This window comes from Triturus cristatus, chromosome 4_1 (genome assembly GCF_964204655.1).
Source record: "Triturus cristatus chromosome 4_1, aTriCri1.1, whole genome shotgun sequence".
Lineage (NCBI taxonomy): Eukaryota > Metazoa > Chordata > Amphibia > Caudata > Salamandridae > Triturus > Triturus cristatus.
The window spans coordinates 942,559,401-942,847,758 of NC_140585.1; positions in this window are offsets into that span (position 1 = coordinate 942,559,401).

The following is a 288,358-nucleotide window of genomic DNA, read 5'->3' on the forward strand; positions in this document are numbered from 1 at the left end:
CTGACATCCGTAAATTTGGTGACTTCGTAAAAGAGGTTGAGGACACTATTGCATCCCTTAATGTGGATGTGACTGCTCTGAAGCCCCAGGTCGGGGAGCAGCGCACCACCACCACATCCCTGGAGGCCAGACTGGAAGATCATGAGGGTCATTCCTGGCTCAACAACATCCGTATAATTGAGGGGCCGGAGAGTGTAGTGGGGCCAGAGGTAGATTTATATGTGGTTGACCAGTCACCGACCTGGAGGCATGGCAAATCAGTATTACTCTGTCCTTGCACCTTTCTCAGGGCAGCCTTTGGGTGCTGTGACACTCCATGAACCTATTGGTTATAATCAGGGAAGGGGGAGCTTGAAGAAGCTGTAATCCATTCGGCTTCCTGTCAATAATTCATAATCAATGGGGAATGGATCACTTGTACCTGCAACCAGGGTCCAATGTGTTCTATCCGTCAGTACTCAATCTAGGTACTTGGAGAACCCTCATTCAAGTAGGCAGGTCGTATGGCAGTTTATCTTGATTCTCCGACCTTTCTTTAAATTCATGACAGCATCATCATTGGGTCTCTTTTTTATGCTTCCTCCACCTGGAGGGAACCACTGGTTTTCACAGTAATGTTCAGAGATCAATGGTGGGTGAAAAGTGCTTAAGTGAGGTGTGATGTTAAAAGAGTCTTTCTCATACTACCTAAGAAGTAACATTTTTATTCTTTCTGGTGTACGGGAAAACTATTAAAAAGATGAAGTTCGTGCAGAGATGGACTGGTTATGAGTCCGCTGCACTGTTAATGTCCAGATCTAAGGTCGACATGTTTCAGCCCTTAAGATGCCCCTGATTGGTCAATGGGCTTTCTTCAGGACCTAAATGATGTGTGAATTGGGTATTGTCCAATTCTGAAAGATATAAGAGTAAATACTCTGAGATAAAGGTCGATAGTGCACACACAGACCCTTTCGCAACCTTGCGCTTTCACTCTCCTGCTGCACCTATTCATCCACACCTGTTGACACCTTAGTGGGGGTGTTCACCACTGCCCCACCCATCTTACCTGGCAATTAGGCCAGTCCCCTCACTAAAGCCTGTTGCATACCCAGCTGACCACCCCTCCTCTGCAATTGCATGCTGCTGGACACACCTTTTTGCTGGCCGCACCTGTAACATATAACCTGTAACACAGTAGACACGTAAAGGTTATCTGACCCCCCCATCAACCCCACTTGATTTTTGCTGCCACCACCTCTACTTCCCTCCAAAGATACATCACTGCCACTATCTCCCCTTCTTCCAAACCATCTTCCTCATAATCCTACATAAGTATGTTCCATATCCTCAGCCTCCACAGCCCAACTGGGGCCGATTGCTGTGGCCACTGCAGCCTCACCCTATTTGCAGTTACGTATCTCTGAACCACCCTGGCTCTTGCAGCCGCTGCAGTCTATTCTGGGCATTCTGCTAAAGCAGGCCATCGTGACCCATACTTTTGGTTGCTGGAGGCTGCTTTTAGCCTTCCCATTCAAAGCACCAATGAGGCCTCACTAGACGTACTTTTGTCAGTGAATGCCATGTCCACAATGCTGTCTGACTGGATTCTCCATGACCTGCTTTCGATTCTCCTTGGGGTGTCTGAGTTGCACAGTACTCACCCGAGTCTGCTACCTCCTCAGTGACTGAAACCGGAAAAGAAAATGATAGGCCTGGAGGGCTGGCCCCCAATTCACTGGCCCAAGACTTGACACCCAACCCCACCTACTGCCCTCTGTGCCTTTGTCTACCTGTGAAACAACTTCTGTCTGGTGCACCACACCCTGAGTGATAGCTTCACCGATCGTGCTGACTGCTTCTCCAGCTCATATTCCTCTCCTGGTATAGCCTCCTCTTGTTGCTGGAGTTTCACCCTTCCCTCATCCTTTTAGTGAGTAAATTCTCATTGGCCTTCTCAATTCTTCCTCTTGCTCACTCTCACTCCTCACTTCCCTGTGCATACCAACACCATCTCCTGCTGTCCCCACCACATCATTGTCACTTCATTCTAGCAAGGCTGCAAGCATAGCTAATGCTGCACCCCTGCTGGTGGAAGGGGCCAGAACATGGCCTAGTACCATTTCCCACCCCCCACTCATTTCGTTCCCCTTCCTTAGAGTGTGACCAACTGCAGCTCCCTGCTTTCCTCCTCTCCCCATCTTGTGAAATTTTGCCACTCAGCTAGGAGGCCCTGTGGGGCCCTAAATCGCTGGTCCCTCTTCCCTGGGGAAGCCTCCCATCACCCCTTTGGCGCCCGGCCTACTCCTGGCTCCTCAGCTGATTGCATACTCGCTCTGCGGCCATTGCTCAACTGGCGAACCACCAATACCCTACCACTACCTCTAAGACTCTGCCCCCCATCTGCAGCCTTTCCCAAGAAGGAAGCATACACCACTCAGTGTATGTTCGCACCTCCTCCAGGACTCACACCTGGCCACGCCTCTGCCTCACTTGGTGCCCCTCATGCCTCATCAGCACCATCACGGCCAGAGTCCACATCAACGCCTGCCGCCATTAAGTCCAAGTGCCCAGCATCCTTTAGCAAACATAGCGCCTACAAAACCTTATGTTCCTCCATGTCAACCAAATTAATTTCCCAAAATGTTTCCCTCTACCAAGACCCCTATCAGCCACCATGTCACATACCAATAAAATGTGGGCACACAGCCTAATTAGACTGGGGTTATAGCCTCAATGCTTCACCCTCTACCAAAAGTAGCCCAAAAACCTATAGACAGTCGCTCGGACTGTACCAACTCCCTGGTTGTCTGCTTACTAAACTACAGTCTGCTGCACTACTTAGAAATGTATTGAACAAGCACAAACTACCATACATTCACAACATAAAACCACACAAAAACACACACAATAAATACATTCCCCCCCAAAAAAAACACACACACACAATGCCCGCCTCCCTCCAAGGGAAAACCAGCAGGTCCATTGACCTATCGCTTAGATGATGTCTGATTGTACGATCAGACATTATTTGAACAAGTACTGTAGGTAATGTGTATGGAGAGATGTCACGCTTGGTGCTCAGGCAGGTTATTCACTACTGAGTTTAAGAAAATGGTTCTAATTATGAATTACCCACTTTTCCAATATCTGATAATAGGAACACCACTTTGTCTAGATGCTTTGCAAGCGCTCTCATCTACCAACATCATATGAATATAAAAATAAGTTTCAAACTATTACTAAACACTACAAAAACACTTGAAACTTGTGATTGGCACACTAAAAGTTGCCTCAATCCATTTTCAAATTTCTTTTCAAAGACCTGAAATCCTCATTCTGTCACTAGGAGTGAGAAATGAAATACACATAGATCTTTGGTTAAACATTGTTGCATTTGTCAATTTTTTTTAGAGTTTATGTTCCGAAGAATAACTTATAACTGTGAGCTTTCAGGTACTCCTTGAAATAGAAATGGAAATGTTAGGTAAAAATACAACAAGCCACTTTTCACGAATCTTCTACGAGGCCATGGGTTACACTGCCCAAAGCATTTGTAAATATGATATGTTCTGATGGTGAAAAACATCAACTCCTGCTTTCAGAAAAGAAAATGGACTCCGCAACTCCTGGTGGTGCTGAGGCTGGAAGAACAGTTTTCAGCATAGCTGAGCTGGTTGTTGTCCAGCTGACTGTAGAAAGAAAAAGTAAGAAGAGGGCTGTACTGAGCAAGAGGTCTGTGTCCGTGTGGCACATCGCAGGGACCAGTATTGTGGCTTGATCTCCTCCCATCAGCCACTTAAGAAGGCATAACCATTCTCAAGACCAGACACCTCTACAGAGCAGATGTACATTGCAAAACAATAGGTTATTCAGCTTTCTTTGCACATGTAGCACTTCGTGCTCACTGTTTGGTTTGGTGTATACAACAGAGGGTGACCAAAATGACCCTCTCAAGTCTTGGGCACATGCACAGAATAAACAAAAGAAATTTGACTTGTGAGGGATAAATACCGCAATTATATGTCAACAATATCTCAATGATTATTGGACTTTTAATTCATCTTTAACCCCACATATTCTCTTTTGTAAATTATATCAAACACTTCTAGAATATAGAATCAAATATTTAATCAATTCAAATTTTAGGGTATAAATTCAATGGTTATACAACTCTGCAATACAAACCACACTACCCTCAAATAAACTCAACATACATGGACAGCCCACATATGTTCTTTTTTCATTAGGTTTGTCTTCAGATAGTCCACGTTTAGAATCAATAAACCAATTGCTTAATGTATTTATATTTCACACTATGGAGCCTATTATGATGGCGGGCGGCGGACCTGCCGGCGGTGGCGATCCGCATGCCATCCCAACTACATTTACCCCCCGCCACAGTACCATGACGGGAAGTACCGCGGCGGATAGAAAGTCCGTCCGCCACTTTTCGGCCGGTCGGCAACCATCATGATTGCCGGTTGGGCGGAAAAAGCCCACAATATGGTGGCGGTGTCTTGCAGGCACCGCCATCCATTTTATGATGGTTGCGGTGGGTATGCCTTTCCATAGCGGAGACTCCGCCATGGAAAGGCATGCGGGAAATGACTATGGGAGCCCATTGTGGGCCCCTGGAGGGGTGGGGGTTTGAGGGTTGCACTTGGGGGGCACCTATGGTACACCCCTTCATTGCCATACACAAGGTGGCAGGCACCGCGCGGTGCCTGTCACATTGTGCATGGCAATGCACAACATGCCTCTTTGGCATTGCAGTAGGTGCTGCTTATAGCACCTCCCAACGCAATGTCAAAGATGCGGAATGCGACCTCCAGGGGGGAGGTTGCATCCTGATTGGTGGTGCGGGACTGCCGCACCCCTGGTGGCCGGTCTCTGCACCGCTAGGGTGGCGGGCAGGCATCCTAATAGGGCCCATAATGTGATTAGGCTAGTGATCTTTGTGTTGTGAATCTTTTCCTTTCAGAGTGGACTTTTTTTCAACAAAGTCAACGTGTTTCGGCAAGTGACATCTGGCTTCCTCAGGACTATATAAATAGTGGGAATCCTTTAGCTAAAGGAATAAAATAACACAATATCAGTATAGGTGTGATTGTAAAATCAATATATACATATTTGCCCAAATGACAAACTCTTTGTGTGTACATATATACAGTGAAGTGCAGCACATAAATGTATACATCAACAGTGTGATGTGGCTCTCAGTTTATCTTAAAGAACAGTCCACCATCAATATCGTGAACCTGGGCCTCATTTATGGCATTTTGGCACGAGCAGCGCAGCAAGGCACCTTGCTGCCTGCCCTACGCCAGAGTGAAAGGGCACGAATGCACCGTATTTAAGCAATACAGTGCACTCCTGTCCTCTCTGCCTGCGCTGGTGCCGTCTTGGCAGCCTAGCGCCAATGTAGGCAGCCCTGCACCATTGTGCAAGGGTGTATCCATTGCAGGCAGGATTGTTTTTCTGCAGGAAGGGGCACTTTCCTGCACAAAAACAACTCTACAAGGTATTGTCTTCTTTCTATGTGTGCTGCAGATTGAAGCACCCACGGAAAGAGGAAATATTTAGGAGAAAATAACATACTAATCCTTGTTACACCTCACCTTGGAAGGCATACTGATTTCACACTTTCCTAGGTTTCTATCACTTTGTAAATATGGGACAGCAGCAAATTCCATGGGTGTTGCATGGGAAAATCAACCACAACGCTCATGGAATGCTTCCGGGTACAGAGTCAGGCGACTCGGCGATTTACACTTCATCACCTTACTCATTATTTATGAGGCTCCCAAAAGCCACACAGGGTGGCTTTGTGTGGCTTCATAAATCTTTACGTGTTGCAAAAATGATGCAGGGCCCTCATAAATAAGCCCCTCGATATCAGAGTAATCACTGTGTGTATAGGGACTATATAAAGTTTATCAGGGAGCTTTGTGGTCAACTTCTAGCTCTGGCTAGTAGTATCTAGCATAAACATCTCTAGAGTCTACTGATATCTATCCCACATTGACAAGCATCTGTAAAGCCTATAAACGGCACATACGATGATGTCCAAACTGAATTTCATGCAGCTACATAATTCTGCCGTGTGCATATAATAAAAGAGTGCTCATGAAGCACAGTTTTAATCCTGCATTGCGTGTGTATGCTTGAGAAACTTGCATGCATCATACCTTTATGCACCATACCTTTAGCGTTCTCCAATGCACAAACTGTTGTCATTTTTATATATAAAGGTAACTTCATCCAAAGTCGCTCTAGAAGTCAAGCAAACCCTGTATGTAATTATATTTTGGGCTGTGTCTGGAACTGCACATGTTAATGTTATTATGAATCTCCAAAATAACTTCTACAGGGTGTGTAAAATACTCTCACATAAAATCAATTGTATTTGGTGCTTCATACTAGACTGAATCTTACTTGCCGAAGAAGTAGTTCATAGTCTTTGAATGGGTGGCTGTTGTCTCACCTGTGCAGGTAGTGTCTTCACACTGCGCCATGATGGTGATCAGCAGTTTATGAGGAGGCTCCCCAGAAATTACGTATGTTGTTAACTGACAGAGCACAGGAAAAACTAGGCTTCTTAAGTGTTATAATCACTGCTTGCTAAGAAGATCAGGCGCCATGTTGGAGCTGAAATTCACCACATAAATAAATAAATATCTTATGTGTGGATACCCTTCTTAGTTTGAACTAATGGAAAGACTACGACGCTTGAGTATTAGTTTGGAGCATGTGCCGGCATGTCCTTGTCAGCAGGGCATGTACCTCAGGTGAGTCAGGCACGTTATGGCCTTAAAGGGTGAGAGAGAGAGCTTAGAGCAGGCAGGTCAAAGAAGAGAGGGGAGCAAGGTATATCACTTGTTGGGCAAATGATGTGGTCAGATTCTGTGGTGGAAGGAGGCTGCTGAGCAGCTTGGAGTATCAACTCTTCTCCTGCTTGTATGGTATATTCTGGGACAACATCTTCCAGGGTACCAAACATGTGTCATATTGTGATGAGCAAGGCTTTCAGGTAGTCTTCAAAGAGCCCCTTTGACCATCAAATTAGTACCACAGCATGAGAATGGATGGCACCTGTAATATTTTCCTGTGCCGCTCAGAACTAGTTTTGAAAGTCAAAGAATAATGGGTACTGTCTGCAGAAACATAAAGTAATATTTTATTACAATATGCTATGTGAACCCCATGCCATGAATGATCTTTGGCGTGCACAGCATGGGGTTGGCTGCAGAGCCTGACTTTTGGCCATACTCTACCCCCAACCCCCACACATTGCTGGCTATATCATGAAATAATCTAAAAGATGTCATTTTAAGCAAGCAGACCTACTGGCTTTGTCAGAGGCTCAAACAAAGAAAATAGAAGTAACAAGGACTATAGGCTGTATCAAATGGTCAGCCCATTAACATATATAAAGCAGGCCTAACGGCTTTGTTAGAAATTCACCAATAACCATAATGAAATATGTATTATTTTGAGTCAAATTTTGCAATGCTTAATAATACCAATTGCACCACAATTAACGTGTTTACATTTTTCTACAATTTGCAGGACACAAAGCGCGACCACTAGAGATCTTTGCCTTCCAGATGAAGCACATACTGCTCCAGCTCATAGTGCTTTAAACATAATGGGGCATATTTATAATAACTGACGCATCCCTGCATATCAGCAGGGATGCGCCAGTTATTTTGCGCCCCAGCTCCGCCACCATGGATGCGCTGCATTTATAATGCGGCGCACCATGGGGCAAAAACAGCACAGATGCGTCACGCATCTGTGCCGTAAAGGCGGCGCATTGCTGGAGTTGCGTCGCAAGCACGACGCAGCTCCAGCAATGCTCTGGGGGGCCCTATCTGCACAATGCTGCGTCAATCCTTACGCCTGCTTCAAGCAGGCGCAGGGTTTTGACGCAGCATGGGCTCAAAAGTGACTGAGTGAAATCTTGTAGATTTCACTCAGCCACTTTTAGGAGGCGTTCCTGCGCCGGAACGCCCCCACCTGCCCTGGAACGCCTACATGTGGCACAGGGCTTTACAACGTGACGCATCTCCCAGATGCGTCACGTTGTAAATACCCCGCACCATGGCCACAAAAGTGACGCAACGGCGGCGTAAATGAGGCGCAAGTCAAATATAAATCTGCCCCATAGTAAGCTATCCTAGGGCCATGGATTTAATGACCCGGGAGACTGACTGAGTTTTAATTTAATGTTGGTGGGAGGTTGCTCCACTTCCTTCAGCCCATTACAATGTTAATAAAATATCTAGTGGTGAACCTGCCCCTCCTAGGGACACCACCAGCAACAAAATAATAATCTAAAAATGTCTTAGGGCATTATGGGCTAACAACAATATCTGAACTGGATTCAATGAGGAAGACAAATACATAAGCATTTCATCACTGACTAAAACCAAGATCAACAACTCATCCCCATATTTAACCTCTCCAACCACACCTTGTCCAGTGATGAAACCAAACACTTAAGTAGGGGTCTCAGCTGTACCCACCGAACAGAGTAACTTTTTTGAACTACAAACCCAATTACTCCAACTCTTCCGTCCTGTCAGACTACGACATTTCTTTATGGACAAACCTGACTCCGGACACATTGCTGGACCCCGTTTCCACCCGCCATCGACCTTCAATCCTCCATCAATGGTCATGCCACCAGAAATACTCATGTTCGAAAGAGTTGTCCTACGCGAAGTAATGGACCTCCAGACACAATTTGAATATGTCCCCTACAACATCCCCCTGGAGGAAAAACAAGCACTCATGGCTCTTAAAGAGAGGACCGACCTCATCATAAAACCCACAGACAAAGGGGGCGGAATCGTGGTCATGGACATTAACAAATATGACCTTGAGATAAAGAGACAACTATCTAATACCCTCCACTACCGCAAACTCTCCAAAGACCCACAACCTGATTTGAAAATCAAGATCAAACAAGTCACTAACCTGGCTAAATGAAACAATATCATCTCACAGAAAGAATTTTCATTTTTGAATAATCAACACCCTTGGACACCAGTAATTTATGTGCTGCCCAAGGTGCACAAAGATAACAGGAATCCACCGGGACGACCTATAGTTTCTGGCTGTGGCTCGATCCTCGAACCTCTGGGCAAATATATTGACGCCACCATTAAAAAATGTGTTCCCCTTACCGAAACTTTCATACGTTACAGTATGGACCTGATAAAAACCATTGAGGACAGACCATATGACACCACCAGTGAACTCATGGTGGGACTCGATAAGGAGTCCCTTTACACCAACATCCCCCATGAGGAGGGCCTCTTGGTCATCGAAGAACTACTCAAACAAAGACCCAGACACACCAAGATCCCAGCTGATTTCATCATGGACCTCTTACGTATCACCCTGGAGAATAACTACTTCCTTTATGAAGACATATTTTATTTACAGATCAAGGGTGTCTCTATGGGCGCATGCTTTGCCCCAAATTTTGCAATTCTTTTTGTACATAATTTCAAGATGACACACATACTTACCCTCAACAACCCATTCCGCCCACAGATAAATTTGTGGCGACGTTACATAGATGACTTTCTTCTACTGTGGAATGGCACATCTAACTCACTGGATTCGTTTGTCATCTGGCTAAATCAATCTCAACCCCATCTTAAGTTCACATCGGATTGCAGATCTAATGATCTACCATTCATGGACATCACGATCCATGCAGAAGATGGCATACTGGGTACCACACTTTATCGCAAGCCCACTGAATGCAATACTTTATTTCATTATTCCAGCTACCACCCACGGGGCCTCAGGGATGGTCTACAATACGGCCAATTCTTACAAATTCATAGGAATTGCAAGTGGCGATGAGACTACTTCAGAGAATCAGATATCCTCCACTGCAAACTTTTTTCCAGAGGTTACCCTTCACGCTTGGTATCGCGTGCTTGCAAAAGAGCCTGGTATTGTCACCGGGATCTACTCCTCACACCTCAAACCAAAAAAACAAACACCAGAATACCCTTTGTGACTAAATTTAGTCCCTCTAGCAATCAAGTCAAAAAGATCATTACACGAAACTGGAGCATATTGAGAACACAAAAGGAACTTCAAGAACCTCCCCTTTTTTCATATCAACGAGGAAATAACCTGGCTAATCACCTTGTCCATGCCATTACCTTGGCCCGTCAAACCGGCACAACAGAACACAATCACCACCGCCTGGGGCTTACCACCACTGCTTGGACACTACAGATGCCAGTCCTGTGTGGTTTGTGAACTCACTACCAACACTAAAGAATTTAAGGTAAACAGCAAAACCTACACACTGAAAACATTTACCAATTGCCATTCACAAAACGTGATCTACTCAATCAGATGCCCTTGTGATCTCGTCTACATCGGCCAGACTACTCAAATGGTCAAGCATAGAATTATACAACACAAAAGCAGGATCCATTGCAAAGTCTTGACTGCCCCCTTGATGACACACTTCACTGAAAATAATCATAGCAAACGGGACATAACTTGGCAGGTGATTGATCAACCATTGCTTCTCATCAGGGGTGGCAATCTTCAAACCCTACTCAACAGAGGTGAATGTAAATGGATCACACTCTGCAACTCAGTGGACCATGGTTTGAATACCCTTGACGAATGGAACAGTACAATATAATATCTATATCCGACATGGACACTGAACCTTTCAATCTATTCCTCTGCCCAGTGCACATAGACATGCCCTGCTGCCTTACCTCTTTAGTGACACCTTCAGCCATTTGACTCATTATCACATGCAATGTTACCCTTCTTCCCCAACTTGACTTGGCTCCATCATGTGTGATTTACCTGTTTTTGCCATTTAGGATTGACTTCTCACAACTTCACCAGGAGTTTGCCTCATTTTCCCTTATCACTCAATTCTGTTTCATTGCTCATTTTTGTATTGTTTCCAAAATAACATGATTGTGTATGTAATACTTCCAACTGCGCAAATTTAGTCCCATTTTAGGAGAAATTTGAAATGTCTTTTTCCTCCTTACACAACACTACACACCAGACACTCTTTCATCATCCCTCTTTGTTTCTAAGTAGACACTCTCCCTTAATTCTTCTAATTCAATTTCTTGCGGTTCTCTTTTCAAAAATTTATTTCTCTTTTCATTGTTTCTTTTAATTAACTTCTTTCTCCCTCCCCTGTTTTTACAACACACACACACCAATCTCAATATCAATAAAGCAATAATTATACAAGTTAAGGGAAACAATATCTTACCTATAATGGTACCACCTATTTTTGCAATAAAACTCTTAACAGCTATCACCTTATTAGCTATTTTAGTCCAGATACTTTCAGCTTCAAGTGGTACCAATTCTTCATGCAAATCAGTAATATTTTTGATATAGACCTTCAGGTCTTTGCTTTCATCTGAAATGTAAGTGCAACAATGTTGAACTTTCAGCATTCCACAAACTCCACCCTCCTTAGCCAATAATATATCAAGAGCAAGTCTATTTTGCATAGACATAGCTTGTACGGCAATTAATTCCGTATTCACCAAAAGAAACCCTCCAGCGGTATTTGTCGATAAGCGATCCACCACTGTCGACAGTTTCCGAATCCCATTAGCATTTAAAGAAATTCCCACTGCTGGAATTAAAGCTCCAAAAATGTCACCCAAAATTTCAGACCAAGTTTCCCTCTTGAAGCGCATTAGTAAATTAATATGTTCTACATCTTCCATTCTATCTATATGAAAAATCTTTGGAAAAACCAGGCCCACATAACACGTGCCATACCAATGGTCAGGTAACTTGTAATAAGCCTTGTTCCCACAAACATAATACACTCCTGGAAAAATTGTATCCTCTCCACCTCTGAAACCCCATCCTGTTGCAATGAAGTATGTATCATGACATTCACTAGTCCCAACAAAATATGTATCATATTGGGATTTCCCTCTTGTAATGCACAGCTTACCCTTCTGTGGTGCATCTAAAGCTAAAGTTGGACTAGCTCCATTTCTCAATTCTTTTCCCATCTCAATGTCCCAAATTGTCTCACTCACTTTATGTTTCCCTGCCTTTTCATGCATGCTCAATCTCCTCTCCTCCACCATATTCAGGAAAGCTTTCTCCTCTTCTTCCAAACTACAAGTTAAATTATTCTTTAAAATGTAATCTAATGTTAATTCTTCTTTTTCAATAAAAATCTCACCAAAAATGTTAGCTTCTTTAGCTGGATTCAGCTCTTTGTTCATTGGCAAGTGCCCAAAAATATTATCTTTGTTAGACATCTTATAATCTATTTTTCTTAACAAATAAAAAACACTACTTAATACACTACAAGAAATTCCATACGTAGCTGGTAAATGGTGATAAGTAACACCCTCTGAAACGGATGCAGGTAATTGCATACAAACGTAGCAATCCCTTACTTCCATTGTTTTCACATATTCGTATAACAATTTTGAAAAAACATTACTAGAAAAATCATTAATTGACCTATCTTTATGCATGTAAGTATTACTAATTCTAGTTGGAACTACTTTTTGCGAATTCTTCTCTACATTTGTCTCATTCTCAGTATGTATTCCAAATGTACCTATTGAAACTCTAAATGTAACTAATAAAGCTAAAATACCCCATAGTAGCATTAATAATCCAGTACAGCGGCAGCACTTTCTACACCATCTTTTTAAGAAGGCACATCTACTTTGATTATTCTCTATGTTAGCCATTTTACTACTTTGACCTTGTCTTTTGACTTAGCCTCTACTACTCTACTACTGTAATTTCTCAAACTTTGGATTACTTCAGACAGCTGAGTTTCAGACTTTCTCCTTTTCACTTTTTCCAAGTGACTTCTTCAATTCACTCAATTTGGATATTCATCACTTTTCACTCCTTCTTCTTCAGCAACATCAAACTGTATTAGATCATCAACAACATCCTGTGCATCTGACTCTTCTCCAATGTCAGTCAGGATAACTTTTAAGATTCCAACAGATTCTTCCTTTTCCTCAACCACTTTTCTCAAGATCCCTTCCGGATTATCTCGAGTCACTGTTTCTTCTCTTCCTTCTTCAGACAGTGCCACATAAGACCATTCCGGTGATCTGTACTTTTGGTTGGGTCTTCTAATTCTCTTTATTTCCTCAGGTTCTCTTGACTCCTTTTGTTCCTTCCTTTTTACTTCATTTTGACTCGATACTTCATTCACTTGTTCAGCTTTCGATGTATTTCCTCTTATCAGTCTGTATCTCAGCCTCTTTACTCTGTTGTTAGGCCAAAAATCTCCTCTTATGACCTTTTTCGGTCTTATCTCCGTATTATTTCTTTCTCCAATCCAAGTTCTCTTTTTCAGAACTCGACCCTTTGATTTTTCACTTTCACTTTCATCCGATTCTGTTTCAAATGCCTCTTGTTCTTCAGCAGTTTTCTTTCGCTCTTGTTCTTCAGCAGTTTTCTTTCGCTCCACAGTCCTTTTCACCACTCTTTGAGACTTCCCTACTTCTTTCCCTCCTCGGGTCTCCGACACGCAATCTTCTTGCTGTCTACTTGTCCCTTCACCTAACTTATTAGAAGAGTTCCCTACACCTCCTCGGGGGTCTTCCGCAATCTGTCCCTCTCTATCTTCTTCTGACCCTACTTCTTCAGAAATAATCTCAAGTGGTTCTTCAATCTCCTCCTCTTCTGATTCAGGAGTAATTTCTGTGGAACTGCTCTTTTCTTTCCTTTTTCCTCCACTGCGTTTTGAAACTTCAGGCTCTCTCTCAGAATCAGATCTCCTTTCTGAGATTCTCAATGGTTCTCTTGAACTTGTACGAAAAGCTTCTTTTCCTGAACCTTGATCCTTTCTTACTGGTTCTGAGTCTTCATCATCACTGGAATCTGACTCTTCAAAATACTCTCTAACAGTCCCATCCTTTGGGTTTGGAACTCTCAGAGTATGACTCGCATGCACCCCGTTTTTCACACCAGCACACTTCACTGCAGTCGTCGTAGTTAGAATGACTTGTCTTGGTCTTCCCCACCTTGGAACCAAGCAATTTCTTCTTCTGTGCACCTTAATCCTCACCCAGTCCCCTGGACTCAGATCATGAGCTTGCTTCTTCTCAAGTGTAGTAGCTTCTTCTCCAATCTGGTGAAACACAGAATGAACTGCGTCAGCCAGGCCTTTACAGTAATCCAAAATCATGTCATCAGTTATTGTCATCAACTTATTGACAGGTACATATGCATGTCGCATTGCACGTCCCATGATTATCTCGTGCGGACTTAAACCAGTAGTTCTATCTGGAGTAGATCTAATAGTCATTAGCACTAGAGGCAAAACATCAGGCCATTTCATGCCAGTGGCTAAGCACATCTTACCAATCCTGTTCTTGATTGTGCCGTTTATCTGCTCAACAACACCAGAGCCTCTGGTCTGTATGCACAATGTAGCTTCTGCTGTATGCTTAATGCTTCACAAATCAAACTCATGAGTTCATTATAGAAGTGTCCACCTCTACCAGACTCAATCGTTACTGGAAATCCGTACCTAGGAATCAACTCTCTTAACAGTAACTTTGCCACTGTTACTCCATCATTTCTCCTAGTCGGATAGGCCTCAACCCATCTTGAAAACAAACAGACTACAACTAGTACATATCTCAGTCTGTTCACTTGGGGCATTTCAATGAAATCAATCTGCATTCTTGTAAAAGGACCTCCTTCTCTGCCTATTGTTCCCAGACTCACCACTGTCTTCTTCCCAGTGTTAAATTGCTGGCAAATCAAACATCTTTGACAGATACTCTCTGCAATTGTCCTGAACTTTGCATTGTACCAGGTTTGTTTGAAGGACCTAATCATCGCATCCCTCCCCAAATGTCCCTGGCCATGATACATCCTTGCCATTGCTGACAGCATGGAGTTGGGCATTACTGGTCTGCCATCTCTATAGACCCAAACATGGTCTGTCTCTCTTGGGGCACAACCTGCCTTAATCCAATCTCTCTTTTCTTCCTCCTCTGCCTCATCCTGCAACTGTTTCACTTCATCCCATGTCTCTAAGACATTAGTAAACATCACAGAACAAAAAGACATTTCACTCTCTCGTTCCCGATTAATAGATTGGTTATTTCTTGCACAGTATTGTGCAATGTCGTTAGCGTATCTGTTTCCAACTGTCACAAAATCGTCTCCTACTCCATGGGCAGCACATTTCACAACTGCTAGTTCTTTAGGCAGCTGTATCGCCTCAAGCAATTTCCCAATCACTTCAGCATTCTTTATTGGAGTCCCACTCGACGTCAAGAAACCTCTTTGTAGCCAAAGTTGGCCAAAGTCATGCACAACTCCAAATCCATACTGACTATCAGTCATCACAGTCGTTCTCAAATCTTTCCCAATTTCACAAGCTTTTGTCAATGCAATTATTTCAGCAACTTGCGCAGATTTCACTCCTTTCAATGATGATGCTTCCATTACTTCTGAAACCTTACACACTGCATATGCTGCACACAGCACACCCTCATCATTCCTCAGACATGATCCATCCACAAACAACACATGATCACTCTCATGCAAGGGAAGATCCCTTATGTCTGGTCTCGGTTTTGTACAGTAATCAAGCACATCCAAACAATTGTGATCATCTTCTGTTTTCACACCCACATTTTCAATATCCGGCAACAATGTCGCTGGATTCACATTCACACATCTCTCAAGAGTCACATTTGATGCTCCCAGAATGACTTTTTCATATTTAGTCAACCGACTATGTGACATGTACTGAGTTCTGCTTCTTGTCAAAAGAATTGCCACATTATGAGGTACGAATACCCTTACAGGATATCCCATTATGATTCCCTCACTCTGTTCTAGGCTTCTGCATGTTGCAGCCACAGATTTCAGACAACCTGGTAAACCCACAGCTACAGGGTCAAGTGTCGATGAGAAGTACGCAATAGGCCTTCTCAGTAATCCATGCTTCTGAATTAACACTGAAAGTGCACATCCATTTCTCTCACTGCAGTACAATTCAAACTCCTTTTCATAATCAGGCATACCCAAAGCAGGGGCTTCACACATTCTGCTTTTCAGCTCTTCGAATACTGCCATTTGTTCTCCATCTAGTTCCAATGGGTCTGTCATCTCACTTTTAGTCAGCTTAATCAGTGGCTTTGCTATCAGCGAAAAATTAATTATCCACTGACGACAATAACCCACCATTCCCAGGAACATTCTCACTTCCCTCTGGGTCTTTGGGGCTTCATTTCCCTGATAATTTTGATCCTGTCATCAGTCACTTTTCTCAGACCTTTCTCATTATTGTGTCCAAGATAATGCACCTCTTTCTTGCAGAACTGCAATTTGGCTGGAGATACTGTTAACCCTCCATCTGCCAGATGATTCAGAAAAGCTATAGTATCTACTTCACAAGCTTCACGTGTCTTTGATGCCACAAGTAGGTCATCGATATATTGCACTAGTACTGAGTTTTCAGGCATGATCAAACTCTCCAATGACTTTTTCAATAACTGATTGAATATTGAAGGACTCTCTGTATACCCCTGTGGGATACGACACCATGCTAAAATACGCTGGCCAAATCTAAATGCAAAAATCGGCTGGCTGTCATGATGCAATGGAATTGAAAAGAAAGCATGACACAAATCAATCACTGTATACCACTCAGCATCATGTGGAATGTGATACAAAATCACTGATGGATTTGGCACAATAGGACAACATGCCACCACAATTTGATTAACTTTTCTCAAATCCTGTACGATCCTGAATTTCCCATTAGGCTTCTTTAGCCCCATTATCGGTGAATTACACGGACTACTCAGTAGTTCTCTCAGAACTCCCTGCTGAATCATTTTCTCAATTATAGGAGTTATTCCCTCAATTATTTCTGGTGTCATTTTGTACTGAGGAATATTAGGATAAGTAATTCCCTCTTTCACTGAAATTTTCACAGGATCTACATTATTCATCAATCCCACATCCTCTCCAGTAAAATCCCAAACTGTCATTTTCACTGTGTCTCTCAGCTCTTGAGGCAAATCCTCTGGATCAAACACAGCATATGCACCAATTAACTCACTTTCTCTATTTTCTAGAGTCACTCGGTACAAAACATCCTCATCTGGTGTTTCAAAAGCTATTCCATCTGGTGTACAAAAAATTGTACAGTTCATTTTACACAATAGATCCCTACCTAACAGGTTCACTGGACTTGTGTCACAGACGATAAATCTGTGCATGTCTGAGAATTTCCCTATTTGTACTCTTACTGGTTCAGTAAGACGTGTTCTGATTTGTGTATTTGCTACACCAACTACTTGGATTGCTTCATCCGAGAGAGGAAGATTTCTAATATCTGTTGACCTGACAGTTGATCTTGTCGCACCTGTGTCTACTAAAAAAGTAACACCTTCTTCATTTATTTTCCCATCCACAAATGGTCCTGTCTGGTCTATTTCTAGAGTTGCACCAAGTATGCATTCTTCCTCCTCTCTCCGGCACCGTCAATAATCACCCTCAGACTCACTCCCTTCATTCTTTAACAAGTACTGTTGTACCTGGTTAGAACGCCTTGGTTTGTTTACCTGCTCATCATTGTAGAATCCCGAATCCGGATTATACTTTTGTGCTCCTCTATTCTGCGGCAAGGGCGGTTTTGGCTCTTGACTCTGCTGTCTCACAACTTTCTGCTGTTGCTGCTGTTGATTTTTCCCCTCGTTCTGCACCTGTTGATTCAAGGAGTTTCCCTCATTATTCACTAATGGTGGATTAGTACATTCCGATCTCCAATGTCCCAGTTGGCCACAGTTGTGACATGGGAACTTCTTTTTTGCTTCCTCAAGATTCCCCTTTCCTTTCCCTGCATACCTAGGTCTATTCCCTGCATTATTTCCTGGATTATTCGCCTGTTCCACCAACTGTGCTTCCTGTCTTTCCGCAACTTTCACCTGTGCCCACATTGCTTTCTCTTTCAGCTTTCTTTGTTTTGCTTCAATCTCATCACTGAAGTATTTTGCATGTCTCAGAATCTCATCTATTTTCTTACTCTGCCAATCCACAGTATGCTCACGAATTCTTTCACTAATCTCAGGTCTCAGGCCATATACAAATCTGTATACAAAATGACTCAAATCCTTGTCACCCAGGTGTTCATCTCCACTGAATTGTTTAAATGCCAGTATCAGCCTCTCGTAAAAAGCATGAACTGATTCTTTTGCTTCCTGATGTGTTCGATCTATTTTAACCCAGTCTGTTTCTTTTGGAGGTACTTTATTTTTCAGGTATACAATCACCTGCTCATACTTTCTCATTACTTCTGGATCTGGTGCTCCTGTTCTCTGATCCCTTGGATATTCCTCAGTAGGCCAACTCACAACTATTTTACACTCAGCCCACAAGTCTGCTGGAACAATTATATCAAACAGACTATTCAGGTCAATCCACAGCACTTTTGACAATTTCACAAACCTGTCTACCTGCCTGTACCACTCGACGGGCTTTTCTCTCAATCGAGGGAAATCATTCGTAAATGACAAAATATCCTGTCTGGTCCATGGAACATGTACATATCCTCCTCCAGGTATTTCTCTCATAGGATAAGTATCCACTGGTTTTTCCTTTTCTCTCACAGGAAATGCTGAATAAGTCCTATCCCCTGATTCTTCTCTCTTTTTGTACCATCTATCCTTCCACTTTTCAACATCACCCCATTTTCGCAATAAAGCGATCATCTCTTTAATCTGTCCTGTTCTACCAGTGCCATTCAAATTTTCTATATCCTTGTCTGTGAAATCCATCCTGTAAGACTTCTGCAAAACTTTCACTTTATCAATGTCAACTCCATAGTCATTTGCTATTGCTCTTAATCTGTCATGTGTATTTCTCGCTCTCCAGGTAATATTTTTACACATGAATAATAATTCACCATCCTGATCATTTTTTAGAATTTCTGTTGGAACTGTCCCTGCAACAAGCTCTTCTAATTCTACACGTAACCTAGCAACATCAATTGCTTGTGAATCTTTATCCCTCTTTTGAAGAACTTTCATCCATTCATTCAAATCCTCAGCTGTTATTTCAGTAGATTTTCTCACTGGAACCACTTTCTTCTGCGGTTCTAAAATTGGCATCCCTGAACAACTAGCTTCACCAGCATCCAGTCCTGAATTAGACTCCTCTAATTCTTCATTACAGGTGTTATGTCTGAATTTTCCTGCCCTTTTTCCTGAATCTCCTGAAGGACCAGCCAAACTTGTCAATCTATTCCCAACATATGGAATAACCAAACCATTCTCACCCTTCCTCTGCTTATCAAAAACAGGCATAACCGGACCTATGGTTACTGGTACCGTAACAGCATCTAGATTTTTTGTCAGTTCCTTGATCTTTTCAGTCAACTCCGATGTAGTTCTGGCTAATTCTCTCGTATTTTCGCCACTGCTTCTATTCTCTCTCTCCCTGAAAGGATTACCATTTCTTAACTCAGGTGTCACATTTTCTGTCTCAATGATACGATGCGTATCTCTTATCGGAGAAACAATTGGTGTACTTTCTTCTGGTTCCGGTCTATATGGAGGTGGTCTTTTGTAAATCATGTCATTTAAAACCTCATCCTCATATTCATTAACTTCATATCTTCTCACTTCTGCCTCAGGAACCCTTTCTGCTCCCTCTTCAACTGTTCTCACAGGATATAATCCCTCTGACATACTAGCATCTCGCCATCTCGTCATTCGATCATGATGAGTTTCACGACCATGTCTCCTCCCAAACATATACCTATAGTTACCTCCAGACCTCTGTTTCTCTCGCTCATGTACTTCCTCTTCCCATTCCACTAAAGCCTCGAATTGTGTCGGCCTTGGTCTTGGGTCAAGACATAACATCTTTTCCCGTAAATTTTTCAACACGGCCAGATTAAATGAACCATGTTCTGGAAATGCTAAAACTCCATCTTCTTTGGTATACCTAACCCAATTCTCCAACCATATACAGGTATGATACCCATATCTCGCAGCCATGAAGGATGCAGGCGTTTTCGATGGAGGTAACAATTCACCCTCTCTTGTTTTAACATCTTTATCCTTGTCGAACCAATTTTTAATCTTTCTGAACAAAGATTTTTTCTTTTTCTCCTCTTGGTAATACATTTAACGCTTACCAAAACTTTCTAATCCCTTCCGTAATACAACTACACAATATGATTTTTCAACCAATAACAGCGCGACTCACACTAACGCACCAATCCTGGAACGTTACGTCACTAAATAGCTCCACCAATCCTTGCGCGGCTCACACCAACGCACCAATCTCAGCGCGAGCACTATTCTGATCTAATATCCAATGAGAGCGCGGTCTGTTTGACGTCAGCAGTCGCTGCAGTTTCTCGCTCCTGTCTCCTGTCAGTCGTCTACCCCTCCTTTACAAAATTTCTCAGTAGACTTCGTGTCGAATTTCTACAAAATCTATTAGTTACAACATATAAACATCTCCATTGTCCGCTTCGCTAACCAAAGAATAATAAAGAAATCTATTTCACAAGAAACCTCTCGTTGACACAGTAGCACATCCCTCTACTCTGCCCTTCTAACATACATTCATTAACTGTTTCCTCTAGGACTTGTCCAAAGAGTCTTACAATCAACTAAATGCAAAAACATTCACGCACATTCATACAAGAAAATATAGTACATACACACAGAATCCTGCTTTTCCCGAGAACAGCGAACAATCTGCTCCACTACAGAATTATAACACACACCAAAGTTTCTCAAACAAGCTCAGAGAATACCTATTACTTCTCCCACGATAAGCTTTAACGGCGAACCTTATGGATCCCTGGGACTTAAAACCAGAGTTTCATAGATAACCTTCACTACCATACGCACTCCTTATATACCAGAAATATCTCTAATAGTAACATATAACAATGTCACTGATTCCGAACCCAGACAATGTGAATTTTCCTGCATACATACAGGACCAACAATCCCGTCTTTCCCGAGAGCAGCATATACTTCCCTCTGCCCTACTACGGAACTGCTACTAGCTCCCAAATTCCAGAAGCACTACATATAACTCAACATGACGACTCCAACATATAGTATTAGTACATATACCAACATCAATCAATAATCAATAATCAATAAGCTAATGTACAAGCAATCTAATCAGATCAAGACAATCATCAATAACCATCATCACTCTGCTACCAGGAACTTGATGCAGATTGGGGTGTATATAATCTCCCTACTTCCACGGATAGAGTAATTTCACAGTTACACGCACATACACTCACCATACACTAGGGCCCATTTCACTAACATACACTCAAATACTCTACTAACATTGAACCTGTGGAAAGAAAACTCCCAAACTTAAACCCCACACCTACACTGAGGTCAATAAGACTTAGCTATTGCAATTGTCATGATCTAAACAATCTATACATCAATAATCAAATAGAGTACTCAATAATTGACAAGAAATAATCACCAACACCGTATTAAAGTTATGATTCTTTATCTAAAGTTAGTCAAAAGAAATTAATCAGAATAAATCATTTTCTCATAATTACCTATTCTAGCTAAATGTCAGAATGGGTCATCAGGACAAGTCTCTCAGTAGAAATCTCCCAAGTCACCGTCCTTACAGCATCGATCCTCACCAACGCAGGTTTGGGAAGAAAGTAAAACCGCAATGGAATGGAACCCTCTCTGGTCTAATATATTTATAATAATTCAAACAAAGGAAAGAAACATTTAATTTCCTCTTCATCCACCGAACCGCTGAGCAGAGCGAGAAGGAAAGGATGTAGCATCGCTACATTTTGAAAAATCTCCGCTCAGAAAAAGTCACAAAAATAAAAAGACAGAACAGGAACTAAGTCTACAAATGTTTCTTCTCAACTTCCACATATTTCCTCTGGTGAGCTCACAGCTTAGAGTCTTTCTTTAAAGCTCCTTTGTTTTCCAAGGCTGCCAAGGCTGCTGTCCAGTGCATCTGGAAACATGCCCAGATCTGCTGCTGTCCTCACGGAAAGTTTTAACCAGGCAAGGACTGTGGACAGATGACTCGCGTCCATATTCAGCAAAGCCTTTTCCATCACAAATTCTCACTCGAAACCAGGCTTCAAAAGTCAGCCATCTTTTAGTAGGCCACAATAGGCCACAATAGACCATCTTAATTAAAAGAGACAAAACGACGTTACCACAGCATAATGATTAAACAGTGTTAACCCCACTAATACCCTTATGTGTATGCAATTATCTAGCTTTAGCAACACAGAAAAGCATTAATTCAAAAGCGTTTCGTGCTTAAAAATAAACAGCACTCAGCAACGTTTATTTAATAAAACATGCACATTGTCAATAGCAACATATAAGCATTTCCCTCGTGTCGGTTTTCTCTTGTTAATACATACGTATTGATTAATAAAAAAAAAACATTTACACAAAACAAATAATTAATAATTAAAAATTAGTAATTTTATTTTTACCACGTTTAGACAACTGAAGCTTCAAAACCCAATGAATTTTTCAACAGAAAACTCTGCTCCAGCACTATGTCCTCCTTTGTCAAATGGTTCTCCAAGTCACATTTTCTCTATTGTTGTGTTCCTTTAATTTTCCTTGAATCATTTGGTTTCTATGGCGCTCCTAGCTGTACGTAGGCATCCTTTTTCCACCCCCTCCCACTTGGCTACCTCACTCCACCCAGTCTTGGTCACGTGACACCCTGTCATCACCTACGTGGAAGTTCAACTTAACCGCACCAAGCCGTCTCATCCGTTGTAAAACGGCCAACACCGCACACGTCCGTGGCGGTTCCTGAGTCACTCTGCGCTTTGCCAGATCTCTGATTGATACGAGCTGGCCCTTGAACCACAAATACGGTAAGCTTGCACTACCCCTTCCATGCTAGGCTTCCCCAGCGTGACCTTCTGGCAACCAGTTTCGTGGCTGCCCCATACTTTTGCATAATCACCCTTCACCTTTGCTCCAGGTATCACCAGGTGGACCGTTACAGTGGATCGGGGACCCGACCCTGCCTCGTGGTTTCTCCTGGATTGTTTCCATACCCAAACGAGTGACCCTGTCCATGGTAAGCCTGCTTCTCCCTTGCTCAATTGTGTTACATCGGCCTCATGCAAATTAATTACCGCCGTGTCTTCCACTTATCACTGGTTGACCCCCCACTCCGTTTTTCATCTAGGTTCCTTAATTTGACCATTGCAGACGATCGGGGCTCTGACACTGCAAACACAACTATCAAGGAATTACTGATAGCACATTACCACGGAATCGAGCAGACCTCTCGCTGCACTACTACCAGGTCCCCTTCAGCCCTGCTAAGTCCTGGCCGTTACGCAGGTGAGTCTGCCCGATCAACTCTTCATGTGTGCTCCACCCATGCTGGCATAGACTGCTCATGCCTCGCCTCTCCCCCTAGGTACTAATCCTTCCTCACGTAGATGGTTTCTCCACTACGAGAGACCGTGCCGCGTCCCCACCCGTCGGCACTAGTTGATTTTTCTTCCAATTGCTTGCCTGTACCCTTACTCCGCTGGTAGGCCTCACCCCTCTTTACTCAACAGTACCTCGGTGCCCCCACACCCCTTGTCCCTCCTCTGATTCTCTTTTTCCTCCTCCCTACATCACTTCTTAACTTTGGCAATCCGGTCCTGATGATGGTCCTGAATGAATAGGACCAAATGCTGTCGACCTCTCCCTCAGCGTAACTTACGGCGCATTTCTCTCTGGTCCTTTCAAAATTAAAAACTTTGCTCAGTCATTGTATATAACTATTCGTGCTGAACCATTGATCACTGTATATAGCTTTTTGCCACCTTGTCACTCTGCACCGCCCGCTGTGTTTTGCACTATTCACTTGCGCCGTCACTTTCTTGTCATGAGCAAAACGTGCATTTTGCCTCCTTGATTGACACCACAATTTATGCTCACAGTGCTGTTGAAACTGCCATGAGCACATTTATACAAACAATTAGGAGTCTCCCTTTCTTTCTTTTGCAATGTTGTGCACATGCCTATGTATTTGTCTTCCTCGTTGAATCCAGTTGAGATATTGTTGTTAGCTTTTACTTACTCACATGGATCTCAATCTGGCATACGGGTTATACTCCTGTTGTTATTTACTACTTTAGGGCATTATGGGTCACTCTTTGCTGGAGCAGCGAATAATAAATGAGCAGCTAATATTGCTAATTTATTTTTAGGAATGCTTTCTTTTAAATAATATTGTGGGAGTCCAGATGCCCACCTGAGACACATTTGGAATTGTCTTTGGGGGACACAAAGCCCCAGAGCCCCCACAGCCCCTGCCAGCTTCCCAGCCAGTGCCCAAAGCTCCATTTTGGTTGTGGGCTGTGGGAGAGCTCCAGGTCCCCTGCAAACTTAGCCAGCCACTTTAATTTTTGGTGGTTCCTCATGCCCAACACCAACAGGGCCACCCACAGTCCTTGCTTTGTTGGCGCCTGCAGGTGTAGCTTCAAGGCCCCCATGGCCCCAGAAGGCTCCTGGGCTAGCACCATACAGGTCTACACTCTCTCAGGCAGAAAATAGCAGTGACCCAGGAAATGGGGTCCCGGGCACTGCTAAGATCTGGCTCTGGGGATGGGTTCCCTGGGAATGATCATCGGCTCGGGGAGGTGGCCCACAGACTGCCTCTCTCCCCTTCTTAGATTTGTTTGCCCCAGGGAATGGAGTCCCTGGGTTCTGTTTAAGGATCAGGGAGGGGGAGCTGCGTGCCACCTTCCCCTTAAACATAATTTAGCAGCCCCGGGATATGGGGTTCCTTTGGCCTGTGGAAGGCTCAGGGATGGGGGTCGTTCACCCCTCCCCTTATTTATAATGTCTCAGCCCCAGGGATGGGATAGCTGGGGCCTCTAAGAGGCACATGGAGAGGGGCTGCGCACCACACTCCTTATTTTATTTTTTGCAGCATAGGGGATGTGGTACCAGGGCCTCACAAATGCTCATGCCTCCCTCCCCTTAAAATGTTAATCAGCTGCCCCCTGGGCCCTGGCCCACTCTGAGGGGGTTATAATAATAGGTGGGAGACTGCCATTTTTCAAAATCTGAACTGCAGATCAGCAGGGACCCAAACAGCAGGCCTAGATAGGGGACTCAAATGGGTGCCATCAAATCTTTATTGATCCGTTGACAGACAATCGGATCTCAACTTGGAGTCTGTTGGCTCCGCAGAGCCTCCGCAGTGTGAAATATCTATATTTTTTAAACCTTAATTTCCCAAACACTACTTAATGGAATTACACTATATGGCAAAAAGCACACTTTCTGGACCAAGATCTTACTTTCTGCCAAAATGTGTGTAATTCTGTTTTGTTGTTTGGGCTATAGATGTGCCTAATTATTCTAGGTAAAATGGGTTGAAAAAACGTATTTTGGAAACCCCCTTTTTCTCAACCCCGCTTGATGGATCAACCCAAAATTTTCCAGGAAGGGGTTGCAGTGGAGGAGACTTTTTTGGCAAAGGTTTGCGAAAACTCATCAAATGGCACCAAATTTATTAGTAAACCAAAAACCCCAAAATGTTTTTCTAATGGAAACGTGGTCCCTAACAATAACTCCTCAATGGTGATGCCATTGGTAAATTCATATATACCAATGGCATGTGTGTGTGTATATGTATATATGTGTATATGGCCCAACTAGCCCACCAGGTACCTCCAGTAAGTGCCACAGAGTTGCGTTGCTGAGAGGTGTTAAAAAGGGCATGGCCTTGGACCACCTCTCTGCAATGCAGCTCTGTGGCACTTACTGGAGGTACCTGGTGGGATAGTTGGCCCCCAGGGACCCTCAGGATTCAAGGGGACTTAATCCCCTTACTTAAAACATGCCACGGGCGCGTTTGCACACTTTTCACACCAGGCCCTGCCCCCTCCCTGCACCACTGTGCAAATGTGCCCCCTGGCGCATTTTAAGTTGGGGGATTAATTCCACTTCAATCCTCAGGGTCCCTGGGGCCATCTAGCCCGCCAGGTACCTCCAGTAAACGCCACAGTGCTACATTGCAGAGAGGTGTTCCGAGGCAACTCCCCTTTTTACACCACTCTGCAAACGCAGCTTCTGGTACACTGCTTGTGAGGCGATGAGGTCCTCTAGAGTCCTGAGGACCTCAGTACACAAGTAGATTTCATCGTCTGAGCAGCAGTGCGCTAGAAGCCGTGTTTGCAGAGGGGCATGGCCTGGGAACACCTCTCTGCAACGCAGCTCTGTGGTGCTTACTTACTTATAAGTTTCCTGAAACCTATGTTTTTTTCAGTGAATTTCTAAGGTTTTTTCAATGCTAATTTCTAACTATAACATGCCTGAAACCTATGTTTTTTTCAGTGAATTTCAATGGTTTTTTAAATGCTAATTTCTAATTATAACGTCCCTGAAACCTATGTTTTTTTCAGTGAATTTCAATGGTTTTTAAACAAAAAGTTCTAATTATAAAGTGCCTCAATCCTATGGTTTTGTAGAGCTTTGCGGAATTTCTATGGTTTTGTAAGAGTGAGATGTCCAACTAACTATAACGTCCCTGAAACCTATGGTTTTTTGCAGTGAATTTCTAAGGTTTTGTTTGTTTTTTAAAATTTCTTTTTATTGAAAATAACAAGAGATCATGGCGGCACAGTAGAAAAATACCATACATTAATCTTCCACAATACACATATGGCAAACTTCAATATCACAGTGTAGTACATCATCATAATTTGGACTCAAGAGGATAGGTCCAAATTGTCTGTTTGTACTATGTACCTCACAAATATCTCCTCTATAGGCATTCCAGGTGCTCCAAATTGAGGTCAATTATTTGGGACATCCTCCTGCAGTGTATACAGTCTTTTCCCTGAACATGCACCAGTCGATATTTTGTTTCCATTTCGACAATGTTGGTGGTGTGGCAGACCCCCAGTTTTGCGCAATGTCCCTCTTTGCCTCTGTAAGACACAGTGTCACCCAGGTTTTTTCAGCAGTGGTAAGGTTAGTGGGCTGCCATATGTTGAGGAGGCAACGCTTAGCCACGGGATGTAAATTCCTTTTTAGGACCGTTCTAAAGGTCCGGTGTATTGCTTGCCAAAACTGTTGGACTTGATCGCAGTCCCAAAGAATGTGCACATATGTGCCTCTCAGTCTGCACCCTCTACGACACTCACTCCCACTGGCTCTCCCCATATGTACTAATTGTGGTCCTGTGATATAGATTTGGTGGAGGATCTTGAGTTGGACCAATCGTAACCATGCGGAGATACCCACCTCCCGGGGGGATGCCACCACCTCCCGCCACTCCTCGTCATCTATTTCAAGGCCGTCCGTCACCCAGTGTTCCCTGAGTTTCTCTAAGGGGTCTGAGGTGTTATGCAACAGTTTCTTATAAGTAAGGGAGACTGCTTTCTCAGGCAAGTATCCATCCAGGAGCCTATCCTCTAGTGGGGAGGAGTCAGGGAGCGAGGCGCCCCTCGGTATAACCGCATAAAGAGCGTGGTGGATCTGCAAGTATCAGAAGAATTCCGTGTTGCTATTTCATACTGTAGTTGCAAATCCAAAAACAGCACTACATCTCCCTTGGACCAGAGATCACCTATACGCGATATGCCAATGAGGTCCCATTTATCAAAGCCTTTAGAAGTCCTTAGCCAACCTAGTTGTTCCGAATCCCATAGGGGGGTGGCAAGAGTTAGCTTATCCTTCCAACCTAAAATTTTCTGGACGTCGTGCCAGATCCTTACCGCATGATTTGTTTGGCTGGTGAGCGGTATCTTGGCCTTGGGTGAGTACAGCGCTACATTGAAGTTTCCGCCCGGAAGGAGCCACCTATCCATGGCGTATCCTAGATCTTGTGGGTCACGATAAGTGGCTTGTTTGATAGCTGCAAGGCGGGCAGCCCAATAATATTTCCGGATATCTGGAAGGCTTATGCCACCATCATACCAGTTGGGGACTAACTTTTTATGTGCTATTCGTGGTCTCCCATTCCAGATCAGCTCAAGCTGCAAGCTCTCTATTTCCTTAAAATAGCTGGCTGGTACCGGGTAAGGAGAATTTTGTAGTGCGTACAAAAAACGGGGCAAAGACATCATATTAAATAAGGCTGCCCATCCAAGGAGGGAGAGGGGCAACGTGCCCCAGGTGGCAATGTTCCGCCGCAGTCTCTGTAGAGGTGGGTGCAGGTTTCTGGTATAGTGCAGTTTAGGGTCAGGAGTAACAAAGATACCCAGATAACGAAACCCGCCTTCTGCGGTCTGTATGGGGCAATCGTCAAATAAACGTGGAGGGGCTCCCTGGAACACATACATTACGGATTTATCCCAGTTAATTGAGAAACCGGAGTGTCACCCAAATACTGCGAAGATGTCTAGGACACTCCTTAGCGACCTACGGGGGGAGGCTAAAAAGAGTAGTATGCATATAGCGAGAAGCGATCCTCCTAATCCATTGACCATTTCAGTCCCCGGATAATGGGGTCCTGACGGACCCATGCTGCCAGAGGCTCGAGGGACAGAGCAAATAATAGTGGTGATAGAGGACACCCTTGAGCTCAAAGGCTCCAGAGCATTTGTTGTTCACTATCACTCGTTCCTGTGGTGCCTCATACAGCAACCTAATCCAGGACATAAATGTAGGCCCAAAGCCCAGTTTTTTAAGCACCGCCATGAGATAGGGCCATTCTACAGTGTCGAAGGCCATCGATGCATCTAGGAATAGGATGATGTTGTCTTCTTGGATCGTTGCAGCCCTGCCTAAAACCCCATACACACGCCGTAGATTAAGGGCCGTACTCCGCTGTGGCATGAAGCCCGATTGATCGGCATGTACCAAGCTGTTTATGACCTTAACTAATCTGGCTGCCAATAACTTGGTGAGGATTTTGGGTTCCGCGTTGAGAAGAGAGATGTGTCTGTAGGCGGAGCACAGGCCTCTGGGTTTGTCTTCTTTATGGATAACTACCAGAGAGGCTAGACACTGATCCGGCGGGAGTGCACCCTCTTCTCTACATTCTTCATAAATTGCCTTCAAGTGTGGGGAGAGTAGGTCCGGGTATAACTTATATAATTCGATGGGGAGTCCATTGGGACCCATGGCCTTCCCTGATTTCAATCAATCAATCAATCAAGCATTTATATAGCGCACTACTCACCCAGAGGGTCTCAAGGCGCTGGGGGAGGGGGGGTCCGCTACTGCTCGAACAGCCAGGTCTTGAGTTGCCTCCTGAAGGCGAGGTGGTCCTGGGTCAGGCGGAGGTGGGTCGGGAGGGAGTTCCATGTCTTGGAGGCGAGGTAGGAGAAGGACCGTCCCCCTGTGGTGGCTCTTCGGATGCGGGGGACGGTGGCGAGGGCGTGGCCGGTCGATCGAAGCTGGCGTTTGGGAGCGTAGAAGTTGAGGCGGCTGTTGAGGTATCCTGGGCCTTGGTTGTGTAGGGCTTTGTGCGCGTGGGTGAGGAGTCGGAAGGTGATTCTCTTGTTGACCGGGAGCCAGTGCAGGTCTCTCAGGTGTCCGGAGATGTGGCTGCGACGGGGGGTGTCCAGGATGAGTCGTGCTGAGGCGTTCTGGATCCGCTGGAGTCTCTTCTGGAGCTTGGCGGTGGTTCCGGCGTAGAGGGAGTTGCCGTAGTCCAGACGGCTGGTGACGAGGGCCTGGGTGACCGTCTTCCTGGTCTCGGTGGGGATCCACCGGAAGATCTTACGTAGCATGCGCAGGGTGTTGAAGCACGACGAGGAGACGGCATTGACTTGTCTGGTCATGGAGAGGGAGGAGTCCAAGATGAAGCCCAGGTTGCGTGCGTGGTCTGTTGGTATGGGTGCGCTGCCTAGGGCGGGGGGCCACCAGGAGTCGTCCCAGGCGGAGGGTGAGGATCCCAAGATGAGGACGTCCGTCTTGTCCGAGTTCAGTTTCAGGCGGCTGTTCTTCATCCATTCGGCTACCTCTTTCATCCCTTTGTGAAGGTTGGCTCTGGTGGTGGCGGGGCGTTGGTGAGGGAGAGAATCAGCTGGGTGTCGTCGGCGTAGGAGATGATGTTGAGGTTGTGCTGGCGTGCGATGTCTGCGAGGGGGCTCATGTAGACATTGAAGAGGGTTGGACTGAGCGAGGAGCCTTGGGGAACGCCGCAGATGACTTTGGTGGCTTCAGATCTGAACGGGGGGAGGCGGACTCTCTGTGTCCTTCCGGCGAGGAAGGAGGTGATCCACTCCATCGCCTTTTCCTGGATTCCGACGTTACTGAGTCGCTGCACTAGTGTACTGTGGCAGACAGTGTCGAAGGCCGCGGAGAGGTCTAGGAGGATGAGGGCTGCTGTTTCTCTGTTGTCAAGCAGTGCTCGGATGTCATTGGTGGCTGCGATCAGGGCGGTCTCGGTGCTGTGTTTGGCCCGGAAGCCAGACTGCGAGAGGTCGAGGGAACCGTTCGTCTCGAGGAGGGCGGCCAGCTGCTTGTTGACGGTCTTCTCGATGACTTTTGCAGGAAACGGGAGCAGCGAGATGGGGCGGTAGTTCTTGAGGTCGGTGGGGTCGGCAGATGGCTTCTTTAGTAGAGCGGTGAGTTCGGCGTGCTTCCAGCTCTCCGGGAAGGTGGCGGTGTCGAAAGAGGTGTTGATGATGTCCCGCAGGTGGGGTGCGATGACAGCGTCGGCCTTGTTGAAGACGTGGTGAGGGCAGGGGTCGGTAGGAGATCCGGAGTGGATGGAGTTCATCGTGCGGACGGTGTCTTCGGTGCTGATCGTGGTCCAGGCACGGAGGGTGGTGGTGGGGGGCGGTGGTTCGGTCGTGGCGTGCGTCGGTTGGGTGCTGAAGCTGTTGTGTATGTCCGCGATCTTGTTGTGGAAGTAGGAGGCGAGGGAGTTGCAGAGGTCTTGCGAAGGGGTGATGTCGTTGTTTCCGGCGTTGGGGTTGGAGAGCTCTTTAACGATGTTGAAGAGTTCCTTGCTGTTGTGTGCGTTGGTGTCCAGTCGTTCCTTGAATGCGGTTTTCTTGGTGGCGTGGATGAGTTGGTGGTGTTTACGGGTGGCGAGCTTGAGGGCAGTCATGTTGTCCGGTTTTGGGTCTCTGCACCATGTTCTCTCGAGGGCTCGGCAGTTCTTCTTGGAGCTCTTGAGTTCGTCGGTGAACCATGGGGCTTTCTTGCTACCGGGTCTGCTAGGCGGGGTCTTCCGAGGGGCGAGGTCGTCTGCGCAGTTGCTGATCCACTTCGCGAGGTTGGTGGCCGCCTGGCTTGGGTTCGTTGCGCTGGTGGGAGGGTTCATGTTCAGGGAGGTCGCGAGCTGGTCGGCTGTGATCTTGTTCCAGCTTCTGCATGCAACCTGTTGCTGGTGGTGGTGGATCGTGGTCCTTCTGAAGCTGAAGTGGACGCAGCTGTGGTCCGTCCAGTGGAGTCCTGTGGCGTGGCTGAAGGCGATGTCCTTGCTGGATGAGAAGACGGGGTCGAGTGTGTGTCCGGCGTAGTGGGTGGGGGTGGTGACCAGCTGCTTGAGTCCCAGGTTTGCGAGGTTGTCCAGCAGGGTGGTGGTGTTGCGGTCGTTGTTGTTCTCCAGGTGGAAGTTGAGGTCCCCGAGGAGGATGTAGTCAGCGGAGAGGAGGGCGTGCGGGCTGATGAAGTCGGCGATGTCTTCGCTGAATTGTGTGTGTGGTCCCGGGGGTCTGTAGATGAGGGTGCCTCTGAGTGTGGTCTTGGGGTTGATGTGGACCTGGAAGTGCAGGTGCTCGGCGGGTGCGAGGGTGTCGTCGGTGTTGGTCGTGATGCGGATGGTGTTCCTGTGGATGATGGCGATGCCTCCTCCGGTCTGGTTGATGCAGTCCCTTCGGATGATCTTGAAGCCGTCTGGGATGGCTATGGCGATGTCGGGCGCTGAAGAGGCGTTCATCCAGGTTTCCGTGAGGAAGGCGACGCCTGGTGAGGTTATGTCGAGCAGGTCCCAGAGCTCGATGGCGTGTCTGTGGATGGAGCGGGTGTTGAGCAGGATGCATTTCAGGTGGCTGCTGCTGCTGCACGTCTTGGTCGGTGCTGGAGTAGTGCTGGTCCGGATGCAGGTGAACTTGCAGGCGTTGCAGCAGAAGGGTCCGTGGGTGCGTCTCGGGGTGGCTCGGTAGCATCCTGGGATTCGGCCAGCGTTGAGAGCATTGAGGGTGGTGGCGTCGTACGTCCGGCGGGTGGGCTGGGGTCTGCGGGGGCCAGGGGTCCTGGCGCTGGGCGCGGTCCAGGCGCGGACGGGTGCAGACGGGCTTACCTTTGGCGCACCTTCGGCGCTCATTCGGTGCTCCCTCTGCACGCGTCGGCTGCGCGGTCGCTCAGGGGGCGTCATAAGAGAGGAGCCGGGAGGGCGGGTCAGCTTGGGGAAGGCTCAGCGGTCACTCCCTGTCCCTGCACACGGACCCCTTAAGAGAGGAGCCGGGAGGGCGGGTCAGCTTGGTGGCGGGAGCGGGGCGGCCAATGGGCAGGGGGGGCGGAGTCGGCGGTGGACTGTGGCGGGAAGGGGCTCTGAGGGCGGCTCTGCGGCGGCTGGGTCGTCCGGTGGACGGCAGGGGACCCAAGGGCAGCAGCGAGGCAGCGGAGCAAGGCTATGCAGGCAGCGGGCAGGAACGGGGCTTACAGGCAGCAGGCAGGAGCAAGGCAGACAGGCAGCAGGTAGGAGCAGAGGAGTGGGGGCGACCTCGCCTTGGGGAAGGTTCAGCGGTCACTCCTAATGGCCTGTGCTATCTCTTCAGTTGTTATAGTGCTATCTAGATAAAATTTGTCATCAGGGGAAAGTGTAGGCAGCTGACATCGCACAGGAGGACTCTGGAGTCCTCCTCCTCTAGGTGCGATACGGATTTGTATATTGTACTGAAGTGTTCTGCAAATGCTTCTGTTATGGCCACGGGGTCACTAATCATGTTACCGCCCTCAACCGTCAATTCGGGTACCAGTCTATTATCTCTCTCTTTCTTGTCAAGCCAGGCGATCAATTTTCCGGCCTTGTCCCCCCATTCGTAGATTCTTCCATATCTGGAGATGGATCCTCCGCAGAGAGCCTCTCGAGGTCTAAAATGTAAGAATGATCAGAGATGCCCCAGGCTACATGCTTGGCCTCTCTGATGTAGGATGTTTGCGGAGTGGTTGTAAATATATAGTCGATGAGAGAGAAGCTCTTGTGTGCTCCTGAAAAACATGTGTATTGTGTACTAGTGGGGTGGAATGCCCTCCACGTGTCCGTAAGGCCCAGTGAATCAAGAAAATTGGGTAGCCAGCGGTACGACCCTTAAAAAAAGCACTTCATTAGTTCATAACATTTCCCTTTGTAACAGTTGGAAAACGCCACCCATTTTAGTCAATCTCTGTAATGCATTTGATGAGACACACCTCTTCTCCCTAGAGAGCTTTTTTCTAAACTTTTTGCAATGTACACATATCTTACACTACACACAACATGCAACCATCATCTTCATCAATATTCATGGTCTGTAAAGTAGCGTTCCACCTGTGATAGCCATACACCTACAAGTTACATAACCGAAGTTTTCCCCACTACCAGCCGTAAAATAGTTACATACACTGCCCACAGCACAATGTAATATCATACGGCCCAGGGGCACTATCATGCATAGATAATGAACACACAGACACAGATAGATAGTGGAAGTGGGTATGAGCACATGCGCTCGACACCTTTTTATTACCAGGGTCACAAATCCAGTAACATCTGAGGTGGATGCGCGTGGAGTCAGTGTAAACCATTCCTCAAGGAATAGTTGCTGCTATCATCTACTACAACAGTAATCATTGGATCACACACATACATTCAATAATACAAGAATCAATAGTTTCTACTGCAGTAAGGTAGGGACAGTAGATGTGAAGTAATACAGAAAAATATTCTATCGTAAAAGAAACACAACTTATGGTATACTGAGACACAATTAATACATCAGAAATAATACACAAAATGATTTTATGATAAAGGGCCCATCAGTTTTATTGCACTCAGAAAGCCACATCAAAATCATTCAGCATGTCAACAACCAGCAATGATGTGTACTATAGACGGGCAGGCAGTACTTGGAGTAATATCTGTTGCCATCAACAGAACATCTTCAGCAATAGCAACTCAATCTAAATTGTGAACACTGCTGTCTATAGTGTAGGCCAGAGAGAGTGGTCAGCAAGGGCCCACAGCTACGTAAGGTGGAATTCAGCTACACAGTTTGTCGTACGCTAAGCAACAAAAGCGTGTCTGGAGCCTGTAATAATACGTATTCATGGTGTAGACAGAGTGCACTGGAGCAATGTCTTTTCCTACAGAACTGTGTCATCTACAAGACCAACTCGATCCGAATTGTGAACACTGCTATCTGCAGTGTTAATTGTAAACAGTACTCACACAGACATTCATGAATACTTTCTCTCACTTCCTCTTAACAAAAGACAACAATATCAATTGCAGAAAAATCTGCAATAAATAAAACAATTCAAATACCATTTCTGCTGTCTACAGTGTAGACTATTCAGTGTTCCTTTGCACTTGTAAATTAAATTTGATGATTGTGCTAAACCTATAAGTCATTTCAAAAAATGTCTTCAAAGAAGTATACTAAAAACATAATATGCATATTCCAATAGACGTTGTAGTTAATTGACTACTGGATTCTATAATTAAACAATCAGCACTCGATCTGAACTGTGAACACTTCTGTCTGCATTTTAGGCCAGACTCACTATTCATTAACACCTGACAGCCATGTACCGTTCAATTCGAAAGCATGGACTTGCTTGCAGCAGATCAGAAGGGGTACACAGAAATAATATCAAACTTCAACTTCTGACATCCTCAATCGTACAATCAAGACCCCATTTCACTGTTCGGACCTGCTGTACCACAGTGTACTCCATCGACTAGTGTCAACCAAGCACAATAATAATGTGCAACAGTTAGCTTCGGAAACACCGAGTCTGATGCACCTCAACGGAGGGAGTTCTATGAAAACCAAGCAACAAGTAATATCAGACATCTCCCACTGTGGAATCAAGACACCGTTCCACTGTTGGGACCTACAGTTGCTTGCAACTGGTCGAAGGGAGTACCTTCATCTCCACTCTCAGATGAAGTTCTAACATCCTCCATTGTTAGATCAAGATACCCTTCCACTGTTGGGACCTAGAGTTTGATGCACCTCATCGGAGGGGGTACCACAAATCTTCACAAACTGTACCTTCTGACATCCTCAATCATAGAATCAAGACCCCGTTCCACTGTTCGGACCTGCTGTACCACAGTGTACTCCACTGACTGGTGTCAAGGAAGCACAATAATCATGTGCAACAGTTAACTACGGAAGCACAGTGTCTGATGCACCTCAAAGGAGGAAGTTCTATGAAAACCAAGCAACAAGTAATATTGGACATCTTTCATTCTGGGATCAAGACACCGTTCCACTATTAGGACCTAGAGCTGATTGCACCTGGTTGAAGGTGTTGCACAGAAATAAACACAGACTTTAACTTCTGACATCCTCAATAATAGAATCAAGACCCGTTTCAGCATTTGGACCTGCTGTACCGCGGTGATCTCCAGTGACTACACTCAACCAACCCCAATAATCGTGGACAGCAGTTAGCTACGGAAGCACAGAGTCTGATGCACCTCAACAGAGTGAGCTCTGCAAAAAACAAGCAGCTGGTAATATTGGACATCATCCATGGTGGAATCAAGAAACAGTTCCACTGTTGGGACCTAGAGTTAGTTGCACCTGCTCGAAGGGAGTACCTTCATCTCCACTCTCAGATACATTTGTAACATCGTCCATTGGGGGATCAAGACGCGATTCCGCTGTTGGGACCTAGAGTTGATTGCACCTGGTCAGAGGGGCTACACAGAATTTATCACAGACTTTAACTTTTGACATCCTCAATCATAGAATCAAGACCCTGTTTCACTGTTCGGACCTGCTGTACCGCATTACAATTTCAACTTCATCCATAGCAATGGCTGCTTCATTTTCCAGTATTGCTCCTCCAAGAAGATCGTGACTACACTATCTTGAGAACTTTCATTACTAATTTCAGCTCTAATAGTTTTTTTCTGTTCAACTTCATCATTCAACATGTTTAAATATATAGAAAAAGTTGTACATGCAACGCTACTTTTACATGTATTACAAGAATCTTCGTAACAGCCAAGGTCTCCAAATAATTCACTTTCACTACACCATGAATTAAACAGTTGCAGAAGTGCTAAATAGTAAAATTCTCCCTTATCTAAACTTTCACAACTAACTTTCTTGTGGTTTATGAGATTACTCTTTGCATGTTTTACTAAACAACCATGACATCCAACTACTGCATATTTTCCTCCTTTTACATTCTCTTTAACATTTCAAGCTGTAATGTTGAAGTACTTCATACAGACATAGCTGTTCCAGATGTTGACTCCTTTTCAGTTAGTACGTGTCCAACATATTAGTTTTAAGATTGTCTGTACTGTCTGCTTCATTTACTGCTAATTCTTCAATTTCTTCAAATCATTTCAAGACTCCTTGTGACTTTGAATTTAAACTTGAAGAGCACAATCAGTCTGAACATCCATACAATCCATTTTCTCGGTGGGAAAGCATTTTCAAAGTAAAGCTGTACAATTCTTTACTAAGGCTTTTCTCTTGTGTATTTTCTTCTCACAGTTCTTTCATCTCTATTTTTTCAGATTTTGTTATGTACGATGTAACGTAACATGCAACAGCAATTGAGTTATCTGCAACATACTGAATGTCCATGTTCGCATTCCATATTTTTAAAATGACTGGATTGTAATCATTGATATACTTTGACACTTCTCTTCTTTTTAACTTGTAGTTATTCTTTTGAGATTTCCGAGTTATTGTGTGCCTTACAGAAGAAAAAAAAATGTACTCTTCCTTAACAAATGACTGGACAGGAGAAACCAAACCGACATCTGGTGTAAAATGTTCCTCTAAAGTTGTAGTTTCTTGTGCAATACTTTCAACAACTGTGACTTTGGAAACGTAAAACTTGCTATCTCAAGCTTCTATCTCCTTCTTCTCTTGGTATCTCACATGTCACATACTATTCAATGAAAGACAATACTGTTTCATCAGAATCATTTCCAAATTTAGGTTCATCCTTGATCCATAGTCGCATATGTATATGAGGTGCATCTCTTGCTTGATACTCCTTTCTCCAAAAGAAATCGGTATCCTCTCCAAGAGCTGTATTCTTTTTATTGCAGATAAAAGACATTATAGGTTCAAACCTATCATTACAATATCTGCACATATATACAGGATCCAATGAACACAGTTCACCACGACTCTTTATTTCAACATTTTTTATATTGGATTTCGCTTCTCTTAGAAAGTCAAGCAAATCTTCCCATGCATACTCTGCACAGCTAAGTGAGACAAACCATGTTCTTGTACCTACGTTTCATAACATACACTTGAGTTCTTCATGACGACAATACAGCACTCATTTGTTCCACGTTGACATGCCATCAAATTGATTAAGTGTCCTTCTAAATTTTCATCTCATTCTTGAAGTTTCTCGACAAATTCTTTCTCAGAAAGAACTTATTGATGAACTTTAGTTTTAAGTATGTGGTTCACTGCATACAACAAAGAAGACAGATCACTTTCAAACAAAAAGGTGAAATATGTATAAAATGCACTGTTGAAATCTAGGATCTTCAGAATATAATCTGAAATTTCAAGTGGTCAAATAGAGAAAGTGGACAAGTCAAGGACTGAAGATATTTATGAACATTACACAATGTGTCCTTTGCATTCAAAAGAAGTAATGGGAAAGAGCATTGAGTTATTTGAAGTGAAAAAAGCACAGGGAACTCCAATAAGTGTATGGGAGAAAACCTTGGAAGGTCATTATTTTCCACAGCTGTTTCCTACAGGAGAAGGTGGATGGAATAATGATCCACCTGTACCGATTACAGCTTCAGAATATCGATCAACAAGATTCATCTTCTAAACTTATTACCTGTTCACCCACATTTACAGTTTTGTCATAAATATTGTTCTCTATAAGATATAAGGTAGCCTTTTCAACTTTATTAACACCCACAAAATCTTTCCTTATTTTCCGACTTTTTGTTACTACAACATTTACTAGAATGACTACTGCCTGATTTTCCTCTTTCACTCCAGAAATAGTTTTAATATTTTTCTTAAAATCCAAAGTTAAGTACACCACTCTTCATTCAAACCCCTTTACAAGTCTGTTGGTGACAGTTTACAAGTTTTAGGCTCCATCCGAATTAAAGTTTGAAAAGAATTAACACATTGAATTAGAACAGACTCATATGTATTAAATTCTGCTAGTTCCTCCGGAATAGCTACTAATTCTAAGTTATTATGTACTGCTCTAAAAGGCATTTTGTTCTCTTTTAATTTGTCATAACAATATGTACATATATGTATTGACCTTCCACCAACAAGTAAATTGTACATTCTACCCACTTACCATTGTTCTCCTTTTCACTTTTCAAATACAAATCAACATTCTTACTTTGACTTTTATAATCAGTACGTCGACAACAAACACAAACATAGTCTCGTATTTCACACCGCACTACATTAAACTTTCCAATTTCTTCTTCAAACTGAACAGTGCTAATCACTTTCCCATCTCCTCCAACATCTGTAATTGTCAAACTTTCACGTTTTATGAACTGCTCCTCTGAACCAAAATATTGCATTTCAATATTGTCACACTTTTTTTGAACAACTAATAAAGAAGCATATAAAAGACTTGTACTCAGTTCACTTAAAAATAATGCAGAACTTTTTACATAGTACACTTTCCTCACAAACTTCCGCATTTCTGAATAACATACTGCTAACATCCTCAACTGATAAAAAACACTTTTACAAACTTTTCTTCAAAGACAAGCCAGAGAATGCCCATACTTCTCAGTATATTTTCTTACGTGACATAGATCTAGTCCTTGTAACAACTTAACGTTCTGTTTAATACTTTCTCTTCAAAATCACAATGAATAACTTCTGTTTTGAATTGAAAGCACTATCCATTATACTTTCAATAAGCTGTTTCTCTTTCAATTCAAAAACATTCCTTTTATATTTGAAGCATTCTTTCATTGAATTCATGAACCTCCATTTGTCTCCGAGTAACAAATACTATTTCTTTATCATCTTTCCTTTTCTGGTATTTGAAATTGAACTCTGCTTCACCTTACTTGAAAAATTCCTATTTTTCCTCTTGTGTGATCCTTTTTTCATCTTGTACTTATAGTAGAACAACGTTTTTCTGTACTACTCCCATTTTTTCCAAATACAAACTTTTGCCTTTTGCACAAATATACATTTTTCTTCTCTTTTCCATTTGTTTTTTGCTTCTTCTTGGCATTTCCAAATTTTAATCCAAACAAAATAATTTTCTGAAAAAAAATAGATTCAATTAATTTTAACATTTGTTCACTATGTTAAAATTATAACATACAATTACAAAACTTCCACTAACGGCTTCCACACCCAGTGCTGCAACGTGATTGAACACGATAGAGCAGCACTAACATGACAAGTAGTGCCATAGAACATACAGCAATTATTTATTGAATTATTTACAAACACCTTTACAATTTATATGTAACTGCACTACCTCGTACTTTTCACCTCTTCGCCGTACCCCACCACCCCACACCACTCTCTCTGCAACCCTCCACAGACAACTTTATAGATAGTATTTTTAAAAAAATTGAATCTATGTACTTAAGATGATATTATCAACCAAAAAGCACACACAAAAATTACCATTATTAGCCTACAATTTTATCTACAACTTTCCAAACATAACACTGCCCCCCGGTTTTAAGTGCGGTGGGAAGGGTTTCTGTGGGTGTCTGAGCGACAGCACTTTATTTTAGGTGGCCTCGAAACAGGTCTTTATGGGAGTCAACTTTCGGGCCTCGCAAACCTCATCCCTTTTTTTTTCTTTAATGCGCTGCAGTGAGACTGTGAGAGCATGCACATTACTCACTACTTAGATGTGCAGACATCATGCCAGGTGACTCGCATTGTAGGAGAAGAGAAATCCTTTAAAAAGACACTTTTTCTCTCAGAATTTCCCTTCTCTTTTTGCAACGCAGGAGCAACATCATCGTGGTGTAATTAGCAAACACACCACCAGGCGCGCATCGCCCATTGCCCCGGACTCTCTCAAACAGCTTCCCGAGCGCACACACACAGCCGCACCGGAGTACTTCACAGGTTTTCAAAAGATCATTTTTTGGTAAAGAAGACTCTGTTCTTTTTCACCCCTTTTTACAGCTCCAACATCCCCACTCTGCCTATTGCTGAAAAAATTAGGCTCCCTCGAAATTTCGCTCTGGTTGCGCCTCTTGAAACGACCACAAGCAGTGCCTTATTTGTTCTGCAATCACACGGGCAGTACTTATGGTGTTATAAATTGATACACTCATAGAACTCTTGCAGTTATACAATAACCCAGGCTTCATTTGTCTAATAGTCAGTTAGATTATGTTTGGTAGGTGCGCTCTAATATTAAGTAATGTTGTCCTTAAAATCTCCTATAAACAGATGATTTTCACAATAAACTATAGACAAGTGTCGTCAGAAAAAGAAGACCTATACACTCAGTTATTTATTTTAAAAAATAAGTAACCTTTATTAAAACAGAAATAAATAGAAATGTAACTTTCAACGAACAATATAATTAAAAAAACGTGGGTTGGACTCCAGTGGAAGCAGTGTAGGAAACCTGCAAGGCAAAAATTAAACATAAGTATGTGTGCTATGTGGAAGAGGTAAAGAAAGGTTGTCCGAATGAAAGGATCATAGTGAGAATGGAAGGGAGGGGGAGTGGGTGGAATGGAGAAGGGGAGGGAGAGTCAAAAGAAGAGAAGGAGGAGGAGACAAAGCGTCGGCCTATTGCACACAGCCATTAGTGTTTACCCTCCGTCACCCGTTTGTCTAGGACGCTGGGGTCTGCGAGAGAGAGTGTGGTTCAGCAAGTCCTTCAAATTAAATAGATGAGGACAGAGATTATTGGCCATATTATGGAGGAAGGGCGATAACATTATTGCCACTTTAGCGGCAGGAAACTGTCGCTAAAGTGGCGATAAGGGGTTGATAATATGCCCTTGTGAATTCCCTTAGAAGCCCAGGTTCTGGTGTGAACCTGGGCTTCTATGTGAATTTATAAGGGCATATTATCAACCCCTTATCGTCGCTTTAGCGGCAGTTTCCTGTAAATAAAGTGGTTATAATGTTATCGCCGTTGTTTGATAATATAGTCCTACATTATTAGCTACAGGAAAATTGCTTGCATGCACCTGTGCACCCAGGGTGCTGCACCCCAACCCCTTCCCCCGCACTGTGCTCAATTGTAGGTCTTGCACAACGAGACTTCACTGCTCACCTGCCACCACTGGTGTGTCCCATGACGTGTTGGTGCAAGCTCCTGTTTGTTCGATAGACCAGGTCTCCGGTCGGGGACGGTGTCTTGATACCACAATGGAAGGCGTCAGAATGCCAGGGCATCATTGCGGGGTCAGCTCCCGCTCCACCCTTCTTGTGGCAATCAATGGAATGTCTGAAAAGGGAGAAATAATTTAATGGTGGAAACATCTGGAGGTAAATTAAGGTTTATTTCAAGCTTGATAGAAAATAGGAGTTGAGGTCATCCTTCGTTTTTGAAGTACGATCTACCAACTGTTAGTGGTAATCGTGGTTCAAAGAGGAGTTGGAGTGCACGAGAATACACAAGATTAAATAATAATATGTTATGCCAACGTTCACATACAATGGAACAGAGCGCATGCTAGAAGCATAGTCTGCGTGTGTAATGCAGTGGCGGGAGCCTGTGTGCATGTACACTTAGTAAGGAGCTCACTACAGTGTCCTAAAAGCCAACGCCACGTGTCTGTAGGGCAGTGATGCCAACTGGCTCAGGCATACAGTACGGTCCAGCAGGTCCTTAAAATTAGACCGATGTGACTGAATAAGGTCAGAGATCACATCATTACGCACGGCAACATCACTTTTTCGCACATGCGCACTCAGGATGATGCACCACACCCCTCCCGAAGAACCGCCCTCAACAGGTGTCTGTAGGGCAGCGCTGCCCGTATGTTCAGGCCTACCTTGTGGTATAGCAGGTCTTTAAAAAGAGGCAGAGATGTGACTGAATGAGGTCAAAGATCACATCATAACACATGGCAATATCGCTTATTCGCACGTGCGCAGTCTGGCTGATGCATCCCATCCTCCCGCAGCACCGCGCTGAAGAGGTGTCTGTAGGGCAGCGCTGCCCGCTGGCCTAGGCCTACAGTACAGTTCAGCAGGTCTTTAAAATGAGACAGAGATGTGACTGAATGAGGTCAAAGATCACATCATAACACATGGCAATATTGTTTGATTGGACCTGCGCAGCTAGGCTGAAGCACCCTACCCCTCTCGTCGCAGCGCACTCAATTGGAGGCCCTGTGCACCCAGGCCGCTCTGCTTACCTGCGGTCATTGTTGTGTGAGCAAACACTACGGGCAGCAGTGCTCACAATTCAGATGGAGTGTTGATTGCAGGAGAGTGTACACCTCATGGATTCCTCTCGTAGATGACGGGCAGTAGGGCTCACAATTTAGAGCCCGTGTTGATTGCCAGGATGGAGTACACCTCAAGGATCCGTTTAATTTTTTATTGCGCATTGTGATATGCGAGGTGGATGCGGCAAATCATTTGAGGTAGTGTGGAAGAAAAGGGACGTGTGGCGTCGTGGTTATCCTATTTATATGTATGCAAAGTGGGCTGGGCTTGTGTATGCAAGGCCAGCGTAGGGGTGTGAATAATTATTCTGGGGACTTGGGCGTTGTTCAGTTCCTGCCTGGCCAGGAAGTGTACTTATGTGTGTTTCTTTTGTAGTTTTGACCTCGCAGAGTGTGCAATTTAGATTAGTGTAGCATGTGTCGGGAGGGCGGAAACTATCGTTAATGAGATGGCATGTGGTCTAGGCTGTGTAGTCTTCCCTTGGCTGATGATGCTCCTTAGAGCCAGCAATACCCAGGCCCAAAGGAAGCACAATAATGTGCAGACACACACACCAGGGGCATTGTGTAACACATATTTGTTTTTTGATGGAACATTTGAGATGCATGGCAATCACATGTGGAAGACTAATGAACAGAGCATGAATATTGATCAAGATGATCGTTGCATGTTGTGTGCAGTATAAGATATGTGTATAAAGGAAAACACTTTTCAAAAAAGCTTTCTAAGCAGAAGAGGTGTCTCTCATCAAACGCTGTAGAGAGAATGTGTAAAATGGGTTGGTTCGTACAACTGTTACAATGGGAAATGTTATGAACTAATCAAATGCTTTTTTTTAAGGTCACATGGCAATCGCGCACCGAGCGCGCAAGGAGGCCGCACCCGAAGCGATTTTGACAAAATATTTTTATCATAATATAAGTTTATTACAGTTAGAAATATATAAATGTTTAAAATAATTTAGATTTTCGCGTGATATACTTTTGAGACAAAAAAAAAGAGAATGGCGCGATACTATATGTCTGTGACCTAACACAGTGCCTGGCAGCGTGTACTCGTCGAATACACAACGCACAGCAGGCGTGACTCCATACGTACATGACGTAATGCGTGGCTTGGTACTGCGTACCCGTTGGATACCAAAGTAGAAGTACCTGGGGTGACTTCATGCGTATATGATGTTACGCGTGACGCGGTGCCACAAACTCATTGGATACGAAATGCGCATCATTTACGAGTTTAGCAATATGGCGGATAGGATTTGTGTGGTGATGGATCTTGGTATGCTACCGGTATGGGAGTGCCGTTTTCTCTGACAAAATAATATATACATATTTTTGGGGGAAGATATAAAACATGACATGATTTTTAAAGTTAAAAACAAGAAGTATATTAGAGTTCCAAAATATAAAAAAATATAATAGAAAAAATATAGGTTTTATAAATATTAAAATATGAAATTAATATTTAAAAAACCTTTGAAATTCACTGAAAAAACCATAGGTTTTACAGACGTTATAGTTAGGAATTAGTATTTAAAAAAACCTTTGAAATTCACTAAAAAAAACAGAGGTTTCAGGGACGTTATAGTTAGTTGAACATTTGACTCATATAAAACCAGAGAAATTTGCCTGTTATAGTTAGTTTAGCTAACTGTAATATGTGACATCATCAGCAGTGCATTGTGGGTGCGCGAGTTATAGTTAGCTCATCTAACTATAACAGCGAATTTCTCTGGTTTTATATATCTATAACGCCCCTGAAACCTATGTTTTTTTAGTGAATTTCAAAGGTTTTTTAAATGCTAATTCCTAACTATAACATCTGTAAAACCTATGGTTTTTTTCAGTGTATATATATATATATATATATATATACACTGAAATACTACAGCATTATGGGGCACTTGCCATGAATTTTCATTTGCTGTTTATTACTTAAACCTTTGTTCTTTACAAATTGCAGGTATATTTATATCGTTGATTAATTCATTTGGATTGAACCGCAGTGATTTATTTGCAACAGTGATTATGATGCTATACTCCCACAATCTAAGTATTTTGTTTATGTTTATGAGTCAACTCTGTGATTGGGTGAAAATGTGTTTTTAATGGGAGGTCCGGCATCAGCGTGTCAGGTGATCAAGATCGCGGAGGCGATCGAAACGCGTCTGAGGCGGTCACTTGTCTGACGAATTGAAAATAAAGTGTCAGGATTTGATCTTTGAAGCCGCTTGGTGTATTTCTTGGAATGGCAGTTTTGAACATTGACTGAGGTCCGTACCTGCGTTGAAACTCCCTTTGGAAAATCGGGAGGTCAGGACTTTGTCTGTATATATATATATATATATATATTACCTACTGGCGGTCGCCAGTAGGTAGTTATAGTTAGGACCACGTTTCCATAGGAAATCCGCAACATTCTATTTTGAATAACTTTGGCGCCGGTTGATGAATCCTCGCCAATTTTTCAAAATAGGTGGGGCGCTACGCTCCGCTCCTACCCTGAAAGTCTCGGGGGGATTCGTCAAGCGGGGGATGAGATAAAAGGGGGGTCCCAAAACGCGTTTTTCCATGCATTTTTCCATAGGACCTTTAGACACAGCTACAGCCCGAACGGCTGAACAGAATTACTTGAAATTTGGCAGAGAGGTAGTCCTCAGGTCAAGGAAGTGCCTTTTGTAGGTTTGGTGTAAATCTGTTCAGTAGATTCTGAGAAAATAGCCTTTAAATCAATATATATATCTGAGCCAGCTTACGGTGCGCTTACGGTGCGCTTACCGTACGCGTACGGTGACGTGCGCGAGCGCGATTCTGATTGGCTGTTAGATCTTAGTAAACATTCGAATCGGTCGAAACCAGGAAGCGGCGGCCGCCATTTCGTGTGTTTCACTCAGAAAAAAAAGAGTGATATCTTGAAAAGGGGGCAAGGGAGAGAGTTACAGACCCCCTAACATTTGTAAGGGGGTCAAAGAAGGACAGAAAAGTACAAAGAAAACATTTATTGATTTTTAAAAAAAACGCGGGGTACGCGTACGGTAAGCTCAACGTACGCGTACGGTAGAAAAAAAATAAAATAAAAGAAATGAAATGCAGATTTAAGAGTTTAGATATTAGGGGGCTCTAAAAAGAGCTATTGTGTTTATGAAGTGATTTTTTAGTGGTACCTACAAGTAAGTACCGATGCAGAGTCTAAGGTTCAAGAGGAAGACTCTGTTCCCTTCATCATTGAAGTGCACACCATCTCCTCTATAAATGTCTTGCATGTCGTAACGCAAGTTGTTGTGGTAAATGGAACCCATACCATAGTCACGGAGGAAAGCAGAAACAGATTTGTTGACGTGCTTTCTTGCTTTGTCAATCTGCGGACAGAAATGATTGGACCAGTTCCATTTTTGCCTTTGGCATATGTTAGAAAACACAAAGGCAGTTTTAGGGAAAAGTGAAAACAGTTGTGCAAAGGTGTCCTTCATAAGCATTTCCAGACCTACCCCAGTCAAAGTGCCTAGGTCATTGCCACCACAGTGTACTATTATGAGGTCAGGGTGTTGGATTTGCATGAAGGATTTCACCAATGGCATCAATTGGTGCCACTTTAACCCTCTCTGACCAATCCATTTAATGTCTACATTTGGCAAAGCAAGGTCTCCCACCATATCTGTTTTCTCTGCATACTTTTCACTCAAGAAGACATAGCTGTGCCCTACAATCCACACTGTGAACATCTTCAAAGGAGAACTGGATGCACTCAGGAGGTGTAATTCAGTAGAATGGTAAAAAGAAATGAAAGACAGTTTGGAAATGGAGGCATACATATTTTTTTTATAAAAAAAAGAACTGATTGGCTGTTTCATACCATTCTAGAATAAAAACTAGGCTGTATGTGTAAATTAATAGAAGCATGTTTTGTATTGGTACAGAAAAATGTGTTACCAAAGAACAGTACTATGGATTTGCTGTTAGGTTTGAAAAGTCAAGCACTCTTGCTCTTTGGAAATGAAACATTGTTTGGTGAACTTCTGACCTAACTCCACACAGCAGTGTTCCATGAACTGTTGCTATGGTAGCAGGCAGAAGTCAAGTTGGGGGAAGGGTATTAGGCAGAAGTCAAGTTGGGGGAAGGGTACTTTTGGAAAAGGGTTGGTTTTCAACCAATAGAAATGTGTGATTACATTTGAAAAAAAGGGGGAAGCACTGAGATTTGAAATTAACATGTATATGTGTGGAAAAAGAGAGGGAAAGTTTGCCATTATCTGGTTCTGCTGAGAGGAGAGAGGTGTAAAGAACAGAGATCCTGGCTCTGATAATCTGCTGTTTGAGTGCCACATTTCTTTCACAGCTAACTAATTTTAAAGGTGAGTTTAGAGTTTGAGAGGGGATGTATATGGTAAATTAAGAAATGAATAATAGAAATGGAATTCCTTTTGTTGAAGTTGTGTTTATCATTTTCTGTTTTGGGAGAAATTTAAATGTGAGGAACATGTAAAATAATATGGACTATGTTTTCACGATAAATTAAGGTGTACTGGTAAAAATAAAGAATACTTTAAGGGTTTGAGGTTGCACTCAGTAATGCAAATACATACAGCATCAGTAAGGCTGGTTGCCCTTGCTGGAGTGTAGGCAGTCACCCAGGTTACACATGGTGCTGGTCTGAAAAAGCAGTTTGGACATGTGCTTTTTTAAGAATCTAAAAAGTGGATTCAAAATGTGTCAGTCTGTAAAAGTGTTTATCACTTGCCAAAAAAAAGAGTAGTAAGTGTGCTTTCAAATTGGCAAAGAAATTTAGTTTTGTGACTAATATGAAAACATGACTCTGTGTGCAAAGAGGAATTACAGGCAGAGATTTATTGCGTATTGCTCTGGTGATTTCACAGTTGCATTAGATGGAAAGGGGGAGCCATTTTTTTGTGCAGAAGCAGACTCTTAGCACACACCCAGCTGCTTACCCTGTGGAATCATGCACCGTATTCACAAGCGAGTGGGGTTTGAGGTTTCAGTCAGTAATGCAAATACATTCAGCATCACTAAGGCTGGTTGCCCTTGCTGGAGTGTAGTCAGTCACCCAGGTTACACATGGTGCTGGTCTGAAAAAGCAGTTTGGACATGTGCTTTTTTAAGAATCTGAAAAGTGGATTCATAATGTGTCAGTCTGTAAAAGTGTTTATCACTTGCCAAAAAAAAGAGTAGTAAGTGTGCTTTCAAATTGGCAAAGAAATTTCGTTTTGTGACTAATATGAAAACATGACTCTGTGTGCAAAGAGGAATTACAGGCAGAGATTTATTGTGTATTGCTCTGGTGATTTCACAGTTGCATTAGATGGAAAGGGGGTGCCATTTTTTGGTGCAGAAGCAGACTCTTAGCACACACCCAGCTGCTTACCCTGTGGAATCATGCACAGTATTCACAAGCGAGTGGGGTTTGAGGTTTCAGTCAGTAATGCAAATACATTCAGCATCACTAAGGCTGGTTGCCCTTGCTGGAGTGTAGTCAGTCACCCACGTTACACATGGTGCTGGTCTGAAAAAGCAGTTTGGACATGTGCTTTTTTAAGAATCTGAAAAGGGGATTCATAATGTGTCAGTCTGTAAAAGTGTTTATCACTTGCCAAAAAAAAGAGTAGTAAGTGTGCTTTCAAATTGGCAAAGAAATTTCGTTTTGTGACTAATATGAAAACATGACTCTGTGTGCAAAGAGGAATTACAGGCAGAGATTTATTGTGTATTGCTCTGGTGATTTCACAGTTGCATTAGATGGAAAGGGGGTGCCATTTTTTGGTGCAGAAGCAGACTCTTAGCACACACCCAGCTGCTTACCCTGTGGAATCATGCACAGTATTCACAAGCGAGTGGGGTTTGAGGTTTCAGTCAGTAATGCAAATACAGTCAGCATCACTAAGGCTGGTTGCCCTTGCTGGAGTGTAGTCAGTCACCCAGGTTACACATGGTGCTGGTCTGAAAAAGCAGTTTGGACATGTGCTTTTTTAAGAATCTGAAAAGTGGATTCATAATGTGTCAGTCTGTAAAAGTGTTTATCACTTGCCAAAAAAAAGAGTAGTAAGTGTGCTTTCAAATTGGCAAAGAAATTTCGTTTTGTGACTAATATGAAAACATGACTCTGTGTGCAAAGAGGAATTACAGGCAGAGATTTGTTGCGTATTGCTCTGGTGATTTCACAGTTGCATTAGATGGAAAGGGGGAGCCATTTTTTTGTGCAGAAGCAGACTCTTAGCACACACCCAGCTGCTTACCCTGTGGAATCATGCACAGTATTCACAAGCGAGTGGGGTTTGAGGTTTCAGTCAGTAATGCAAATACATTCAGCATCACTAAGGCTGGTTGCCCTTGCTGGAGTGTAGTCAGTCACCCAGGTTACACATGGTGCTGGTCTGAAAAAGAAGTTTGGACATGTGCTTTTTTAAGAATCTGAAAAGTGGATTCATAATGTGTCAGTCTGTAAAAGTGTTTATCACTTGCCAAAAAAAAGAGTAGTAAGTGTGCTTTCAAATTGGCAAAGAAATTTCGTTTTGTGACTAATATGAAAACATGACTCTGTGTGCAAAGAGGAATTACAGGCAGAGATTTATTGCATATTGCTCTGGTGATTTCACAGTTGCATTAGATGGAAAGGGGGAGCCATTTTTTTGTGCAGAAGCAGACTCTTAGCACACACCCAGCTGCTTACCCTGTGGAATCATGCACAGTATTCACAAGCGAGTGGGGTTTGAGGTTTCAGTCAGTAGTGCAAAAACATTCAGCATCACTAAGGCTGGTTGCCCTTGCTGGAGTGTAGTCAGTCACCCGGGTTACACATGGTGCTGGTCTGAAAAAGCAGTTTGGACATGTGCTTTTTTAAGAATCTGAAAAGTGGATTCAAAATGTGTCAGTCTGTAAAAGTGTTCATCACTTGCCAAAAAAAGAGTAGTAAGTGTGCTTTCAAATTGGCAAAGAAATTTCGTTTTGTGACTAATATGAAAACATGACTCTGTGTGCAAAGAGGAATTACAGGCAGAGATTTATTGCGTATTGCTCTGGTGATTTCACAGTTGCATTAGATGGAAAGGGGGAGCCATTTTTTGGTGCAGAAGCAGACTCTTAGCACACACCCAGCTGCTTACCCTGTGGAATCATGCACAGTATTCACAAGCGAGTGGGGTTTGAGGTTTCAGTCAGTAATGCAAATACATTCAGCATCACTAAGGCTGGTTGCCCTTGCTGGAGTGTAGTCAGTCACCCAGGTTACACATGGTGCTGGTCTGAAAAAGCAGTTTGGACATGTGCTTTTTTAAGAATCTGAAAAGTGGATTCAAAATGTGTCAGTCTGTAAAAGTGTTTATCACTTGCCAAAAAAAAGAGTAGTAAGTGTGCTTTCAAATTGGCAAAGAAATTTCGTTTTGTGACTAATATGAAAACATGACTCTGTGTGCAAAGAGGAATTACAGGCAGAGATTTATTGCGTATTGCTCTGGTGATTTCACAGTTGCATTAGATGGAAAGGGGGAGCCATTTTTTGGTGCAGAAGCAGACTCTTAGCACACACCCAGCTGCTTACCCTGTGGAATCATGCACAGTATTCACAAGCAAGTGGGGTTTGAGGTTTTAGTCAGTAATGCAAAAACATTCAGCATCACTAAGGCTGGTTGCCCTTGCTGGAGTGTAGTCAGTCACCCAGGTTACACATGGTGCTGGTCTGAAAAAGCAGTTTGGACATGTGCTTTTTTAAGAATCTGAAAAGTTGGTTTAAAATGTGTCAGTCTGTAAAAGTGTTTATCACTTGCCAAAAAAAAAGAGTAGTAAGTGTGCTTTCAAATTGGCAAAGAAATGTCGTTTTGTGACTAATATGAAAACATGACTCTGTGTGCAAAGAGGAATTACAGGCAGAGATTTATTGCGTATTGCTCTGGTGATTTCACAGTTGCATTAGATGGAAAGGGGGAGCCATTTTTTTGTGCAGAAGCACACACTTAGCACACACCCAGCTGCTTACCCTGTGGAATCATGCACAGTATTCACAAGCGAGTGGGGTTTGAGGTTTCAGTCAGTAATGCAAATACATTCAGCATCACTAAGGCTGGTTGCCCTTGCTGGAGTGTAGTCAGTCACCCACGTTACACATGGTGCTGGTCTGAAAAAGCTGTTTGGACATGTGCTTTTATCAGAATCTGAAAAGTGGATTCATAATGTGTCAGTCTGTAAAAGTACTTTTCACTTGCCTAAAAAGTAGTAGAAAGTATGCTTTGCAATTGGCAAAGAAATTTCGTTTTCTGTCTAATTTCAAAGCATGACTTTGTGTGCACACAGGAATTATTTTTAGATATTTAATTTGTGAAGGTGTTATTGTGATTTTCATTTATAGGAAAGGGGTTTATAGTATTTTAAGATTTCTAAAGAAAATAAAAAATGTAGTAATATTTTTAAATAAAATAAAGGAATTTTTTTTTAGTTTTTTTCAGGTATTGCTGAAGAGCAGTGAACAAAATTTAAGATGCCTACAAAATCCAGAGTAAAGAAAGACCACAAAAAAAACCTATATTTGAAGACAACTGGAGGACCTAAGTTAGTTGGAGATGCTCATGTTGGGAAAAAGAAAAAATCTTCTGGTAAGCAGACAAAAGATTTTTTAAAGAACATATTCAAAAAAAGGAAAAATGTACAAAATGTCTGTACTGGAAAGAATGTTTTCAATATAAAAGGACAGGAAAAAATTGAGAATTTAGTTAATGCAAATATACCTTCTGCAACTAAAAAGATTAACTTAAACAGAAAAACAGTGTTTAAAGAGATACGTAGAAAAATGTTTCAGAGAAGAGTTATGTCCAATTTGATAAAGGATGTGAAGAAATATAAGCAAAAGGCTAAATTTTACAAGAGAAAAAAAGAAATTGAAGCCATTGCAGCAAAGGCATTAGAATTAAAAAGGAAACTATTCATTTTAATTTTGAATAGGATGCGTACATTAGATAAAATGGTTAATGTACTGAAATCACAAAGCAAAAGGAAAAGAGTAGTGAACAGAACAAACTTTTGTAAAGTGTTTTTTGGAAAATGGATGCATAGTTCAAGTAGTGAACCTTTTTTTAATGAAGAGAGCTATTTTCAAAGTAATAGTTTGCTGCATGCAGTTGACACCAGAGGTCGTGCTTACGAAGTGAAAAATGGTTGCATAATGGAGAAGGAGATAATGGTTCCAAGAGATGAGGTACAAGTGATGGCGGATGAGGCTATGGGGAGACGTCCTAAAGCCCCAGTGTACACTTGGAATTGTAGTAGTATTTGCACTGTGCGTCAGGAATCTATTGATAAATTTCGTGAGTTTCTAAGAGAATATAGTAAAAAAAGTGTAAAACAGAAGATTAAGGTGCTTCAAAGTCTAGATCCATGCAGAGTGAGAGAGAATACTGGTTTGCAGGATCATTCTCTGGCTTGTCTATCTAGAAAAGTGTGTAATAGTGTTTTCCATCATTTTAGAATGCTGGCTGTTCATCATACTGAAATGAGAAAGTTTGTGAGACGGTTGTATTTTGCTAAAAGTCCAGCAACAAAGTTAGATGAATTGAATAGGGCTCTGTTCCATGGATCGGTATCAGATGTAGAGAAGGTTGTTGATGAAATTCAGTTTTGTTACTTTGGTCCTGAACAAAACAGTGCAGAAAAGGACACAGTAAATGAGGAAGAAGTGGAAGAGAATGTAGAACCCTCTGTAAGTAAGACATTTAATGATCACATAACAAAATTTGCAATAATCTCTAATGAAAGACCAAATATTACTTGTATTTGTTGCCGCAGAACTCATTATAGAAAACAAACTAGGAATGTTGATCTCTACAGAAAGAGTGAAAATGAAGATAATTATAAGTGGAAGGATTTTGCCACATATATATTTCTTGAAAATTGTTTTGAATTGGGTGAAGATCAGCGTATTTGTAAATACTGTTACAACAAGTTAGAGGAAAATAGAATGCCGACCAGAGCTGTACATAATAATTTAGAATTGGATGCTATTCCTGCTGAACTTTCTGAATTAAATACATATGAGTCTATACTCATTCAATGTGTTCATCCGTTCCAGACCATAGTACGTATGGAGCCCAAAACTGGTAAATTACCTCCTTCAGATTTACTGAGAGGTTTAAAAGGTAGAGTGGTGTATTTGCCCTTGGATTTGAAAAAAAATATGGAAACTATTGATGCGGATACTTTGGAAACTGAACCATTAATTATTCTGGTTAATGGTGTACCTACAAAGAATAAGAAGATTTGGCAGGAGCTGGTAGATGTACGGAAAGTACAAAGAGCAAATTTGTATTTGAAAAGGAATAACAAATGGTATGAATCAATTTATATAGAAGAAGAAGAAGAAGAAGATTTACAAGAAGACACAGAAACACCAACTGGACAAATTGAAAAAGTGGACAAGTCAAAGGAAGAAGAAATTTATGAACATTTTAGCATACATCCTCTTCATTCAAAAGAAGTTATGGGAGACAATATTGATCTGTTTCAGATGAAGAAAGCAAAAGGAACTCCTGTGAGTGTATGGGAGGAGAGCTTGGAAGCTCGATGTTTTCCCCAGCTGTTTCATAAAGGAAAAGGAGGACGATACGATGAACGTCCAGAACAGATTCCAGCTTCTGAGTATCGGACTACAAGACTATATGCTGAAGATCCCGATTTCGACAAAGTATTCCTTATTTGTTCCATCTTTTATTTGAAAGCGACTTGTCTGCACTGTCTTATGCAGTAAATCACATTTTAAAAAGTGGAGTACATTTACAAAATGTGTCTGCTAAGGATTTTATGGAGAAAGTGCAGCACCGAGATGATCATTTGGAAACACAACTGATCAATCTGATGGCTTGTCAGCGTGGGACAAATGAATATTGGTACCGATGCCATGGTGAATTAAAATGCATGTTACGGAATTTAGGAACACCAACATGGTTCCTTACCCTAAGCTGTGCTGAGTACGCTTGGGATGATTTACTGGATTTTCTACGAGAGGCAAATTCAAACATTAAAAACATCGAATACAAGACAGCAGGAGAACTGTGCTCATTGGATCCGGTTAATGTTTACAGATATTTCAATCATAGATTTGAGGCTATGATGTCCTTCATCTGCAATAAAAAAAATCCACCTCTAGGAGAAGTAGTGGATTTCTTTTGGAGAAAAGAGTACCAGGCAAGAGGTGCTCCTCATATTCATATGCTGTTGTGGATCAAGGATGCCCCAAAGTTTGGAACAGATGCTGATGAAGCAGTGTTATCTTACATTGAAGAATATGCAACATGTGCTATACCAAAAAGCACAGAAGAGAAAAAGTTAAAGGAGCAAGTTTTACGTTTCCAAAGTCATCGGTGTGGAAAAAACTGTCGACGGAAATACAAGAGCAAAGATAAATACTACACTAAATGTCGATTTGGATTTCCTAGACCTGTTCTTTCAAATGGAAGAGTAAACAGTTTTATTTAATCTGTGAGACATACTATCACAAGAAAATCACCTAAGAATACCTACAACCTTAAAAGAAAAGAAGAATCAAAAAATATAAATGACTACAACCCAGTCATTTTATCCATGTGGAATGCTAACATGGATATACAGTATGTAGCTGACAATTCCATTGCTGTTGCTCGATATGTAACGTCTTACATTACGAAATCAGAAAAAACAGAATTGAAGGAAATGTGGGAAGAGATTTCTCACGAGAAGACTGTCAGTAAGAAGCTGTACAGTTTCAGTTTAAAGATGTTATCGCATCGAGAAATTGGATCCTACGAATGTTCAGATAGGTTATCTTCTGCAAGTCTCTACTCGAAATCAAGAAGAATAATTTGGGCAAGTTTAGGCCTTGCAGCAATGAGAAATCGGGTACTGAAATCTGTTGGAGAAATTGAATATTTGGCCGAGAATGACCCAGAAAGTACAGATATTTTGAAATCAAACATGTTGGACACATATTACCCAAAGAGAAGTCATCATCTGGAGAACATGTGTCTGTATGAAGTGCTGCAGAACTACATTTATTCACGGAAAGCCGCAGAAGACATCAACAATGGAAAATATAAAGTCATTGGTGAGGAAGGATGTTTGGTGAAGCAAACAAAAGGAAGTTTGATAAATCACAGGAAGCTGAGTTGCGACAGTACTGACAAAAAGGAATTTTACTACTTGGCTCTTTTACAGCTGTTTAAACCATGGCGTACAGAGGATGAACTACTGGGAGAATTTCAAAGCTATGAAGATTCTTTTAATGCTTGCAAAGACAGCATACAATGCAGTACATTCTCAACTTATCTGCAAATGTTAAATGAAGAAATTGAACAGGAAACTACAATTGCAGCAGAAGTAGCTAGAGACAGTTCTCAGGACAGCCAAAGTTCAGGAACACTCAGTCAAGATCCCCTAGGACAACCAATCGTTGAAAATGAAGCATCAATAGCCATGAATGAAGTGGAAACGGCTATGAATCAAGCTCAAGAAGAATTTATAGATTTACAAAATTTGGAAAGACAACTGAACGAAGAGCAGCAACAAATTTATGAAGAGATCAGAAACAAAATTGATCACGGATTTCTACATGAAAAAAAAGAGTGCTCATGCACATCATTTCATCCAATCAGGATGTGTGTAAGTGGACAAGCTGGAACTGGAAAAAGTTTCTTAATAAAAGTCATCAGAAGCTACCTACAGCAAAAAACGGATTCTACTTTGTCTTGTGTGGTTACTGCTCCAACTGGGTTAGCAGCATATAACATAAAAGGAATCACCTTACATCGTTTGCTAATGTTACCAGTGGAGCATGAGAACAAAATACAATACAACAAGCTAACTGGAGAAGCATGCTTGGAAGTTTCAAGAGTATTGAAGAAGATGCAAGTTCTCATTATTGATGAGGTGAGCATGGTATCAAACTTAATGCTTGCCTTTGTGCATTTAAGAATGCAGCAAATTCTAAGGACAGACTATGACGTGTTATTTGGTGGAAAACATGTCATAGTTTTTGGGGATCTTCTACAGCTTACTCCAGTTAAAGGACAACCAGTGTTTAATACTGTGACACATGAAGACACAAAGAAGTCATTGGGAAGCATCGGTAATGCAAATATTTGGTCCTTCTTTGAGTACAAGGAACTTACTACTAATATGAGGCAAGCAAACGATGAAGAATATGGAAGTATTCTGAAAGATATCAGAATTGGACTACTCACTGAAGCTGGCACAAAAGCATTACAGAGTCGGTTGCTACATAATTTATTTCCAAAGGAAGAAATAGTTGCAGAGAAGATATACAAGAACATTGCAGAAAAGAAAAGTGTCATCTGCTTAATGCCAACTCTACGTGAATGCTCAATATTCAATGAGGAGCTTTTGAAATTGGAAAAGGAAGATATCAGGAAATTGGAAGCAGTGGACAAAATTGAGGATGGAAGAATTACTATCACATTAACAGGCACACTGAAAAATAAATTGGATTCACTAGAGAAGAACATTTCCAAAACAGCTGGATTAGAAAAAAATCTATATGTTTGCATGAACTGTAGAGTATTTTTAAGGAGAAATTTGGATGTTGAAAAAGGTTTAGTTAATGGAGCTATGGGAAGAGTTGTGGGTTTTATTAATTATCAGAAAAAAGATGGAATTGAATGTTTAAAAATAAAATTTGATCAGATAGAAGAAGTTAAAGATATTTGTCGTTGTTCAGTTCGTTTCATGCTTGTGAAAGACTTATATGTACGTAGGAAGCAGTTTCCGTTTTCTCTAGCATATGCTGTAACTATTCACAAATCTCAAGGATTGACTGTAGATTGTGCATTTGTGAACATTGGTTCAACTGTGTTCAAAGAAGGTATGGCATACGTTGCTTTGTCACGAGTGAAAACATTATCAGGTTTATTCATGATAGACTTTGATGACTCAAAAGTTAGTGCTGATACAAATTGTGTAAAGGAGTATAATAGATTAAGAAGAAGCTATGCTCCTCATTTAGGTCAGTATCCTGTGTTGGAGAAACGTGTAGTTTCTCGTAAAAGGAGAAATGAGAATATCTGTAATGAAGATGTAGAGAGGAGGAAAAAAAAGAGGAGTGATGTAATTGCAAGCAAAAAGAAAAAGGAAAATGAAGAACAGGTTGTAGGATGTCATTTTGAAAATAGCTCTGGTGTCAACTGCTACGCTAATGTAGTGCTGAATGTTGCATTTTATCTGGAAAGTGTGCAAGAGCAGATAATAGTAAATCAGGGAAAAAGATTCTGTTCTGAGTTGAGTCTCCTTTTTCAAAAGCTGAGTAATGATAAAACTCAAATAGAAAGTGCTACTGAAATTAGAAAACTTTTAGATGTATGTTCAGGACGAACACAGTTTTCTCAAAATGTACAGCAAGACGCACAGGAATTCTTGATGTTTTTTCTTCAGGTACTGGAAGAAGAAGGGGTTCCCAATGAAAATTTATTTGGTCTCTCTTATAAATGGGAACATAGTTGTGAAAACTGTTATAATATATGTGGCTCTAATGTTGATTCTGAAAGGTTTATTTATTTAACATTGCCAGAAAGTAAAACAGTCACTTTTGCTAAATTAGTTAAAGATGCTAATCATAGCATGGAATGCAGTGAGTGTCAATCTGACATGTTTTCAACGTTAATTTTAAAGGAATACGGACAGTATGTAATTTTAATGATGCAACGCTGTAAAGCTGATGGTTCAAAATTAGATACTTTAATAAAGAAGTTTACAGGACAGCAATTATCAATTTCAGGAAAAACTTTTGTAACAGTTGCAATAATTTTCCATGATGGACCTACTGTAACTTCTGGTCATTACACAGTTTATCTTAAATGTGAAAAAGGCTGGACACTGTGTAATGATTCCCAATTGATTTTTAAGCAACGTTTGCCTTTTGATTTAGCAAATTCCTATCTAATCTTCCTGAAACCAAAATTTTAGAGAGACTTGGCAAGATCTGTACAAAACAATTTTACCATTTTATTGGATTACCATTGGAATTTTCAAAAAAAAAGATTTTACAAATTATCATTTGGCCTAATGGAAAGGTAACCAATTGTAATGTGGACTTTTTCAATTTTTAATGAAACTTTGGAAAACCAAAAATTTTGAAAAAATCGGTAACATCTGCACAATTTAAATTTTGGAATGTTATTGGATTGCCATTGGAAATTTATTCCAAAAAGATTTTTAAAATTACTATTTGGCCATGCGGAAAGGTAAACAATTCTATCGTGGACTTATTTAATTATTAATTAATCTTTCGGAAACCAAAATGTTACAGACAATCGGTGAGATCTGTACAATTTAAACTTTAGATTTTTATTGGATTACCATTGGAAATTTAATCAAAAAAGAATTTTAAAATTACTATTTGGCCTAAAGGAAATGGAATCAGATGTATTGTGGAGTTATTTGAGATATATTTTTGTGATTATACTTCTGAAACAAAAATGTCAGACGGTATTTTAAAGAAATAAGTATTGATATTAGATGATATTTTTTAAGAATATTATGCATTTCTATAAAGTTATGTTTATGCAAAAAGAGATTGTGGGCTTTTTTAAAACAATCTTTGAGATTGTTAATTTTTTTTTTGCCCGCTGTTAAATGATGAATGCAATTGCTTTCACAATTTATAGTGAAATGCAATATATTCTGAAAACAGCAAAAAAAAGGCAAAATTTTTTTTTGAAAAATATGTAAATATGTGTACTGTATTATAAAATGTTTTATTAAATATTAATACTTTTTTCTTTTTTTTCAGATTGAGATAGAAAATTTTCAAAATCTAGAACCATTTTTAAAGCAATTAAAATTAAATTTAAATTAATAAATATTTTTTTGAGTGGGTATGGTAAGTCAAAAATTTCATGATCCCTTTTTTCCACTTCTCCACAATCACATTTTCAGTTTTTCATTGTAGTCTCTCAAGGACCTTGTAATGTGATAATTGATTTTTAGTGTTTTTTAAAAAAAAAATAATAATAATTACGCGTACCTTTGCGTACGGTAAAAAAAAAATCAAAAAAAAGTTTTAAAAACATATATAAAAAATAGATGAAAGGTAAGGTTGGCTCTTACAAGAGCCGTTGTGTTCATGCAGGGAGAGAAGGAAAGAAAGAATGGGAATATTAGTCGGTACGACAAATGTGCTGATCTATTTTATTGTTCACTAGGGAAACACTGGTCTCCCTATGACAAATTAGATCATGACAAGTGGCGCACCGTATTTCAACCCTCAAAAAACGATGGTTTGTTTCCAGAGGAGAAGAAAAAGGAGATGCTCCCACCACAGATGAAGGGCTCACCTGACCTGCCGAAGATGGACTCGGCCCTGCAGATGATGGATCAGGCTGAGCTGCTGTGGATGTGCTTGGTTGACTTACTGAAGGGTTACCTTCAGTATGTCGAGCATGTGTCCTTCTGTGTACATCTTTAAGGTGTCTCAACATGGTGTGATTCCCGAAGGAATACTTCTTGTTGGGATTCCCTCTTGAAAGTACACGGCCACACAGCTTACAAGTCACTAAGGGTGCATTTACCTTTTTCTTGTCCTCTGGAAAAGTAAAATACTCCCATATGAAAGAGGTCTTTTCTTTCCTCCTTCTCTGCCTCAAGGTAGTGCTGCTAGCCTCACTCTCAGAAGAGCTCTGCTGTTCTGCCATCGTATCACAAAGACAACCCAGCTCCTTCTCCTAAGGGATCACAAGCAGAAATGAGGGGAATGGGTGTGGTGTAGGAGAGTTCTAGAACTGAAAGTAGTTTCAACCAATCAAAAGTTGTGTTTCATGATCACATGACCCACCGTGCGCGTACGTTACGCTTACGGTGCGCTTACGGCAAAAGTACGCATGCGCGTAAAAAAGACACGCGCTCGCGCGCATGCGCTTAACAGTCACTCCCCAACACTTCCGCGTAACGTGCGCGTGTAGCGTACACGCGTACGCGCCCCACGCGCAGTACGCGCGGCTACGCAAATTGCGTAACTATACGCAAACAGAGTAGATAAATTACGGACATTGCGTAAACCGTACGCTTACCGTACGCTTACCGTACACGCACTAAAAAAAAAAAAAAAAAAAAAAAAATATTTTCAAAGTTATACTAATATATCTTACCTGTTTGGTAAAAAAAAAAAAGAGAAAACTTGAAATATTGCAGATTTTCTAGAAAAAAAACATAGTGTTTTAAGAGAATAAAAAGTTTTAAAAAAACTTGTTTTTTAAAAAAAAAAAACATTTAATATAAGAATTTATAATAAAAAAATCATAAAAAATCAATAAAAAAAAATATGGGAATCACATATGTTATAGCTAAGAATTAGCAATTAAAAAACCATACAAATTCACTGAAAAAACCATGGGTTTCACACACGTTATAGTTAGAAATTAGCATTTAAAAAACCTTGCAAATTCACTGAAAAAACCATAGGTTTCACACATGTTATAGTTAGGAATTAGCATTTAAAAAACCTTGCAAATTCAGTGAAAAAACCATAGGTTTCACACACGTTATAGTTAGAAATTAGCATTTAAAAAACCTTGCAAATTCACTGAAAAAACCATAGGTTTCACACATGTTATAGTTAGGAATTAGCATTTAAAAAACCTTGCAAATTCAGTGAAAAAACCATAGGTTTCACACACGTTATAGTTAGGAATTAGCATTTAAAAAACCTTGCAAATTCAGTGAAAAAACCATAGGTTTCACACACGTTATAGTTAGCTGGACATTTCACTCGTAAAAAACCAATGAAATTTCCCCGTTATAGTTAGTTAAGCTAACTATAACTCGCGCGCCCGCAATGCACTGCTGATGACGTCACATATTACATCACTCATGACATGGTCAGTGACATCACTCATGACATCACTGATGACATCTCAAATGACATCACTGATGACATCACTGATGACATCATCCATGTGATAGAGTGGCAGACCTCCTCTCACCCTAATATAACCTTTGATACACACATTCAAAAACTGAAATTTTCAAAAAAATGGACATACCAATACCAATTACAACAACCTCTTCAATAATTCTAAGATCCACATAAACATCCACTTATTCACCAACAGTCCTGTACAGTCACTCATTCGTGTACTCACACATCATATGTACTCATACACCTATACATCCTGTAACACAATGCCACTCATCCATAGAGTTACTCACACACATAGTTACTCATGCTAATAAAGAATCAAACATCCATTTACTTGCATATACAGTTATACACACACCACCACACTTACTTCTACGGAAACTTACACATACTTAGTCTTTTAAACAATCACTTATAGAAACACATACTTATTCATACAGGAACTCTTTCAATCTCTCACTCTCACATACACTCACTTATATACACCAATAGTCACATATACTAGTTTAAAACATAAGTAGTTACTCATAGAGACACTATTGAGACAGCCATTCACTCACTAACACACCCATACACACACTCTTCCACCCATACAGTCCTGCACATATGCTGTCTTCAACACATACAAACAGTGAGTCATTCATTCATGCACTTATGCACTACGTAATACCCCCCACTGAACCATACAGACACTCAGACACTCATACTGATACTCAAAAAACCAACTAATAACCTATATAGACACTCATGTTGCTGCTCACCAACCCATGCAGCCACTTATACACAAAGTGAGAGACTGATACAGGTATTTACACATTTAAACATTACTCACTTAGCCATGTATTCAATAAGATACACTTAATCAGTCAGTAATACAATCAATTTTTCAAAAACAAATCATCCATTTAGACACTTATATACTCATTTATTCTTCCATCGACCTTGAGATATATAAAACATATTTAATTTTCAGAAAAACACACATTCACTGGATGATGTCATCAGTGATGTTATCAGTGATGTCATTTGAGATGTCATCAGTGATGTCATGAGTGATGTCACTGACCATGTCATGAGTGATGTAATATGTGACGTCATCAGCAGTGCATTGCGGGCGCGCGAGTTATAGTTAGCTTAACTAACTATAACGGGGAAATTTCATTGGTTTTTTACGAGTGAAATGTCCAGCTAACTATAACGTGTGTGAAACCTATGGTTTTTCACTGAATATATATATATATATATATATATATACATTCTCCGCAAATGTGGTCCAAACTGTGGCGCGCTCTTGCTGCTGGTGCGACATGTAGGGGTAAAGACCACACACCCCTTGAAAATTGATGACCAATGGAGAAGAAATGTCGCACTCCTAGAAGTTCAGTAAAAGCAGTTCTTTATTAAAGACATCAGCTTCATTTCAGTTTTGTAACAGAGCCCCCATGCATTTCGACTTCCGTCTTCTTCAGATGGTAATTCAGAATTTATGGCAAATGTGTGACACATCTGAATGCCTTCTTGATGGAACCAAAGTAAAAAACTGAAAGTATTTCCTACTAAGGAGACTGCAGTAAATGAGGAAATTAGGAAACTTCATAACAAATAAGTCTCCCAAGATGGCCACCGGAGACAAAAGAGCCCAAATGTAGCACAAATATCACCCAGATGTAGCCCAAGTATAGCCCAATGACAGAATGTCCCAGAGTGTTCTTAAGAACAACTAGAGCGCTTACTGTCTTACTTATGACAAAAGTATGGCACACCTGAAGCCATCTTGATTGGACTAAACTAGTAACACTTAAAACATTTAATTTATAAAGGAACACAATGAGGGGTTCATTTTGCCATACAAATTATGATTAGTGCTGAAGAAGAAAAATGAGGGCAAATTTTGAGTGACTTCTCAAATCCTCTTCTTTTTCGTTAAAAAATTCTGACATGCAGACTGAAACATGCACTTTTAATACCAGCAGCAGACTTCCGTGGTGAGCAGTAGCTTTACTACAGTGATCTAATGAGCAACTAGAGTGCTAACATTCAGAATTTATGGCAAATGTGTGACATATCTGAATACCTTCTTGATGGAATCAAAGTAAAAAACTGAAAGCATTTCCTACTGAGGAGACTGTAGTAAATGAGGAAATTAGGAAACTTCATAACAAATAAATCTCCCAAGATGGCCACCAGAGACAAAAAAGCCCAAATGTAGCACAAACATCACCCAGGAGTAGCCCACATGTAGCCCAATGACAGAAGTGTGCAAAACATTTTTTTATTTTTTGTGTTTTTGCAGTTTTATATAGTGCTTTACATGAGCATTGGTTACATCACACAAGAACAAATTCATTTTGGTTGTAGAAGTCTGCAGCTCTGGATTAACACCACATCCTCTCCCCTAAGTGCAACATTTAATCAAAAGCTCAACTGGATAAAAAAACATAAAGATAACAAATAATTTAAAAGTGATATGTCGCTATTTGAAAACTCAGAAAATATGTCCTCATTTTAGTTTTTATAGCACTAACCATTTTTTTGATGTAAATAAGACACTCTTATATATGTAATTTCTAAAGGAAATGCTCTGGGTATTACAGTTTTGAATACATCAAGATGACGTCAGGCGTTCCACACTTTTGTAATAAATATAGAATGTTAGCAATCTAGTTGTTCATTAGGATACTGTTGAGAGGCAGAGGCCAGGGGCACGGACTCTGAAAATTGACGCAGGTAGGAGGGTGCAGAGGCAACAATTTGACCACACTGGGCAGGCAGGAAGGGCAGTGGCAGCACAACAGACTATGGAGGGCAGCGGAAAGCGGGACGGGGCAACTAACCAACAATACAGGACTGGCAAGAGAGGCTGTGGCAATATAATAGACCATTGTGGGCAGAAGGAAGAGGCAGTGGTAGTACATGCACTTCTTTACTCACTTATCTACGACTAACTACTTATCCTATCACTCCACCAATACGTAAGCACTTATAAATGCAGTGTTCACTCTGTTTGCAGCACTGTCATCATTCCAATTACTAGTGGTATTTTTATAAAATGACCTAGGCACCAACACAAGTACACATAAAATATTCTGTGCATAATCCCTACAAATCTCTAAGCAGATACATACTATTGGTCCACTCTATTAAATACTGAAGTAGTACCCATGCAGCGTAGGATACCTCCTGTCAGTCTCATGCAATTCTTCAATCACCCATCCAGCACTATGGTCCTATTGTATCAGTCTGCCAATACCTAAGCACTTATGAGGCAGATTTACAAGTACCCTGAGCCACCAGTACGTCACTTTTTGTAACGTAGTGATGGCGCCAGGCACTCCTTCATATTTACAAGGAGAGGAAAAGCCACCCTGCGTGGTTTTTCCTCTCTTTGTAAATACGACCCCTTCATACACAGAACTTTGCGTTGAAGGGGCGTCCCATGGGTATTGCTGTGGGTGTTCCCACGCAACACCCATAGAACAAGACGCATCTCCAGATTTATGAGAAGTCGCAAATCTGGAGATGTGTGTGAATGCTGCGCCATCCTAGCATTGGTGTAGCAAGGCGCAACAAGGAGAATTGTTTTCATTTCTCCTCATTTTTTCCTCTTTCAATGCATGCTGCATTCCACAGCATACATTGAAAGGGGAAAATGCCTTTACTGATTGTTTTTGTGCAGGAAGGTGTCCCTTCCTGTACAAAAACAATCTCCACACGACACAGACATCATGGTGCAAGGGTGCCTGTGTCAGTTTGTGCAGCAGGGCAGAGGGAAGCACAGAGTTGCAACATATTCATGTAAATATGTCACATCCCTGTGCTTCGGAAGTGCCACTGTGCAGTGCAGCTAAAGAGCTTGCAGTGTCACGCTGCAGTACTTCCTCATAAATCTTCACCTATAAATTCACCATACACTACTAAAGCATTCTTTCAGTCAATCATGCTGTATACATATATTCAACCAAACTTTCACACATTACCTTGCAATTATAGTTCTTTCTTTAACCAGATAAGGTAGTTCTGATAAGAACTTTTTTTCTTCTTTTTTCTTTTGTATTTTGTTTTTATTTTTTGTGTGTTTTTCAAAAAATGAACAAAAAAAAGAACGAATAAAACAGGAAACATTTGGAATTACTTATCATTCCAAAAACAAAAAAATAAACAATGATGGTTGCGTTGCGCAGCACAAACTGCAACCACCGACTGCTCACCAAAGCATATAGGTTTCTTACACTTTACGCAGTGATGCTCGAGAAAGGCGAATTCTGGCCTAATGTCCATTGCAGGTGTTCCTGAGGACGCTCAAGATGTACTTGCCACAGCAGGTGAGGGGTTCAAAGCAGCTCGCCTCATTTCCTCCCGAGCAAGATTGAGAGGATGTGTGGTCCGGAGATGCTTGTACATAGAAGCAGTGCCACAAGAGTATTTTTTGAGATGTCATCAGTGAAGTCATCAGTGATGTCACTGACCATGTCATGAATTATGTAATATGTGACATCATCAGCAGTGCATTGCGGGCGCGCAAGTTATATAACGGAGGAATTTCTATGGTTTTGTACGAGTGAAATGTCCAGCTAACTATAACACCCCTGAAACCTATGGTGTTTTCTGCGAATATATATATATATCAGCTCAGCTTGCATCCTTTCAAAGTCGGGAATTCACTCGCGGGTGGGTGCCCTCGGTGTGGCGATGCAATCCACAAATAATGCAGGCTCAAACTCCCTCCAGTCGCAAAGGAAATAGGCACTCACGGGAGATGTTTAGAAGATTATTTATTCCGATAAATCAAACAGACGCGTTTCGGCGAATTGCCTTCCTCGGTGTTTGATCGCACACCGGGAGGACGCCATTTTAAGTGCACGCAAAGGCTGTCATCATGAAACAACAATCATAGAAAGCGGACTTACACATGAACAAAATAAACGTCCGCCATTGCTAAATATGCAATGATAACTCTTTCAAGTCGTGAATACACATCAATTTACACCATTGAATTGTTGAATATGTTCTGAAAAAAATCATATACATGTTCGCACGCACTTGGCCATATAACAAAATTACGCCATATATTGGCTACGGCTCCTACGCAACGTTGCTATGCACAGATTCTGCAATGGATTTTAGAGAACCCGTCATCTATGCACGAACAAGGCTATAAAAATTATTACTCAGTTAATATTTAAATTTGAGACAGTGCATTGCAACGTAAGTGTCATGGGTCCCAATATTAACAAAGTGAGCATATAGATCTCCATCCCAAGCGTGGCAGATATTTCATCCGATTTGGCCATATATTGGCTGTCATTGCAACCTCATCATACATAATTATAAGGGTACCTAATCAAAATCACGTTATCTAGCATTTCATAACGCCGTGTATCGGCTATGGTGCACCATACTAAATACAATATATAAAACCTTGTCATCAAGCAATCCTGATACATTACATTTTTCAAGTTAGTTCGTTGGAGATAGCTCTACTGTCAATACGACAAAAAGTACCAATGCTACAGTTGAAACACTACACTTTCTCTCTTATGATATTCTCATGTGCCTAAATGTGATGCCAGTTCCTCCCCACTATTTAAACCCTTCGGAGATTTGGTTTGGCAATCTACTATGTACCGAGATTCTAGTCGACGTAATTTTCTCAATCTATCGCCTCCTCTCACATTATCAGGTACAGAATCTAAACTAGATTTAGGCACATGAGAATATCATAAGAGAGAAAGTGTAGTGTTTCAACTGTAGCATTGGTACTTTTTGTCGTATTGACAGTAGAGCTATCTCCAACGAACTAACTTGAAAAATGTAATGTATCAGGATTGCTTGATGACAAGGTTTTATATATTGTATTTAGTATGGTGCACCATAGCCGATACACGGCGTTATGAAATGCTAGATAACGTGATTTTGATTAGGTACCCTTATAATTATGTATGATGAGGTGGCAATGACAGCCAATATATGGCCAAATCGGATGAAATATCTGCCACGCTTGGGATGGAGATCTATATGCTCACTTTGTTAATATTGGGACCCATGACACTTACGTTGCAATGCACTGTCTCAAATTTAAATATTAACTGAGTAATAATTTTTATAGCCTTGTTCGTGCATAGATGACGGGTTCTCTAAAATCCATTGCAGAATCTGTGCATAGCAACGTTGCGTAGGAGCCGTAGCCAATATATGGCGTAATTTTGTTATATGGCCAAGTGCGTGCGAACATGTATATGATTTTTTTCAGAACATATTCAACAATTCAATGGTGTAAATTGATGTGTATTCACGACTTGAAAGAGTTATCATTGCATATTTAGCAATGGCGGACGTTTATTTTGTTCATGTGTAAGTCCGCTTTCTATGATTGTTGTTTCATGATGACAGCCTTTGCGTGCACTTAAAATGGCGTCCTCCCGGTGTGCGATCAAACACCGAGGAAGGCAATTCGCCGAAACGCGTCTGTTTGATTTATCGGAATAAATAATCTTCTAAACATCTCCCGTGAGTGCCTATTTCCTTTGCGACTGGAGGGAGTTTGAGCCTGCATATATATATATATATCTATATATTATCTACTGGCGGTCGCCAGTAGATAGTTATAGTTAGGATCGTGTTTCCATAGTAAATCCGCAACATTCTATTTGGAATAACTTTGGCGCCGGTCGACGAATCCTCGCGAAATTTTTAAAACTAATGGGGCGCTACGCTCCGCTCCTACCCTGAAAGTCTCGGGGGGATTCGTCAAGCGGGGGCTGAGAAAAAGGGGGATCCCAAAACGCATTTTCCCCATGCATTTTTCCATAGGACCTTTAGACACAGCTACAGCCCGAACGGCTGAACAGAATTACTTGAAATTTGGCAGAGAGGTAGTCCTCAGGTCAAGGATGTGCCTTTTGTAGGTCTGGTGTAAATCTGTTCAGTAGGTCCTGAGAAAATAGCATTTAAATCAATATATATATCTGTAAGTGTGCTCCGTGCGCTTACCATAAGCTTACCGTACGCGTACGGTGCCGTGCGCGAGCTCAATTCTGATTGGTGGTTACATGACTGTAAACATTCGAATCGGTCGAAATCAGGAAGTGTCGGCCGCCATTTTCTGTCTCTCGCACTGAGAAACAAAGGTGGGGAACGTGAAACGGGGGCAACGAAGAGAGTTGCAGACCCCCTAGTGTTTGTCAGGGGGTCCAAGAAGGACCCAAGAGTACGAAAAATAAATGTAATAATTTTTAAAAAAAATCACGGGGTACGCGTACGGTAACCTTACCGTACGCGCACGGCAAAAAAAATTAAAAAACAAAAATAAAGAAGTAACAATCACATTTATTAAATAAATTAAAGGACCCACAAGGGAGAAAAAAACAAATGTTACTGCGTAAAAAAAGGCGAGGCGCGCACGGCATGGACTGCGCAACGTGGGCGCTCGGTGCGCGAAGCGCACCGAGTGCCCACAGCGCGCGCAGGGTGTGCGCATAGTGAAAAACCAGAAAAAAAAATAAAAAAAAATACATAACTTAGCATTTAAAAAACCGTACAAATTCACTGAAAAAACCATAGGTTTCACACACGTTATAGTTAGGAATTATCATTTACAAAACCTTGCAAATTCACTTAAAAAACCATAGGTTTCACACATGTTATAGTTAGCTGTACATTTCACTCGTAAAAAACCAATGAAATTCCACGTTATAGTTAGATCAGGTAACTATAACTTGCGCGACCGCAATCCACAATGTGTAATTTCAGATGTCATCATTGATGTCATGAGTGATGTCACTGACCATGTCATGAGTGATGTACTATGTGACGTCATCAGCAGTTTATTGTGGGCGCGCAAGTTATAGTTACCTGATCTAACTATAACGTGGAATTTCATTGGTTTTTTACGAGTGAAATGTACAGCTAACTATAACATGTGTGAAACCTATGGTTTTTTAAGTGAATTTATATATATATATATATATATTTATATATATATATATATATATATATATATATATATACAGAGAGAGAGAGAGAGAGAGAGAGAGACAGAGCGAGAAAGAAATGGGGGTCTCTAGTTGGCAGAGGTACGCACCTTTTTCCAAATAGGGACCCTTCCTTCTAGTCAGGGTGAGGGGAATACACATTTTAGATAACCCCTGCTCACCCCCTGGGAAGCTTGGCACGAGCATACGGTCTTATCCCAAAGACAACGTGGAAAGTATTTGTACTCAAAACACACAGTAATAGAGTGATAACACCACAAATGGACACCACACCAGTTTAGAAAAATAAAGTATCTCTATCTAAACTCAACAAAACCTAAATGACAAAAATCCAACATACATATGACTTTTTAAAGGTTTCAAACAACTTGGTCCCTAGAAAACTATGAATGCGTAATTTCTCACAAAGCACCTTTAGATGCGTCAAAATTCACAAGGCCAAACAGCCGCAGAGAGGGGAAGCATTGAGAAACAAAGAGTCGCACCAGTTCCTAAGACCATAGGGAGGCGATGCAACAGTTCTGCTGCACGCAGTAGAAGTGATGCGTCGAATCCCGTCTGTAGGGGGAAGTGATGCATCGACTCCAAGATGATTCTGGTCCGGAGTGATTCTTCTGGAAAACTTACTGCACAGGGGTGATGTGTGGAAATCTGGGATGCATCGGCGATCGATGCAACAGCGTTGAGCGGCGATGCATCAGAAAAACAGTTGCAAGAAGAGCAATGCATCGATTTCTTCAGTTATTCTTTTCTTCCAGCACCCAAACCGCAGTAACAACCTCCAGAGGCCCATAACTGGAATAGGCACCACCTGGAAGGTCAGAACTCTTAGCAACAGTGTTCAGGGGAGCTGGGGGTGAAGTCTCTGTGTCCCTGATACTTCAGAACACGAGGCCAGCCAGTACACAGAGGCCCTTGGAGATCTTCTTCAAGCAGGTTCAAGCAAAGTTCCAGTCTTTGTCCTTTCCTTGGCAGAAACAACAACTGCAGGCCAACCCCACACAGAACACAGCAAAGGGGCAGTACTCCTCCTCACAGCTCTTCAGCTCTTCTCATTGGCAAAGGTTCCTCTTGAGTCCAGAAGTAATCTAAAGTTCTGGGGTTTAAAGGCCCACTACTTATACCCCATGTTGTCTTTGTTCTCTTTGTGCAAGGGTCTCTGAGCCCAGTCCTAACCAGTTCTGTCCTCACTGTATGGTTCGGTGGGGGGTATTACGTAGTGCATAGATGCATGAATGAGTGACTCACTGTTTGTATGTGTTGAAGACAGCATGTGTGCAGGACTGTATGGGTGGATGAGTGTGTGTATGAGTGTGTTAGTGAGTGAATGACTGTCTCAATAATGTCTTTATGAGTAACTACATATGTTTTAAACTAGTATATGTGAGTATTGGTGTATATAAGTGAGTATATGTGAGAGTGAGAGATTGGAAGAGTTCCTGTATAAATTAGTATGTGTTTCTATAAGTGATTGCTTAAGAGAGTAAGTATGTGTAAGTTTCTGTAATAGTAAGTGTGGTGGTGTGTGATTAACTGTATATGCAATTTAATGGATGTTTGATACTTTGTTTGCATGTGTGACTATGTGTGTGAGTAACTCTATGAATGAGTGGCACCGTGTAACAGGATGTATAGGTGTATAAGTACATATGATGAGTGAGTACATGTATGAGTGACTATATAGGATTGTTGGTGAATGAGTGGATCTGTGTGTAGATCTTGGAATTACTGAATAGATGTGTTGTAAGTGGCATTGGTATGTCCATTGTTTTGAAAATGTTAGTTTCTATTTTTGACTGTGTGTATCAAAGATTATATTAGGGTGAGAGGAGGTCTGCCACTCTATCACAAGGATGATGTCATCAGTGATGTCATGAGTGATGTCATTTGAGATGTCATCAGTGATGTCATGAGTGATTCCTAACTATAACGTGCCTGAAACCTATGATTGTTTCAGTGAATATAGGTAGATAGATAGATAGATAGATAGATAGATAGATAGATAGATAGATAGATAGATAGATAGATAGATAGATAGATAGATAGATAGATAGATAGATAGATAGATAGATAGATAGATAGATGGATAGATGGATAGATGGATAGATGGATAGATGGATAGATAGATGGATAGAGATATAAATAAAAGAATTGGTTACCTGGATGTGGTGGTGTTTCCTCACCTTGTGTGGAGTTGAAATTGGGGCAAGTTTGTATATATATATATATATATATATATATATATATATAAAATATATATATATGTTACCTACTGGCGGTCGCCAGTAGGTAGTTATAGTTAGGACCCATTATCCATAGGAAAATTGTAACATTCTATTCCTAATAACTTTGACACTGTTTAACGAATCTTCACAACAGTTTCAAAACTAATGGCCCGTTCCGGTCAGCTCCTATCCTGAAAGTTTGGGGGTGATTCATCATGTGGGGGTTGAGGAAAAAAGGGGGGTCCCAAAACGTGTTTCCCCATGTTATTTCCCATAGGAAATTTTAGACACGGCTACAGCCCGAACTGCTGAATGGAATTACACCAAATTTTGCAAAAAGGTAGCCCTTGGTTCAGAAAGCACACTTTTTTTTAAATGGTGTAAATCCGTTCAGTAGTTCCTGAGAAGTTAAAAAAATAGTGGTGAAAAAATCATTTTCCAATAGGAAAATTTAGACACTGTTATAGCAAAAACTGCTGAACAGAATTACACCAAATTTGGCAAAAAGGTACTGCTTGGCTCAGAAATCGACCTTTTTAAAAATGTTGTAAATCCATTCAGTAGTTTTTGAGAAATTAAGAAATAAAGATAGTGATATCTAGAGGCACGGAGGATCCGCGCACCCTGCGTGCACCCTGCGCGCACCCTCCCGATCACGAGCTTCCTGTTAATTGGCTGTCAACACTCCATACCAGGAAGTGTTGGCAGCCATTTTGTGCCTCGGTAGAACAGAGGCAGAAGAAAACTGAAAAACGAATGTGGAAATCAGGAAAAAGGGGCAGGGTAGAAACACCCTGACCCCCTAGGTGTGCTTAGGGGGTCCCACAAGGACTCCCAGGGCAAAAAAAAGATTTTATTTTTTAAATCAGGCAAAGACGCACTGGGTGCATGGATCCAGCCGCGAAAATGAAAAAAACAAAGCGCGGACTTCCGGACTTCGTTATTAATTAGCCCCTGGGTGGGCAAGTCCCTAGGGCATTTGTAAACAGTGTTTGCGGGGGCTCAGAGGGACCCCCGCAGACCCAGGGACCGCCACCCCGGCTTCTTTTTGTTAAAAAGAAATGTGTGCGGGGCTTGAGCCCCCCACACGCCCCGGGGACCGCCACCTCCCCGGGGCAATAAGATGTAAATATGGGGGTCCTTTAAGGAACCCCGAGCCCCGGGGACCACCACCTCCCCGGGGCTTTCTACAGATTTGGAGGGGGGCTGCATGGCCCCCCTCCTAGAGCCTGTGGTGGCCCTGGGGACCGCCACCCCCCAGGGCCAGCTCCTGCAGTGTCCCGGGTGCCCACCCCTGGGACACTGTTGTTTGCGGCTCCTGACCTGTCAGTGCAAACTGCTATGAAGCAAAGCAGATTGGGGTCCCCAACCTGTTATATGGGCCCCGGGGGATGGGGTCCCTGGGGCAAACAGAAATTAATTGTAAGAGCCATGTTTTTTTTATGGGAAAATACGGAGTAGTGTACCTAGTGCGGCGCTCAGCACGGCCCCTAGAGTGCACGCGAGGGGTACGCGACTCCTAGTGTGAAAAGCTATGCCGGCTCCCGAAGGTCATGGGAAGCGGGCAGGACTGTGGGGGCATTGGGGCTCCCCCCACGGTCCCCCGGGCGAAAAGAAATGAATGGTAAGAGCCATGTTTTTTTAATGGGAAAATATGGAGTCGCGTACCTAGCGTGGCGCTCAGCGTGGCCCCTTGTGTGCACGCGAGGGGTACACAACTCCAATTTGCGCTGAGTGCGCGACTCCAAGGAAAAATATTTACATTTATTTTAATAAAAACCTAGGTTATATGTTAGGATATTGGGTGGCTCTAAAAAGAGCCCTTGTGTTTATTGGGAGATTTTTGTAGCTACATGTAAGTGCCAATGCAGAGTCTTAAGTTGTTGACTTAGACTCTGTTTCCCACAAGCACTTAAAAACACACCCTTCTGTCAACTCACAGCACCCTCATTATCTAGTTAGTGTCCATACACCTGTAGAATTCCTCAGGCATTAAGACAAATAGTGCTACAGTGAAATATGCGTAATGTATGCAGGCCTGTAACCTCCAGCAGACTTCTGATTCACCCTTGCAATAACTTGGTAGTATTCATGCAGTGCCCCAATCAGCCTATCAGTCTCTGTCCACTCCTGCAATTATCCTGACAGAAGCATATTATCTAATCGCTGTAACAAACACAGAAGCACTTAAAAACTCACTCTTCTGTCAACTACCAGAACTCTCACTATCTAGTCAATGCATATACACCTGTAGAATGCCTCAGGCATTGAGACACATAGTGCTACAGTTCAATGTGTGCAATGTATATAGGCACCTAACCCCCAACAGAGTACTAATTCACCCTTGCTATAAGCCAGATACCATTTAAGTAGTGCCCCAATTACACTGTCACTCTCCATCCAGTCCTGCAATCATCCTGACAGAACCATGTCCTTATTTACTGTCTGTGCCAACACACAAGCACTTAAAAACTCACTCTTCTGTCAACTCATAGCACTCTCACTATCTAGTCACTGTCCATACACCTTTTTGAATGTCTTAGGCATTAAGACACATGGTGCTACAGTGAAATGTGCGCAATGTATGCAGGCCTGTATTAACTAGCAGACTTCTGATTCACCCTTGCAATAAGCCAGGTAGTATTCATGCAGTGCTTCAATCATCCTATCACTCTCTGTCTACTCCTGCAATCATCCTGACAGAAGCATGTCATTATCTAATTTCTGTGTCAACACACAAGCATTTAAAAACTCACACTCCTGTCAACTACCACCACTTTCACTATCTAGTCACTGTCCATACACTGGTAGAATGCCTCAGGCATTAAGACACATAGTGGTAGAGTGAAATGTGTACAATGTATGTAGGCCTGTAACCCCCAGCATACTATTGATTCACCCTTGCAATAAGCTCAGTAGTATTTATTCAGTGCAACCAATCAGCCTATCAGTCTCTGTCCACTCCTGCTATTATCTTCACAGAAGCATGTCTTTATCTAATCGCTGTTTCAACACACAAGAACTTAAAAACTCACCCTCCTGAGAACTACCAGCTCTCTCACTATCTAGTTACTGTCCATATACCTGTAGAAAGCCTCAGGCATTAAGACACATACTGCTACAGTGAAATGTGCGCAATGTATGCAGGTCTTTAACCCCCAGCAGAGTACTGATTCACCCTTGCTATAAGCCAGGTAGTATTCTTGTAGTGCTTCAATCAGCCTATCAGTCTCTGTCCACTCCTGCAATTATCCTGACAGAAGCATGTCCTTATCTAATCGCTGTTTGAACACAAGCACTTAAAAAGTCACCTTCCTGTCAACTACCAGCACTCTCACTATCTAGTCAGTGTCTATACAGCTGTAGAATCACTCAGGCATTAAGATACGTAGTGGTACAGTGAAATATGGGCAATGTATGCAGGCCCCTAACCCCCAGTAGAGTACTGATTCACCCTTGCAATAAGCTAGGTAGTATTCATGCAGTGCCCCAATTAGACTGTGGTAAATAATTTAATTACCGGGACTTAATTTGATGCGGAAAATCTATAATAATAGCTCAGTAAAATAAGAGGCAGAATCCGTGGTATTAGAGGTTCAGAACGGGCTTTATTCCTATACAAAGGAACATAATTCGAATTATGGGCCTTCTATTCCATCACCACGAGAGTTCAGGAAGGAAGGAGCAATACATTATTGACAGGTAATCATTTTTATAGAAAAGGCATTACAGTGAAACAGATGCAGGAGGCGTAATAGTTGATATCAGAGATAAAAGCATACATACGTAACTAAAATGGGTGTAACTAGGCGTAACTAAAGAACGTCATTAGATATGATGTCATAAATGGGTGGTTCCATGAAAGAATTTCGCAATGTCAGCAAAAATACTTGGCAGAGATGCGCGCGCAGCAGCATGACGTGTGATTGATGTGTAACTAGAGGGTGAAAGGGACTTGACATTTAGCTCTACATGTGGAGACAAAAGTCTGGGGTTATGTCAACCTAATCCCAAATCATATCTAATATCCTATGTTTAAAGAACTGTGTTATCCAAAAAGAGAGGTCTCTTAGGATAGAATCTTATTCTATACTGACTATACTGACTGTTAGTGCGTGTACAAGCGTCTAAGTGTCTACACTAGATGCGAGGGGGTAGGAATATTCCATGGTAACAGGGCTATGAATTACTTGCATGAGGGCAGCGAGGCCTGGCCCTTTGCACGGTAGCTGGAGGAATGTTTACCTAAACTACCAGACAGGAATGCTTCGGATGAGGAGCGGAGCAGAGCAGATAATCTTGAAGGTGAAATACAGTTTTTGGCAGGCAGATAGGCCGACAGGCCGAGTCAGGCACCGTTAGCCGCGCAGGGAGTAGGACAAAGTTCATGGATACAGATGCAGGCTCAGACTGGAGCTTTCAGAGGCAGAAGGCAGAAAAAGGCTTAATGGCAGAATCAGGGCCTACTCGCCTGGACTGTAAAATGGGATAAATGAACCATATAAAACCGGTGGCCTTTCATACTTAGGAATAGAATATCCGGCCCATTCATGGCGGATCTGAAAGAGGACATGTTGACGGTGGACGCACATGTGTTTGCGTCTTCATAACTGGAACTGGAGGAAACATACATGTACTTGTGATTTATACACGAAACCGTTGGGGTCCAAGATAGGGGACATGACCGACCATAAAAATCCATATTTCCACATTCCCTCCTTGTCCCCTACTTGCCCTTAGGAGATATCAATCTTCATCAATCCATCGATCTGTTCATATAACATCATTTGTTCTTCTTTCTTCTTCCGGGATTTTGAACGAAAACTTGGATGTGGGATACACGAGGTGGCACATAGACCACAAATCGCTGGCCCACATTGTAAACATAAGCAGCAACTGAATAGTATGAGAAAGCCAATACCTAGGAAGGATAGTATTCTCCATCCCCAGGCTGACAACACGCCCCAGAACCAACCGGACCAAGTTCAGGTGCCTGGATTCTGGTGTATCTGGCTTACAATCTTATGAAGGCGGGTTATGGCTTTATATACTGACGGCGAATTTTCTGGTATGAAAATGCAACAACTTGATCCGATGACCCTACAAGCTCCGCCCCTATCGGCCAGGATGACGTCAAGGACAAGACGATTTTGAAGCACAACAATCCGCATAGCAGACTGCTCTTCTGTCAAATTGCCTAAGGCGGAAATAGTTTCGTTCACTACTGCTTCAAGGGTTCTGGTTAATCTACGTATCAACTTACTATTAGTGACTGTACCTATATAAGGAAAGAAGCCTTTATTGAAATCTGTGTATTTCTCCCATGCTGTTTCAGTGTAATCGACTATTGGGAGATCTCTCTGCTGTCTATTGTGTACTAAATGAGTATTTCTATGATAATCAGGAGGAGCTAGGAAAACAGGTGGTAGAAGGAATGCTATGTAACAGGTACCATCCCAATCTAAAGGTAGGCATATATATGCGGTCTGGCCACATATAAAGTAGGAATGACGAGAAGCTCTAAATGTAGACTTGCCTTGATCACTGAATTTTATCACAGTGGTGCATTTACTATGGCCCATGTGTATGGAGCCATTCTTTCTTATGCATAGTTCCCCTTTAACTGGGAATACGGACATGGCGGAGAGGATTGGTGTAGCTTCAGATTCAACGTTCAGGATCATGAGGTTAAGTGTAAAATTACCTAATCCATATACTTCATTTTCTAGATCAGTTCCTGTTCTTTTGGGAAGTCCCTCCTTGTTAGGGTAGCAGACTTTAAGCAAAACTAAGTTCAGGTTTCCCCATACCCAGTTGTCTTGATAAACTGCTGAGTTTGTATCTAAGGAATTAATTAAACTAAACCATGCTCCACAGGAGCCATTGTGTGTGAACGGATATGGAAAGAGGGGCAAAACTCCCTTATAGTTCTGATAGGGAGGGAGTCGGCCACATATCCAACAATTTGTAGCATTGCTAGTCTGATGGGAATGATGTAACATACTAATAAAAGTGTTGTTGCGCAGCGCAAATCTATATGACAACTCATGCGGGGGTAATTCACTAAAAGAATGTTCAGCAGTAACATTGTAAACATGTTTAAAAATAGGATAATACGTGTGCAACAATATACTTGCAGCGATTATTAAAAGACATAAGAAAAATAAAATTAATAACGTCACTGTGCAATGACTACGCAGTGATTTACAGTACGCATGTTTTTTCAACTTCATTTGATTATTTCTTTCTCTATTCCGGTCCAGAGGATACATGTCAGAGACAAATTCAACCGATTCACCTTGGAGAGGACTTAAACAATCAAATTGTCTGACTGACTGGACCTCAATTTTAGTCTGTATAGTTCTGAGTTCGTTTGCTCAACCAAAGGGAGCTTTGAGTCTGTCTTTGAAGAAACACGGGGTTTAGTCTCTATATCGGATGGTAGTCCATGAAATTTCTTGATATGACTCGAATGTATCCAGCCTTTGCGACCTTCGATCTTCACGGCTGTCCTCGTGGTGAGCAGAACAAGTTGAGGCGATTTCCACCTCGGATCCAGCTGAGTCTTCCGGTCAAAATTCCGCACCAACACCAAGTCCCCGGGAACTACGTCGTGGGGTTTCACCTCGGTGTTGTCGGGAAAGGCTGCAGCTACCTGTGAACGACAAGATTGTAGTGCAGACATCAAGGAAGCCAGGTAATCTGTCAGCATATTACAGTCAACGTCAGTTATTTTACGAGGTATAGGCGTCCCCCACATATTTGGTGGTCTACCGAAGATCACCTCATAAGGGGATAGCCCTGTTCGAGAATGTGCTACCATTCTCATGTAAAAGAGTGCGACCGGTAAGGCTACTACCCAGTCGACACCTTTCTCTCTACATATTTTGGACAATCTAATTTTCAGAGTTTGATTATGTCGTTCCACGAGACCTGCTGCCTCGGGGTGTCGGACACAGTGAAATCTCCATTGATAACCTAACAAAAGTGAAATGTGTTTCATTAGTTCGGATGAGAACGGCTGGCCGTTATCTGAGTAGACAGCACGTGGTAAACCGTACCGTGGGAAGAATTCTCGAACCAACTGTTTGGCAGTAGTCGGGGCAGTGTAATCTGAAACCGGGTATGCCTCTGTCCAACGGGAAAGAGCACAAACAACTACAAGAACATATTTGAATCCTCGACATCGTTCCATCTGGATATAATCCATCTGGAGGACTTCAAAAGGGTGATCAGGAGGCTGAAATCCACCCTGTTCTACGGGAATGCTTTTACCTGGGTTAAACTGACAACAGATCATACAGGTACGAACTTTTTGTTTAGCTGCTGCTCGTAAATGTTTGTTGAACCAAATGTGTTGAATGCTGTCTAGCATAGCTTTTTCTCCTAGGTGCGCTGGACTATGTATAATGTTAATGATGACTTGGACCATTGAGTCGGGAAGAAACCATATAGATTTTTCCTTCGTCATCCATCCCTGATCGGTTTGGATCCCTCCTAATTCAGTCCATTTCTTTATTTCTTCTGGTGTAGCATGTGTCTGTATGTCAATTACGTCAAGAGCGGGATCCTTAACCGTCATGCAATGTGTTGGCGTCAGAACTGTTGTCTTTGTCATGTCAGATGTGTGAGTTTTATTCTGAGCAGTCTGTTTAGCTGTTCTGTCAGCTAGGTCATTGCCTTGGGAAATGATATCAGTAACTTTCGTATGAGCTTTACATTTCATAATTGATATTGCAGTGGGTAGATGTATTGCATCTAATAAGGCATGAATGAGGGGTCCGTGCTGAATGTGGGCACCGTGAGAAGTTAAATAACCTCTCTCTCGCCACAGTACGCCGAAGTCATGTACAACTCCGAATGCATAACGCGAATCTGTGTATATGTTGACTTTCTTATTTTTGGCTTGAATACAGGCTTGTGTCAGAGCGATGAGCTCTGCTGCTTGAGCTGACAAGGTATCAATACAATTTGTTTCAATAATTTCAGTGTCTGTTGTGACTGCATACGCGGCCACTAGCTCTCCTGTACTTGTTCTCATACATGAACCATCTACATACAACGTCAGGTCTGGATCTGTCAATGGGACGTCTGTCAAGTCTTGTCTGGGTTTCGTCGTGATAGTAATAACTTCAATACAATCATGTGCTAGTGGGTCTGTTCCGTTTACTGGCAAAAGTGTGGCAGGATTCAATGTACTACAACGTCTGATTTCTATGTGTGGCTGAAACAATGTTAGTTCGTAACCGGTGAGTCTTGCTATAGTCAAGTGTTGTGTTTGCGTGCGGTTCAAGAGAACCTCTACTGCGTGTGGTACTTGTACTGTCAATGGATGTCCTAACACTATGGCATCGCTTTGTCTGATTGCTAAAGCTGTCGCTGCCACTGACTTCAGGCACGCAGGCAGAGCCTGAGCTACGGGATCTAGTGTACTAGAAAAATAAGCACATGGTTTGTGTGATCCTGCTTGTTCCTGTGTGAGTACTGACAAAGCAGCACCTTCGCGTTCTGTAACAAAGAGTGTAAACTGTTTACTGTAACATGGTGTTGCTAGGACAGGTGCTTGACATAAAGCTTTCTTTAAACTTTCAAAGGCGTGTGTATGTTCTTGAGTCCAAGGGAGGACAGTCGATGTGGCTGCCTCCTGTGTTGTCAACTGAATGAGTGGTTTTGCTAGAAATGCATACTGAGGGATCCACTGCCTACAATATGAAGTGAGGCCTATAAAAGCCCGCACCTCCTTTTGTGTCTTGGGTACTGACATGTTATCAATTAACTGTATGCGGTCGGGTGTAAGCTGCCTTCCCTCCTTGGACAGCGAGTGACCAAGGTAAACAACTCGCTGGACACAGAATTGCAGCTTAGAAGGGGACACCTTGTGCCCCTTTTCGGCCAAAAAATGTAAAACCGTCAGTGAGGCTTTTTCACATTCAGGTTCGCTTCTAGCGGTGATCAGCAGATCATCGACATATTGAAGCAGGGCAGTGTTGACTGGCATGTGGATACTGTCAAGTTCTCGTTTCAGTGCTTGGCTATAGATGCTGGGGCTTTCTGTGAATCCTTGAGGTGCGCGTGTGAATTTAAAGCTTCGTCCATTTAAACTAAATCCGAACAAGTATTGGCTTTCCGGATCTATTGGGACGCTGAAAAAGGCATTCTTGAGATCAATTACAGTAAAGAATGTTGCTTCGGAATCAATGGCTGTCAGTAATGAAGAAATGTCTGGAACTACGGGGTATTGTGGTACAATACATTTATTTAATTCGCGCAGATCAATAACCAATCGATATACTGGCGGGGCTTTTGGATCAGTTCGTTTAAGAATCGGAATTATCGGGGAATTACATACATTGGAGTCGGTTCCACAACCACTCCTTGGGTAATAAGCTCGTCAATGATTTGTAGTAAAGCCAATACAGCATCCGGTGGTAACTTGTATTGTCGCATTCGTGGTAGTACCACTCCTGTCTTTAGTGTGACTCGATATGGTGTAATGTTCATGCAACCAACATCTGTAGGGCCTTGTGCCCATAAATGTGTGGGTAAAGTCTGCAGTCGGTGATCCATGTCTCGGGACACATAGTGCCCTTTGAAATCACGTAAAAACAATCTTACTCCTTCCGGAGAACAACATATTATAGCTCCTAGAGCTTTCAATGTTTTTATACCTAACAGGTTTTCTGGACATGATTTAGTAAGCAATAAATCTGTAGTTCGTGTCAAAGGACCAATCGTAAGGGGAAGAGGCTGTGATACTTCGTTAATGATGGGTTTTCCTGAAAAACCAAGGGAAATATTCTGTGAGCCTGAGAGGGGTGCCCCTGGAACTTCACTACGTTTTATGGTTGTTCGGCTTGCCCCTGTATCAAGTAAAAATTTTCTATCCTGGCCTAATAGTTCACTGTATACATAAGGTCCTTCTTGATCTACAGGGACCTTGATAAGGGGTAAGCCAAGTTCCCTCTCTAGGCTGCTTCATGAGTATCGTTGATAATCAGGATAGTCATACTGTGCAGTCTGGTACATCTGTCGTGTCGTTGTTGGTGTAGCAGCAATAGGCTGCGGTGGTGGAGCTGGCATAGACTGTTGCGGAGCTGGCATGGCCTGTGCATGCTGCGGAGCTCCTTGTTGGTTCTGATCCTGTCTAAGTGGTCGTGGTCTTTCTTTTGTATTACCTATGGCGATATTATGTTTTAAAACTGGACAATCGTGTACATAATGACCTGGCTGTTTACAATAGTTGCATGTCCCCTTTACAGAACCTGCTGAAACACTGGACTGTGTCATACCCTTTTTATGACCGTCAGCTGGAACTGTCTGGGAAACTAGCATTTTCATTTTCGTGTCTTTCATGCGTCTTTGTTCATGTTCTTGTTCCTCTCTAATTCTATTGTGATGGTACTGTAGCATTTGTAACATTTGTGACGGAGTGTTACCTTGCCAGGTACTCTCGAATTTCAATACTCTATTCTTAACTTGGGGCAGGGCATTTTCAACTACTTTTGTCACAAACTGATGTGGATAAGATTCGCTACTTGCTTTTATTCCACTATTTATACCAAAACATTTTTCGAATCGGGCATAAAAGTCACTAGTGTCTTCATCTTGCTTTTGTTTACAGGCTGAGATTGCACCCCAGTCTTCCTTTTTCGTAGTTAATAAACGTGGCAGTACCTGTACTAGTAAACCTGGTAGTATTTTGGTCTTGTCCCCAAGCCCTAAACCTGGACCTCGAGCTGTTTCTTCGTTTTCTAATGCTGTCCAATCTATCTTTTGGTCTCCCACCTCCCAATCCTTTTCTTTCAGTTTTTCATAAATGCCCGCAGGCATTAATACTTTTAATATTTTCATAATGTCGGGATAGGTATACTCTCCCATGAGCAACATGTCTTTAATTTCACGGTGGAAACCCGCTGGGTCTTTGTCATGACTGGGTACCACTTTCTTCATTTCTAATAGTTCCATTTTAGATATGGGTGTGTATACAAACACACGTTTAAACTGGTTGTCATCACCTTTTATCGGGTGCACTTCGCGTAAGGGATTCTGTCTATCCATATAATACGTCGTTCTTCCCTTGATGGGCAGTGAGACATGTTCGGGGCATACAAAAAGAATATACTGCTTTCTGGATTCTAGTATTTCTCTAATTAACTCAGTACCTGAACCTCTCCATTTATTCGTGAGTAATTCAGTCAATATATCAGGTAAGGGACCAGGATCGGAGTGTTGGCTTTTATATAATACGAGGAGTTGTTGAATCATGTAGATACTAGCTAAACGCTGTTCATCTGGGTTGAGGTTCAAAAACGTGTGTGCTAGTGTATCATCACTATATTTTCCGGGACTGTCAACCCAGTGAACGGCTGACCTGGCTAATTCTTGTTCGTCCATAGAATCGAGTATATGATAACCCCTTCGTTCTCGGAGTAATTTGTCAGCGGCTTGGAACGAATGTTCGGGGGACCTTATATTTATTATAGGTGTTTGGAAATTTCTGTTATTATCTGGACGTATCGGACGTATCGGATCAGTAAAGCATCTAGTATTATTACAAGATCTTCCTCTACCTACATAGGCCATAGTTTCTAACTGTCCTGGGGGCAGTTCTATTTCTTCCTCCTCTTCGGTTTGTTCAGGCTGGTCTACTGCTAATCTTTCTTCGTGTATTCGTTCTACTTCTTTGCGGATCTTTCGGCACATAGCTATTATACTTAATCGTTTATCATGTCTCCCTTCTGATATATTCCGACTCCATGTGGTAAGAATTTGCATTTCTTCCGGATTTACCCCTGGTCGGTCTTGATTTCTGACCACACAATTTATGAGGAAACGTAACAGTTCTCCCTGTATCTCCACTTTCTGGTACTCCATGGCTCTATTAATACTTTCAGAATCTCGCCCTGACTGGACAAAATGATATATATTTTCTAAATGTGTAGTCATTCCTGGTAGCCTCCCTAAATATATTGCAGCTCGTCGAATACGTAATGATGCCAGCAGCATTTCATCCTTTTTGCCGGGCACAGGATCATATCTACAATCTATTAGAAGTTCCTTAAGCGTGTCGGGAGTTACTAGTTTGGGCGTACGTTGGTGGGCTAATTCTTGAAAGGAAAGTTTATTTACTCTGGGTGGCGTGGAAAAAATGTTTGTTGTACCTCCTGTAGCACCGCCTGGGGTGCTAGGTGTGAAAGGATTCGTTGAACGTGATATAGCAACCATAGGTGTGGGTACAGCTGTAGGAACAGATGTGCTTGCCGGAACTTGTGTCGGAATTTGTTGTTGCGGAGGTACAGACGGAGGGTCTTGGCGTTGAACCCCCTCGGCAGGCGGTCTATGTGGTGCAGTATTAGCATACTCGGGAGCTGCGTCGTCTAAATAAGAGGAAAGGAAAACATCTTCTGCGGTTCTGGGATGCCCTTTGGGATGTGCTTTTATCGGAAACAATGGGGGTGGCAAGTCTTTGGGTATCTCCAGAGTAGCCTTAGGTAACCCTTCGGCCAGAAGAGGATACATACCATTCATAAGGGCATTTATTTGTCTGTCTACTTGTTCGGCTTTTGCTCGGGTACTTTCTTCAATTAATAGATTCTCTCGCATTTTATCTGAATTCTCCTTACTCTTCTCTTCCTGTCTACGTGCTTTTTCTGTACGTCTATACGATTCTTTACGCCATAATTCAATGGCATCTTTCTGTGATTGCCTAGCTTTCTTTTTCCATAATTCTTCCTCTACTTTCATGATGCAATCTGCATCCCAGGTCCCAATTGCGGGCCACCTCTGACTTTCTGGTAATTCCTTGGTGTAGTCTACCCATAAATCAAGAAATAATATGGCGTCTAGGCCATGTTTATGATACATGAAGTACCCTGGAGTGTCCCTAGGAGGAATGGGAACAGCTTCTTCGAGTACCCCTTTTCTAGTTTTGATCTGTCTTAATTTCGAAAAGAGCGGCATATTGAGAACTGATCTGATACCTAATTTTGAACACGTTTAATACAACAAAACACAATAATGAACAGTCATTCACACCACAATATGCAGAACGTATTTAAAACATTTAACATTTAATATTTAATGAACAACAATGATGGCCATTTAGGGATCTAGTCACTAAGCATAATACTCGACACTAGCTAGGTAATTCTGAATTATATACTAGACATACTTGATATACTGCTGAACAGTACAGATACACTGCTGAAACAGTGCAGACCGGATTTGTGTACCCAAACCCGTCTTGACCGGCACAACCTATGTGCACGTCAGAACGCCTCCCCGATAATGGTACTCACCGGGTAGCTCGGAACGGAAGGCCTCGGAACTGAACTGAACTGGACTCGGACTCGGACCGGACTGGACTCGACTCGAAACTTCGGAACTTCGGAACTTCGGAACCTGGTGGGCCTCTGTATACCTCGGATCTTGCTCTCTCAGCTAGGCTCTGGTCGGGATACTTCGCACTTCTCACCGCCTCGTCTGGGTGTTAATCGCAGCCTCAGTTACCCCCGCTCGGCAGGAGGGAGATACAGGAAATCCTGTGGGTACGCGTTGTTGTCCGTCCAGCTGTGACAGGAGACCGGGCCTGCAACGCACCTCCGGCGCGTGAGATGAGAAAGTGTCCCTGTTCGGGCGCCATTTATGTGGTAAATAATTTAATTACCGGGACTTAATTTGATGCGGAAAATCTATAATAATAGCTCAGTAAAATAAGAGGCAGAATCCGTGGTATTAGAGGTTCAGAACGGGCTTTATTCCTATACAAAGGAACATAATTCGAATTATGGGCCTTCTATTCCATCACCACGAGAGTTCAGGAAGGAAGGAGCAATACATTATTGACAGGTAATCATTTTTATAGAAAAGGCATTACAGTGAAACAGATGCAGGAGGCGTAACAGTTGATATCAGAGATAAAAGCATACATACGTAACTAAAATGGGTGTAACTAGGCGTAACTAAAGAACGTCATTAGATATGATGTCATAAATGGGTGGTTCCATGAAAGAATTTCGCAATGTCAGCAAAAATACTTGGCAGAGATGCGCGCGCAGCAGCATGACGTGTGATTGACGTGTAACTAGAGGGTGAAAGGGACTTGACATTTAGCTCTACATGTGGAGACAAAAGTCTGGGGTTATGTCAACCTAATCCCAAATCATATCTAATATCCTATGTTTAAAGAACTGTGTTATCCAAAAAGAGAGGTCTCTTAGGATAGAATCTTATTCTATACTGACTATACTGACTGTTAGTGCGTGTACAAGCGTCTAAGTGTCTACACTAGATGCGAGGGGGTAGGAATATTCCATGGTAACAGGGCTATGAATTACTTGCATGAGGGCAGCGAGGCCTGGCCCTTTGCACGGTAGCTGGAGGAATGTTTACCTAAACTACCAGACAGGAATGCTTCGGATGAGGAGCGGAGCAGAGCAGATAATCTTGAAGGTGAAATACAGTTTTTGGCAGGCAGATAGGCCGACAGGCCGAGTCAGGCACCGTTAGCCGCGCAGGGAGTAGGACAAAGTTCATGGATACAGATGCAGGCTCAGACTGGAGCTTTCAGAGGCAGAAGGCAGAAAAAGGCTTAATGGCAGAATCAGGGCCTACTCGCCTGGACTGTAAAATGGGATAAATGAACCATATAAAACCGGTGGCCTTTCATACTTAGGAATAGAATATCCGGCCCATTCATGGCGGATCTGAAAGAGGACATGTTGACGGTGGACGCACATGTGTTTGCGTCTTCATAACTGGAACTGGAGGAAACATACATGTACTTGTGATTTATACACGAAACCGTTGGGGTCCAAGATAGGGGACATGACCGACCATAAAAATCCATATTTCCACAAGACTGTCACTCTCTGTCCACTCCTGGAGTCATCCTGACAGAAGCATGTCCTTATCGATTCACTGTGCCAACACACAAGCACTTATAAACTCTCCCTGCAGTCAACTACCAGCAGTGTAAATATCCAGTCACTATCCATGCACTTGTAGAATGACTCAGGCATTAAGATAAGCAGTGCTACAGTAAAATGTATACAATCTATGTAGGCCTCTAACCACTAGCAGACTACTAAATCACCCTTGCAATAAGACAGGTAGTATTCCTGTAGTACCCCAATCAGCCTGTCATTTTCTGTCCACTCCTGCAATCATCTTAACAGAACTATGTCTTTATGTAATCACTGTACTAAAATCTAGGGATTCATAAATTCAGCATTCTCTTTTGTTGCAGTACTCTAATCATTCAGTCAGTATTTATGTACTTATGCAATGGCCCTGGTAGTAATACATCAATATTACAAACACCTATCCAGTATTCATGCAGTCCTCTAAACACATAAGCATTACTTATTTTGTCCTTCATTTTTAAAACTACTACCTCTGTATTGCAGAAAATGGGTTGTGAATTCTAAACAAAGCATATCAATATTTTTATGTAGAAGATATTTGTTTAATAATACAATAAATTATTTTATAGATTTATTTTAATAATATTATATTATTTTTTTTCAAAACAGATAGTGTTGATCATCATTACGAAAAAGTTACCATGACTAAAAAAACAGAAAGAAGGAAACAACAAAAAAATAAGTATTATTTGAAGAAAAAACAACAGCAACATTTAGATGAAGAACAACATGTGGGGAAAAAAGAAATCTTGCAGTAAGAGAACCAAAGAATTTATTAAAAGATTTTCACAGCCTAGAAACAGTGTGCACAATGTGGAAAGTAGAAACAATGCCTCTAGAAGAAAGAACAATAACAAGAAAAAAGGAGAAATTAATGGGAAATTAAGTTTTCAAGAAAACATATATGGTAAAAGGAGAAAGAATCAATTTAATGAAATAAGAAAAAGAATGTTTTATAATTGAGTTATCCTTAATTTGTTGAAAGATGTGAGGAAATATAAAAAAAGATCAGCATTTTATTTAAAAACAAAAATATTGAAACTATTGGTGAAATGGCTTTTGAACTGAAAAGGAAATTATTCATTTTAGTATTAAATAGAATTCGATCATTAAATAAGCCAATATCTTTTATGGAGGCCAAAAGTAAAAGGGAGAGATTAATTAACAGAAGTAACTTTTGTTATTTTTTTGGGGTGAATGGAAACACAGTTCAAGTTCAGAGCCTTTTTTTAATGAAGAGAGTTATTTTCAAACCAATAGATTGTTGCATGCTGTTGATACCAGTGGTCGTGCTTATGAGGTTAAAAACGGTTGTCCAATTGAAAAAGAAAAAATGGTTCCTAGAAATGTAGAGGAACTGGTATCTGATGAAGTTCTAGGGAGACGTACTAAAGCCCCAGTGTTTACTTGGGATTGTAGTAGCATATGCAGTATACGTCAGGAATCTATTAATATTTTTCGGAATTTCTTACGAGTTTATATTTAAAAAAGTCTTAAAAGATTAAGGTGTTGCAAGGTCTAGATCCTTGCAGAGTGAGAAAAAATACTGGTTTGCAAGGTCATTCTCTGGCTTGTCTTTCTAGAAAAGTATGTCAAAGTGTTTTTCATCATTTTAGAATGTTAGCAGTGAATCATTCTCAAATGCGGAAGTTAGTCAGAAGATTGTATTACGCAAAAAGTCCAGCAACATTTTTAAATGAATTAAACAGTGCACTTGTGCATGGGTCAGTAACAGATGTAAAAAAAGTTTGTGATGAAATAGAGTTTCGTTACTTTGGTCCTGAAGAAGAGAGTAGGCAAAGTGAGACATTGATAGAAGTAGGCATTGAAGAAAACGTGGAAAAGATTACTGCCGAGAAATTTGAAGAAGAAATTTCAAAGTTTAAGGTAATTTTAAGTGAAAGGCCAAATTATACATGTATTTGTTGTCGACGAACTCACTATAAGAATCAGACTAGGACTGTTGGTCTGTATTTAAAAAGTGAAAAAGAAAATAAGGATAAGTGGAAGGAATTTGCAACATATTTGTTGGTAGAGGATTGCTTTGATTTGGGTACTAATCAACGTATTTGTAAATATTGTTATAACAAATTATAGGATAATAAAATGCCAGGAAGAGCTGTGCATAATGATCTGGAGTTGGTAGATATTCCTCAAGTACTGATGGATTTAAGCACGTATGAGTGTATTCTGATTCAATCTGTGTACCCGTTTCAGGCTATTGTTCGTATGGAGCCTAAAACAGGCAAATTGCCTCCCACAGATTTACAGAGAGGATTAAAAGGAAGAGTTGTATATTTACCTCTAGATTAAAAAAATATATTGAAACTATTGGTGTAGAGGAAGAAGAAAGTGAACCATTAATTATTCTAGTGAATGGTGTTCCTACTAAGAGTAAGAAAATCTGGCAGGAATTAGTGGATGTCAGGAAGGTTCAAAAGGCAACATTGTATCTTATAAAAAACAATCATTCGTACAGGAATGTGTATGTTGAAGAAGAAATACTTTTAGGAGATGATAGCGAAATGTCAAGTGGTCAGATTGAGAAAGTGGACATGTCGAAAACTGAAGAAATTTATGAACATTATAGTGTACATCCTTTACATTCTAAAGAAGGGTTAGGGAATACTATTGAATTATTCCAAATGAAGAAAGTGAAGGGGAATCCCTTAAGTTTTTGGGAAAAGACTTTGGAAGCTCGTTGTTTTCCCCAGCTGTTCCCAACTTTAAATGGTGGACGATATGACGAACGATCAATACAGATTCCTGCATTAGAATATCGGACACCAAGATTGTATGCAGAAGATCCTAGATTTCGACAATGTATCCCATATATATTTCATCTTTTGTTTGAGAGTGACTTGTCTGGACTTTCATATGCAGTCAACCATATATTAAAAACAGGAGTACATCTTCGAAATGTTTCTGCAAAGGAATTTATGGAAAAAGTACATCAGAGAGATGATCATTTGGAATCTCAACTGATTACTTTGATGACATGTCAGCGTGGTACTAACGAGTATAGGTATTGTTGACATGGAGAACTTAAATGCATGCTAAGAAATTTAGGAACTCCAAAGTGGTTTCTTACCCTAATCTGTGCTGAATACGCATGAGATGATTTACTTCAATTTCTTCGAGAAGCAAATTCAAACATTCAAAACGTTCAATTCAAGACTCCTGGAGAATAGTGTTCTTTGGATCCTGTTAATGTATGCAGATATTTCAATCATAGGTTTGAAGCTATGATGTCTTTTATCTGCAACAAAAAGAATCCTCCTCTTGGAGAAGTTATTGATTTTTTTGGAGAAAGGAGTATCAAGCTAGAGGTGCCCCTCATATACATATGCTTCTATGGATCAAGGATGCACCCAAATTTGGAACTGATTCGGATGACATTGTTTTATCTTTTATTGAAGATTATGTTACATGTGCTACACCTAAAAGAACAGAAGGAAATACCTTAAGGCAGGGTTACTCATAGTACGGCCCGCGGCCCGGCAAGCCTTCCTCGGCGGCCCGCGGACCTTGCAGACATCCTACATGTGTTTTAAAAAATAAATTAAATTGTGTTAGCAAACACTGTCGGGTGCAGCAGCCCAGACTCTGAGACTCTGCTCTGTGGGGGCCGGGGGATTCCAGTGATTGTCAAAATGGAGATGCAGGGGCCCAAGAGGTGAAATACAACAAAGCTTTAACATGTAAATGGTCTTTTAAAGACCTGTGAAGTACTCGGGTGGGGCTGTGTGTGAGCGCTGGGTAGCTGTCTCAGTGCGGCTGTGTATGTGCGCGCTGGGAAGCTGTCTCAGCCCGGTCTGAGGGCTGACACACACAGGGAGAGATGACAGAGGGTGACTGAGGGAGTGAGAGGGAAAGGGAGGGAGGCAGAGGGAGGGGGATGGAGGGAGACAGAGGGAGGGAGATGGAGGGTGACAGAGGAAGGGAGGGAGAGGGAGACAGAGGGAGAGAGACAGAGGGAGAGAGCCAGGGAGAGATAGAGGGAGGGAGACAGAGAGAGAGAGACAGAGGGAGGGAGACAGAGGGAGGGAGACGGATGGTGTGAGACAAAGGGAGGGAGACGAAGGGAGGGAGGGAGAGGGAGATGGAGGGAGACAGAGGGAGGGAGACAGAGGGAGGGAGGGAGACGGAGGGTGACAGAGGGAGGGAGGGAGACAGAGGGAGGGAGAGAGAGGGAGAGGGAGAGGGAGATGGAGGGAGACAGAGAGAGGGAGGGAGGGAGATGGAGGGTGACAGAGGGAGGGAGGGAGACAGAGGGAGGGAGAGGGAGACAGAGGGAGAGAGACAGAGGGAGGGAGAGATGGAGGGAGGGAGAGACGAAGGGAGGGAGAGACAGAGGGAGGGAGATGGAGGGAGGGAGACGGAGGGAGACAGAGGGAGGGAGGGAGACAGTGGAAGGGAGACGGAGGGAGACAGGGAGGGAGGGAGACGGAGGGAGACAGAGGGAGGGAGGGAGATGGAGGGAGGGAGGGAGACGGAGAGGGAAGGAGAGGGAGGTAGAGGGAGAGAGGGGGAGGGAGACAGAGAGGGAGACAGAGAGAGAGGGAGACAGAGAGGGGGAGACGGAGAGAGACGGAGAGGGAGAGAGACAGATAGAAGGAGAGAGGGAGGGAGATGCAGGAGGGAGGGAGAAGGAGGGAGGGAGACGGAGGAGGGAGGGAGGCAGATAGAGAGAGGGAGAGAGAGAGATATGTGTATGCCAGGTCCGGTAGCTCAGTGGACGAAGGCGTCCGCTGCAGGGACCTGTGTTCCACCTCATGGTCACAGTTTTTTTTTGCTCTAGCCCCACCCCCTCCCCCAATGACCCCGCCCCCAAGGTGCGGCCACAAACCACACTGTAAATTTGGCCCCCAAGAGAAAGTTTGTGAGTACCCCTGCCTTAAGGCAACAAGTGTTACGATTCCAAAGTCATCGATGTGGGAAATACTGTTGATGAAAATAGAAGTCGAAGGAAACGTTTTATACCAAATGTCATTTTGGATTTCCACATCCAGTAATATCCAAAGGAAGAGTGAACAGTTTCATGTCAGCTGTGACATACCATCACTGGAAAATCTCCCAAAAATACGTGCAATTTGAGAAGAAGTGAAGAATCGAAGTATATAAATGATTATAATCCAGTTATTCTGTCAATGTGGAATGCTAAAATGGATATTCAATATGTTGCGGACAATTCCATTGCTGTGGCTCGGTATGTAACATCATACATAAGAAAATCAGAAAAGACGGAGTTGAAAGAAATGTGGGAAGAAATTTCCCACGAGAAGAGTCTCAGTGAGAAATTGTACAGCTTTAGTTTGAAGATGCTGTTACATCTAGAAATTGGATCGTACGAATGTTCGGATCGGTTATCGTCTGCAAGTTTATATTCAACGTCAAGAGGAATTATTTGGGTTAGTCTAGGTCTTGCTGCAATGTGAAATCGGTACTTAAACCTATCCAGGAAATTGAATATTTAGCATTAAATGAACCGGAAAACACAGACATAAAAACATGTTGGATACATACTATCCAAATAGAAGTCCTCATCTTGAGAACATATGTCTCTATGAAGTACTGCAATATTACAGTTTTATTACAGAAACATACTAAAGGAAATTTGATTAATCATAGGAAACTGACCTGTGATACTCCTGATAAAAGAGAATTTTACTATTTGGCACTTTTACAACTCTTCAAACCTTGGCGTACGGAACTGGAATTACTTGGAGATTTTCAGTGCTATGAAGATTCTTTCAATGCATGTAAAGATAGCATTGAATGCACAGTTTTTGCAAATTATCTCAAAATGTTGAATGAAGAAATGGATCAAGAAGCTACTATTGCAGCTGAGATTGCTGAAGACAGTCCTCAAGATAGTCAAAGTTCTGCTCCTCTGAGTCAGGATCCTCTAGGACAACCAATTCTTGAAAATGAATCAGCCATCGCCATGAGTGAAGTGGAAACAGCAATGTATCAAGCTCAAGAAGATATGATGGACTTGGGAATCTTGGAAGAACAACTAAATGTTGAACGGAAAGAAATATACCAGCAAGTAAAACAACAGATCGACCATGGTTTTCTTCATGAAAAGAAAGAATATAGATGCACATCATTTCAACCTATCTGAATGTATGTCAGTGGTCAAGCTGGTACAGGAAAAAGTTTCTTAATTAAAGTTTTGACCAGTTATCTACAGAAAACAACGGACTCAGATTTGTCTTGTGTTGTAACTGCTCCAACTGGGTTGGCAGCACACAACAGTAAAGGAATTACATTGCATTGTTTACTTATGCTACCTGTAGAGCATGAAAATAAATTGGAATATCACAAGCTAACTTGAGAAGCTTGATATGAAGTTTCAAGAGTGCTAAAGAACATGAAACTACTAATTATTGATGAGGTGAGCATGGTCTCAAACTTAATGCTTGCCTTTGTGCATTTAAGAATGCAGCAAATTAAAAAAAACAGAATACAATGTGTTATCTGGAGGAAAACATTTCATAGTTTTTGATGATTTACTTCAACTCACTCCTGTAAAAGGACAACCAGTATTTAAAACACTTCAGCACTTATAAACTCTCCCTGCAGTCAACTACCAGCAGTGTAAATATCCAGTCACTATCCATGCACTTGTAGAATGACTCAGGCATTAAGATAAGCAGTGATACAGTGAAATGTGCACAATCATTGCAGGCCTCCAACCCCCAACAGAGTACTGATTCACCCTTGCTATAAGCCAGGTAGTATTCATGCAGTGCCCCAATTAGATTGTCAGTCTCTGTCCAGTTCTGCAATCATACTGTCAGAAGGATGTCCTTATCTAATCTCTGTGCCAACAAAGAAGCACTTATAAATTCTCCCTGCAGTCAACTACCAGCAGTGTAAGTATCCAGCTACTATACATGCACTTGCAGAATGACTCAGGTATTAATACACGCAGTGCTACAATCAAATGTGCACAATCTATGCAGGCCTCTAACCCCCAGTGGAGTACTGATTCACCCTTGCTATAACCCAGGTAGTATTCATGCAGTGCACCAATCAGATTGACAGTCTCTGTCCACTCCTGCAATCATACTGTCAGAAGGATGTCCTTATCTAATCTCTGTGCCAACACAGAAACACTTATAAAGTCTCTGTGCAGTCAACTACCAGCAGTGTAAGTATCCAGCCACTATGCATGCATTTGTAGAATGACTCAGGTATTAAGACACGCAGAGCTACAATCAAATGTGCGCAATCTATGCGGGCATCTAACCCTCAGCAGAGTACTGATTCACCCTTGCTATAAGCCAGGTAGTATTCGTGCAGTGTCCCAATAAGCCTATCAGACTCTGTCCACTCCTGCAATCATCCTGACAGAACCATGTCCTTATCTAATCTCTGTGCCAACACACAAGCACTTACAAACTTACCTTCCTGTCAACTACCAGCACTCTCACTATGTAGTCACTGCATACACCTGTAGAATGCCTCAGGCATTAAAGACACTTACTGCTACAGTGAAATGAGTGCAATCTATGCAGGCCTGTAACTCCCAGCAGACTACTGATTCACCCTTCCAATAAGCCAAGTAGTATTCATGTAGTGCCCCAATCAGACTGTCATTCTCTGTCCACTCCTGCAATAATGCTCACATAATCATGTCTTTATCTAATCTCTGTGCCAACACAGAAACGCCTAAAAAGTCACCTTCCTGTCAACTACCAGCACTCTCATTATCTACTCAGTATCCATACACCTGTAGAATGACTCAGGCATTAAGACACATAGTGTACAGTGAAATGTGCGCAACGTATGCAGGCCCCTAACCCCAAGCAGAGTACTGATTCACACTTGCTATAAGCCAGGTAGTATTCATGCAGTGCCCCAATTAGATTGTCAGTCTCTGTCCACTCCTACCTCAACTGTCAGAAGGATGTCCTTATCTAATCTCTGTGCGAACACAGAAGCACTTATAAAGTCTCTGTGCAGTCAACAACCAGCAGTGTTAGTATCCAGCCACTATGCATGCATTTGTAGAATGACTCAGGTATTAAGACACGCAGTGCTTCAATCAAATGTGCACAATCTATGCAGGCCTCTAACCCCCAACGGAGTACTGATTCACCCTTGCTATAAGCCATGTAGTTTTCATGCAGTGCCCCAATTAGATTGTCAGTCTCTGTCCAGCCCTGCAATCATACTGTCAGAAGGATTTCCTTATCTAATCTCTGTGCCAACAAAGAAGCACGTATAAAGTCTCCCTGCAGTCAACTACCAGCAGTGTAAGTATCCAGCCACTATACATGCATTTGTAGAATGACTCAGGTATTAAGACACGCAGTGCTACAATCATATATGCACAATCTATGCAGGCCTCTAACCCCCAGCAGAGTACTGATTCACCCTTGCTGTAAGCAAGCTAGTATTCAAGTACTGCCCCAATCAGTCTCAGTCCACGCCTGCAATTATCCTGACAGAACCATATCTTTCTTTAATCTCTGTGCCAACATACAACAACTTATAAACGTACCCTACTTTTAACTACCAGCACTCTAACTATACAGTCTAGGTATCCTCATGTCTATTCTATATACTTCTCCATCACTTATCCACCACTATACATATCCTTTTACTCTGTCAATACCAACAGTATCTTCTTATCCTATCACTCCGCCAATACCTCAGCATTCATAAATTGACCATGTATTGTACTTGCAGCACTGTAATCATTCCAGTTACTAGTAATGTATTTAGAGTGGCTTAGCTACTAATACAAGTACACCTCGTTTTTTCATCTTTCAATGAATGCTGCATTCCACAGCACACATTGAAAGACAAAAAAGCCTTTAGTGATAATTTTTGTGCAGGAAGGTGTCCCTTCCTACACAAAAACAATCTCTCCACGACACAAACATCCTTGAACCCTGATGTAATGGTGCCTGCAGTAGCACTTGGCAGCTGTTTGTGCGCCTGTGCCGGAAGAAGCACAGAGTTGCTACATATTTATGTAAATATGTCACACCCCTGTGCTTCAGAAGTGCAGCAGCGCGGTGCAGCTAAAGAGCTTGCGGTGTCATGCTGCAGTACTTCCTTATAGATCTGCACATATTCATTCACCATATACTACTAATGTATTCTTTCACTCAATCATGCTCTACACATATATTCATCCAAACTTTCACACATTACCATGCAATTATAGTTCTTTCTTTAACCAGATAAGGTAGTTCTGATAAGAACTTTTTTTAATCTTTTTTCTTTTATATTTATTTTTTATTTTTTGAACAGTTTTGTTTGTATGTTTGGTGTTTTTTTTCAAAAAATGAACAAAAAAAAAACGAATAAAACAGGAAACTTTTGGAATTATGTATCATTCCAATAAAAAAAAAAAATTAACAACGATGATTTCGTTGCGCAGCACAAACTACATTTACTGACTGCTCACCGAAGCATATTAGTTTCTTGCACTTTACACAACGTTGTTCAAGAAACGCAAATTCTGGCCTAATGTCCTGTGCAGGTGTTGCTGAGGACGCTCCAGATGTAGATGCTGCAGCATATGAGGGGATCATAGCTGCTCCCCTCGATTCCTTCCGAGCCAGGTTCAGAGGATGTATGGTCCTTAGATACATTGAGGCAGTGCCACAAGAATACTGCTTGTCACTACCTTTAGACAGGACTCGGTCACAAATTGTGCATGTGACCTTTGTTGCATTCACTTTTTTCTGTCCTGGTGGATATGTGAAGAATTTCCATACAACAGAGACCGGCCTCAGTGGACGTGGTGCCTCTTCCAAAAATTCTTCTTCAGAAGAAACTTCCTCCTCCTGCTGCTACTGTCCAGAAGCCATTTTTTTTAAACACCAAAAAAACCAAGCAAAAAAGGGTTCTTGAAGGAAAGAGATGTCTCTCTAAACAGACTCAAAGAAGAATGATTGAAATGGGTGGGGTCCTTCAATAGTTACAGTGGGAAATGTTATGAACCAATCAAATCTTTTTTTTTACATGGGATCCGCGCACCCTGTGCTTACAAAGCACGTACCCTACACGTGAAAATATATTTAAAAGTAATATAACTTTATTACAAATAGAAATATATTATTTTTATGAATACCTTAGATAATCTCTAGCCCTAATATGTATATTAAAGACACATACATATCATTTTAGAACATAAAACATTTCGCGGGAGTCACGCACACAGCGCGCCCCACTTATGACGTCACACGGGGCCCGTCACTGTGCAAGCGTCGTGTACCCTAATGCACATGTGTTGCAAATTAGCGGGAGTAGGAGTCGCGCATCAGTCACATACCTAACGCGCACAACACGTAATATTATACGTATATCACGTGACTGGAAAACACGCACCCGTCGCACACCATCCGCGGATCCTTCACAACTTTTCCAATATGGCGGCTGTAATACGCACATCCGTCGTGTTAGGTACGCTGAGGGTGTGCGACTCCAAATTTCTTTAAAAAAAAAAAAGAAAAAGTTATATTTACAAATTAACAGTTTAAAAAAATCTTCAAATTATGTATAAAAATCATAGGTATAACTACTTTTATAATTAAAAATTAGCATTTAAAAAACCTTAGAAATTCACTGAAAAAACCATAGGTTTCAGACATGTTATAGTTAGGAATTAGCATTTGAAAAACCTTAGAAATTCACTGAAAAAACCATAGGTTTCAGGGAAAGTTGTAGTTAGTTGGACATTTCACTCGTATAAAACCATAGAAATTACCCCGTTATAGTTAGTTCAGCTAACTATAACTCGTGCCCCCGCAATGCACTGCTGATGATGTCACATATTAAATCATTCATGACATGGTCAGTGACATCACTGATGACATCACTGATGACATCTCAAATGACATCACTGATGACATCATCCACATGATATTACGAAGCACCTCCTCACACTCTAATAAAACCTTTGATACAACCACTCTAAAATACAGACTATCATTCTCGAAACCATTGACAAACCAATACCAGTTACTACATACTCACTCACTGATTCCTAGTTCTACACACACATCCACTCATTCACCCATACAATCACTCTTACATGTAGTCACTCATCAATACAACACTATGATAAGCACTCATACACCTATACAGACACTCGCACACCACCACTCATCCAGAGTTACTCACACACCTAGTCAGTCATGCAAAGAACCCATCACACTTCTATTTACTTACCTATAAAGTTATACACACACCACATCACTTATTCAAACAGAAATAAATGCATACTTACTCTCTTCTACAATCACTGATACAAATACACACTCATCCATACAGCCACTCTCACAATCACTGACTCTTATGTATAGTCATTTATATACTTCAACTTTCACATACACTACCTTTGACATATGGAGTTACTTGGACATGTACCATTGAGACATCCATTCACTCCCCAGCACACCCATATACACACTCACCCACACATACAGCTGTTTCCACATGCACTCATGAACCCTATACCCAGTGAATCAACCACTCAAAAATATATGTACAGAGTGACACACTTCCCACTCAGCCACACACACACACTCAGGCACCCATACAAATACTCTGGCTACCAATCAATAACCCATATAGACACTCATGTAGCTACTGACCAACCCATGCAGAAGCTTATACAACAGCAGAGAGACTGATACAGACATTCACACAGTTTAGTCACTAACCCATGCATTCAGTAAGACACATGAAATAACTCACTTAAACAGTCAGTCACACACCTACTAAATCCACAATCCAGACACTTATACACCCACTCATTCTTCAATACACCTTGCTATATATATAATGCATATTTAAACTTTAAAGAAAAACACATTCAGTGATATCATCAGTGATGTCATCTGAGATGTCATCAGTGATGTCACCAGTGATGTCACTGACCATGTCATGAATGATGTAATATGTGAAGTCATCAGCAGTGCATTGTGGGGGCGAGAGTTATAGTTAGCTGAACTATCTATAACGGGGGAATTTCTATGGTTTTATACGAGTGAAATGTCCAACTAACTATAACTTTCCCTCAAACCTATGTTTTTTTTCAGTGAATATATATATATATATATATATATATATATTTTTTTTTCATCCAAAATGCCCCAAAGCTTTAGAAGCACACTCGACATGTCCCTGCCATACGGCGTGAGAGTGCAGCCTGCATTCCTGTTCCACTATAATACTTAAAATGCCAACGCGTTTCAGGGTTCCATTACCCCTTCTTCCTGGGCTTAAACAAACAGCATTCAAAGCCTCGTTTTTTCGTTTCCGTTTTTTATTCGTGAACATCACTGCCCCCAGTGGGCGTCGCTCAGTGCATGAAGTACGATGCCTGGTGGGATATGGAGTCTCGTTACGGGGAAAAGTATTCTTCAAGTAAGTTCAAATGTACTGTTTGCATTGTAAAGTTAATTGTTGCCTTAGTAGGCTGCGTACCAGCTGGCAAGAAATGTCATCCAGCTGAGCGAGGCTGCCGATTTTGAACCTTCAAAAGATCGGAACAGCACATTTCCCTTGCAAATTAAGCCTGCTCCCTGGGACGCAGCCTACTAAGGCAACAATTAACTTTACAATGCAAACAGTACATTTGAACTTACTTGAAGAATACTTTTCCCCGTAACGCGACTCCATATCCCACCAGGCATCGTAATTCATGCACTGAGCGACGCCCACTGGGGGCAGTGATGTTCACGAATAAAAACCGGAAACGAAAAAACGAGGCTTTGAATGCTGTTTGTTTAAGCCCAGGAAGAAGGGATAATGGAACCCTGAAAAGCGTTGGCATTTTAAGTATTATAGTGGAACAGGAATGCAGGCTGCACTCTCACGCCGTATGGCAGGGAAATGTCGAGTGTGCTTCTAAAGCTTTGGGGCATTTTGGATGAAAAATGATGTCACGGCGGTCCTGGCCGTGAGAAGCTGCACCATCGACCAGCTGGCAAGAAATGTCATCCAGCTGAGCGAGGCTGCCGATTTTGAACCTTCAAAAGATCGGAACAGCACATTTCCCTTGCAAATTAAGCCTGCTCCCTGGGACGCAGCCTACTAAGGCAACAATTAACTTTACAATGCAAACAGTACATTTGAACTTACTTGAAGAATACTTTTCCCGTAACGAGACTCCATATCCCACCAGGCATCGTAATTCATGCACTGAGCGACGCCCACTGGGGGCAGTGATGTTCACGAATAAAAACCGGAAACGAAAAAACGAGGCTTTGAATGCTGTTTGTTTAAGCCCAGGAAGAAGGGGTAATGGAACCCTGAAACGCGTTGGCATTTTAAGTATTATAGTGGAACAGGAATGCAGGCTGCACTCTCACGCCGTATGGCAGGGAAATGTCGAGTGTGCTTCTAAAGCTTTAGGGCATTTTGGATGAAAAATGATGTCACAGCGGTCCTGGCCGTGAGAAGCTGCACCATCGACCAGCTGGCAAGAAATGTCATCCAGCTGAGCGAGGCTGCCGATTTTGAACCTTCAAAAGATCGGAACAGCACATTTCCCTTGCAAATTAAGCCTGCTCCCTGGGACGCAGCCTACTAAGGCAACAATTAACTTTACAATGCAAACAGTACATTTGAACTTACTTGAAGAATACTTTTCCCCGTAACGAGACACCATGTCCCACCAGGCATCGTAATTCATGCACTGAGCGACGCCCACTGGGGGCAGTGATGTTCACGAATAAAAACCGGAAACGAAAAAACGAAGCTTTGAATGCTGTTTGTTTAAGCCCAGGAAGAAGGAGTAATGGAACCCTGAAACGCGTTGGCATTTTAAGTATTATAGTGGAACAGGAATGCAGGCTGCACTCTCATGCCGTATGGCAGGGAAATGTCGAGTGTGCTTCTAAAGCTTTGGGGCATTTTGGATGAAAAATGATGTCACGGCGGTCCTGGCCGTGAGAAGCTGCACCATCGACCAGCTGGCAAGAAATGTCATCCAGCTGAGCGAGGCTGCCGATTTTGAACCTTCAAAAGATCGGAACAGCACATTTCCCTTGCAAATTAAGCCTGCTCCCTGGGACGCAGCCTACTAAGGCAACAATTAACTTTACAATGCAAACAGTACATTTGAACTTACTTGAAGAATACTTTTCCCCATAACGCGACTCCATATCCCACCAGGCATCGTAATTCATGCACTGAGCGACGCCCACTGGGGGCAGTGATGTTCACGAATAAAAACCGGAAACGAAAAAACGAGGCTTTGAATGCTGTTTGTTTAAGCCCAGGAAGAAGGGGTAATGGAACCCTGAAAGGCGTTGGCATTTTAAGTATTATAGTGGAACAGGAATGCAGGCTGCACTCTCACGCCGTATGGCAGGGAAATGTCGAGTGTGCTTCTAAAGCTTTGGGGCATTTTGGATGACAAAAAAAAATATATATATATATGTATATATATATATATATATATAGAGAGAGAGCGAGAAAGAAATGGGGGTCTCTAGTTGGCAGAGGTAGGCACCTTTTTCCAAATAGGGACCCTTCCTTCTAGTCAGGGTGAGGGGAATGCACATTTTAGATAACCCCTGCTCACCCCCTGGGAAGCTCGGCACGAGCATTCGGACTTATCCCAAAGACAACGTGGAAAGTATTTGTACTCAAAACACACAGTAATAGAGTGATAACACCACAAATGGACACCACACCAGTTTAGAAAAATAAAGTATCTCTATCTAAACTCAACAAAACCTAAATGACAAAAATCCAACATACATATGACTTTTTAAAGGTTTCAAACAACTTGGTCCCTAGAAAACTATGAATACGTGATTTCTCACAAAGCACCTTTAGATGCGTCAAAATTCACAAGGCCACGCCTGTTTATTTATGGGGTGGTGGGAGGAGCTGGTCCTCATGCAACAGCACGAGCAGATTTTCAACAAGAGAGTAGTTACCTGGCTCCGCTACATTGATGATCTTTTTATAGTATGGGACGGTGATGTTGAAAGTGCCACAGCTTTTATTGAAATATTAAATGACAATTCGCTCAATTTTAATTTTACTTCAGATATCAGTAAAGAAAAGGTCACATTTCTGGATGTACAAATCCAGATAATTAACAACAGGTTATCTACTACCCTCTTCAGGAAACCGACGGCAGGAAATACATTACTGCATGCCTCTAGTGCACATCCTCCACACCTGGTTAAGAGCATCCCCTATGGGGAGATGCTCTGTATTAGACGTATATGCAGTGAGGAGGAAGAATGCAATATAAAACAGAGGGAGAGTCGCATTAGGTTCCTGAACAGGGGATACAGCTCGGAAATAATTGAGTCTGCCATTATTAAATCTAAGTCTTTGGCTAGACATGATTTGCTGAAACATAAAGATATTTCAGCTAGCCAGAAAAGAGGGGAAGAACCCATCCGGCTGATTTTAGGATTCTCACGTCAAGAAAAACAAATAAGGAATATAGTGAGAAAAGGCTGGCCCATTGTGACAGATGACCCCATAATTGGAGAATTATTACCCAATAATCTCTCAGTCACTTTCAGGAAAACTAACAGTATGGGTATGGCACTAGTCAAAAGTAATCTGGGGATGGGAAGTAAAGGCTCATGGCTGACGATGAGAAAGGGATTCTTTAAATGTGCATCATGTAAGGCATGCAAATATGCAATCAACACTAAGGCCTATATTACAGCATTTGGGTCCAAATTATGTGAAATTGGGCATTTCCTCACATGCAAGACAGAATTTGCAGTTTATGTGCTTACCTGCAGTTGTAATTTAAGATATGTAGGAAGCACAAATCTGCCAGTACATAAAAGAATCCTTCAACACATACTAGCAATATGCAACAATGATGAGAACTATCCGGTTGCAAGACACTTCAAGAGTAACCACAACAGTCATGCTAAATATTTGAAATATTATGTTATTGACACTGTTATCCCACAAAGAAGAGGAGGGGATAGGGAATCTAAACTGAGAAGGCTGGAAACAGCACATATCCTGGAGTTTGATTCCAAACACCCCATGGGTTTGAATAACAGTGAAGACTTATAAACATTTTTATAATAGTTGAGCGAAGGGTATAAATCTTTTGTTGGAGAATCTAAACATAATATATAGGACAAATAAGGACAGTACTGTTCTTTATTGTTGGTTCTTCCGAACAGGGTGTACAATATTGATCTTCATTACTGAAAAAGTTAAAGAAAAAGTTATTTTAAGGCAAATTTTAGGATGATATTTATATATTGATATATTTATAATGTTTTAGGATTGATTTTAGAAATTGGTAAAGGAAAGTATATCTTATGCTTCCATTCATTTTTGAACAATTTCTGGATGGGTCTACCTAATATATTTAAATATTTATTTATTGTCATTCTGAGCCTATTTGCACTTTAAAAATACTCTTGCTGTTTGCACATCATTCCGACCCATAATGAGAGCTGATATTATGCTATAAATGGGTTTAGAAAGTCTTAGAGATCTAAATTGGTCACTTACTGACAACCTGTAATTTTATATGTTTATCACATTGGTATAGGGTCATTTGCACTTTAATTTATTTTATTTTGATAAGCACTTTTGTCAAATGTTAATTCTGGACACAATGAAACGTGAAACTAATTTTGCATTTATGCCAATATCAGTACCTCAGGACATATAGGAAAATAGTATCCTTGTATGCCAGTAATTTTGAGAAATATGTAAAGAAGGGCAAATTGTAATGTTTACATTTATGTAATTATTGCACCGTTCACAGTACCTCTTCGCTACATTGTAATGTTTCTTTTATGTCCATTAACTGAGCCACTTGCACTTGCACTTTAAATAGTGCGGTTACTAGCTAATGAGTTGTCATGTGATCAAGGGCGGGATCGCCCGAAACGCGTAATTGCGGAATTGGCTAAATAAAATACAGCACAAGAATTACTGGGTCTGCGCTCGTTTGTTTCTACCAAAAAGAAAGTAAAGGCGAGTTGTTGCATATATATATATATATATATACTACCTACTGGCAGTCGCCAATAGTCGAATATAGTTAGGACCTATTTTCCATAGGAATACTGCAACATTCTATTTTGAATAACGTTGGCGCCGATTGACGAATGTTCGCTAAATTTTCCAAACCTTTGGCCAGCTCCGGTCCGCTCCTATCCTGAACATTTCACGGTGATTCGTCAAGCGGGGGCCGAGAAAAAAGGGCGGTCCCAAAACGCGTTTTCCCCATTCATTTTCCCATAGGACCTGTTGACGCAGCTACCGCCCGAACTGCTGAACGGAATTACACCAAATTTGGCAAAGAGGTAGTCCTCAGTTCAGACTATTGCCTTTTGCTTAAATGGTGTAAATCCGCTCAGTAGTTCCTGAGAAAATTAGAGTTAAAAAGATAGATATATCTATGGCCTCGGAGGATCTGCGCACCCTCCCCGCACTCTCCCCGCACCCTCCCGAGCACGAGCTATATGCTAATTGGCTGCCAACACTCTGAATCAGGAAGTGTTGGCAGCCATCTTGTGCCTCGGTAGAACCGAGGCACAAGAAATCTATAAAACAAATGCGAAACACGTGACAATGGGGCAGGGTAGAAACACCCTGACCCCCTAGGCGTGCTCAGGGGGTCCCAAAAGGACCCCCAGGGCCACAAAAAGCATTTTTTGAAGAAAAAAAAATTGGCGAGATTGGCGCACCAGGCGCGAAAATTTAAAAAAACAGAAGCGCTGGGCTCCCGCGCTTCTTTGATAATTGGCCCCCGGGGCGGCCAAATCCCGGGGGCAGAATTAAAAAAGTGTGGGGGGGGTCCCAATCCCCCCCACACTGCCCCGGGGACCGCCACCCCTGGGGCTCAAAGATACTATATGCGGGGGGCACATGGCCCCCCCACAGCCCCGGGGACTGCCACCACTGGGACTTAATGAAAATGGGTGGGGGGGCTTGGAGCCCCCCAGCCCTGGGGACCGCCACCCCCTGTGGTTTGAAATTATTTGGGATAGGGGGCTCTCAGGCTCCCCAGCACCGGGGACCGCCACCCCCTGGGGCAACTTGTCAGTGTGGGATGGGGGGCCACGTGGCCCCCCTCCTGGAGCGTTGAATAGGCCCTGGCGACCACCACCCCCAGGGCCGGCTCCTGCACTGTCCTGGGGTGCTCACCCCCGGGACACTGTAGTTTGCAATGACAGGGCGGGAGCCTCGCGGCTCCCGCCCTGTCATTGCAAACTGCTTTGCTTCATTGAAGCGAGAGCAGGGAAACCTGCTCTTGCTTCAATGAAGCAAAGCTGATTGCTTTTCCACATGGAGAGCAGCATGTTAGCTGCTCCCCATGTGGAAAAGCAATGACGGCTCCCGCAGGACAGGGGGAGCCGGCTGGGACCGTGGAGGGATTTGGAACCACCCCACGGCCCCCAACAGAGGCCAGGCCCCGGGGATGGGGTCCCCGGGGCCATAAGTGGCCTGGGAGGGGGGCGACGCCATGCCCCCTCCTTACACCACTCTGCAAACGCACCCCCTGGCATGTTTGCAGAGGGGGAACTAATTCCCCTTGAATACTGGGGTCCCCGGGGGCCAACTAGCACACCAGGAACCTCCAGTATGTTCCAGGGGGCTGCGTTGCAGAGAGGTATAATGAGGACACACCCCTTTTTACACCTCTCTGCAACGCAGCTCCGTGGCGCTTACTGGAGGTACCTGGTGGCCTAGTTGACCGCTAGGGGTACTCAGGATTCAAGGGGATATAATCCCCCAACTTAAAAAGCACCACGGGGCGCGTTTGCACAGCCGTGAAGGTAGGGGGCGGGGCCTGAGGTGATACTGTGCACAAATATAAAAAAAGGGGGGAGAATGGACCACTTGTCCTGTGTACCAGGGTCTCAGTTAACGTGGGAAGTCATCGTTAAAAAACCCTCATATACGTACACAAGCGATGGGCGGTATATGTTGATTCTCCGCCTTCGTGTACCGTAGTAGCATGATCATTGGGCTTCTTTTGTCAGTATGCTAACCTCCCCATGGAGGAAGACCAACTGGTTCTGCAGTAGTGGCCAGAGATAAAAAAGAGGGCGTGCTCGTGCTCAAAAAATTGTGATATTTGTACTAACCATTGGAAGCTGAATGGATCACTGCTTCTTTTCCCCCCCCCCTTGATTTTTTGAAGTTACAAGCAGCGCACAGCTGTGGGAAGACATATCGTATCAAGAGCAGGGAGAACAACCTCCCAGAGTCCCCGTACACCCAACAATTGGGCATAACGGGCCAGAAATCAAACGGACTAGAACGCAGAGGCAATCATGGCTGATATGCAAGGACTCAGCTATACAGAGGAAGAAGTAAATGCCATTCTATCAGAAACTTCATTATTACAAGACAGAGACTTGGCACAAACATTAACACAAACTAATGAATGGGATGAACTCACAGAGACCAAGAAAGAACTAGTTAGAACAGCCATCCATGGCATTATCATGAAAGAATACCTACGCACGAACTCAGCACCTAAAGGCCTATGGGTACAAAACGCCCCACGAATCTTCCTAAAGGATATACTCTTTCGCAAAGACTGGTCATCCATCTCATGAAAATGTACCAGGGACTACTTAGTTTTAATAATTAAAACAGCAACACGGTTAGTTGAAGCTCTAACAATTAACATACAAACCAGTGAAGCTAAACTCAAAACCACGGTCCACATCTCTTTTTACAAGAAAAAACTTGAAGAAATAAATAAAGAAATGAACGAGACAAAAGAGTACATTACCCAAAATAAAATCCAAAAATTGAATAAAGATCTTAAAAGATTCTCAATGGAGAAAATGCATCCTTACTCAAGAGAAGACTATGTCACTTCAGATTACAGAGAAGATGAGGATTCCTCAGCTGAAAGCTCCAATAACAACTCTGACTGGAGTAGTGACGAAGGCACCACCACAAGGAGAGGGAGAGGCCAAAACAGAAGGAACCAACGCCAAAGAGGTAATAACTGGCAAATGCCAAGATACTATGACTATCCACAACCTCACTTTCAACCATACATGCCGAACTATCCAGGATGGATGAATCCATACTTCCAAGGCCCACCACCTATGGGCCCAATGATGAATACACAACCACCACCCCCTTTTTTAGGGAGAGGACCTGGACGCCAAAGGGGCAGAAGAAAAGGAGTCACTTGGAACGAGCAAGAAAGACAAATGCATACCCGGAGCATAACCAAGGAACAACCAGGAACCAGTTCAATGAGTCACTGGTAGTCAATCTCACTGAAATCACTCTTACAACTGACCAAGAGAACGTTCTAAACAAAGGTCTCGGCTTCGTCCCTCCTCCACCGCTCAATATTTTCAAATTGAGATGTAAGCTAGCAGAATTCTGCAGGAAAATCAAGCTTAAGGCCTTTTTCAATGACAAAGAGATGCAACCCAGAGAAAGTGACACCAACTTAAGACCTAAATCTACCTTTAATCCACCCACACATCTGGTGCCTGTCGAAATACAAGCTTTTGAACAAGCGATCATGCAAGAAGTAGACAATCTGGGATCTACAAGCAAGAAACCCTACATAAACTTAACAAAGAAAGAACAAAGAGCGATGGACGAACTACGTGAGAAAGACAATCTAATTATAAAACCGGCGGATAAAGGAGGAGCCATTGTCCTACTGACCAAACAAGGCTACAACCAGCAATGCAATGATCTCCTATTTGATAAAAGGTTTTATATCAAACTTACCTGCGATCCAACCAAGAGATTGCAAAGAACCATTGAATTAATGGTAGATGAGGCAGAAATCAACCAATGGATTTTGAAACATGAGGCCGATTTCCTAAAAACCAAGTCACCAAGAGTTCCATATTTCTACTCTCTGCCAAAGACGCACAAGAACAAAACCCCACCACCAGGACGCCCCATAGTGTCAGGAATTGGTTCTGTCTTAGAACTGCTCTCTCAATTTGCCGATCAATTTTTGAAACCTTTGGTACAACGAACACCTACTTACTTGAAGGACACTCGTGATCTCCTCAACCTAGTCGAAGGACAAATCTATAATGAAAACACCATGCTCCCAGTAGGTTTAGATGTTGAGAGTCTCTATACCAGTCTTCCCCAACAGAAGACTCTGGATACCCTAGAGAACATCTTATTCACAGACGACTGGACCTACAGGACACCCAGACATTTTGTACTGGAGTGCTGCAGATTAGCTCTCACTGAGAACTATTTTGAATTTGAAGGGACCCTCTTTGGACAATGTCACGGTACTTCGATGGGCAGCACATTTGCCCAAAGTGTGGCAGGGCTGTATGTGAGTAATTTCGAACAGGAACACATACAAACCCCTACCAATCCCTTCTATAGAGAGATAAAGCTTTGGCGACGTTACATAGATGACGTGTTCATAATATGGGAAGACAGTCATGAAGCACTGAATGACTTGCTAACTTGGATAAACACAAGGGACGATTGTCTCAAATTCACATACACAGCAGACAAAAAACAATTGGACTTCCTGGATGTAACCATCTTTACCCAGAATGACACACTGCACACCAAAACCTACTATAAACCTACAGCGAGGAACAGTATTCTCTCCTACAATAGCTTCCATCCCCGACCTCTGAGAGACAATTTTCCTTACAGCCTTTTCCTACGTCTAAAACAGAACTGTAGCAATTTGGAAGATTACAAGCAACAAGCAAAAGATCTAGAAAATCAACTTGCGAAAAGAGACTATCCAATCAAGACAATAAAAAAGTGTCAAAAAAGAGCTCGTAACCAGCCTAGAGAAAATCTACTGCTAACCATACAACGAGAAGAACCAAAAGATCTACTGACTTGTGTCACGACGTACAATACTGCATCAAATGCAGTGAAGAAAATCATCAATAAGAACTGGAGAATACTAACATCAAATACACTGAAATGGCCTAAACCGAGATTCGCCAACAGGAGGACTAGAAATATCAAAGACATCTTGGTTCACACAAGGCCTAGGATCACGACCACAAGAGAAACCATAACATCAGCATGGAACCTGAGTCCAGTAGTAGGACATTACCCTTGTGGCTCCTGCTCCGTGTGTAAGTTGACAAAGGTGACCAAGACCTTACAACTTCTCCCAAACCTCAGATGGGAACTACGCAAGCACACGAATTGCAACACCACCCATGTGGTGTACATGATTGTCTGCCCATGTGGCCTGAGATACATAGGGATGACGTGCCGCAAGATCAAACAACGGATCATTGAACACCGCAGCAATATCTCATGTAAAAAAGCAACAACAAAAATGAGCAAACATTTCATTGAAGCAAATCACACCTCAGAAGATCTGAATTGGGTAATTCTAGAGACCCTATTGATCAAAGGCTACAATGCTGAAAGAGTACTTTTTGAAAAGGAACAACGCTGGGTCCATCGCCTTAAGACAGACAAAGAGGGATTGAATTATACCATACCTTGGTTTGCCTTTGTCAGGAACGCCTTATTCTTCACGCTCAGGAGCAGAATGTCGAAAGTTCCCAATGCCACTCCCAGCCTTCCCAGTGCTCAACGCCCTTAGTATGCGATGACACCGAGGAACTCTGGAGGGGGAAAGGGGAATTGGACAGAGAAGAGACAGTCACTTTTCAACCTTCTCGGTTCTTCAGTTATTCGCCCATCTATTTTCTCGAGGGACAGGATAGGTGTTGTCTTCTCTAAAAAAGAAAAGGATTGTTATACTTTTGGTACCTCTTTTCTCTTTTGTCTTTGTGTTGTACTATGAATTCTCCCTCAGAGTACCTACCCTATCCTTTTGTGGCCAATGCTCCTCTTCTTTCTTTTGGTTGCTATCTTGTAGTCTCTTAGTAGTCGCTGCAACTAAATATGGAACATTGTTACTGTTATTCTGACTTCCCCCACTACCTTTCTAGCTCTTGTATTCTTCTTCTAGGGGAGGTGGGGCTTCTTACCCTCTAGACCCTGGTTTCGCTCTTCAACTGGATTCTGTTTTGGTAAGATCATTTGTTGCTCAGTGTGTGTCTATCTTGCTCCTCTCTCTCTCTCTTGTATTTCTGTGAGGTATCTACGGTGAGAGTATCGCCACTCTAGCTACTCAATGCTAAACTCTCTTTCAATCGGGAATACTCCTTGTCTACCCAGAACTCACTGCCCAAAATATGCTTCTTAAGTTTTAGTTTTTTAGCGCTATTATTTTCCTGAGCTGGAGCTGCGCTTCTCTAGGATGTCATATTCAGTAGCACGAGATGAAATACTGGAACCCAAAACTAAATAGTACTTCTTTTCTTCAACAGAAACTAAACGTGCTAAATAAATGGAACAGTCTTACTTGGAAACTTCTATTGCTCGATAACATCTTCTCTCAGGATTCAGCTTTGACTCTCGCATGTGCTTAGAACGCGAGAAATAAATTCCCTGACTAACTTCGCGACGCGTCTTTGAAGCACGACCTAATCTCCTCAGGAACTTGGTGAAGTGCGCCGTTGTAACGGCTGCGCACCTGTAACATCGTGATTGTCAAGCGCAGCTAGAGCGCTAACCTGCTGTTCTGACGATCCTATCTCGGCAGCCATCTTGGAAATCGTTTGATCTCTGTAGGAACTAAAAGGACAGCGCTTCTTCTTCAGGATATTATTTCGTAATATCCTAACCCTGAATGATGATTTCCTAAGTACTCGTGGTTTGATGGCCCTGACAGTACCCCCTCTCAAAGAGCTTCCTCCCAGCTTGGGTTTATTTGGAAATCTTCTATGAAACTCCTTAATCAAATGAGGTGCATGAACATTGGAGGATGGCTCCCAGGATCTTTCCTCAGGCCCATAGTTCTTCCAATCCAGCAAATAATACAATTGGCCTTTTCGCACCTTAGCATCTAATACCTGATGTACCTCAAATTCTTCTCCCTGCTCGGTTTGGATGGGTTTTGGGGGTCTTTTTACTCTTAAGGCATCTGAAACCTTTTTTAATAAAGAGACATGAAACACGGGGTGAACCCGTAAGCCTTTAGGCAATTGAAGCTGATAATTAACCGAACTTAGCTTCTTCTCAATCAAATAAGGGCCTACAAATCTAGGCTGAAACTTCCTTACTCCTTTGAGTCTAAGGTTCTTTGTGTTTAACCAAACCTTATCCCCTGCCTGTAAATCTGGTTCCTTTCGTCTTTTCTTATCTGCATAGAATTTATAACTGGCCTTTGCTTTGGTTAAATTGTCTGTGGCTGATTTATGTACTCGTGTTATATGTTCTACCAAATCAGTTACCGCAGGCACGTCTACATCTAGAAAGCTTAGAGATTGATGGGGATGCCTACCCATGTTCAGATAGAAAGGCGAGTAACCGGTGGACATATTTTTTGCATTGTTATGAGCAAACTCTGCTGCCCACAAGTAATCCGGCCAATCACCTTCTTGGTCTAACATACACAACCTTAGGTACTGCTCTAGTTCCTGATTGGTTCGCTCGGTTTGGCCATCGGTTTCTGGGTGGTAGCTGGTGGTATACCTAGTATCAATACCCAACTTTTGTGTAAAGGCTCTCCAGAAGTGGGATAAAAATTGGGAACCTCTGTCTGATATCAAAACCTTAGGGATACCATGGGCCCGAACTATGTGCTGACTAAAAGCCCGTGCCAAGGTTGCTGATGTGGGAACCCCTTTTAGGGGTATGAAGTGAGCCATCTTAGTAAATGCGTCTACACACACCAAAATTGTGTCCTACCCTTTACTGGATGGTAAATCAACTATGAGATCTAAGGTTATTGTGTGCCATGGGTGAGGGGGGGTTGGCAAGGGGTGAAGTAACCCCTTAGGCGCATGCCGCTCCGACTTTCCCCTAGCGCAAGTCTCACAAGTGGTTACATACTGTCTCACATCTTTTGTGATGCTGGGCCACCAAAAACGCCGTCTCACCAAGTCTTCAGTTTTTGCAATGCCCTTATGCCCAGCCAATATGTCATCATGACTTTCCTTCAAAGCTTTCTGCTGCATTTCGCGGGTTGGCAGGTAAAGAGCTCCATGATGATATGGTAAACCTCCTCGTATCTCTCGCTCAGGATCTTCTGCGACCCAATTCTCCATTTCTACCATAGTCATTGATACCTGATCTTGTTCTTCTGGCGACTCACTCAAAACTGCCCCAATTATCTTTTCTGCTGGTAGGATGGTCTGTACCTTGACTTCTTCTGTAAACTCTCCTGTTCCTCTTCGGGACAAGGCATCGGCCTTACCATTTTGTGAACCAGGACGGTAGGTAATGACAAAATCATAATCCGCGAAGTATAAGGACCAGCGTAATTGTCTGGGGGTTAAAGTTCTGGCTGACTTCAGAAATTTTAGATTTCGATGGTCAGTATATACAGTCACAACATGTCTTGCCCCCATCAGGTAATGTCTCCATTCCTTGAACGCATCCTTGATAGCTAACAGCTCTTTCTCAGTAATTGTGTAGTAGGCTTCCGCTGCTGTTAATTTCCTAGAACGATAAGCTACTGGATGCAGTTGTCCGGTGCTTTTGTGTCTTTGCGACAACACACCTCCCAATGCCCAATTGGAGGCATCAGTTTCCACAAAAAATGGCTCTGATGGATCTGGATGAAGTAATATTGGTGCTGTGGTGAAGTCTTTTTTTAGCTGATTAAATGATTCATCTGCTTCCGAGGTCCATTCAAAATGAACTCCCTTCTTGAGTAATCTAGTCATTGGAATCAATTTCTGAGAAAAGTTTGGAATGAATCTCCTATAAAAATTCACAAATCCAATGAAGCTCTGCACATCCTTTACATTTTTAGGAGACTCCCATTCCAACACTGCCTTAATCTTGTTCTCATCCATGGTCACTCCACTTGGTGCTAGCACAAATCCCAAAAACTCCACCGAGTAAACACTGAAGGCGCATTTCTCCAATTTGACAAACAAACTGCTTTCCTGTAGTTTCTGCAAGATCTTCTTCACGTGCTCTGTGTGTTCTTCTACTGAGTTCGAGTAGATTAGAATGTCATCAATGTACACGATGGCGTTTCGATCAATGAATTCTTTTAACACATCATTTATGAAATGCTGGAAGGCAGCTGGGGCATTACACAAACCATAGGGCATTTCTTGATATTCAAAAAGCCCGTGCTTGGTTCTGAATGCTGTTTTCCATTCATCTCCTTCACAAATTCGGACTAGATGATACACCCCTCGTAAGTCTAGTTTGGTGTAGATCTTAGCTTCCTTCACCTGGTCCAACAGCACAGAGATTAATGGCAATGGATATCGATTCTTAATAGTTATCCGATTTATTGCCCTGTAGTCTATACACGTTCTCAATTCTCCATTCTTCTTCGGGATAAAAAAAAGTGGAGAAGAGACTGGAGATTGTGATGGTCTTACAAATCCGTTTTCTAAATACTTCTGTAAATATTTCTTCAAGTGCTCATCTTCTCGCTCAGTCAAAGCATAAATTCTGCTGCAAGGGAGATTGCTTCCTGGCTCTAGTTCAATTTTACAATCGTAGCCCCTATGTGGGGGTAGCTTCTCAGCCTCTGCTTCATTGAAAACCTTCTCGTATTCAATGTATTCCTTAGTCAGTTCAATGGTGTTTATCACACAGAGTGCGGATTCTTTTTCACTCAAATGAAAGGCGGGCGTCTTTTCTTGATCAAGTTGAGGGTCTTGATAACAGTTTTCTTGACAGTATTTAGAGTTTAGAGTTACTGTACGCGCAGCCCAATTGATGGTAGGGTTGTGCTCAGTGAGCCATGGTAACCCCAAAATCAATTGGAACTGTGGAGCATCAATTAAATTAAATTGTAAACTTTCTCGATGACCTTCCTCAGATTCCAATTCCACTGGTTCCGTATGACTCACTATGGGCCCTGACGAAAGATTAGTTCCATCGACCGCTCTGACTGCCTCGCTTTTTTCCTTCATGATTGCTTTTAATCCAATCTTTTCAGCAAATTTTAAATCACAAAAGTTGCCTGTCGCCCCCGAATCCAACATGACCGTCACTTGCTTTAAAGTTCTTCCTCGGTACCTTAACGTCATCATCATTACCATATGTGGGGCCGCCGACTGTAAGGTGTTTGCCAAGGTGTGTTTGGTTGGAGCTGTTTCTGAATTAGCAACCACCAGTCCAACTCCACTTACTGGTGGTGCAAAGCGTTTTCCGACGTCTTCAGTTTTGGCCTCTTAGGACAATCCCGGACAAAATGTCCAGAAGCGCCGCAATAAAGACACTGCTTGTTTGCCCTCCTTTTCTCCTTCTCCTCTTTAGAGAGCGGACCTCGGATGGTTCCTATTTGCATTGGTTCACTCCCACGAGTTGAATCATTATCCTTACTGCCTTCTGTTCTCACACGATCAAATCTGTCCACACAGGGGCGATAATCTCGTTTTCTCTCTCCTCTCCTCTCACTCTGGCGAAAATCGATTTCTAAGACTAGGTCTATTAATGCCGAAATCTCTGCAGGCCTGTTTGGTACTTGTGCTAATGCATCCTTTAATTCGTCTCTCAACCCACGGTAGAACACTGCTGCTCTCTTGTTCTCCGGCCAATCTGTCTCCACCACCAATTTGTTGAACTGAGCTAAATATGCCACCAAATCTCGATTGCCTTGTTTTATTTCCAATAATTCGTTATCTGTTGCCTGGGAGACTCTTCTTCTGTCAAAGATTCGGAGGAATTCTTTTTTAAATTCATCTAAATCATACAAGATCGGAGCATTGCTGGTCACCAAGGGCATAGACCATGACGCTGCGTCTCCACTTAAATAAGACAGGATAAAGGCCACACGAGACTGCGCATCGGGGAAAAGTGCTGGACGACACATAAAGTGTAACGTACATTGTGTCAGAAACACCTGCGCCTTTTGGGGGTCTCCATTGAAACGCTCTGGGGGTGCCAGAGGTATTACAGGGGACAGGGAGTGTATGACTTGTGTAGTGACCTTTGGTTGGGAGTCTGGTGCATCTCTGGAACTCTCTTCTGGAAATGCGGAAAATCTAGGACCAGACGCTATACTATTCATCTTAAATGTTAAATCTGAAGTTTCTTTCTTCAACTCCCTATTCTCTTCTCTCACTAAACCCAACTCCCTCTGGATACCTTCCAGGATATCTCCTAACTTTTTTAGGTCTAATCCTTCCGCCATTCTGCTCAGGTGCGAACAATTACGTGGGCACTTCACTCTGTCAGGAACGCCTTATTCTTCACGCTCAGGAGCAGAATGTCGAAAGTTCCCAATGCCACTCCCAGCCTTCCCAGTGCTCAATGCCCTTAGTATGCGATGACACCGAGGAACTCTGGAGGGGGAAAGGGGAATTGGACAGAGAAGAGACAGTCACTTTTCAACCTTCTCGGTTCTTCAGTTATTCGCCCATCTATTTTCTCGAGGGACAGGATAGGTGTTGTCTTCTCTAAAAAAGAAAAGGATTGTTATACTTTTGGTACCTCTTTTCTCTTTTGTCTTTGTGTTGTACTATGAATTCTCCCTCAGAGTACCTACCCTATCCTTTTGTGACCAATGCTCCTCTTCTTTCTTTTGGTTGCTATCTTGTAGTCTCTTAGTAGTCGCTGCAACTAAATATGGAACATTGTTACTGTTATTCTGACTTCCCCCACTACCTTTCTAGCTCTTGTATTCTTCTTCTAGGGGAGGTGGGGCTTCTTACCCTCTAGACCCTGGTTTCGCTCTTCAACTGGATTCTGTTTTGGTAAGATCATTCGTTGCTCAGTGTGTGTCTATCTTGCTCCTCTCTCTCTCTTGTATTTCTGTGAGGTATCTACGGTGAGAGTATCGCCACTCTAGCTACTCAATGCTAAACTCTCTTTCAATCGGGAATACTCCTTGTCTACCCAGAACTCACTGCCCAAAATATGCTTCTTAAATTTTAGTTTTTTAGCGCTATTATTTTCCTGAGCTGGAGCTGCGCTTCTCTAGGATGTCATATTCAGTAGCACGAGATGAAATACTGGAACCCAAAACTAAATAGTACTTCTTTTCTTCAACAGAAACTAAACGTGCTAAATAAATGGAACAGTCTTACTTGGAAACTTCTATTGCTCGATCACATCTTCTCTCAGGATTCAGCTTTGACTCTCGCATGTGCTTAGAACGCGACGAATAAATTCCCTGACTAACTTCGCGACGCGTCTCTGAAGCACGACCTAATCTCCTCAGGAACTTGGTGAAGTGCGCCGTTGTAACGGCTGCGCACCTGTAACATCGTGATTGTCAAGCGCAGCTAGAGCGCTAACCTGCTGTTCTGACGATCCTATCTCGGCAGCCATCTTGGAAATCGTTTGATCTCTGTAGGAACTAAAAGGACAGCGCTTCTTCTTCAGGATATTATTTCGTAATATCCTAACCCTGAATGATGATTTCCTAAGTACTCGTGGTTTGATGGCCCTGACAGCCTTAAACAAATGACATCCACAATCATCCTCAATGATCTGAATAAGAAAAACTACTCGCTTTTTGATCACCGGATACACACCTAACCTTAATTTATTTACAAGGTTCTGTGAATATAAAGCTCCAAACTCACGAGTCTGTCAACGACTTTGAGATCAGCACAAGAATTGAATCCCATAGCCACATGAACTAATGTCAGCTATTCCGCGTCTTTCTATAGTCTCTATTTACATTGTTACTAGAATTGGTGCCAACCAAACTGCCAACCAGGACGATATAGTCCTACCTTCATTTCAGTAACACCGGCCTATGTAACGCGAGCCTAACCGGGTGCGCTTTATCCCAGGGATCAACGTCAGAGTCAGAACAAGCGAGTCTGTACGAGCAACCGCAATAGGTTCTCAACAACTGACAAGTACCCTGAAGGATGGTTTCTTCACTATAATAGAGGTAATTATCCCCTATCGTATTGTTTACCATAATCGGGCCACCCCTCCAGAATCACAACACGGCAATGATGTACTAGCATCGAGACGACTATAATCCCACTCCCCTTAACATCAGAAACCTCTGGATATACCGCCACCAATACGACTAATGTATGCTCGCAATTATAAATGATAATTGTAAAAGCTGAATTTTACATTTCAGAACATTATTTGTCGCAACGAACAACATAGAAAAGATACAACGATACATCAGACCCACGATACAATTTTACAGATTTAGCCAGATAACTATGTACTTGTAAGAATGAACTAACACCTCTAAGAAACCTGATATAACGCATACACTTACCTCTTTTCCTCTCATTCAGTTTGTTTTGTGTAATATGGGCGCCAGCAATGCGCACGATTATCCCCCACCTAAATTAGTTTTTTCGGGGATTAACATATATAAAAACCGTTCCAGCATAGATTAATAAGAACGACTAACAGTTAATTTGTTGTTAGTGTGTGATACTGTTCACAATTTCTTTTTACAGGAACAGATACCACAGATCTGATCCCTGAACACAAGGGCGGTGAGTACAAAACACCCACCCCATACAATTTTAGGTGAGCCAAAAGATGCTCTCCTAAACTCAGTCCTGACGAAAGCCTCTAGATTCTACACGAGGCTGAAACATGTAGACCATCACTAGACCATCACCAGTGCATTAAACCAATAACGAGGTTTTTACATGCACAATAACTTTTTAATTTTCCCATGTCATGAATTTCAAGAATAAAAGACACGAGATTTGATATTGGGAATTTTACCTCCAACATCACAATTTTTTTAGCACGAGCACGCCCTCTTTTTTATCTCTGGCCACTACTGCAGAACCAGTTGGTCTTCCTCCATGGGGAGGTTAGCATACTCAATATAAACAAAGAGGGGGACCCAGGAGCTGATAAAGGTCCAGTATCCATGCTCCATATGCCAATATCAAAACCAAAGGGGGGATACTGTTCACTGTACATGCGCACTGTACTCCTCCCCTTACGCATGCGCACTTCTCCCCACTCCGTCAGGTTATTCTGGAAAGGGTTACCGCCCATACTCCCCCTTATTAGTACCGCGTCCCACTACCTTTTGGCTCATAACTGGCAGACGCAGGGACGGGGTAGGTGGACAGGAGTCAACATCCCGGCAAAAAAAAATGTAAGTCCCTTAACCTAGTAGGGAGTAGCGTTGGCTCGCTAGCATGTATTCTACTTCCTATCATGTCCATTTTTAATTGCTTTCCAGCCCGACATTGCGCGGGCGTCCATAGCTCGAGCCAGAGAAGAACTACTTTTGTCAGTGGAAGGTATGTGCCCGTGGAGACCCAACAGTTTCCATTAGTGTTTTGATATCGAGCATACACGTTACTTTATTTTCATTGGAGCACAAATTGGCCGGTTTTTAACGGTGTGCAGCCAGGACACGTTACATACTCTTACTACGTTGCCAGAACTCTTTGCTTATTATGACTACTTTGATAGGACACGGTCCAATTACTACTGGGGTCTCAATTGGACCTGGTCAGTCACCCAACCTTAGACACGGGTTCCATTGAGTATCTATGTTTTACTGTGTTGTCTCATGTGCTCTCTGTTTTTCTATGTAACTATTATACACACAACTGTGGTATACCCTGTAGCATCAAGTTGTTACTGATGCTCATTCCTGTGATTCATTATGTTTTCTTTTCCTAGGCATCGACCAGGAGCGGTATACATCATGCAGTTGCAGCCAGCTTATAGGTATACAGGCTCACTGCCCGCCCTGTCTTATTTAGAGGGCATTTTAATTATTATTTCACGTGCACTTTACAGTTTTGGTCCTGAGGAAGCGCCAACGACCACATGGGCGACAAAGGCGCGAAACATGTTGACCTACGACCTTGCTCACACCCAGGCATAATACGCTGCAGGGGCAAGATTTTACACAGGAGTCTAGTCTGTGAAGGGTATACAATCTTTACCACTACTGCCCGTTTACCCTTTATACACCGACTCATCACTATGCACGCACTACCTTGACCCTCATTAGACCCCCACCCCACACACCCGCATGCACCATCCGGCAGTCCTAAAAGATCTCCGACAAAGAGACCCTTCGGGGGACCCGTGGGGAATTGCAGCGCCGGCCCCACGAGGAGCAAACGCCCGATGATGAAGCATGACACTCCTTGGGGTGTGTGAGGGCAACAGAGGACTACATGTGTCCTTTCACTTCACTGGTGGGTCCCTCTTACCTAGGATTTCTTTTCTTTTCCTTTTCTTCTTTCATTTTTCCTTTTTAATCAATAGGTGACTTTTCGCACCTTGATGCAATGGTGACTATTTGCACCATGCAATAGGAACAGTATCCCCCCTTTGGTTTTGATATTGGCATATGGAGCATGGATACTGGACCTTTATTAGCTCCTGGGTCCCCCTCTTTGTTTATATTGATAATGTACGGCGGTTCAGCCGAGGACCCTTCTATAGTCGCTTTTTACTTGCTTTTCCTTTCAACGAGCACATGAGGTACTATTTTATTGATAGTGGGATTTGCTATCTTTTCAATGACACCTTTAAGGTAGGAGGCATGAGGGATGCGGATTTCGCAATTCCAGTGACATTTTACTGAGCCTCGCCTCTTCTTTTAAACGTTATAATGATAGGATTTGTAAAAAATCTCCTCCTTGAATTATCAAGTACTGGCACCCCCTTCACAGCCTCCTTTATTACATGGATAGGCTGAGGTAGAACATAATATGTCCAATTGGACGCTTACACAGTGATTAAAAAGCGATTAGTTATGGGGTGCCCATTACCTCGAGAACACCATGCTTTTAATTTGAGGAATTTGCTGGCAATACATCGATGTGTACGTATTGTCCACACCAGCATCCATCTAGTTAATTCCTCAGCAAGGTTCTGCGCAGGGCATGTAAAGTAGTCTTCCACATTTCAGCACATGCGCACTGTACTCCTCCCCTTACGCATGCGCACTTCTCCCCACTCCGTCAGGTTATTCCGGAAAGGGTTACCGCCCATACTCCCCCTTATTAGTACCGCGTCCCACTACCTTTTGGCTCATAACTGGCAGACGCAGGGACGGGGTAGGTGGACAGGAGTCAACATCCCGGCAAAAAAAATGTAAGTCCCTTAACCTAGTAGGGAGTAGCGTTGGCTCGCTAGCATGTATTCTACTTCCTATCATGTCCATTTTTAATTGCTTTCCAGCCCGACATTGCGCGGGCGTCCATAGCTCGAGCCAGAGAAGAACTACTTTTGTCAGTGGAAGGTATGTGCCCGTGGAGACCCAACAGTTTCCATTAGTGTTTTGATATCGAGCATACACGTTACTTTATTTTCATTGGAGCACAAATTGGCCGGTTTTTAACGGTGTGCAGCCAGGACACGTTACATACTCTTACTACGTTGCCAGAACTCTTTGCTTATTATGACTACTTTTATAGGACACGGTCCAATTACTACTGGGGTCTCAATTGGACCTGGTCAGTCACCCAACCTTAGACACGGGTTCCATTGAGTATCTATGTTTTACTGTGTTGTCTCATGTGCTCTCTGTTTTTCTATGTAACTATTATACACACAACTGTGGTATACCCTGTAGCATCAAGTTGTTACTGATGCTCATTCCTGTGATTCATTATGTTTTCTTTTCCTAGGCATCGACCAGGAGCGGTATACATCATGCAGTTGCAGCCAGCTTATAGGTATACAGGCTCACTGCCCGCCCTGTCTTATTTAGAGGGCATTTTAATTATTATTTCACGTGCACTTTACAGTTTTGGTCCTGAGGAAGCGCCAACGACCACATGGGCGACAAAGGCGCGAAACATGTTGACCTACGACCTTGCTCACACCCAGGCATAATACGCTGCAGGGGCAAGATTTTACACAGGAGTCTAGTCTGTGAAGGGTATACAATCTTTACCACTACTGCCCGTTTACCCTTTATACACCGACTCATCACTATGCACGCACTACCTTGACCCTCATTAGACCCCCACCCCACACACCCGCATGCACCATCCGGCAGTCCTAAAAGATCTCCGACAAAGAGACCCTTCGGGGGACCCGTGGGGAATTGCAGCGCCGGCCCCACGAGGAGCAAACGCCCGATGATGAAGCATGACACTCCTTGGGGTGTGTGAGGGCAACAGAGGACTACATGTGTCCTTTCACTTCACTGGTGGGTCCCTCTTACCTAGGATTTCTTTTCTTTTCCTTTTCTTCTTTCATTTTTCCTTTTTAATCAATAGGTGACTTTTTCGCACCTTGATGCAATGGTGACTATTTGCACCATGCAATAGGAACAGTATCCCCCCTTTGGTTTTGATATTGGCATATGGAGCATGGATACTGGACCTTTATTAGCTCCTGGGTCCCCCTCTTTGTTTATATTGATAATGTACGGCGGTTCAGCCGAGGACCCTTCTATAGTCGCTTTTTACTTGCTTTTCCTTTCAACGAGCACATGAGGTACTATTTTATTGATAGTGGGATTTGCTATCTTTTCAATGACACCTTTAAGGTAGGAGGCATGAGGGATGCGGATTTCGCAATTCCAGTGACATTTTACTGAGCCTCGCCTCTTCTTTTAAACGTTATAATGATAGGATTTGTAAAAAATCTCCTCCTTGAATTATCAAGTACTGGCACCCCCTTCACAGCCTCCTTTATTACATGGATAGGCTGAGGTAGAACATAATATGTCCAATTGGACGCTTACACAGTGATTAAAAAGCGATTAGTTATGGGGTGCCCATTACCTCGAGAACACCATGCTTTTAATTTGAGGAATTTGCTGGCAATACATCGATGTGTACGTATTGTCCACACCAGCATCCATCTAGTTAATTCCTCAGCAAGGTTCTGCGCAGGGCATGTAAAGTAGTCTTCCACATTTCAGCACATGCGCACTGTACTCCTCCCCTTACGCATGCGCACTTCTCCCCACTCCGTCAGGTTATTCCGGAAAGGGTTACCGCCCATACTCCCCCTTATTAGTACCGCGTCCCACTACCTTTTGGCTCATAACTGGCAGACGCAGGGACGGGGTAGGTGGACAGGAGTCAACATCCCGGCAAAAAAAAATGTAAGTCCCTTAACCTAGTAGGGAGTAGCGTTGGCTCGCTAGCATGTATTCTACTTCCTATCATGTCCATTTTTAATTGCTTTCCAGCCCGACATTGCGCGGGCGTCCATAGCTCGAGCCAGAGAAGAACTACTTTTGTCAGTGGAAGGTATGTGCCCGTGGAGACCCAACAGTTTCCATTAGTGTTTTGATATCGAGCATACACGTTACTTTATTTTCATTGGAGCACAAATTGGCCGGTTTTTAACGGTGTGCAGCCAGGACACGTTACATACTCTTACTACGTTGCCAGAACTCTTTGCTTATTATGACTACTTTGATAGGACACGGTCCAATTACTACTGGGGTCTCAATTGGACCTGGTCAGTCACCCAACCTTAGACACGGGTTCCATTGAGTATCTATGTTTTACTGTGTTGTCTCATGTGCTCTCTGTTTTTCTATGTAACTATTATACACACAACTGTGGTATACCCTGTAGCATCAAGTTGTTACTGATGCTCATTCCTGTGATTCATTATGTTTTCTTTTCCTAGGCATCGACCAGGAGCGGTATACATCATGCAGTTGCAGCCAGCTTATAGGTATACAGGCTCACTGCCCGCCCTGTCTTATTTAGAGGGCATTTTAATTATTATTTCACGTGCACTTTACAGTTTTGGTCCTGAGGAAGCGCCAACGACCACATGGGCGACAAAGGCGCGAAACATGTTGACCTACGACCTTGCTCACACCCAGGCATAATACGCTGCAGGGGCAAGATTTTACACAGGAGTCTAGTCTGTGAAGGGTATACAATCTTTACCACTACTGCCCGTTTACCCTTTATACACCGACTCATCACTATGCACGCACTACCTTGACCCTCATTAGACCCCCACCCCACACACCCGCATGCACCATCCGGCAGTCCTAAAAGATCTCCGACAAAGAGACCCTTCGGGGGACCCGTGGGGAATTGCAGCGCCGGCCCCACGAGGAGCAAACGCCCGATGATGAAGCATGACACTCCTTGGGGTGTGTGAGGGCAACAGAGGACTACATGTGTCCTTTCACTTCACTGGTGGGTCCCTCTTACCTAGGATTTCTTTTCTTTTCCTTTTCTTCTTTCATTTTTCCTTTTTAATCAATAGGTGACTTTTCGCACCTTGATGCAATGGTGACTATTTGCACCATGCAATAGGAACAGTATCCCCCCTTTGGTTTTGAGGTTAGCATACTGACAAAAGAAGCCCAATGATCATGCTACTACGGTACACGAAGGCGGAGAATCAACATATACCGCCCATCGCTTGTGTACGTATATGAGGGTGTTTTAACGAAGACTTCCCACGTTAACTGAGACCCTGGTACACAGGACAAGTGGTCCATTCTCCCCCCCTTTTTGATATTTGTACTAACCATTGGAAGCTGAATGGATCACTGCTTCTTTCCCCCCCCCCCATTGATTTTTTGGTGATACTGTACAAACACGCCCTGTGGCGCGTTTTAAGTTGGGGAATTCATTCCTCTTCAATCGAGAGGACCCCTAGGGGCCAACTAGCCCACCAGGTACCTCCAGTAAGCACCACGGAGCTGCGTTGCAGAGTGTTGTAAAAAGGGGCGTGGCCTCTGAACACCTCTCTGCAACACAGCTCTCTGGCGCATACTGGTGGTACCTGGTGGGTAAGTTGGCCGCCAGGGGACCTCAGGATTCAAGAGGACTTAATCCCCCAACTTAAAACATGCCACGGGATGCGTTTGCACAGTGGTGAAGGTAGGGGGCAGGGCCTGAGGTGATATGTGTGCAAACACGCCCTATGGCACGTTTTAAGTTGGGGAATTAATTCCTCTTCAATCCAGAGGTCCCCTAGGGCCCAACTAGCCCACCAGGTACCTCCAGGATGTGCCACGGAGCTGCGTTGCAGAGTGTTGTAAAAAGAGGCATGGCCTCTGAACACCGCTCTGCAACGCGGCTCCCTGATGCATACTGGAGGTACCTGGTGGGCTAGTTGGCCCCCAGGGGACCGCAGGATTGAAGAGGAATTAATTCCCCAACTTAAAACGCGCCACAGGGCGTGTTTGCACACGTCACCTCAGGCACCGCCCCCTTCCTTTACCATTGTACAAATATTCCTCTAAAATCAGCCGAACTACGAATTCCGATTTACTCACCTGTTATCAGGAGAGAACACAGGGCTGCATCTTTTAGACCAGCACTGACCCTGAAAAGTAATTCTAAGCATACTTACCAGTAACTTGTATTTCCTTCCATAGGAATCCATTGAGTGGTTTTCAGCAGAAAAGTTTCTAAGTGTCCATTTTTGAAACGTACAAATATTCCTCTAAAATCAGCCTAGCTACGAATTCCAATTTACTCACCTGTTATCAGGAGAGAACCCAGGGCTGCATCTTTTAGACCAGCACTGACCCTGAAAAGTAATTCTAAGCGTACTTACTAGTAACTTGTATTTCATTCCATCGGAATCCCTTGTGTGGTTTCCACCAGAAAAGTTTCTAAGTGTCCATTCTTGAAACATACATACTCACCTGTTATCAGGAGAGAACCCAGTGCTGCATCTTTTAGACCAGCACTGACCCTGAAAAGTAATTCTAAGCGTACTTACCAGTAACTTGTATTTCTTTCCATAGGAATCCATTGTGTGGTTTTCAGCAGAAAAGTTTCTAAGTGTCCATTTTTGAAACATACAAATATTCCTCTAAAATCAGCCGAACTATGAATTCCAATTTACTCACCTGTTATCAGGAGAGAACCCAGGGCTGCATCTTTTAGACCAGCACTGACCCTGAAAAGTAATTCTAAGCGTACTTACTAGTAACTTGTATTTCCTTCCATAGGAATCCATTGTGTGGTTTTCAGCAGAAAAGTTTCAAAGTGTCCATTTTTGAAACATACAAATATTCCTCTAAAATCAGCCGAACTACGAATTCCAATTTACTCACCTGTTATCAGGAGAGAACCCAGGGCTGCATCTTTTAGACCAGCACTGACCCTGAAAAGTAATTCTAAGCGTACTTACTAGTAACTTGTATTTCCTACCATAGGAATCCATTGTGTGGATTTCAGCAGAAAAGTTTCAAAGTGTCCATTTTTGAAACATACAAATATTCCTCTAAAATCAGCCGAACTACGAATTCCGATTTACTCACCTGTTATCAGGAGAGAACCCAGTGCTGCATCTTTTAGCCCAGAACTGAACCTGAAAAATAATTCTAAGCGTACTTACCTGTAACTTGTATTCCCTTCCATAGGAATCCATTGTGTGGTTTTCAGCAGAAAAGATTCTATCTCCCATCTGGACCAGAAGTGACCTTACTGAGAATAGAAGGCTGGTACCAGGTAGACTGAGAGCCTAACGGGAGGCTCTTCCAGTGCTTGGAATCATACCTCCCAAACAGTTTATGGTGTGGGAGGTATGATTCCAACATGTTTGATTGTAATTTTAATATATTTTTTGAGTGTTACACTGAGTTCATAAAACATGTATTTTCCTATGATGTGTGTATTTGGAGATTTGCAACAATAGTAATTCCACAATTGCCTAGGGATTTATTTTCAGCTGCATTAGTGCCCTGCCCTAGGAATTGCTATACCAATTCAACAGGGGGTCCTTGTTAATTTCACTAAATTTGAATCAGCACCATATTCTCTACCTTGAGGGGTGCCACAGGGATCATCGTTAAGCCCCACTCTTTTTAATGTCTATTTGGCTAAGCTGGCCCTACTTATCAAATGTTTTAATTGGGATCTATTTTCTTATGCTGATGACACTCAATTGGTAGTCACTGCCTTTAACAATGATTTTTCAGAACCGCAAAATGTTGAGACTGTATCAAAGCAGTCAACTGTTGGATTAGCAGGCACAGTTTGAAACTCAGCTCAAGAAAACAGAGGTCATTGTATTTGGGAATTCCTGCACAGCCTGGTCCCCTAGTCAGCCCGCAATTCCTGTCCCAAAAAGCGAAAAACTTGGGAGTCATCATGGATGACAAACTCACTTTAGGAGCCCAAGTGTCCTCTGTGGTATCATCAGCTTACCACATCTTTAGAACGATTAGAAAAATATTGCCATACATTCCCAATAATTTCAGGAAAAATTTGATTACTGCATTAGTCCTTTCAAAATTGGACTACTCTAACAGTCTTTACTTAAACGTGCAATAAAGGCATGTTAGTAGGCTGCAACTGGTGCAGAATGCCGCAGCCAGAAAGATCCTGAATCTGTCTACATTTCATCCTATCTCTCAGGGACTCCAAAAGATAAATTGGCTTCCGATCCGCAGCCGGGCAAAATTTAAAGCCCTATGCCTTTCACATAAAGGACTTTACAATACAGGTCCAGAATTTTTTAGGAATGTGCTCAGATGATAGAATCGATCTTTACGATCCGCAAATTCCAAAACTTTAGTAATTCCCAAAATCAAAAAGGCAAACTGGGGAGGCAGGAGTATCATATTCTGGTAAAGTTATGGAATGGCCTTCCAGCACATATCAGAGCCATTCCTTCTTTTTTGGCATTTAAGAAGGAGATTACGACCTGGCTTTTTAACAACCTAGGGGCAGATTCACAAGCTCCTTGCAACACTTTGGGCCGCTGTTGCGTCACAACAGTGATGCAGTGGCGGCATAAACAATGTGGCCAATGTACATCGTGATGCATCTAGGGAGATGCATCACATTGTAAAGCCCTGTGCCACATTACCCCATGCATTTCTGTAGTTGCGTTGTGCTTGCGACATGACTCCAGCAATGCATCTGTCAATCCTTGCACCATGGTGCACGGTATTGTAAATACGGTGCATCCATGGTGGCGCAAGGGTATCTCAGGCTGGCACAGGGAAACTGGTGCATCTCTACAGATTCGTCAGTTTCTTGAAATCTGCCCCTAAATGCCTTATCTAAGCATGCTCTGCTTTCAGACAGCACAAAGACACCCACAAATTCACTGATTGTTGCCTGGACCCCACCACAAAATGTTTAGTTATTGAGAGAAGGGAGAAGGATAGTTTTTACAACACATATTGCAAAAGGGGAGACATGACCCCTTGATGATGGATTTTTCCCCCATGGTTTGAAGAAACTCCAGAAAACAAAATTATAGGAGAAACAGAGAAATCAACTACTGCCAGGAAATAGTGAGGCCTCTGGATGTACCAAAACTGAAGGTGGAATTGGAAGAAATTAGAGGATGAATAGACATTTCACATTTGAATCAATATCACGAAAATTAATTAATATATCGGAGTAAAGAAATCACAAGGCGTGCAGCTGCTAATTAACCGAAAACTTGAGGTAGATCTTTCTAATAGTGGTCCTTTACAGAACTGCTTCAGGGCATAGTTTGATGATGAAGCTATTGTGACAATCTGGTCCTCAGCAATGAGATCGCACATTGCGGATTTGGGCAAGTGCACTTGAAAATAGACTGATTTTGATAGGTTAGAAAGCAAGTGGGCAAAGAAACAGGGAAAGAAACAATCAGATACTACAGGAGCAAATGTTAAAACACCAACAGTACCCCCCGTATGAAGATGAGGGAGATACCAGGCGGAGGGTATGTTCATGCACAGTGGACTAGAGTTGAACTTATGACATTCACGAACAGCGTTCCAAAACTAAGAGAGAATCCTGCCCACTGGTATACACAATTTGACAGATTTGTAAAAATGTCAAAGGTTTTGTGAACAGACAGATGAGAGCTGTACAGTGGCCACATATTGAATCTCCAGGGGGTGCACGTACCCGTGAACCCTCACCTGTGGTGAAGGCAAAGTATGATGAGTTGATTGCCTTTTTAAAAGGAAATGTTCCACTGAAGGATACTGATTGGTTGAAGATCAATAGAAATTCTCAGGAAGCCATGAATCAATCAATCAATCAACACTTATAGAACGCTGCAAATCACCAGTGAGGGTCTCGAGGCAGCAGTTCATGCTTATTATGAATGATTGCTGCAGGTGTTTAAACAGCACAGCAGATAAGAAATCCAGGAAACATTGATATGGGGAATTTTGTGTCACAGTTCATTCTTGGATTGAAACCAAAAATCAGCAAGCACATACAACAGAATGGTCTTTGTTGGAAGATAAAACCTTTAGATGAGATCTGAAGTATGCAAAATACAGTAGTGATGAGCAAGAGATGAAGCAGAATAGACTTAAAGAGACATTTTTGTTGGCTCAGACTAAGTAGGCTCAAAAGGGATATCAGAGTCAATCGCAAGTAGGAAATGTTGGTGGAATGCAGGGTGAGATGTTTCAATTGATCCAAATTCATACTAGACATTGCAACGCTAAAGAAATCGACTTGTTGTCGTTATTGCAACAGGCTCAGGCATTGGAAGAGGAGGTGTAGAAAGAATCCAAGGGCAACATGTATTAAGCCTTCTTGAGTTCGCAAACAGGAAACAGAAGGGGCATGTTAACGGCGGCCCTTCCTAATAGCGAATCAAATCCGAATGTATAAATGTTTTGTGACCAAAATGCTGTCGCAAAACATTTGCATTTTACCACCTACTTCAAGTAGGTGGTAACCCATTTGCAAATGGGAAGGGGTCCCCACTGGACCCTTTTACCTTTGTAAAAGTTTGTAAAAGCATTTTTTTAAGAGCAGGCAGTGGCCCCATGGACCACTGCCTGCTCTTAAAAAATGAAAGGAAAATTTGAAATTTTTCTTTTTGTAAAGCATTCCGTTTTCCTTTAATTCAAATGGGCTGATTTACAAACAAAAATTGCTTTATTGGAAAGCAATCACAGACATGGTGGGCTGCTGACCTCAGCAGGCCACCATCCCTGTGATTTTTGCGATTCCTTGAGGCTCGCAAATTGCCATCTACCTCATTATTATTAATGAGGTAAGTCAGTTTGCGACCCACTACGAATCGGTATATGAAACTCATGGAGTTTCATACATTGGAAATTGCGATTTTCTGAGACTCGCAATTAGGTAATCACAATCTCCAATTTTGATACATGTGGCCCCAAATAAAGTAAGTGGTGATGGGCAAATGCAATGGGTCAAAATGTAAAATGTTCCAGTTCAAGTTCCAGTCCAAATAATGCAGATGTCAATGCAGTAACAAGTTTCTATGATGCAGATCCCACAATTTAACACCTGAAACAGTGGCTGGAATTACTCTACTGATTGAATCCATAACAAAACAAGTGATTTTAAAGGATATTGTTGGACGTCCTTGCAATTCACCGATTTTGGGTTTACAGAGCCTCAACTGCAAGTATTAAATTGTACGGAATCTTTGGAAAATTACTAATATTGTAGTCCAATGTTGCACTGCAGTGCCTATTCTAGAAACAACACTATTTCAGATTCCCTGTAGTGCAGAGGGGTTTATATTGTGGAGTTTCATCCTGTTGCGTGAGGACAGTCAACTCTTGTTCGCATTTGTATTGAGAGATATAATTTAGTTTAGTGCAAAGTTCCACAAGTGTATACAGAGAGTCCTTTGATCTCTAGTAAGAATTTAGAAAATAATCTTGAGACTTTACAAATGATTGCATTTAAGTTCTTGGGCAATAGATTGTTGAATAACTTGTGGCATCAAGCACACAAGAAGCTTGTAAACAGGACACAATTGCTCTTTTAAATCATTTGTGTCAGAATGGACACAAGGCGTGCTCAAGCAACTTACAATACTGTTAAAAAGAAATCCTATGTTTGGGACAATTCATTGAAACGGAAATGAGAAAGGCATTATAAGAGAGAATTGAGACAATATTGCAAATGACTCTACTCTGAACTCAGAGATAAGTCAGAATGCTGCTGGAAATGGTTGGCGACTGTAGACAGTGAGGGACAGATTTACAAGCCCCTTGTTCCACTTTTGCGTAATTTTTGACATGTGAAAAAATTACGCAAAAGTGGCTCAAGGGGCTTGTAAATCTGGCCCTGAATATCTAACTTTTCCCCAGTAGCCAAGCCTGTACTGAGGCTGATGCACAAAGATGTGTCTGTTTGAAAGCATTCCTAGAGCTTAGAGAAAGCCTTTGTCATGCCCCAGCATTAAGAATGCCTGATTACAGTAAAACATTCACATTGTTTTGCAATAAGATGGAGAGTGTGCTCTCTCAGTGCTTATTCAGTTGTATGGAGACTCTGGAAGACCGGTGGCATAATTTCCAACTGCTTTTGACCCTGTTGCTGCAAGACTGGTTGGCTATCTTAAAGTGGTTGCGGTAGTTGCCGTCAGTATTGAGATGTGAAAGCATAGTGATGGGACACCTTCTTACAGTGATTGTTTCTAATTCCAAGTGAGATATTTCTCACTTGTACCAAAACTCAGGGGCAGATTTACAAGCCCCCTGCGCAACCAGTATGTCACTTTTTGTGACGTACTTGTGGCGTATTTCACTGCTCCATGTTTACAAGGATAGGAAAAGCCACCCTGTGTGGCTTTTCCTGTGCTTGTAAATGTGGCCCCTTTACATGCAGCACTTTGCGTGAAAGGGGCGTTCCATGGCACTTTGCGTGAAAGGGGCGTTCCATGGGTGCTGCTGTGGGTGTTCCCACACAACACCCATGGAAACAGACACGTTTACAGATTTATGAGGAATCGTAAATCTGGAAATGTGTCAGTATGCTACACCACCCAAGGGGGGGCATAGTGAGGTGCAACGAGGAGAAATGTTTTCATTTCTCCTAGTTTTTTCCTCTTTCAATGCGTGCTGCATTCTACAGCACGCATTGAAAGAGGAAAATGCCTTTAGTGATTGTTTACGTGCAGGAAGGTGCCCCTTCCTGCACAAAATCAATCTCCCCATGATGCAGGCATCCTTGCACCATGGTGCATGGCAGCTGTTTGTGCGCCAGTGCAGGGGAGAGCACAGGAATGCGACATAATATTGTAAATATGTCGCATTCCTGTTCTCTGAAAGTGACTCAGTGCGGCGCAGCCAAATGGCTTGCGGAATGCACTGAGTCACTTTCTTGTAAATCTGCCCCTCAGTATTTGACAAACAGCAGGCTTACAAAGTATGAACAATAGATTATTGCTACCGAAAATTTAATTCTAAAGAGATGTCAAACCCTCATAACAGCTAAATTGTTACCATTACCTGAAAATTAAATGTATGGGAATGAGGTTGGCCATGACTGCCTTGATGTTACAGATTTATGCACTAAGCCAAGACCAGACAGTGAAGATGAACCACTCGATGAGCCAAACTATGTACTTTTTATGGATGGTTCATGGTTTAGAGACAATGAGGAGACTTTGAGAGCAGCTTACACTGTTTACACAATTCATGAAGTGGTAAAAGCCTTCTGGCTTCAAGGTGTTACCTCTTCACAAGTGGCAGCATGTATTGCCCTTACATGAACATGCAATGTTTCATCTCAATTGAGATTGACTATATTTACAGATAGTCAGTATGGCTTTGGCATGGTCCGTGATTGCAGGCAGTTAAGGTCACAGAGGGGATTTATGACATCCTCCGGCTCCCCTACAAGAAACAGTGAATAAGTGATGAAACTGTTGAGAGCTTTACAATTGCCACATAAAATTGCTGTAGTTAAATGCGCAGCCCACAGAAGTAGCAATGATTGTGCCACAGTTGGAAATAGACATGCTGAGTTGCACAGTATTTTGATATTGTGACATGCACATTTAACACAGAATATGTAAATGAATCTGATGAGGACACCACATTTTCAATGCTTTTGTCAGTAGCTGATATGTGGGAAGACATCAAAAGATTGCAGGGAGAAGTTTCAGAACAGCAAGAATGGATTATAGTAGGATGACTTTAAAATGCAAATGACATTTGGGTTTCAATCGATGGAAGACCAGTGTTGCCAGGTTGCTTATTGTTACTCAATACACAACATTTCCATGATTGTGCACACATTGCGAGCAATGCAAAAATTAGATTGTTTAGGCAGAATTCAGAGCTCTAGCTGTAGAGCTATGCCATAGGTGTGTGACATGTCAGCAAATGAATGTAGGGAGGAGACCCTGTAATACTGAGTCACATAGGAAGATCAGGAGGGCACTTTAACAGAGTGCAGTTGAAATTTATCAAAATGCCTGTTTGTAACAGGCTGAGATATGCGCTGGTTATGCTATGAATTTTCTCCAGATGGGAGAAAGCCTACCCACAACTGAGAAATAAAGTCCACTGTAGCCAAATTGCTTTTTGCATAAACTCAGTCCACTGTCTGGATTCCCAGTTTTTCTGGAGTCAGACCGAGGGACCCATTTTAACAATGAGGTCCATTGAATGTGGTGTGCTGCCCTTCAAGTGGAACAGATATTGCATTGTAGCTATCATTCCAAGGCTTCAGGGATAGTTGACCTCTGAAAAAGCTTTGTGACTGAAGGAAAAATGAACACTTTTTAAGTGCATGTGAGCAATGTGCAAAAGCTTATAAAGTGAAGCAAAATGAAAGTGTCAAGTTCTGAATATGCATGCATAGAAGCTCCTCGGGGTCGGAACAATGCTGAGATTGGGTCCACCCCTCAATACCCCCAATTCCGCATACCATAAAACCACAGAAGCTTGGAGTGATTGAGTGAGGGAAAGGGTAGTGCGGAAAGGAACTGCAAGGAAGGAGACCTGTAAAGAAAAGATAAAGACAATTATGGTCTCCACTCTCACTGCTATTAGGAGATAATTTATCTAGATAGTTTTGCTATGAAAAATACCTATCATACAGGGTGCTGCCTAATGGAACCAATGAATTTCCTTTTGCACCACATTTAGTCTTATATATCCTTCCTTGCTAATATGCATAAAAATGCTGCAATAGAAACAAATCACAAGTAAATTAAAAAATCCTCATTTAAAACCTTTGTGGTACAAGTGTAAGGCAAGCTATGTCTTATATAGAAATTTACATAAACCATGCACACACTGTAAATCTCATGTATGTTTGTCAATGACGAATATACTCATCAACGAACCAAATAAGGTCACCAAACATTAGATTCAGAAAGTCCTTTCTTTCCGTGATGGGAAATATGCAGCCACTGGACCAAAATCAGTAAAAAGCAAAAAACCTTTCGGTAAACTATAGTTAATCACAAAAGAAAATGTTTATCTCAAAGTGTTCATTTATCTCCCAAGTTTACATTTCACAAGGAAAAAAATCTGCTTCCAAAAATAGAAGAACCAGTTTTGTATTTTAGGAGTTTAAAAAAACTCTGTTATTCAGCAGCACAACAATCTTAATGTAAAAAATCAGAAAGTCACTTATCTCTAATATTTGCCAAACACGATCAGAATTACATTTAACCAGTTGTTGCTAGAAACAGATTTGTAGAGTGCAAAAGGTCATGAGAGTTTCACTAAGAAGAAGTGAATTCAAATAAATCAAGCCCTCCTTGCACTGCAGAAAATGAGAGCACAGCAGCTGGTGTGTATACAAAACCAACCAGAGAAATCCTTCCCTGGTACTTTAACAGGAAACTTGAGAACAACAGTAAAGGTGGACCTTCTTTAGCCAGCAAAATCCACAGTTCCTTTTACTGGAAAACATAGAATGCTGCCAAAACTGGCAGCCATAAATCTTCTCTTCTTCAGCTCCAATCGAGAACAAAACTGACTTCACAGGTGATTGTACTCTATTTATAGTCACTTCCCGCATGACTGATTGAGCTGTTCTCAATGGACCATGGGAGTTGTAGTGAACTTCATATATGCCTATGGAGGAAATAACATTGTATTGTCATTGTCTTTTATTCTGGGTTTCTTGAACCTGCATATGAAAGTTGAAGGCGCCTATGCCTGCCTTTTCCTGACAGAAAAGAGGCAAGTGGTCTGACACATTGCCCCGGGTTGAATACTGTAGTGGCTGACGCAAAATGTGAAGACGTTTCAATAGACCAGTAGATTAAGTCTACTGACCAAAAGCCCCGCTATATATATGTTATGCATGAATACTTTCAAAAACTATAGTATGTTGAAGCAGAAAAAGCTGTTTCAAAGGCCAGACCTTAGAAAATACTGTACTACGCTGCATGTGGACTGAGGAAGGATTTCCACACATTGGTACAAGCTTTGCGGGGATTTTGGAGCTTCAATTGGGTCTAAACTTTTACAGGACACTTTGGAGTGAGTTCATGAAGGTAAAGTCATTATTTTTGTCTCCCTTCCACATAATGGGAAAAATAATTAAATATGTTGTCCCTCGCAGCAGCTAACAAATATATATGGGCTCCATCAATTAGCCTGAACATCTCCATACACATGTTTGGATTGTTTATGATGTTTCATTATCCGTTATCAAGAACCTCTTAGAAGAATTGCGTCCTGTACACAGGTTATGCCAAACTGTGAAGACTCTAATCCTCGGAGTTTGTATTCAAGATACTTCTCATCATACTAATGACAGTCAAACTCTTCTTTTGAAGCATTTTTTTATCAATTATTCTACTCTTTTTAAAACAGGCCTTGCTGATTCATGATGTAGTAAAGGAGTGTTAGAATATAAAACGCTTACAATTAAATTTGAAATCCAATTCATTTGCGGGCACATTAGTCCACTGCAAATTTTCACAGAAAACAAAACATTAACTAATTGGTTTTGGGCAAACAATACTGCCTAGATTAAGGAATAACATATTATTATTTTTTTTTTTTTTGAAAAACCTTTATTTTATATCAGTGACACAGCTATTCAGCCGACATCCCAGAGGTACGACAGCTTTAGAGGTTCAACACATGCTTGCGTCCACATATCACTGACAGGAGAGCCAAAGGTTCTATTTTGCATAAACATAAATACAACCCTAAACACAAGCAAGGCGGAAGATACTGTAAGCACCAAGAGAGGTTCCCATCAGGGGGGACGAGCCCCATCACGTCCAACAGGCACTGATCTATAGTAAGGGAAAGGAGGGAAAGGCAGAGACTCTAGAAACAATCACATATCAGCGGGAAAGTCAAAGCCGGAAAAGGACCTAGGGGAAAGTTGCTCCTCAGGCGGATCCGGGTCGGGGGGCAGGCATATGCCCCCTCTGTACTGGTTCCATGGCCCCCACACAGCATGCCATTTCCGAGGGCGCCCCCGAGCACAATACACTGTCTTCTCCCTAAACATGCTCCAGTCCATGTTTACCATCCACGCTGTCAATGTGGGCGGCCTATTGGAGCCCCACAGCCGAGCGATATCGCGCTTGGCTACCATGTTCCCCAGGGTCACCCACTGAGTCTGTGCCGCGTTGTGGTCAGTAGGACTCCAGACATTCAGGAGACAACATCGCGCCTCAGGCTGCATAACAATTCCTGTCACCTCCCCCATCACCACGTGGACTTGCCTCCAGAACTCCATAATCGCACCGCATTCCCAAATAATATGGAGGAAGGTACACACCATACCACAGCCTCTCTTACATAGGCCCTCCTCAGAGAAACCCATGTGAACCAACCTGGGCCCTGTCACGTAGACCCTATGGAGTATTTTAAGCTGCACCAGCCGCAGGCGCGCGGGGATAGCGACCTCTTTGGGAGAAGAAACTGCGTACTGCCAATCCTCATCATCTAGTTCAAGGCCGTCCCTTATCCATTGGGCGCGCAACCCCAGGAGAAGATCCGCCCGAACATTGATAAGCTTCTTATAAATGAGCGAAATCGTGCTCTCTGGCATGTGACCATCCAGGATCCGATCCTCCAACGGAGAGGACTCGGGCACCTTCTCCCCCTCCACAAGGACTGACCGCAAGGCGTGGCGCCCTTGTGTATATCGGAAGAACTCCGTGCTCCCCAGCTCGTATTCCTTCTGCAGCTCCTCGAACGACTTTATCTTACCCTTAACCAAAAGGTCTCCAAGCCTGGATATGCCGATCAAATCCCATTTCTCGAACCCTTTTTTGCGCCAAAGCTTCCCCAGAATCTCGGAGTCAAACAGAGGGGTGGCAAGGGTAAGCTTGCCCCTCCAGCCCAGCGAGTCCGTCGCCACCTTCCACACATGGACGGCCACTCTGGTGGGCCCCGTGAGGGTGAGGTCCGACGATTTCGAATACAACGCTCTGTGGTAATTACCCCCACGGAGCAACCAGCGGTCCATGGCGAAGCCAAGGAGGGAGAGCGGCAATCACCGCCAGCCCGCCACATCCCGCCGCAGGCGCGCCAAGGGAGGGAGCAAGTTCTTCTCGTAGCGCAAGATGGGGTCGGTGGAAATATAGATCCCCAAATACAAAAAGCCCTGCTGGGCTATCTGGATCGAACAGTTATGCGGAACAGGCGGGACATCCCCACACAGGACATACAAGTGTGACTTCCCCCAATTAATGACTAGGCCCGAGTTTCTACCGAAAGATGTCAAGACGTCACAAACTACTATCAGAGATTTCTTAGGCGAGGCAAGATATAACAGAATGTCGTCAGCGTAGAGTGAAATACGGTCTTCGTGGTCAGGCGACCAGCGAAGCCCACGTATATCCGGGTGCCACCGTATCCACGCTGCCAACGGCTCAAGAGCAAGGGCAAACAGCAACGGCGACAGGGAGCACCCCTGCCGGGTGCCTCTCCCGAGCTCGAAAGATGCCGACGCCCGCCCGTTCACCACGACGCTTGCAAGAGGCCCCTCATAGAGCAGCCTCACCCACCCCATGAATCCAGGCCCGAAGCCGAATTTGGCCAGCACCGCCCACAAGTATGCCCACTCTACCGTGTCAAAGGCCATCGTGGCGTCGAGGGACGCCGCAATAGCCGGCTCTCGTATCGTACCCGTCCTGGCAATCACTCCGTGGAGGCGTCTAAGGTTTAGTGCAGTGTTACGGTGCGGGATAAAGCCCGACTGATCCGGGTGGATCAAGTCGCCAAGTACCCGGACCAGGCGGTTCGCGAGAATCTTGGCAAGGATTTTCGGCTCGGCGTTGAGGAGCGAGATCGGCCGATAGGAACCACACCTATCCCGGGGCTTTCCGTCTTTATGTATTACCACGATCGTCACCAGCCGTTGATCGAGCGGAAGAAACCCGTTCCTCCGCGCCTCCACGAACATGGCGGTCAAGTGAGGAGCAAACTTATCCGGACAAAGCTTGTACAGCTCTATCGGCAGACCATTTGGGCCCGAAGCCTTGCCGGAGCGCAACGCACGGATAGCACCTGCCACTTCGTCTACAGTGATATCACCATTGAGGTCCTCCCTATCAATGGCGGAAAGGCAGGGCAGAGCGATGTCACGCAGAAGATCACACGAGTCCTCAGTCGATCTATCCGAGACCGAGGCGTATACCGTACGAAAATAGTCTGAGAAACACCGGACTATACTGTCGGGATCAGTGACAACCTCTCCCCCATCCGTCAACAACTCCGGCACCACACGATTAACAAGCTCCTTTTTGTCCAGCCATGCCAGCAATTTCCCGGCCTTATCACCAACATCATACAACCGCCCCTGCTGCTCCCTGTGAAGGGTCTTGGCGGCATTTGTCACCAGATCCCTATACTCCAATTGCTTCAGGCTCAAATTATGCAGCGTGGACGTCTCAACATCCCCTTCCAAGGCCAACTCTAAAGCCGCTATCTCGTCCTCCACTTGTATCACCTCGGCGTCTCTCCGCCGCTTGGCGGCCACTACCAGGGACAAGGCTTCTCCTCTCAGTACAGCCATAGAAGCTTCCCACAAGGACACCGCGGAGTCAACTGAGCCCTGGTTTTCTCGAAAATAGTGGTCAACTGTCTTCAGCAACGCGCTGCGCAGCTTGGGGTCCCGAAAGTACCAGGGGTTAACGGGAGCCACCCTGCCCCCCGCCACCCGGCCTATGTCCAGACGTGCCCACACCGGTGAATGATCTGATATGCCCCGTGCCATGTGCCTAACCTCAGTTACCAAAGAGGCGTGTGCCGCCAGAGTGAGCAGATAATCAATCCGGGAGAGACTCCCGTGGGCCCCGGAGTGGAAGGTGTATTGTCGCTGAGTGGGGTGCCGCAGCCTCCAATAATCTACCAGGCCAAAAGTATCAATAAAGTCGGGAAGCCACTTCTGAGCCCCCCCGGTGTCTCTGGGCGGGTACCTATCTAGCATTCCAGAACCAACCGCATTGAAGTCCCCTCCCACCACTAGCATCCCTTCGGGGAGTTCCAACAAGGCCTTGCCCAGATCAGCAAACGTGGAGGCCTGCAAGGCAGGAGGGACATAAACAGAAACCAAAACCAACGTTCTGCCCTCCCACCTCCCCTACACGGCCACAAAGCGCCCCCTATCATCATCAATGGTGGAGTCAACCTCAAATGGTAGGGAAGCTCTGACAAGTATGCCCGCACCCCTGGATCCCGAGGAAAACCCCGAGTGAGCAATGAATTTGTAGCCCTTTCTGTTAAGTGCATAACACATATTCCCTATAAGGTGGGTCTCCTGCAAGAGGACCACATCTGGCAAGGTCCGTTTCAAAAATTACAGGACTATCCTCCGTTTTATACGGTCCCCTAAGCCATTAACATTCCAGCTGAGTACGTTTAAGCCCCTATCCCCCATCCCTGAACACAAAGAGACCTCCCCCCCCCCCAGAGAACCACAATCGGACAATTCTGACAGTCATTGCTACGCCTTGCAAGAAAAAACAACAACCCCAAACAACAACCCCAACATCCTGAAACCCCCCCCCACCCTGCACCCCTGCGTCAGCTTACAAAGCCCCCCCAACTTGCAGTGTGCCTGTCGCCCTACCAAAAACAAATCTACAAAAAGCACCCCAAGGGAGGAAAGAGCCCCTATCTTCCCCCCGCTGCCCTCCCATTACTGCAATAAGGTGCGAGTCACTGTCCAGGGCTGAATCAAAGCAGGCCAGCACCGAAGGTATCACTTCTGTCCATCCCGGTCGCCTTCCACCCCATCCACGCTGTCCCGGCTGGGCTGTCGCCGAGGGAGTGCATCCAGCCAGTCCCCTGCCATGTCCGGCGATTCGAAGAAGAAAGTCCGATCCTCATATACCACACGCAGCTTAGCGGGGAAGAGCATGGCATACTTCAGGTCCATATCCCTAAGCCGCCGCTTCACCCCCAGGAAACTTTGCCTCTGTTTCTGCACTATCTGGGTGAAATCAGGGTAAAAGCTCACAGAGGCATTCTGAAAAGGCACCGGGCCTGTCACCCTCGATGCTTGCAGGATAGCGTCCCGATCTCGAAAGTGGAAGATCCGGGCGACAATCGGCCGCGGGGGGGCTCCCACCTTAGGCCGTCCGCCAGGCACTCGGTGAGCCCGCTCCACCGCGAAAAACTTGCCAAGGCCCTTTGGCGCAAGATGATTCACCACCAGGTCCTCGACGAGGAGGTCCACGGAGAGCTCCTCCGAAGTTTCCGGGACCCCAATAATGCGCACATTATTGCGCCGGGCCCGACCTTCAAAGTCCTCGAGCCGGTGAGCGGAGAGGTCATTCGCGGTTCGTAGCTTGCGGACCTCAGCCTGGAGTTCCGAGACATCGTCCGCGAGGCCAGTAGTCTTGAGGTCCAGGGACTTGACCCGCTCATTGGTTTTCACCAGGTCCGCGCGAATCAAGTTGACATCGACCAAAATCATGTCCACCTTGTGCGCCAGGGTCTCGAACTGTCGCCCAATCGAAGATTGCATCCCATCTATCGCCCCCTTGATATCCTGCAATGATAACTCCGAGGCTGGGGATGAATCGGCCTTCTGTGCTTCCAGCGACTGTCCCGATCCACCAGGCGACTCCTTCTGCTGGGCATAGCGATCCATATTGTTGGATTGGATATAGCCTCCCCGCCTGGTAGTCTTAGACTTCGACCTGTCTGCCTCCGATTTGGTCGACATCTCGGACAGCAATATGGTCAGTCGCAAGAGGACGTCCCTCACTCAGGTAGAGGAGACAGGTACGACTAGGTCTTCAACAGCCAGTCAGGACCGGGTGGAGGTCTTCCAGACAACAGAGGATCTGTATGACGCACTCCCAACCCGGAGCAAACAAAGGGCGAGAAAGCGAAAGTGAAAGTGCCACGGCATCCGTCCGTCAGTTCACACCTCCCAAGGCCGCTGTTGTTCAATTAGTGGCCGGGCATCCTGCCAACGCAAGCCCCTGGCATCCTTCGGAGGTAGGCCGCAATCTTCCGCCGTGCACAACTTCGGTCCCCGGTGGGCGATCTTGGCCCGGACAACGTCAATCGCCCCAGCTGTGACTCATCTGCAGGATTCCGTGCATGAAAATCAGGATTTAGGACAGGATGAGTGCCGGAGGGCGCGAGGGTAGCGGGAGCTCAAGGCTCACGCGGCCATCTTGGTCAAGCGCTAAGCTCCTCAAGGAATAACATTTTAAATTGCTAAATGGTTTAGAAGAGCAGACACAGAAGCAGGGGCTAAGCAATACACTTTAGCCCTGTTGAAAAGTATAAATAGTATGCTGTTGTAAGTTCCCTGTGGGGCCCACTGTGGTTCTCGCCTATGTCAGCCTAACAGTAGGCTGCTTTTGCTTTGCTCATGATACAAAGTAGCATGTTTGTTTTTGTGCCACAATATTATTTTAGAAATAGGCTGCACGTGATTTTATTACTTAGCACTTCTTCCTGGGACTCAGTCTGGACATTTTGTACAAGATCGTACAACATCGTGCCCTGCTTTTCTCTGTGGTCGGTCGCTGTTAGAACTGGGGGTCTCTAGTTGGCAGAGGAAGGTACCTTTGACCAAATAGGGACCCTTGCTTCTAGTCAGGGTAAGGGGGATACACTCTTTAGATAACCCCTGCTCACCCCCTTGGTAGCTTGGCACAAGCACACAGGGTTATCCCAAAGGCAATGTGTAAAGTATTTGTACCAACACTCACAGTAACACAGTGAAAACACCACAAATGGACACCACACCAGTTTAGAAAAATAAAGTATCTTTATATAAACTACACAAGACCAAAATGACAAAAATCCAACATACACAGTTTAAAAAAAAGACTTTAAAAAGGTTTCAAGAACTTGTACCATGGAAATCTATGGATGCATGACTTTGGACAAAAGTACCTGGAGATGCGACAAAAGTTCCCAAGCCAAACAGCTGCAGCGTCGAAAACAAAGAGATGTGACACTCCTGAGACCCTGAGGAGGCGATGCGACAGCCCTGCTGCATGCAGCGGACGGGTTGCGTCGAGTCCGGTCTGTAGGGGGAGTGATGCATCGAGTCTGCGTGCCTGTTTCGGTTCGCAGGTGATGCATTTGGAAAGCGTCTCGCACAGGTATGATGCGTAGATCTTCGGGATGCGACAGCAATCGATGCGGCGGTTTTGCGTGGTGTCGGTCCTCTTCAGCAGCGATCCCTTGATGCGTCGGTTCTTGCAGCAGCGACAGGCGCTGCGACGATCTTCGCAGTGGCACAGCGATGCGATGGAAATCTTCTCGCACCGCCGAGATGCGCCGGTGAAACGTGCCATAAGAAGAGCGATGCAACGGGTTTTGCAGTTCTTTTCACGCTTCTTCTTCTTCCAACTCCCAAACAGCAGCAACAACCTCCAGAGACCCCACAACTGGATCAAGCACTCTAGGCAGGTCAGAACTCACATAGCAGAGTTCAGGGGGAGCTGCGGGTGAAGTCCTTTTGTTCCTGGGACTTCAAAACAGGAGGCCAGTTCTCCTCAGGCCCTTGGAGATCTTCTTCAAGCACACAGCAAGTCCTTCTCCTTTCCTTGGCAGAGTAGCAACTGCAGGTTAGCCCCAGAACACACAGCAAAGGCAATCATTCTCTTCAGTTTCTCCAGCTCTTCTCCTCTGCAATGGTTCCTCTTGAATTCCAGGATGATCTAAAGTTCAGGGGTTTTAGCTCTCATATTTATACCCCAAAAGTCTTTGTTCTCTAGCTGTAAGGGGTCCTGGACCCAGTATAAACCAGTTCTGGGTGCACTCTGCCAGTGCACAACTTCTTCCTTTGTGATTGTGGGCCAGGGTCTTCAGTCGCACCGTAGGAGGTGGAGCCAGCATTGTGGAAGGCAGGCACAGCCCTATTGAGGCCCAGGTGCTACTCTTTCCACCACTCCAAATGCAGATCGGTCTACCCCATTTCCTGTCACTCTCAAACCAGAGAGTCAATCCACAAACAGGCAGAGGCACACAGAAAGGTTGAACAAGAAAATAGCCACTTTCAAAAAGTGCTATTTGTAAACACAGAATTTAAAAAGCATCCTTAGTAAAATATGTGTTGTCAGATTCTGAGTTCAGGGATACCAGACTTTAATTTTCTATCTCACTCTTATGGGAAGATATGCAGGTAAACATGTTACACAGCATTCCCCATTCTGGCCTATGGGCAAGATAGCCTTTCAATAGTGAAAAACGAAATTGGCAGTATTTCACTATCAAGACATGTTACACACACTAGTACATGTCCTACCTTTTCATATACACTGCACCCTGCCCAAGGGGGGGACCTTGGGCCTACCATAGGGGTGTCCTATGTGTAAGAAAAGAGAAGGGTAAGGCCTGGCAAGTGGGTGCACTGGCCAGGTCAACATGGCAGTTAGCAAACTGCGCACAGGCACTGCGGTGGCAGACCTGAGACATCTTTTCAGGGCTACTTATGTGGGTGGCTCAATCAGTGCTGCAAGCCCACTAGTAGCATTTGAGTTACCAGCCCTGGAACACTCAGTGCACTTTACTAGGGCCCTACTGGTAAAACAAATATACCAATCATGGATAACCAATCCCAATAACAATTTACACAGAGAGCATATGCACTTTAGCACTGATCAGCGGTGGTAAAGGGCCCAGAGTCCTATAGCCAACAACCACAGGTCAGGAAAAACAAAGGAGGAAGAAACTAAAAGTTTGAGGATAACCCTGCAAAAAGGGCCATTTCCAACAGTCACTGATACATTCTCACACATACACATAATAGAGAGACCCAGCATCTTTCTAGCATGGCATTTCTTATCATAGGAGCCGAGATTTGCCATTTTGAAACAGAGGAGGATTTCTAGCAGAACAAAGGTCCTGGGATTTCTAGCAGAAGAAAGGTCCTGCCAGTTCTGCGCAATCTGAGATGCAGACCAGCTAGCGTCAAATGCCAGGTATGGGGCCTGGTTCTAATCCCAGAGATCTGTGAGATATTACTTTACTCATGTAGTGAGGTTAGGCTTTGGCATCATTGTATACAGTTTATTAGTAATGCTAATTACTGTGCTCAGTTTCATATGCGTTCTAATTGCAGCACAGTTGCTATATGATACAGCACAATAGTTTAAATAAATATTGTAAACTTTCCTTGTGTCTTTCATTTGTTTAATATGTGTATGACTGAGAGAATGAAAGGTTGACCTGTTAACCCGGTTCACCTGGTGGACTAGAGTGTTGTGTTCTGGGGTGCTAGCTTACCAGTTTCTCTGGGAAGGTTAGGAGGGCTGGTAAGGCACTATGATCTAGTCAGGATTTGGGTCCACAGGTACTATGTGGTATGGTGACTCAGCCCCTACATACTGATGTTCTGTGATCCCAGGCATAGTTCTGTTTCCAAACAGAATCCCTACAACAATGGTACTACAAAGGGGCATTTAATAAGGCAAAAAGTAATCACTGATGCTTTAGCTGTGATATAAAATATTTATATTGTTGCATGATAAAATCATAGCATAGTTTAATAACTGGATGATAACATTTTTATTTCTGAGAGAACTGAGTAGTCCATAAGTTACCAGTATGTACAAAATCAAAATGTAGTTAAGTGAAAGTGGATTTTGGCCAAAACATGAAAATGTTGAACTGTGCTCGGAGTTAATTGAGAGCTCTCCCCACATACATATGTCACACCACTTGAAGGCCCACATTAATTCGGAATGTTAGACAGTCCAGGTTAACCGTATAGTATATAGGGCCTTATTCTGAGTGTGGCTCACCACTGCCGAGCCGACAGGAGGACCGCCAAGCCCGTAGTGAATCCGCCTACTGGATTATGAGTGTAATCCATGGCGAGTGGGAGATGCTGCAGCGATGCCACGCCGGTGGGTTGTTAAGGTCATAGAAGAGCCTATACAGCAGACCACTGCCATGACATCACCTGCGGCATGTTTCTGCACAGTGTGGCATGCATGCTGCAGCGTGCAGGAACAGGGGGAGCAATTCCAGGGGGGGAGGCACAACATGGGTCCCCCTGCATGCACCCCCACGGCAAGATGCGGCAGGTCCATGTCCTCCACTCTTTTCATAGCGTGCTCATCGCCATGAATGAAAGTTGGAATATGCTTGGAGTTGCCCCAGCAGCACCACCAGCATTTTCCTGCCAGTTTTCAGACTGCCAGAAAAGCCGGATCCTTGATCCCGGCAGCGTTGGTGGTTTGGCAGCAGTCTGACGGCCACACTCATAATGAGGCGGGTGGACCACCAGTGTGGCGGTGGTCGGACTGCCACCACAAGTACACCATACCTAGGGACCGCTGTGCTTGTAATAAGGCCCTTAATCTAACTATATGTATTGCTTTTCGATATTGTGCTAATATTTACACTAGAGCTTTTGTATAACAAGTTAGTACATTGTCACACATGCTTACTTAAATGTTTTACCTCTGAATGCATTTGTGTGTAAAAACAGTTAGGCTGTATTACTCCTACAACTATTTGCATTTAAGAACCAGGGTGTTTAGGACCTTTTTGAGGAAACAAGGGCATTAATGATGGAGAAAAATAACTTTGGCAGTGACCCTTACGAGTTATGAATGTATAATGAAATTAAATTAAATGAAAAAGAGATGTATAAAGCGCAAACCAGTTACCCGATGGTTTCAAGGCGCTAATATTACAGCAAATCTCCGTTCAAGTCAACGTTCTCTTCACCATAGTATTTTGTTTTAAAATATGTTAACCTAAAAATGGATTTCAAGAGAAACAATCACAAAATGTAGCCTTCTAACAATCAAATAAATAAACCCAGGCAAAGCTGCATAAATCTGCAACTGTAAGCTCTATTCACATCTTCCACGGCTGCTCCGTGAGGTATCTCTACCATTTTGTTATGAGAGTTTTTTCTTTTGTTGCCAATTTGGAGAGTTTTTGGACTTTGTATGATGACAGGATTTATAAAGAAAAACGAATTTACTTGTAGTAAGCTAAATGAAATACGTTATGATAAAAAGGTATTTTCTGATTTGTAGTGTCATGAAAATGTATTAAGTCTTATTTTGTTTATTTATTGAAGTTTGCTAACCCAATCCAAAGAGAGTGAAGGAAATGATTGACATTTTGGGTTGTATATTATTGTTACACCTAGCATTCCACCACTTTTATGGAGCTTATTTTCCCAGTAAGCTTCCGAGAGAAAATCAACAGCTCGAAGTTGGTCCAAACCCATTTCAATTGGAAGGGGGTCTTATCCAGGGCTTTGACAAGGGGAGGGGGACAGAGGGAATTTTATGCCCAAGGCCAGCATTTTCAAGGGCCCGGTACCCTTGAGCAAAACTGACGTCAAAGGAGTCTTTTTCTCTTTACCAGAATGCATTCTTTCACTACTTAGAAAGAGGTGCTTTTTGCACCTAGAAAAATGCCCCTGGAATCATTCTTTTTGCCACCTAGAAAGAGGTGTGTATTGAACCTGGCGAAAATGGAAGACTCTTCGAGTGAGCCCAGCCTGGGTCCCACATTACGGGGCATATGTACAAGCCCCTACCGCCACTGGAACGTCACTTTTTGTCCCCATGGCAATAGGGGCCTTGCCTTATGTACAAGGCAGCGTTAAGCCACTTAACGTAGCTTAACGCTGCCTTGTACATAAGGCACCCTTTCATGCTTTGTTTAGCGTGAAAGGGGCGTGCAGTGGGTGTTGTGTTGAGCGTTCCACCGCAACACCCTTTATATTTGAGGCTGCCCCCTATGTACACAGGTGGCGTACATAGGAGGCTGCGCCAAAATTAAGACCAGGAAAACCCTGGTCTTAAGTTAGCAAAACGAGGAGAAATGCATTATGTCTCCTCTCTTTTGCTTTTTCCATGAGTGCTGCCTTGTGCAGCACACATGTAAAAGGCAAAATGCCATTGTTTGTTTATGTACAGGAAGGCAGCACACATGAAAGTGACAGAATTGCATTTTAGGATTGTTTATGTGCAGGAAGGGACACCTTCCTACACATAACCAATCCTCCCCTGCACACAGACACCTTTGCACTCTGGTGCAAGGGTGCATGTGTTGGCGCTAAGTTGTTAAACTTAGCGCCATCGCAGGAGGAAACGCAAGGCTGCACCACATTCTTGTGAATATGGTGCAGCCTTGCTTTTCCGAAGTGGCGGAGCGTGTCGTTAAGCCAAGAAGGCTAACGACACACTCCGCCTCTTCATTGTACATATCGCCCTAAGTTTTTGCCCCAGTCCTCACAAAAACCGTTGAAGAGCCTGAACTTATAATGTCCCTCTTTGTTACTGTCACAAACCTTTTCACTCTGTGCAGATATATAAAAAAAAAAAACATTTTAGCAGTATGATAGCAGTCTGGAAATTGAACTGCAAGAACCAAAAATATGATTTGGCCAAAAAAGGAAACAGTACTTGCATGATCACCTGTCGTTTTCCAAAATCAAATTGTACATTCGTGAAACATCTTTTCTTAGGATATGTAGGAAGTAAGTACCTACAGAAATCTTGGTAAAATTGTGCTTTTTTTTACATTTTAATAGCTGAAAACACTCTGATGATTCCCAGTTAGTTGTACTTAATACTTTATACAATGCAGACGATTCGTTGTCCTTTTTTAAGGTCACGGGAGAACAATGTCCCAAGTTACAGCCATTAATTAGTCCAAACCGTGGGCCCCAGAGACAATGATCAAACTGAAAGAATTCATGAGTGCATATCATTACCAAACACGGGCTATTGATCATTTTAAGCTTTTAAATGTTAAGGAAGGAACAATGTACCATTCCTAGGAGCTAAATGAGTCTCTCTTTCTGTTTAAGAAATCTTTCAGACATAATGAACTTTAAAGGTCTGGATAATGGCATACACACTTCTCAAATGAAGCATTTTTCTCACAGTAAGCATTTAATTATGCTTAAAATTAGGCATTAAAATATTTTAATGTTGATATAGCTATATCCTACAGCTGTTTAAAGACCTCTTTTGCCTGCTACATTGCTTTTGCCATTAACATTTTGATAATGCTAGACTGGAATTTGCTACAATAGCAGTTTAGCACTTGCTTGCAAATCACAGGACAGTTGTGTAGCAAATGGGTTATATTCTTATAGGTAAAAAAAAACTCTGCTCTCCATTTGCACCATTAAAAAGCCATTGTAAAGGTATTCCATACAATTATGTTAATTAGCAACTTAGTTTTATACAGAGGCTGGAGCCATGCCAGACAGCCAGAAAATTCTTAAGACATAAATGTATATACAATGAATTCAAATTAAAATCATTTATATACTGTTGTCCAAAGCTAGGCAATGGTAGAAGAGTTAATAGTTTTGCTATCACTAAATAAATGCATTGCCAAATTCTCATGCTTATATTAGTTATAATCAGTAACAAGCCTCTAGACTGATATAACACAACGTGCCCCGGAATGTGTGAGGGGGGATGTTGGTGGGAGCAATTAAAAAGCATTTGAGCCTGCTTTATTTCTGACCACAAAGTACTTTGTTATTACAGATGGGATCACAGGTGCTTGTGTGGCCCATCCTTTAATATGGATTTCACTGGATATAAATGTGCATCAGCACAATCCCATGGGTTGCTCTCAATTTGTCTGAATGCAGGCGCCATGCAAATGAGGGAATGTCTTTCTACCCACACCAAATAACAGACGTGGTGCAAGGACAAAGATGCTATTGGGATGGTGAACCACATATGATGCAATACACAGTCAGTGCGCCCACTGAGGGTGACCCTCGGGCAGGTGGGTATAGCTGTTCCAGGAAACCTATAGACATCCTCCAGCATGTGGGTGCAGTCACACACTGTAATAGTGTTAGAAATTGGGTTGTTGGTTGATTGTGGTATGAGGCCTGGTCAAGCAGCAACCACAATCCTTGTCAGGGTAAGAAGCAGGCACTCCCTAAATTAACCTGTGCTCTCACTCTGGTAGCTTGGCACAGAACAGTCAGTCTTAACTTAGAGGAAGTGTGTAAAGTATTTGTGCAACACTTTAAACAGTAAAATAATGACAACACCACACAAAAAGATCCCACACCAGTTAGAAAAATAGATTTGACTTTATTTAATAAAACAAGACCAAAATGACAAAAATCCAATTAGTAGAACCGGAGATATTGATTTTTAAAGTTTGTAGTAAAAAATAGTGCGAAATAGAGCAAAGTGCTATTGAGGATATCTGGTCGCACCGGGCAGGGACAAAATCACAAGCAAGTTCAGGCCGACTGCGATGGAGTGCAGGCCAGCAACAGGGACTCGGTTAGGCTAGCTGAACAGAGTGCTTATAATCCTGATTGAGCATCTAAGTTCAGTTGCAGCTTCTACCTGGAAACAAGTAGTGGGGCAGGTGGGGTGAAAGGGTTAAGGGGATCTGGTTAAAAATAAAATCACTTATCTCCCGTACGGCTGGCTGCCCACCCCCGCTGCCTCTCCTGCGTCCTCTTCCTGGCTTCAGCCAGGGGCTGGAGGGGTGGGGATGCTCTCCATGCAGGCTGTAATGCAGCCTGCAAGGAGGATAGGGAAAGTGCACATGACTATTAGGGGCGGCCCGAGAGGGTCGACCAAACAGTTATTGCACACTTAGGAGGATTCTACAACTCCTCCCCTGCAGCCCCGCCCCGCCCCCTCACACAAGCTGCCGCAGCAGCAGGACGAAAGAAATATCAATGATTAGTTATTATCATTTTATTTTTTCCTTTCTTTTGCTGCTTCAAGGCAATGGGGCGACGTTCATCTGCCTTAGCGGCAGAGCCGCCACTGTCTAAGTTGAAGATGGGTCACCCAACAGAGGAGGTGTATCAGTTCTGAGATGCACCAAGGCTGTCACGTGAGGTCCAGTTGTGTCGGCGTTGAGGATCCTGTTGCTGAGGTGCAAAGTCCGGTCTTGAGGATCCAAGGCGCAGCTGAGGCAATGCATCGATTCCAGTGAACTGTGAAGCCGAGATGCAGAGTTTCAGTGCTGAGGCTACCTTCGACGAGGGATGCGAAGGAGCTTGCAGTGAAAAATGCATTACGCAGCAGTATTCCGAAGGCGATGCATCAGTCCCAAGATGCACCCAGTGGCAGTGATGCAAGTCTTTTGGGCTGGGTTCAATCCACACAGATTGGGTATGAGCCGCGTGGCTGAGGAGATGCATCAGTTCTGCTCAGGGATGTGCCACTCAGCAGAGAAGATGCGTCGGCTGAATCATTAGATGTTCTGCTGGTCAGCATTGTCCCTGTTTTGTCGGGGGAGCTAATGGCGCCTTACCCTAAGCGCACACACTCGAGATGGTTCATGCAACATGGGTCAGGCACCATTTGTTCAATAACCTTCTAGCTGGCTGTTTCCTTTATTAAATGGCTACTAGATCTGAAGTTTGTGTGGTTAACTCACTTCATTTTTGCACTTTATTTTGGTCCAGAAGAAAGCCACGTCACCTCTACGGAGGGCATCACGGCTGAAACATGTCGACCATCAACAGACCATGACAGGTTAAATCCTCTTGCCATAGCCCACACTCTTTTTAATCCTGACCCCTGGATGCCCCATTAAAGCTTGTCCTGACATACCAGGGAGTTCTCCACACTCCCTCCATGTCCGGCTCATCTAAAGGTTTTAGAATACTTCTTAACTACATTGATAAAACATCCCTGAGCTCCTTCTTCTCAGTGAGGGGGTTTTATCCCTCCCTGCGACTAAGTTCGCAGTGCGAGGAGGTTGCCAATGATGAAGCATGCCACCCACGGGTGGGTGAGGGTAATCGTCCTATAAAAGGGACCCCCCTGCACTGGCCCTCTTCACTTTAGACCCAAGGGTGCTTTTTTGAGTTGCTATAAAAGTTTTATTTTGCCACATCAAAATGGCAGTGTAAAGTGCATACACAGACTATGCAATGGCATGCCTGAAACATGGTTAGATGGCTACTTTAGTGGGTGGCACATGCAGTGTTATTGGCCCAATAGTAGCATTTAATTTATAGGCCCTGAGCGCATGGTGTACACTACTTTACTTGGACTTAAACGTAAATTAAATATGCCAATTGGCTATGAGACATTATGGCCATGTTTATGGAAGTTAGCAGTGGTAAAGCGCTCAGAGTCCTAAGGCCAACGAAAACAAATTCAGCCAAAGCCATTGGGGGGATCACTGCTCCTCCTAAAAATGAGATTGAGCGACTCTGCCAGTGAAAGACAGACACGGTTTGGAACCACATCTCCATCTGTCACTAAGATTCACTACCCAAAGAACATGCGAAAATGTAATGTTTGCTTGGTGCTGGGGATATCGCATTTATTTACCTAGTAGGGCGCACTATCCCAGTTTACACCGTGCACACCCAGGTAATGCTGCTTAGAGTGGTGGGGCACCAGAGACCATATCATGTTGAGCTGTGCCTACTCAGAGCAGAGTCCAGCGCCTGTTTTTCTGCACCTGTGGTGACTAAAGTTAAATATTATAACTTGGAATTTCTTTGAGTTAATGCATGTACTTGAGACAGAACGATTCAGAAATGGTGCAATTTAATGCATAAACTTTTGACAGAAGAAGACAGAAACAGAGTGAGACAATCTCTACAAGCGTTTCCGACAGGTCCTGTCTCAAGTGCATGCATTAACTTAGAACAATTACAACTTAAATGTAAGAACTTCAGATGCCTTATACGCAAAGAACAGGAGCTAAGCTCAATGTTTACTGAGTGCACCTGACCATGATATGGCCCCTGAAAGGCATTCAGAGCTTAGTGTTCTTTTAATTCAGCCTTATCCTTACTGTACATACACAAAAAGCGTTGTTGAAAACTCTGGACATCACTGCAAACTAAGGGCCATATTTATGACCCAGTTTGCATCGCTCTTGCACCAGGTGACCTGGTGCAAGAGCGACACAAACCTTAAGTCATATTATTCAATTTCAAAGTATCTTTATTGAGAAGTTTTATACAAACAAAAAGAGAAAACAGAACAGGAGTTGGGATCAGGGCCAAGGGCCCCTAAGTACATATGACTGTGCTTCATCGGGTCAGCAAACAGCTGTCAACATTAGACGAACCCCTTGCCAGTGATTATTGAAGATGCCTTAAAAAATCTGTGGTAATTCAATGCAGCGCAAAAGAGGCACTCAATGGATGTTGCATGAGTGTTCTCACACAAATCCCATGGATTTTGATGCATTTCCAGATTTTCCAAACGTGGTAAACCTGGGAATGCACCAAAAATATACTCCTCTCCAGGAAGGGCAAATTGAGGAGAAATATGATTATTTTTCCCTGTGTTTTCCTCTTTCTATGTTTCTCCTTTGTGCAGCACATATAGAAAAGTTTTAATTCCTCTCAGGATTGTTTTTGTGCAGGATAGTGCCCCTTCCTGCACAGAAACAATCCTGCCTACAATGCAGGCAGCCTTGAACAATGGTACAAGGATGCCTGGGTTGGTGCTAGACTACCAAAACGGCACCATTGCAAGGGAAAAGGACAAGAATGTGCTGTATTGGATAAATATGGTGCATTCCTGCCCCTTTCCTGTGGTGTGGGGTAGCAGAGCAAGGTGACTTGCTGTGCTGCCCTGTGCCACAACCTCATTAATATGCCCCTAAGTATACTTTATGTCTCTATTTAGAGTTATATAGCATGGCATCATTATACTCTAATTCAACCTTGCATTTGGGCACAATGCTAGAGTTGTGATCCCACACTAATTAATTTCAGCATCACAGCCTGCATTGCACTCACAGTGCTCCCACTGGACCAATACCCTGTGAAAACTAAGGTAGAAGCAACACCAGACATAACATTCCTATTTTAGAGCAAAGACCATTGCAAAAACACTCCTTGGTGAACACCATTTGCAAGGTTTTACCTGTGTTTAGAAAAAAAAACATTTATTAGGTAGAAATTCTTTTTTAGCTCATTTTGCCTCATTCTTTCATCAGCAAATACCTGATTGTAAGAAAATGCCCATTAGTTGTGTGGCCTGCACAAGTACTGGGTACACATTTGTCCTCCACTAAGAACCAAACACCCCATTGTAGTGCTTGACTCTCTCAGGATAGCCAAGCAGAGCAGTCCAAGGTCTACTCAAGGTGGGTGGTGTGGGCTAATAAACACCTTTCGCTGGCACGCAAGAGTACCACTCAATAAATGGTTGTGCCATCTGTGCATTTTCGTTTGAAAAAGGAAAAATACATTTATTACACATACACACCACTTATACTACACAGTAAATTACAAATATACAGAAGGCTGATGGAAGTGCATTTGGATGCAATTGCATAGTCACCTTTCACCCCCTAAAGTGGTCAGGTTCACCAAACCACATGTCAAATAAATGACCAGTTTAAGATTAATTCAATAAATATATCCATGAATGAGGGCACTAAATACTGGCAATAAAGTATAAGGACTTAGTGGCTGTCAACATCATTATCTCAACAAAGTATTTACCCAATGAACTTCATATGTGGCGATTCAATGGTAAATTTAGCTCCTAGAAGGAATCACCTAGTGATCACAAAAACATGTAGCCATATTTTTCACCCTTAGTTTTAACCACCGTTAGGCCACAAAAACTGCAGCCATGAACTTAACCCCCTTAGAGGGCACAGCACAGTCAGCTGTAAAGCATAAGCTCCAGCCTTGGAAGTGCTTAAAATCTATGAGGAAATCGTGGGGAGGTTAATCTTTACTTAGGGTAGGGACTTTTTTAATTCTTTTGGGGGAATGCTGTGCTGCTCCTGCAGCTCCCCTAGCACTTTGGGCACTTGGTGACCCTGTCCTGGGGAGATCTGCATTCCTTCTTCTTCTGGTCTTTCTTTTGCTTTAAGGGGTACCCTGTCTCACTTCTGCAACCCACACTTGCCTGTGGTTGGGGGGCAGTGCAGGTTGGCCACCTCTGGTTACCCCCACTGGCTCCCCACCTGTGCAGCACTACAATTTGCTGCCACTGGAATCTGCAGGCTTTCTCTGCCCTGCCTGCTCCAGCGGGCAAGGCTCTGGGCTAGTGGTGGCTTTACGCTCCCGCCAGGAATGAGCACAGAGAGCAGGGATGTCCAGCAACTACTGAGAGCAGCACTCCCCCTACCTCTTCTTCTACCCAGGGCCCAGGAATGGGATCCTAGGCCCCTCCTGCAATTGCAGGGTATGCAGGATGGCGCTTCCCCACCATTGCCATCTGTTGGGGGCCCAGGGTTGGATCCCTGGGCCCCAAGCAGACACTGGCCTGGGGTCCCAGGCCCCCTCTGAACACTTGGGAGGGAGCTCCTTGCACACCCCCTCACATCATAAAAATCAAGAATTCTTCTGGAGGCGACTCCTGGACCCTGGTCCACCCCGGGAAGGTCAGGAAGGCTCTGAAATCGGAGCTCCATACTCTTTGGGCCTCGCTGGGGGGGGGGGGGTCAAAGGTCAAATCCTTTGCAGGCTCATATCTCAGGTCCCATTGAACTGTTTTGCTCGATCTTGGTTTAATTGTACTCCTGGTGGGTAGCCCTAGCCTCCTGGAGCACTTTCTTTAGGCCTCTTGGCCTCAATGGTGACGAAGGGTGCAGGGAGCTGGTTACACTGTTCACGTGTAACCAGCCAAGTACCTCTCACCCTTGCTGCATCTCAGCGGCCTTATTTTAAAATATTTTAAACAAAACAAGGAAACCCAATATGGTACACAAGGACCTTGGATAGAAATATTATAGAGAACAGTGGTCCTTGATAAAGGCTACAGTAAGAAAACAATGAATATAGACTGAAATCAATACTATATTGCTACTGTCCAGCCGGACGGTCAGATTTAATAATAGACATTTTTTAAGGATCAAGCAAACAAAAATAAAGTGGGACACAGTCCTGCGTCCAAAACATCAAAGTGAACAAAAATAAAAGTGAAAAAAAAATAACGAAAAACCAACAATCAGGCAAAAAAGCACAGGCTTGTTTTGCAAATGTGAAGGATTAAACAAGCGCGATAAAGAACACGACCATTACACATTCCATAAAAATACATTTGTGTGCAACGTGTCAAGTGAGCCAACGGCGTTTCGATCCCATTTAAAAGAATAATGGGATCATCATCAGGACAGAATAAAATAGATACCTGAAAGACATACAACCTTCACAACAATACATGAAATCCAGGAGAAATGGGGAAGAAAGAAAAAAAGAAGAATTGAGAGTGCAGTACTCAATAGGGAAGCCTCCCTCAATTGTAAAGTACAGACGGCGCAGTGACAAGTGCTAATCAATTAAGCATAACAAGTGAGGGAGGTGAACGTGGTGGGCGGCATTGGACTGATAAGTGCATGAAAATAGCCTAGGGGGATGATGTGCCCTGACGTGGTAGAGATTCTGTAAAGTGTAGCCAAGGGGGCAGGAAGAGTAAGGCACTTACCACTGAAGTCGTGGCAGGATTAAAATACTTGCACGGGGTAAACAAGGAGACGGAGAGTGCAATGGCCTGGAAGGTGAAATAAAAGAGGGAGATAAGCCGATCGGGTGGTACTGGCCGGAACTCCAGTACTGTGCAAAAATGTGGGGTGGGGCAGCTGTTTACCTACGTGTTCAGCCAAGAAGTATGTTGCAGTGGTAGATTTCACGGAAGGCGGTAGATGCTCCTGGGTCCCTGGGTAGATTGGCAAGGATGGCGCATGGACCGTGGCGGGCCTTTGGTAAATCGTGATGGAGGGGAGCCTGTAGGAAAAGGAATGCATGTGAGTACGAGGTAGGGTCGGGGCCAGAGAGGACACTGATGGGCATGCTCTTACCTCAAGTGAAGCAGGAGAATGTGCACGATGGCTTCAAGAGCATTATTGGAGGCTGCTCAGATTTCTAAAAGTGGAGAAGATCAGGGGATTATGTTGTATTCTTAAATTGTCACATTGCAGAACATGTGTTCTGCTGCTTTAAATATAAGGTTCCATGTATGGTTCCAGCGTTGCTATGTTGCATGACATAGCTGTACTCACTGGATGCCAGTTGTTAGCTGACCTCAGTGGGATTGCCAACGTTATCTCTGCGCTTCTAATAAAGTACTTATTTCATCCTATGAACAACTATGAGAGTGTACTTCAATTACAACAGATAATATCCTCCTTCCTTGATCTCTTTTACATATCAATAACAAAACGTTCAATAACAAAATTAACTGTTTTGCATACTTAGTGAAAGTAACATTATAAACATAGGAAACAAATAAGACATAAATAACTAAATTAATTGACATATTGCTAAACAGATTTAAAAGTTCCCACATACATAATCTTGTAGATATCTAGGAGGACATCTTGATCTTTGAGGCCTAACACCATTAGTGACATTATCTCCACAATCAGTTGGTAATATCCCAGGATACCTTCCACTTGCTTCATCATCACTCATAAGAAAATGAGGATTGAAGTTTCTTTCCACTCCACTCCTATCATTCTCGTCATGTAATTTCCCTTTCTTGTAGAGTGCCACTCTTCTCAGATTCCAGTTTTCATCATTATAAAGCGTTACATGTCTGTTATGAACAGTTTTAACTTTATATGATCCACGAAATTTGGTAAACCCGGCACTAATGCGGCTGGGTTTGACTTTCACCCAATCATTAGGTTTTATGTTTACCTTATGTGTAGGAACTTTGTCATTCCCTACTTTGTCACAATTGAGATTTGCTAAACCAAGACAATCCTTCATCCATGCTGGAATTAGTTTAGTACTGGCAGAACACCCTCTCCAGTGCTTTAAATGGGCCAGTACTCACCAGTACTGAGTACCGGCACTTCTTTTTTTTAGCACTCTGAGTACCGGCACTTCTCTGCTGCCAAGGAGAGTACCGGTACTCATAAACGGTAGGCGCATTGGCTGCTTGTGCTGGTGACCGGACTGACTGCCAGGCACTTCTGTAGCCGTGATTGGTGAGCTGAGCCCCTGCTGAACTATTCAGCGGGGGTTCATTTGCATAACGTCCGCTGTTCACCATCCTGCTGTGTTGCAAACACAGGATCGAGGCAGCCAGGTGACAGCGCAATTAAGAAAGCAAAGGAAGGTAGCGATTTTAAAATGGCTTTAATCCTTTAATTCTTTTGCGTGAGTGGCTTATGTTTTTCTGTTTGACAGTGCTTTTTTGTGTGAGGAAAAAAGCGAGAGAAAGAGAGATTCAATACACTGTTGGGAGGTATATTAAAGGAAATGTGTGGAATGCTTTGCGTGTGCACGTCTGCTTGATTTTTTCTGTGTGTGTGTGCGTGTGTGTGTGTGTGTGTGTGTGCGTGCGTGTGTGTGTGTGTTTGTGCACGCTCGAGAATATATGGTGTTGTGCCAAGCAACAGCAAATAACAGTATGGAAGCTGCAAATATTATATAACAAGGACATGTTAAAACATCACCACGTTTGGCTGTCATTTTGTGTAATGAATTAAACTGTTTTATTTATAGAAACGCATTTGTCATGTGTTTTGGTATGTGCTGCAACTATTATTGAAGTTAATAGGTATCAGCATGTCTCCTTCTTAGCCTCGCCCCTAGCTCCGCCCACTCGCCCCATTTAAATGAGTACCTGCACTATTTTGTTCCCATTTAAAGCACTGGCCCTCTCATAACTACAAATGGAACGTTTCCTGAAACTGTATTGTCAGTTGTACGGTAGGCCCATACCAATTCATCAACCATCCTTTTCACATCACCTCTACTTGCAACTGCCATTTGGATCACCCCTTTTATCATGCGATTTGCCCTCTCAACGATACCATTTCCCTGCGGGTTGTATAAAGATGTTCTGGTATGTACAATCCCACAAGATTTAAAAAACGTAGTCATTTCAGTAGAGATTAGTTGAGTGCCATTGTCTGTGAATAATTTGACAGGATAGCCTTCTTCTCTAAAAATTTTGGATAGAATCTTAATAGGGCTCTTTGTACTAATTTCCTTGACAAACCTTACAATCAACCATTTCGACATAACATCTACCATGACCACACCAAATTTTAGATTACCATTGATACCAGCAAATGGACCGATAAAGTCTAAACAAACAGTGTGCCACCGTAAACCAGGATCTTCGATTTTGCCCAAGTCCAATTGGTTACCCGCTTTCAACCTTTTTTCACTTTCTCGACACTCAGCACACTTCTCAACCCATTCAGTAACTTGTTTATCCATAGCGGGCCACCAAAAGTGTTCCCTTAGTCTTTTCTTAGTAAGAGACTGACCCATTTGACCTTCATGGGCAAATTTTAACAAAACAAATCTAAGATCTTGTGGAGGAATGATTTTATCCTCTTTCATTATGATATTTGCTTCATTTTCAAAAATAGATAGATCTTCAAGAACTTTTACAAAAGGCCTTACTGCAATGGGAAGGGTACTTTCCCTCCTACCCCCTTTAACAATTAACTCTCTCGACATTTTTAAAGCTTCGTCTTTGGCCATACTTACACTCCACTGATTCTTGTCAATTGCTCCATTACACAGTTCAACCAGTTCATCAATTGCAGCAACCGTACCTTCACATTGAAAAGACTCAACATTCAACTTATCCACCTCATACCACGGTAGGGGCAACCTAGATAACCCATCTGCTTGACAATTCTTCCATCCTGCAATTACTGAACCCTATATAAATATTCTTGTAAGCGAGCAGCTAGTCAAGCCAACCTTGGTGAACCTTTATTTGCACCTCCTGGAGACAAAATCTTGATAAGTGGTTTATGGTCTGTCTCCAATGTAAAGTGAAAACCCAACAAATACATACGAAAATATTCAGTTCCCCATGCTGCAGTCAAGGCTTCTTTCTCTATCACTAAATAATTCATTTCAGAATTTGTAAGAGATCTTGACGCAAAAGCCATTGTTTTCACTCCTGAAGTATCTGCTAAAACAGCTCCAATCCCCACCGCACTGGCTTCTACTGTGAGAATTGATCTCAATTTGGTGTCAAAAGGAGTCAGAATCTTAGCCTCACAAATTTCTTTTTTAATTCTCTCAAAGGCATCTTGTTCATCAGACCACACAAACTTGTAGCCCTTTCTGAGAAGTACTTTGATTTTTTCTGTTTTCTACGCAAAATTATATACAAACTTGGCATAATATTCTATAAGACCTAAAAAGGATCTAAGTTGGTCGTTATCTAAAGGTGCAGGAACTTTCTTTATGGCCTCCAACAAATCCCTCTTGAGTTTAATCTCATTGGCAGATAAAGTATAACCTAAATATTCTACTTCTTCCACTGCAAATTTGCATTTTTCTTTTTTGAGAGTCAATCCTGCATTGTCCATTTTACTCAAAACTTCTTTCAGTACAAAATTGTGATGTTCTTTTGTGTCACCAAATACCAATACATCATCCTGAAAGTAAACTACATTTTCTGTACCTTTTAATACTGAACCCATCATTCTCTGAAATACGCCAGCAGCTGATGCCAAACCAAACGGCATTCTTGTGAATTGGAATATCCCTTCTGTAGTAATAAATGCCGTTAGTGGTTTGGAATCATCATGCAACCTTATCTGATGATAAGCACTGCGTAAGTCCAGTTTTGAGAAGTATTTCCCCCCTTTTAGAGACAAGATTAATTCATTTATGTTGGGTAATGGAAAATTATCCACCACAATATTTTGATTAAGGGTGTGTAAGTCCACACAGAACCTGCAACTGCCATCAGGTTTGCTCGTGATAACGACTGGTGAAATCCAACTAGATGTCTCAATTTATTCTATAATCCCTTGCTCAACCATTTCGCTAAGCATGCGTTTAACTTCTTGTCTGGCAATAATGGGCACCTTTCTCACTTTGTGTTGAATGGGAATTGCATTAGGTTTGAGTATTATTTTGTGGACATATCACATGAGTTCACCAATTTCTTCAGAAAATAAATTACTCATACCTTCCACAATTGTTTTTGTAGTAACTTCATCCACAACCATCACTTGTTGATTTGCTCAAGGGTTTATGATTATATGCAAATCGTATTGATGTGCCCATCCTAATATCGGTGGACCACTACGAGCTACATAAACTTTGCCCTTCACACACCTTCCATGAAAAGATATATCAGTCAACATGTACCCAATAATATCAATCTTTTCCCCTTGATATCCTCCAGGATTGATATCTTTTGGGAGTAATTTTACATTTGACCAATATTGTTAGAAGATCGTTTGGGGAATAATTGTCCAAAATGAACCTGAATCTACCATTAATTCTGTTTCTTTTCCATGTATTTCAAACATTGCTTTGGGTCTCATTCTTCTTCCAGGTGCCATTGTTAAACCATTCTCATCTACACACAATATTTTGTTCACCCCTTTTTCCTCACATGTTGGTACTACATTATCTATAACATTTTGTACAACCGCTACTTTAGGTCTATTGTTAGACTTACACATTTTAGAGAAATGCCCTTTGCAACCACATTTTTTGCATTCTTTGTCTAGAGCATAACATCTCTTATATTCAGCTGTGTGATACGTACTTCCACATCTAGTACACATTTTCTCTTGTACCTTATTATGTTCCGCATTCACTACAAAATTGTTACCAGTCTTTCTAATAGGTATTCCCTTCTTTCCACCCATCTCATTGTTTTTGTCAGAACTTATCGCAGCAACCTCATCCTGTCCTACACTTGTTATACCTGTTGTGCTCTCTTTCTTTTCCATCTCCTTCATACACGTTTCTGACTACTCAACAACTTTAGCTATATCAATTGCATTCCCTAACGTGGGATTTTTCGCAGCCCACAATCTTTCCTGCATTTTCTTTTTACGGAACTGTACTATAAGTTGGTCTCTGATCATTTCTTCCCTCATCCCACCGAATTGACATGTAAGAGACAACTCACGTAGCCGTGTAACAAATTGATCTATGGTTTCGTCACATCAGTGAGGTTGTGTGTAAAATTTGTGTCTACACATTACAATATTTATTTCTTTTGCATACTTTTTTCTTAGCCTCTCCTTCGCTTCGTTATAAACATTGGCTATTACTCTTCCTTCATTATCTGTACCTATAAGCAAAAATCTAAAAGCGTGTTGTCCTTCTTTCCCTAAAGTACTTAATAGTAATGCTTTTTTTCTTTCAGCATTGAAATCTTTACCATCTAACGCCACTATATAGTTTTCAAAAATTTCTATCCATTCATCCCACTCAATGGGAGGATCGCCCGGTTGCTGTAAAAATAAGGGTGGTGGCATTACTGTATTAGCTTCCATAGTCTTAACTCTATGTGTATTTAACTGCTGTGAAATGAATAAACGGATATTATCTAATGGAACATATAATGATAACTATTCACCCAAATTCACCCAAATACAAGAGGTAATTTAAAAATGTGCTCGATCTTGGTTTAATTGTACTCCTGGTGGGTAGCCCTAGCCTCCTGGAGCACTTTCTTAAGGCCTCTTGGCCTCAATGGTGATGAAGCGTGCAGGGAGCTGGTTACACTGTTCACGTGTAACCAGCCAAGTACCTCTCACCCTTGCTGCATCTCAGCGGCCTTATTTTAAAATATTTTAAACAAAACAAGGAAACCCAATATGGTACACAAGGACCTTGGATAGAAATAATATAGAGAACAGTGGTCCTTGATAAAGGATACAGTAAGAAAACAATGAATATAGACTGAAATCAATACTATATTGCTACTGTCCAGCCGGACGGTCAGATTTAATAATAGACATTTTTTAAGGATCAAGCAAACAAAAATAAAGTGGGACACAGTCCTGCATCCAAAACATCAAAGTGAACAAAAATAAAAGTGAAAAAAAAAAAAACGAAAAACCAACAATCAGGCAAAAAAGCACAGGCTTGTTTTGCAAATGTGAAGGAATAAACAAGCGCGATAAAGAACATGACCATTACACATTCCATAAAAATACATTTGTGTGCAACGTGTCAAGTGAGCCAACGGCGTTTCGATCCCATTTAAAAGAATAATGGGATCATCATCAGGACAGAATAAAATAGATACCTGAAAGACATACAACCTTCACAACAATACATGAAATCCAGGAGAAATGGGGAAGAAAGAAAAAAAGAAGAATTGAGAGTGCAGTACTCAATAGGGAAGCCTCCCTCAATTGTAAAGTACAGATGGCGCAGTGACAAGTGCTAATCAATTAAGCATAACAAGTGAGGGAGGTGAACGTGGTGGGCGGCATTGGACTGATAAGTGCATGAAAATAGCCTAGGGGGCTGATGTGCCCTGACGTGGTAGAGATTCTGTAAAGTGTAGCCAAGGGGGCAGGAAGAGTAAGCCACTTACCACTGAAGTCGTGGCAGGATTAAAATACTTGCACGGGGTAAACAAGGAGACGGAGAGTGCAATGGCCTGGAAGGTGAAATAAAAGAGGGAGATAAGCCGATCGGGTGGTACTGGCCGGAACTCCAGTACTGTGCAAAAACGTGGGGTGGGGCAGCTGTTTATCTACGTGTTCAGCCAAGAAGTATGTTGCAGTGGTAGATTTCACGGAAGGCGGTAGATGCTCCTGGGTCCCTGGGTAGATTGGCAAGGATGGCGCAGGGACTGTGGCGGGCCTTTGGTAAATCGTGATGGAGGAGAGCCTGTAGGAAAAGGAATGCATGTGAGTACGAGGTAGGGTCGGGGCCAGAGAGGACACTGATGGGCATGCTCTTACCTCAAGTGAAGCAGGAGAATGTGCATGATGGCTTCAAGAGCATTATTGGAGGCTGCTCAGATTTCTAAAAGTGGAGAAGATCAGGGGATTATGTTGTATTCTTAAATTGTCACATTGCAGAACATGTGTTCTGCTGCTTTAAATATAAGGTTCCATGTATGGTTCCAGCGTTGCTATGTTCCATGACATAGCTGTACTCACTGGATGCCAGTTGTTAGCTGACCTCAGTGGCATTGCCAACGTTATCTCTGCGCTTCTAATAAAGTACTTATTTCATCCTATGAACAACTATGAGAGTGTACTTCAATTACAACAGATAATATCCTCCTTCCTTGATCTCTTTTACATATCAATAACAAAACGTTCAATAACAAAATTAACTGTGTTGCATACTTAGTGAAAGTAACATTATAAACATAGGAAACAAATAAGACATAAATAACTAAATTAATTGACATATTGCTAAACAGATTTAAAAGTTCCCACATACATAATCTTGTAGATATCTAGGAGGACATCTTGATCTTTGAGGCCTAACACCATTAGTGACATTATCTCCACGATCAGTTGGTAATATCCCAGGATACCTTCCACTTGCTTCATCATCACTCATAAGAAAATGAGGATTGAAGTTTCTTTCCACTTCACTCCTATCATTCTCGTCATGTAATTTCCCTTTCTTGTAGAGTGCCCCTCTTCTCAGATTCCAGTTTTCATCATTATAAAGCGTTACATGTCTGTTATGAACAGTTTTAACTTTATATGATCCACGAAATTTGGTAAACCCAGCACTAATGCGGCTGGGTTTGACTTTCACCCAATCATTAGGTTTTATGTTTACCTTATGTGTAGGAACTTTGTCATTCCCTACTTTGTCACAATTGAGATTTGCTAAACCAAGACAATCCTTCATCCATGCTGGAATTAGTTTAGTACTGGCAGAACACCCTCTCCAGTGCTTTAAATGGGCCAGTACTCACCAGTACTGAGTACCGGCACTTCTTTTTTTTAGCACTCTGAGTACCGGCACTTCTCTGCTGCCAAGGAGAGTACCGGTACTCATAAACGGTAGGCGCATTGGCTGCTTGTGCTGGTGACCGGACTGACAGCCAGGCACTTCTGTAGCCGTGATTGGTGAGCTGAGCCCCTGCTGAACTATTCAGCGGGGGTTCATTTGCATAACGTCCGCTGTTCACCATCCTGCTGTGTTGCAAACACAGGATCGAGGCAGCCAGGTGACAGCGCAATTAAGAAAGCAAAGGAAGGTAGCGATTTTAAAATGGCTTTAATCCTTTAATTCTTTTGCGTGAGTGTCTTATTTTTTTCTGTTTGACAGTGCTTTTTTGTGTGAGGAAAAAAGCGAGAGAAAGAGAGATTCAATACACTGTTGGGAGGTATATTAAAGGAAATGTGTGGAATGCTTTTCGTGTGCACGTCTGCTTGATTTTTTCTGTGTGTGTGTGCGTGTGTGTGTGTGTGCGTGTGTGTGTGTGTGCGTGCGAGCGCGTGTGTGTGTGTTTGTGCACGCTCGAGAATATATGGTGTTGTGCCAAGCAACAGCAAATAACAGTATGGAAGCTGCCAATATTATATAACAAGGACATGTTAAAACATCACCACGTTTGGCTGTCGTTTTGTGTAATGAATTAAACTGTTTTATTTATAGAAACGCATTTGTCATGTGTTTTGGTATGTGCTGCAACTATTATTGAAGTTAATAGGTATCAGCATGTCTCTTTCTTAGCCTCGCTCCTAGCTCCGCCCACTCGCCCCATTTAAATGAGTACCTGCACTATTTTGTTCCCATTTAAAGCACTGGCCCTCTCATAACTACAAATGGAACGTTTCCTGAAACTGTATTGTCAGTTGTATGGTAGGCCCATACCAATTCATCAACCATCCTTTTCACATCACCTCTACTTGCAACTGCCATTTGGATCACCCCTTTTATCATGCGATTTGCCCTCTCAACGATACCATTTCCCTGCGGGTTGTATAAAGATGTTCTGGTATGTACAATCCCACAAGATTTAAAAAACGTAGTCATTTCAGTAGAGATTAGTTGAGTGCCATTGTCTGTGATTAATTTGACAGGATAGCCTTCTTCTCTAAAAATTTTGGATAGAATCTTAATAGGGCTCTTTGTACTAATTTCCTTGACAAACCTTACAATCAACCATTTCGACATAACATCTACCATGACCACACCAAATTTTAGATTACCATTGATACCAGCAAATGGACCGATAAAGTCTAAACAAACAGTGTGCCACCGTAAACCAGGATCTTCGATTTTGCCCAAGTCCAATTGGTTACCCGCTTTCAACCTTTTTTCACTTTCTCGACACTCAGCACACTTCTCAACCCATTCAGTAACTTGTTTATCCATAGCGGGCCACCAAAAGTGTTCCCTTAGTCTTTTCTTAGTAAGAGACTGACCCATTTGACCTTCATGGGCAAATTTTAAGAAAACAAATCTAAGATCTTGTGGAGGAATGATTTTATCCTCTTTCATTATGATATTTGCTTCATTTTCAAAAATAGATAGATCTTCAAGAACTTTTACAAAAGGCCTTACTGCAATGGGAAGGGTACTTTCCCTCCTACCCCCTTTAACAATTAACTCTCTCGACATTTTTAAAGCTTCGTCTTTGGCCATACTTACACTCCACTGATTCTTGTCAATTGCTCCATTACACAGTTCAACCAGTTCATCAATTGCAGCAACCGTACCTTCACATTGAAAAGACTCAACATTCAACTTATCCACCGCATACCACGGTAGGGGCAACCTAGATAACCCATCTGCTTGACAATTCTTCCATCCTGCAATTACTGAACCCTATATAAATATTCTTGTAAGCGAGCAGCTAGTCAAGCCAACCTTGGTGAACCTTTATTTGCACCTCCTGGAGACAAAATCTTGATAAGTGGTTTATGGTCTGTCTCCAATGTAAAGTGAAAACCCAACAAATACATACGAAAATATTCAGTTCCCCATGCTGCAGTCAAGGCTTCTTTCTCTATCACTGGATAATTCATTTCAGAATTTGTAAGAGATCTTGACGCAAAAGCCATTGTTTTCACTCCTGAAGTATCTGCTAAAACAGCTCCAATCCCCACCGCACTGGCTTCTACTGTGAGAATTGATCTCAATTTGGTGTCAAAAGGAGTCAGAATCTTAGCCTCACAAATTTCTTTTTTAATTCTCTCAAAGGCATCTTGTTCATCAGACCACACACACTTGTAGCCCTTTCTGAGAAGTACTTTGATTTTTTCTGTTTTCTCTGCAAAATTATATACAAACTTGGCATAATATTCTATAAGCAAAAAAACACATAATACTCTACCCCTATGATTGAAGAATGTACAAAGTATCATGTATCTAACTCCAAAAAGGATGACACTCAGGTAGGAAAAAAAAAATGTGGCATCCAAACACATAAAGTTACCATAAAAATGGATATAAGTACAACAAAACGCAAGACGATCAAAATAGAAAAAATATTATTTCCTTTTATTTAGGAATAAATTAGGAAATTTAATTCATTTGTTTATGTCACTTTGCAATACATCAATAACATACAAAACATACTAAAAATTAGTACAGAAAAGGATATAACACATGTATGAATAAATAACAGGTTCCCAAACCGGGGGGGAAAAAAGAAATAGGGGGACAGTTTTTAATCAAACAAACATGCATTCAAATTCAAACAGCTCGCATTCATACAACATCACAAAATTCATTCAGCAAAGACCAAAAAACTTTTGTGGACCCATTCCCAAACGGTGATCCCAGGGGACTTTGATAATTGATCAAGATGGTCAGAGAAAACTTTTATCAAAGTATACAAAAAGGTTCGATGGGGGAATTGCAGGCCCAATAAACAACGCCGACGCGCGTTTCGGTGAAGCAACTCCTAACCAGGAGTACCACCTTCTTCAGGGCTTGACAGACAGACCCCCACAGGCTGGGGGTCTTTTTGCTTAGTTTCTATTTCCCCTACTTCTCTACCCATATTGTGCGATTAGGGGTTGCCCTTTGTTCTTTGGTTATAATATTCTATAAGACCTAAAAAGGATCTAAGTTGGTCTTTATCTAAAGGTGCAGGAGCTTTCTTTATGGCCTCCAACAAATCCCTCTTGAGTTTAATCTCATTGGCAGATAAAGTATAACCTAAATATTCTACTTCTTCCACTGCAAATTTGCATTTTTCTTTTTTGGGAGTCAATCCTGCATTGTCCATTTTACTCAAAACTTCTTTCAGTACAAAATTGTGATGTTCTTTTGTGTCACCAAATACCAATACATCATCCTGAAAGTAAACTACATTTTCTGTACCTTTTAATACTGAACCCATCATTCTCTGAAATACGTCAGCAGCTGATGCCAAACCAAACGGCATTCTTGTGAATTGGAATATCCCTTCTGTAGTAATAAATGCCGTTAGTGGTTTGGAATCATCATGCAACCTTATCTGATGATAAGCACTGCGTAAATCCAGTTTTGAGAAGTATCTCCCCCCTTTTAGAGACAAGATTAATTCATTTATGTTGGGTAATGGAAAATTATCCACCACAATATTTTGATTAAGGGTGTGTAAGTCCACACAGAACCTGCAACTGCCATCAGGTTTGCTCGTGATAACGACTGGTGAAATCCAACTAGATGTCTCAATTTATTCTATAATCCCTTGCTCAACCATTTCGCTAAGCATGCGTTTAACTTCTTGTCTGGCAATAATGGGCACCTTTCTCACTTTGTGTTGAATGGGAATTGCATTAGGTTTGAGTATTATTTTGTGGACATATCCCTTGAGTTCACCAATTTCTTCAGAAAATAAATTACTCATACCTTCCACAATTGTTTTTGTAGTAACTTCATCCACAACCATCACTTGTTGATTTGCTCAAGGGTTTATGATTATATGCAAATCGTATTGATGTGCCCATCCTAATGTCGGTGGACCACTACGAGCTACATAAACTTTGCCCTTCACACACCTTCCATGAAAAGATATATCAGTCAACATGTACCCAATAATATCAATCTTTTCCCCTTGATATCCTCCAGGATTGTTATCTTTTGGGAGTAATTTTACATTTGACCAATATTGTTAGAAGATCGTTTGGGGAATAATTGTCCAAAATGAACCTGAATCTACCATTAATTCTGTTTCTTTTCCATGTATTTCAAACATTGCTTTGGGTCTCATTCTTCTTCCAGGTGCCATTGTTAAACCATTCTCATCTACACACAATATTTTGTTCACCCCTTTTTCCTCACATGTTGGTACTACATTATCTATAACATTTTGTACAACCGCTACTTTAGGTCTATTGTTAGACTTACACATTTTAGAGAAATGCCCTTTGCAACCACATTTTTTGCATTCTTTGTCTAGAGCATAACATCTCTTATATTCAGCTGTGTGATACGTACTTCCACATCTAGTACACATTTTCTCTTGTACCTTATTATGTTCCGCATTCACTACAAAATTGTTACCAGTCTTTCTAATAGGTATTCCCTTCTTTCCACCCATCTCATTGTTTTTGTCAGAACTTATTGCAGCAACCTCATCCTGTCCTACACTTGTTATACCTGTTGTGCTCTCTTTCTTTTCCATCTCCTTCATACACGTTTCTGACTACTCAACAACTTTAGCTATATCAATTGCATTCCCTAACGTGGGATTTTTCGCAGCCCACAATCTTTCCTGCATTTTCTTTTTACGGAACTGTACTATAAGTTGGTCTCTGATCATTTCTTCCCTCATCCCACCGAATTGACATGTAAGAGACAACTCACGTAGCCGTGTCACAAATTGATCTATGGTTTCGTCACATCAGTGAGGTTGTGTATAAAATTTGTGTCTACACATTACAATATTTATTTCTTTTGCATACTTTTTTCTTAGCCTCTCCTTCGCTTCGTTATAAACATTGGCTATTACTCTTCCTTCATTATCTGTACCTATAGGCAAAAATCTAAATCGTGTTGTCCTTCTTTCCCTAAAGTACTTAATAGTAATGCTTTTTTTCTTTCAGCATTGAAATCTTTACCATCTAACGCCACTATATAGTTTTCAAAAATTTTTATCCATTCATCCCACTCAATGGGAGGATCGCCCGGTTGCTGTAAAAATAAGGGTGGTGGCATTACTGTATTAGCTTCCATAGTCTTAACTCTATGTGTATTTAACTGCTGTGAAATGAATAAACGGATATTATCTAATGGAACATATAATGATAACTATTCACCCAAATTCATCCAAATACAAGAGGTAATTTAAAAAAAAATAAGATGTATATCCTTGTATTCTTTCATAAAAGTAGTTATAAATTGTTAATGTTCACAAGGTTGTATCCATGAATAGGTGGTATCCACGACGTTGTGCTCAGTTCGCCAGTAAAGAAACAATATTCTTTACAATATTTCTACAAATTTACCTTTTTTTTTTCTTGCCGCTATCGTGAACTCGTGTGAATCACAAAGTAAACAGCATATGTTGATCGGTTCCCTTGGTAACAGACACAGACAAAAACAATATGGCCACCAAGGACGTACACACGCTCAAAGAAAACGTGCTCATGCAGTAAACATCATCGCGTTTTGCTTTCCTCACTGCGTGTACTGCGTTGTTACCTCAGTCCGCGTCATTCAACAATTCCAGCCGTTCGCATTGACGTAGTGTCCGCGAGTTGGAGAAACGGTAAGCTACGCGCTGTTTAGTATTCTTTTAAATGTTAACTGTTGCGCATACTGTGCAGTTAACTTCTTTGCCGAACAAGTTCTTCCCAAAAAAAAAAATGTCATCACAGTTAAATACCTTCTTTCTTGTTTGGTTTTTCCAACCCGATCACCATAGTCATGGGGTCTGTATTTTCAATTCTTTATACACAATTTCCTGCTTCCTTGAAACTATCTTGAATACGCGGCTTTCAGGCTCTACCGGTGATGCTGAGAAATGGAAACTTCATCGATCACAGTTCCTTTCTCTTTTTTCTTTTCAGCACTGAAATCTCAAATTGCAGGTGCCTTTCAAGTAACCTCTTACTTCTTATTTTAGCTGAATTCCTGCACGCATACGTGGATTCTCCTTTACCAACAGAACACATTGTTCACTCTGCGCTTCCCTTCTTATTCTTTTCCTTTTCAGTAGATCATCGCCATCTGTTGTAATTGAAGTACACTCTCATAGGTGTTCATAGGATGAAATAGGTACTTTATTAGAAGCGCAGAGATAACGTTGGCAATCCCACTGAGGTCAGCTTACAGCTGGCATCCAGTGAGTACAGCTATGTCATGGAACACAGCAACGCTGGAACCATACATGGAACCTTATATTTAAAGCAGCAGAACACATGTTCTGCAATGTGACAACTTAAGAATACAACAGATTACTACCAAGTGTGATGTTGGTACAGGGTACTGGACAGAGGGTAGCAGAGAGCATCTCACCTTCAATCTGGAAACCCGAACGGTGCTCAGAGGCAGGGGTTCCGGAATCAATCGGGTGCAGTCTGCACGGTGCTCAACGGGCAGAGGGGGAAGATGTGCCCGCCTATTGGTTTAAATACCGTGAGAGGAGGGACAAGGTAGTCTGGAATAAAGCAGGCAATTGCGGCTGCCATATTGGGTGTGGGTGCATGCAACCAGGATTGTATGGATATCTTTGTGTCCTGAAATATTCGGGTGCTCGATATCTAATATCAAACCAACAATTATTCTGTAACTGCAATTGCATGTGACTGACAGAGTTAGAAGCATAGAAAAATGAAAACGGAAACATTTTACAGGCATCGAACTACATGGAGTATAGCAATTATTCTACTGACAGGTGAAGGTTTGCGGTGACGTATTTAAAAAATCAGGTGGTGGCAAAGAATAAAACAAGAGTGTTAAATTTAGTCCGTGACAGCATGGCAGACATTACAATTGGGTTGTCCAAACCTCATTTCTATTTAGTCCATTTTTTATGCTCTCAGTGCGCAGAATCCATTTGAGTTCTTCCTTATTAAGAAGATTGCCGATATCTGCCCCTCTTGGGGGGGGGCTTAGCCGCACCGATTATTGTCCATTTGATGTCATCTTCACCGTGGCCCAAACTGGAGAAGTGTTCCACGAGAGGGGATTTGGGAGTTTTGCAGCAAATTGTGCTGCGATGTTGACATTTCTGGATACGTGCTTTCTGAGTGGTTTGTCCAATATAGATTTTTGGGCACGGACATTGAATTAATTAGATAACATTACAAGAATTACAGTTGGTGAAACATTTAGACTTTACTTTTACATTGTTAAATGTGAGATTACAAACACTACCATTGCCACATTTTGCATGTCCTATAAGGGGGTCAAGGTCCCATAGTTTGTTCAGTGTGGAAGCTGGTCTTGGGTTGGGGAGAGCTGCTCTTGCAAGGTGGTCTTTTATATTCCGACTTTTGCGAAATGCAAAAAGTGGAGGTTCAATTCTAAAGGTACCGGCGTTGAGTATGGACCAATGTTTCAAAACGCATTTCCGAATGGGATGTGAGCCTGGTGAGAAGGTGGTGATGCATACCATGCGATTTTGATTAGGCTTAGGTTTGGGGGACAAGAGAATGTCCCTGGGACAAACCATGCTCTCTGGAGGGCAGTGCGTACAAATCGTTGGGGATACCCGCGATCGAGTAGCTTGGTGGAAAGGAGAGAGGCCTCATGAAAGTAGTCATCTTTCAGGAAACAGTTATACCTGATACGTAAGAACTGTGAGTAAGGTAGAGAGTCACATAAGGCACGTAGATGATTGCCTTCATACCTCAACAGGGTGTTCCATTCGGTAGGCTTTCTGTAGGGACTAGTGATAAATTCACCTTTGGAGTGGTGAATGGTGAGGTCAAGGAACGGTATAGAGGATCTGCTGTGTGAAAGAGTGAAAGTAAGCCCTTGGCAATTATTGTTGAGCCAGTGCAGGAAATGATTAAGGTTATCTTCATTAGCATGCCAGATAAGGAAAACATTGTCAATGTATCTTTCCCATAAGGATATCTCTGAGTGGAAGTGATTGTTGGGGGTGAGAATTTTAGGCTTTTCCAGATGGTCCATGAATAATATAGCCAATTTGGGTGCAAAGACTGCCCTGATAGAAGTTCCCTTAACCTGTTGGAAGTACTCATTGTCGAAAGTGAAGAAGTTTCTTGTGAGGCACAGTTCGAGCAATTGTAGTATAAAGATGGTGGGTATAGCATGAGGACGTGGTCTCAGGTTAAGTGTCTGTTCGATGATCAGTAATACCTGAACTTGTGGGATGCTCGTGTACAAGGATTCAACATCAATTGTACACAGAATATCTGAATCATTGTTGAAGGGGTGAAGTTCGACTAAGTTAATCATGGCCATACTGTCTCTGATGTAACATTCTGTTTTAGCGACAAAGTCCTTTATAAAATAGTCTATGTCTAAAATAGTCTACTTACATCTTCCCCGTCTGTCCATTGAGCCATTGAGCACCACGCAGACCGCACCGATTGATTCCAGACCCCCTGCCTCTGAGCACCGCTCGTGTTTCCAGATTGAAGGTGAGCCACCTTCTGCTACACCCTGTCCGGTACCCTGTACCAACACCACGGTAGTAACCCCCTGTTCTTCTCCACTTTGAGAAATCCGAGCAGCTTCCAATTAATGCTCTTGAAGGCATCGTGCACATTCTCCTGCTTCACTTGAGGGAAGAGCATGCCCATCAGTGTCTTCTCTGGCCCCGACCCTACCTCGTACTCACACGCATTCCTTTTCCCACAGGCTCCCCTCTATCACAATTTACCAAACACCCGCCACGGTCCCTGCGCTGTCCTTGCCAATCTACCCAGGAACACAGGAGCATCTTCCGCCTTCCATGAAATCTACCACTGCAACATAAGGTTTGTCCGAACACGGAGGTAAAGAGCTGCCCCACCCCACGTTTTTGCACAGTACTTGAGCTCTGGCCAGTACCACCCGATCGGCTCATCTCCCTCTTTTATTTCACCTTCCAGGCCATTGAGCTCTCCGTCTCCTTGTTGACCCCGCGCAAGTATTGTAATCCTGCCACGACTTCAGTGGTAAGTGCCTTACTCTTTCTGCCCCCTTAGCTATGCTTTCCAGAATCTCTACCGCGTCAGGGCACACCAGCCCCCTAGGGTATTTTCACGTGCTTATCAGTCCAATGCAGCCCAACACGTTCACCTCCCTCTCTTGTTAGCTTCATTGATTAGCACTTGTCACTGCGCCGTCTGTACTTTACAATTGAGGGAGGTTTCCCTATTGAGTACTGCACTCTCAATTCTTCTTTTTTTCTTTCTTCCCCATTTCTCCTGGATTTCATGTATTATTGTAAAGGTTGTATGTCTTTCAGGCATCTATTTTATTCTGTCCTGATGATGATCCCATTATTCTTTTAAAAGGGATCGAAACGTCGTCGACTCGCTTGACACCGGGCACAGAAAATCTATTTTTGTGTAACGGTTGTGTTCTTTATCACGCTTGTTTAACCCTTCACATTTGGAAAACAAGCTGTGTTTTTTTGCCTGATTGGTTGTTTTTTCGTTATTATTTTTGTTCGCTTTCATTTGTGTTCACTCTGATGTTTTGGATGCAGGACTGTGTCCCGCTTTATTTTTGTCTTGCTTGATCCTTAAAAATTGTCTATTATTAAATCTGACTGTCCGGCTGGACAGTAGCAATATAGTATTGATTTCAGTCTATATTCATTGTTTTCTTACCATATCCTCTATCAAGGACCACTGTTCTCTAAATTATCTTAAAAGGCAGACACAGGAGGTAAACATGCCCAGTCCATTTACCATGAGTTTATCATGGGTGAGTCACAGTTTGTGAGTGTCATCCACAGTAAAAGGTCAAAAACCCAGTGATCAAAACGTGAAAAATCCAGATGGATTAAATTCGCAGAACCATCGTCTCACACTAATGGCAAATAGTAGGGCCAAAAATGGAGTACAAACCCTAATACATTTTAAATTGCAGTGGGTACCACACGAAATATGACAACAGAGACAGTTTGCACACTGTATCCCCCCGGGCACACTCTGGATGAAGAAAAATGACGTAAATAAGCATTCAAGCCCCCCAATCCCCCACGATGCCTCCTTCATATCAGATAACATCATCAGGTATTATGGATGTAAACGGTCCTTTAAAACTTTGGGAAATTTGAAACAAAGCTAGCCGCATTTTGTAATCCTGAAAATAGTTGATGGTAAGATGAGTATCTACATTCTTTTATTCTCATTCTAATATTAATATTTAATGCAATATTTCTGAATTCACTTACTTTGAAACATTCTAGTCACAGTATCAGATCATTGATGTAACTGTCCAGGGGTTTTATAGAAGGACAGGAATTGTCTGACCACGCAGCGAATGCATATTTGTGTGAGAAAACAATGGATGAAGGATCAATACTTAAACCATAATATGAAAAACCATTTCCTTGCCTTTAATTTAACATCAAGATCCATATTCAAGAATAATAGGCTTAGAAATTTTCGCAAAGGACATCAAGTTGTCTTGCACTTCGGTACATAAAGATGTATGCACCATGCTATGCGTGCCAGTCAGTGTGTGTTGCTGTGTGCAGATATTGCCCTTTGAGGAAAACACACAGCCACTTTGTGCTGTTCCTCTCAACCAGAGGAGCATATTTGTGCGGGTAAGACTCAGACCGCCTGCCTTCAGCAGGTGGCAAGGGAGATTTAAGGAAGCCTCGTCACTGGAAAATAGACTGCAAAGCTTCACCTTAAGGACCCGGCACCACGTCCCATAGGGCCCTCTCAATGGGGGCAAAAACATCAGACACTATGATCTATAAGGCACATCAGGCATTTACTCCTGCAATAAAAACATACACATAATTCAACTCATATAAATAGATATCATTAGCATGCAACTGTGCCACATCTTTGTGCTTATAATCACTTCTACAAAATATGTTCTGTCCACTAAGTCCATGGTGCATATCGTCATGACTGTGAGCCAGTACATGGTGGAACAATCCCTGATGTAATTCACATTTTTACAAGTCTAACCACTATGTGCACTGCCACATTTAGGGGCGGATTCACGATCGCATTTATGAGTAAAATAAATAGTTCTATAGGAATACTCTTTTATGTACTGTTTTAGTGCTCCTGCATAAATTGGTAAAGCATCTTGAAAAGTCCAACTCCCTATTTGTTATTATGTAAATAGGACACAGTTCTTTCTATTTTTACTAATACTATATCAATATATCTGTTATTCCCATTGTAGATGTTTTACGGCGATTTCACAAAAGTATGTAAGAGAGTAGTACAGACGCACAACTTTAACTAAATGCTTTTACAAACGGGCGCTGTGTGTTATGGTGCTCCATTACAGTCCAAGGCCGGGGCAACAATGGTTTGCCCTGTTTTAGTACCAGAGTTTTCATAGGCAATGTACACCAGCATCTAGAATTGCTCCCACCAGATCTTCTTGATTTAGCAATGCTAAGAATTCCAGCATCCAACCAGCGCGTGGCTTTCATTGCTGAATCAGATGCAGTGGCGTCTACTGCACCTTAATTATGGCTGTACTTTACTATCCAAACAGAAAGGGGGGCTTTTTTTCTTGCTTTATTAATTGTCATTTGTCCCTTGGCACAATTTCTACCCCGCTCCTTCCGATGCTCTCTAATGCCATCAGCAATGTTCTGCACTTTACTCACTCTGGACAGCACTAGTTTCTGCACTCTGGATAGCATTCTTGTTCACAGACACTTAAAACTGCCCCTGCCAGTAAAGAGTTAAACAAATATATCTACGGTGAAGCAGAATGTGTCTATACCATAACGACAAATGTATTTACCATGGGTAGTCCATGCACAAGGGGAGCACAATACAGAGATTAAAGATACCGAATAAGCACATGCTAACGCACTCTAAAGCCCTCTGACAGATTACTCCACAGATACTGAGGGTCAAAATTGTGCCAACTACTGTGGTTTTCCTCGATCTGTTTTGTAAGATCACCTCCCACTAGCAACATTTCGACATTTAGAACCCTGCAAAGCTTCCATCTGTTTTAGGGCCCATCTCTTAACCAATCGACCACTATTACTATCAGAAAGTACCTTTGGAGCCTATGGAGACTAGAATAATTCCTCCACTCCCTAGGGTTCGACCCGGGTAATAATTTTAAATGTACTTTCGTGTTATGTCACACACAGTTTTCTAGATGCAGCAAAGCCACTTCTATCAACATTTCTTGCTGGAACATAACTCCAGCAGTTGCTCCGGTAGCATCAGATCAGGGTCCTGGACCTTCCAGCCGGAATGGAAGGGGAAGTTCACACATTGTTTGGAGCATATAGGTCGACGGGGGATCTAGAATTCACTCGGAAGAGGCCGAGACAGTAAAGGATATTGATCTCCTGAGACACAGACCTCAGGGACTGAGACCCAGCAGAGGATGAAGAGAAATGAGACCTGTGGGCAGATTTACAAGCCCCTTGTTCCACTTTTGCGTCACTTTTCCCATGTTAAAAGTGATGCAAAAGTGGCGCAGCCCCCTGGTTTTTAGACACTGAGGGGCAGATTTACAAGACCCTTGCGCCACTTTTACGTCACTTGCCCAATGATAAAAGTGACCCAAAAGTGGCGCACGGGGCTTGTAAATCTGCCCGAGAGGATCGACAACCTGGGACCCAAAATCAAAAAGAAGAGGAGAAGGCTGAATGCAATCATAAGTAAATACGTGCTTTTAAAACTCATGTTATAATGTCACTATTGTAAAAATCCACTTAAAACGTTTCTGCCATGAATAAGCACACTTTGGAAGATTAAAAATCTGGGCCGATAAATGCAACTTAAAAGTGCACATAACAAATTTTACATACCTAGCTGCACAAGTATTTGTGATGTGTTTACGTGCTATCTGGCATCGCACTTTTAGTAGACCATTTACCATTTACATCTTCAAGGACCCAAGTACATGGAAACAGTGGGGCTTATTTATGAGCCCTTGCGTCACTTTTGCGCCACCGGCGCATCACTTTTTGTGACACACCAGCGCTGTAAATGAATGCGCTGTGTTGCGTCATACTTACAAAGTGACGCATCTAGGTAGATGCGTCTCTTTGTAAACCCCTGCGCCACATTATACCGACGCAAGTAAGCCTTGTAGAAGTGACCCCGTGAAATCTATGAGATTTTACTGCGCCACTTACTGCGCCAATATCTTACGCCTGCTTCACAGCAGGCGTAAGACTGACGCAAGCACATTTGAAATGGGACTTGCCCATGTGAAATGACCAATTGCTGGAGTTGCGTCACTTTTGTGACACACTCCAGCAATGCGTAATTTTTGCGCCTACAGATACGTCAGAAATACTGACGTATCTGTAGCTCCTTGCAACATGATGCGTCGTACTGTAAATATGACGAATCATTGGTGTCGCAAGGAGGGTGCAATGAAAAGTGACGCATCACTTTTGAGAAGTGATGCGTCACTTTTCAAAAATGAGGTCCAGTGTTTACAACGTGCAACAATTTAGCCCTCAATAGCGTTATCGAATGTTGATGTACTTTTCTGTTTTCTATCAGAGGTGGCAAGTTTTCAAATGGAGGGGCTGTAACGGATACATCACTCTCGTATAATCTATGTGACCCATCATACGTCCTCCTCGTCCCAGTTTTTACTTCATTGAGGATATAACAAACAGAAAAACCATCAAAACGACTGCATCTTGCTGATGACAGAATGTATTAATGTCACTAATTCTTCGTTGCATCACCCAAAACAACAGCACCCACATTTTCCTTTGCTGAGAGACACAAATCCAATTTATAATAACTTACAAATGTTTGTGGGTAAGACCATGCCACTGCCCTGCATATCTCACTGGGAGATGATACTCCACCCAGGGAGCTGAAATGGATTTTGTAAACCTACCCTGGCATCACTGGTGGATCCATCTGCATTTATTGCCAACTTCACCCAGCTGCTGAAAATGGGAAACAAATTGCCATCCCTTTATTAGCCATGACAAAATATACAAACAGGAAGTTGGGAACTCAAAAAGGCTGTGTACATATTAATATTATAAAAATACTGCCATTTATAGAGCGCGAACAGCTACCTCCGAAAAGGTGTCCCGGCGCTATAGCAACAGGTGGCGTGTTAGAAAACCTTCCGTAGAACAGGAGTCCAGGGAGATTAATCTTGATTAAAAAGCCATGTTTTGGCTGTTTTCCTAAATTGCGTTTCCGAGGTAATCTGGGCAAGGTATTCCATATCATGGATGCCCTGAGCATGAAAGATCTACCTCCCATCCATGCTTTCCTGACTCGAGGGATACATAGCAGGCTCTGCGAGCTAGACCTAAGTAGACGGTCCTGCTTGGATGTCCCTAGCCTATGCTTCAGATAGGTGGGGCAAGTTCCATGGAATACTCGAAAGGCTAGGGATAATGCCTTGAATTTGATTCTATTGGCGACTGGCAGCCACTGCAGTTCCTTCAGATGCAGAGAGATATGTTGTCTGAATGGGACACGTTTGATCAATCTTGCAGCCGCATTCTGAACCATTTGCAATTTCTTTATCTGGTATGCCGGTAGGCCAAGATAAAGGCCATTTGCGTAGTCCAAATGAGACGTTACTGTGGCATGGACCACGACCCGCTGGTAGTTTTCAGGCAAAAGATGTAAAACTTTTCGCAGGTTTCTCAGCCTGCTGAAGCATGCTCCTGTCACCCGCTGAATTTGGGCTGAAAAAGATAAATCCGTCTGCCATTTAACTCCCAGAATTTTTGCACACTCTGCAGGGGCGGGAGGTCAGCCCATTTCCTCCGGCCACCAGAGATCTGTAATGGGTGGTGGATTTTTACCACCACCTTTGTTTTGTCCGCATTCAGCTTGAGTTTGTTGTTATTCATCCATTGAGCTATATCCTTTAGGCAGCTCTTAAAATTCTCAATAGAGTCACACGACTGGTCTTGAAAAGGAAATACTAACTGGGTATTGTCAGCGTAGGAAATCGCCTTCACCCCCCAGTTGGCAATCAGTGAGAACAGGGGGGCCAGATAAATGTTAAAAAATAGAGGGCTCAAGGCTGACCCTTGCGGAACCCCACACCATAAGTTCTTGCGAATATACTGATGCGGTTGAAGCACCACCCTCTGCGTCCAAATAGATCAAAAGAGACTTATGGACATCCAAAGAGGATGGTTCACCGGGCTGTATTTCCAAAGATAAAAATTGGGAGAACATTTTTTCTGAGATAAATTAAATTTCGAATTAAACCTTTGACACAAACTAGGGGTCTGGTCTCAAAACTACCCTTTCTAGAAAAAAAACTCAAGTGGGGCTGGGCAATAACCAAGGACCTAACTGCACCAATCACCAAGCTGAGGTGGTAGCTAGGAGGAAAGCAACCTAGCTGACAGTAATAAAAAATTAGCCAACTCTAAGGCCTTGAAGGGGGCTTCCTGAAGAGCCTTCAGAATGACCGAAAGATCACAAGTTGGAACCGCACAAGGAGCTATCAGTCGGCTAAGTATAAAGAGTGTACAAAGCCTACTAATCAACTCAGCAACCGGAGACACAGCATCAGAAGGTGAAGTAAAAGCTAGGCTTGCAGACCACTGGGCTGATAAAGTTATTTGGGCCAAGCGTTTTAGGAAACCTTCTAGCAAAAATTCCAAAATCTGATAAGGGTTATTAGAATCAAGTTTGAAAAGCTTAGCTAAATACCAAGACTGAAAAAAAAATCCAGTTGTTAGGGTATGACTATAAAGAGGACCTTTTGTAGGAACTGGATATCTAAAGCCACTTGATGAGAACACCCCAACTTCTCTAATCCTGCCCTCTCAATTCCCAGGCGGCTAGGCTCAGATGGCAAAGGACATCCATCAAGAGACTGGAACACTGAAGAGGAGTAGGACACAGTGGAAGAACAAATGGCTCTTCCATTGTCAGTTGAAGTAGGTGATGGAGTGGAAATGTCATTTACTTTGTAGGGGTGCATCATAACCACGTGTAGGATGCACCCCTATATAATCTTGCAAAAATAAATAAACGTGAAGTGTTACATTTGCAAAATGTGATAACCTAAATATGTGACGTGTCTTAGACAATTGACAAGTAGCATGGAGAATTAATATGGAAAATGATTGTAACTAACAGAATATTAACATGAAGGACTCCTGTTGTGAGACTGACAGATATTCATGCACTAAATGTGCTTATTAATTATGACATCTCATACATAGGTAAATGTACTAGTTGAAATTGCATTTATGTTTAAGTGAATTTGAAAAGCTTACTTGGTGCATTCATATGTTAACTGAAATCGTAGGCCTTAAATGCAAGTCCTTGACAACTCTCACTATAAAATTAATAGTTGAATTTCATGTGTGCTGTGAAATCTGTTCTTTCCTATGTTTTTGTATTACAGGTGAAGAAGCGCTCTTTTAGGCAGAATGGTGTCTTTGTTTTATTGGAAAGGAAAGGAGAGAAGTTACAATCGTATGGCGTGAGTCGATAAAGGAATGCGTTGTGGGATTCGAGTCAAATATGTGTAGTTAGCATAATTTATCTTAGACTGTATCCCTACTCCATATGCATCGAGGACTGCTTTATAAAGTAACTCCTCTGGTCTCCTTGTCCTGCATGATAGAAAGGGCCGAAAAGCCATACTGTGGCTATCTTGAATCATGAACGGTCGTGCTTCGGATCACGTGTCTCTCTCTACCCCCCTTCTGTATGATTTAGCTCGTACCAGCCTAGAGACAGGGTGAATTGTATTTACGGCCGGGGCCCAAGGCCACATCTGCAGTAGGCAGTACTAAGCTAAATTCCTCTGTGCCCGAGACGAAAGGGAGTCACCCGGCCGACCTTCTTTGAACGAGATAGTAACCTTATACGGGCAGATGGTATGAGCTCATTTAGGAGCTCTAGGAGTAACTGGTACTTTTCCACTTGCAATGCTTTGTATGCTGAATCTGTAATGTATATAAGTGTGGTTCTGTCAAGGAGCCAGCAGTCTTCTTCGGCGCACCTGATGGGTGTGGTTCGATGAGGCTCCTCTATGTAGAGTTCTGTTGTGGCCAATAAATGCTTGAACCTTCTACGTTGCCAACTGCTTATTATTGACTTGATATTGCGGGCCACTGGTGTGGCCCTTGGGATTACTATTAGATTACTTCAGTTGGCGACCACGAAGGGACACCGTGACAGGGTCTTCTCCCTCCCCGTAAACGGGTGAGAGGATCGGGGGCGTCTTGGCCGGGTAGGCGGAGGGGAGTCTACATCCGCTCCGTGCTCCCACTCGGGGTACCCTCTGCTGCTAGTGATCCTTCACCGGGGTCCTACGGGCTTGACCCAGGAGCTGACCGTATTAGTGGTAGGAAGTTGGCAGCGGAGAACGAACATTCGTACCTGGGTGCACCCGGTGAGTAATTTGTTTGTTTGAAACATGCGCTGTTGAGCGGTGCATTTGTTTGAAGCACGCGCTGTTGAGCGGTGCATCTGGAACAGTTAACTGTATTTGATTTGAGGTGTCGTGAGTACCCTAGGAGAATTACGGAGGTCTTGCAGGGTGGTCCAGTAGGGACTGACTGTAGAGACTCCGCGGATCTTTTGTGATGTTTTGAGATACAGATCAGATGCCTAGTTGTTACTTTTGAGTAATGCACGGCCGGATTGCACTCGGAAAAACCTGCGGCTATAACTGGGTAGCCATGAGACATATCTGAGGTGCGGCTTGGTCTACATCAGAACAGTCTCAGTGGTGAACCAGGGAGCTCATGGGATGGTCCGTAGTCCAGTCCGTGGTTACCCCTGTCTGATCGTCTCCTGCCAGTCTATTGGACGACGGCCTGTTGCGATTTTGTTGATCCTTTTTGAATAATTCTCCACGAACGGGAGTCGACGGGCTCCGTTCGTTTGTTTGGATGCATCAAATTTGGATAGGTTGAACTGCAGAGAGTAATGTCGACATACATGTTATATGTGGCATAGAGTCTGTTATATGTTATTTGTGTCTGTCTACTAACCAACATGTCGTGTTTCAGCAAATTGAATTGTTTTGGTTGTTGTTGTCGGACCAGCGACTCTCGGTTGGCCGAGAGTCAGCCTGCCCCACCGGAGGGCAGCCCTAGCCATTTCATGTATGTGAAGCACGGAATTGCCCCCATATTGTTTAACACCCTGTGGCATAAGTATACTAAAGGTAATGAAGAGTTGCAGTGGCCGAAGACTGGTTCCTTTGACGAAAAGAAAGTTGCCTTTCTACAGGAGCAACTATTCTCCAGGCGCAGTAGGCAATCTATGTTTGATACCTTAAACGCCTGGCAGAAAGAGGCCAAGCAGAGACGGATGAAGGGGGAGAAGCTGGCGAGAGCCAAGGCGGGACAGACCGTAACTCAAAAAGCTGTAGCCTATGACAGAGCAAGGGTAGAGAAAGGAATCGATTGTATGAATCGGGAGTTTAGATTAAAAGTTGATAAAAGTTATGTGGCCTGACCCAATGCAGAGGATGAAATAGAAGACCTGCTGGACATGCGACCACCACCCCCGTATGTTCCGCAACGGTTGTACCCGTAGGTAACAGCTGCTGTTGTATCGGCTGGAGCGAAGACCGTTGACTCCATGCCGGCGCCAGTTGCCTCTACAGCAACTTCAGTCGCATCGGCGCCTCAGCCCCCCTCCCTTGTGACTGTCATTGATCATTCTCGGCTGTCCTCCTCTGTCTCGGAAAGTATGGCCTTATGGCCCAATTTGCTGTCGGCCTCGACAGCTGAAGCTCCACAGCTGTCACTGGGGGCCATGTATTCCCCTTCTGCCCTGACCTCCTCTTCCGCGAGTGCAACTCCTTTCACAGCTGTTTCAACTCCAGTACATCCAACCGGTTCATTAGATGGCAGGAAGTTGTTCACTCGATCAGCCTTAGGAACCGAGGAGAAGGAGGTCATTGCAGTCCAGGCATCCCAGTGGATGCGGCAACCTATTTATACCCTGACTGACATATGGAACACCATGCGAGATTATGAACCAGTAATGCAGCAGCACGCGCTGGCCCATATGGCCCAACGCCTCATTTCATTGTGGGAACAAGCCTATAAAGGGGAAAGAGCTCCGGCCATACTATATGATATCCACACTCAGGCCCATAGATTTCAGCTAAGTCCAGAAGCGGTGTACGGGAATGTGAACACTCTGGTCAGTTACAGAATGCGCCTGCACGCAGCTAGCCCTGCAGGGGTACAGCAGTTCCCAATGCGTGAGGTGCACCCTATTTATCACCCCGAAGTAACCAAGATAGTAGACGCACAAGGGGCGGTCACCCGCCCAAGAGTAGACGCCCGTTTCCAGGAACAATGGGTATATACCCCCTGGAAACGTAGTGAGGTACTTTCATTGAAAGCCCAGTTGCCTGACCCCAGAAAGAATCCTACCGCATACTATAAGGAACTGACAGAAGCCGCCTCCTCGGCGGTGATGACACTGGCTGACATCGAGCTATTTTTTGCTCTGTTGGTGCCGGTGGACATATGGCGGCAGGTGCATGACCAGGATCATGTGGCTGAGTTTGGGGGAACATGGCAACAATTGAGAGACTGGGATAGGGATCGTAAGCCAGGAGATAAACCTAGAACTGAGATATTGACTTTGCCGGAGAAAATAATAACCTATATGCATTCCCTAATCCATCCTAGGAAGGTGGATTGGGACAAATTGACTGCGTGCAAGCAGAAGAAGGACAAGAACGTGTCCGATTTCTTCACGAGGTTCGAAGGAGTTTTTATTGATTTTAGCGGACAAGATCTGTCTAAGGAGGGTGGCATATGTCTATTTGTTAATAGGTTTGTAACTAACCTGTTGCCCGAGATATCAGCCCGACTTCAGACTGCGGAGAGTACCTGGACTACATCAACCCCCTCGACTATTCTAAGTATGGCTCAATACTATGAGCATCGGGAGAACGAGAGTAAGGAAAAGACGGAAAAGAGATCGAAGGACTTGAAAACTAGGGTCTTGTTACAGCAAGTTGAGAGGGGACGCGGTAGGGGTCGGGGAACACAGAACTTCGCCCCGCGAGGGGCGGGGCTCGGACAGGGTGTAGGACGAACAGATTTAGGAATAAATCAGTGTGCCTTCTGTAAGCAGGAAGGGCACTGGCGAGCTCAGTGTCCATTGTTGCAGGCGCAGACCGGCGTTCCGAGGGGTCAAGGGAGAGGCCGTGGCAGTGGTCATCAAGGTGGATATACGAGACAGGAAGGAGTTGGGCAAGGTGAGAATAGCCAGAATTGTTTCGACCACGGTCAAGGAAAGCAGTATTATAACGAAGGATGTGTAAGTAACGACTCGGCAGGCTACTGTGAGGCATAGGAGGGCCAAAGACAGAGTGGGGGACACGTGTCAATTCCGATCGATCAAAACGGACCTTACGTACATGCTCGTCTAATGGATGCATCGGGTAAGTTTCTAGTTGACACGGGGGCTATGAATAGTTCCGTTTCACACGCCCTTGTCCCTGGGGCTGCTCTGTCTGGCCAGAATAACGTGTCTGTAGGTTTCTCCGGAACTCCAGTGGTAAGCCCCATCTCCCAACCTCTTTCTCTTAACTTGGGGCCGATTTCAATTGACTCACCTTTCCTTCTGACTTCACAATGTGGTGAGAATCTTTTGGGAATGGATATACTGAAGAGGCTGTATGCCCGCATCTATTGCTCTCCAGACGGTGTTTCATTGACTATTAGGAAGCCCTTACCTCCCTCCGCACAATGTTTCTCTAAAACGGACCCTCTGCCCCCTGAGCTTGCAAAGATTCCACAGAGTCTCTGAGCTACTGGAGATACTGATGTAGGGTTGTTGAGCATACCACCCATTTCAATCACTCTGAAACAAAATGCTCGATTACCCAGAGTTTCACAGTATAAGATTGCCCCCGCAGGGGAGCGGGCATTACTGTCCATTGTTCACGATTTGATCCGCATGGGGGTGGTGGAAGAGACGGCTTCTAACACGTGCAACAGCCCTATTCTTCCTATTCTTAAACGGGCCCCGATAGATCAGAGTCCTGATTATGCTGATACTTATCGTTTCGTGATTGACCTGCGTGAAATCAATAAGATTGTCGTACCCCAAGATCCTGTAGTGCCTGACATCACTACTATCTTGACAATGATTCCCCCGACGGCTAGATTTTTCTCTGTCATTGATTTGAAAAACGCCTTTTTCAGTATTCCCATACATCAAGATAGCCGTTATCTTTTCGGCTTCTCCTTAGGAGGTCGCAGCTTCAGATTTTGTCGCGCCCCACAGGTTTATACAGAGAGTCCTAGTATTTATAGCCAAGCGCTTAAAACGTTGTTGGACACATTAACCTTGCCACCCGGTAACGTTTTAGTGCAGTATCTGGACGATCTTCTCGTGGCCTCTGATACTGAGCATGGTTGCCGAATGGCGACGACTGCGCTGTTACAGCACTTGGCAGACCACGGTAATAAAGTTTCGTTGTCTAAGTTTCAATATTGTCGACCGGAGGTGACCTATCTCGGTCATCTCCTGTCGAAGGAGGGACGACGGCTAACCCCTGATCGTATTCTAACCATATCTAACATGCCTGTTCCTTGCACACAACGTGATGTCCGCGCTTTGCTTGGCATAACTTCTTACTGTCGCCAATGGATCCCTAACTATTCCTTACTGACTAAACCTTTCCTGCATTTAACGACTAAAGATGTGCATGAACCTTTACCTTGGACAGCTGAATGTCAGAATGCTTTTGTTTCTCTGAAATCTGCTCTTTGCTCTGCCCCTGTGCTTGGTACCCCTGATTACCGGAAGCCTTTTGTACTCTACGTGCATGAGGTGGACGGTTGCTCGCTTTCAGTGTTAACACAAGGATTTGGTGGTAAGCAAAGACCTTGTGCATACTTTTCGGCGGTATTGGATAATGTTGCCAGGGCACTTCCCAGTTGCCTGAGAGCCACGGCTGCGGTTGCAGTGGCGATCCGACAATCGGAAGGGCTCGTCCTGAATACGGACCTGACCGTGATGGTGCCCCACGCTGTGGACGTATTATTGAACAGGACACAGACTCAGCACTTAAATAGTGCGCGTCTTACGGGGTACGAATTGACCCTGTTTGCACCACACATCACTATCAAACGATGTGTCACCTTGAACCCTGCTACGTTACTACCCCTCCCTCCGGAGGATCACAGTCAAGATATACATGATTGCATATTTCGGACAGAAGAAGAAACGAATGGGCGGATAGATTTGACAGATATTCCCTTATCTGACCCTCAAGGGAAATTGTATGTCGATGGCTCATGTTTTCGGTTACCCAATGGCACTACGACCGCTGCTTATGCGATCACCACGTTGCAAACAATAGTTGAGACGGCCAAGGTACCTTATCGATCAGCCCAGGCTGCTGAGTTAGTCGCACTACTGAGGGCTTGTGAATTGGGTGAAGGGTTGAGGATAAATGTCTACACCGATAGCCAGTATGCTTTCGGCGTAGCACATAGCTTTGGAAGATTGTGGGCGGAGAGAGGTTTCCTTACATCCCATGGTCAGAAGATACAGAATGGTCAGTTGGTGTTGAGGTTGTTAGCCGCCCTGACCCTGCCCCAAGCCATAGCTGTTGTTAAATGCAGTGCTCATAAAGCAATAGTTGATGATGTAGGTAAGGGTAATTCCTTTGCGGACAGAATCGCTAAAGAGACTGCCCAATCCAATACCACTTCCATGTTTGTAACGAGTTCACATAAAGGGATGATAGAAGCAGAGGCATTCAGTAACACTATAGACAGCGTAAGAGAATTGCAATCAGAAGCAACCCCTGAAGAACTAAAATACTGGCAAGAGCAGATAGGAAAGCTGGATGACAATGGATGCTGGATTGATCTATCAGAAAGATGTAGGTGGCTGCTGCCGAATGCATTTGTGAATGCAGTCGTGTCCATGGCACACGGTCCTGCACATGTGGGGATTCAAGGTATTTGCGCAATCCTGGATCCTGTGTGGTATAATACCAACATCCACAGGACTGCGAAGCAACTAGTTCAGAATTGCATGATTTGTCTACAGCATAACCCAGGGGGTAGCATCCCTGTTTTGACTGGTAGCTTTGCGCCACCCACCCTACCTTTTGAGGTGCTACAAATGGACTTCATTCAGTTTGAACGGGTTAACAATCTTAAATACGTTTTGGTGGTGGTTTGTACGTTTAGCAAGTGGGTGGAGGCGTACCCTACCAAGGAAAATACTGCCCTAGCCACCGCGAAGGCCCTAGTAAAAGAGTTCTTTCCTCGCTATGGGGTACCCCGGGTGATTTGGAGTGACAATGGGAAACATTTCAATGCTGACCTTGTTGAACATGTTTGCAAGGGTCTGGCAATACAGCAGAAGTTTCATGCGGCTCGCCATCCCCAATCAGCAGGATTGGTGGAAAAATATAATGGGATCCTGAAATTGAAATTGGCTAAGCTGCAGGACACCACAGGTCTAAAATGGCCCGATCTCTTACCTCTGGCTTTACTATCTGTAAGGACCACTCCTCACTCCCGCAGTGGAATATCGCCATATGAAGTGATATTTGGTAGGCCCGCTAATGTATGGGGTGTGCCGTGACCAAAATCCCTTAGGGACATCGAGTACCCTATGTTGGCAGATTACCTTTATGCACTAACTAAAGATCTTCGTTCCATTCACCAACAGATAGCAGCAGTACTGCAGACTCTGCCGGAGGGTCCCGGACACGGTGTGGAGCCTGGACAGTGGGTCCTGGTTCGGAACTACCAACGGAAATCGAGTCTAGACCCACGTTGGACCAAGCCTTTCCAGGTGCTTCTGGCCACGAGGACGGCTGTGAAGGTTGAAGGGAAGCGGCATTGGATCCATGTGTCCCATCTAAAAAAGGTCCCGCTTCCCTTGCCGGATGACCAACGGGACCAAAGCGAGGCGTTGAGACACGAAAGAGATAAATCGACCGAAGAGTCACCTTTCCCTGGAAGCCCAAGGAGAAACAGATGGGCGAGCGGAGGGTGTCGTAAGTTCGGCGACATCTGTAAAAGATAATCAGGCATCTGGGGTTGCAACAGGTGACAGGGAAAGCCACACACTCAATCCTTTACCTGACCCCACTGTGCCTGTTCTTTTCATTAATCCTGAAACACCGGTTCATGTTCGTTATAACCTGCGGCCCCGGCCGAAAGCAAAGATCCCAGGCTCAGGCTAGAGAATGAAAGTGAGAGATCTGGGTAGCCTCTGGGAATAAGTAAAAACACTGGACTGAACCCGTTGAGAGCCTGGAACTTTTTGATATTGCTCTGTTCAGAAAGAAGAGAGACACATTTGTTGATTGGTGGGGGCCCAGGTGGAGTTTTCCTTTCTACAAGAGTTGCGTCAAGTACAACTCCGACGCGAGAAGTTTTTGTGTTCATTTTCCTTTTTGTGATTACATGGAACAATAGGAGTCTGCCTGTGAGGCTCTATAACGGACACAGGAAAGAAGCACCCTCCGGCAGGTTGGACTGCTTGTAGATTTTCTGTTTCCCCGAGCTTCTGTTTGGACTTTTAGTGAGAATGTACCCTTTTGCCCGTTTTGTCCCTGAAGAGGAGCGTCCCATAGTACACCGCCCTTTGCATCCACATTTGCCAATGTTTTCTACTTGGAGCTTGCGTGCCAAGATTGTTTTTATTGTCATAATAGTTGTTTCATTAATGTTATGCTTAGGAATGTTCATTTATCTAGAATTCCGCTATCCTGTGCATACCCTGATAGCTACCACCCCCGTCCCCGAGGAGCACCATTTTCAGACTTTTGCCCCGCATAAAGAAATACACCGCCAGACCTATGTGAATAATGCTTTCATTGAAATGTTGCATCAAACCCACAGTTCAACGAATACCACAAACTGCTGGGTATGTGGGCTCCTCCCCTCAGTAATGCACAAACATGATCTGTTCATTTCAATGCCGTTGTCATATTTAGGCAGTTGTGAAGCATGGTTTAGATTATTGTCGATGATGTATGAGCATTATGCAGTTGATGGGCACCGATTTTCGGAAAAAGATTATGATCTAATTCTGGCCTATATAGAAAGACATCAGGGATTCACCCCAAATGCCGAGGGTACGGACGGTACCCTGGATCCTACAGCTTGTATGAATGTGTATACGGAACATGAGAATGACACCTGGTTAAGGGATGAAGTATCGGATTTTGTGTCCTTCAACTTTACCGAGTATTTTAGATATTTCCAGGAGCGAAATGTGTCAAATGAAAGAATCATCCCGGTCCCTGTGTTGAATAGCTCATCCTCCTTTTGCATACATGGTACTGGCCATTTATTTGTTGGTTATAGCAGATGTAACTATACCTATAGATTACAAACCTTTAGCAGCCCACCTATACTCACTCCCCCGAATGTATATTTTGTATGTGGAGAAAATGCTTACACTTGGCTTCCCAGAGGATGGTCAGGTAAATGCTTCTTATCCTTCTTATACCCTCCTGTTTATATAGCGCCTTCTGATTATCACCGATCCCACTCGCTGAATCGACGAAGTTTAGACTCAGTAAAAACTAATGGAGATGCCACTGACCAGACTGATACCCCTGCCCAACATTTTGTCGATATAATAAAAGGAGTTCTGCCTATGTGGGGACCCATTTTGACCAGTAAAGAAATTAGGTGACTGTCCAGGGTAATAGAGGGAGTAGTAAATACCACTGCTGGGATACTGACCAATATCACAGTCGAGCTTCAAGCGACCCGACTTGTGACGCTTCAGAACCGCCTTGTTTTAGACGTTATCCTAGCCGATCGCGGAGGAGCATGTAGAGTGATTGGCAGCTCCTGCTGTGTATATATACCTGACTCCGCCCCCTCAGTCCATCTGGCCATACAGAAGTTACATCGATTGGCATCCGAGATTCACACGGAGACCGGAACCTGGTCTATTTCAGGCTGGTTCTGGGATCTCCTTACCACCTGGGGTTGGAAAATCTTCATGGTCCTTCTAGGAATAGGAGGTTTCCTTTTCACTTGTTGTGTCTGCATCCAATGTGGGCCCGCTTGTTGCTCCTATTGTGCCACCCAAGTTCGCCTTGCCTTACCTACTCCTAAAGCAAACCAGGGTAAGGTAAACGCTCAATTAGTTCAGAAAGAGATACACGACATAATGCAAATAGACGAGGGAATTTTTGAAGAGTAGCTCCCTGGATAGCTACAATATGCTAAAAAGGGCCGTTCTGTGGGATTTCAGTCAAATATGTGTAGTTAGCATAATGTATCTTAGACTGTATCCCTACTCCATATGCATCGAGAACTGCTTTATAAAGTAACTCCTCTGGTCTCCGTGTCCTGCATGATAGAAAGGGCCGAAAAGCCATACTGTGGCCATCTTGAATCATGAACGGTCGTGCTTCGGATCACGTGTCTCTCTCTACCCCCCTTCTGTATGATTTAGCTCGTACCAGCCTAGAGACAGGGTGAATTGTATTTACGGCTGAGGCCCAAGGTCACATCTGCAGTAGGGAGTACTAAGCTAAATTCCTCTGTGCCCGAGACGAAAGGGAGTCACCCGGCCGACCTTCTTTGAACGAGATAGTAACCTTATACGGGCAGATGGTATGAGCTCATTTAGGAGCTCTAGGACTAACTGGTACTTTTCCACTTGCAATGCTTTGTATGCTGAATCTGTAATGTATATAAGTGTGGTTCTGTCAAGGAGCCAGCAGTCTTATTCGGCGCACCTGATGGGTGAGGTTCGATGAGGCTCCTCTATGTAGAGTTCTGTTGTGGCCAATAAACGCTTGAACCTTCTACGTTGCCAACTGCTTATTATTGACTTGATATTGCGGGCCACTGGTAAGTGTGGCCCTTGGGATTGCTATTAGATTACTTCAGCGTTATCATTCACACAGGAAAAGGTCTGGGAACCAAGGATAAATTGTTGTGAGAAAGGTACACTGTCGACATCGTGGAAAAGTACATTCTGGGGGATCTGGTCTAGCTGCTGATAGTTTAAGACATGCCTTGTGGTGTCTCCGCTCTCCCGCAGCCGGCCTCCTCTAATCCATAGCCATCCTGGCCTGATTCTCAAGATGCAGTGAGCCGTGGTGGGAGCACGCTCCTGTGCCTGCCTAAATGGACCAGATGGCCAAGACCGGGGTTGCCTCTGGGGCTGGAGCTGCCATCTTGGCAACCACAGGGAGGCACGGCCTGCGTAGGGATCTCCTGCACTCCTTGTGGTGGCTCTCTTGGGGCTGCGATGGAGGGGATGAAACGATCCCCACTCACCCCCCTTATGACTCTGAACCATGCGGCGATACAGGCCTGGACGGCCCCACCATCTTCAGACTTCCTCTTGCGTTGCCAGCTTGGCCTGGAGGCCTCCAGATCTGCGCCCTATTGGACTGCCCACTGAGACGCCTTGCAAAAGCCAAGCTGATCCCTGCAGTGTCCCACTGTTGTCCAGGAGGGCGGTAAGGGGTTGATTGCAGAGCCAGATGGGGACAATCCCCTGTAGAGGACTGGGAGTCTCCCACTTGTCTCTGGGTCTCTCAGAGCAGTACGGGCTAGCCACAAAACACCGCCCCTACTTGAACGCGGCGCTGGGAGTCACCAGCCTGGACCTGGCTGTTTCAACTCGGCATCTACAGTGGTTTCTGAGTATAGCGTCGGGGCCCGAGCCTAATAGGACCTCTCACTTTTTGCCCTGATGCTTCGCCCCAGCACCGGGCCTGCGGTGTGTTTGGTGGACTGCCCTAGTGGCCACCAGCGCCTCCAGTCACAGACATGGTGGGTGGTGCCTGAGGACCGGGACATGGATTGGCCCTGCACTGCTGCCCTGCGCTGGATGCTCATCATGGGATGCAGATTAACGTAGATGGAGGTAAGGGGGTGATCAGCTGTGAGATGGCGCAGCCAGCTCTTTTCCCCTGCCAACCCTCCGGGAGCACTGCCCCCGGCTCACCTATGAGGTTTGGTTGTGACCCCCCCCGCAACTCGGGGTGCTGTCTGCATATATACCATTGGCTGGCCCCTCTCTCCCCTCTTGCTGCTGGGAATCTCCACATCTGCAGACCCCGGGGAACATCTTGGCCTTGAAGGTCCTTCTTGAGGCTTATCCTACTCACCTTCACAGGTGCTCTAAACTGGTCCAGAATGGCGGGTATCAGCTTGATCTCCTCACAGCTAAGATTCCCAGAGGGTGTTTGACGCCCCCACTGCCTGCATAGACTGCCTGGACCTCAGGGACTCTCCGACATCATTCTACGTATTGGGCCCCCTCCCACATGGAAGCATGTGTCCTGGCAGCAGCTGGGGAAACGAAGGCACCTTACAAACCCAAGGGGGATTCTACTGGCCTGGTTGATCTGGGGAGTGTGCCTGGCAGTCTTCCCTTGAGCCTCCTCATCAATATTTGTTGGCGCACTGCAACGCCCCCGCTGGGTGGATTCTGTGTTCCCCCTGGGGCCTCCACCGAGCCAGCCATATGCCGTGGTGATGTCATTCCTCTTCTGCCCATTGACTGCAGCTTCTTGCTAGCAGTCCATACTCGCGGAGGCCCCCTGGCCATGCCTTGGAACAAAAGTGGCAAGGATACCTCAGCTGCCTCAGCCAAGGACAAACCCGTAGCCTCACTATGGCTTGAATCCAGCCCCGCTTTCCGGCTAGCACTGATTCTCTGGAAACAATGGCCTCTGGTGACTCTACGATGGCCCCCCCTTATGGAGGCCTACATGAATACCTTCCTACACAAAATAAAAACAGAGATTGAGTCCCTCGACACCAAAATGAAGGCCTGTCTCCACGACCTCAGGCGGGCTGTCACTGAGATTGGGGGCCGCGTTGACGATCTCAAGTGCACAACAGATGCTGATCAGAAGATCAGGAGAGCCTTTGGCACAGAATGGCTACCATGGAAGACCAATACATTGATCTTCAGTTGAAGGAAGAAGACTTAGAAAACAGAAGCAGGAGAAACAACTTCCGCATTAGAGGGGTTCCCTGAGGAGCTGAGGGCTCCAACATCATGACATTCACGGCAGACCTATTCCAGACAATCAGAGGTGATGACGATGCTTCCCCACTGACGGAAGACAGGGCCCACCGGGTTGCCTCAGCCCAGGGTTGCTCAGACTTCATCTCTGACATTCTCATGCTAGTCTGTTTCCCTAAAAGGAGTCCATCCTACAGAAAGCACGTAGAAAGGCAGAACTGGTGTACAACAGGTATCCCATCCAGATATTCCAAGATATCGTCCCAGTGACACTCCACAGACGTAGAGACTTTAAGCCGCTAACTGACAAATTACGCGACCTAAATATCAAATGTCAATGGGGCTACACCTACACTTTGATTTTCATCTGGGAAGGCAAACGCCGGATGCTCTGCTCCCTGCGGGTTGCAAAGCAACTCCTACACCTCCCGACAATGTCCGGGGACACCAGTCCACCCCCTTCTCTATAAAGTCTATACGCCCTGAAAGGTCCATGGTGCCTCCCCCTGAACACAGAGTATGTGCCAAAGAGCAATCATCCTCCCAAGCTAAATAGGAAATTATTCAACACCTCCACACTATGGACGGAACCCACTCCCCAGCTTGATCCTGAGAAGCCTCTGAATAATGGACATTTCACACAGTCACTGACTGGAGCTTGCAATAATACTTTGTCTCACCAAGGTAAGGGACCAACCTGGTTACTGCACCCAGAATAATGTCAGTGGTGGAGTCCTTCAAGCAGAGTCTGTTGTTACAAGGTCAGAACACCTCCCCTGCTGCTCCTCTAGTAGCCTGCCTCTTCAAATTATATATTTTTATGCTGGCGGGACACCTCAGTTACTGGAGCGGGCCCACATATGCGGCTCCTTCCCACGATACCCCGGGCTTTCAATGAGCTGGAACCAGAGGTATCGACGGACAGAGTGGTGCCCCTCCCCTGAGCTGTTGTCAGGTTGAGGTGAGGCGACTTATCCGTACACAACGGGTACGACCAGTAAATGGAATACACCAAACGTGGGGTTCTGTATATATACATTTTTTGTTATATTTGTTACCACAGTTGTTTTGACAACACTTTTTCATCGCAGTAGCACATAATATTTTTTGGTCCTGACGAAAGCTGCAACACCTTGTAGGGTCCTTGAGGCTGAAACATGTGGACCCGTTACGTCCACCACAGGCAGTTATTATTTCAAACTGCAGGTGCTCTGTTTTTTTTTTTTTTTATAAGAAACCTTTATTACACATTAAAAAGGATACAAACAAGGGCCTACAACCACAAGGGCCGGCCGCTAGAAAGCTCGGGAGCCAGCAAGGCAGCGCCATACATTCAAATGAGCCAGAAGCAAAAGCTCCCGGTAGTTCGTAAGCACATATAACAGGCCGTGGCCACAGTCCAAGGGCGATCAAAAAGGACGGTTTCATATTTTTTTAATAGAAGAAAAAAAAAAAAAAAAAAACCAACAATAACATACAAACAAGGCAATGAGAGTCCGAAATAGCAGCGTGCGCTCCCCAGGACGGGGGAAGATCCACATTATCTGGAATAACTCTTGACAGGAGGTGGCAGTGGGGGGCAGCGGAAAAGAGGACAAAGCGTACACAATTACGTCGAATGCGCGGCTAGGGGGACAAAGCGACGTTGACCTCTCGCGGCAGAGGCGGAGCGCAGATATTTCCACGATAGGAATTCCATGGACCCCACACCTTAGTCCACCTCCCAGGCTTGCCTCTCGCCACATACACCGTCTTCTCCCTGAACATACACCAATCCATATTCTCCTTCCATACCGAAACCGTAGGCGGCCTCGGGGAACCCCACAACTGTGCGATATTGCGCTTAGCCACCATGTACCCCAAAGTCACCCACTGCGTCTGCGCCGCATTATAGTCATTTGGTTCCCAGACATTCAGCAAACACCTCCTGGCCTCTGGTAACAAAGCGACATGCGTGACCTCCTCCATTACAGTATGTACTCCGTTCCAAAATCGCACGACCTCCGAACATTCCCATAGGATATGAAGAAAGGTACCCAACAAGCCACAGCCACGCTTACACATTCCATCCCTCGAATAACCCCTACGTATCAAGCCAGGCCCTGTGACATACACTCTATGGAGTATCTTCAGCTGCACAAATCTAAGGCGGGCCGGGATCGCCACCTCTTTCGGGGAGGCCACTGCCGATACCCAATCCTCATCGTCCAGTTCCAATCCATCGGCCGTCCACGCCTCCCGCAGATGGGTCAGCAAGTCCGTACGATCATTAATAAGTTTTTTAAAGATCAGAGAAATAGTGCTGTCGGGCACATAGCCATCTAACACTCTATCTTCCAACGGGGAATAATCTGGGATAGCAGCAACATCCGGAAAAACCGAACCCAGCGCATGGTAGACCTGTGCATATCGGAAGTACTCCCTATCATTTAATTTGTATTCAGTTTTGAGCATTTCAAAAGTTTTAAAGGACCCTTTCGCCCAGAGGTCACCCACCTTACTTATACCAATCATATCCCATTTCTCGAAGCCTTTCGTTTTCCACAGACAACCCAAGCGCTGGGAGGCATACAACGGCGTCGCTCGAGTCAAGCGATCCCTCCACCCCATCGCAGCATTCGCCGCATGCCACACGCGTACCGCAACTTGCGTTGGTCCCGTCAACGGTGCATCCGGAGTCGCCGAATACAGTGCTCTATTGTAATCCCCGCCCGGAAGTAATAACTTATCCATCTCGAAGGCCGGATTCAAAGCAGGACCGTATATCCCGTGGTTCACCGCCGCCAACTGAGATGCCCAATAGTATCTTTTAATATCGGGGAGGGCAACACCCCCATCATACCAAGGGAGTGTCAACTTGGTGAGAGCGATCCTCGGTCGCCCGTCCCAAAACAGTTGGCGCTGAAGACACTCCACCTCACGGAAGTAACGGGCCGGCACGACATCTAGCATATTTTGTAAAGCGTACAAGAAGCGAGGCAGCGACATCATTTTAAACAGTGCCGCCCGTCCGAGCGGCGAGAGCGGAAGCCATCGCCACCGCGCAATGTCGGCCTTCAATCGCTAGAGTGGAGGGGGAAGGTTTCGCTCATAGCGGACCGCGGGGTCCAGGGATATGAAGATTCCCAAATATTTGAACCCCAATGTAGCAATCTGAATAGGGCACCCCCGCGGCAGGAGGGGGGCCTCGCCCGAGAGGACGTAAACACATGACTTGGCCCAGGCCAGAATTACGACCGAAGGAATTCAATACGTCCACCAATACAATTAGGGACTTTCGAGGAGAGGTGAGATACAAAAGGATGTCATCCGCATAAAGGGAGACACGGTCCTCAAATTCCGGTGTCCATCTAATGCCCCGCAACGACGGCTCCCAACGCAACCAGGCAGCGAGAGGTTCTAAAGAAAGTGCAAAGAGGAGGGGCGACAATGGACAGCCCTGTCGCGTACCTCTCCCCAGCGCGAGGGGAGCCGACACCCTACCATTCACCACCACCTGCGCCAATGGGTCAGCGTATAGTAATTTTACCCACCCAATGAATTCAGGGCCAAACCCGAATTTCGCTAATGCAGCCCAAATATACGGCCACTCTAAAGTATCGATCACCATGGTAGCGTCCAAAGACGCCAAGATGGCCGGCTCACGCATAAACTCCGCTCTAGCAAGCACGCCATGCAACCGCCTCAGGTTCAGGGCGGTATTACGATGAGGTATAAAACCGGACTGGTCCTGATGAATCAAGTCGCCCACGACCCGAACCAGACGATTGGCCAATACCTTAGCCAGGATTTTGGGTTCCGCGTTCAACAACGAGATAGGCCTGTAGGAGGCACAGCGGTCTCGCGGCTTCCCCTCTTTATGTATCACAACTATGGTGGCAAGACGTTGGTCAAGGGGGAGGGAGCCCGCCGCCCGTGCAGCGAGGAACATGTCACGGAGATACGGTGCTATCTTATCTGGACGCAACTTATATAGTTCAATGGGGAGACCATTGGGACCCATGGCCTTACCAGAAGCGATCGAGCGAATGGCCAAAGCAATCTCATCCGGCGACAACTTCGCCTCCATCAACATGCTATCAGCCTCCGAGAGGGACGGCAATGCAATATCTCTAAGCAACAGACGAGAGTCCTCCTCCGAACGCCCAGAGACCGGAGAGTATACCCCACGGAAGTAATCCGCGAAGCAGTTAACAATTTCTACCGGGTCAGTCACACACACGCCATCCACTCTCTCCACAACCGGCACCACTCTACTCGCTCTCTCCTTCTTGTCCAACCAAGCAATCAACTTTCCGGCCTTATCTCCCACATCATACAGTCGTCCTTGTTGCTCTCTACTATAATCTGACTGTTTAAGGCTGAGAACGTGCACTTTCTCATCCGTAACACCCCGCTCCAAATCCCCCTCCATCTCAGCTATGTCAGTTTCCAGGCGGACCACCTCTTCCCTCCCGCACCTCCTAGCATGGGAAATAAGAGACAAGGCATGCCCCCGGATCACCGTTTTATAACCTTCCCATAGGGAGACAGCAGACGACACTGACCCTACATTATCATCGAAGTAATGATCAATGGACTTAACCAGTTCCGCACGAATATTAGGGTTACGTAAATACCAGGGGTTAATTGGCGCTACTCTTCCCTCTGCCCCAGGAACAACCTCCATCTGCAACAATAGAGGGGAATGGTCAGAAATACCTCGGGCCAAATGACGCACCTCCCCGATCATTCCAGCCTGGAACGCCGGCATAAGTATATAATCAAGTCTCGAGAGACTCCCGTAGGCCCCCGAGTGGAAGGTGTATTGTGCCTGTCCCGGGTGCATCAATCTCCAGCAATCTATAAGTCCTAAAGTATCTAGAAATCCACCCAGCCAGGCCTGGGCTCTAGGGAGATCCCTGGAGGGGTGACGGTCCTCTATACCGGATACAACAGCGTTAAAATCACCCCCTAACAGCAGAACCCCCTCAGGGAGTCCCAGAACCAAACGCCCCAAATCAGCAAATATAGCCGTCTGCAATCCCGGTGGCACATAAACAGCAACGAGCGAAACAGTTCTACCCTCCCATCTCCCCACCAATGCTGCATATCGCCCTCTATCATCGTGGAGCACCTCGTCAACCTCCAACGGGAGAGAGGCCCTGACCAAGAAACCCACTCCCCTAGAGCCAGAAGTGAAACCAGAGTGAACAGCAAGGCGATAGCCCCGCCTATTCAGGGCATGGAAGGAGTTCCCAATCAGATGTGTCTCCTGCAGGAAAACAATGTCGGGCGAGATCCGTTTCAAAAACTGCAACACCACCCCGCGCTTGATCCTATCCCCCAGTCCGTTCACATTCCACGAAAGTATTCCCAATCCCTTACCCCCCACCCCGCTCCCGTGCATGATGCCCACATCCCGGAGAACACAACCAGGACAAATCAGCAGCTAACCTCACATTGCCTTGTGAAACAAACAAACAGTCCCAAACACCCCCCCTCCCCCACAATATCCAAACCACAACTCCCCCCTCCCTGCACCCCTGCTTGAGCCCGAACAGCCCCCCCAACTTGCAGTGTGCCTGTCGCCCTAACATATACCGAACCACAAAAAGAACCCCTGAAGGAGGAAAGGGCCCCAATATGCTCTCCACAACCCCCGAGCATTTGAAGGGCATATTACACCAAACTTGAGTCCCATAGAGCTAAGGTACAAAACGTCACCAGCCTAGTCCATCACCGAGAACCAAAGTTCTAGTCCTGTTCCGCCGAACCCTCGCTACTCTCCGCCGTCTGACCATCACGACCTCGACTCCGGGGTAGGGTATCCAACCAGTCTCCAACCGCCTCTGGCCGGTCGAAGAAGTGCGAGCGATCCTCGAATTCAACCCGCAACCTGGCCGGAAATAGCATCGCATACTTCAGCTCCATGTCCCTCAAGCGCCGTTTGACGCCCAAGAATCCCAGTCATTGTTTTTGGACCGCTTGCGTAAAGTCCGGATAGAAGCTGACGTTGGAGTTGTCAAACTTCAGCGGCCCATTCACCCTCGACGCCTGAAGGATAGCATCTCTGTCCCGAAAGTTAAAAAGTCGGGCAATTATAGGCCGCGGGGGAGCACACACTTTCGGCGCACCACCCGGAATTCTGTGAGCCCGTTCCACAGCAAAGAATTTGCTCAGCCCCTTGGGTGCAAGATGGTTGACCACCAGATCCTCCACAAAAAGCTCAGCAGCAGGGTTCTCCGATTGTTCCGGTACCCCAATTATGCGAACATTGTTCCGCCCGGCCCTGCTTTCGGAATCCTCAAGTCGACGGTCAGTTAGGTCACTGGCCAGCCGTAACCTACGAACCTCCGTTTGCAGGGCGGCCACGTCCACAGTTAGATTCGATGCTGTGTGGTTCAAAGCATTGACTCGCTCGTTCGTTTTAGACAGATCCGCCCTCACCAGATTTACATCGATCAGGACCGCATCCAATTTACGAGCCAGGGTATCAAACTGCTGACCCACTGCAGCCTTCATCTCCTCAATGGCGCCCATGACGTCTATCAAAGTCAAGTCAGCAGATAGGCCCGAGACATCCTTGGACCTTTCCGGCGATTTATGCGACCCACCAGGGGATCCCTTTGTCTGCGCATAGCGGTCCATGTTATTAGCCTGGGTGTAAACTCCCCGCCGGGTATTCTTGGGTTTCTGCTTGTCTCCGTCCAGCCTCGCCGCCATCGTCTGGTGACCACTGAGATCGGCACCTGCCAGCACAGGAGTAGGGACCAGATAACTAATTCAAGGGACCACAGCCATCACGGACTGTAGCCTGTGTATAGTCCGAGATCCAGGCCGAACACTCCACCATCCACGCTCCTCTGGAACATCAAGGTCCCTCAGCCGATGTCAGCAAACAGGTGCGAAAACGAAAGTAAAAAGGGCGGGGTACGTGACAGGCCAGGCCCTGCATGCCGCTGTTGTTCACTTCGTACCCGGGCACCTCACCAACTCGAGTTCCGGACCAAGGCAGGAGCAGGCCGTAAACTTCAGATCGCAACCATTCCGGTTCCCCGAGCCCGATTTGAATTTGGAGAACGGATGGCACCTCAGCTCGAGTTCAGCAACAAAAGCCCGTCGACAAAACCAGGATTAATTCAGGATAGACGTGGGAGGTTGCGGAGGCCCTCGGGAGCCTTGAGCCTACGCGGCCATCTTGGTTACGCGCTAGGCTCCTCCAGGTGCTCTGTTTTTAATCCTGACACCAGGAATGAACCAATAAAGTCCATATTGCTCCTGGTAGCTAGTTTTAATTTCACTTCCTCACATTATTACAGTCTTCTAGTTCAACCTATTAAGTTGTGTTCTTGTCCGAAGGATTTATTATAGCCTAAACCGCATAGGAATAAAAAACATCCCTGAAGCTCCTCCCTCAGAGTGAGGAGGTAGTAGCCCTTGGCGGGGCTAGGGTCCCATCAAGAGGATAATCCTAGATGATGAAGCATGCCACCTTGGTGGGTGATGGGATTACGTCCTAATTAAGGGACTCCTTTAGTACCACGTTGAGAACATTTCTGCTGTCTCTTTTTCAGGCATATGTATGTTCTAAGACCCGAGGATTTCATGTGTTTAAATGCCTTTCAGGGGGCCATTCATGATGTCATCACCTCCACCTCCATTGCAATCGCCCGTACCTGGGAGACTTGTCTGGTCGAAATTGGCCTGGCCAAGGACATTAATGCTCTAAAGTGAATGCAGCTTCCTCCAGGCGATATAAGACACAACTGGCCATGCTGTGGGGACAGCTGAGGGTCCACCGAACAAACAAGGCAGAATGCTCGCTCATGGCATTAAAGCAAAAATATTACAAAGGAGGCGATAAAGTGGGATCAATTCTGGCCCACCACCTTTGCACCAGGGCAGCTAGAGCTCACATCTCAAAGATTTAAAAAGTAGATGGTACATGGGCCACCTCCGAGTGTCAGAAAAGAGCAGGCATTCCATGCCTTTTACACGGTCCTCTATAAAAATGATAGCCATCTGACAGAGGACATTAGCTCCTTCCTTTCCAAATGCCCTTGGATGCCCCTTGATCACTACTATGCCCCCGATCACGCTCTCCGAATTATGATGGGTGCTAAAAGATGTCCTGGTGGGTAAAACCCCTGACCCAGATGGCCTTCCAGTCTCATTTTACCATATGTCCCTCCCCCAACTGCAGGAACATCTCCTGTGCCTCTTCAATTAATTCTACAAAACATCAGGCCTCACCTCCATGATGTTTGGGGCAGTAGTTTTTCTCGCCCCTAAGCCGGGAAAGGATCCATCTCTATGTGCGTCATACATTACCAACCTATCGCCTTGCTAAACACATACACCAAGATCTATACTAAAATCCTGGCGAATCTCATTGAGCTGTACCTGCCTGGTCGGGTGAACCCAGACCAGGCTGGATTCACATGCCATCATCAGGGTGCAGCTAACATACGCCAGGTAGCGTACCTAGTACAGAATGTCCAACATCGGTACATCCCGGCCTGCCTGGTATATCTGGATGCTGAGAAAGCCTTCGACTAGGTTGGATAGGGCTTCCTGCGTACAGTCTTACAAAAAAAACGTCCTTGGTTGAATTATGATCTCTTGGATTATGGCTTCTTATGTTGCCATCACAGTGCAAATTTGTGTAAATGGCCATCCCTCCCCACATATATGAATAGAAAGGAGCACCAGGCAAGGTTGCCCACTCTCCCCTTCACTCTTTGTCCTAGTGGTAGAACCCCTGGCGATAGCCATGCACCATGTGGCAGATATCACTGGCATCCCCTTCGGGGGTCATGAACACAAAGTCACCTTATTAGCAGACAAACTAACTATCCCTAGCACCTCCTTGACCACGCTAGTATCCCTTCTCCACTCATTTGAGAAGGTCTCGGGATTTAAAATAAATATGGCTAAATCCCAAGTGCTTGATCTGCAATCACTCATCCTATTTCAGTGGGCCCCTCACTCGATTTACTACCTAGGTCTAAACCTGACCCCCTCCCTGTATTCATGGTCCCAGGCCAATTGGCTGGCCTGAATAAGGGCCTTTGGAAATTGCTCCCTATATCTTGGTTGACCGCCTTAATGCAGTCAATATGTCCATTCTACTGAAAGTACTATATTTATTCCAAACCCTACCCACAACAATCCCACATGTAGATATCCAATGTCTTCAGCGCAAAGTGAACTCCTTTATCTGGGGGAGAGGACTCCTGAGTTTCTCCAACAAGCTACTCATGTTACCCAGGGACTGAGGGAGTTTAGCCTGCTCCAATCTTTTAGAGAACTACTGGGCATCACACCTCCGCTACATATCATTGTCGGTTGTCCGAGAAAGTGAAAAACATTGGTTTCACATGGACCGTGCTGTCGCCTGTAGACCTCTCTGGGACCTGGCCTGGCTCTCCAGGCATACCTGGCCCAAAGCGCATACATAATCATCCCGACGAGGATGGTTCTCGACATCTGGGATAAGATCACGATTTCCAAGAGGCCTCACTTCTTTTCCTTCTCCCACCACCCCAGTGGCCCATAATTCTAGCTTTCCTCCAGCATTGCAGCCACAATCATTCTTAACCTGGGGGGAGCGCGAATGTCACTCAATTCAGGATCACTTTGAGAGGGATATGCTCAAAACTTTCAATCAATGCAAGAGAGCCTTCCAACTCACAGATACGTCCAGGCTACAATATTATCAAGTTCAAAACTGGTTACTTACACCAACCTATGTACAGGGGGCAACAAGGCCGCTCACATCCTTCAAGGTGCTGGCGCGCTCCTATACATATCAGGTTTTACATCACTCTTCCCCCACTCACTCCCATACTTACCAAAGGCAATGGTGCACAGACTCTGTAGAGGAAATCCCCCGAAACACTGGCAACAACTATGGCGCGATATCCCTAAGATACACAGGAGCATCCACCAACACGAATCTGCTTATACACTTTTGACACGTTGGTATTACACACCAACGCACTTACAGAAAATGTTCCCAACCGCTTCCCCCCACTGCTGGTGATGTCAGTCAGCAGTGGGTGATTTCCCCCATATTTGATGGTCCTGCCCATTGCTTTCTATATTCTGGAAAAAAGGTCTGAGCCACATCAAAGACACTATATGCTTCCCTGTGCCAAGCACACCTGCATTGATTCTCCTCGGTATGCCTCCCCTTCAGCTCGCAGCCATGACTCACTCTGATTGGTGCCTCATCGTGCAGATGCCAGGAGCCGCCATATACAAGTCGTTGCTCTCCACTGGAAGAGCCTTCCACCCCCCCTATCTCTTCATGGTTCACACATCTCTGGCATGTCATGGGGGTGGAGCTTCTTACATGCCAGATTACATATACCGAATCCAAATTTACTCATACCTGGCAACCATTGATTGACCACTTCCCTAAATTAGAGCACTCCCGTTACGCCCCTCCCTGGCTTCGTGCCCTCCAGCTCTTTGAAGATGCTATCATGTCACGCAACAAGGGAAACTTATAGCACAATACCCTCCCCACAAATGAACTGAGGTGCTACCCTCTCCTTAGCTCTTGCACAAGAGCTGCTCAAAGCCCTCCCTGGCATCCTACCCTTCCCTTCCCTTTTCCCTTAACCTCTTTCCTTCTTCCCCCCTCGTCCTCTCCCTCCCCACCCCTATTGTCCATCTATCTCTTGCCCAGTTTTCCTTCAAATCCTTTTCCTCTGGATTTTAGTCCCCCTCTTCCCAGCCCTGACCAGCCCTCCTGGGCATCCCACCTGATAACACTCCCTCGCCCTCTCCTTCCCCACCCCAGTTATGATGTTACATCAACCGTTTTGTTTGCACCCACTGCTACAGACATGATTGTGTGTATGCTTGTGTATTGAGACTTAGCCCCTTCATGGCTAGACATGAACAGCACTTGTCAAATTCTCTTAATACTTTTCTTGTACGACATTCTGCAGTCCACCATTAGCATTTATTTGCCATATGCCTTGTACGGTGATGCATATTTGTCTCCTTACCTTTTATTAAAAAGACGACACAAAAAGTACATTCAGGACTGTACCCATAGTGGATGGCGAGAATCGAGATACATCATGAGAGTGTTGCCTGTGAATAACTGGTTGTGTGAAATATGGATGGAGCCCCACTTCCTCTTTGCCTTCAGAGAGAGAGCATCTCAGAATGAGCTTTTTATTTGTGATTGTGGCTTTATGCTACTTGACCCATTGATGGTGGAAAGACTCCTTAGAATGACTCCACACATTAACAACTTTTATCTTTCTTTGTGGAAAAAGGCTAAGTTAGGGATGTCACCTTAGCGTTAGAGTGGGGTTCGAATTAATGTTTTTCACTCACCAACCCTCGATACAGAGAAATTTGGACTCATGCTTCCTGATCTTCTGTATCATACCCCTTGAATCAATTGTGTTGCTTATGCTGCACCATCTAAATTGGATGTGCAAATTTAGCTTCATGCTAATTCCTTTGTATTTCTAAACCCTAGTGTTGAGGCGTCTCTGTGTCCAGATATGTTTGGCTTTGTAATAAATGAACTAGTCTTAAGTAGTTTTCAGTGGGCTTATTATGTACTAAGGAGAATTATTGGCTAATTTGACTGTTTCCTAATGACTTCTCTACTCTTAACACTTTCATGCTGCAAAAAAGTACCATTGGAGTGTGACTCTAGAACAGGTCTAGAACTTATGAGCACGGCCCTTTCACAGGTGAGAAAACCAGATCCTCTGTGGCCAAAATGGGGTGATCAGAATCACTGCAAGCTTCTCCTCCAGAATTTTCTGTAGCACCCTCTGGAAAAGGGGAACTGGAGCGAAAACATGCAGAGTGACCTTGGGCCATGGTACAGTAAAAGCATCCACCGCCCAAGCCTTAGAAGGGTGTCCCCAAATACAATTCGGGAAGCATGGCATATTGTGGTGATGCAAAAAGGTTGATTTTGGAATTCACAAAATGAGCACAGACCAGATTGAAGTGAAACTCAGAAATGTGATCATTGATTGATGATGGTATACCCTGGCTGAGAGCATCTGTCTGATGATCGAATTTGCCTTGAATATAGACTGCTTTCAGAGATAGAAGATGTCTCTCTTTCCATTAGAAAATCTCCTTTGACAATTAGTTCAGCTTCCAATTCCTTTTCACCCTTGCCAGTTGAGGTAACATCTGGCTACAATATTGTCTATCCTCACCAACAGATTTGTTTCTTCTAACTGAGAGTGGAAAATCTGAAAACCTTCCAAATCACCACCAATTCTCACCTTCTCACTCTGGAGAACTGCTCACCATCCCCAAAGGCATGCATCTGTATTGAGAAACAGCAGAGTGAACAGAAGGTAAGGAGTGCCCTTTGTTAGGTTTTCCGTCACCAACCACCAGTGGAGATGCTGAACTATCTGAGGACTGAGAGGGTTTAATACTTCAAAGTCCTGTGATGCTTGGTGACAATGCTGTAAAAGATGCTTTAGAATGGGTTTAAAATTGAACTAAGCTCATAGAACCACTGCTGTATATGCTGCCATGAGCCCCTGGACCTTCAACCATGTCCTGACTGGAGTTGATTGACTGACAATAGGCTTCTTAGATTTGACTAGAGTGGCAGTTCTCCAGTGAGGGAGGAACTCTTCAACCTTTTGTGTATCGAACACCTCACCTATAAAAGTCACTTGATGGTTCAGTAACAAATTGGGCTTCTCCAGGTTGATGATCAGTTTCAAGTCTTGAAGAAGACTGCACACTGATTCCATAACTTGTTGTGTCTTAGAAAATGAAGAAGCACAGAAAAAACAGTCATCAAGATGTGGAAACACAGCAATACCACATAAGTGCAATGCAGCTACTACAAGTACAAGCTGCCATGAGCCCCTGGACCTTCAACCATGTCCTGACTGGAGCTGATTGACTGACAATAGGCTTCTTAGATTTGACTAGAGTGGCAGTTCTCCAGTGAGGGTGGAACTCTTGAACCTTTTGTGTATCGAACACCTCACCTATAAAAGTCACTTGATGGTTCAGTAACAAATTGGGCTTCTCCAGGTTGATGATTAGTTTCAAGTCTTGAAGAAGACTGCACACTGATTCCATAACTTGTTGTGTCTTAGAAAAAGAAGAAGCAAAGAAAAACCAGTCATCAAGATGTGGAACACAGCAATACCACATAAGTGCAATGCAGCTACTACAAGTAAAAAAACATTTCTGAAAAACGTTGGGGAAGTCGCAAGGCCAAATGTTTGAACTTGGAGCTGGAAGTGATCCCTTCCCACAGTCTCACAGTTGACATGTATGGGTACATGGAAGTATGCATATTTTAAGTTCAGTGTCACTAGAAAATCCTTATTGGAGAGCAGAGGAACAAAGAACTGGACTGGTACCATTAAAAGACTCCGCTCTGAGGACTTAGTTCAGATCCTTTAAGTCGAGGACCAAGCAACAGGAACCATCCTGTTTCAAAACTAAAGAGATTATTGAGTGATAACCATGGCTTTCCTGAGCTGGAGGAATCCTCCTTATTGCTCCTTTGCACACATTATTGTGTATTCCTTGAAATATTGCATCCCTCATTGATTCGATGTGTGGTAATTGGGTACATCTGAAGCTGGCTGTCAGCGGAGCCTCTATGAACTGGATTTGATACCCCTCTCCCATGAGTGAAAGAACCCAACATTCTTTTACTTTCTGTGACCATTGAAGAAAGAAATGTTTGAGTCATCCTCCTACCAACATATAGCCATTTCTGCTGGGCCTCTGATTGTGAGAGCTGGAGCTGGGATTTACCAGGAACCGCAGGCCCAGCCGCGAAAGGGTTGGTTAGTGTCTCTTTGAGTCTGCAGGATCTTCTTCTGTAAAAAAAGATTTCTTACCCAGGAGAAAGTTAAATGGTCTCGCTATCTTTTTCTCCTCTGCTGACTTCCGCAAAATAGTGCTAAGTTATTTTTTGAATAATTTAGAACCTTGATAAGGCAACTTTTACATTAATGATCACTGAAGTGCATCCAACTTCCAAGATCTTATCCATAGGAGTCTTCTTTCTTGGATTGCTGCCCCTGCAGCTGTGGCTGCTGACCAAAGGGAATTAAAGGAGACATAAGACAGGAACTGGGCAATAAGCTCCATATTTGCCATCACTGAAACATGGTAAGATCCTTCTTTGCAAATAATCAGACAATGACTGAAAGTCCTTCAAGAGAACCTGCATCGCATAAGCTGCATAAGTATTTTCATGCATGGAATAGCTGGATGCAGCAAAAACTCTCTCCAAAGCTCCCTCCATCTTCCTGTCAACAACCAGAGGGAACATAGCACGCTTGGATGCCAAGGAAGATGAAAACTCCATTGCAGACAAAAGATAATGTTGACTTTAGGTAGTTGTGGAAAGTTTTGATAAAAATTCTCAAGCGGACATCTGTTTGCAAGAAAGTGTGCAATTTCAGCTTTATCCACATCTTTCCATTCCTTATTAATTAAAGTCTTTTGAATTAAAACAAAAGCAAAGGTGCACGACCAAAGTACAAACAAGGAAAAAAAATTGATCCGTGTCCAAAGGTATATTCTTCAAAGTTCTTCTTTTATTTATACAGGATTAAAAACAATCAGGATGAATTAAACAGCCGACGCGTTTCGTCCATAAAACATGGACTTCTTCAGGGCATAGTTAATTTGCACGTGATAAATGACGTCAATCTGTGCAGGAAGTAGAGCAGCAAGGGATATTGTATATTCTCGTCCGTATGTCTATTTTATCGGTCAAGCTAAAGAAAAACCCTTCACATAAGTTGAGCGAAAAGGGTGTGGGGTCAATCTATCCAAGACGTCTGTAGGGGATATCATAGTATTCGTCCACTGGGCTATTTGATCAAGCATGCAGAAAACCCTTCGAATTAGTTAAGTTAACAGACGTGGGATGAAGTCAAGTAGAAGAAAACCTTGATCCAATTCTTTTGAACCTCATGCAAAGGCAAAGAGTTTGGTGGAGCAGCACTGCACTGTGCATACAAATCATTCTCCACCTGAGGAGGTTGTGCACAGCAAAGCACTTGCCTGATATGATATGAGCCAAAAGCTGCTGTAGATAAAACCTAGAAACATGTCTCCTATTCCTTGCATGAGAAAATCCATGACTCTTTTTGCTTGAGGCTCATTTCATGTGCGCACTGACAATTAGCTGACTGCCAGTGGCGGGCTGGAAGCAATGACAACATAGTCTTTCACTGCCCACTCCCAACACGACCAATGCTCTCCACCCCTGCTCGGCACATGAGCGGGGAGCATGTTGGAAAAGCAGTCCAAAAATTATTCCACTACCTGCTTGGAAAGACAGTGATAGTAACAACAGGTAAATCACTGCTAACAAAGGAATAGTCTTACTGCAAACACATTTCCCACAATTGCCCACAGGAAAGAAAAACAGGAGGAAGGGAGGGGAGATATTATCCATTGGGTTAGTAAGAAGAGAAAGAGGAGTATGTTTTTCTTTTCAAATCGTTAAATATGACCTGCACAAGGAGGCAAGCCTCAATGAACTAAGAATGGGACAAGGAGGACAGGTGATGAGAAAGGGCACTGAGGGGCACCCATGGACGATATAGCAGAAATCTAATTTATTACAGTAACTATTGCCACCTTTTTGGTAGTACCCTCATCACTAGGCTGCCTTCAAAATAGATGTAGAAAACCAGTTCAATAAACAACATAGTGAAAGAGTTAAAAAATAATTATCAACTGCAGAAAGTGATACTAATTGATTACCGCAATTATTATTCCAGTGTTTTGTATCACACCACCATATTGCCTTACAGATGCCTGACAACCCTACATTCAGCTGCAATAAGTTACATATGCTATATTATTATGCAAAAATTATTTACCAAGTCTAGATAATAACCCCATTACTTTTTCTTGTTCATCCATTTTTTTTCCTCAGTTTTACGTCATTGAAATTTGCATACAATTACCTGGTAGACCTCTCATCCTCAAGTGGGCGTCCCCAAAACGTTTTGCCATACTCCCTTTTTTGCTCGTTTTTGTTGGCCTTGGGACTCTGTGCACTTAATATTACTAAGCAATGCCAAAGTGTGTGGGCTCTCTCCTTTAAACATGGTAAAATTGGCTTACACCCAACTGGCACATTTAATTTACTTGTAAGTCCCTTGAAATGTGGCACTACATGTACCCAGGGCCTGTAAATTAAATGCTACTAGTGGACCTGCTGCACTGATTGTGCCACCCACTTAAGCAGCCTTTTAAACATGTCACAGGCCTGCCATTGCAGCTTGTGTGTGCACATTTTAACTGTCATTTCGACCTGGCAAAATAAACCTTTTACCAGTCTTAAACCTTCCTTTTTAGGTCAATCATTCAAGGCCTCTTGTATATATTTAGTATATACTTATATACTTTAGTATATACTTAAATGTGTATGTACTTTGTGGGCTCTGGAGATCAGCCCTAGGACTTGTCTGCTTCCGCTTAGGAACTTTTTTTTCTGTTCAAATGCCTCTATTTACCTGTCTTAATGAAAAACGACCAGCAGATGTTAGTAAAATAGCAGAATTACTTTCTGCTGAGGGACTTTCCTTTTTAAAATTTTTCTGGCAACTGCCTCTATTTAACTTTCTTCATAGAAGACAACCAGCAGAGGTCAGTAAAATACCAGAAGCACTTTAGCATTCTCTAGATTCCAATCCATAGAAATTGTCTTCCACGAGCACCCGTAGACAATAATATTTCTTTCAACTCTTGTATTTTCAGTGATATGACCCACGAAGGCCCTGATTTTATAATAAAAACAGAGCTTTGGACTATACCAATTCCCGCTGAAAGGCATTATTTCTCTCCATGTGTTCCCATTTCTTGCGTGTCACGCAGTTTGGTGCTTACTTTACCTCCATGTTAAAGAACAGTAGATGTTTCAGCACCCAGGCTAATGTGCTGCACATATAAGGTCCCAAAGGCGAGACCGATTGCATTGAAAATGCTTGTTAATACATAGAGTCACCCCTAGGGTAGGCCCTTAATAGCCCACAGGACAGGGTGTGGTGTTTTTAGAAAAGTTGGACATGTATTTTTGATTTTTACATGTCCTGATCGTGAAAAACTCTTAAATTAGTTTTTCATTACTGCAAGGCCTGCCTCTTCCATAGGATAACATCGGGTTAACTTATTACAATTAATAAGCAATACCATTCAATTGGAAGCAGGTAGGAATGTCGAGTTTGGTGTCTAAAGAAGTGTAATTTAAAGCTCTCTTTAATGGTAAAGTCGGATTTTATGTCACAATTCTGAAAATGCCACTTTTAGGAAGTTTACATTTTCTTGTCCCAACCATTTGGTACCTGCAGTCTGTAGCTGGAAGGATGGGCCATCTCTGACTTGATAGGGGAAGGAGCTGTGACCTACAACACTTCTACATCACAAAAGGCTCTGCCCTTCACAATCACCAAGGGCTTTGACAGTAGTCTTTTGTAAACCCAGACATGTTGATACAGTGTGACATTTTGCACTATTTCAAGAAACCCAGGGATGTAAGAATGGACTAGATATGCTAGTTCATTGAGTTTTTAAAGTATCTAGGCTTTTAAATTATCTTAAAAGTATTTTAAAGAATCGTTTGCTCATCTTACAAAAAAGACTGACAATGACATCGCATAATGGACTATCATAATAAAGTGTGGGTGTTTGTGAATAAGTGCTGGTGTTGAGCACCAGCAAACACTGCCACAAATGAGTACTGAACACAGTTCTTCAGTACACCTCTTGCCCTGTGAAAGACTCAGAAAGATTGCTGTGCTGCTCTGCAAAAAGGACTGCTACTCTGTTGTCCTGCAGCCCGGGTGCCTGAGTGAAAGGACTGAACCTGCATTTGGAGCCCAGGACCACCACTGTGACTCCAAGGGCTAGTTGGCTGACCTCCTGATCAGAGCCTCAGGGACAGAAAAGGTTCCAGCCATCTTGAACCCAGCACCTGGACTCTATCTGTTGTGAGTCTTGCCTCCCCAAGTGTGCCACCCCAGACATGGACCCTTGAAAGTGACCTGCAGGTGCTTTGCCAGCCCAGCTGTGGTCCTGTGAGCAGAACTGATGCAGCGCAAAGCATCTCCTCTCAGCCGTTTTTGAATTGCCACAGCACAACACATCCCCGACTTGGGACCTCGTATCACATCTTTCTCAGAACTGCTGCTGCACAACATATTCTTGACAAACGTCATCACATCACAAGGCCCTTGTTGACAGTATCCATGACGATGATGCTGGTCTTTGCATTGCAGCCCTGAAACTTCTTTGGAACCGCCACTGTGAGACACATCCTCAATGCTGGGCTATACATGTGCAAGCCCCTAATCAATGGCACCCTCAATGATAATGCAGGACTCCACATATCAGCACCTCAGCTCCTTGAAACCATTGATGTGTGATGCATCCTTGAAGCAGGATTGCGTACCACTCCTCATACCAACATTTCAAGTACTTTGTTCAACAGACCTAACTTGGTCCCTTTAGCTGGCCCATGCTCCATCGTAGTTGGTCTGAACTGGGACTTTGTCATGGTCTGGCGACCAGATAACTCAGTTGGCACTTTGTGCTTTTAGGCACTATTTTTACATACTTTTTTTTAATTGCATATCTCAGGGTCTACTGGTTGGTTTTTTGTTGTTTTAGTCTCAAATAATGTTTTAAATTCTACTATGCTTTTTAAATTGGTGTGGGATGTTTCTTGTGTTGTGTTTTCACTTTATTTCTGTTTTAAAAATGTTTTGGGTTGACAGGGAGGGAGAGTGAAGTAGGAGTGGCGTGCTCTGTGCCCTTGTGTCTGGGGGAGCAGAACCTTACCTGCACCAGATATGGGCTACTCCTGATATTCTCTACATAAAAAGTGTGCAGTTTCACACTCTCCCTGCTCCTGCATCTCTGTGGAGTTCTCCTGTGTTCTTGGAGGCAAGTTTTGATGACAGTAAAGCCTGCTCACACTCTGGAGAGGAAGTGTAGTATCTTCATGTAAGGTTAATACTGTTTTCCTGTATCTTGTAACTAGCTGCTCAGCCAGTGTGAGAGTTCTATGTGGAATGTTGACGTGACTGGAATGTTGGAGGTTGGTGTGGTGTGAGACAGTTGAGAGGATGGGCTGAGCAGCTAGCAGGCTGTGCTCCTGGTGGGGCTATTCTATGGACTTAATTGACTTAATAAATACGCTTAAGATCTATCCTGGCTACGTCTGCTGTGTCACATCAACCTATGGAACCAGGTCACTTCAATTGGCGACGTGTTGGACTAACGAAACCGTGCGTGTAACCTGAACAGACTGATGTGTAACTGAACTAGTGTAACTTGAAGAAACTTGATTTGAAGAAAAGAAACTCCTCATCTGGCGGAACCACCTGGCACGTGAGCCCCACCAGTGACCACAACACCGGTCGCCCAAACCTCTGTGTGCCAGTTGGAGTTAGGAGTTGAGCTGCAAGCTGTTCCCTAGTGCAGCACAGAGGTTTGCCTCACTCCTGTGTCTACTTTGAGGTGTTGGGTCCCTGAGCCGTCTTGTGGATGTCTTCGTGACCAAGTTGGGTGCTTATGATTGCTGCTGGCCCCTGTGACAGTCGTGAAGGAGACGTACCTGCTGGTCTGTGGAGGGCAAGTACAACAACCAACTTCAAGGCTCCAATATAAAGGACAATGTGCCTCCGCAAACAAGGTAATTAGTGACTGCCTGTGTTGTTTTGTTGTCTGGGGAGAGTGTCTCCATCGTGAGAAGTTCCCCAGAGGACTCACTAGTGAAATGGCTAATCACCATCAGCTTCAACAAATGGGTGATGTTGTTTTGGGAAAATATGTTCGGAGGCAAAAATCGGGCCCCGGTGTTAAAAAATTGTGTTTTGCAGTGACGATGTACACCATGAAAGGAGCACATCGGGTTGTTCAGGGGTGTGGATTGGGCCCTCGTGTTAACTGTGAGTGTTCTCGAGGATGTTGTGCACCTTTGGATGTGGAGATCGGGGCAAGGATCAGGCCCATAGTTGCTTTCAAGGGTCTCGAGTGGAGACAAAGAGCGAGGAGAATTCATACGAAGGATATGTGTGGATTTGACATTGTGCCTCACTGTCAGATTGTTCCTCCACTGGAGCAGAGTTTTATACACTCTCAGTCGTGCACAAATATGGACCGTGTAAGCACAAAGTCTACTTCAAAGGTTGCCAGTCTGGTGTGGAGACTGCTTAGTGAAGGTGCCAGCAGTTTTATATACTATCTTCGGCAGCGCATTGAAGTCAAGTGAGGAGAGACACTATTTGTCTTGTATTTATTTATTAAGTCGAGACTTTTCGTCAATGGGGTTTGAAAACAGCCGTTATGATGTTTGAATTAAAATGTGGCACGAGCTCTGTACAGCGCGTGAAATCTTACCTTGATCAAGACGCACGCAGCTCAGAGTGATTTTCTGTGACGTCCTCCGGAGTCTTCACAACCTGTTAATGGGCGTTTGGCACACAGACCGTGCAGTGAGCCACGCGGCACGGCGTAGGATAGCGTGGCACCATCTTGGGGTTGGCAAACGTCTATATGATTTTCTTGTACATGCAGCGTCATTCTGCCAACCACGTAATTTTGCCAACCAAGTTTTTTTTCACGTGCGCTGCATCTTCAATAAAGTTATTTAAAGCAGGAAGATTGTCAAGAAGGCTTTGTTAACAGGGGTGAGCATGCTGCTGCTGATCCAGGTGATTGATTTGTTTATCTAACAGAGGACGGAGGGTGCTGTTTTGTACACCGGGGGTGAGTGGAAGTTTTTTTAATCCATCTGGTGACAGCATCTATTTGTAATTCAAAAGGGGGGACAGGGGGGCTATATTTAGGGAGGTCCAATGTACGAGCCCCAACAGACTATATCCAAAAAGCGTACAGAGTTCCTCAATTGTTAGAAGAAAGAGATGCGATCAGTAAATGGCAAGCTCATTTACCAAAATAGTTGATAGAAGGTAGAGAATCAGGGCAATTCCTTAAGGTGGAACTAATGCTCTCACACACCCAGCAAGCTAGGTGTCATGCCTCATCATATGAGCATTGCCCCTCGTCAAGGCGGCGCTGCAATCCTTGACGGGCACCCGAAACCGGGGCTCTTTGTCGGGGATCTTTTGTTCCTGCCGATGTTTGCATGGGTGTGAGGGGCCTAATAAGGAAAATGTAGCAGAAGTGTGTAATAAAAAGGGTTGGTCAGTCCTAATAGTACTTTATTCATAAGGTAGACTACCCTATTAAAATGTGTAGAGAGGCTAGATGCTAGAAATAAGGTGTCTAGGCGTGAAGCTCTACTCTAAATTGATCGACATGTTTCTCGCCATGTTAGTCAGGAGGATCTAAGGCAATTCTTCAGGATCAATAGCTGTCTACATTTAAAAATGGTGATGTGTACTCTACATACCATGTCCGATGCTGCGACCTGTAAATATGAAGTGACAACATCAATGGTATAAACAATTGCATCTCTATCTTGAACACATAATGTCAGCACTGGTGTGCACAACGCACCGTGTAGAACGTGGTGATAGCAATCTGCTTCAAGGTGCACTATAAGGAAGAACAGTGCACTGTGAGTGAGAAGGGTGTTTGGTGTGCTCGATTTATTCACACGCTAAAACTGTGACAAGTAAAAATAATAATAATAATAATTATTATTTTTACTTGTCACAGTTTTAGCGTGTGAATAAATCGAGCACACCAAACACCCTTCTCACTCACTAACATTAACACTCACTAACATTATGTGTTCAAGATAGAGATGCAATTGTTTATACCATTGATGTTGTCACTTCATATTTACAGGTCGCAGCATCGGACATGGTATGTAGAGTACACATCACCATTTTTAAATGTAGACAGCTATTGATCCTGAAGAATTGCCTTAGATCCTCCTGACTAACATGGCGAGAAACATGTCGATCAATTTAGAGTAGAGCTTCACGCCTAGACACCTTATTTCTAGCATCTAGCCTCTCTACACATTTTAATAGGGTAGTCTACCTTATGAATAAAGTACTATTAGGACTGACCAACCCTTTTTATTACACACTTCTGCTACATTTTCCTTATTAGGCCCCTCACACCCATGCAAACATCGGCAGGAACAAAAGATCCCCGACAAAGAGCCCCGGTTTCGGGTGCCCGTCAAGGATTGCAGCGCCGCCTTGACGAGGGGCAATGCTCATATGATGAAGCATGACACCTAGCTTGCTGGGTGTGTGAGAGAATTAGTTCCACCTTAAGGAATTGCCCTGATTCTCTACCTTCTATCAACTATTTTGGTAAATGAGCTTGCCATTTACTGATCGCATCTCTTTCTTCTAACAATTGAGGAACTCTGTACGCTTTTTGGATATAGCATCTATTTGTATTCTTCCCGCTTCACGTGGACATTTGGAAAGACTAACTCTAAGAATGGTCCTATTTCAGAACATTAGGGCAGAACATGATGGTGTGACCTTTTGGAGCGTTGGTGAATTTACAACACGAACAGTGACTCGTTTTTTGGTGGTGGCTTTGTTTTCCTAGTGTGGCATTTGCCCAGTGTTATGCTGCCATAAAGTGCCAAGTTGAAATGTGTCGTTTACGTAATTGAAATGTAAAATCTGTTCACGTCTGTTTTACTTTTTATCTATGTTCAGCATGATCCAGATGAGATAACGTTCATCTCCTTAAGGGGCATACTTTCTGTGGATCTGCCTATCTGGTGTTACTGTTGTATTTATTTTTATGCACACCTCAATGTGTGCTTTCAAAGTTGAAGGGGTGGTTGCAGTGACATATATATGAGCATGTTTGGCGTCAAGTCTTTGTGATCCTTTTATGCTGCATTTTGGTTGTTATAGTGTGCGTATTTGTCACCTTGCTCTGCACGTCGGGTTTCCTGTGTGTGTGTGTTGTTCACATTTTTGATTTTAGTAATGGGTGTTTGTTGGAAATCGGGCAACCGGGTTAGCAGTCACCAGGTTCCCAGCACAGTGGTAGCTTGGCTCGAGCGGTTGGGGGTCAGGCACCGTGTTAAGCGTACGTCACACCCTCACAATAACCATGCGTTCATCCATTCCAAAAACGACACTACACCGTAAAAATCATGGAAGTCAAGTTGAAAATATATATGTCTTTATCTTATTTTCTCTTAGTTGCAGGTTTCACATCATAAATACAATACAATAGGATTTTCCTTCAAAAGAGCAGGTCAAATAAACAATGCTACTTCGGGATCTCAATAAATAGGTTCAGGTCATCATTAAGCAAAGAATAAATAGGGGTGCAATAAATATAGACGGCAAATAAATACAGTCAGACAATAAATATAGTGCAAGAATAAATTAGTGGAAGACAATAAATAAAGCACCTTCAATAAATAAGGAAACACAATCAATGACAATTACAGATCAGATCACTTTCATGAGGTCACTTGGTTTTACTTTGCCCAAACACAGCTTATGGACATTTAGATGGCATGGGGGGGTGTCCCACCTAGATTGGTCAAGGCTGGGGCCTAAGCTGAGGCAGAACAAGGGTAATCTGAAGATCTGGCCCTCCAAACTACACAGCCCTTAGCAGAGGTCACTATACCAGTCTCAGTTCACCCCTGGCACTCCCAGGCTGGTCCTAACACCCCTCTAACTCCTAGAATGGTCTTTTAGGGCTCCACGGGGCCTCAGACGCCCCCTCTACCACTTACTGTCCCTTCCTCGACGATCAGCTCCGCTCGGCGCCGTGTCGACGCCGTGAGGCGGCTCCGGATCGATGCCGCTGGGCGGTCTCGACTCGATGTCGCTGGGCGGTCTCAACTCGATGTCGCTGGGCGGTCTCGACTCGATGTCGCTGGGCGGTCTCGACTCGATGTCGCTGGGCGGTCTCGACTCGATGTCGCTGGACGGTCTCGACTCGATGTCGCTGGGTGGTCTCGACTCGATGTCGCTGGGCGGTCTCGACTCGATGTCGCCTTCCGGCGTCGCAGGGACACGGTCTCCCCGCTTCCGGGTGTCTCCGGAGTGCGATCTCCACTCCCGACCTCCGGCGCGCTTCACTTCAGTTTCCGGCGACTCCGGTGGGCGGACTTCACTCCCCCGTCGACGCCTCACCTCGACCTCAGGTGACTCCGTACTCGACCTCCGGGGCCTCTCCACGACCTCCGTCGGCGTCCTCACTCGACCTTAGGTGACTCCGTACTCGACCTCCGGTGCCTCTCCACGACCTCCGTCGGCGCCCTCACTCGACCTCTGGCGGCTCCGGGTACGACGTCTGCTTTCTGTCAGCGCCGCTTCTCCACCTCAGGCCCCAGGTCTCCAGGCTTCTCGACGTCAGGACTCCAGGAGGACACCGCTGAACAGGTCAGGAGCTTGCTGTTCTTCCTCTTTAAGGCCTGTTCCAAATGTTCAGATCCTTAAGATGGTTCTTCTGGTCTTGGTCCCACACAGGGCTTTAGGCTGGGCTTGGTCAGTAGGGACTAGCATCAAGGGTGGGTTTCTGGACCCCACTCCAAGCACTGGTTTCCACCTCTGCTGCCTTACTCCGACCTCCTTCTATCTCTGTCCTCTCTCTTCTCCAGTCAGTTGCCAACTGCCACTCTGAGATGGCCTCCCAACATTCTAAACTGCCTCCCACTATCACAGGATTCTAGAATGTTCCAGGAGGTTCTAGATGTGTCTCAGGTGACAATGGGTGGCCACCATTTTGTGTCTCAGGCCCTCAGACAGAAGTTCCAGGGGTAGGGAAAATGGCTCCCTGACCCTGCATCAACACTAAAAAGTCTGGTGGTTCCCAAAAAGGAAAAATTATAACAGGGTTTGAGGCAGAAGGGGGACAAAATAAATAATGATGAGGAGGGACCACCCAAAGGGCTGACAGGTCTAACAAGCGTCCCCCCCAGCTGAAAGTGGGGAGAGCTACCCAACCCCTTGGGAGTTCTCATCACTATGGCGGAAATACCTTGAGAGACCATCTGCATTGGCGTGGTCCACTCCAGGCCGATGTTCCACCTGAAAGTCCATTCCCTGTAGGGAGATAGACCACCTTAGCAACTTGGGATTCTCCCCCTTCATCTGCATCAGCCACCGAAGGGGTCTGTGGTCGGTCTGAACTAGGAAGTGCGAGCCAAACAGGTATGGCCGCAACTTCTTCAGAGCCCATACCACTGCAAAGGCTTCACGCTCTATTGCACTCCACTTCTGTTCCCTGGGAAGTAGTCTCCGGGATAGGAAGACCACGGGTTGATCCAGACCCTCTTCATTGAGTTGCGATAACACTGCTCCAATGCCATGTTCCGATGCATCCGTCTGGACAATGAACTCCTTGGAAAAGTCTGGGGCCCTTAAGACCGGGGCCTCGCACATGGCTTGCTTCAGTTTCACAAAGGCCTGCTGACAAGCCTCCGTCCAGACTACCCGTCGAGGTTGCTTCTTGGACGTAAGCTCCGTGAGGGGGGCCACAATGGTACCATATCCCTTCACGAAGCGGCGGTAATATCCGGTGAGGCCCAGAAAAGCTCGGACCTCGGTCTGAGTCTTGGGGGGTTCCCAGGCCATGATGGCCTCGATTTTCACCTGGAGGGGTTGCACTGCTCCCCTACCCACCAAGTGTCCAAGGTACACTACCGACCCCTGCCCGATCTGGCATTTACTGGCCTTGATCGTTAAACCAGCGTGCTTCAGGGCCTGGAGAACAGCTTGCAGGTGACGCAAATGATCCTCCCAGCTGTTACTGAAGACGGCAATGTCGTCCAGATAAGCAGCAGAGAAACTCTCCATCCCAGTGAGGATCTGGTTCACCAGACGCTGAAACGTGGCAGGTGCGTTCTTGAGCCCAAAGGGCATCACGCAGAACTGGTAGTGGCCCTTGGGCATGGAGAAGGCTGGCCTTTCCTTAGCTCCATCAGTCAGAGAGATCTGCCAGTACCCGGAAGTAAGGTCAAAGGTACTCAGATATTGGGCAGCTCCCAGCCGGTCAATCAGTTCATCCGCCCTCGGGATCGGATGGGCATCAGTCTTGGTTACTGAGTTCCGTCCCCGGTAGTCCACACAAAACCTCAGTTCCGGTTGGGCACCCGGTGGTACAGCTTTTGGTACTAATACCACTGGACTGGACCAGGGGCTGCTGGAAGGTTCAATCACTCCTAGCTCCAGCATCTTAGTGACTTCACTGTGAATGCTGGCCTTCACCTTGTCTGTCATCCGGTAGATCTTTGACTTCACAGGTGGGCTGTCTCCTGTGTCCACATCATGGACGCACAGGTGAGTCCTACCCGGAACAAGGGAGAACAACGAAGAGTACTGCCCCAGGACCTGGCGGCAGTCCTCCTGCTGTTCAGGAGTTAGGGACGGGGAGAGAATCGCTCCCTCCACCAACCCATCCTTCTCTTGAGACGCAAATAAGTCGGGGAGAGGCTCGCTTTCCACGTCCTCTGCTCCGTCAGTCACCATCAGCAAGATGACTTCGGGCCTCTCATGGTGGGGTTTGAGGCGGTTGGCATGCAGCACCCGTAGGGGCTGGCGAGGTGTCTTAAGATCCACCAAGTAGGTAGCCTTACCCTTCTTCTCCAACACCTCAAAGGGCCCTGACCAGCGATCCTGGAGGGCGCTAAGCTCTCCTGGTTCGATCACCCACACCTTCTGGCCAGGCTCCAACTCCACCGGATGAGCATTGTGGTCATACCACGCCTTCATCACAGCTTGGCTGGCTTCCAAGTTGTCAGAAGCTTGCTTCCACAACTTAGCCATTTGGCTCCGGAAGGCCAGCATGTAGCTCACCACGTCCTGGGGAAGCTTTCTGGGAGTTCTTTCCCATCCGTCTCTCACCAGGCCGAGAGGTCCACGCACAGGGTGCCCATACAAAAGCTCGAAGGGGCTGAAGCCCACTCCCTTCTGTGGCACTTCCCTGTAAGAAAACAATAGACAGGGTAGGAGGACGTCCCATTTCCTCCGCAGGCTTTCAGGCAGACTTCTGATCATGCCTTTCAAGGTTTTATTGAACCTTTCCACCAGACCATTGGTCTGGGGATGGTAAGGGGTGGTGAACCGGTAGGTCACTCCACACTCCTTCCACATGGCCCGCATGTATGCTGACATGAAGTTGGTCCCCCTGTCGGACACAACTTCCTTGGGAAAACCCACTCGGGTAAAGATTCCCATCAGGGCCCTTGCCACAACAGGTGCAGTAATGGTCCTCAGAGGTATAGCCTCTGGGTACCGTGTGGCATGATCCACCAGAACCAGGATAAACCTGTGACCAGCTGTAGTAGGCGGATCTAACGGACCCACAATGTCGATGCCCACCCTTTCAAAGGGGGTGCAAACGACAGGAAGTGGTTCCAGGGGAGCTTTCAGCTTCACCCCTGTTTTCCCACTGGCTTGACAAGACACACATGTCCGGCAGTAGGTGTCGGACGACACTTTCATTTGAGGCCAATATAAGTGTGGGACAAGACGGGCAAAGGTCTTGTCTTGCCCCAGGTGTCCTGCCAAGGGGATCTCATGAGCCAATTCCAGGAGGAAGGCTCGATAACGTTGAGGGACAACCAAGGCCCGTGACGAACCGTGCATGGGTGCCTTGGGTTTACTGTAGAGGAGGCCATCCTCCCAGTAGATGTTGTAGTTCCCCTCAACGTTCCCTGCTGCCTGGGCTTCGGCCTGTCGCCTCAGTCCCTCAAGGGTAGGACACTCCCTCTGGCCCTTGCAGAATCCCTCCCTGGTCGGCCCTCCCTCCACGTGCCACTCGGCCGGGATGGGTAGGTTCTCCAGTTCGGTAACATCCCCCTCCGCGGACTCCTGGTCCACCACCTCCGGTGGCCTATCCGTCACACGGGGCGCGGATGCCGAGGCAGGCTCCTCCTGCCCTCGGTTCTTCCCTTGATCGGCAGCCGGCTGTGCCTTTGTTCCAGGCTCCCGCCTAAACGTACTCCCCCTCCGGGTAGTCGCAGACCCTGTGCTGACACAGGCCCAGTCAGGTGTACCCAGCATCTCAGCATGAGTCCGGTATTCCACCTCCTTCCAAGCATTATGCTCCATGTCATTCCCCAGCAGACAATCGACTGGCACGGCAGGGCTTACGGCAACTCGAAGCAACCCTGCAACCCCTTCCCATTCAAATGGAACCTCGGCTACCGGATAGTGGCCCATTCTGCCGTCAGCCATCGCGGCAGGGTGGAGTGCATTGGGAATCACCTGCTCTGGAGACACCAGTTGGCTACGTACCATAGTCATACTGGCTCCTGTGTCTCTGAGAGCCTCCCCTCTTTGGCCATTGATGGTGACCCACTGCCCATACTTTGTGGTATTTGCGGGCACCTGGATCTTAGGAACCATCTCCCGTTCTCCCAGGGACACTAAAGTGACACTCACCCACTCCCTTCCCTTATCTAAAGGCATCTCCTCCCCGAGCACTACACTAGCTACTCCGGGGGCCTTTCCTCCGATGGGAGGGGGTGGTCTTTTCGGGCACTTCACATCTCCCTTATAGTGTCCGACACCACCGCACTCGAAGCAATGGACAACCCTTGGCTGCTGACTCTGGCCAGGATTAGGGTTTCTGGGTGGGTTAGCCCTAGGGGTGAATCCTGTTCCCTTCCCTTGGAAACTATTTTGGGGGCCTTTAGAGAACTCCGTTTTCTTTTCCCCTCCCTCTTTCTTCTGGGGGGCACCCTGTCTGGTCTTTTGAGAGTCCCCTCCAGTCCCCCTTGTGGACACCCGGGTACTAGCCCAAATGTCCGCCTCCTCAGCAAGCTTCCGGGGATTGGTCAGCTTGCTATCCACCAGGTGTTGACGCAGTTCGGGGAAACATTTTTCGAGCAGGTGTTCCTTCAACATCAAATCAAACAACCCCTCGTAGTCCCTCACCTCGCTGCCCTGTATCCAACCCTCTAATGCCTTCTTTGCATAGTCCAGGAAATCCACCCAATTCTGTGTGCCCAGTTTGTGGCTACCCCGGAACTTCTGTCTGTACTTCTCGGGTGTTAGTCCAAACTTCCTCACGAGCGCCACTTTCATGGTGGGGTAGTGGGTCTGCTCATCCTGCTCCAGGGCCAATAATGTATCCCTACCAGCTGGAGGCATGTATTTATACAATCCCCCTCCCCAATATTTCTCTGGAACCCCATGGACTCTTAAAGAGACCTCATAGGCCGCTAGCCACTTGGCGATATCATCTCCCGCACTATAGCTAGCTACTATGTCTTTTGGCAGATAGGGTTTGGGTTCCCTGGTGATTTCTCTGTCTTCGCTGCCACCATTAGGAACAGTGTGTGCCCCGACCCGTAGGATCTGGAGATCTATCTCCCTGAGCCTCAACTCGTGAGCCATCCTCTGTTCCTCCTTGACTTTCTCCAGCTTCGCCAACTCCCATGTGAGCTGTCTTTTCTCCCTCCGGTCAGTTAATTCTGCTTCTAATAAGCCGTTGCTAGAGACACTGCTGCCCTTCCTTGAAAGTGTTCTGGGCCCCGCTAATAGGTTCCCCACCTCGGATTGGTACACACCAGCTCCCTCGGTGTCAGGCTCTCCGTCCTTGTCCTCCTTCTCAACCTTACTCTCTCGTCGTGCCTCCCCCCAAGCCCTCAAGCTGGTTTGGAGCTCACCCTTCTTTGCACCTTGGGGACAAAACACCCCCTCTCGCTGACAAAACTCTCTGAGCTGGGCCACAGTGTAAGTTTCCACATCCTCCAACACAAACTCCATTTTGCCCACTCAGGATAGAAGACAGTTGCTTACAGAAGCTATGCAGGGGGGTACCTTTTGTAATACCTCCTCCCACCACCAGAAGTAAATTTGGAAAAAACAAAACTCAAAATTAGGAAGTCCGCTTGGAGAAAACTCCCGGTGTAGGCCTATGGACTACCCAAAGTTATTGTCGAGTAGACGCAAGCACAGCTCTATCCCACCGCTGAACACCAATTTTATGTTGGAAATCGGGCAACCAGGTTAGCAGTCACCAGGTTCCCAGCACAGTGGTAGCTTGGCTCGAGCGGTTGGGGGTCAGGCACCGTGTTAAGCGTACGTCACACCCTCACAATAACCATGCGTTCATCCATTCCAAAAACAACACTACACCGTAAAAATCATGGAAGTCAAGTTGAAAATGTATATGTCTTTATCTTATTTTCTCTTAGTTGCAGGTTTCACATCATAAATACAATACAATAGGATTTTCCTTCAAAAGAGCAGGTCAAATAAACAATGCTACTTCGGGATCTCAATAAATAGGTTCAGGTCATCATTAAGCAAAGAATAAATAGGGGTGCAATAAATATAGACGGCAAATAAATACAGTCAGACAATAAATACAGTGCAAGAATAAATTAGTGGAAGACAATAAATAAAGCACCTTCAATAAATAAGGTAACACAATCAATGACAACTACAGATCAGATCACTTTCATGAGGTCACTTGGTTTTACTTTGCCCAAACACAGCTTATGGACATTTAGATGGCATGGGGGGGTGTCCCACCTAGATTGGTCAAGGCTGGGGCCTAAGCTGAGGCAGAACAAGGGTAATCTGAAGATCTGGCCCTCCAAACTACACAGCCCTTAGCAGAGGTCACTATACCAGTCTCAGTTCACCCCTGGCACTCCCAGGCTGGTCCTAACACCCCTCTAACCCCTAGAATGGTCTTTTAGGGCTCCACGGGGCCTCAGACGCCCCCTCTACCACTTACTGTCCCTTCCTCGACGATCGGCTCCGCTCGGCGCCGTGTCGACGCCGTGAGGCGGCTCCGGATCGATGTCGCTGAGCGGTCTCGACTCGATGTCGCTGTGTGGTCTCGACTCGATGTCGCTGGGCGGTCTCGACTCGATGTCGCTGGGCGGTCTCGACTCGATGTCGCTGGGCGGTCTCGACTCGATGTCGCCTTCCGGCGTCGCAGGGACACGGTCTCCTCGCTTCCGGGTGTCTCCGGAGTGCGATCTCCACTCCCGACCTCCGGCGCGCTTCACTTCAGTTTCCAGCGACTCCGGTGGGCGGACTTCACTCCCCCGTCGACGCCTCACCTCGACCTCAGGTGACTCCGTACTCGACCTCCGGGGCCTCTCTACGACCTCCGTCGGCGTCCTCACTCGACCTCAGGTGACTCCGTACTCGACCTCCGGTGCCTCTCCACGACCTCCGTCGGCGCCCTCACTCGACCTCTGGCAGCTCCGGGTGCGACGTCTGCTTTCTGTCAGCGCCGCTTCTCCACCTCAGGCCCCAGGTCTCCAGGCTTCTCGACGTCAGGACTCCAGGAGGACACCGCTGAACAGGTCAGGAGCTTGCTGTTCTTCCTCTTTAAGGCCTGTTCCAAATGTTCAGATCCTTAAGATGGTTCTTCTGGTCTTGGTCCCACACAGGGCTTTAGGCTGGGCTTGGTCAGTAGGGACTAGCATCAAGGGTGGGTTTCTGGACCCCACTCCAAGCACTGGTTTCCACTTCTGCTGCCTTACTCCGACCTCCTTCTATCTCTGTCCTCTCTCTTCTCCAGTCAGTTGCCAACTGCCACTCTGAGATGGCCTCCCAACAGTCTAAACTGCCTCCCACTATCACAGGTTTCTAGAATGTTCCAGGAGGTTCTAGATGTGTCTCAGGTGACAATGGGTGGCCACCATTTTGTGTCTCAGGCCCTCAGACAGAAGTTCCAGGGGTAGGGAAAATGGCTCCCTGACCCTGCATCAACACTAAAAAGTCTGGTGGTTCCCAAAAAGGAAAAATTATAACAGGGTTTGAGGCAGAAGGGGGACAAAATAAATAATGATGAGGAGGGACCACCCAAAGGGCTGACAGGTCTAACAGTGTTATTCCCATATACTTAATGTTTAGGGGGTGTTAGTCCCACCTAGGTCATTGTTTATGGGTTTAGTCCCATATACTTAGTGTTTAGGGGGTGTTAGTCCCACCTACGTTATTGGTAATGGGTGTTAGTCCCATCTACTCTGTGTACAGGGGGTGTTAGTCCCTCCTATGTTATTAGTAATGGGTATTAGTCCTTTTTACTAAATTTTAAGGGGGTGTGAGTCCCACCTTTGTCACGTTAGTGTTGGGTTTTAGTCCCTTCATTTATATATTAGCTGTTGTGTGTGTGGGTAGCCGTCTTTTGATGCCTCACTGTGCTGCATTTCTGTTATGCTTGCTGCACTAGTCTGTGGGTTTTAGTCCCATTTCTGTATTCTGTACATTTGGGTGTTAGTCCCTTCTACTCAGAGTTTAGGGGGTGTTAGTCCCACCTACGTTTTAGTGATGGGTGACGTCCACCCACTGTATATTTGTTCTGGGAGTGATTCTTCCTGTATGTTTCTTCAATTTCTAGAGTAATTGTAGTTGTTTTCTATTGTGATTCTCTGCGTTTTTATATAAGTATCTTTTGTGGTGTCTACTCAATTTCTGTTTGGGATTTTACCGTTCTTTACGTGTTTTATTAAAAGAGGAGGTTGGTGTTAGTGAGTGAGTTTATGTTTTCTTTTCTGTCTTATTATAAGAGGAGGATGGTGATAGTTAATTCTTATTTTTTCATCCTTTTTCTTATCCTTTTTCTGCCGTTTTAGGTCTGGGTCCCTTTTGTGGTATAGTTTATTCATCTTACCCTTCGGCTTTGGACTATTTATCGTTTGTTTATATTTGGTGTATAGTTGCTTTGAACTTTTAGTATTGTTTGTTGTATTTTCAATTGTAAAGAAGGGAGATATTGTAGTATCTTCATGTAAGGTTAATACTGTTCTCCTGTATCTTGTAACTAGCTGCTCAGCCAGTGTGAGAGTTCTATGTGGAATGTTGACTTGACTGGAATGTTGGAGGTTGGTGTGGTGTGAGACAGTTGAGAGGATGGGCTGAGCAGCTAGCAGGCTGCTCCTCGTGGGGCTATTCTATGGACTTAATTGACTTAATAAATACGCTTAAGATCTATCCTGGCTACGTCTGCTGTGTCACATCAACCTATGCAACCAGGTCACTTCAGGAAGTCTAGAGAATCAGTGCACAGGTTGGTGTGAAGGACGTTAGGATTGGTTTTTGTGCTTCCTCTTCCTCATTCCGGTTATTAAACTTTCTGCTGCTGACTTTGAAGGTTTTTTCTTCTTTTTTGTGTGCTACGCCCTTCAGGGAGGTTTAAAGCTTCAACAAACAATAACCCTTTTCATGCTGTACAGTTTTAGATTATTGCAATTCAATTAGTTCCTTATCCTGTTCTATTGTCTTGTGTGCTTCTCTAGTCTTCTTCCTTTCTTTCTTCTGGCAAACTCTAGTATTATTCTTAATTGGTGGTCTTAACTGTTTCAGCAACCTAAGCCTTTCTTTTCTCTTATTATTATCTCCTTTTCACCATGGCTAGTGCAAGTATGATACGACCTCCTCCTTTTTTTGATGAGGAGGTGGAGCCCTTACTACCATGGAAGGAGTGGGAGAAATAGTTCCAATCACATTTAATTGCCATTGGTGGGGAAAGGTTTTCTGTGTTAAGGAAACAACACATTTTACTCCATAATTTAGGGATACATGGTAGGAGGATCTATGATAACTTAGTCACACCACCCTCAGGTAGTGAGGAGGATGATGAAGATCAGAGTGATGTGTATTTATTAACATTTCGCAAACTTGAAGAACACTTTGGGAAAAAAGTGAATATTGTGTTAGAGTGACACACATTTTTCTGTAGGGTTCAGGGCAAAGATGAGAAGATTAGAAGTTAAATAGCTTGATTGAGAGGTCTTGCTAGGTTTTGTGAGTTTGGTACCTTGTGTGATTCCCTCATTAGGGATCAGTTTGTAAGGTGTACCAAAAATTCTTGAATTCAAGAGAAACTCCTTGCTCTTAATCCTGATTTAAAGGAGGCTATTGATTTAGCAAAGAGTATAGAACATACGCAGAATGTGTATCAAGGAAAGGAAGAAGGGTAATGTTTCTGAAACAATTCACGTAGTTAAGAATCCGTCAGGGGAGGAGACAAACCTAAGGAATTATATACATTAAAGAAGGTGTCAAGTGTCAAGCCATGTGTGTGGCTGAAGGTGGCGGGGAAAGAGAAAGATGCAGGTGCTGCCATTGCGGCAGCCATAGTCATTTAGACAATAGTTATTTTTGTCCTGCAAGGTCAATCGTGTGTAGGAAGTGCAACAAGAGGGGTCATTATGCATGCACTTGCAGGAATGTGGAGTCAACTAACAAACAAATTCACGTAGTTGAGGATGTGATTTCAGAAGGCAAAAAAAACGGATGGGTGCAACAACTATCCAACTTATTAAATATTTGTGGATGGGGTGGGGTAACAGTTGTTGCTGACTCATGTTTGGCCTATACCATTATCAATCATAATACATTTGTTGAAAAATGGGTTAATGTGGGCTACACTCTTGATGGTGCTGACATCAAACATGAGGGGTACATTCAAGATCCTATACCTCTTATGGGATTGCTGGACATGCAAATTGTTTCAAAGACTGCACCACCTAGGGTCTGGTTTATGTTGCAGAGAGGGGTTCCATTTTACTGAGTTGGAGACACCAGAAGGATTTAGGTATAAAATTGGACCCCAATTGCAGGGAACCTGTTCATCCTATTCAGCTGGCTTATTTTTCTGACGGCATAATTAAGGAATTTGCAGAGGTATTCACTGAGAAGCTGGGCCACTTAAAGGATTTCCAGCATAAGATAGTATTGAAGGATAATGCAACACCAGTAGTGCACAAGGTTTGTTCTATCCCCATTTTGATGAGAAAACCTCTAACATTGGAGCTGGACAGTTGAACTGAGTGGGAAGTAATTTTTTTTTATTTTTATTTAATTTTACAGAGTTATATATAGTGTGAACTTGACCCGAATTGGGTATCAGAGCGCTTTACAAAGCACCAGTTGCATTACATGAGGACACAATAATTTTTGCTTGGCACGGGGAGATTAAGTTATTTGCCCAGAATCACAGGATATTCAGCGTCATTGTTGAGACTCAAACCCAGTTCCCCAGATTTGAGGTCGGCCGCTCTAGCCGTTAGGCCAACTCCACTCCCCTAATTGAACCTATTGAGAGTTCTCTCTGGTTGGCCCCCATTGTGGTAGCTCAGAAAGGTGGGGTTAGAGGGATTCGTCTGTGCATTGATTTGAGAGACTTAAACTATAACATCTGAGTGGACAGGTTCACTTTACCTAACATAAATGATATGATCAGCATGATTGGGAAAGTGTGTGACTTCAGTGCGACAGATCTCTCGTCGGCCTATCATCAAATTGGACTCCATCCTGAGTCTACAGCTCTAACCTCAGTCATTACCCCATTTGGCACTTTCAGGTTCCGCAGAATGCCATTTGGCCTTGCCTCCCCGGCAGCTGTATTCCAGAGAGTGATGCATCAGTTGTTGAAGGACACTAACAATGCACTTTATTTTCAGGATGACTTATTGCTTTATTGAGAATCCTAACAGGACCATGACATTACTCTGAGGAATGTACTGGTGACTCTTAGAGATGCTGGTCTAAGTATCAAAGTGGCTAAGTACAAGTTTGGCGGGGGCTCTGTTGAATATCTGGGTCATCACATCTCCAGGGCGGTATTCAACTCAAACTTGACCCGGTGGTGGCTGTAAAAGAATCACCACCGCCCATGTCTCAAGATGAATTTTGGTCATCCATGGGTCTAGTGGAATATATGGCCAAGTTTGTCAAGAACTTTGCCAGTTGGACTGTACCTTTAAAACATCTGTTGAAGAAAGTTTCTCATTTTAATGGGATGAGTCCTGTGCTCAAGTGTTTGAGTGTATAAAACATGCCATTGTCACTGCACCATCTTTAGGCACTTTTGACACTACAAGTAAAACCTTTCTTTACACAGACGCAAGTGCCAAGGGGTTGGGTGCATCGTTTGTGCAATTTGTGGAGTGAAGGGAGAGGATTGTGGCATTTCCCTCAAGGGTTCTTAAAAATGCTGAAATGAATTACTCCACTATTGAAGGGGAAGCGTTAGCATGCTTCTGGGACATCACACACTTCAAGTTCTTTTTGTGGGGTCTTCCCTTCACTTCGAGAACCAATGACAAACCTCTTACTTACATCTTTACTTGCCAGGAAAGAGAGCAGTCTACTTCTCGCATAGCCAAGTGGTTTCTTGGTTTGGAGGGTTAAAATTTCAAGATTGATTTTGTTCCAGGGAACAAGAATGCTGTTGCAGATTGCCTTTCTTGCCTACCAAGTAAGAAAGTGCCATGGAGTGTAGTTGTTGTATGGTCAGGGGTAATGTGAGTGAACCCATTCTGGTCATGCCTAGCCCTGGCATCTCTAGGGAGGAGTGGTTTGAGTGCTCAGAAAATGATGCTGTTCTTTCGGCCTTAAAAATCAAGATTGTTCATGGTTTTCCAACCAAACCCAATGGGTTGGAGGAGGATATTCGCAGCTTTTGGGAGGTGAGACATGGACCGCATATTCACGAGAACATGGTCATGATATGTGAGACGATAGTTCCTCCCAGAGATCACCGGGAGAGAAACATAGATCTGGCACATGAACGGCACTTAGGACAGAGCATTACCAAGTTCAAGGTCAGGGCTACATATTGGTTTCCTGGTATGGACAGTATTGTAGACGAAAAGGTCAAGGATTGCCTCACTTGCTTGATGAGTGACAAAAGTAGGCATGTCAGGAAGGCCCCTCTTTCCCCAGTGGAGGTGCCCTCTAAACCATGGGACAAACTAGGTCTAGACATTATGGGTCCTCTCAATTGTTTGAAGTGGTCTGGCAAGTGCATCTTTGTTTTGGTGGACTACTATTCCCTTTGGATTGTGGTTAGGGTGGTCAACCACATTACTATCCATGATGTGATTGATTTCTTGTCTGACACTTTCATGATTGAAGTAATACCTAGTTCCCTAATCACAGACAATGGTGTTCAATTTACCTCAGTTGAAATGAATTATTTCCTGAAGAACTTGTCTATTGCACACTGTTGGACTTGGCCCTTCTAGCAGGTTCACCCCTGAACTTTTTTGCTTTTTATTGGTGACTTGGTGTGGTGATTTTTGGTTTCTGCGCACTTTCCCTGTGTCCCAGGGTAAAGTGTGTGCGCCCTCTGAGTGCATGTGGTGAGATAGGCCTGCCCTCCCATAGGAATGCATGGGGAATGTATGTGTCCCTAGTAGTTCCTGATGCGTGGGGTGTGCAGGCCCGAGTTTGGTATGTGCGGACTCGTGTGATTGAATGCTGCGCGATGATGTGTGCGGCGTGCATGTACCTAGTGTTGAAGTGCCACTTCTAGAAGTGGGCACTTCGGTGTGCAGTGTGAAATGTGTGCCTTGTCGCGTGATTGGCTGGTTGAGGTCATGTGATGGGCTAGGGATTCCCCAGAGTCAGGATGAGTCACCCAGTGGTGAATGGGGAGATCAGCAGCTAGATGGGTGGGAGGAGTACACCTGGGTCCTGAATAGGGCAGGGTTTTCCCCACACAATGCTGGCTCCGCCCCCTGTGGTGCGACTGACGACCCTAGCCCTGCCAGTGAATAGAGTGAGGGGCTGAGCACATCAAGGGTGCTCCCCAACCAGCTGCGATTGGTTTTCCCCCTCACCCTGAACCCAGAACAAAGGGTTTTACTGTATAAAAATGGGGCTGTGTCCCCACAGAAACTGTTCTCTGCCAGGATCTTACCTGAGGGGGGGCTGCTGTTGCTGCTGGACCAGAGGACCGCCACTTGGATTACCTCCCTGCCCGGAGGCCCAGTGAGCTGGCTCTGGGTCCAGCCTTGCCCCCCACCCCTGCCCTGCTGCATGCAGGGAAGAACTTTGCTTGGATCCTACTTAAAGCGCTGGGAACGCTTTATTGTCCCCCTAAAACACCGGGAAGTGCTTTCCTTTCCCTCATAGCGCTGGGAGCGCTTTATGTGTGTCCCTGAGCGCCTGGGAGCGCTTTCATTGGCTTCATAGCGCTAGGAGCGCTTTATTTTTGAAAGCCGGTGCCCACCCGGCGTTTGCCCCGTCTTCGCCGACCTTAAAGTCCCCTGGCAGGTGCCCACCCTGCCAGGGACATCGCCGTGGTCGTTGGCGGGTGCCCACCCCGCTTCCTTCAGTATTTATACAACGGGTGCCTACCCCGCGTTATTGCCACCTTAGTAGGAGTCCACCCCGCATTTTGGTTGCCGAAATCACCGCCGCAGCCGGGCTCCCAGGAAGTCAGGCAGCCCGTGTTGGGACGTGGGCGGAGCTTAACCAGGAAGTGGACGGGAGCCTACCCCGCGCTCCTGGGATCCTCGTGAGAAGAGAAGCGGACGTGCGGCGGCTTCCCCTGCAGGGCTCCCGCGAGTGGTGAGAGCCCTGCAAGGTCCAGCGGAGCAGCGCGCCAAGGAGAGAAGCGGAGAGCCTCCCGCCGTCACCGGAGACATCAGCGCAGCCTCCGATAAAGCCGGTGAGTGGGGCTCTTGCCAGGAGGGTGCGCGAAGCAGCCTGAGTGGTTGCTGAGCGCTGGCGCACCCCAACGTGCAGGGACCTTGTTATGGAGAGCCTCGCCCGGCTCTTCAGCGTGGGGGGGACTCCGCGCATACGCTAAGGGTGCCGGTATCTGTCCTTGAGCCCCGAGAAGGCTCCATCGTACGGGGGCATTGTGTGCTCGAGCGCTGGTGCGTTGCAACGTCTGGCCCCATCATTTGTCTCGAGCCCACGAGGCTCCAACGCAGAGCGCATATTTATGTTCAGAGTCCAGAGGGACTCCAACGGCAGCGCATTGTTTGTGTAGAGCGCAGTGCACGCTCCAACGCATACGGGGGCATTTCTTTGGCGATTGAGTGGCCCCAGATGGCAGCGTGCCACTCCCACCTTGCCTCACAATATTGATCAGAGCCTGCGAGGCTCAGGGGGCCACAAGTGTTTTCTTAGAGTCCAGGAGAGGCTCCAACCCCTGCCATATTTATTTAGGAAGGCACAGTGGTGCCCCAGCGTCTCTCCAGTTGCCCAGCACTTAGTGGGCAACTGCTACGTGTAGGTTGTGCTTTGTGCGCCTTGGTTTGCGCAGCCTGCGCAGGCGCACCCTGACTCTGCTGGACACAGGGCGCCCTTGCCCCTTCAAGGCCAGTTGGCCTAGGGACTGCCACAGATAGTGGCTGATGTGAGTTTTGGCGCTATTGTTCCTTTCCTGCACCTCTGAATGTGTTTATGCGTCATGTGCTTTGCTTTACACCGCTGAATGTGTTTTATGCATCATGTGTTTCCCTTGTTCTACACCTCTGAATGTGATGCATCATGTGTAATGTGCGTTTACCCCTACAGGTATTGTGATACTTAGGTGGTTGTTTGTTTTCTCCTAGTACAGGTGGTACTAGCGAGGTCCTGATTCCCTGCGTGATATTTTCCTAAGGTGGTTAGGGTTGCGTAGGTGGTACTTACCTGATACCAGTAGTTACTGGTTGTGTGCTATATATGTTATTTTGTACTACAGTATTTTATATCCTATGTACTAATTTCTACAAAGTGCTAATTCCTGACAGTGGTCCATGTGGCCCTGTCCCCTGTATATATAATCCCTTGTAAATTCTGCCCGTGCCTGTTGGCACATTGTAAAGTGTGTGTTTTTATCTGATGTGTTGTGTATAATACAAAGGCTATTTTTATATAATACCTTGTGTGGAGTTTCCTTTGTGGTGGGCCTTGGGTGTTGTTGCTGGGTGCGCGCGCAAACGCTTTACACATCGCCTCAGGGATAAGCCTGTCTGCTCGTGCCAAGCTACCAAGGGGGTGAGCAGGGGTTATCTTTGGTGTGTAACTTCCTTGCCCTGACTAGAGTGGTGGTTTCTGCCTGACTTTGGCGCAAGCCTTAGACAACCAGAAATCCCATTTCTAACATTGGTTATCAGCGGTGGGATTTGGACTTGCGTTTGCGCTGTACCGCAGCGGCAACTGGCCACACTACAAAACTCTGCATTTAGATAAATCACATGGTATAGGGATTATTGTTTTAAGTTTGTTTTTAATTGTCATTTCTTTGAAAATGTGTTTTTGTGCACTGTGAGCTAGGTGTCCCTAGCTCGGGAGGGTAGATCATCCCCCTTAGTGCATTGTGTTTTCTGGATTCACCAGAGGGTGGGATCCAGTGGTGGCAGCGTAATAGTGTCCTGTACATTTGTCCCCCGCCCTGCGCCCAGAGTTGGTACCTGTGTCACGTGGTGGTCAGGTTGAGGAATCAGGGGTGGTAGAAACTGCCTTACCAGTCCGAGGGGAGGGTTGTGTGTGGATGAATGGTGTGTGGCACTAGGCAAGTGAGTGTGAGTTCTCTGGGATAGAGAGTTTGCTGAATCCTTTGTGAATTGTGTACTCCTGTGTTAAACGCAGACCCCTAGGTTCCCTGTGTGATTTTTCTCTAGAACGTCTGCCAGAATGGAGCCTGCTTTTGATCCCAGTGATCTAGTTTATTACTATGCAGGAGTTGGAAAGGTTCTGTAGAGAGAGAAACATAGGGGTGAGAGAGTCAGACACTGTGTACGAACTGAGGAACCACATGATTGGATGGCAAGCAGGTGAATGGGAACGTGAGCGCAGTGAGGAAGAAAGGGCCCGGGCCTCACACCTGGAGGGTGGTGGGTCTGTGGGGAGCCCTGAAGATTCAGAAGAAGATGACAGTACCTGGACGCCAGTAGAGAGTGAGGACCCCGTAGGTAGGGAGTCCCTTGCTGGGTCCAGCGTAGGAGATAGCGCCTCATCCCTTTCCCTGTCCCCTGAGCATAGTGGTAGTTTTTTGGATTCCCCAGTGAGGGTGGAGTCCAGTGGTGGCAGCGATATAAAGTGCAGTACAGAGAGTCCCAGTCCCAGTTCCCTGAGTGTGGTACCTTGTTCCCGAGAGGAGGAATGTAGGTTGAAGTTCAGGGGCAGTAAGAAGCTGTCTCACCAGTCTTGGGAGGAGGCTGTGGAGGAATGTCATGATGCACTGGTGGACTGGCTGGTGTTTAACCCGGAGCAGGATTTGGATGGAGTACTCAATATGATTATCAAAGAGCAGATGCTCAGTAGTTGTTCTCCAGGGTTGCGCCAACACCTGTTGAGGTATAACTCTTTTTGTCCATGGGAACTTGCAGAGGAACCAGAGCGCTGGGAGAGGGCCAGAGGTTCTCTAGTGTCATTAGTGAGTGATTCCAACAATAGTGGGTCAGAGATCCTCCAGCCCAGCGTGGTGGAGGAGGCTCAGTGTAGCCCAGCTAGGTCCCAGGATAGCGAGGAGGGTGTAGGGGCTCACTGCCTGGCTCAGTGGAGCAGGAGTGAGGGGGTGACCGAGGGTCCCCAGACACCCGAAACCCTGCCTCAGACTTGGATGGTTTCATGAGGGAACACCAAGTTGGGGACCTAGGCTGTCCTGTTAGTCCACTTGAGGAAGATCTCTTAGTGAGTAGAGGACCTGGAGCGCCTGTAAACAGGGCTCCTGTGGTCCTAGAGTCTGGCAGTACCGCTCCGGTAGGGAGGGTACAGGAGTCCAGCGTGAGGAGTGATTGGGGGATGAGTTCCCCAGTGGAAGGGCCTGTGGGTCAGGGACTACCCAGTTGGGCTAGGATCCCGTGTAGTGACAAGGGTGACACCACTTCTGTTCTGGGGGATCTCCGCGCACTGTCAGGTGGACAGGGGATGGGAGATCAGCGCCAGACAGACAGTCGCTCGACATATGTGTCATTTGATAGCCTCAGGGGGATGGAGTGTAAATCCCCCAAAGTCCTGGAGTGCCAGGCGATTATTCCACCAAAGGTTCTAGGCCGGAGGTTGGAAGGCCAGGTTCGGGATCAGCCTGACCTGAAGGGTGGGACGTCTGTAATCAGCGTCCCGACCGGTTCTTCTTCCAGAGGTACTGCCCCAGTTGGTAGGGAGCAGGGTTCTGGAAGGGGGTGCAGAGGGTGGGAGAGCCCACCTCTGGCCCCGGTACAACCTGAGGGGTTAAACCCTGGGTTGGAATGGCGTTCTAGGTGTACCCCTCGCCGGAGGAGGAGGAACCCTAGGAGAAGAGGTGGGGGGAGGAGAGCCTTCCCTGAGACTCTTGGTCCGCCTGAGGGTGTAGACCCTAGGCTGGAGAACCAGTGGTAGTCTAGTCCTGTCTTGCAGAGAGGAAGAGTGGAGAATGGCCGCTATGTGCCAGGGGTTACTACCCCCCACTCTGTGGTTAGGCAAGGACCGGTGGCACCTGGGTGGCCTAGGGCCTGGTCTTGGCCGCGGACAGCTTGGAAGTACCAGTGGGGTAGCCCAGTTGGTCCAGACAGTGGTGTTAGAAAGAATTCCATGGGTTCACCGTGGCGTAGAACCGGAGGGTGTCCCTGCAGTTGCGGGCCCGCGTCCGTGTTCTATCGCCCCAAGCAGGGAAGTCCATCACGGTGGTGAATGGGCTGCCCTGCGTTTTGGCTGGAAGGGGGTTGTGTTGGACTTGGCCCTTCTGGCAGGTTCACTCCTGAACTTTTTTGCTTTTTATTGGTGACTTGGTGTGGTGATTTTTGGTTTCTGCGCACTTTCCCTGTGTCCCAGGGTAAAGTGCGTGCGCACTCTGAGTGCATGTGGTGAGATAGGCCTGCCCTCCCATAGGAATGCATGGGGAATGTATGTGTCCCTAGTAGTTCTTGATGCGTGGGGTGTGCAGGCCCGAGTTTGGTATGTGCGGACTCGTGTGATTGAATGCTGCGCGATGATGTGTGCGGCGTGCATGTACCTAGTGTGGAAGTGCCACTTCTAGAAGTGGGGACTTCGGTGTGCAGTGTGAAATGTGTGCCTTGTCGGGTGATTGGCTGGTTGAGGTCATGTGACGGGCTAGGGATTCCCCAGAGTCAGGATGAGTCACCCAGTGGTGAATGGGGAGATCAGCAGCTAGATGGGTGGGAGGAGTACACCTGGGTCCTGAATAGGGCAGGGTTTTCCCCACACAATGCTGGCTCCGCCCCCTGTGGTGCGACTGACGACCCGAGCCCTGCCAGTGAATAGAGTGAGGGGCTGAGCACATCAAGGGTGCTCCCCAACCAGCTGCAACTGGTTTTCCCCCTCACCCTGAACCCAGAACAAAGGGTTTTACTGTATAAAAATGGGGCTGTGTCCCCACAGAAACTGTTCTCTGCCAGGATCTTACCTGAGGGGGGGCTGCTGCTGCTGCTGGACCAGAGGACCGCCACTTGGATTACCTCCCTGCCTGGAGGCCCAGTGAGCTGGCTCTGGGTCCAGCCTTGCCCCCCACCCCTGCCCTGCTGCATGCAGGGAAGAACTTTGCTTGGATCCTACTTAAAGCGCTAGGAGCGCTTTATTGTCCCCCTAAAACACCGGGAAGTGCTTTCCTTTCCCTCATAGCGCTGGGAGCGCTTGATGTGTGTCCCTGAGCGCCTGGGAGCGCTTTCATTGGCTTCATAGCGCTAGGAGCGCTTTATTTTTGAAAGCCGGTGCCCACCCGGCGTTTGCCCCGTCTTCGCCGACCTTAAAGTCCCCTGGCAGGTGCCCACCCTGCCAGGGACATCGCCGTGGTCGTTGGCGGGTGCCCACCCCGCTTCCTTCAGTATTTATACAACGGGTGCCTACCCCGCGTTATTGCCACCTTAGCAGGAGCCCACCCCGCATTTTGGTTGCCGAAATCACCGCCGCAGCCGGGCTCCCAGGAAGTCAGGCGGCCTGTGTTGGGACGTGGGCGGAGCTTAACCAGGAAGCGGACGGGAGCCTACCCCGCGCTCCTGGGATCCTCGTGAGAAGAGAAGCGGACGTGCGGCGGCTTCCCCTGCAGGGCTCCCGCGAGTGGTGAGAGCCCTGCAAGGTCCAGCGGAGCAGCGCGCCAAGGAGAGAAGCGGAGAGCCTCCCGCCGTCACCGGAGACATCAGCGCAGCCTCCGATTCAGCCGGTGAGTGGGGCTCTTGCCAGGAGGGTGCGCGAAGCAGCCTGAGTGGTTGCTGAGCGCTGGCGCGCCCCAACGTGCAGGGACCTTGTTATGGAGTGCCTCGCCCGGCTGTTCAGCGTGGGGGGGACTCCGCCCATACGCTAAGGGTGCCGGTATCTGTCCTTGAGCCCCGAGAAGGCTCCAATGTACGGGGGCATTGTGTGCTCGAGCGCTGGTGCATTGCAACGTCTGGCCCCATCATTTGTCTCGAGCCCACGAGGCTCCAACGCAGAGGGCATATTTATGTTCAGAGTCCAGAGGGACTCCAACGGCAGCGCATTGTTTGTGTAGAGCGCAGTGCACGCTCCAACGCATACGGGGCATTTCTTTGGCGATTGAGTGGCCCCAGATGGCAGCGGGCCACTCCCACCTTGCCCCACAATATTGATCAGAGCCTGTGAGGCTCAGGGGGCCACAAGTGTTTTCTTAGAGTCCAGGAGAGGCTCCAACCCCTGCCATATTTATTTAGGAAGGCACAGTGGTGCCCCAGCGTCTCTCCAGTTGCCCAGCACTTAGTGGGCAACTGCTACGTGTAGGTTGTGCTTTGTGCGCCTTGGTTTGCGCAGCCTGCGCAGGCGCACCCTGACTCTGCTGGACACAGGGCGCCCTTGCCCCTTCAAGGCCAGTTGGCCTAGGGACTGCCACAGATAGTGGCTGATGTGAGTTTTGGCGCTATTGTTCCTTTCCTGCACCTCTGAATGTGTTTATGCGTCATGTGCTTTGCTTTACACCGCTGAATGTGTTTTATGCATCATGTGTTTCCCTTGTTCTACACCTCTGAATGTGATGCATCATGTGTAATGTGCGTTTACCCCTACAGGTATTGTGATACTTAGGTGGTTGTTTGTTTTCTCCTAGTACAGGTGGTACTAGCAAGGTCCTGATTCCCTGCGCGATATTTTCCTAAGGTGGTTAGGGTTGCGTAGGTGGTACTTACCTGATACCAGTAGTTACTGGTTGTGTGCTATATATGTTATTTTGTACTACAGTATTTTATATCCTATGTACTAATTTCTACAAAGTGCTAATTCCTGACAGTGGTCCATGTGGCCCTGTCCCCTGTATATATAATCCCTTGTAAATTATGCCCGTGCCTGTTGGCACATTGTAAAGTGTGTGTTTTTATCTGATGTGTTGTGTATAATACAAAGGCTATTTTTATATAATACCTTGTGTGGAGTTTCCTTTGTGGTGGGCCTTGGGTGTTGTTGCTGGGTGCGCGCGCAAACGCTTTACACATCGCCTCAGGGATAAGCCTGTCTGCTCGTGCAAAGCTACCAAGGGGGTGAGCAGGGGTTATCTTTGGCGTGTAACTTCCTTGCCCTGACTAGAGTGGTGGTTTCTGCCTGACTTTGGCGCAAGCCTTAGACAACCAGAAATCCCATTTCTAACACACACTATAAAACTGCTCTTCATTGTCCCAAGGCAAACAAACCGTTGGAGAGAGTGAACCGTATGTTAAAGGAGTGTATTCAATCTGCTGAAATGTCTGGGGTTTCGGTAGTTGTTGTCATCAAGAAATCGTTGTGATCCTATCATACTGCTCCCAACTCGGTCACAGGTGTTCCACCATTCCTCATGCTTAAGGGTAGATTGCTGGGCAGCAAAATGTTCCCCAGTTGGATGGGTGATGGGGAAGTCAGATGGGTCCACCAAGGAGTTGTAAATGAATGTATCAAGAGTCATCAAAAGGATTACAAAAGTAGGTGTGATGCCAAACATGGGGCAAAAATCAGGAGTTGCAAGGTGGGAGATTGGGTGGTGGTCAAAACTCATGTCTCTATGAAAGGTGGCACAAGTACATTTTCCAAATCACTTAAGATTACTAAGGTCAGTACTAATGTGGTGACACTTGAGGATGGCAGGGTGTGGAGCATGGACAGAATTGCAAAATGCCATGTCCCGGTATCAGAATTTGGATCAGGGGCTGATTTACCAGTGTCTACCTCCCAGGAGCTACCCGGTTGTTCTTGCAGTTCACGTGCTCCTCAAGCCCCAGGCTGGCACAGGGACTATGTTTTCCTTTTAAATTTTAAATTTTTTATTGAGACATCAGAGACAAAACATAAAAATTGACGGCAAAATACAAAAAAAGAAGAAAAACATCCCCGATGTCCAATTTTTCCGGTTTAAACCCCCCACCCCGGTGGATCCGAGCAGGGAAAGAGAATAATAAAGAAGAAAGATATAAACCATACAAACATACTAAAATACTAAAAGGGGGGGGGGGCTTCACACCCCAGTTACTACTACTCCTTATTCAACCACTTGGTTAATGGTTCCCATATCATTTCGCCTTTAGCCCTTGCCCGACTACCTCTTCTCCTAAACACAAAAATCTCCCAGTTATAAAAATAAATTAATTTACTAAACCACACATGTATTGAAGGGGGATCCTGATCTAGCCAGGCAGTAGCCACACAAAGTCGTAATACAGCCATTGTGATATAAACCAACTTCCGATTGGCCTCCTCTATTTCTTGATTACAGATCCCAAGCATTATACCTGGGTCAATGGGACTAGATAGCCAAATATAGATTCTAGACGCGATTCCACTTTAATCAGCAATTGATTGAGACTGGGGCAGGTAGCAAACATATGTGTGCTATCTGCTGCCAACAGCCCACACCGAGAGCAGTGTATCCCCGAAGACCCCCCCATCGATAAATACGCGCCGGAGATATATATAAATCACACCAAGTTTTAAAGCATTGTACCTGCAAGCTTGCCGAAATACAAGCCATTTGGCTATACATAAGAGAGTCTTTGCATTCTGCCTGTCCAGCATGTAATACCGTTTGCCATCGATCAAAATGTTTGGCTAAATCGTCCCCCATCACGCCGTTTAGAAGTTTATATAGCGAAGATGTTGTAGCTTGCCCTCCAAAAATCATATCTAATAAAGGAATTATATACCGAGACACTAATTTTCTCGTAAGAAAATCCCTTATCTGTAAATATTTGAAAAAATAATTGTTCTTGATCCCAAATTTATCTTTTAAAGCCTCAAAAGTCAAAATTTTAGAGTCAGAAATAAAATCCCCTACACACCAAATACCTTCTTCACTCCAGCATTTAAAATATGCATCTTGAAATATATCCGGAAGTAGAGTATTATTTACTAAAGGGGAGTATAAATGCAGCCGCCCAATCCCAAGCTTTTTCCTAACTGCAGTCCAAACCCGGTAGGCTCCAGGCAAAACTTTAAATGTAACCCTCTTAAAATAAGCATAATCTATATGACGCATGAGGAGTCCTCTGGCTTCAAACCCATAAATCAAATGATAAATTGATATTTCCCCACCTTGCATATTCCCTTCGTTTAGCAATTCCCCCATCTGTTTCAATACAGTTGCCCAATAATAAGTTTGAAAATTAGGGACACACCACCCTCCCCTATCTCTAGATAGAGTCATATATCTAAGAGCCCTTCTCGGGCGCTGCCCCGCCCATAAGAACCATGAGACTAACTGATCGAGTTTCTGAAGCCAAATTTTGTTTATATCTAAGGGAATCGCTCTGAAATAATATAAAATTGTAGGCAAAAATATCATCTTAATGACGTTGCTTCTCCCCATTAATGTCAAATGCAGCTTATTCATCCTTTCTGAGTCAAATTTGATTTTCTGTATTAATGGTGTCAAATTGATGTCCACTATATCCTGAATTTTAGAGCTTATTTCAATGCCTAAATATCTAGCACTTGATGTTATCCGTGTATCGATTAAAGTAATTTTTTCATTAATTACAATTTGCGTTTTAGAATCGTTCAGATGATAACCAAAAATACTACCAAATTGCAGCGTTAAGTAATTTATTTCTACAAGAGTGGACCGGGGGTCGGTTGTTGTAATGGCTAAATCATCAGCATAAGCCAAAAGTTTAACATTCCCCCCTCTAGCAGGAACAGGTTGGATTCTTGGGTCTTCAAAAATCTTCCTAATTAAAGGGTCAATATAGATGGCAAATAAAAGGGGGGAACATGGACACCCTGGCCTAGTGCCGCGTGATATCTTGATTATCCCCGACTGAATTCCCATTGAAGCTATTCTGGCACTTGGATCTTTATACATGCTTTGGATAGCTCTTATAAATCCCTTACCGATACCATTATACTTCATAGCTGCCCATAAAAAAGGCCAGGAGACCCTATCAAATGCCTTTTCAGCATCCAGCAAGATTAAAGCCATAGGGTTTCCTGTAACCTTAGTATAATCAAATAATGCAATTGTCCGACGTATATGATCTATAGTTTCCCTTCCAGGCACAAAACCGTGTTGCTGAGGAGAGACAATATCTTTAATAACTAATGCTAATCTATTTGCTAAAATCTTAGAGTAAATTTTAATATCACTATTTATCAAGGTAATAGGCCTAAAGGCCCCTAAATCTGTCGCGACTTTCCCTTTCTTTAAAAATATAGCAATCTTTGCCATTTTCCAGGATTCGGGAGGAGTGTCTCCACTCTGTACTAGGAGAAACATCTCCATCATAATTGGGGCCAATTGAGTTCGGAAAATCTTATAGAACTCGCTGGGTAAGAAATCGGGGCCTACAGCTTTGCCTGGTGGAAGTGAATCTATAGCAGTTTGTAATTCTTCCGACCGAATCGGGGCGTTCAACATATCCTGATCTGAAGAGGTCAATTGATTTAGTTTAGCCTCCCTAAGATATCGTTCTATTTCAGTTTGGATCATCTATATCTTCCAAGTATAGCTTCTGGTAGAATCTCTGAAAAGCCAGAAGAATTGTACCTGTATCAGTGACCAAGCCGATATCTGGGTCTAAAATTCCTGCGATCCGTGTTAATGACTCATTTTCTCTCAACCGGACAGCCAACATATGACCCACCCTTTCACTACATTCATAAAGCTTAGACCGCAAAGCTAGTTACCTACCAGCAGATTTGGCAAATGAAATTTGAGTTATAGCCGATTTAACAATTATGATTGCAGTTTGTGCTGTCTCGGGCGCTCCACCATCTAGAAGTACTTTAACAAGATTAGTTTCAGCTTTTCCTAATACCTGATACAATTAATTAATTTTCTTCTTCTCTTTCTTTTGAATCTCCCAGCCAAACTGCATCGTCTCACCCCTAATCCCAGCCTTAAGAGTGTCCCAGACATTTTGAACCCCGGTACTTCCCATATTATACTCTAAAAACTTAGCAATCCATTTTGCCATGTGGTCTATATAAGTCTTATCATTTAGCAATGCCCGGTTAAGGGTCCAGGTAGATATTTGTTTTGTACATTTAATATTCAGTTCAAGGACCAGAGGGTTGTGATCAGACATAACCCTAGGAAATTTCATAATCTTACTACCCTGAACCATATTACCCGAAACAAAAAAATAATCCAATTGTGCGTGGGTTCTATGTGGGGCAGAAAAGTAGGTAAACCCCAGGTCATTTCCGTCAGTTAGTGCCCATATGTCAATCAGCCAGTGCAATTCTTTTAAATGAAGAAGAGACTTGAATACTTTTGGTGTCCGCCCTTGATATATCGGCTCGGGGTGGTTAGAAATCGCACAATTCAAATTTATATTAAAATCCCCACATAATATAATTGGGGAAGGCCTGCCCACCAATTCTAAAGTCAGCCAATCAAAAAGATCAGGGTCATCCAATACAGGTCCATAAACAGAACATAAAGTAAATATATTGCTATCAATTACACATTGTACTATAACCCATCTGCCATATTTATCAGAGAGAGATCTCGTAAAACTAGCCAGACCCCTACGAGCCAATATTGCAACACCTCTTGTTTTACCATCTTGCCTTGTCCATGAAATTAGTTGAAACCCATAGAAATCAATGATTTGTTTATTACTAGTGGCAACATGAGTTTCCTGAAGGCAGATAATATCTGCCTTCAAGATTCGAATGTCCTCCTTTATCCTGCGCCTTTTGACTGGGTCATTTAAACCACATATTTTGATAGAGGCGATCCTTATACACCCCCTTATAGATAAAGAACACATCGAGTTACACAAAGTCCAGAATAATTTGGGACCAAAGGAAGAGATAGCATTTAAACAATTTAAAAAAAACACCACATCAAATTTTCACCTTCCCAATCGGATTTACTCCTTGGCACCTCCCATCTTGGTATCATACTCCCCCTCCCTGCCCTTGTAACCTTCCTTTATCTCGCTCTGGTGCTCTGACAGTTGAACTGTCATTAGATCGGAGGTTGTGCTGTTGAAGTAGAATAACGTTTCGTCCTGGCTCCTCGCCTCTTTGTCATTTATAATAACTTCACCATGACAGAAATTGTGGCTGCTGCTTGAGTAGGGTTTAACCCACTCAACCTGTAACCAAATTTCTATCACTATTTATGCACCCAGCCTACTTTGGATTGGTAGAAGTGGCCTGAGATTTCAATATCGGTGTTACTTGGGGCACTAACACAATGTACTGGGGCACCCTCTCTATTAAGTATAAATTGTCAGTATGCAATAATTGTTTGCTCAGTGTACTAGGTGTCTGCAATGAGCCTCAGCTTTACACAAGGCATGGCAAAATATTCTCTAAGACTGTTATTCTATGTTTCTGCACTTGTGCTGTTTACACCAGTTCTGCACCCGATGGGAATGCTTACACATTTTGTCTGAGCTCAGCCCTTGGTGCTGGTGTCTTCAAACACACCTGCTTGCCAGGTGACACGACCAGTCTTTGCTAGTTGTTTCTTGGAATTTGAATAGTTGATGTAAGCCACATATGGTTAAACACAATGGTTGTGGCTTGAAAGTAGTAATTTTTCACCTCGGAGTCCGCTTCATTTTTACTTTGACAGTTAGACTAGTATGTTTTAGTTCAGTTAATTCTTTCTGGTGGGCTCCTCTTCATCCCTCTTAAAATCTGTGATTTTGGTGTTGAACAATGTTTTAGTGTTCATCAAGTTGTACCCCATTGCACTGTAGCTCTTGCCATCTACTTCTGCTTGCTTCAACTGTGCTTCCTTTGTCCTATCTCCCAAAAGCTTAAAGACCCCTCTTCTTTATGCTTTAGTCCTAACTATCACAGCAATGCAAGCTCCTAGTCCACAAATTCTGTCCAGGATTTACCAGCCTAAAGACTTAACTTCACAAATTGGTCCTACCAGGAGGATCTTCAGCGAGAAGGTTGTTCTTCTCCTTTGTTACCTTTCTCTCTGATACTATTTGACCCTACTGGGGGGAAACTGTTCGATACACTATGGTGCAATCGGTAAAGATAGTCTGATTTAATGGAAGGTTAAGGACTGACTCCTTCATGAAGCTACTGACAATCCCTCTCTTTATGGGCTTTGCTTGTTAATTAACAGGAAGTGACTGAGACTGTTGTCTCTGATGGAAGGAGAAAGTGTCCATTAGGATATATGGTGACAGGAGCAGACCATTCAGGAGGGAATTGCAAAAGGGACCCATCAGACATCTAGTACTTGTTACAAGAATCTAAAGAGAATATGCATTGCACAAGTAGAAGTGAACTTTCAATATTATTTAATCGGAAGGGTGAGGAACAGCGAGCTTTGTGACAGCCCAGTTTCTTCCACAACAAAAGCAGTATTAATTAAACAATAGGTTGTGTGAGGCACGTTTTATGTGTACCCTGCAATCACACTCAATTGGGTTGGTACAATGGCAGTGCTTGATTGGCTCCTTCAGAGCTACCTCTGGAAAGGAATGAAATACTCTGACTCCACTCTAGGAGTGACCAGTGTTGGAATAATCGTTGAAGCTTCTGGTGGTACCAACAGCATCTTAGCAAGTCAAAATCTGTTCACAGGAAACTCATGTCAAACCTTTACTCAAGAACAATGAAGGTGGCCAACCGAAGAACAATGAAGGTGGCCAACCGCAACCTCCGGGGTGGGTGGGGGCGGTAAAGTAACAATGGGAACTACAAGTCATCCTATGCACCAACAGCCACTGCAAAAGCCTCAGGGACTCCAGAAAGAACAAGCCAGCAAAGAATGGCACACTGATGCATGGATCCTGTGTGCTGCCACATCACACAGCAGCGCTGCCCTCCTACTGAGAACCTCCATCACCTCAAACGTTCAGCACTGCAATACCCTTTTAAGCTGATCTGAGGGCTCTGTATGCAACCTGCTCCCCTTAAGTGCTCTCTTCTCTGAAATAATTGTTGGAAGCAGTTGTGAGAAGGTACAGCTAAGTCGCCGCTGGTTGGCCTCCAACAGCAAGCACTTCTTCAGCAGCAGCCCTCTTTGAGCGGATTCAAGGAATCTGGGTCTCTATTGAACATAGCAGCTTTTCTGAGATTATGGAGGTGAGCCGCAGGAACACTTCTGGATGTCAGGGTAGCTTTCTATAGCGGTGCAAATCTTGACATCACACTACCCAGTTAACCTCGTGACCTGCCAGACTGCAAACCAAGTCTTAAATTAGCATTTGTATGTTCACCATCTTAGATGATAAATGGTTGCTTGTTGCAGGAACTTTAAAGGCATATGCTGATTTTTGCTGAAAGTCTAGCAGCATGTATTTCCATACCTATAATAAACCACATAGGATATCACAATAACATACACAAAACATCATGACAACGCAATTAAAATATGACAGGGAAGAGGACAACAATCAAAACGGAATGCAGCACAACAAACCACTATACTATGTGACATTGCAATAATGTACCATAAAACATAGATGCACGAAAACAAATACCAAATCTTCACCACGACAAAATGCCACGGAGTTATATATACCACCTTCAAATCCTGATTTGATAATTCCTTGCTAAATTATTCTTATAGCAAGCATTGCCTTAATTTTCAACCAAAGACACAAAATAGCGGCAGTAAAATGTATTTTGTGAGTGGCCTCCGGTGCTCGCTTTATCTGATACAGCTCAGGACGGCCACAACATGACATGTTTGTGTCACAAGCAGTTGCACCTCATTAATCTTCATTTATTCACAACATGCTTCACTATCGCAAAGAAATTAGAATTTATAAAATTGGAACAAAATAGAGTATGTTAGGCAATGCCAATGAAAAGACGGATACAGGTTACTATTAATAAGGAATGATCAATTATTCATTTAAACTATCTATTATAAAAAAAAGTGAATTGCAGGCTTTTCTGAAGGAAAACAGCCAAAGATGCAGAGGGGATATTATCTAATAAAACCTGTGCGTTCTAGCCTGGGTACAGCAACCCTCTGAAAAGCTGTAGAGAGAACATGATTTATTTGCATACCTAAGGTAGATTATCCTGCCAGAGCATATGGCAGGTTTTAAATAATTAAATTTTACAGCTGAACATGCTGGCGTTAATCCCAAATAAAATTACTTTAGTGAGCTTTATTTCAGAACGGTCTCGAGAGAATAGGGATGCTGTGTTACTTGCACAAACTGCTTAATACAACAATAAACTTAGGTTGCTCTGCAAAGAATAAACTGTGTAGATTTCGATTCACAAAAATGTCTTAGTGAGAGCATTTGCTCACAGTATACTCTGATGAGCATGATATATGTCACTGAGTAATTAGGTGTAATTGACACATAAGATGATGAAGTTGAGACCACGAATATTTCGTTGTATGGTTAAAAATTACTAATTTGCAAACAGCATGTTTTTGCAAAAAAAAGCAGTAGGAAAAAGAATCCTATTTTCATTGGTAGTGTTCTTGAAGAGGTCATAGACAAGAAGTGCAAACCAGATAACCAAAATGCAAATATTTCCATCACCCATCTGGACCAGAAGTGACCTTACTGGTTTGCCCACCAAACCCATCTTTAAAAGAAGAAGCTAGGTAAGAGGACTTCATTTCCCATCACTCCTCAGCACAGGAAGTGACATCACTGAATTTCCCATCATCCATCTGGACATGAAGTGACTTTATTGGTTTTCCCGCCAAAAACGTCTTTAAAAAAACAGAGAAGCCAGGCAAGAGGCCTTCCTTTACCAATGTTCATCAGCTTAGGAAGGGACATCATTGGATCTCCCATCATCCACCTGCACAGGAAATGACATCACTGGATTTCCCATCATCCATCTTGTCAGGAAGTGACCTTATTGGTTTTCCTACCAAAATCATCTTTAAAAGAAGAAGGAAAGCAAGAAGACTTAATTTCCCATCATTCACCAGCACAGCAAGTGACATCATGGCACCCTGCACTCCTCCCCCCTCTCAGGACCTACCTAATGGCAGCTGCAACATGACCATGCACCGGGCGTTCGGCTGGCATGCCAAAGGTGAGCCAGTATGTGCTTGTCCATGCCTGGACTGCGCCAGAAACCCTGGGCCGATCAACACCCAGTAATACTTTGCAGCATTCCTTAAGATGCTAGACCACGGATTCCATTCCCCCAGCTGTTGTCCTGCCATGCCTCACACCACAGTAGGAGCTTTCACCTGCACCCACTGCCGGTTGTCCAGTAGACACCCTCTCACACCCCCATGCAAATACTAACAATGCTCTCAACACCCTCTCCCAATACACCAGCACCAACAATGCCTACACCCCCTCACTACAGCAAACACCACAGCAGACCTGGCTCAATCCCTTATTGGCTCCTGTCATTGCCACAGCATTCCCAGCTGGCTACAAAATCGCTCAACAGGACCACCTTCACAAGCCAGGAGGAATCACTATAATCTACAATGAATCCATCAAATACACAACATCCAGAGAGAACACCACCACATTCATGGAACACCTGCACTTCAAGCTGCAAATCTCTGAAAACTTCACCCTGAAGGGAACCCTGACCTACCGACCACCCAGACCATGAGCCACCTTTACCAACCTCATCACCAACTTAATCGCACCACTCACCTTCGACTCTAGGTCCTACATTATCTTCAGTGATCTCAAATTTCATCTGGAAGACCAAAAGGACCCCTGCATTCCTCAAAAGCTTGAGCAATATCCAATTCACTCTCATCCTAGAACTGACACACACCGCAGGACACACCCTGGAACCCATCTTCACCACAAGCGACAGCATCAAATACAACTCCACCACACCGCTCACATGGACTGACCACTCCATCATCCACTTCCAAATCAACGGGAAGCATCGTTTACATTGTGGTGATTACACCGCAATGCATTTAGAACGCTGCCATTACAACGCAAGCGTTACATCGACTTGCACTGGAGGGCGCTATAACCTAAGGAATAGTAAGATTTACTATTCCAACACCTTCCCTACTGTACGTAGACTGGTGTTGGAATAGTAAATCTTACTACTCCTAAGTCCAGCGCCCTCCAACGCAAGTCGTTGTAACGACTTGCGTTGTAAAAACTGCGATGTTACATACCGCGATCATTTTGATCGCGTTGTAGCATCACATATTCAAATCAACACACCTCAAAGCAACATCTCACCCAGGTTCTGCATTCCAAGCCACAGCTGGGGAAAAATTACAGAAGCAGACTGGCTCAGCTTTCTCTGCACAAATCAACCTAGCCACACAGAAAACCTCAAGAAGCATATCAACAACTTCATCAATTGGATCAAGCACTGGGCAGCTCCCTTGCTCCCATCAAACCCAACAAGCATAGTAGATCAAAAATTAGGCCAGCTGGTACACAGAAGACATCTGAGACACCAAACAACACTATAAACAGGTAGGAATAAAATGGAGAGCCAGCCACAACACCACAAAGAGAACTACATAGAAGGCTGCATTCAGACGCTATAACCAGCAAATAAGAGATTCCAAGAAAACTAGTGGACCACATCGAAGGAAGCTCAAACAGTTACAAAGAGATTTTTTCGATTGCTAAGGATTTCACCTAGCCCTTAGCGACTGTCAAAAACGTTGCTGCCTCCCAACAAGTCTGTGATAAGCTATCCAACTTCTTCCACAGCTACATCTCAAACATCAAGAGCAAATTTGCACACCAACCCAGCCCCAGAGAAATCATTGCTAACCTATCCACCATCAACCAAGACGGCCACCTGACGGCATGGACATCCCTCACCAGAAACAGCACAGAGACAATCATGCGGACCATCCACTCAGAGAACCCAAGGGTCCCATGCCCCCATTACATCTACAACCTGGGACATCACCAATCATCCCCACCCTAAACCACAACAGCAACACCTCCATCATGCCTGCCACTTTTCTGGATGAAAGGAATCTTGCAGAATTCAACACCATCCTCACAAAGCCCACAGCCAACCCGAATCAACGGAGCAACTTCTGACCCATCTTCCTGCTCCCCTATCTAGCCAAAGTGATTGAGAAGGCCATCAATAAACAACTCACAATCCACCTTGAACTTCACCATCTTCTAGACAACACACAAACAGGAATTCAGAAAGAGCCACAGCACCAAAAAGCACTCATCTGGGTCAAACCATCCTGGACCAAGGCAAAACAATGGCCCTCATTCTGCTCGACCCCTCAGCAGCCTTAAACACTATCTCCTATAACACCCTCAGTAGAAGACTCCACGAGATTGACATACAAGGATCTGCTCTAAAATAGATCTGTTCATTCCTCTCAGGAAGAGCCCAAAGGGTAAGGTTGTCAACCTTCATATCAAAAACCAAGGGATTGATGTGTAAAGTCCCACAGGGATCGTCCCTCAGCCCCGACCTTTCCAACATTTTACATGACACAGCTCGCCAACATTATCCGATCACAAGACATCACTGTCATCTCCTACGCCAATGACAACCAACTCTATGCTAACTGACTGTTCAAAGGAGCTAGGAGGTCTGCCAGGTGATTCGAAGTCAAGGAAACAACGTTTCTACCAAGCTCAGAGAGGCTGGGCTTTCATCACTCACTCGCGCCACTGCACATACAGCACTTTGAGAGCTCTTATGGTGCAGGATGCTAAGTGACTGTTGCCACGGGCCAGGAGGTCTGCCAGGGACTCACAGTCCCAAAATATACCAATTTCTACCAAGTCCAGAGAGGTGGAGCTTTTGTCACTCACCCGCGGTAATGCGCATGAAGTGCTTTGAGTGCTCTTGTGGTACAGGATGCTAACTGACTGTTGCAGCGGGCCAGGAGGTGTGCGAGGGGACTTGAAGTCCTAGGAAACACCTTTACTACCAAGCCCAGAGAGGCAGGGCTTTCGTCACTCACCTATTAACTGACTGTTGCCATGGGGCAGGAGGTCTGCCAGGGGACTCGCAGCCCCAGGAAACATCGTTTCCACCATACCCAGAGATGCAGCGCTTTCAGTACTCGCCCGCAGAAATCGCTTTCAGAGCTCCTGCAGTGCTGGCAGCACACTGGCTACACTAGGGCAAAGCCTGTGCCAAGGGCAAGCCCGCCTACGCCCGTCCACTGCGGGATGAGGCTGGGGCTGGGATGGACCACTTCTCATGTTGGCTAGCAGCAGTTGTCACATCCATAAGTACTAAACATAGAGATCCACCCTCAGATAGTTCTAGAGTTGTGTCTTCTCTGACTAAGTGTGTTTCCTACAGTGGTGGGAAAAACACACAGTTCTGCTAAAATACACCTCATACACCAAAAGGGCCCTTGGTGTCATGCTTCATCATAGGGGTCTTCCCACCCCGCTACGAGACGGGGCGTGCTGCGACCTGCGACTACTCGGGAGCACTATTTATGAAAAGACAAAACTATGTGTCATGTAGGAGCCTGAGTGGAATGGTCAGGAGTGAATGAGAAAGTGAATTAAAAAAATACATTGGCTCTTTGGACTAAAAATCTTTAATATTCCTTTGAGCTGGTATTATTAAAAGTGGGGAAATAAGGTGGGAGGTATATTGCCTGTAATGAGCTGTCTCTCCTATGTCTGTCTACATGTTTCCAGGGGAGGCGTAGGAATTGTGCAAAAAGGTTAAATACTTTTATTTTTGTTCGTTTTTACCTCTTTGCATGTGTGCTGCAAAATGCAGCACACATAGAAAGAGGAAAACACAATCAATGATTGTTTTTGTGTAGGAAACCGTCCTGCAATGCAGTCACCCTGTAAGTTAGTAATTGTTTTTCGGTGTTTTGAAAGGTGAAGCTATGGCTAGGTGTAAGTTTGTGTTTATTATAACGTTTTATTCTATGCTTTTAGGTACACGTCTTTCCTTACATACTTGTGGTTCACTGTGAGAGTTAAGAGGAGCAGGAACTAACTGTTATTGGCATAATATAGGTTCCATTGAATGTTGGTACACATTCAAAGCATAAGACATGGCCTAGCATATTTGTGATAGCTTTCTAACAGCTGTAAACACTCATCACAAAATAGTACCCATTACAGGCATAATGTGAGCCCCAACTTTATTGTGGCAATTTCTGCATTGGCAGCAATTTCCGCATTATAGCAATGGCTCTTGACAGACTGTGGGTTTCTGCTGCACACTTATGCCCACCCTGAACACAATGCTTCCTGTGGCTTAAAGGCAATAATTGTTTAGAAACTGTTCTATTCTATTCTTTGCACTTATAGAGTGCAAAAGTCACCCAAAATGTTGTACTAGTGTTAGGAAGCCACTAAAAAGACTGCAAGGAGCCAAGGACACAAAATTTAAGAGGAGTAAAGCCACGCTTTAATAGTTTTTTGAAGGCTAAATGATACGAGGTGATCCGTGGCTTCAGAGGCAGCAAGTTTCAGTGTTTGGCAGTGAAGTATGAGAAACCTCGTCCTCCTATTCTTTGACAACGAAAGTTAGGAAATCTAAAAAAAGCAGAGGGAAGTAGATCTAAGAGCTCAAGTTGGAGCATAGGGAATATCCTTGGCACGAAGATCTAGAGGACCAGTATTGTAGAAGGTCAAGTGAGCCAGATAGATGGTCTTGAATAGGATACTTTTAGTAATCGGAAGCCAGCCTAGCATAGCCATATGAGGGGAGTAATCTAATTATGAAGAAGATACAAGATAAGTAATACTGCCATATTTTGAATCCATTAAAATCTGGAGAGAATATGTGAGGGCAGAGCCAGGTAGTGGGACGTACAGTAATCCAGTCTACACAAAGCCAATTCCTAGACTTCTTGCAGTCTTGCGGAGGTAGGTAGGAATAGAATAATTCGTCATAGAAGATATAGTTTGTAGAAGCAGGCAAATGAGATTTTACTAACTTGAGTGAATCCAAAATTGCATGCTGCTGAAACCTACATTGGCGGAGTTCCAAGTTTTTAAGGCCACCAGTCAGAGGCCTAAACGGAGGTCTTCTTTCTCAGCAGTCACATTTCTGTCTTGTCCGTGTTGTTTTTAAGGAAGTTGTTGTTCATCCAGGAGAGAACAGCCATAAGACAGTTTTGAAACGTTAAACAAGAATTTGGAAACGTCATTGAGTCAAACATGATCTGGATGCCGTCTGCATAATGCCATAAAAGATAAACCATTTTAAATAAGTGGCATCAGGGGTGAAACATATACATTGAAGAGGGTAGTGCTCACAGAAGTTGCCTGTAGGACCCCTGTTCTGAGCTTGGGTAGAAAAGGGGATAAATACATGGCGTCAGCCTACCAGGGAGCTAAGGGGAAACCCAGGACAGTGCTTTGCCCTGTACTCAAACCTGATAAAGATAAAGGAGAAGACTACAGCTGAACACAGTTTCAAAGACTGTAAAGAGGTCAACTAGGATCAAGTCCACTGGTAGGTCACTGCCTACCTGAAGGTGTATATCTTCCAGAATGGAGATCAAGGTAGCATCATTACAGTGAAGAGTGTGAAAGCCTAACTGTGGAGGATCAAGAATGGCATTAGCTTCTAGGAGAGATGAGAGTTGTGCATTGGTTTCCTTTTCAAGAATTTTGATTTGAAGAGAAAGTAAAGTGATGGGGTAATTGTTGCCACAGACCTTGTTATCTCCACAGGGATGATTAAACAGAGGAAATACCATCATCTGTTTCCAGTAAGATGGGAAAAGAGCATTGATCCACAGATAGATTTCAGAGATTAGTTAAGACTGGGGTGAAAAAGTAAACTGCCAAGTGTTGACATCCATTGCATGATGGTACCCATTCCAACTTAATGTTTGGACCGGCATGATGGTGGTACATTTTTGTATATTGTGAGCATTGTTGGCACGATGGTGCCCTGCCCTTGTGTATTTCTTTTAGTGACATAATATTTGTTGTTCTTGTCACTTTAAGAATTTTATAGCATCTGATGAGGCCCCAGCCTTTAAGATTGGGGTTCACTGTCTGTATCCATCCTTGCACTTAGTATTAATTCAACCACACAACTGTTTATTCAAATGTTCATCCATGTACTCATTCACCCATTATTTATAAGCATAAATATAGATGATCAAAAATGCATTCATTCATTTTCTCTATGCTGCAACGAACTTGCAGAGTTCTTTCACAAGAAAATTTAAGATATATATATCACCTTTCCTCTCGCAGCCTGTCAAAATGACCCATCGCTTACGGATATCCCTCCTCATTGAACTCAAGCTCTGTTGGAGGAAATCCCTCTGTTGGACCTTAAGTCCTAAGAATCCATCTCAACCCTTGTAAAATCGGGCATCCCCAGGGATCCTGCCCCCCCTCATGCTCTGAACCTAGCCGCTGGAACAATTCTTGCAGTGATTCTCGAATTGATCAATTCCTCCATCTCTCCTGGAGTAGTTCGCCCACCCTGAAAATGTGCCTTGGTGAAAGCACTACTCACAAAACCCAATCTTGACCCTGACCGCCTTGGGAATTATCGTACTATTTCCCTCCTCCCGGTGATTAGTAAAATACTTGAGAGACTCAGTCCTATTCGGATTCCTAGAGTCCAACAACCTTCTGCACTCCTCACAGACTGGTTTCCAGCCCCAACATGGGACAGAAACCGCTCTTTTAGCGGTGGTTGAAGAGTCCAGGAAAATTCTGGACCAAGGTGGTACAGCGGCTATCATCCTCCTGGAACTCAGCGCCGCATTCAACACCACCAAATACAACATCCTGACACTTAGACTCAGGAGTCTTGGAGTGATTGGGGATGTCATCACCTGGCTGCTGTCCTTCCTAGAAGACAGGTCTTTTCAGGTCTTCGAAGGAGATATCATCTCTAAGCGAATGTCTCTTAGCTGTGGTGTTCCTCAGGGATCTTCCCTGAGCCCTACACTGTTTAATGTATATATGAGCCCACTGGTTGAGATTGTCCGTCCATTTGGCATAAAGATAGGTACATACGCTGATGACACACAACTAGTTCCACCCGGAAAACTCATCCTGTGGCTTGGGCCCCTGACTGGAGAAGGTAGCTAAATAGCTGCAACTCTCCTACCTGAAACTGAATGGATAAAAGACAGAGCTTATGCTCCTAGGCAACTCTCCCATCTTCGACTCAGGGCTACTGTGGCCAAATAATCTTGGCCCTGCTCCTGCACCAAAAAATCTGATTAAAAGTCTGGGCATGTGGCTGGGTCGCTCCCTGAATTTTGAACATGAGGCGGTGAAAATATCGGCCACTTGTTATGGCATTCTGAGGTTGCTTCGCAAAATCCTTCCTCTTCTTCCCTTTCTTGCCAGAAGGTTAATGGTGCAGGCTCTTATTCTCTCCCGCCTGGACTATGGGAATGCCCTATATCTATGAGCTCCCCTAGCTACCACCTCCAAGCAACAGATTGTTCAAAACTGTGCCGCTCGTCTGCTCCTCCAGACCCCCTTACCGCAATCCACCAAGCCGGCACTGAAGGCTCTTCATTGGCTGCCTGTATTGGAGAGAATTACATTTAAAGCATTATGTACACCCATAAGTCCTTCTGTGGGAAAGGACCGACAATCATTCAATCTATTGTCTCCCCTCACTGGCCTAACAGAACTCTCCGCTGCGCCAACCTCCTTCTCACCACAGTTCCAAAAATATAAAAAGTAAGGAGCAGCAGGCGGTCATTCTCTTATAACGCTGCCAAGCTTTGGAACACCCTCCCTCCTCACTTACGTTGGGAGCCCAACCTTCTGTCCTTCCGGAAACTCCTCAAAACTTGGCTTTTCCAAAATGCCGCCTAATAAGCTGTCTTCTCTGTCCGCTGCTGCTATTAGCACTGGGATGCCTCAGGGTAGATACGCGCTTTACAAATACTTTTTCATTCATTCATTCATTATGCATGCCTTCACTTAGCGTGCTGATAATTTACACATTCTCACATTTATAGACACAAACAACATACATACGGTCTAAGCAATCAATAAAGAAGAGCTCATTCACTCTTTGAATTATTAACTTTGCTATTACTCTTTAGGTGTTATATTTTAATATTTAACATATTAATATATTTAACATTCCTATTAAATGTGTTTAATCAGGCTCTCTCAAAGCATGGAGTTTAGTTTGAAGTAGATTGTGGAATGCGTCACAGCTTGCATGCACCGTGCCAGAGGTTCTACACCCGCCATTCCTTAATTGATCTCCATGACCACACAGAGTCTTGTCCAATAAACTGGAACCTAAAGGCTACATACTATGGCTCCTACTGCACTGGGTAGGCTACTGAGCATATTGCTTGGCTAACAGCAGTGTCCGATGAATCAGAATGAAATGTTAAACCCTTATTCGTTCACTCTAACCATATTCGGTTCATTTATTGGTTACAAAGTCTGCTTAGTAATATAAATCTAAACAATGCTAACTCAATCATTGAGGAGTGGCAATGGAAGGAGAACGTTTTATGTAACTGTAACAATATTTTTAGCTCAAATAATGACTAAATGCTAATACATTTGCCTTTGTTGTGATTCACCACTTTGTCATGTGTTATGAGGATCTTGACAATCACTGTGTGCAAATATCAGTAATTGATATGGCATGACTAAGCATATATTGTAAATGTAATTGTAATTGCATCTCTATAGCGCTTACTGCTCCAGAGGAGGTGTTGAAGTGCTTTTCGGCATGTAGCACGCTACTCAAGAACCCAAAAAGGATTAGTGGTGAATTAGTATAAGGACATGTGAAAATATTTTGAATTGTGGGAATGTGAGTCAGTTAGTTAGATTAGGAGGGTTAGAGTAGGGATATAGGAGGGAGGGTCTGCACAGTGTTTATTTGGAGATCATAGCAGCAGAAGGAGATTTGGGATGAGTAGAGGGGAGGGGGAGTCAGAGGAAAAGCTTCTGCAGGCTTATTTGGGAGATCTGAATAGTAAAAGAGGTTTGAGATGATGCAAGGAGGGGTAGAGGAGGTAAGAGTCAAGAAAAGGTTATTTTGGTGATCATTGTAGTAGAAAGCAGTTTGGGATGAGTCAGAGAGTGGAGGTAGAATTATATTGAGAGAGGTACAGAGTGAGATATAGGGTAGTGCATTGGAGATGCTGAATTCGGAGTAAAGAAATAAATATAAAGATACATAAGTACATGGAAGGTATACATGTGTAAGTATGGTAATATATCTAGATTTCAGTTGCATGTAATAAAGTCAGACTTTTCAAGTGTTGCTGTACTTTAAGCTAATTTATTTGTTTTTATACATTTTGTTTATTCTATAGTGAAGCAATTATTATAAAAATTTACTTATTTATGGAGAGACAAATATAAATATTAAACATAGAAAAATAATATACTCATAAGCAATGTGTACTTTTGTTATATGGAACCAAAGACCATCAATCTAGTCATAAACATGATTATTTTACACATTTATACAAAGGAATACACATATCTAAGTACACATATATAATCCAAATAACTGCTTATATACACAGGAATATGATGTATGTTTATGTTTGAGTATACTGTTTATGTGGGGAAGAGCCAACTCTTGAGTAGTCTTCTGAAGGTAAGGTAGTTATCGTTGGATTTTATGTTTGGGGGTAAAGAGTACCATAGTTTGTCTGCTTGAACAGAGAAGGAAGTGCCACCTATGTTTTTTTCCTTCTATGGTAGGATTTTGAGGCGAGGTGCAAGTCTAGAGTGGAGTTTTTTTGTTGTTGAATGTATTTAGAGTTTTTGTTCCTGATGAAGACCGGGCCTGTTCCACATATCGCTTTGTGGGTAACACAAAGCAGCATGAATGTGGATCTTCTGGTAATCGGTAACCAATGTAGAGCCTTCAAAGCAGGAGAAATGTGGGCTTGTGGTTTTATATGTAAGAGTAGTCTGCCAACAGGGTTCTGAAACCATTGTAGTATTTTCATAGTTGTTAAATATGATCCATGGGAGAGGCTATTGACTTAATCGAGTTTAGACAGAACAAGAAAGATAGTAGCCTAGACCTTTTGTGGATATCCCAGGTGGAGGAAGATGCATTGCAGAGTTTCCATAGTAATGAAGCTTAATCTTGCTAGTTTGTGCACATGGAGTCCATGGTAATTCTGAGGTTTCTTACTTCCTTAGATACTTTAGATGTGTTCCTAGACCTTCAGGCCAGGCTGCGAGTGGGTCATAATTTTCCATTGAACACATGTTAGTATTTCTGTTTTGAAAGCATCTGAATAGTTATAGCAAGTGAGGGGAAATGCATTGATCAGTGCTGGTAATGCCTTCATGTAGATGTTGAAAAGCATGGTGCATTGTGCATATATAATTATTTTCTCTAAACTTCAGTTTGAAAGTCAGATTTTCACCAGTGCATATGGTTTTTCAAATCACAAATAACACATTAACTAGCATTTTCTTTTCTTTCCCAATACATTCTTTGATTAAAAAAAAACTGCCTCCCCAAGTTAACTTTATTGTTTATACCGAATAATGTTTATTATAAATTATAATCCTGCATCATTCACTAATCAGGTTGTCTGCCCTTTTGAAACACCATTTCTAATTGGAAAATAGTACACATTAAGCCTGAGTGAGCCTGCATTTAGTTTCAGGAAAACTGTTGTCTACCTGGCATCTTTAGTCGGAGTCCAATGAAAAGTTATTACTAACTCCTGCTGAATCCAACCAGGGTTTAACAGATTACATTGGACCGTGTGCTACCACCTTGGATATCTTGATGCTTTTTTGTTCTTAAAAAGACCATTGACCAAATGCACATATGTAGCTGAACCAAGGCTGTGCAACTTCCTTTAACCTTTGAATGTAACCACTGCCTGGTTAAGAGGCGCCAGCTCTCTAAACGACACACCACAAGAACCAACTGAAGGAAACTCAGTGAATTTGATGAACCTTGACTTTTCATGCTGTCTCTGACTAAGGCTATCAAACTCCATGGATTCCTCATTGAAGATAACTTCCACTGGAGAGAATTGAAAATCAAGAAAACATCTAAGTTTGAAGCAAAAAATTGTAATCATACTATCTCCTAATAACAGTGTAATATCATGCATGCTTAAGCCAACCTACATTTCCATTATATCCATCTAGAAAGACCTGTAGTTACCTGAAGTTAACCATAGTTAATTGGTTTTCTATACGTCCATGTCAGGCGTGACTGGTCCGCATTCTCCAGAATTTTAAGCTACACGAGAATATGCACTGGATCTCGTAGGTATTGGGCATTGTACCAAACCACTTGGGATTTGACTACATGTTCTCCTCTCCCTTTGCATTGAAAAAATTAACTCTGGACAACCGTCCTGGTACCCAGGTCACTAATCATAGGGCCACCTTGGAGAAGATATACTTATGATTCATTCTTGAGCCGAAAAATATGCTATTTACATAAGGCCATATTTTCATTTTTCTTGCCCTGATGAAGACCCTTGGTGATATTAGATCTGCACACATTACATAATTGGGTCAAAACTTTGAATATTACTACAGGTGTTCCATATCACGATCAAGCATACCCCACATCCTATCAAAAAAGGACATGCGCTTGAATCTATTTGAATTATCCCTGGACACCACCAGTGAATCGTTTTTGTATTTATTGTGTAATTATGTAATGTCTAGTGTTTTTTCATGTTTGTATATGTGACTGACTGCAGCCATTGAGTATCTTGTATCAATTGTTCTTTTGCGTTTTTTGTTCATGCTAAAACAGTGGTTCTGTGTACTATTGTGATCCCGTTCTGTATATGAATACTAATGTACCCCATTATTCCTTAACAATCTCTAGTGTCAATGTCTTAATATATATGTATATCTCGAGACTAATTAATCAGTTTGACTTTTGCCATAGAAGTGGGCATTCCTAATTAAACAGGGAATTCAGCATACTATAAAGAAATACCCTACACAATATAATAAAAGAAGGGCAACAAAATCTGCTGATTCCTAGTAGATGTGATTTACCCGTTGCTTGTGAAATTACTGTCGGCCACCATATGGTAATGTGACAGCAGTGAATCTGCTATAAGCCTTTAAACTTGTAATAATTAAGGGAAATATTTTTATGTAAGCCCAGGGAACAATAGAAAGAAAAAAAGAGCAAAAGCCAGAGAGGAAAAAATACCTTTCTATTTTGCCAAAAGATTAATATACTCAGACATGTTGTCAATAATATCCTCATTACAGGTGTTTTAGAAATCCTGATTCAGATGAAGATTGGAGTTTCCACCCAAAGAATTATTATATGGTATGTGGAAAAAGCACACCTTTGGGATTTTTCATGGACATAATGCATCAACAAAACTCACAGTAATTAATAAAATCAAACCGGTATGTATTGCATCCGGCATTTCACTAATCCCAGGTGCAGTGTTTTCTGAGGAGCTTATAATGATGGCCCTAATGTTTAAATATGGAGGAGTATTTTAAAGGTACTTAAATGAGAACGTTGTTTGTTTTGAAATAAGCTTGATCCAGAAAAGTTATCTTCAACTGCAGCTCCTCCGTTAATGCGGAGAAGCATCGCCCCTCTGCTCTCCGAGCAGTGCAAAGGAAAAATAAAATGATAATAGCAGAACGTTATTATCATTTTATTTTTATTACGGAGCTTGCAGCCAGGTTATGGTGGGGCGGAGCTGGGCTCGTGTGACGTCAGAAGGAGGAGAAGTGGTTGGTGCATAACAGTTTGGCAAGCCGTCTTGGACCGGCCAAACCGTCATGCGCACTAAGAATGTTCTCCACTCGGCTTTATTTTAGAGCCTGGGTGGAGAACATGCACAGTCTCCCACTCCCTGTCTGAGCACTGAACCATAGCACTTGGACAAATCACAACGCTGCTCTCATGCTGGTAACTGCAGAGTCGTGATTCGCTAGGGGAGTCTGTGAGCCTGGGTGCTGCCGGGAGCCAGGAAATCAGCAAGGACAGAGGAGAGGCGGCAGCTGGCGACCAACGACCAGCAGGCAAGTCTTCTTTGTCTTTTTTTCCCTTTGTTCTAACCCTAGCCCCTGCCCCCGCCATCATTCCCTACCAGCGGCCCCAGTCTTCATTATTTCAAATATGCAGAGAATGAGTTCTCACTGATGAATCTAAATAGCGTAACACATGTTTTGCTAAGTGATGCTTACAAAATGCTCAATAGTGTTCTAAGGGTGATTTGTGTGTTCTATATATGTCTTCATCTCCACAGAATAATTATTTATGGAAGGGAGGTTTAAAGGGACAACAATTGGAATCGTTTAATAATGATGTGCCCGTGAACCTAATGAAGCCATTCAACAAGCATAAAACAGGATCACTAAACAGCCTTAGAATAAAAATACAAATTGAAATACGTTACTGTAAATAATAAATAATTAAAAGATTTATGCATACCATATAGTATGCCGATTCTTTCAAATAATCTTGCCAAGTTAATGTCAATGTTAAAATCAGGAGCAATCTTTAAAATTATATCTGCCGTAAGTTCTTTCACAATTTCAGATGATGGTTTTCCACCTCTAATTACCTAAAGGTTGCATAAACAAAAAGTAAATGCGTGGCAGATAAATTGTGATAACATTTTATATTTGAGTTACAAAGCAAATGATATGGGGGCATTGTGCTTATAGGGTTGAGGACCCACTAGAAGTGCAATGTGTTATAAAGATGTCACCAAAGGTATTTCAATTTACCTTATTATATCCCTTTTAAAAGCATTGACTGGACAATAATTTGATTGATGTTGTTGCTTGCCAGCGAACTGGTGTTACTAGACCACACCATCTTTTCTGAGTAGGCCGTGTACTACTCTGTTTCGCTACCCTGACAGAGTGAAGTGGTAAAACAGGGTACTTGGTTCCCAGCAAATGGCAGTTATGGACCTATTACTTGTGAAGCACTCACATCCTGACTTTAAGAAATTGGGCTGTTGGCTGCCTGAGGTGTGGGCTCAACCATCTGGGAGCTTGGCACAGAGCACTCAGGCTTAATTAATTTGAGGCAATATGTAAATAATTTGTGCAACACTTCAAACAGTAATAAAGTGAAAATGCCTCATAAAATAGATCCCACCCCAAATTAGAAAAATCAAACTTTCTTTAATAAATAAACCAAGACCAAAACGACAACAATCCAGCCAGTAGAACCAGAAATATGCAATTTTAAAGATTTTTGAGAAATTAGCCCCAAAAAGCACAAAGGGCAAACTGTGTATATCTGGTTGTGCCGGACCGGGACAAAGTCACAAGTTCAGGCCAACCATGATGGAGCGTGTGTCGGGTACAGGGACCCAGTTAGGCCTGCTGAGCAAAGTACCTATAATCCTGGTTTGTGGAGCGTTATGAAGATCTGCGTTGAAGATGTGTCACACAGCTGAAGCACTGCATTGGTTCCAAGATTCAGCAAGGCTGCGATGCGAGGGCCTGGATCGTTGTTAATGATCCCATCAATGGGGCTTGTGATGCTAAGTCTGTAGTCCAGGATGCATTGCGCAGTCAGGGCGATGCATCATGTCCAAAGAGCTGTGAAACTGCGATTCAGAGTCCGGAGTAGGCTTTGAGGCTGCAGTTGAAAAGGGATGTGACGGCCTGCGCCCAGGATTCCTTGAGCAGCGGCGGTTCGATGGGGCTGCAAAGGGATGTGGGTCTGTGCAACAGATCCAATCCACACAGCAGCGGCAGCGCATCGGTTCTGCTTGGGTCAATTCCGCTGGATTCACAGAGGCTGGCAGAGCACCTTATGCCCACTTCCAAGGGTCCAGGACTGAGATGGCACTACCTGGCATGGTAGACTCACAGGTGGTAGAGTCCAGGTGCAGGTGCAAGGTTGTTGGAATCCTGTTGTGTCCCTCAGGGTTCAGATCAGGAGGACAGCCAAATAGCCCTTGAATTCCGTCTAGGTTCTGGGTTCAAGAGATGCAGATCCAATCTTTCCCACCCAGGCATGAGGGCAGCAGGTCAGCACAGAAGGGTAGCAGTCCTTCTGAGCAGCAGACCAGCAGAGTGGCAGTCGTTCTCAGAAGCACAGCTGTCTTTCTTCCTGGCAGAGTATTCACGGGTCCAGAAGTGCACTGAAGAGTTGGTGTCTGAAGTCCAATACTTACATCCAGAGTTGCCTTTGAAGTGGGGAGAAGATCCTAGAAACAAGCCTTCCTACCCTGGTTCCAGCCTAACTACAGGGGGTATGCAGCCCTTTCTATGGCGACAGGACACAGCCTACACAGGGACTGGACCCAGCTCATCCCTCCCATCCTACCAGTGATGGCCCAAACACCCACACCTAAGCTCACTATTGTGTGTGGCTGTCTAGGAGGAATACACAAAACCTGACTGTCAACTACACCTAGTCATGTGACTCCAAGACAGGCTCCAGGCACCAAATGGCCAATACAGGAAAATGCCAACTTTATAGTAATACGGATTTATATTGGAATGTCTGTAGTTTATAGAAATAAGCTAATCAAAGTATATAATCAATTAAAGTAGTTGTTCATTAGATACATGTGTGCTACTCTTTCTTCTTTTGAAGCAGTGTCTCATTGTGCTTGTGTTCATTGATGTTTGTCATCCTCTTCAATTCCTAATTCTAAACTGCCATGTATTGGTGTATATATTTTTTATTTCTTTGCTATGCTATACATCTTCAGTGGAGAGTACATAGAGTCACTGCCAGACACATGAAAGCATTGAAATCTACTTTTAAAAATTCTAAAAAGGTCTTATGATGCTATTGTGCTTGTGAAAGTGGGCTGTAGCTAGCGCCACCAAAATTATATCGCAATTAAGTTGAGCAAAATATGTACCAAGTAAATTATAAGCACATTCTGTTGTGGTAATCTTGCACTATTTAGGCATTTTCATGTGCAAACGTTTCACCTCACTATTACCGGTTTACCACCTGACGAGTTAAGCTTTGTAAAGCATATGCCATTGGGTATCACTAGGCGTGAGACTGTTTTATAAGTAACTTTGATTCTTTTTTTTTTTGTTGAAATCTGTAAATTACGTGGATGATGTGGCAAGTATGGTAAATCCATTGTTATGTAGGAAATGCTAATGCCCCAGAATCGCATAATTCCAGTGGCCCTGTATGTAATTTTCTGCTCCATTGTAGAACTTTTACGATGTACCACTGGTCTCGGAAGCCAAAGTTTTATGGCCAAACACTGTCACCTTTTTCAGGAGACAAACATTAGTCAAAAATAAATATTCTCTCCGGTATAAAACAAGCATTGACACAGCCAATATTTCTCAGCTCTAAAAGGCCATGATATTGGGTTTGCCAATGCCTTTTTGATTGCTAGCCATATCCAAACGCATAGTTGGCAATCTTGCCAAGGCATTTATGTTAAAGAACGCATTCCAAGATGGCCGCTGATGCATGCTTTGTGACACATGCCCTCAAGTGAGCATGTGAATATGTGTTTCATGGTCCGAGCAGCACAAACAAATGAATAGTGAGGAAGACATTGACTCAAGGGGAGACACAAGAGATAGTCATATAGTTTGATGAAAGTGCTGACCCAAAGCCCATTCTATGGGCCTTATCATGAGTACGGCAGTTCTGGGACTATCGTACTCGCAGTTGATGTCCGACCACCTCCACCTGTCCGCCCTGGTAGAGTGTGGTGGTGGGACCGCCACAAGATCACTGCCTCTGCTGGGATCAAGGATCTGGCAGCGGCAGCGGTCTGACAATGGCCTGAATATGCTGGAGGTCACGATGCCGCCACCGCCGAGCATATTCTGACCTGCATGTCCACTGCCCTTTCATATCAGGGACCTAGCCATAAAAAGGGTGGCAGAAATGCAGGTAAGGGAGCTCTAACAGGACCCCAAGTCGATTCTGGCCTGGGGAGCACATGTTGTGCCCCCTGGAATTGGCCCCTTGTTTCTGCTTGATGTTGTGCATGCCACACCATGCAGGAACGTGCTGCAGGCTCTCTCATGCCAGCAGTATGCTTGTTAGGCTCTCCTGTGAGCAAACATACCACTGCTGTGAGACCTCCTGAGCACCGCCCGCCCTGGATTAAAGTCGTTATTCGGCAGACGAGCTCACAACGGCCTTGGTGGTCTTCCTGAGACCGCGGTGGTTCCAGTCCCAGCCGAAGACCGCCAAAGTCATAATAAGGCTCTTAGTATATGACATGTATTGGAAACCACAGGTCTGCCAACAGGCAGCTAAAGCTGTCTTTAGTCAAGGTTAACAAGGCATGCAAAACATTGACAGAGCACCCTTCTAGCGGTCTACCTCATTTCTGATGTGGGCTTTTCCTTTTGATAGGTGAGCTGTTATTTTGAGAAGGTATCTTGGCAGCACTCGGAAAAGTTAGCTAACAATGAGTTAATGATAAATGAGAATGTCAATATGGGCATCGATGGGATATGTTATTTTCCTATTATTATTTTTTTAAGTGCTCTCTTGCATTTGGAGGACAAGCCAGTCCAAGACAGGCATACAGTCCAATCACCATATCATTTGTAACCAAAGACTTGTTTAGAAATCAGGCCAATATTGTCTTAATGAAACCATAGGTGTTGAAGCACGTGCTTCAAATGCGAGCCAAATTGTATGATTAGGGTGAAGGTAGGAATGTAGTTCATGTAAAGATACCGTGTCACATAACTGAAAGGAAACTCCACTAATGGTGGAATTACAATGCATGTACAGTTCTGCCTTAGAGCAGCTTAAAGGGTCTCTAGTTACCATGGAATGGTATCACCATCAAAATAATTCTTCATGAGGAGGAGCCTAGCGCGCAACCAAGATGGCCGCGTAGGTGCGAGGCTCCCGAGGACCTCCGCGACCTCCTGAATGAATCCTGGAAATATCCTGTCCTTGTTAAGGGGACTGTGTCGGGGAACCCGAGCTGAGGCACTACCCGTTTTTTGGGCTCGAATCGGACCCCGAACACCGGTGGGAACATCGACTGAAGGTTGCGGCCTTCTCCTCGCCGGCCCCCCGGATTGGAGTAGTGGCGCGATCCGGGGACAAGGTGAATAACAGCGGCGAGCGGGGCTGGGCGACTCGCGCACCCCGCACTTTCACTTTCGCTTTTGCGCCCTCCTTGCTCTCTGGCGAGGTCGGGCTGCGGAGCGGGGTGCGGTGGTGTGGCCTTGTCCAGGTGCCCAGCTGGCCCGCCGGCGGTGGGTCGACCCGCGGCTCTGTGGTCGCCTCCTTGACACCCGTGATCTGGTGTGACGGCCCGTTTGGAGATCTTGGCACGACGGTGGAAGGGCCAGCATGGCCACCAAACAAGATGGCGACCGGGCGAAGGTGAAGACGACCCGCCGTGGCACGGCGCACCAGGCCAATAGTATGGACCGCTACACGCTCCAAAAGGGTTCTCCGGAGACAACGCGGTCATCCCCGGTGGGACCGACGGAGACACCTGCCCATCCAGTGGATCTCACCCTCCGGGACGTCATGGGCGCCATCGCTGAACTGAAGGCCTCAGTGGACCAGCGTTTTGATACCTTGTCGCAAAAAATTGACTCGGTCCTGGTGGATGTGGGCCTTGTGAGGGCGGACTTGTCAAAGACGAACGACCGAGTCGATTCCCTGACCCACACCACAACGAGCCTCACGACTGACGTGGTGGCCCTCCAGAAGGAGGTGCGCCGGCTTGGCCAGGCGAGCGCCCTGATGGACCGGCGACTGGAGGATTCCGAGGGTCGCGCCCGGAGGAATAATATCCGCATTATTGGTGTGCCGGAGGGACGTGAGGCGGAGGCGGCGGATCTCTTCGTGGAAGACTTGATCCTGACCCATCTCCAGCCCCGGGGGCTGAGTAAGTTTTTTGCGGTGGAACGTGCCCACCGGGTCCCCGGGGGCCGCCCTAAGACCGGTGCCCCGCCGCGGCCCCTTATTGCCCGAATCTTTAATTTTCGGGACCGAGATGCCATCCTCCAGACCTCCAGGCAACAGGGACCGGTCAGGTTGGACAACATGGACGTAAACTTCTACCCAGACTTTACCCCGGCGGTCCAGAAGCAGCGGCAGAGCTTTATTGGCATCAAACGTCGTTTAAGGGACCTAAATCTTAAGTACTCAATGCTCTTCCCGGCTAAGCTGCGGGTGGAGGTGGATGGTCGCACGCACTTCTTCGACCGGCCCGAGGCGGCTGGGGACTGGTTGGACACCTTGCCTGGGGATCGGGGCCGGGGGGGTGGGGGGAGCGCAGCTGGCGAGGAGGGCCCGCTGGATCAGAATTGAGGGGTGACTGTATTGCCTTACTCGGGACATTGTTCCTTCACCACATACTGCTTCTGTAGGTTCCCCTCCCATGGAGGTCATGTGGGGTCTGCTGGGGGCTTCCCTCCTCCTCTGGGGGACTAGTTAGTATTTAGCTATGGGGCGACAGGCACACTGCACTTTGGGGGGGCTGTCTGGGCTCATGCAGGGGTGCAGGGAGGGGGGAGTTTTGTTGGGACCGGGGGGTGGGGGGGGTGTGTTGTTTGTTCGTACCGCAAGGCAATCCTGCAACTGTTTTGTTGTCTTTAGACTGCTCGGTGGGGGACGACCGATTGTTTCGACGTATGATGGGGGGTAGGGACTTGACTGTGTTGTCATGGAATGTTAACGGCCTGGGGGATAGGATTAAGCGTGGTGTGGTCCTGCAGTATTTAAAACGTATTTCCCCAGATGTTGTCTTTCTGCAAGAGACGCACCTTATAGGTAACACCTTTCATGCAATGAATCGGAGGGGATATCGTTTGGCGGCCCACTCTGGCTTCACCTCAGGCTCGCGGGGGGTGGGTATTATGGTTAGGAACTCGCTCCCGTTGGAGGTTGATGAGGTGCACCACGATGAGAGGGGATGTTACATTGCTCTGGCGGGACGTATGGAGGGTAGAGTGTTCAGTTTTGTGTCGGTGTACGTCCCGCCTGGGCTACAGGCCACTACATTTGCGGACCTGGGGCGCCTCCTTCTGGAACTTCCGAGTGGCCTATTGGTGGTTGGAGGGGACTTTAATGCGGTTGTTTCTGGATCTATGGATCGCCATCCCCCTAGGGACCTCCCCCGGGCACAGGCGTGGCTGCCTGGCCTTTTAGACACACTGGGCCTGGTGGATTGTTGGCGCCTAAAGCATCCCGTATTGCAACAATACACCTTCCACTCGGGGGCCCATGGTAGTCTTTCGCGGCTTGATTACATCCTTGTCCCAGCGGCCCATGCGGGGAGGGTGGGAGAGGTGCGCCATCTGGCACGGGGTATTTCAGACCACTCCCCATTGTTGTTGCATTTCGATGTCTTCCCGAGGGGGGATGGCAGGGTGGCCCCGATTAACGCCTGGTATCTGCGCGACCCCACCATTCGTGCCGACTTGATCACATCCTTGCAGCGCTATTTTGAGGAGAATGTGGGGTCGGTCCCATCTGCCATCTCCCTATGGGAGGCTTTCAAAGTGGTTCTTAGAGGGGAGGCCCTCTCCTTTATTGCCAGTGCCCGGCGGCGTGAGCGGGAGGAGGTGACCCGGGTGGAGGCCGAGATTGCGGAATTGGAGGGTGACCTGGGGAACGGGGTAACAGACGCCAAGTTACATGTTCTGCAGTTAAAGCAGGCGGCCTACCGGGCCCTCGTCACGGAGGCGGCCAGGGGCCTTGGTAGAGAGCAGCAGGGGCGCTTGTATGATGTGGGTGATAAGGCCGGTAAATTGATTGCGTGGTTGGATAAGAGAGAGAGAGCGAGCCGAGTGGTGCCTTTGATTGAGAGTGTGGATGGTGCGTGTGCCACGGAGCCGGAAGCCATTGTCTCCTGTTTCGCGGATTATTTCCGCGGAGTCTACTCCCCTGCTTCTCCCTGTTCGGAGGCGGACTCCCGTGCCCTGCTTCGGGATATTGCACTCCCCTCCCTTACGGCGGAAGACAGAGATTCGCTGGACGTCCCTCCCACCTCGGACGAAATTGCCTCGGCTATTCGCTCGATTTCATCCGGCAAGGCCATGGGCCCCAATGGCATTCCCATTGAGCTATATAAGTTACGCCCGGATGTGCTGGCACCCCACCTGCGTGCGATGTTCCTCGCGGCCCACTCGCGGGGCTCCCTCCCGCCGGACCAGCGTCTGGCCACAATTGTGGTAATCCACAAGGAGGGGAGGCCCCCGTGAACGGGTCACATCCTATCGGCCGATTTCGCTTTTGAACGCGGAGCCCAAGGTGTTGGCTAACCGGTTGGTTGGCGTGGTGGGCGATTTGGTCCATCAAGACCAATCGGGCTTTATCCCACACCGCAACACGGCTCTTAATCTACGGCGCCTGCACGGCGTGCTTGCGCGTGTCCCATTTGTGCGGGAGCCAGCCATCTTGGCGTCCTTGGACGCTACCATGGCGTTTGATACGCTCGAATGGCCATATCTCTGGGCGATGCTCGCGAAGTTTGGGTTCGGCCCGGGTTTCATCAGCTGGGTCAAATTACTATATTCGGGCCCGATGGCGCAGGTGGTGGTGAACGGGCGTGTGTCGACCCCGTTCGCGCTGGGGCGGGGCACGCGACAGGGTTGTCCCCTGTCGCCTCTTCTGTTCGCCCTGGCCCTGGAGCCCCTGGCGGAGTGGCTGCGGTGGCACCCTTCCATCCGTGGTCTCCGCTGGACCCCCGAGCACGAGGACCGCGTGTCCCTCTACGCGGACGATATCCTTTTGTATCTCGCCTCCCCGCGCAAGTCCCTGATCGTCCTAGTTGATGTTTTGCGCTCCTTCGGTCGCAACTCAGGCCTAGTCATTAACTGGGCGAAATCCTGCGTCTACGTGCTTTCCGGGGAGGCTCCGGTCCTGCCGCGGGACTGCCCGATCCAGATTGCCTCCCAGGGTTTCCGGTACTTGGGTATATATATCACTCTTGACCCGGAGGCCCGCTATGAGCGGAATCTGCTGCCCCCTCTCCAGCGTTTGAAGGAGGATGTGGTGCGCTGGCGGCGTCTCCCGCTCTCGCCGCTCGGTCGAGCGGCCTTGTTTAAAATGATGTCCTTGCCGCGCTTCCTCTACGCCCTCCAGAACACTATGGATATGGTCCCGGCACGCTACTTTCGTGAGGTGGAGGGCCTTCAGCGGCGCCTGTTCTGGGACGGGAGGCCGCGTATTGCTCTGGCTAAACTGACGCTCCCGTGGTACGATGGAGGGGTTGCCCTCCCGGACATTAAACGGTATTACTGGGCCTCCCAGCTAGCTGCAATTAATCATGGCCTTTACGGGCCCGCCCTGAACCCGGCATTCGAGATGGACAAGATGCTCCTGCCCGGTGGCGATTACAATCGAGCGCTGTACTCTGGCGCGCCTGACTCCCGTCTGACGGGACCGACGCGTGTAATGGTGCGGGTTTGGCACGCGGCTAATGCAGCTATGGGGTGGAAGGACCGTTTGACCCGGGCGTCTCCACTGTATGCCTCTGAGAGACTGGGCTCCCTGTGGACATCGAAGGGCTTCGAGAAGTGGGACACGATCGGAATCAGCACAGTGGGGGATCTCTGGACGAGGGGGGGATTCAAAACTTTTGAGACGCTGCAGGCGGAGTTCCAGCTGCAGGGCAGTGAGTACTTTCGGTACCTGCAGGTCTGCCATGCGCTGGGCTCCGTCTTCCCGGATGTTGCATCCATTCCGGAGTCTTCCCCCCTGGAGGACAGAGTGCTGGATGGCCATGTCCCGGACAGCACGATCTCCCTCATATACAAGAAGCTGATTAATGATAGATCGTGCCTGTTAACTAGTCTACGCGAGGCTTGGGTGGCCGACGGGCTGGAGCTGGACGACGAGGATTGGATGTCCGCGGTGGCCTCTCCGAAAGAGGTGGCCATCCCGGCTCGCCTTCGTTTCGTCCAGCTCAAGATTCTTCACCGGGTCTACGTGACGGGGCCGAGGCTTCTACGTATGGGTTTTGCCGTGGACGGACTGTGTAAGCGTGGCTGTGGTGCGTTGGCGACTTTTATGCATATACTGTGGGAGTGCCCGAAGGTGGAGCGATTCTGGCGTGGTGTGCATGAGGTCCTGCGTGTGGTCACGCGTGTAGCGCTGCTGCCCGAAGCGAGGAGGTGCTTGTTGAATGTATGGGAACCGAATGACTACTCGGTTCCGCAGACGCGGTGGGTGACTCTGGGATGCATGATAGCGAAACGTGATATTGCTCAATTGTGGGGATCCCAGAGGCCCCCTGCGGTGTCGGCCTGGAAAGAGCACATGGATTGGTGTATGTTCCGTGAAAGGGTGGTGTATGTGGCGAGGGGTAAGCCTGGGGCGTGGGTGAAAATCTGGGGCCCCTGGAACGCCTACCGTGGGGGCATTTGTGAGCCACCACAGCTGCCGGCTGCCTCGCCTGCTCCGTCTCCCTAGCTGGACCCTCTTGCTCGGCCGCGGGCACGCGGCCCCCCAGTCCTTGATCTCCTCCCATCCCCCTCTTCAGATCTTTCCTGCCAGTCTGGATCCCCCACTATGGAGCAAGTGTTGTCATCTTGAATCTCGGGTTGCCTTGCGGTTGTGGTTTTTTGTTGATGTTGTTAGTCCTTAAAATGAAACCGTACTCTGTGGCAGGACGCCGTGAGGCCTGCACCGTTGATTACTCCTGTGTTTCTACTGTACACCGCTGAGAGACCTTTACTGTCTGTATGTACTATATTTGTGATGCTTTAGCGGCCGGCCGTGCGGTTGTAGGCCCATACCTGTAACCTTTTTATGGATGCAATAAACGGTTTCAAAAAAAAAAAAAAAAAAAAAAAATAATAATTCTTCATGGTATGGCCTGAAGAAAAGTTGAAATGTTACGCTCTATGAAGAAAATTACGTTCTTTTTGATGACCAAGATGATGTACAACTGGAGGAGTAGGTTTTGTACTTGGCATTTGTGCTGCCTCCTAGCTGCCACCCTCAAGACTTATTAGACAGGCTATTGCAGTCATTGTACTTTCTTGCCATAGAGTACAGCTGTAGTATTACATTACCAAAGATAACAGAATCTGAAATGTTTTCAAAAGAAGCGCCAGCGACAGATCAAAACAACCATCCATGAAGATGGTAAGAAGGTACCATGTGAATATCCCAAGCACTCATCTTCTGCTACGTTGTGTTTAGAACATAAACCGACAGTAACATTCAGATTAAGCCTACGTTCCACATTTCCGCATATTGCATTATCTATTATTCCATTATCAAATGATTATACACAAAACAAAGCAACTAATATGTTAATGCTGCATATCTGTATTTGATACTGCCCCTGAGAGAAGGGAATGGTGTAAAAATATGATGGAGATGGCAGGCACAGAAAGACTTGTAGACAAATGAAATGATCAGCTAACTATGTTTGAAGACATATGGGGACACCTTATAATCGCAGGTGCATGAGTACTAGTTTAGTTCAACTAGTGAACCTACCACAGGAAGTGATGGACTGTATGCTAAGGGGGGAATTATGAGTGGAGAACAGAGCCCATGTGCAAGTGATAGTTGCAAGAAGTGGTACAGGAGATTTATGTGATGCTCTGAATATCCAATGGCATGTTGCAGTGGAGGGGATTCAATACGACTGTTCTTGTTCTTTAGAATTAGCAGTTAGCATGTTTACATGGCATTCTGTAAAGTATAGATGGTAAGCTGAACAGTTTCGAAATGTTAGTAACTTTATTGTTCTGTAAACCAGAGCCTCGAGAAAAGGAGAATACATGTGAATCAAATATTCATTTATAATATATAAAGTGAACTACGTTTTAGTACTAGGTATATACAAATGAAATACTGCATTTACATGAGGTACACAGGGGTAGCTCCTCTGTTGGAGCGGAGGAGCATTGTCTCACTTAAATTACCCCCAAAGATCAAAAATAAAATGGTAATTCATTACCATTTTTTTTCATCTTCAGTGCTGAACCAAGAGTCAGGATGGGGGTGGGGCTGCTGCTGAATGACAGGAGCAGGGAGGAGGGTGGGCTGTTTGTGCTCTTTTAAAAGTGCTCATGTCCCTTTGGCCAGCCGGCTTGTGATGGCCAATCAGACATGCACAATTTGAAAGCTCTTATCCTGCTGTTCCAAGACATCTGAGTTAGAGTAAGTGCAGGCCTCCAGGGTGCTGGGGAGCACTAAGTGAGGCCGAACTCTCCAATCAGCAGCGCCAGGATTGGTGCCCACACTGCACCATCCAGTTCCTCAGAAGAGGTCCAGAGTGGAGGACTTCAGTTCAGATAAGTTTTATTTTTAATATTATTATTTGCGCTTGCCCCCCCACCCATAGATTCCAGCTGCCACTAGAGGTACTCATGAAATGAGAGAAAGTGAAATCTCATGGATAATATAAAATTACTATAAACACTTATGGGCCTCTTGACAAAAAAAGTTGTGAAGTGCATGCACTGGTCACAGGGAAAGGGCAGGAATGGCCAAAACAGTGCATTCCTGCCCTTTTCCCTGCGCTGGTGCCCTTTTGGCATTCTAGCGCCAATGAAGGCACCCTTGCACCATGGTGCAAAGGTGCCTTCATTGCATGTGAAGATTGTTTTTGTGCAGGAAGAAGCACCTTCCTGCACAACAACAATAGTGAGAGGCTATTACTCTTTCTATGTGTACTGCAAGATATCTCGTTACACCTCTCCTGGGAAGGTATATCTTTTTGGTGCATTCCCAGGTCTTCTAGTTCTAGTAAATATGGGAATGAGTTAAAAACCATGGGAGTTGCATGGGAAGACCCATGCAAAGCCCATAAGCACCTTCCCAAGGCCGAGTAAGCAATGCAGCGATTTGCGCTTCGTTGCCTTACTTCAGATTTATGGAGCCACACAGGGCCACGCATAGTGTCCTTGTGTGGTTTCATAAATCTTACTTAAGGTTTGCATTGCGCCTGTACCGCGTTGTGTAATGCAAACGTGACGCAAACTATCTCGTAAATAGGCCCTTTAGTGCCAAAAGCCCACAAAAAATACTGGAGGCTTCAGAGTAACTCGATACCACTCCATGCCATCTTTGTATACATAAATCTGTATAAATCTATACAAAAAATGGTAAGGCTGTCAAGCAGGCTCAAAGTGGCTTGTGGTGCTCTATAATCACCACGGTGAATAAATAGGATTAAAAGAAGAACACTTAAAGTTTCAAGGTTGAAATAATTGTAACCACTTGCTCTAAAGGTATTTGTATGAGCTGATAAAAAGCTGCAATGTCGAAAAAAGAAGACATGATAATCATAAGCCGGAATGCTCAGCATGCTATTTATAGAAAGGTTTGAAAAAAGCCGGCATATAATTTCTAAGATGTATTTTGCCCATTTAACCACATTAAAAGTAAATTCCAGGTAATTGTCACTGCATAAAAGACATAACGTTTAATATATGCTTCTAATTTTGTATTCCATCGCTGTAGTTAAATAGCTCACTTAATTTGGGCCGAAAAGTAGAAACTGAATCAAATCATCTTTTCACACTAATAGGACAATTATATGGATGGTTAATGGTTTTATCATTTCAATTGACCTGAGATTGAAGTGGATGGTTTGACCTAATATCAGAAATCATAATCTGTCTTCAAGGTTTTTAATCTTCGATAAATCTTCATAAATTGCAAATTTGCATTTCATTCTTGAAGTGGAATGTGTGATATGAAATAACTTTCTTTCCTAGTCATTTTATTTTATCGGTTTCACAGTAATGTCTCCTTTCAGTGGCACTGAGGATAAAGTTCAAAAGACTCTGCACCGTTTCAAAGATCTGGCAGGACAGGGTACCAGGAATCTCCAGCTGTTGTTCTTGAATTGCTCCCCAAAGTGCTATCCGCGATCCATAAATACCAATCATTCTGACCAGATTCAAGGAAAATACCTATTGCAGAAAGCCACTCTCAATTCTAGGAGCGCACCTTTGGGACGCTTTGAGCCCAAACAGGAAAATCCTACTTAATGTGAAAACTTATACACAACTGAAAACATGTTTCATCCGTCGGGACGGAGAAAGGCTTGGAAGATCTGGTTCCCTAGCCTTGAAGTCCCCACATCAGCCTGTAGTATTTTTGAGACACACCTCCGCACACACAATTATTCGTGTGCACTGAGGCCTTTCCAAGATGTGTAATGAGACCTAGACAGGGGATCTGTGGTCAGGGGGGCAAACAAAGTGAACATACCATTCTTAGATCTTTGACTACTATTAGAACATTGGAATGTTGGAAGCTCCATTGAAAACAATGGAGTGGCTCCGGGCTTATAACGGCTGGTATAAGCCCAGAGCTCCAACATTCCAATGTTTTTTTGTTCACAGCTCTGGCTGTGTACAAAGGCTTCAGGGAGCCTGCAGAGATTTGAATCCCCTCGCGCTCCCTGAAGGCGTTGTTTTATTTGTTAGAACATTCTGCCCTCTAGCGGCAGAATGTTGTAATAGCCTTATAGCCCTTCGTAGCAGGGCTATACCGGCTTTTAAAGTCCCTCTGCTTTGTTAAAGTCCCTCGCCTTTGGCTCGGGCCTTTAACGATGCAGCGGGCCTTTAATAGCCGGTATAGCCCGCTACATTGGAATGTTGGGAGCTCCATTGAAAACAATGGAGTGCTCCGGGCTTATAATGGTTGGCATGAGCCCGGAGCACCAACATTCCAAAGTGTCTTTGCTCAGAGCTCTGGCTGTGAACAAAGGCTTCAGGGAGCCTGAGGAGATTTGAATCCCCTCACGCTCCCTGAAGGCTTTGTTTTGTTAGAACATTCTGCCCTCTAGTGGCAGAATGTTCTAATAGCCTTATAGCCCTTCATAGCAGGGCTATCCCGGCTTTTAAAGTCCCTCTGCTTTGTTAAAGTCCCTCGCCTTCGGCGCGGGCCTTTAACGCTGCAGCGGGCCTTTAACAGCCGGTATAGCCTGCTACGGCGGGCTATAAGGCTATATTAGAACATTGGAATGTTGGAAGCTCTATTGAAAACAATGGAGTAGCTCCGGGCTTATAACGGCTGGTATAAGCCTGGAGCTCCAACATTCCAATGTTTCTTTGCTCACAGCTCTGGCTGTGAACAAAGGTTTCAGGGAGCCTGAGGGGATTTGAATCCCCTCACGCTCCCTGAAGGCTTTGTTTTATTTGTTAGAACATTCTGCCCTCTAATGGAAGAATGTTCTAATATCCTTATGGCCCTTTGTAGCAGGGCTATACCGGCTATTAAAGTCCCGCTGCTTTGTTATAGTCTCTCCTCTTTGGCTCGGGCCTTTAACGCTGCAGCAGGCCATTAATAGTCGGTATAGCCCGCTACGGTGGGCTATAAGGCCTTATCTTCACCCGTATTTGAAGAGGACTGACAATGGTGCCAAAGAAATGATTATACACCAGTACAGACAGGTTTTTTAAATCTGGCGCTAGCTAAAACCTTTTTTTGACATTTTTATAAAAAAATACATACATGTATATAAACATACACAGAGGGGCTTTCATTCCTCTTCATCGATTGGTCTTGAAAAGTGTTACTTAAGTTTTGTTAACGCCCACTGCCATAAACAGCAAAGGGCACTGGATTTCCCCACTTCAGGCAGCGCTCACCCTCTCTGTGAGTGGCGCCATTTTGCCTGTGCAGAATGTGGGCATTCCCGCAGCAAGTTGTTCACTCCAATGCCAGGGCTCAAGAGAAAAGGCTTCCTTTTCTTAATATTTTTTCCCAGCTCCCAAGGCAGCACATCCTCCCAGACTCTATCCTGCTCTGTATGTAACTACTAACGTGCATCAGATACACAAACAGCCACAGTCTGTGCAGGTAACAGTGGTGGGGCCACGTTGGGGGGGATTTTGAGGGACGATGCTGAGGGAAAAAAAATTATTTATTTAATTTTCCCTCGGTATCGTCCCTCGAAACACAGCTGGGACGATTCCACTTTTCTTTAGTGTGTGCGATATTTTGAGTGCCTATAAAAATGTTCCTTCTTGTGGCTGTTAACGAGTTTCATCACTGAAATATTCCTCTCTACATTCTTGTTTTTATACAAGCATTTTGAGGCTGCATATTGTTTCATAAATGTGACATCTCCTTGCTGACAAAAAGATGCAAAGTGCAAACAGCTTTCAACAGATACTGGCAACTCTGCATTTATGAAGGTTGTAAATGTCACTTTGAAAAGCAGGTAATACTCTGTCATAATGCGAGAAGCATGATTAGACTGAGGCAGAAAATAAGCCTGGGCATTGAAATAAAAGTGGCCCTAAAAGCTAATTGGATAACTAGAAAGTGGCCCAAATTTGTAAATTAGGGCAGTTTTGAGCTTGTGAAGGAATGCTGTGTAGGTGTTTTGCAAGTTATGTGGGCAACTGTGGGTAATCTTTGTAGTAATAACAGAGGAACCCAGAATAACAAGCATTGGCAAAGCCAATAGGTTTCGCTTACGGGAAATATATTGGTTTTGTCAATGTTTTTTTCACACAAGTTGCATAGCAGCATGAGTAAAGATGGTGGAGGTGGGTGGAAATCAAAGCATATATTGGGAGGAGGGCGAGAAGGGGAGAACAAACAATGGACAATGGGAGAAGAGCAGGGGGTGGGGGTGCAACAGAAGTGTGCAGCGGGGGAGTAGGGAAGGAGAAGTAACAGTGTATGGGAATAAGAGCAAGACAGTGCTACAGGAGAGAAAGCGCAGGGCAAGCTCAAAGTGAGAAAGAGACCGCGAGGGAAAAAGAGAGAAAGAGTGAGGAAAGAGTCACAGGGAGAGAGAGAGAGAGAGCCAGAGGGGGCAGAGGAAGAACACAGAAGGCGAATCAGAAAGCAGATGAGACTGGGAGGGAGCACATGAGAGACAGCAAATAAAAAACAGATCCAGTTTCCTTCAAAGTTTTAAAAGATTGTAAACATAAAACAAATTGCTCATCTTTATGAGGGAGGGTAAAACTGTACTGTCTTTCCCTTCTCTGGCTGCTACCCACATGTCTAGCCAATCAAGAGAAACAAAACTACCCAAACCGACCATGAACAGGTGCCCCCAATCAAGATACATTGTGTAAGTTTAGCATTTAGATGCAAGCAATTCCATATCACAGTATCCGTAACACGAAACAGTAGAGAATTCTATGCAACTGTGTAAGCAGGGAAGCGTTAACAATACTAAAGAAATACAGACAACTGAGGCAAAAGCAACACAAGTCTCACCCCCATACAGTGTTCTGTGCTACAAGTCCAAGAATATAAAAAATATCACCTATGGTATGGATGAAGCGCTGTTCACCATCCACCTCATACCATATGTATGACATCATCCACATTTACACAGCTTCAACTACAAGACATGAGGAGAACAACGATCTCATTATACAACATCAATAAAGTATATCACAGGTAATCTTGTTGTAAATTCCTCTAATGACCTCTCAATGTTATAGTTGTATTCACACAGAAACAAACTTCATCAATTAGCATTATAGTATTATGGGATATTATGGAATATGACACAGCTACCTGTTTCACAGCCTTTGCTTTGGAATGCAATAAGCTGTTATATGCAGAGTCCCCACTACCCTGTCACACAAAGGTATCTGTGTGCTAAAAGTGAGTCCCTCGCATTGACTGCTTACAATGAAAAGAGAAATGGGAGATATGGATGTCTTTTATTACTAAAAAACTAAAAACTGCGAGAGGCAGCTTGTACTCTTGTTGCTAAAGAGACAGAATGGGAAAATTCAGGATCCATGGGGCCAAGGACAAATTTATAACTTCCTTTGGACATCCCATCATGGCCTGCAGTCTTCACAAAGGTATTACGATTCTATAGTTAGCACAACTAACTGGATGGGGGATGTGAGGGTTTCAGTCAGTTCGCAAATAGTTCCTGCCCGATGATCCTCACAAGACACTTAGGTCCCGATTATGAGTTTAACGGTGCGGCGGCAGGTCTGCCCCACCACAGCACCGCCAAACCCATGATCGGGCCGCCCACCAGATTACGAGTCAAACTTGTGTCTGGTGGGCTTTTTTTGGCATTCCCACGGCGGTGCCTTTAAAAATAGGCACCGCAATGGGAACGCCAAAAACAGTTCCTGCATGGCATGGACTCGAAAGTCTATGCCGTGCAGGAACTAGTGTGTGTGTACACAGGGTGGCACATCTTCTGCCCCCTGTGTGCATACACAGGACATGAGGCACAAGGGGGCACTGTAGGACCCCCTGTGTTTCCTCTGTGCCAGGGTTTTCATGGAGCAGGAACCACCATGAAAAACCTGGTGGAGAGGAAACGAGTAATATGCTTGGCGGGACCATGCCGATCCCACCAAGCATATGGTGGCCTCTACACCACAACGCCACTTCCAGGAAATGGCGGTTCCCTGGTGACATCCAAAACATAAAAAAAGTTCTACCAAAGTGCATGAAAATAGTACTTGGGCCTCCGGACACTGATAAGTGCAAACTCACGAGGGCTAACAGGAAATAGTATGCTACAGCCAATAGAATCGGCGGCAACGTAAGTGGCAGGCACAGGATCCAAAGAAAAGCAAGGGGACAGGATGTAAGCCCCGTTTAAGATTTATATTGTATACAATAAATTTCACAAGCACAAGCTCTGTGAAGGCAAAACCTAAAAATGGCCCACTAGACCATATATCAGGCCCACAAACAACCAATGGAACTATCCCACACACTGATATAGCAGAGCAGCTCTTCTGGAACTTACAGATTGCCCTATAACACAGTCTGACCCGGGGAGCAAGATTAAATAAATGCATTCTGCCAAGAAAGTCAAACTTAGTGATTCCTGATCATCTAGAATGAGATTTGATTTATTTTTGATGCATCTTCCTTTGGTTTTAAATGCACTCCAAGAAATATGGATGTCAACAAGGGAGTTGAGATTCAGCAGCATCTGAGAAATCTTCTGATGCTGAGTGTCAAAAATCCTGTACTTGGCAACAGAGGGTTTTCCCCCACACCCCTCTCTGTTCATGAAAACACTGTTTAGCCCATCCTGCCACTGCAGTGAGGGCACGCTCCTGCAAAAATGTGTGCTTCTGCACTTTGATTGTGCACAACACAGTCTTTGGGCTGCCCTACCTGACCACCCTCGTAGAACATCAGGCTTGGGGCACATTGCCATTGGGGTCTCTGGTTGTATGCACACTATAGGCCAGTGACGCAATAAGCAACACGGTTTCGGGCATAGGAGACTTCATCCCTGCATGATTTCAGACGTCTGTCATTCAAAGACGTAGAGCCCACCCTTTCTTCATCTGTGAGAGTGGATGCAAGCACGTCTGATTCGGTGCCTTGTTCTCGGTAATGGTGCGTGTTTGCAAGCTAATGCTGTGTTCTGTATATTGTGCTGAGACCCCTCATCATTCTAACCTCCCCCACTGTGACACCCCAAGCCCTAACTGCACATTGCTCGCTCCTTTAGAAGTGGAGGTGCAGCATTTGCTCCCATGTGAAATGGATCCAAATAAGGAGCAGGGTTCTCTCTTGCTCCCTTGTGAAATTGATCCAAATATCTGTCAGGCCAAAAGTGAGAGCTATTTGCTTACTGTGGAGCATGTGCTTACAAGGGCCAGTCCTCTGATGTACAGCATTAAAACTGGCCCTGTGTTCATGCCCCTAAATTAACACTGACGCTGCAAACATGGAATGACTTGCAAACAATGAATGTTAATAACATCGAGGGAATGCATTTCAGCGATTTAGTTCCTCTCTTATTTTACATGCTGTACTTAGTCTTGCATTCCCCACAAGTTAGCTATTTTATAATATTGTTTATCTGCATTGTTTTCTGTGCATACTTTGAGGCTTTAGCCATGCCAGGTGTTTATGAGGGGCTTTGATTGAGTGCTCAGGCACTAAGGCTAAAGCCAAACAAAGTGCCTGTCAGTGGGTTGGCCTCTCTGCAGAGCGCACAGAACAATGTTTTTGTATTCCGTTTGCAACTGAAATTCTGTGGATATGTGTGTGAAGGGGTACACTGATGTAAAAATATTTTCAAGGCAAATGTAAGAGAAATTAAAGTGCTTACATTTGATTGAGTGCAGTGCATGTTGGGGTGGTGAAGTGACAGAGATGCGAGGAAGGGCATTGGAGGAAGAGTGAAAAGAGGATGCTGAAGAGGAAAGAGAGGGGGTTGAAGATGTGCAAATGGACAAGATATGCAGAGAAAAAGAGGATACATATCTAAAGTAAAACACACATATTTGAAGGCCAAAACTCCTTTCACAGGCCTCACACTCATTAATTCAGAATTCAAACATTTTCAATGTTAATTATTTATAAGAAATCATTGTTGTAACACATTTATCTTAAACAGCTAAAGCCAGTGACAAAGCTAATCATACTGACAGGCTTTAGTGTTGTGCATCATAAGCAATTGATGGGTGACCGTATGCCCTCGGAGGCTCAGCAATAAGGTGAGACGGTATACACCTACAATGCATGGGAGGATGCAATCCCTGCCTATGTAATAGGTCTGTTAGTTACTACAACATTACTTGCTTTATATTTTTTGAGAACCCTACTACTCCGTTTCCCCAATGTACGATAAACAGATTAAGAATAATTTCGAAATCAACCATAATTTGGTCTCACATAAAAACGGCAAGTAAAAACGCATTAATTCATAGTTCCAGTACAAAATATGTCACACAACGACATGGAATATGGTAAATGTCTTGTAAATGAGCCCTTTGTACTTATGTACCCAGCCAATGCAAGGGAGCGCGAGTTAATTGGATCCCACAAGTTTGCTATTCAAATTCTCTTAATGGGTGCTTATGAGCTACGAGAATTTGTGAGACTGCAGGAGCCAGGCATCTGAGAACAACTATGCCAGGATGCAAAGCACATCTTTTTAAGTATGAGATGGATTCTTTGGGGACATTATTAGTGCTGTGAGAATCAGGTAACCCATGAATGATGAATGTAAAATCCCAATCATTAGTCAATAGAGTAGCAAGAACACGTCAGTATGTATATTTCAGTTCAGGAATACTACGTTTTTTCAACAATAAGAAAGCACACAAAAAATGGAACAAAATATAACATTCAAATGACAGGCGCATAATGTTGTATCAAAGCAAGGTGTCTGATCCTACACGGGCGGGAATACATTATTTCTGCAAACTGGATTATAATTGCATGCATATTTCATTCTTTCAGGATAAATAACACTTTAATTCGAAACTTTCAAATAGACAGCACACCGGATGCAAGTACTACAACAAACAGAAATGTGAATTATTTGAAATATTAGCCATGATCATAAGCAACTATTTTTATACAGCGATTCATACCACAGTTTCGCTACTTCTAAGTGCCCTAAGTAACAGTCATTACTCTTTCAGAATTCAGCGGTACTCAAGTTACTAATCTCGGAAGGTTGAAAGTTTGAGTCAGCCTTGTGGATATTCAGGGGACATGTACTAGGAAGTGGAGGAGAGAGGCGTTAGCCTTCCTGGCTCAATGCCTCTCTCCTCCACTTCTGAAACGCAAGGCTGCACCATATTTACAAGACTGCGGTGCAGCCTTGCGTTTCCCCCTGCGGTGGCGCTAAGTTTAGCAACTTAGCCCCAACGCGTGCAGTGGAGGATTGTTTATTTATAGGAATGAGTCCCTTCCTGCACATAAACAATGCTAGAAATGCCATTCTGTCACTTTCATGCGTGCTGCTTCATGCAACACACATGAAAGTGACAAAATGGCTTTTTTTTTTTTGTTTGTTCATGTACAGGAAGGGACACCTTCCTGTACATAAACAAACAATGGCATTTGCTTTTTCCATGTGTGCTGCACAAGGCAGCACACATGGAAAACCAGAAACGGAAAAACCAGAAGCATGTGCCCCTAAGTCTCATGACCTAAAGCTCATCACTTACGTTAGGTGCTAGTCTTCAATTCATTGACCCATGGTGCCAGTAAGGATCTAGCTGCCCAGGGAAATGCCTCTTGCAATAAATTGTCAATCTGGCCCTGCCTGCTAGTGTGCCGAGCCGGCTTGTCGGCCAGTTTCCATGTGCCCAAACCTATTCTCTTCTAGGGCTTCTGAGCTGACTCTCCGATCACTATGGTATACCCAATGCTTGTGAGCATCACTCATCAAATCACTGAAGAGGAGTGCAGCTATATCTGAACGAAACATGACAAGCACACAAAATGTACCTCACCTAGCCTGGCAAATAGGTGCCCATGGTTACCTGTGTATGGTATGCACATTGTAACCATGTGCAGACGCCATTTACCATGGTAACTTGGCTAGCACTCTGTGTGCCCGAATACCAAGGAAACATTGGGACAGATTTATGAGCCCCTTAAGCCTCATATACGCCGCCGTTGCGTCACTTTTGTGACGCAGTGGCGGCACAAATCCTGCGCCATGCTGCAGGGTATTTACAACGTGGCGCATCTGGCAGATGCGTCACGTTGTAAAGCCCTGCGCCACATGTAGGCGTTCTGGAGCAGGGGGAGCCGTTCCGGCGCAGGAACGCCTCCTAAAAGTGGCTGAGTGAAATCTACAAGATTTCACTCAGTCACTTTTAAGGCCATGCTGCGTCAAAACCCTGCGCCTGCTTGAAGCAGGCGTAAGGATTGACGTAGCATGTAAGGGATAGGGCACCCCCGAGCCTTGCTGGAGCTGCGTCGCGCTTGCGACTCAACTCCAGCATTGCGCCAACTTTCCGACAGGAGATGCGTCACGCATCTGCCCATCCGAGTGCCACGGTGCGCCGCATTGTAAATGCGGCGCATCAATGGTGGCGCACGGGTGCGCCAGACGTCATAAATCTGCCCCATTGTATTTTACAGTGCACACCCTATGAATACAAATAAATATTTTGGAAACATGCATATTGATGTTTGCCTCATAGGCATCACGCAGATATTCAAAATGAATGTTTTGTACCTATTTAATTTGTTGTCTATGACTACGAGGTAATATTTAAAATTGTGCCTATCACTAGTAGGTAAATCCGCTCTGTTAGTGTGCCTCTGAAAGCTTCCTGGTGTGTTTTACTCCAATCCACAAATACATGTTTTAAATTGTGAGCGAACACAACACAAAATCACGTTTTTCCACACTCTCCTGGAAAACTAAAGGACGCATTGAGCTCCCATGTGACAATGTTTGCTCTGAAAAATATTTCTTCCAATCTATCACGTTAAACTAAAGTCCCACGTTGTCATTTTCTTAAATTAAATTTGCTGTGATGACTTGACGTGTCAACCTTTGCCTCCTGAATTTACAGTCAGCCTTTGCCGACGTGATAAAATGAACCAGCTCCTGCCACATGCACTGCCTTTTGTTTTTTACTGTTAGTAAATAACATGTAAAATCCGTGACATTTACAGCAATTATAAGGTGGGAACAGTTGGCCTGAAGCAGAGATCTGTGAATCCCAGAGACAGATGTTAAAACCCCCTTGAGGCTGTGTGACCTTACAAACATCTCTATACTTGTGCCCAGCCTTCCATGGGTATAAAAATGCGCCTTTCTGCATTTCACACTGACAGAAATTGTTTTGTCTGCATGCTGTCATAATGTTTGTATAATTTCTTTTAAAAAGGTGGTGGTATTTTAAATTACATTTTTTTTTAAAAGAAAAAAGTAATTATTTTTACAAAAAAAACTGTCCCTTCCCCATTCATGTTATTATACTATACATTAATTTTGAAAGGGCATACCTCTGGGTCAGTGCTAAAGGATAGGTTTTTTATGTGCTCCAAGTAGCTTTCATAGCGTTCTTGATTTGGAGCAAAGTAACTGCTACTAGGAGAGGTGTAGTTATCAAAAATGATTCTCTTGCATAATAGTGTGTCAAGTAGACTTAATAGAAGTTGTCGATCATGGTCATCTGTGACCCGCCCAAAATATTGGTACTCGCCTGTGAGAATCATCATGGAAACCAGTGAAACTTCACTATACACTTTGAGAAACATCTGAGAAGAGAATATTCAAGATGATTGAAAAAGTGATTTGAAGATATTGTGAACATGTGTTTGTACACATCTAAACATTTGGTTTTTAAGCATAAGAACCTTAATTTTACATGTAATTTCGCATTTTGCATGCTTATAGCTCAATTTAATGGAAATTCCTAAAATGAGAGTACAGCATGAGATGACAAAGCTCATATTATTTCACTCACGTTACTGGAAATTTGCAAAGAAGTTCCAAGATAGTAAGAAAAATTCAGTAAGAAAAAAGTGGCAAAGGTTTGCAAGGGTATGTCATTTTCTTATCTAAACTTTCTAACCAATGAAAGTTCGTTTGCTAAGTCATTTCTTAATTGTGTATGTTCATCCCTTGGAGGAGATGCAGCAAAAACAGCTGAGCCAAGCAGTTTTTCCATTCCCTTACTGTGAAAAGGACCCTCAAAAAATGAAAAACAAATAATCTTTATACATGGTCATTGTGCCGTTTGCCCTTGCTTAACTAGTACTGTGCTGGAAACACCAGGTGCAGATGAACCACCTGATCGTATGTATAATTCCAGATTTATTTATTACTATACCATATTTTCTGAACTCGCATGTGGCTCAGAATCGTCTCCATGCAATTTTTCTAGTGCTGCATCAGACGCATCAGACCCACCGCCATGATGCTCAACCAACATTTAAGCAATGCAATCCAAGGTGAAAGTGCTCATGTGCAAATGGAAAACCTCTTGCCTACTACTCCCACATGACTTCCAGACCACACTATTGTTGAACGTTATCATACAATCACCCTTAGAACTCATCCCCATAATCCACCAGTTAATACATCTTGATCCTCTTCTGAATTGCCAGCCTAAAAACAATGACACTCTTTTTCTATTGCCTGCAGTTCTTCTCTGTTTAACATTCTATTCAATAATTCCCAAGCATGCGCTACTGAACCATTATGCCTCAAAACTATAGTGGTCTTATAATTGCTAAAAAAGTGCACATCCCATTGTCCTTACCATCAAGCTATGGTCCAATGTCACTGCTCCTGAATATTAAAAACAAAATGCTTTTAACAGTTAAATGATATGTCTCTCTTTAAAACAATTACTTAGTCCACTTGAAAATAGTCTCACGCTTTGCAGTCTACAGAGGCTTCATTCTCACATGTTGCCAATGTCATTACTTCAGCCATTTACAATCATCACTCATTCAGCCTTAAACTTCTCAAGCTGTTCACTGCATTTGATACTGTTGATTATCCTACTGTAGTATCCTCTCTTAGCAACCAAGGCAACACCATCACAGTGTCAAGAGCTAAACAAAGTGGTAGCTACTTGAAATGGGGACCTCAGTGCCACCTTCAAGGGTGGGATGCAAAAGGTAACAAGAGAATTTTGTAAACAAGATCCACCAGGGGGAAACCTCCCAGAAAAAAAATATCTCCTGAACAGTCTTGAAAGTCTTGATTGGAGATAAGTAAGTAGAAGGAAGGGGGCACAGACTCCACTTGGACCAATATGATGAAATCCAAAGAAGATAAAAATAAATTGATAAAGTGGAAATTTGCTGCCAAAAACTGGTGCAAATATTAGGGGAACATTTTTTTAACAAGTGGGCATGGGACTCCGTGAAAATTAGACATCTTATACATTGTGATGCACTTTTCATCCAGAACAAAATTCCTTTTATATGGGTCTAACAAAAGAGATGACAGACAAAATGCACTAATGCCATCTTGGGTTCGGAAGCTTCTATGGACTTCATTTGGGTTGGAGCCATCTTGAATAAGGAAAAGTAAGAGGGCTGCCAGTCTTCCTGATTACAGAGAGAAGGACAAAAGGTAGAGAAGTAAAAGCTCTAAAACTACTCTTCATTTCCAGATTTTGAAGGCAACATCCTCACCACCTTCACAGAGACATGCAAGACTGTGGAGTTCTATTTGATGGCAGCTGCTTCCACCCAAATGTAAGCAAAGCCAAGTGGGCCACAATGTGTGGATGCCTTACCCCGAGTGGGGCGGCTGAGGCAGGAAATTCAGTGCCCCCAACACTACAGCAGCTACTTCCATAAGCAACTCCTGCCTGTTTGTGAGCTCATGTAGTATTAGTAGTAAAATTCCTCCAGAAGCTCTGGGTTTATCTGGATGTTGGTGAAAAAAGTGATGGATCAGCAGTAGAGCATATAATGAAGATGGAATTCCCTAGGATTCAAATACTAAAGACAACTATGAAAAACTCAAAAAATCACACCTTTCCTGAACTTCAAATTTGAGTTGTTTTTAATTCATGATTGGAGAAGTTTTAGTAGGAAAACAATGATATGGAACATAGGTATGGCAGGCTTATGAAGCATGACAAATTGGAATAAATAGCATAGGTTAGTTTCCGGCAAAGAGCACTGGATTCATCTGGCTAGTAATTAGTGAAGGACCGAAGAATAATGGTTGAAATCGGTCTGGAAGAGTGTGAGCTGAAGGTAAATACGAGAATAAACCTTAGAACCAGGAGTAAAGATGGTACTATCAGATAGTCTTTATCAGTGATCTGTATTATCTCATACTTAGAGATATGTGAACTGACATTATTACCTACCATTGTTCTTGCAAGAGTTCATGAATCCAGTGGCTTCCAGAACTAAAGGCTCAATGAAAGGAAAGAAGGACTAACCCGTTGGGCAAACACCTGTAAGCAAAAGAAGTGTGACACTTTGTTATTACTATGAGTTGCAATATTATTAGACAATTCATCCAAAGCCAGAAAGGATGCACAGTTGTTTTCAGCGACTTTAGAATAGCGGTAAAATACTGTTCCAGGCACTGGTTGAATCTTTTAATTTTGCCTGTTAATCTTAGGATGGTATCCTGATGATAGGGTGTGTTCAAAACATATAGTGTTTCTATGTCCGTAACGATTGTGTGAGGCAGACCATATAGATAGAAATATGGATAATTTCAGAGGCTGAAGGGAACTTCGAAAAAGATGAAAAATGGTCCATCTTCAAAAAAGTATCTACAATAACCAAGATTACTGGGTATTCGTCAGAGGTGGGAGGATCCACAGTCAAGCAGGTGGAAATGATATGCTATGGTTCAGGAACCACTGTCAAGGTCTGTAAGCATCCAAAAGGTGTTGAGTGCAAGAACCAATTCTTGGAACAAATTTGACATGAACATTAGAATGCATCGTAGGCCACCAAAAGGAACACAACACCAAATCTAGAGTAATTATTTTCCCCTACAAGCAGAAATAGTTGAGTCATGACACATGCACATTAATTTGGTTGCAAGTGTGGATTAGGAATAAAAAAACATGTTTTTGAAGTATAAACCATTATTTTTGAGGAGGAACAAGACACCTCTAATTACCTAACTACTTCAGGTTAGGGTATAGTGGTCTGGTCAATAGGTTAGTGATGATTCACAGTATTAACAAGATAAGGCATCTGCTGGAAGATTCTTGAAACCAGGAATATAAGTAATAGATAAGTGATAGCAAAAGGCATATCTGGCTTAACAGATATTCCTACACAGTCTTAATTCCATAGACAATGTAGGTTTCTATGTTCTGGGCAGATTTCAAAAGGTATCCTAACTCCTAGCAAGACATTTTTCTACTCAGTGTATGTGAACTTCATGACCAGCAGTTTTCTTTCCAAGACTCAAAAATGTAGCTGAATGTGTGATAAAGTATGGGATAGGTTGGCCCATAAACATGATGCTCCAGTTAATCATCATCTTGCATTTGCAACAAGTCAGCTCTCACATTTATTTTTCTTTCAGAAGCATCATTCTGTTTAATAACTTCTTGGTAGAATCAGGATGATAAAGGACCAGAGCCTGAAAGCATTCATTTTGAGGATACTGAAATTTATTTCAGCCAGAGAGATCGAGTGAAAAACTTATTTTTTTGTTTTCTTAAGTACTCCAGTCAATAGTGCAAATCCATTGATAAATTGACAATAAACATTTTCAGACCTAGGAAAATGTTGGACTTGCTATTAAAGAATTGCTGAAAGCTTCTTTGGCTCCATTGGCAAGCTTCAGAAACTGAACTGGTAATCCAAATATTTTATTTTTTCTCTCTCAAATTGACCTTTCTGAAGCTTGTAGGTCAATTGATGTTGTAACCTTGCTAAACCTATGGATACATGTTATTAGGTATATAACTACAAAATGGTTTAATAAGTCTATGAATTGTTGGAAAGAAAAGTAAGGCTTGGACAATCCAAATGGCATTGCATGATACTCTAAATATCCAAACGAAGTGCAAAAAACAGTTTTCTACCTTAATGTGTAAAACTTGATAAAGGCTGCAACATCCAGCTTGGTGAATATTTGTGTACTTCAGACTAATTCGAGAATGTCTTTGTTGAGGGCAAGGGGTATTTGTTTTTTATGGTAATTTGATTTAACCCGCTATTATCAAGTCATGGCCTGAGATTCTTGACTTTCTTTGGAACAAAAAAACAGTATGCACCTGATGGTGAAGAAAAAGGTATAATGACTGTAGGGGTGGGCGGAATTTGCGTAATTGCGTTACGCAAATCTCCGCGAAACGGTAAAAAATCTCCGCGAACACGCATAAATTCCGCGAACACGCGGAATTGCTTGTTCGCGATGCTTTTTTCCTGTTCGCAATTGCTGTTTGCATGCTCGAGGAGAAATATCTCGCGAACATGCATTTTGAGAACGCGAACAAGCAAAAATTTCGCGAAATCGCGGAAAGCAGACTTTTGAGCAATTTCACGTTCTCCGCGGAACGCGAAATTACGCAAATTCCGCGAGCGGAACGGAATTTGCCGCCCAGGCCTAATAATGAGTCAATTCTGGAGATTTACTTATAAGTTAATTTTTAGGATCTCATTTTGTCTTTCAATCAATGAATAAACCAGTTTACAGAAAACAGTGAGATCCATTTCAAGAATAATGGAGCAATCATGTTCCCAATAAAAGCAAAGGGAATGAACTGATGGTTTGACAAAATAGGAGAAAATAAATGATAATAGGAGGGAACCATAGAATCATTGACTACGGTTAAACCAAGAGTAGTTCTAAACTCCCTCCTTGGATGATCAATGCTTCCAGTGGCATAACAGTGATATTGACAGAGCCCTCAACACAGTGAAATTGTTCTAGAAATCTCATCTATATATAGAATGTGCATCCTTAACAAAGTCATTCCAAAAATGAGAGCATAATTTGGTGAGGCTATTAGATCAAAAGAAACCATCTCTGTGATCATTGAAAGAAACTCACAAAGGCAAGGAAATGTCAATGGTCATGAAGCCAGGGCAGTACCATTCATTGTTTGTATGATATTTGAAATTTTCAAAATCTTTGCATGGTTTGTTCTGAATGACTCATTTAAGATCTATAAATATATTGCGAGCGCCACCGTTTAAAATGGCAGAAGCATTATTATTCAATTTTTACACATTAAGTTAAGCATGACTGCTCCGTGTCAAGCTACCAGAGGGTTGAGCACAGGTTAATTTGAGCTGTTTTGTGGCTTCACCCTGACAAGGATTGTGGTTTCAGCTTTAAGAGGGTTTCACCTCCCCAGCAGCACAATTTCTTACACAATAAAAGAAAGGTAATGATTACAATTACACAAAAATACAGGATGTTTAATGTAGGGATTAGGAATTATTCAAAACACAAAAAATTCTCACCTAAAATCAATGTTAATCTGAAAAACAAGTTTATGGTGTGTGGAAAATACCGACTAAGGCTTTAACCACATAATGGACCATGGGCAGTTAAGAGCTGGTAGGTCATTCCAGTAAGATGCTTCTCTTTTGGACTTCTGAAATTTCTGGAGCAGGGAACTTGTAATTGAGGCAAAGCTGGAAGGTGAGGTGGAGAAAGACTCAAGAAGTCTCTTGAACAATTATGACGGGTACTCTGCCACATTTGTGATAGAGTACTCTGCCCACCAAACTCTGTATTGGGCCAAAGTCACTAAAACATGATGCCACTACTACCAAAAGAAAAACAATGTCACCTGGAATCACCAAGAACTGTGGAAGCAGACCCCAACTTCCTAATGGATCCAAGCCAAAGCCATTGCATTTGTGCGGGGCAACCACTCTAATATCTACCTTTGCAAATAAAAGAAGCAACTGAGAATAAACTATCCATACATCCAGGGACATGGGACATCTGGTTCCAAGCTCCAGCTCTTACTTCTCTGACTAAGAGTATTTTTTTATCCTTATTTTTATTTATTTTATTTATTTGTAGAGTTGTATATAGCGCGAATGTGACCCAAGGATATCAGAGTGCTTCACAGTTATATGAGGTAAACAGTTTAGAATACAATGGATATAGCAGCAGTAATATATATATGATTCCGGTACACGCCTTTCTTAACAGTTTGAACAGTTTCAACAATAACAAGTTTAGGATCTGTTTAGTGTACCAAAGGTATCACAGTAGTATTATACATATGGATCCACTGTGTACCTTTCGCATGTTTTACATCAATATTACAAAGATCCATTAATTGTAGTCCTGTACAGTCAAGAGTTCTTCGCAGTTAACAAGTGATTTTATCTTTAAATTTGTTGTTGATCTGTAGAGGTAGCACCTACATCAGCTCTAGTTGGCATCTGTCTTTGGTTAGTTTTGGTGTCTTTGTGGTCTTTTTGTGCAGGATGTATCCATATCTGAAAGGACTATGCAACGTCCGGCTATTAACCCCGATGCAGATGATGAACAGTCTAGCCTAGGGAAGGAACTTGCTCATTAGGAAGATCTTCACTTCCCTCTTGAATGTTGCCATGTGTGGAATTTTTCTAATGTTTGGAGGGAGTGAATTCCAGATTCTGGGGGCCGCTCCGGAGAATGCTCTGTCATACGTTTTCTTCTTCTGAAAGATGGGCGGTTTCAGCAGCAGCTCTCTGGCACTCCTGGATGGTCTGTTTCCCCCTTAATAGCTCAATTTTCTGGACTAAGTACATTGGTGTTTTGTAGTGGAGCGCTTTGTGGGGAATACATGCAAGTTTAAGTTGAATTCTGGCTTCACATGGTAGCCAGTTTAATGTTTTCAGGTGTGGGGAAAAATGGTTGTATTTTCTAGAACCTGTAATGAGTCTTGCGGCCGCATTGAGACAGGCTTTCAGTAGTGCTGTGGAAATTTTAGGCAGACGTGTTGTACATCCATATTCAATCCTTGATATAACTAAAGACAGAACTGCCAATTTGAGGTCTGCTGTAGTAATGAGTGGTTTCACCTTTCTAATATAGTTCAAGTGAAACCGTGCGCTTTTTGCCATTGATTTGATGTGGTCTTTCATGTCTAGGTTCTTATCAAGCGTGATTCCTAGTGATTTGGTCTAGTCAACTAGGGTAGGGGTGCAGTTTAGTGCTCTGATCAGTTTGGTCCATTCCTTCACATTTGTGGGGTTCTTTTGCGGTGATATTATTAGAAATTCTGTTTTCTGTGCATTTAATTTCGGTTGATTGCTAGTTAACCATTGTAATGATACTTTTAAGGC